The sequence below is a fragment of the Medicago truncatula genome, chromosome 1 (genome assembly GCF_003473485.1).
Source record: "Medicago truncatula cultivar Jemalong A17 chromosome 1, MtrunA17r5.0-ANR, whole genome shotgun sequence".
Lineage (NCBI taxonomy): Eukaryota > Viridiplantae > Streptophyta > Magnoliopsida > Fabales > Fabaceae > Medicago > Medicago truncatula.
In genome coordinates, this window is record NC_053042.1 from 33,232,784 (window position 1) to 33,469,927 (window position 237,144).

The 237,144-nt window shown below is 32.6% G+C and overlaps 20 protein-coding genes, 3 long non-coding RNA genes and 1 pseudogene across 32 annotated transcripts; 10 read left to right on the forward strand and 14 right to left on the reverse strand.

Annotated features, from left to right (window-relative positions):
• Positions 1-2,048: 2,048 nt before the first annotated feature.
• On the reverse strand, positions 2,049-3,237 carry LOC11421329 (WAT1-related protein At2g37460-like; annotated as a pseudogene).
• Positions 3,238-15,440: 12,203 nt separating this feature from the next.
• LOC112418612 (uncharacterized) lies at positions 15,441-17,696 on the forward strand. The gene is made up of 4 exons (XR_003008714.2): positions 15,441-15,862; positions 16,152-16,389; positions 16,479-16,631; positions 17,391-17,696. It is a non-coding gene; the product is annotated as an uncharacterized lncRNA (long non-coding RNA).
• A 2,875-nt stretch (positions 17,697-20,571) lies between these two features.
• On the reverse strand, positions 20,572-26,019 carry LOC11423119 (WAT1-related protein At2g37460). Of its 2 annotated transcripts, XM_003590465.4 has the most exons (7): positions 25,713-25,992; positions 24,982-25,044; positions 24,757-24,873; positions 23,524-23,758; positions 23,207-23,368; positions 21,093-21,244; positions 20,572-20,988 (listed from the first exon to the last, which is right to left on the reverse strand). In XM_003590465.4, the coding sequence occupies exons 1-7, from the start codon at positions 25,913-25,915 to the stop codon at positions 20,826-20,828; spliced, it is 1,095 nt and encodes a 364-aa protein (XP_003590513.1). In that variant the 5' UTR covers positions 25,916-25,992; the 3' UTR covers positions 20,572-20,825. The 2 variants fall into 2 exon arrangements, with proteins under 2 accessions (XP_003590513.1, XP_024639196.1); XM_024783428.2 differs by lacking the exons at positions 20,572-20,988; positions 21,093-21,244 and adding an exon at positions 21,302-22,435 and having other exon boundaries at positions 25,713-26,019.
• A 17,787-nt stretch (positions 26,020-43,806) lies between these two features.
• LOC11425056 (ras-related protein RABE1a) lies at positions 43,807-50,590 on the reverse strand. The gene is made up of 8 exons (XM_003590474.4): positions 50,257-50,590; positions 48,073-48,145; positions 47,863-47,963; positions 45,110-45,175; positions 44,780-44,877; positions 44,612-44,674; positions 44,437-44,529; positions 43,807-44,201 (listed from the first exon to the last, which is right to left on the reverse strand). Exons 1-8 carry the CDS (start codon positions 50,327-50,329, stop codon positions 44,118-44,120), a joined length of 651 nt encoding a protein of 216 aa, XP_003590522.1. The 5' UTR covers positions 50,330-50,590; the 3' UTR covers positions 43,807-44,117.
• Positions 50,591-51,632: 1,042 nt separating this feature from the next.
• LOC11420796 (ras-related protein RABE1a) lies at positions 51,633-58,324 on the reverse strand. Its single transcript, XM_013612864.3, has 8 exons — positions 57,987-58,324; positions 55,852-55,924; positions 55,636-55,736; positions 52,916-52,981; positions 52,589-52,686; positions 52,420-52,482; positions 52,239-52,331; positions 51,633-52,032 (listed from the first exon to the last, which is right to left on the reverse strand). The coding sequence occupies exons 1-8, from the start codon at positions 58,057-58,059 to the stop codon at positions 51,949-51,951; spliced, it is 651 nt and encodes a 216-aa protein (XP_013468318.1). The 5' UTR covers positions 58,060-58,324; the 3' UTR covers positions 51,633-51,948.
• Positions 58,325-74,978: 16,654 nt separating this feature from the next.
• Positions 74,979-78,766, forward strand: LOC11429557 (soluble inorganic pyrophosphatase 4). Of its 6 annotated transcripts, none has more exons than XM_024779015.2 (10): positions 74,979-75,166; positions 75,367-75,400; positions 75,494-75,550; positions 75,989-76,133; positions 76,268-76,296; positions 77,062-77,127; positions 77,212-77,319; positions 77,953-78,018; positions 78,103-78,305; positions 78,479-78,766. In XM_024779015.2, the coding sequence occupies exons 2-10, from the start codon at positions 75,371-75,373 to the stop codon at positions 78,519-78,521; spliced, it is 747 nt and encodes a 248-aa protein (XP_024634783.1). In that variant the 5' UTR covers positions 74,979-75,166; positions 75,367-75,370; the 3' UTR covers positions 78,522-78,766. The 6 variants fall into 6 exon arrangements, with proteins under 6 accessions (XP_024634783.1, XP_013468321.1, XP_024634794.1 ...); XM_013612867.3 differs by having other exon boundaries at positions 74,979-75,156; positions 78,479-78,752; XM_024779026.2 differs by lacking the exon at positions 75,367-75,400 and having other exon boundaries at positions 74,981-75,166; positions 78,479-78,752.
• Positions 78,767-83,593: 4,827 nt separating this feature from the next.
• Positions 83,594-87,345, forward strand: LOC112420270 (protein ALP1-like). Of its 2 annotated transcripts, XM_024779050.2 has the most exons (5): positions 83,594-83,720; positions 85,783-86,331; positions 86,415-86,487; positions 86,560-86,646; positions 86,725-87,345. In XM_024779050.2, the coding sequence occupies exons 2-5, from the start codon at positions 85,807-85,809 to the stop codon at positions 87,192-87,194; spliced, it is 1,155 nt and encodes a 384-aa protein (XP_024634818.1). In that variant the 5' UTR covers positions 83,594-83,720; positions 85,783-85,806; the 3' UTR covers positions 87,195-87,345. The 2 variants fall into 2 exon arrangements, with proteins under 2 accessions (XP_024634818.1, XP_024634813.1); XM_024779045.2 differs by having other exon boundaries at positions 86,415-86,646.
• Positions 87,346-89,770: 2,425 nt separating this feature from the next.
• On the reverse strand, positions 89,771-94,660 carry LOC11430517 (uncharacterized). The gene is made up of 3 exons (XM_039827786.1): positions 93,743-94,660; positions 91,474-91,570; positions 89,771-90,215 (listed from the first exon to the last, which is right to left on the reverse strand). Exons 1-3 carry the CDS (start codon positions 93,743-93,745, stop codon positions 90,091-90,093), a joined length of 225 nt encoding a protein of 74 aa, XP_039683720.1. The 5' UTR covers positions 93,746-94,660; the 3' UTR covers positions 89,771-90,090.
• A 5,628-nt stretch (positions 94,661-100,288) lies between these two features.
• Positions 100,289-100,951, forward strand: LOC11431194 (probable histone H2B.3). Its single transcript, XM_003590463.4, has one exon. It carries the CDS (start codon positions 100,390-100,392, stop codon positions 100,798-100,800), a length of 411 nt encoding a protein of 136 aa, XP_003590511.1. The 5' UTR covers positions 100,289-100,389; the 3' UTR covers positions 100,801-100,951.
• A 4,981-nt stretch (positions 100,952-105,932) lies between these two features.
• Positions 105,933-109,011, forward strand: LOC25484107 (uncharacterized). The gene is made up of 3 exons (XM_013612872.3): positions 105,933-106,570; positions 107,269-107,627; positions 108,349-109,011. Exons 2-3 carry the CDS (start codon positions 107,289-107,291, stop codon positions 108,781-108,783), a joined length of 774 nt encoding a protein of 257 aa, XP_013468326.1. The 5' UTR covers positions 105,933-106,570; positions 107,269-107,288; the 3' UTR covers positions 108,784-109,011.
• A 3,124-nt stretch (positions 109,012-112,135) lies between these two features.
• On the reverse strand, positions 112,136-125,564 carry LOC25484108 (E3 ubiquitin-protein ligase BRE1-like 2). Its single transcript, XM_013612873.3, has 20 exons — positions 125,458-125,564; positions 125,224-125,341; positions 124,170-124,331; positions 124,002-124,089; positions 123,659-123,889; positions 123,326-123,493; positions 120,931-121,124; positions 120,762-120,845; positions 120,533-120,652; positions 120,257-120,443; positions 120,013-120,173; positions 118,745-118,816; positions 118,327-118,403; positions 117,395-117,586; positions 115,531-115,603; positions 115,334-115,420; positions 114,455-114,592; positions 114,143-114,345; positions 113,319-113,481; positions 112,136-112,425 (listed from the first exon to the last, which is right to left on the reverse strand). Exons 2-20 carry the CDS (start codon positions 125,332-125,334, stop codon positions 112,294-112,296), a joined length of 2,643 nt encoding a protein of 880 aa, XP_013468327.1. The 5' UTR covers positions 125,335-125,341; positions 125,458-125,564; the 3' UTR covers positions 112,136-112,293.
• A 5,480-nt stretch (positions 125,565-131,044) lies between these two features.
• On the reverse strand, positions 131,045-133,294 carry LOC25484109 (F-box protein CPR1). Its single transcript, XM_013612874.3, has 2 exons — positions 132,114-133,294; positions 131,045-131,521 (listed from the first exon to the last, which is right to left on the reverse strand). Exons 1-2 carry the CDS (start codon positions 133,217-133,219, stop codon positions 131,482-131,484), a joined length of 1,146 nt encoding a protein of 381 aa, XP_013468328.1. The 5' UTR covers positions 133,220-133,294; the 3' UTR covers positions 131,045-131,481.
• A 3,171-nt stretch (positions 133,295-136,465) lies between these two features.
• LOC25484110 (arginine biosynthesis bifunctional protein ArgJ, chloroplastic) lies at positions 136,466-143,901 on the reverse strand. The gene is made up of 17 exons (XM_013612875.3): positions 143,593-143,901; positions 143,406-143,516; positions 141,853-141,976; positions 141,700-141,773; positions 141,549-141,593; positions 141,297-141,347; positions 141,132-141,200; positions 140,920-140,978; positions 140,594-140,663; positions 139,981-140,061; positions 139,818-139,904; positions 139,401-139,523; positions 138,893-138,955; positions 138,345-138,422; positions 138,123-138,268; positions 137,178-137,248; positions 136,466-137,039 (listed from the first exon to the last, which is right to left on the reverse strand). The coding sequence occupies exons 1-17, from the start codon at positions 143,668-143,670 to the stop codon at positions 136,957-136,959; spliced, it is 1,413 nt and encodes a 470-aa protein (XP_013468329.1). The 5' UTR covers positions 143,671-143,901; the 3' UTR covers positions 136,466-136,956.
• Positions 143,902-151,398: 7,497 nt separating this feature from the next.
• Positions 151,399-153,661, forward strand: LOC25484111 (F-box protein CPR1). The gene is made up of 2 exons (XM_013612876.3): positions 151,399-152,694; positions 153,281-153,661. Exons 1-2 carry the CDS (start codon positions 151,583-151,585, stop codon positions 153,318-153,320), a joined length of 1,152 nt encoding a protein of 383 aa, XP_013468330.2. The 5' UTR covers positions 151,399-151,582; the 3' UTR covers positions 153,321-153,661.
• A 7,777-nt stretch (positions 153,662-161,438) lies between these two features.
• LOC25484113 (F-box protein CPR1) lies at positions 161,439-163,784 on the forward strand. Its single transcript, XM_013612878.3, has 2 exons — positions 161,439-162,676; positions 163,287-163,784. Exons 1-2 carry the CDS (start codon positions 161,574-161,576, stop codon positions 163,324-163,326), a joined length of 1,143 nt encoding a protein of 380 aa, XP_013468332.1. The 5' UTR covers positions 161,439-161,573; the 3' UTR covers positions 163,327-163,784.
• A 10,190-nt stretch (positions 163,785-173,974) lies between these two features.
• LOC25484115 (heat shock cognate 70 kDa protein) lies at positions 173,975-174,555 on the reverse strand. Its single transcript, XM_024775023.1, has 2 exons — positions 174,412-174,555; positions 173,975-174,367 (listed from the first exon to the last, which is right to left on the reverse strand). Exons 1-2 carry the CDS (start codon positions 174,553-174,555, stop codon positions 173,975-173,977), a joined length of 537 nt encoding a protein of 178 aa, XP_024630791.1.
• Positions 174,556-186,864: 12,309 nt separating this feature from the next.
• On the reverse strand, positions 186,865-195,825 carry LOC25484120 (uncharacterized). 3 transcript variants are annotated; one of them, XM_013612886.3, is made up of 20 exons: positions 195,574-195,825; positions 194,285-195,145; positions 194,138-194,206; positions 193,855-194,053; positions 192,693-192,777; positions 191,807-191,917; positions 191,589-191,657; positions 191,371-191,452; positions 191,213-191,272; positions 191,068-191,120; positions 190,825-190,991; positions 190,349-190,505; positions 189,888-189,945; positions 189,748-189,804; positions 189,411-189,659; positions 188,649-188,710; positions 187,955-188,011; positions 187,778-187,871; positions 187,505-187,645; positions 186,865-187,359 (listed from the first exon to the last, which is right to left on the reverse strand). In XM_013612886.3, the coding sequence occupies exons 2-20, from the start codon at positions 195,122-195,124 to the stop codon at positions 187,276-187,278; spliced, it is 2,694 nt and encodes an 897-aa protein (XP_013468340.1). In that variant the 5' UTR covers positions 195,125-195,145; positions 195,574-195,825; the 3' UTR covers positions 186,865-187,275. The 3 variants fall into 3 exon arrangements, with proteins under 3 accessions (XP_013468340.1, XP_024634866.1, XP_024634871.1); XM_024779098.2 differs by having other exon boundaries at positions 194,285-195,273; positions 195,574-195,824; XM_024779103.2 differs by lacking the exon at positions 191,807-191,917 and having other exon boundaries at positions 194,285-195,273.
• Positions 195,826-204,884: 9,059 nt separating this feature from the next.
• Positions 204,885-205,679, forward strand: LOC120576782 (uncharacterized). Its single transcript, XR_005642855.1, has 2 exons — positions 204,885-205,078; positions 205,434-205,679. It is a non-coding gene; the product is annotated as an uncharacterized lncRNA (long non-coding RNA).
• A 1,915-nt stretch (positions 205,680-207,594) lies between these two features.
• Positions 207,595-209,876, reverse strand: LOC25484122 (uncharacterized). The gene is made up of 3 exons (XR_003010295.2): positions 209,509-209,876; positions 208,584-209,189; positions 207,595-208,151 (listed from the first exon to the last, which is right to left on the reverse strand). It is a non-coding gene; the product is annotated as an uncharacterized lncRNA (long non-coding RNA).
• Positions 209,877-210,035: 159 nt separating this feature from the next.
• On the forward strand, positions 210,036-211,938 carry LOC25484123 (actin-depolymerizing factor 4). Its single transcript, XM_013612889.3, has 3 exons — positions 210,036-210,287; positions 211,192-211,457; positions 211,579-211,938. The coding sequence occupies exons 1-3, from the start codon at positions 210,285-210,287 to the stop codon at positions 211,727-211,729; spliced, it is 420 nt and encodes a 139-aa protein (XP_013468343.1). The 5' UTR covers positions 210,036-210,284; the 3' UTR covers positions 211,730-211,938.
• Positions 211,939-213,353: 1,415 nt separating this feature from the next.
• On the reverse strand, positions 213,354-214,788 carry LOC25484124 (NADPH-dependent aldehyde reductase-like protein, chloroplastic). Its single transcript, XM_024779115.2, has one exon. The coding sequence runs from the start codon at positions 214,730-214,732 to the stop codon at positions 213,938-213,940; it is 795 nt and encodes a 264-aa protein (XP_024634883.1). The 5' UTR covers positions 214,733-214,788; the 3' UTR covers positions 213,354-213,937.
• A 1,684-nt stretch (positions 214,789-216,472) lies between these two features.
• On the reverse strand, positions 216,473-219,277 carry LOC25484125 (pentatricopeptide repeat-containing protein At3g53700, chloroplastic). The gene has a single exon (XM_013612891.3). It carries the CDS (start codon positions 219,142-219,144, stop codon positions 216,961-216,963), a length of 2,184 nt encoding a protein of 727 aa, XP_013468345.1. The 5' UTR covers positions 219,145-219,277; the 3' UTR covers positions 216,473-216,960.
• A 3,513-nt stretch (positions 219,278-222,790) lies between these two features.
• Positions 222,791-224,316, forward strand: LOC25484126 (40S ribosomal protein S9-2). The gene is made up of 3 exons (XM_013612892.3): positions 222,791-222,944; positions 223,034-223,415; positions 223,791-224,316. The coding sequence occupies exons 1-3, from the start codon at positions 222,836-222,838 to the stop codon at positions 223,972-223,974; spliced, it is 675 nt and encodes a 224-aa protein (XP_013468346.1). The 5' UTR covers positions 222,791-222,835; the 3' UTR covers positions 223,975-224,316.
• A 1,950-nt stretch (positions 224,317-226,266) lies between these two features.
• On the reverse strand, positions 226,267-229,704 carry LOC25484127 (short-chain dehydrogenase TIC 32 B, chloroplastic). The gene is made up of 9 exons (XM_024779975.2): positions 229,556-229,704; positions 229,045-229,172; positions 228,372-228,603; positions 228,141-228,220; positions 227,903-228,056; positions 227,732-227,810; positions 227,021-227,105; positions 226,836-226,882; positions 226,267-226,661 (listed from the first exon to the last, which is right to left on the reverse strand). Exons 2-9 carry the CDS (start codon positions 229,163-229,165, stop codon positions 226,488-226,490), a joined length of 972 nt encoding a protein of 323 aa, XP_024635743.1. The 5' UTR covers positions 229,166-229,172; positions 229,556-229,704; the 3' UTR covers positions 226,267-226,487.
• Positions 229,705-237,144: the final 7,440 nt, after the last annotated feature.

Genomic DNA, 237,144 nt, shown 5'->3' on the forward strand with positions numbered 1-237,144 from the left:
GACTCAAAACAAATATCTTCATAAAGACTGCGAATGTCATACGAGGTCTTTGTCCCTGTTAAAAAGATCGAAATTAAACCATGTATCATATAAATATATTATAATATTTGAAATTAAATCAGTGTCATTGAAATTGATGTGTCATGCAATAATTGAATTGATATTGTTATATTTCATAATTGATATGTTATAATATGTGTGATCGCACGAGATCCAGTATTTTAAGAAGGAGAAATGATATTTGTACAACTACTTTATGACAACTTTCTCTCTCATAGTCACATTATACTCTTATCCTCCCTCTTCCTTTCTCTCTCTCCATCGATTTTGACCAATGAAAAGAGAGAAAAGAAATTGTCACATAAGTTGTTCCACATAGTTGTTCAAATATCATTCCCCTTTCCGAAGTAACAAATTATTGAGATATTAAAACTTGTGTATGAGAGCACGCACATGCGTGCGTGCGTGTATGCATGCATGCATTTGTAACTTATAAAAATAGAGCATATCATATTTAGACTTAACACAATTTTGGCCCCACTAAATAATTATTTATGTCACGCTTCTTGGTGTTGGTACTAAGAAGCATACCTTAATTAACTAGATGAAGGTGAGTTCAATAGAGAGAACTCAAATAGTTATAAGATTAATATTTCAAACTAATAGTTTATGACAGGTAAGACTAAATACAAATAACAAGATGAATCGCTAACTTTTCCTCTTAAAAAACTAACTTGAAATTAAAAATTAAAATAAATAAACAAATTTTTTAGCTAAAACGACACTCATTTTAAAACGGGGGAGTATTAAATTTAAGAGGCTTTGTCATTCAAAATTAATTCATTGAAAATTAATTTTTGTCACCGTAAAATAAAACATAGTACAGTACACTTGACAGCCGAATTCATACTCTCAAACATAAACAAAAATTGGGTAGTTGTCGGCTTTTAATGCCTTGGAAGTAAGAACAATATAAATGTGCCTAACTTTCACATTAACCAGAATAAGAAAGATACTCCCTCCGTTTCATAATACTTGTCCATTTTAGAGAATAATTTTGTTTCACAATACTTGTCACTTTCAAGTTTCAATGCAACATTAATTATTGTCTTGTCAATAATACCCTTGCATATTTATTGTAGAGAGAGAAAAAAATAAAATGAAATAATAAATGATTAAGGGTATTATAGAAAACACACACATATTTTTATCAAAAATAACAAAATTTATTTGGTTTCTTGGTTAGTGCAATTTCTCCAAAATGGACATGTATTTTGAAACGGAGGAAGTATACGACAGCCGTAAAAGAATAGAATATAGACCATCCAATTTCAAATTTTTACCGAAACAAGTCTTGCACATTAACCTGTCAAAAAGAAAAAGACTTCCACAGTAAACATGTGCATTTACTCTAATTCATTACTACTACTACTACACTTTCTTGACTCATTATTGTTAACATATCAAAATTCAAATGCAATTCTCTCATAATGCCTTATGATAAAAATATTATTCTTATCAGGTTAATCAATTGCAAGTGCGATGTTATTCAATGCCTATAGATCTAAAATTGATTATACGAGGCTAGTAATCAAGCATTACATTATTAATTAAAAGTGTTGAGTTGAATTTTCTCAGAAGATTGAAAGCATTACATTTGGTTGGTCACATTAAATATCAGGGGCAGAGCACTTCAAAATTAGAGGGTAATAGATTCAATAGATTGTCATTACCTCTTAAGAATATTTGAATAAATGTCCTCAATCTTAGCCTGAGTAGAGTGGTCACAATATATTTGGGGACATTGCTAAATAGATTATGAATTGTAAATGTCCTCAATCTTAGCCTGAGCAGAACTTTTACAAACCAAAATCGTTTCACTCTATTAATGACGTCGCCAATTATAATTTATACAACACACTTGAAATAATACTGAATTGTTAATATTGTTAGAACAATTACTTTGTTCATGCACAACAAAAGTTATTATTAATACACTAATAAATATAACATGTTTATTTATAAACTCAAAGTTCTTGATGTATCTATCATGCTGCTTCAGGTAGGTCGTCCAACTCTCCTCCTCCTCCTTCGGTAGGCTTGTTCTTGTGCTCCTTTCCTTTACCCCATATGACAAGGTACAAGCCGGTGCAGATAACACATGCACCAACCAAGCTGCAATTAAATGAGTTGATTTTGGCCAATTAAAACATTATTTGGAAATTCACTTAGTAATTAATTATCTCGATATACATACATACCTTCCTAAAAACATGTTTGAATCAAGAAGAAAGTACTCTGATACAGCCACTATTACCATACAACATGGCATAAAAGATGTGACAAAAACCGCATCCCTCGTCTTCATCACAACGCCTTGCAAATAATAATAGCCTAATCCTGAGCAAAATATACCCTGCATCCAGGACACGGGACACACGTAAGTTCATTTCTCTTAAAAAAGTAATTTCACATTCCATTAAAAAAAATGAAGGAATAACAAATGCAACTTTATTTATACCCTTACCGTGTAAACAGCGGATAGCAACTTTGTATCCCACCTGAATATATTCCATATGTAGGGACCATCCCTTTCCATTACAATGGCTACTGCAGCACCATCGATCGTGCCGAATAGGCATATCAAGGATGTGAGTGACAGTGGCTTAGGGTATGCATCAATTGTAATAGCCTAGGAATTAATTAAAAATACAAACATGCATGTGTTATCCTTATTGATCATTTCATTGAAAATAATTTTTTATATTCTTAAAAATTTACCTGCAAGATTATAAAACAAAGCCCAACTTAAACATCAGACTGTTATAAATACCGCTCCGATCATCATGTGAACTAAACTAAGTTCTAAATTAATGAACTAAACTAATTAATAATAAATAATATATAATAAACTAAACTCACTCCAGCAAACTCAGCACCAGTATCTTCCAAAAGATGGATATTGTCATTTTTGGTGTCTGATTCCTGTTAAATGGAAACAAAACAAAATGCATTAAACTTCATTTTTTATTCACAAAGAGAGAGAGAGAGAGAGAGAGAGAGAGGAAAATACCATTCAAAATAAAGCGAAAAAGGTATTATTACTGTAAAGGCAGTCGCATGTCGATAGACAACGAACACGTAACTGCTTAGTCCGTTGTCCATTGCTGTTTTTGTTACAACGTTCATAATAGCAAATGTTATTTGCATGAACAACACAGCAAGGAAAGGCTTCATTTTTGTAAACAACGGTTGATCTTGTATGTTCGGCATTGCTACAAGCTGATTAATGAAACCAAACTATTTAGGTTGAAGAAGAGTATGAAACAAAATATTTGTCTTGTCTTGTGTATGGAAATTTTTAAGGAGAAGAGTATTTGAAACAAAAATTAATTTTCAATGAATTAATTTTGAATGACAAAGCCTCTTAAATTTAATACTCCCCCGTTTCAAAATGAGTGTCGTTTTAGCTAAAAAAAATTGTTTATTTATTTTAATTTTTAATTTCAAGTTAGTTTTTTAAGAGGAAAAGTTAGCGATTCATCTTATTATTTGTATTTAGTCTTACCTGTCATAAACTATTAGTTTGAAATATTAATCTTATAACTATTTGAGTTCTCTCTATTGAACTCACCTTCATCTAGTTAATTAAGGTATGCTTCTTAGTACCAACACCAAGAAGCGTGACATAAATAATTATTTAGTGGGGCTAAAATTGTGTTAAGTCTAAATATGATATGCTCTATTTTTATAAGTTACAAATGCATGCATGCATACACGCACGCACGCATGTGCGTTGTAACACTCCGTTTTCCCAACGTAAAAATTTCATTTAATTAATCAGAGTAATTCACATAAACGGAATGTCACACTTCTTTTCTTAAAATCATAAACGGAATAATTAACTAATTATCCTTCAAAATTCAATAACATAATATTTAATACTTCGCAGCGGAATTTATTCGAACATCTAAAAATAATTTTGGCACGAATGGCTCATCAAAGCATCTCATAAAAATCCAATTAACAACTTAATCATGTAAATTCATAAGCAATACGTAAGGAATAGAAAAGCATGCAACAAAGTTCCCATCCCGTTACGTATCAGAGCACCTAAAGACACACATGAGAGATAATTCACTCACGACAGCAATCTAACAGCAACTTAAACTCGATCACCTGCAAGTTACTCATACAAAGAGCAACATTTCCAAGCAGAATGAGTGAGATTTCACAAAACAATAATATTAAGCATATAATTCAACAATTATATTTAACAACCTAAAATCATCATAATATTCATCATAGATAATAATATATCATATATCACATCTTTAATAGTTCATATAAAGAATCACAGCTTCAAAAACTTGGCAACTTAAACATCTTTGACTCGACAAATGCGACTCCAACTTGACTATGTAACTTAAACCTCTTATATGCATGTGGTACCAATCCAGGGCATCAAGCCCCCAATGTATTTGAGCGTAAATAGGCTCACAGGGCATCAAGCCCTCAACTTATTTGAGCATAAAAAGGCTCCCAGGGCATCAAGCCCTCAACTTAATTGAACAAAGGCTCCAGGGCATCAAGCCCCCAACAATGAAATGTTAATGCATGGACTCGACCTCTTAACATCTTAAATCGACAACCTCTTATATAATCCAATAATTTGAAACTTCATCATCTTAATCAACTTAGACCGACTCATGCAGCTTAGTTAAATAACAACAGCAACACAACAGTATACAAAAACAGCATGAATAATAATATCAAATGCAAGTCAACAACGTCTCAATTATTCACATATAATTCAAGTAATGCATATACAATTATATCACAATATAATAACATCAAATAATAATCAACATCTTAAAACATCATATATACATATAACACTTCATCAATCATGGACAATATCGTATTCACAACATATACATATATATACTAATTCATCAATCATAAACAACATCATACTCATAAACATATACATTCATATACTAATTCATCAATCATAAACAACATCATACTCATAAACATATACATTCATATACTAATTCATCAATCATATTCAATTATTCACTGTGACTTATGTGCAGTAATTTGACTATAACTCAAGTTCTATAAATCCTTTTGAAGTCAAACCAATGGCATTAGAAAGCTAACATTCATACCTACAACTTTCGTGTTTACACCTAAGACCAATTATGTACCAATCAATACCAGTTTTCATTTCAAATTCGAACAAAGTTGTGCTGAAATTCATAAAAATTCACTGTGACCTACGTGCAGTAATTTGACCATAACTCAAGTTTTATAAATCGTTTTGACGTCAGAACAACGGCATTAGAAAGCTAACATCCATACCTACAACTTTCGTGTTTACACCTAAGACCAATTCTGGACCTATCAATACCAGATTTCATTTCAAATTCGGTGCAGAGATGAAAAGAAAAATCATAAAAAGCAACCCATATTATTCAACTTCACTTTCATTCAAAATCATCACAATCATCACTCTTAACCATAATTCTCAAATTCTCAAAAACTAAACCTACAACATATTAAATACAATTTTCAGAATCATAGATTCAAGATTATTGAATGTTAGTCCCACCCTTACCTTAGATTGATTGACAGCAAGGTTCTACAGACTTCTCATTCTCTGACTCTTCTCTTCTCTTTATTTTCTCCGAAATCCTTGTTTTCACGTAAAAATTATTCTAACATAATTTCTCCTCTTTTATATCACTAACCACTTCTCTTAATTCTACTTAAGCCCACTAAACTTCTTTAATTTCTAATTCAGCCCCCAAGTCTACTTATTCTATTATTTAATCATATTCTAATAAATAATAAAATAAAACCACTTAATAAAATATCAACATACCACATAATCAAATAAATCATATAATTCGACTCTATCTCATTAAAATAATTAAATAAACAAATATAGGCTACTAATATATTTATCAACACATAATAAAATATCACTTATCAAATAAGTTAATTAAATTCTAGAAGAACAGACTCTAAACTCAAATAAATAAATAAATAAAACAAATAATTCAAAGAGGGCGTTACATGCGTGCTCTCATACACAAGTTTTAATATCTCAATAATTTGTTACTTCTGAAAGGGGAATGAAATTTGAACAACTATGTGGAACAACTTATGTGACAATTTCTTTTCTCTCTCTTTTTATCATAAGGCATTATGAGAGAATTGCATTTGAATTTTGATATGTTAACAATAATGAGTCAAGAAAGTGTAGTAGTAGTAGTAATGAATTAGAGTAAATGCACATGCTTACTGTGGAAGTCTTTTTCTTTTTGACAGGTTAATGTGCAAGACTTGTTTCGGTAAAAATTTGAAATTGGATGGTCTGTATACTATTCTTTTACAGCTGTCGTATATCTTTCTTATTATGGTTAATGTGAAAGTTAGGCACATTTATATTGTTCTTACTTCCTAGACATTAAAAGCCGACAACTACCCAATTTTTGTTTATGTTTGAGAGTATGAATTCGGCTGTCAAGTGTACTGTACTATGTTTTATTTTACGGTGACAAAAATTAATTTTCAATGAATTATTAATTTTGAATGACAAAGCCTCTTAAATTTAACACTCCCCTGTTTTAAAATGAGTGTCGTTTTAGCTAAAAAAATTATTTATTTATTTTAATTTTTAATTTCAAGTTAGTTTTTTAAGAGGAAAAGTTAGCGATTCATCTTATTATTTGTATTTAGTCTTACCTGTCATAAACTATTAGTTTGAAATATTAATCTTATAACTATTTGAGTTCTCTCTATTGAACTCGCCTTCATCTAGTTAATTAAGGTATGCTTCTTAGTACCAACACCAAGAAGCGTGACATAAATAATTATTTAGTCGGGCCAAAATTGTGTTAAGTCTAAATATGATATGCTCTATTTTTATAAGTTACAAACGCATGCATGCATACACGCATGCACGCATGTGCGTGCTCTCATACACAAGTTTTAATATCTCAATAATTTGTTACTTCTGAAAGGGGAATGATATTTGAACAACTATGTGGAACAACTTATGTGACAATTTCTTTTCTCTCTCTTTTTATCATAAGGCATTATGAGAGAATTGCATTTGAATTTTGATATGTTAACAATAATGAATGATGGTAGATAAACAACCTTAGGTGGCAAACCCCCTTCTACACCCCTCCATGTGGCATTTTTAAATAATTTTATTAAGGGTAGTTTTATCCATTCTTGTTTTTTCCTTCACCCTCTTCAAACACGTTCTCTTTCTTTCTCCATCCACTTCCCTCTCTCTCCTCCCCCCTTCAACACCACCTACCTCCTCCTTTCACTCACCGACCTCCGTTAACACCACCGTCTGCCTAGTAGTAATTTTGACATAAAATAATTTAGAGATTATATTTTAAGGATTACATAGACTATTTTGTTCCTTACTAGTAGTGATGTCTATCACATTGAAAAATTTAAATTACAATACTATCTTGAACCTCAATTATAAGTAACAAAAAATGTCTATGTTTATTGGACTCAAATACAAGTAAATTAATGTCAACTAATATATGCACATGTCAAGATAGTGCATAATACACGCCACTACTATCTACAGAAAAAAATGAACATATTTGATATCATTATTTCAAAATTGTCATTAAATATCAAAATGGGTCGATATAGGGTAGGATTATTAATCCATTGTACGTACGTAATGTAATAATTCCATTGGAAAGTATATCAAAACGAGTGTAATAAAAGTAGGTTTCCATTTTTGAGGGAATAAAAGTAGGTTTCTAAGAAACAAAAAAATATAAAAGGTTGATGACTAATTTATTATAAGGGTGTTAGATATAGGCTATTGAATACTGTGTGTGACACTAATTAGTAATTATCAATGTAGAATTAAGCCATGGGTAAGTAGTATAATTTAAGAGGAGTTGCCAAGTCTGAAGGAATATATAGGCTGAACTTTTTTTATCAAGAGTTTGCTTCGTCTTTTAATTTTTTTGTTTTCCATAATCTGATTTGTTTTGTGTTTGTTCGTTCACTGAGATGTTAATTGAGATTAAATTGAGAAAAATTGTTTTTATTTTTTATAAAAAGTCTGACTCATTAATCTTTCTCTAAAAAGTTTTGTATTAAATATTTGAGATTGAGACCAAGTTCAATTTAAAAATGTGATCGTGATTAATTGACAAACGCACCGTTAATTAAATTAGTTAAATTCATCAATTATTATGAGCATAGGTGATCGGGTAGGGGATCCCTAAGGAAATTTTTAAGGAGAAGAAGATTTTAACCATATATATACTATTCACAATCTACGTAAGGATCAAAAGATGCAATAATACTAATGTCAATACAAATATTGTCAAATCGGTTGGTCTCCACACCTTGTATATGTATCCTCTGATAAATCTATTGTAGGTAATGTAATTCTTTAATTTGAAAAAGAAAAAAAAAAGAAAAAAATTAATCGATTGTAATTAGTGTTTCTTGATTTGATTTATATTTTCACCTACTTTTGTTCATTATTAGCTAGCATGTTTACCATGCACGAGGTATTTATAGATGGGGAGTAGTGATATACACCCTCCGGTCACTAATATAAGCAAAAATTTGATTTTTAGATTCATTCATTAAATGACGTATGTAGACTTTTATTATAGACTACATACGTCATTTAATGAATGAATCTAAAAATCAAATTTTTGCTTATATTAGTGACCGGAGGGTGTATATCATAAAGAACAAAACAATGCTTATATCAGTATCATTGATACAAATCATTCTTGCAAGTAGCAGGATGAAATTTAAACAAATAAGTATCGAAAATAGTATCGTCAAGAAAAAGTAAACGATCATATTAGGCTTTACTTCCTCCATCTCTATATCTAAACACCCATTTAATTTAATTTTTGTCCTTAAATATAAATCTCTTTTCAAATTACTAGATGCATTTATTATTTTTTTCCTAAACATACCCATATTTAATATTACTATCTTGTCAATATAAAAAGCCAATATTAACATACAAAACAAATACATTGATTACACTGACAACTTTTCTTAAGAAATGTGAAAAAGGGAATGGATGCCTACATTAAGCGTCGGAGGAAGTATTAATTGTCACATTTTGTTCTCCTTATAAAAAAAATCAATTTTCAATGCAAAGGGTATAACAAAGATTTAAATTTGCGTGCCAACCAACCACTGTCTTATAAGCAAAATTTAAACTTATTTCAAAATAAGTTACTTTAATATGGAATGTATTGTTCACGTGACCTTGATCTCGAATACAATGCTGACACGTAGGTAAAGTGTTGGGTAGCCCCATGCTTGATGAATTAAATTAAATTTCTATTGAGGTGAGGTGACCTCGAGTAAGTTGCTGAAAAGTAAGCAAACTTCCTTTTTTTTTTTTTTTTTTTTTTTTTTTTTTTTATAAACTAGGAGAGTGAAAACGATATCAAAAGACTTCATCGACATCCCAATTAGGTTGGCATCTCGAGAGGCCTCCATCCTATGCTGCTACACCCAAGAAAATTTTATTAAAAAAAAGGGAAAAATAATTACAAAAAGAGGGGGGACTAGGCCAATACCCTCAAAAAACATAAAACAAAACAAAAAAGAAAACAACACAGAACAACAGACTTCAATGAAAAACAAATCAGGGAAGCCTGTAATTAGGGAGACCACATCTATCACGAAAGAAATCTAGACTCAAATCAGTTGGGAGATTGTCCATCCAGACCTCCCCAACCCTGTAGTGCCCCAAAGAAGCCAATTTATCCGCACAACAGTTTCCTTAACGAAAAATGTGAGAAGAGATAACCTTAACACCCAACCGGCGAGCATTATGCCATCTGTTACGGAGCATAATAGGAACCAACATAGAATTTGCAAAAATCAGCAAAGCACTAGTGGAGTCGCTCTCTAACCAAATGTTTCTCCACTCTTTACGAGCAGCAAACTCAATAGCAATAATAAAACCAAGCACCTCCGCGTAAAAAACAGACTGAATACCAATATTACAACAAAACGCACCGCGGAAGATACCGAGATGATCACGGAACATCCCCCCACAAGCGGCATGTCCACCTAGCACCGAACCATACATATTCACTTTTAACCAATGAGAAGAAGGGGCCTTCCACAAGACCAAAATGATTTCCTTGATTTTACGGCAATGAAGGGATACCGCAAAAGAATCAAGAAAGGGGCAGTCTGAAGACAAGCACTTTCCATTAGAAGCATTTCCAGACATTGCAATAGAAGAATGAATATGGACCTTTGCTGAGTGCAATGAAGGTGTCACCAAAGAAAAACGAATGGAGTTACGAGCCCACCAAATAGTATTAATTGTATGCAAGACTGCTGCTAAATAGATGTCTGCCACTGGTGAAGAGCATCTTGCTGGCCGACAAGCCATGAGAGAGTCTACGGAAGATGTGTCCATAACACAATTAAGCTTATTCCCTATCCAATTCCAAAGGCGAAAAACAAAGGAGCAGCGACAAAAAGATGTTCAGAAGATTCATCTGTTGTCAAGCATAAACAGCAAACTGACACTACAATACAACCACGTCGTTTAAGGTTTTCATCTATGGGCATTTTACCGTGACGAATCCTCCAATAAATAAAAGAAACAGAAGGCGAAATGGCAGCATTCCAAATTGAATCCGCCCAAGGCAGCAAGGTTTCCCGCGGGCGCATAAAAGAAAGGGTGTCATCCGAGGTATGTATCCAGACCAACACATCTGGCAGCTGACTGTGAGGTAAAATAATACGATCAACTCGACTTTTAATGTCACCAATAGCAGCCATACTCGTAGGTAATAACAAGGCTCAGTTAACAATAGCTTCAGAAAGCCTTCCTTGAAGATGTTCGTGGAACTCGACCTCCAAACTCAACAAATCCACCAAAGGTTCACCTAACCAATTGTCAGTCCAAAAATTTATTCGATCTCCGGTGCCTACTATCCACAAAGAATTCAACACGACGGTGCCTATATGAGCTTTAATTCCCGACCAAACCGAGGATTTAAAACAGCGCTTGCTAGGCTGACCATGTGAGAAATAACGCATCTTAAATAAATTCGACCATTGAGTATCTTTTGCAATTAAATCCCAAGAAAATTTAAGAATCAAAGCCTCGTTAATCAAACGCGTAGGCTTGATATCAAACCCACCTTCAGCCCACGGTCGACACATCACTTTCCAAGCTACCGTGCAAACTTTCCTCGTAAGAACGTCGCCACTCCAAATGAAATTTTTAATCCATGAATCAAGAAGACGAAGCAGCCTTCTATGCCAACGATTAAACGTGGAAAGAGTACACAAGCATCCCATGGATTATTGATTTAACAAGCTGCACCCGTCCCATAATTGACAGAATTCTACCTTTCCAAGTGGCTATTTTTTTTTTAAATTTTATCTGCAATCATACGAAAGTGAATTACCTAGGGCTTTCCTTGAAAAATGGTACAACCAAGTGTTAGCCAATATTTGTGAAAAGGGTATCATTTAATACGGTCAAAGAGTTTGACCTAAGGAGATGGATTTGACTTTACGAAGTTCTATCGAAGATACGTTCGTAGCGAGAATCGAAGATGCTAGTTCCGGTTCGATGGGCGGAAAAGTTATCGAAGAGTAGTTATCTTTGTGGATAAGGTCAAAATATAGTAACGGCTATATTCGATATTCAAATCGAATGGCTATGGCTAGGTAGTTATTATCCTATTTGTATAAATAGTAGTTTTTCTTAGGAAAAACGGGTCACAATTCAATCATACTAAAAACTTACACTCAATACTGTCCGTATGGAAGCGACAAACGAGTCACAAGTTGCAAAGTATGAACATGTGCACCAATTTTCATTAAGTCTATGTAATTTCAATACATTTCTTTAAACATCTTTGCAATTTACTTAATCATTTTTAAGTATTTTCTTTACTGTCATTCGCACCAAACTTCGATTGGATTCAACTGGGTTGGATTCGATTATCCTTATTTTGTTCTTGTTTTTTTATCAAAGTTCTTTAAGAACAAGTATTACGTCTGAAAAAGATAATAAAAGCACAATATGCTCTTAAAATTTACTGGTTGATCTTGCAAGTGAACATTTTTGAAACCAGCGATTATTTACCAAATTTCAATATAAACAAATTGGTACTGAAAACCCCAGTATTTAGGTAGAATTCAGGTAATTCACAAGAAATTCAGGTAATTCACTTACAAATTGGGCTCCCCTTTATCGTCCAAAATCGCCTGTCTATTTTTGAGAGAAACCAGTTTTGCTGATAAGTTTTGAGTGTGAGATACACGCCACTCCTTAAGCGCACCTTTAATTAATTTAAACTTTTCCTTAAGAACAAAATCGGCCCAACCGTAGATTTGAAGCGATCTCCATTTATCACAAAACAAATTGATCATAACCAGGAATATCCTGCCAGCACTTCAACAATCGCAAAGGCCTCGGACCCCAATGAGCAAGTAATAACAATTTTTCTTAGCATGTTGCCTCGGACACCATTAGGCCACATCAGACACCACTCTTCTGAAAGTAGAAATCTGTCCAACCGACTCATGGATCTTCCATCACCCTTGTACCAGGTAAACTTACGCCCATTAAGAGGTAAATCAATCAACACATTATCGACTATAAATTCATTGAAACTGTCGAAATTATCTGACACATGATCTCCTCTAATTGATCGTCTTTCTTCCCTACACCGGATTGCATTAAAATCCCCACACAAACAAATCTTAACCCAATAATTGTAACCGCGATGATAAATTCCAAAGCACTTGTTTTGCTCTCGGATCACACGGGGCATACATATTGAACATATAAAACTCTTCATTAGATTTTATGAATTTACCATGAATCAACAAATAATGATCACCACTTGCCGAAAAACAAACTTCCACCTCCGAAGTATCCCAAATAGTAAGCAATCCCCCAGAGGCCCCGACTGACGGTCTGAAAAAGTAGGCATGTGGTTGAGAACCCCAAATCGACGAGCACATGAAATCATCACAAGATTGAAGTTTGGTTTCTTGAATACAGACAACACACGACACTTTTTCCCTTACTAAATCACGAACCTCCTTCCTCTTCTCCGAACCACCCAGCCTCCTCACATTCCACGACACAACCTTCATCTGACACACCCTCACCCCTCCCCCCTCCACACACACCGCCTACATCCCCCCTCCAACCGTACTCCCTTCCTTCCCATCACCCTTATTTTTTGACTCCCTCTTCCCTTTACCCAACCTAGACAACAGGCTAAACATATTATGAGTATCACCATCAAAATTAACTCCTATAGCTTTCCCAATCCCCCACACATCTTCCACCGCCACCTTTTCATTCCCGTGAAGGACAACCCAATGTTTCCAATCGTTATTAACTGAACCGGAGGATAAGTCGTTATTAACTGTATTATACTATTCATTTAACATCAACTTTTTATGGCTTAATTACACTTTTGATCCTCGTGTTTTGGCCTACTCACGAAACTGGTCATGTCCTTTTAAAACAGAACAAAACGGTCCTTCAATTATCATTTTTGTTGCATTTTTCGTCCTACCCCCCATTTTATTCTCCAAAAACGCAGAGAAATGACAGTTTTAGACCTACCCCTATGCTCAACCATGAAATAAACAAGGAATAAAGCATGTGGGTACAAAGAATCCATTTTATTCAACACACTAACCAAAAAACCCTAATTTCTAAGATATGTTTCAAATTAGGATTTTTTTGGTTAGTGTGTTGAATAGAATAGATTCCTTGTGCCCACATGTTTTATTCCTTGTTGATTTCATGGTTGAGCATAGGGGTAGGTCTAAAACTGTCATTTCTCTGCGTTTCTGGAGTTTGAAAATAGGAGGTAGGACGAAAAATGCAACAAAAATGATAATTGAAGGACCGTTTTGTTCTGTTTTAAAAGGGCAGGACCAGTTTCGTGAGTAGGTCAAAACACGAGGACCAAAAGTGCAATTAAGCCACTTTTTATATGATATATTTTAGTGTTAAATATGTTTTAAGTCCCTATAAAATTACAATTTTAAAAGTTTAGTCCCTACAAATTTTTTATTAACTCTTAGTCCCTATTTGCATTTTATAGGGACTATTTTGGAGGACTAAATATATCCATTTTTTTGTAGAAGTTTTCATTACAAACTACAGTATTTTGAAGGACTAAAATTACAATTAAAATCTTATAGGGACTAAACTTAAAAACTCATGATTTTGTAGGGACTAGAAACATATCTTTATATATAAAAGTTAACCCGTAAGCCAATTTTTAACCTAATTTTAACCTAGATTTTATGATGACTTTTACGTTATTATGTTCAATTAAACCTGTTTAATTAAGAGATAAACTTTAAAAATCGTTCCTCCTATTCCTATAACAATTTCCTCCTATTTTGTTTCCAACACAACAATAAACAGATAAACATAAAAAAAATAAAAATAAAAATCACTCTTATTAACAAATTCTTCCTATTATTTTCATTTAATCAAAATGTTATTTTCAAATGCTTTTGAAATCAAAAACAACAGCTCACTACTAAATCCAATCCAATCCTATTTTCGCTCCTAACAAATTCCCTTTTTCAAAAAAAAAAAAAAAAATCTAACAAATTCACAAATTCCTGTAAGTTTGTTGCAGCTTTTCCAATTCGTGTGCATTAATTAAGGGATGATTTAATCATAATTTGTTAGGCTTTTCATTATATCAGGCTTCCCATTTTTGCAAAATTCAAATTCCCTTCTAATATTAACCACGACCCATACTCCAACTCCCCACAAATTTAGCTGTTTCCAAAACACTTTCACGTATCAAATCTTCCAAAGCACTTTCACGTATCAATTCTCCTTCTCACTATAAATGTGTACCATACAGATAACAAATAAAAAATGATTTACATTTATTGGTTTTGACCGACTATTCTTTAAATTTTATTATAACCTTATATGGTCACCATATTAATTAATATTTTTGTTGTGTAAACAAAAAAGTGACCCCCGGCTCAGCTTTATAAATAACAAGAAACTTATTAAAAGGTTTCAATATAATTGTATCAATTAATCTATTCGGCAAGCAAAATGGTTACAATGCCTAAATTTGTGTTATTAGTTTCTATGTTACTAACAATTTTTCTTGCTTTCCAGTTCAAAGATGCTGAAAGCTCTTTCGTTAGCAAAATCATACTTATTTCTAATATGAATAACATTGTTAACAAATTGTGTCAACCTTAATCCTACTTATTTTGGCGCCAATGAATAATGGCCATTGATTTAGACACCAAATGCATCTCAACCATTGATTTCTAACCTATTTAACTATTCCCTCTAATTATGTACTACTTCTTTCAAGTGCACTGTTCCAATGAAAAAAGGCACCCCACCCCATACTTTTAGCATTTTCTCATGACATTTTTTTTATTGGCTTATGAAAAATTAATTTTCCTACAATTCCAAGATTGACATTGCACTTATCGATCCCCCTACCACTTTGACTACTCTTCTATCTTCTTTCATTTTTCTCTAAGTTTAAACAACTAGCTGAATTTTTGCACTTCAAGATGGACGTTGCATCAGTTTTAGGTGGTCTCTCTCAAATGGTTTACAAATCTCTATCACAACTTTGCCTTTACAAAAAAAAAAAAAATCTGCATATGTTTCTCTCAATTTCATCTTGAACTCCTCTTCAGTTATGTAATTAAATTTCATACAAAGTGGTTCTATCAAATTGAATTTAAACTAGAGTTTTCTTTGGGAAGAAATGAAGCTATTTGACAAAGACCAGAATAGAGCAATTGGGGTTTCCAGGTAGTGGAGTGTTTTAATTCAATTGTGTTCTTTTTAACCTAAAAATTTGCAAGAAATATGTATACATGACCTATGTTGTTCAATTCTACATGCTTTAAAGTAGAATGGCTTATAGAGTTATATTCGTATTTAACCCTGCATAGTCTATTTGTTGTAATGATTTCAAAGATATGTATTTATAAAAAATTGCATTGTCCATGTTTTAGCATTGTCTTTTTAAGTTATTGTGGACTGCTACAAATTGTATTCTGCACCCTGAAATATATGATAATGTCAATTATTATTGCAGCAATGGAAGATACAAGTGACTGAAAAAGCATCTGGTGCCAAAGATTAAGTTGTTATTAGTTCAAGAAGGTTCCAATTATGTTGTGGAAAATACACGCTTACTGGCCATAGATTTAAACTGACTTTGATTGATCGAACCATTTGGATCAAAGTTGAAGAAAGTCTGATACCTTCTAACCATTTTGATTTTGTGTCTTTCAAGGATGTCTTGGACTCGGACAGAGAGGATAAGTACTTAGGTAAGGTAGATTGGTTGAGTATTTTTGTTTTTTTTTAACTGTTGCATATTTCATAGAAAAGGTTATTGATTGTCAAATATACTTTTCAGATGTTATTGGACACGTTGTGGAAAGGGATGAAATACAAGACAAAGAAATCAATGGATCTAAGAGCAAGCTGCTTTACATTACATTGGAAAATTCTGAGTGAGTGCTTTTGGACCTAAGAGCAAGCTGCTTGACATTACATTGGAAGATTATGAGTGAGTGCTCTTTGAAATATACATTATTTGGTTCCTGCAGATTATTTTTTATGCTAATCTCGAACTATTTATGCTAATGTTGCTAGATCACAGAGAATTACCCAAAAAAAAAGAATCAGTAAGAGATTTACCAAAAAAAAAAAATCAGTATCATTTATAATTTATATATGTTGTGTCTATAGGGATCATGAAAAACTATGTAGGGCAAAGATATTGCAGGCTACCTCTTTTTTATATTAGATATTGGATTATTTTGGAGCTTTGTATACCAGACTTTTTTACAAGATCCTCTGGACTAAGTCTTCAACATTGTGTTTTCGAAGTATTGTTTGTTTTGGGTTTCGTTTTGTGTGAGGGGTTGTTATAAACTACCTTTAGTCTTGATTTTGAAACAATATAGAACTTTTTGGTGCATTGGAACAGTTATAGTTTCTTATAAAACATGGTTTTGTTTTTGTAGTTATTTAATTTGATTCATAGATAGTCACGGGTTAGGATTTATTTTTCAACTGCAAATCATTTCAAATTCTCAATTCCTTCAAATATTGTGTCAGGAGCTTGCAATATGTTTTCGATGCGTTTTAATCTCGATAATAAACTTATTTTTATAATATATTTTGTCCTTTTGAAAACAGTTTGTGTGTTTTCATCCAAAATTGTAATACTGATTACAATGGAGCAAGTAATTATACAGTTTGCTTACAGTTTGCACACTTTTTGGAGATGCAAATTTTATAGAAAATTATGTTTTTGTTTCAGGTAAAACTTATTTAAAAGACAATGGAATAGAAACCAAGAGCTTGCCAACAATAAAGGTAAATTAAGTATTGTGAAGAGTTTGTCAAGTCACCACAAGTTTGATAGATTTTAGAGATGGCCATCAACCCGTCTTATGTTTAACATTTGTCATTGTTAGCTTTTATTACCATCATATGTCTATAATATATCTGAAATGAAATGTATTTACTATTCAATTGGGTGAAAGGTTTATAAGCATATATTTATGTGTATTGAACCTTGGTTGTTTGCAGTTTATTAAACATTGAATATCGCATTGCAGTTATGGCATGCTTTTATAATTGAATATGTTTTATGTTTTCTTCTATGTAAATAGTGCGTGAAAGGACTTCTGCTTTGTTGCCATACGATTGCAGAAATATATAGCAGTTGAAATGCAGCTAGAATACAGGTTTGTGTCCGAGTATGTGGGTACGTTTAACATGAATTGGCAGCTTATTAATTAAGAACAATGTTGCCAGAATTCATGGTACTATGATTGTGATTCCTGCTCCCATATTTCATGCTTAATTTGCTGCTGTATATAATTTCTAATGAACATCAACATTTTGTATCCGATGTCATTGCGCTTATATTTCAATAGATATCCATTTCGGAAATATACAATTTTCTTTATGTTTCGAATTGCAATAAAACATACAGATTGAGATACGCTCATTTTGAGAAAACTCATGGACAGGGAAAATGTTATTTAATAAAACAGATTAATATAAAGACATATCTAAAGAGTTTTTTTACACAATCTTCATAATATATCACAACCACTAATTTCAATCTATTGCAAGTGATATTGTGAACTATATATGACCCGTGCGGTAGCACGGGTGGGGGATCTAGTAACCATTTATATTACCAACAACATAACCAATTATCAGGTCGGTGTTCATTGTAAAGATAAAAATCATGATATTGGACTTCAAAATATAAATGTAGGAGAAAGTTACATCTTCACTTTGGTTCCTACATTCTTGATACCAAGAACGTTATATTTTTGTAGTTTTTCATGGCCTAAAGGATTTCACTACTTTGACATTTATGTTCAATCTCGAGATCAAGAGGATTGTCGACCAGAAAAACAATGTCATTGGATAATAAAGGAATCAGGACCATGTAAGATTAAAAGCGGGTCTGTAGATTGCTTCAATTGGAACACTAATGTTGTTTTAGGAGGGAAGCAACTTGGTCATAATCTTAATATGTAATGTAACATAACATGATCAATATATTTCCATTTGGAATTTATATAGATCGAATAATCAATCAATATAATAATAAAATAAAGTGTTATAAGTTTCTCTATAGCTTGTTAATTTCATGAATTCTTCTATATCCATTGGTCATTCTCATCTCTCAATAACCCACCACATCCTGCCACTCTAGTTCCTTGCTTTGATGCTCCATCGGTGTTGAGGGCTATATCCATCTTCATAATTGGTTTAATTGGACCGATAAACTCTTAATTAATCCATTGCTAGTCTTCTACTAACTTAGACCTAACATTAATTGTTTGTCTTTTTTATTAATTGAATAAATAATTTGAATGAAAATTTGTACTTCCTCCGGTCCTATTTACAAGAGACAATTTACTTTTTAGATACATTAAATAATTTATGTATTTGATTTAGGTTCTTGACTAGATACGTACATTATTCAATGTATTTAAAAAGTCAACTTTCTGTTGTAAATAGGACCGGAGGAAGTATAATAAAAAAGTTGAATCTCTAACTTCATATAATCAATTTTTACGCAAAATCAATTGTATACCTCTAACCATCAAACAAGTTAAAATTGTAAACCCTAAACAATCTAACAGGTTAAAATCAATTTTATACCTCAAAAGTTTTTGACTTTTCCAACAATAAAATGAAACATACACTGCATTTTAATACACGACGGCTCATACTATCAATCTGTAACATATATCATTTGGAATTTATGTAGACCGAAGAATAAACATAATGAAATAATACTTTACAACTTTCTCTATATTTAATAATCATATATTAACTATTACGAATTTTGAGTTTTGATATTCTTTTAGTTTTCTATTTATTTCTCAGATGTATGTACCTTGTGTCCGACATAGACTTCTCATGTTACTCTTTTCATTATACCTTACATAAGTTATATTAAGATACTTCATTTTTACAACACCTTTTGTACTCTATTTTGACAAGTATATTCCTCTATTCATTTTCATGTGTATGTGACTATCTAACACTTATTGAGGCCTAAAGTAAATTTTAAAGAAAATCATTGACAAAAAAATTGAGGCCTTTTTAATGTTAAAGAATAATATTCTTACTATAATTTTATTTAAGCATGTGTTTGTTTCTACGGTAAGATATATGCATACATGCATTTTTTTTAGGGCAATGCTAACCAGTGTCCTGTGGGCATTGGATAAGGAACAATTAATTTATGGATTCCATTTATTTTACCACAATCAAAATATAAAATAAGTCAACTAATTAAGATTAATAAAAACTCTATTCAATACTCTCAATTCTCAAATTCATGGCTATTTCTACACACGCGCATCCTTTCCATCTCAAATGGTTATCTCAGTACCATATTTCAACAGCTTTTAATAATTTTAAAAAACACAGTAGATTTTTTCACCGGAAGAAAATAATTCATGGAAAAAAAACTGGTTTGGGCATAGGCTTTCCCGTGAATTCGTTTGAAATAAAAAAGTGATTAAAAAAATTTACGGAAAAAAAAACCGATTAGAGTAAAATTCATAGGAAGATTTTGTTTTTTTTTTGTTAAGATATGAAAGGAAATAAGTGGATTAAAAAAAAATGATTCAAAGAGTTCCAAAGAAAAACAAATGAAAGGAAACGTTTGTTGTGTGTAGAAGGATCACCATTGTAATTAACAGTACTAAATGCAGCGTTTCCATATTTTAATTAAGTTGACTATCTTTTCATTTTAATTGAAGTAAATTAAATGAGACTCATCAATTTTATTGTTCCTTAACCCGTGCTCCGGGAACACCGGTTAACAACACCCTTTTTTTTTTTGTGGTAGGAAGACCTATGCACGTGCACTTTTTCTAAACGAACGTGGAACCAAACACTTGATAAATTCTCCATTTATGGTGGAATAATGTAAGTGAGAGGAGAGAGAATTGAAAAAATAAATAAAAAGATGAGGATGAAGTATTTAGTCAACAAAAGCTTACATGTATTTTCAAAGGGGAAAAAAATCAGAAACAAACACAACTGCTTGGTTTTGCTCAAATATGGACATGTGGAAGGTGCACATTTGTTGGAATGTCCCATGATAGTTGAAATCAAAATTGACATTACAATGTTACTACGATAAAATTACAATAACTTGTAAGTCATCCTCGTACTTGTCAACCTATATCTTTTTATTCCAATTCTAAAATTACTGAACAGTGATGACTGCATGAGTACAATTTTCACCTACATTTTGCTTAGCCGGCAAAACATGCTCTTCACTAATTGCATTTGATGGATTGTTGTAATCTTTGCTTTTGCCCCACACAACAAGGTACAAACCCAAACAAATGATAAATGCACCTATCACCCTACAACATTATCATATTCGATCAGTTGTTTTTAATCAAGTAAAAAAAAACTTTAGGAATGTGATTAATTTCATAGTAAATACTTGATTTGATTTTATGATTACCTTCCAAGAAACATTTGCTCTGCAAGAAGGAAGTATCCCATGATAGCAACAATCACCATACAAAAAGGATTAAATGTTGTGACAAAAACTGGACCTCTTGTTTTCATCACTACTCCTTGTAAGTAATAACCTAACCCTGAGCAGAATATACCCTGTATGTAAATATTTTTAAATTAAATTAGTTTAAATATTAAATGAGATTATAGATTAGTTTGCATAGTACTCAAAGTTTAAATATGTTTTCGTCAAAAAAAAAAGTTTAGATGTTATTAAACTAGTTTAAATATTAAATGCTTTATTCTATTATTGGCTTACCGACTATAACCTCAATAATATAAGGAGCAATATCATATATCCATATCTATCATCAGATTAGTGCATAGGGATGGAAACAGATCATGCCAGACCAGTTGGGGTCGACATCCTAGTTTATTTAAAGCTTACCTCGACCCAGTTCGTTTAATAAAAATGTTAGGCTCAAGTTTTTTATAAAGCCTATTTAATTAAATAGTTAATTTAAAGCCTACCTCGACCCAGCTCGTTTGATATTGTTGAAATTTTTTTCATAAACTCAAGTCTTCATATGATTTGGTTATTTAGTAGTAGATATATTTGTGTGATTAGACTTTCGTAAGACTTCATTATTTAGTAGCAGACTTACTCGTGTGCTTTAGGTTTTCATAAGTTTTGGCCTATTTAGTAGTAAGCTTATAGGTGATGCTAGGCCTTAGTGTAAAATATGTTTTTAAATAGGCTTTCAGGCTTCACCTGACCTTTAATAAGGTCAGGTCAGGCCTTAAAAATGAGTCTATGACGGATAATAGGTCAGACTCATGCCTATAATTTTTTAAGTTGACCAGACTTATGCCTTACAAAGTCAGACCCGGCCTAGGCCATTTCCACCCCTGTTAGTGCATAATAATGAGATTGTAAAATAGCTTATACTATCATTTTAACTCTGGTATGTTTCATAAGAGAATACAAGTCAACAAAAATTAATGTATTTTAGTCATAAGATGGATCAAATACCTAAACTTTTGTTGACTCATATTTCTCCTATAAAAAGGATGGGAGGTAGCAAAAAAAAAAATCATTTTTTAACAGACAAAAATAAGACTTATATTAACAATGAAACGTCGCTTCTTCTGCACAAGATGTGCTAAATGAGAGCGACCATAATTACAACAAGAGTTCAATCACAAGTGAAAAAAGAAACAAAGAGGCAGCTAACCTATATCTAAACAAAGAATAGGACAAGCTAGCCAATTATGCACCCCTAACACAAACACTGAATTAGCTGCCTTTAACCACCAGTAGAAATGTATTTGAACATTTTTGAAACACTGCTGAATAGATATTTTTGTGTTATTGAACTGTCTATTATTTCGAAAATTTCATTTTTATTAATTCTTAAAATATCTCACAAAAATTTATATGATATGATGAATGTGATATTGTTTAATAAATTACATATCCATGATTTATAAAAACAAAAACTGAATATCCACAAATTTCAAGTAACATAATGTCTTGTACTTGCAATGAGTACAATATATAAAATTAGGGTTTAAAACTGTTTAGGTCATGCCTTAAGAGTGCTCTCAACTGGGTTATTTATAGTCTTTAGTGGGCTTGGTTTTATGTGCCTTAGGCCCAATAACATGGGTCCTAAGTCATGTTTGGAACATTCTAGTCGTTTCTAGAACATTTCGGAGGTGGAGCCTTTAGAAGGGCGCGTCTAAGGTCGTTTGGTCTTTTTGGAGGTTGTTGTGTCCTTAAATGCGTATTGATGGTCCATGTCTCTTAAATAAAAATTAGCTGAAGAAAGTCATAGAAAATTAGGAAACAAATAGGAAAGGTCGTTTATTGCCAATGGAGTATAGTAGCCATAGCATTCAAAACTAGTTCTATTTGCATATTTTTGTCACACCAAATGAGAAAAGACGATTTACCAATCAAACATTTCTCTTGTGACAATTCTCTCTATTTTAGTTAGTTTATACTTTTGACGTATCTATATTTTTAATTGGATGGAAAAGGTAGTGAACATGAAGATATTGGTTTGATTCCTTAATGTGATTTTATAATTTTAGTGGTATAGTTAAGAATCTTACCGTGTAAATTGCAGACAATAGTCTCATATCCCATTTTATGGACCAAACTGAAGGGTTGTTCCTTTCCATAACCAAAGCCAGTGCTGCACCTTCAATTGCGCCGAACAGACATATCCATGATGAAAGTGAGAGTGCTGCTGGGTAGGTTTCAAGGGTAATAGCCTAGGAAAAGATACAAAGTTGTATTAGTAGCAAATAAATAAATTAAAAAAAATATTTTACCAAGTTTATATTGTTAAAATCACTTTAATTTCTCCAAAAAAATGAATGTACCCATAAACTTTTATAGTATCAAATAATGGGAGAAAATAACTCACCTGGAGGATCACAAAACAAGCCCAACTAAAGCATCCTATAGTGATCAACACAGATCCAAGTATTGTATGATGAGCACTTGTGCCACTGCTATGATAGCTTTGGCTATGATCTCCAAATGTCTCAAAAAGTATTGGACCTTTCATCAGTGTCATCACCATTGCACCTGAAACAGTTGCTATAGTTCCCAACACCTTTGCTTGACTTCGCATACTTTTTATCTTTATCTTCTCAAGTCTGAGCACAAAGAAAGAATAACAAATTAAATTCTTCATTTCTTTTTGGTAGATAAAGTTTCTCATTGATTTTTACTGCCCCTATATTAACACGTGATAAAAATAATAACATATGTTATCATGTTTAATTAGAAATGTACTTGCTAGGATATCTATTTTTTACAAGTACAATTTTTTATTCAAAATATGTACGGCATCAATGTAGACACATTTTACATATCTTCTACTTACTAAGATAACGGATAATTTCCAATTTTATTAGACCACTTTGAGAGAATGTTTAACTAAGCTAATCATTTAGGAAAAAGTTTGATGGTACAACAACACTACGTACCGATGAAAAACAACGAACAGATAGGAACAATATGAAGTGCATTTTTAATTTTATTTTTGAAAAAATCATGTGCATTAGTTTGCAATTTATTTTGATTTTTATGTATTTAAAAAATATAATACCACTACCCTATTTTTAGGGTGCCAGTAGTGCCTATTTTTATGTATTTTAGGGTAAAATAATAGATTTTTATTGAATTTTAGTGATGGGTTTGCAATTTGGCGGTTACCACGAGTTCAAGAAGGATATCAAAAGTTTTGTCTTAAAGTGGTCTAGTTAGCTGATATATGATGTATTTGGAAGGAGCGTAATACTCGTATTTTCAACAACAAAGAATTATCGTTAGACTAGTTACTAGATCGTATTCAACATTATTCTTGGTGGTGGTTGGAGACGCACATTCCTAACTTTTTTACGACTTCAACTCATGGTGGTCTAATCATCTGGTTTGTATTGGTTATACTCCCTTATAAAATCTTGCTTTAGTTTTTGGTATTGTTTTTAGCTTTGCCTGTAATATGTACTTGCTCTGCTTCCTTTTAGGCACACCTTGAGCTTAAGGGGTTTTTTTAATCTATTTCGTTTTTTTTCCTCTTCAAAAAAAAAAGTCATTTACATAGATAGATGGTATAATTTTTAAATCGAAAAAAATAATACTTAGTTACCTAACAATGGAAGCCAATATAAAAGTAATAGCAGGAAGCATATTGCTCATGGCAGCTGCAAAGGTTGCCGTTGTGTACTTCATCCCCAAAAAATATAAATTCTGGTCAATTACCGGTCTGTCAATGACAAAAAATAAACATTAAAGTTATATGAAAATATGTTCCATTAATTAACCAATGAGACAATGCGTTTAATTAATTAGCAACATGTATTTAAATTATTACTCTAATAAACTGAGCAGCACTATCTTAATGAAGATCGAAATTGTCATTTTTGGCCTTATTTTCCTGTTACATAGAAATAAAATAAAATGCGTTAGACTTCAATTTTTTATTCACACAAAATAAAGATAGAAAAAAAAAATCTAACTCTCACTAAAAAAGAGACAAAAAATCTCCTAAGAATTCATAAAAAAAAAAAAAAAACATGGAAACACTCGTCTTACGAACAATCTTTATGAAATAAGTTATGCTCAATCCAAACATAATAAAATACGATTTGGGTTTGGATCATCAATGTCGGTTATGTGATATTGTGGATAGTGTTAAATTTAGAGGGGGGAGGGGAGAGAGGTTTCCTCTCCCTAAATCTAATGGTTCCTAAAGATGTTGCACCTACATGTCGTTGTTGTAGCGATTTGGATTCCCTGTTGTAAATGTGTGACGCAATTACAACCGTCAGCCGTCCGATCAAAATGAATGTCCGAGATTGTTTTATTGTGTGAACCTGAGTTTAAAATCTGAAATGTACGATCACAAATGAACGGCCATAATCTATTACAACGTGAAACTGCAGGAAAATAATACAGCTAGGGAAACCTGGTCCTTGTTGTAGGGGTCATTGTTGACAAATTTAGATTTTTCTCTCCCTAAATTTAAGACTTTGCAAAGAAGAACCAAGTAGTGAATTCCAAACCAAATAAAACACAAACATATAGATGGAGAGAGGATTATACCTATCAAAATAGAGTGCAAAAGGGGTTATAACAATGAATGCAACGGCATGGCGGTACACAACAAATACATAGTTGCTCATTCCTCTGTTCAATGCAGCCTTTGATAGAACATCCATAATTGCATATCCAAATTGCAAAAACAAAACTGCTATAAATGGCTTTGCTTTTTCTATCCAATTTTGTGTTTGAAGGTAGATCTCCATCTTCTTCTTGTATAGAGAGCTTCCAACCACCTTAATTAATGTGTCTGTTAGACACAAGAATGAAATAAAATAACGTAGGGGGTCATATTTATATTGGAGAGTGACGTGATCAAATTCTAGTATTTTGGTAGTGTGCTTTCAAAATTAATTAGTAGTAGTGGTTTCCATCAATAGAAAAATTGTAATTGAAGGCATCTTTGGTGCTTATGTAAATGTTTAACACTAATACATGTAATGCATTTAATTAATCTATTTATTTAAATGGTTATTGGTGTTACACTGTTATGAATTAGTTGTGTATCATTTACATATTAAAATTTTTTTTATTAAATAATTTAGTGGTTGAACTCACACACATTTAGTGAAGAATCTGGAGTTCAAACTTTAACTTCTACATATTAATTATTTTATTTCAGAAAAATGAATGAAGTTTATTTTAAAGGACAAAAGTAAATGGTATTTTTTTTTAAGGATAAAATAAGTAAAAGTAAATGGTATTAAAAAGTAAAATATTGAACAAAAATAAAATAAAATCGAACAAGTTGAGTAGTATTTAGCTAGTGTCTACTCTCAAGTATTGCTATTTTAGAATAATTAACTAGTGGCAAAATTACTCTATATATATATTTAGTATTTTATCTTAATTTTCAATTAATATAGTACCCCAAAAAAGTTCAATTGATGTTTTTTAATGAAATTTAGATGAGTTGTGTCTCAGGGACTCATCGTGGATATATAAGGATTATTGATTCTAACATGTCAAACATGTAGCTATTTTTTGTTTTAATATATTCTTACATGCATGTTCTAAAAATGTAGCAATGCGGGACGAGTAGAAATTAATGTTTTATAACATGTGAGAAAAAAAAAGAAGATGAATGACTAATTAAACATTTGGGAGAAATATTGTAATATCTAAGGTCGAATTGTAGAAATGTCCCTATAGTAGACGTATAGCATTATTTTGGCCTTTGGCTAGGCTTAATTGTCCCTTATACTATTTTCATAATATATGCATAATCTTTGGTGTTATGAAATATGTAAAGTAGCTTATTTTATCATATTGAGTTGGTATGTTTTGAAGACTTCAAATGATTTGTCCATTGTTTTTGCAATCTGCACGTAAAATATATGTTTACAATGATTGGTCATCTTTTGATCCTTCCCATAAGATGAGAAAATGCAATGATAAAAGTGATTTAGATGAAAGTGCAAGTTGATATTTTTGAAATTGAAAGATTGAAATGAAAAGAATGATTAAAAGGCAGTCTAATATTACCATAGTCGAAGGTGACATATGAAGGATGATTAGCAAAAAGTGTTGATCATATCTTGTCTTGCAAGACAATGGTTTTTCAAAGTATATCGTAAGCACTCAAGACCACTATATATGCAATTGGTTTCTAATTAAAGTATTCTTTTTCTGTGTATGCTTTTTGTTTATGCAGGCACTAGAATGACCAATTGCATTTGCATACTCAACCCTCCAGCATGGAACCCCATTCATTTCGTATTTAATTTTAGGACAAGTAACCAAGTGTGACCCCGTCTCCATGTCTAATAACAAATTGTTTAGCTGAAGCTTCAAATTTGCTGGTTATGGATTGAAGGCTAACTACCAATTTGGTTGAACAAAAGTTTGTTACATTTTCTCAAAATGCATTGGGATGCTAAATATGTAACCAAAAATTTGTTGTTTTTGCGTGGGTTGGTTGCAATCTAAACCAAGCGAGCGGCTTTTAGATTGTTTGGTATAGCATCAGCATTTGTATCAGTGTATGTTGTTTTTAGAGGTGGGCATGATTCGATTCAAGATGAAAACTGAACTGAACTGTTTGCTATAATAATTCAACTAAACTAAACTGTTTGCATTTCAAACTTGTACTAAACCGAACTGAATTGTTCCAAACTGAACCAAATTGTTATTACTGATACCATTGAAAAAAATATATATGTATATAAAAAATAAAAATAAACTATATCGAATTTTAGTTACCGAACCAAATTGTTTCGAACTGAACCGAACTGGTTCTAATCGAACCAAACTGTTTTGAACCGAACTGTTTCTGTTCAGTTTCAAAATTGTTAGTAACGGTTCAGTTTTGTTTGGTTTGGTTCAGTTCAATTCAACAGTTCAGTTCGATTTTTTTAATTTTTTTGTCCACCCGAGTTGTTTTTATCCATCTTCCATGGGAAAGTGATTTCATCTTGAGCTAAGCTCACATTTTCTTCTTTTTTGTTAAGTAGTGGCTAGAAATTCACTTTTTTAAATGAATAAGTGAAGTGATTGAAGTTCGAACTTCAACCTCTGCATTATTATGCAATGTCTCTACTAATTGAGTTAAACTCACGAGAACGATTTCAATTGATTTTATTGAAGCTAAAATATGACACTTATATATAATAATATTCATGTAGGTGTTGCTGACAAACAAAAATAAATAACTTCACACGTGTTAATAAATTGGGTTAAGTGTGTGTATTCTCAATTCTTTGTTTTACCTGTGCAATTTGATATCATATCTATAGAAAATTACAAATGAATGAAGACAAACCGATAATAAAGGAAAAAGATACACAAACCACTCTTTCTATACACCCCTTTCTACCACTGCTGATGTGGTATGGGCATTTAGTAATTTCACACATTTTATAATTTCATTCTTCCAGAACCTTGCTTTCTCTCTCTCTCTCGTCAAAACGTACTCTCTCCTCCTCTCTCATCGTTTATCCTTCTCCGGCAACCAACAACAATCTTCCCACAACCACCTATCTCTTTCATTTGCCCTCCTCTCTCTCTCTCTCTCTCTCTCTCTCTCTCTCTCTCTCTCTCTCTCTCTCTCTCTCTCTCTCTCTCTCTCTCTCTCTCTCTCTCTCTCTCTCTCTCTCTCTCTCATTCAACACAGAACTCAACACCGGTATCGTCGGATTTAAAAACCATCACGAGATTCGTTCTTTGGTAGATCCGGTGAGTAGTGATTTTGTTAGAACGATACATAGAATGTACATGATGGGCGGTATTATGCCTCTGCAAAATTTGCTAGTTTGAAAACGATGCTCAGTGAAATATTTTGATTGTTGGAGTCGATTACCTGTGTACAATTGTGAGTGGTGACTTGGCCATTTTATTCTTGGAGAAACAAATTGAAGTTATCTCAATGACATTCATGGTTGGTTTAGAGGTATGTCAAAATTAAATCAGGACTATACTCAAGTCCTAATTGATTGATTAATTTGTTTGTTTTAATTTAAAACCTGAATTGAATTGATTAATTTAAAACGATAATCTGAAATAGAAACGATAAATTCAATAATCTAAAACAAACCTGGTTGATTAATTTGTTTGCTTTAATTTAAAACCTGAATTAAATTGATTATCATTAGAATTCAGAGTGAGTAGAAAGAAGATGGCGGGGGTGAGGGAGCGGAGGGAGAGTTCAGAGTGACGATGGTGGTGACAAACGATGGTGATGGAGGGTGTTGGTGGGGGAGAGGAAGAAGAGAGAATGGGAGGAAGAGAAGGAGTGAGGGAGACTCTCTCTTTTTTGGATTATTTTGAACAGTTAATTTTGCCAAGTGTCAATTTTTTATGTGGAGGTCAAATGGTGTTTGCCACCTATGATGGTATGCCTATCACCACTCGATAATAAATTGTGCACTAATCTTTTTTTATGGCAAAATCAATTCTCAAAAATATCATTTATAGATAGGGTTTGTGAAAAATAAAAGAGTCTCTTTTTTTTTTAGGAAAAATAGTTATTTTTTTTGGTAGTGAAATAAATGAGTCATTGAAAAAACTATATTCAATTAAAGGGTATTTTATGTATATATAATTAAATAGGGTAAAAGTAGTTAAAAAAATTACCTATGTATCTAGTTTGGTTGTACGACAAAACCAATTAAATGCAAAACTACAACTTAGCCACTACGCTCCATGAAATATATGTGATGACTCCCACGTAACATATATAACAAATTTTGGGGGCAGCCATGACTCTTACCCTGTAACTAGTAATCTGTACGGGTATCCGTCGGTGTTGGTGATTTATTTTAGTTTCATATATTATATATATATATATATATATATATATATATATATATATATAAGTTGTAAAAAATAAATATATTTTTTTAAGACATAAAAGTTGAATATATTAACACCGACAGTTAGTCACTTCAGCACAAGATGTATCTGTAAAAAATAAATATTAATTTAATGAGTATTATCAATGACAACTTATCTTGTGCATAATAATTATTTTAAAATATGTATAGTGATAACTTTTTTCATGTATAATATTTTAATTAAAACCTTTGATCACTAACAACTTCTCTAGTGTATGACACTTATTTTAAAAGTTGTATATAATTATTATTTCATAATATGTATCAACGATAACTTGTCCCATGTAAGATAATTATTTTAAAATTTATATCAATACAAAATGACTCGTTTAATCAAGCCCAATACGTCTCATCTCGTGTATATTGTTATCAACTCATATAATTGAAGCAATGTTCTGTCAGTTTATATTTGAAGCAATGTGATAACCGAAGAGGGTTCAATATTATTGTACAATTGAAGCAATATGATAGTCTAAATAGTAGAAATATTGTTGAAGTGATATTGTTTTTTCATCGAAAACAATTTGTTGTGTGCATTTCAGTTATTTTTGAAGTTTTATGAATAACATCTTGTCTCAGGCACGATAGTTCTATTAAATCATTGTCAACTTCACCCATGCCTTTTAGTTATTGAACATTTGTGCCTAAACGTACACACATTTTGGTTTCCACATTATAAAAATTATATTTTGAATACATATCAACCTATTTTCCTTAAAAAAAAAAAATAGATCCATTTTTTAAGCTTAATCGTACGTATATATCAATGAAATTTCTTTGTTGAAGTAGTATAACTTAGTGATGCTTAGTTAACTATCCTTTTTTTTATGAAAAAAATTCATATTTTTTCATTCAAATTTTTAAGTTCTTATATAATGTTGAATAACAATGTAATAAATTCTTAAATTCAATTTTATACATGATTTTACGTGTATTAGTGACAATATTTTTCTAATTTTAATGTATTGGTGACAAATATGGTGGAAGAGAGTATTTTTTAGTGGTGACAAACTTTATACTTCCCTAAACAAATATTTTTCTAGTGGTAGAGAGTATTTTGTAGAGAGAGAGAGTATCTTATAGGATTATAAGATTTGAAATAAGTGAAAAGAGGGAAAAGAAAATTTGAATTTGAAGTGACAATGTAGATCTGATAATGTATCTTAGTGATGCTTAGTTAACTATCCTTTTTTTTTTTTATGAAAAAAATTCATATTTTTTCATTCAAATTTTTAAGTTCTTATATAACGTTGAATGACAATGTAATAAATTCTTAAATTCAATTTTATACATGATTTTACGTGTATTAGTGACAATATTTTTCTAATTTTAATGTATTGGTGACAAATATGGTGGAAGAGAGTATTTTTTTTAGTGGTGACAAACTTTATACTTCCCTAAACAAATATTTTTCTAGTGGAAGAGAGTATTTTGTAGAGAGAGAGTGTAACACCCCATTTTCCCAACATAAAAATTTCATTTAATAATCACAGTTATTCACGTAAACGGAATGCTACACTTCTTTTCATAAAATCATAAACTGAATAAATAACTATTTATCCTTTAATAACAAAATCTTTAATACTTCGCAGCGGAATTTATTCAATAACTAAAACCAGTCTTTGCCACTAAGGCCTCTTTACAATTATGTCATAAAAATCCATTCTAAAAACATAGTCATAATTCTTCAAAAACAATACGTAAGGAATAGAAAGCAATAACAAAGTTCCCATCCCGTTACGTATCAGAGCACCTAGAGACACTTGAGCCACCACTCCTACTAATCATTAATACCTGCAAATTACTCATACGAAGAGCAACATTTTCAAGCAGAAGGGGTGAGATTTCACAAAACAATAATATCAAGCATATAATTCAATAATTATATTTAACAACATAAATAACTTCATCTATTAGTAATAATAATTCTTCATGTAATAATTCTTAATAGTTCAACCAACTTCTAATTATCATTTAACACATATTAACCAAATCGTAACAAACATAGATCATCACATCATAGTCATAGTTCATATATAGCATGACAACATCTTAATCCTAATTCATATACAACATAACAACATCATTAATTCATAATAATAATTATTCATCAAACATCTCATTATCAATTCATTAATAAAAGACAACTTATCAATTTAACATAAACATCATCAAGTACACTTAACAACTCATAGATATCATCATCACTAATAACTTTAAAACAACATAATATAATCATCTTTTATTAATAGTAATAATTATCTACATCATAACATAAACATCTTCTTATAATAATATAACCACAACGTAACATGATATTCACTTAATAATAATAATAATTATATATACATCATCTCGTCATAATATAATAATATAACAACAACATAGCATGATATTCATTTAATAATAATAATAATTATATATACATCATCTCGTCATAATATAATAATATAACAACAACATAGCATGATATTCACTTAATAATAATAATAATTATATATACATCATCTCTTCATAATATAATAATATAACAACAACATATTCATCTTCTTGTATTAATATAACAACAACGTATTCATCATCTTATTAAAATATAATCAACACATACTAACACCATAATCAACATCATAAATCTTAAACATAATCATCTTAAACAATATCATCTTAAACATCATAACATCTTTGATAAACAATTACCAAGTAATCACAACATTCGATCATCATCAATAACATAACATAATATTCACTTAATAATATTAATCATATATAGAACAACATATTCATCACTTAATAGTAACAATTATACACAACATCATAACAACTTAACAATATCATAATCATTATCTTAAACAACATAGCAACGTAACAATATCATAATCAATATCTTAAACAACGTAGCAACATAACAGTATCATAATCAACATGTTAAACAACATAGCAACATAACAATATCATAATCAATATCTTAAACAACGTAGCAACATAACAATATCATAATCAACATGTTAAACAACATAGCAATATTTTAGTCAACATCATATAATTCACATCGTATAATCTTCATAGGTACTTCTTTAACAACACATGGGTAGAAGACAACTCGACAACTCATAGATGATAATTCATCAACAACGACCTTGACTCGACAAATGCGACAATGCAACTTAGACACTTATATGCATGTGGTATCAATCGTCATCATAAGTATTAATATACTTTAATCGTGCGGAGGACAAAGCTCCTAATCGTGGTGAGGACAAAGCTCAATGAATGCTAATGCATGGACTCTATCGACAAGACACCTTAATCAACTTATCACTTATACATCCAATAATTTGGAGTTCATCATCAACTTATTCATACTAATAATCGTGCGGAGGACAAAGCTCCTAATATAATTCAATAATATTTCGAGTAATGCATTTAATCATTAAATCACATTATAAACAACTTAGCAGTTCATAATAGCAACAGAAACAGCACAAACAATTCACAACATAACAATATTAATATAAAGTATCAACAACTTAAACATCATACATCTTCCACATAAGTCATATAAATATTTCACATAACCAACAACAGCAACATAGGCGACATGTAAACATCTCAAGATATAACAATATCAAATGATAATCAACAACAAATCATGCAACTTAGTTTAACAACAATTGCAGTATAATCAATTCATATCAAGCTTAATAACAATTCATTTCAACATCTTGATCATTCAATAATATTTCAAGTAATGCATTTAATTATTAATTCACAGTATATAATATTCTCTCATTAATCATATCATCAAAGTAAATCATATTCATCACAACAACAAAATAACATCAATCAATAATGATAATCATCATATATAACAATTACAAATGCACGTCATCAACATCTCAATCATTAAACATAATTCATGCAATATATATCTAATTATATAACATTATAAATATCATCAAATCATCTTAATCATTATCTAAGGTCTAAGGACAGTTTCTACATTTTTTTAACAAGTTTCCACCGTTTATTCATTAATTCTATAATTTTAACCTACTTTTCAATTCCTCAAAAACTCATCCTACATCATGTTAAACCTAACCATTGATTCACATACTTAATAGAATTGCAAAGTTAGTCTGACCCTTACCTTTGGATTGATCGACGAAGGACTCTACTGCTTTCTCTTATCTAAAAGGATATTAAACCGAAGAGAGATTATAGTCTTAAGAACACTTTTAATTCCGAAGGGACAGAAAGGAGTAGAAAAAGAAGAAAGACTCGTCAACACAAGTCAAAAGAGGGAGAAGAGAAGAAAAGCACAGGAAGTATCAACTGTGAATTTCGGTGTGTAGAATGCACTGTGTGAGTTCTCTATTTATAGAGATAATTTACAACTAATAAGTGAGAAACTTTGGAAACAAGTAATGCACCTATTAGATCTAGTAATTAAATATATCAATTGAGTACAAAAATATATTATATTAAGTACAAAAATATATTATTCAGTACAAAAATATATTAGATTGCCTACCAAAATCTCAATATTCTATTCTAATATATATATATATATATATATATATATATATATATATATATATATAATATTTATACAACAAATAACAATTATATCTCTATAACAAATATATTTCTATAACATATATATATTTCTACACCAAATAACATTTATTTCTACAACAAATCATGTGTATTTCTACAACAAATAACATTTATTTCTATAACAAATCACATTTATTTCTGCAACAAATCATATGTATTTCTATAACAAATAACATTTATATTTTTAAACCAAATAACATATATATATTTCTAAATCAAATAACATATATATTTCTAAATCAAATAACATATATATATTTCTAAATCAAATAACATTTATATTTCTAAACCAAATAACATATATATATTTCTAAATCAAATAACATATATATATATATATATATTTCTAAATCAAATAACATATATATTATACTAATAAATACTAACATATATCATAACAAAATATCACTCATCAAAATAAATCATATAAATCATACAAATCATATAAGTGTATTCTAAACTCATTAAAAATAATCAAATAATTAGAGAGGGTGTTACAGAGAGTATCTTATAGGATTATAAGATTTGAAATAAGTGAAAAGAGGGAAAATAAAAATTTGAATTTGAAGTGACAATGTAGATCTGACATTGGGAATTGTAATAAAATGTGATATAATGTTCAACTGCATTTGGTATTTAACCAATATGTATTAACTTGTAGTTGGTTATCAACTTATTTCAATCAACTAAATAGTTAGTGCAGTTAGATGACATCATTTAGTCATGAAAAGTAGTTTTTAGACACAAATTACCCTTGTTTTAGTGAGTTGTCAATTTTTTAGGAAAGGTTATTGAGTAAATAGTCAATTTCCCCCCTGAAATTGTAAGTTTCATCAATTACCCCTTTGAAATTAACAAAACTTCAATTATCCCCCTAAAATTTCACAACGTTAGTCAATTTATCCCCTCCGTCAAATTTTTCTGTTAGTGAACATGATGTTTTGCAAATACCCCCTGAAGTTTTGCACTTATATGCAAAATGCCCTCCAAACTTAAAAATTTATATTTTTTTTTCTTAAAAACAAACAATTAATAATTAAATATTAAAGCTAACTATTAATTTTGGAGTTTGGAAAAACTACATACATATATACATCAAAATAGGGAAAAATGTGTATTTTTAAAGTGACAATAATGGTTATTTCTAATAGACAAATTATTATTTTTAGAGGTTTATAAACAAATTAATAATCAGATTTAAATTTATATTTTCTCCTTCACCATCTTAGTCTTTTAACTCCTCCAACACTTTCAACAATTTGCTCAAACCATTTAAACTACACAACCCCCAATATTAATCCACAAATCATCTCATTATTGCCACTTTAAAAAATACATATTTTTCCCCATTTTGGAGCCTATTTTGATTTATATATGCATGTAGTTTTTCCAAATTTCAAAATTAATAGTTAGTTTTAATATTTAACTATTAATTGTTTGTTTTTAAGAAAAAAATAATATAAATTTTGAAGTTTGGGGGGCATTTTGCACATAAGTGCAAAACTTCAGGGGGGGTATTTGCAAAACGTCATGTTGACTAACAGAAAAATTTGACGGAGGGGGTAAATTGACTAACGTTGTGAAATTTCAGGGGGGTAATTGAAGTTTTGTTAATTTCAAGGGGGTAATTGATGAAACTTACAATTTCAGGGGGGAAATTGACTATTTACTCAAAGGTTATTTGTGTGTTTTCCACAACATGCTCTTTTCGTATACTCTGGGGATTCACCCACGGGAGTACAGGGACGGATCCACCGTAAAACACTGTCACTCCAGATTTTTTTTTTTTTTTTTTTTTCATATACTTGACTTATATATATATATATATATATATATATATATATATATATATAATTTACTGTAAATATTAAGGCATCCTATTAGTAAATCTATCTAAGCATATTCGTCTTATTTTAATACTATTGACTATCTTTATGAATTTGGAGAAGTCTTTCTCATTACTATAATGGACCTTAAAAATAAGAAGTTTGTATCCAATAAAATATATATTCCGATTTCTTTTATTCAATTTTTGGCTTATAAACAGAAATGTCTTGTAATCACCTTTTTTACAGATTTAGTTCAAAAGAATTATTGGAAGAATTCCTTAACGAGGAAAAAAAGGAATTTAAATTGCAATAGAAACAATATTTGAATGATTAACATCCATGATTCCATGAATTCAATCACTACATCCAAAATTTATCCTACACTACACGGCACATTCATTCCCAAGTGTGTCTGTAAATCCATGCATTTATCATGACAAACGTGAAAATTGGCTGGTATACACAAAAAAAAAAAGGACTGCCTCCTAAAACTTTCTTTTCTAAATGCTGTTAGGCTCAACAATAGAAAAACCATCGACCAGACACTATATTAATAAACAGGCTACAAGAAAACGTTAATATCAACATTTACGTGTACTAAAAAAATAAAGAAGAAAAAAATGAAAAAAATACTCTAGTTGCTTTCCCCCGTTAAACCACATACTTTTATGTCACACAAACATTATTCAAAAAAAAAAAAAAATGTCACACAAAACAAAAAATGAATGTCGGTTATCTTTCTAGCATAGTTGTATTTCTTTGTGGAAAACAAAATCAAATATGATACACTGACGACAACTTTTTTTTTTTTTTGTCAGATAGTTTAGTGGCTAGAATTCACCTTATAATGTAAATAAATAGGGTGTCCGAGGTTCGAATCCCGGACCCTGCATATAATAATGCATTGTCCTACCAACTAAGCTATGCTCACGGGACACTGACGACAAATTCTAATGTCATGTATTTGTAAAATATGTTTATTTTAACCATTTGGTTCAAGAATGACAAATAACGACAAGAATTTGTCACAAAACATTATCAATTTACATGCATATAAAATTTAACTAATCTCCCAAATAAACTGAACATTTGAGTAAAATTTAATTAAGGCTAAGAATTATCCAATGTGTTCTTCAATTGAAGCACACGCATAAAATTCCTGCTTTAACCCTTTTAAATTGCTTTAGAATGGTTTTACATGTTCCCCAGCAAAAGAAAGTTACCAAAAATAGAACTATGAAAACAAAACGCAACGATGAAAGAATCTTATTGGTTGGGTTGGCAAAAGCAACACGTTAATCATCAGCTTAGGAATTAATCATATTTATAGCTCATTTACCCTCTCCAAAAATATGCTTTGTGGGAGTTGTTTGTTGAAGATAAAACTCTTCAACAAGCAAAGTTAAATTTTGAAGTGTTTAATCTTCAAGTGGTTGTGACTTGTGATCAATGATATAAAGAGCATGATGATAAAAAGGTTCACCCCAACACATACTTTCTCCGTCTCTTTTTATAATAAAGTTTTCCACTCATAAAAAATGGGATTATAAAATAAAAGGGTTAGATATGTTTTTTTCTATAAATATTCTAACCTTTTGTTTTAGTCTCCAAATATTTTTTTTAGATTTTATTTACGAGTTTGAAGGGGAAGGGGGAAGGGGTTTGAAAAAAATGAAGGAGCAAGTGGAAGATATAAATTACATTGAGAGGGAAATGCACTGGGGGTTCATTTTTCTTCATGATACAAAACCCTCCTTATGTAGTTATAATATTCTTAAAAAAAAAAGTGTTAATTTATCATTCTTTACAAAGTTACTCTTTCAAAACTTACACTTCAACCCTCCAAAGTCTTCCCTTTCCCTCCTTATTTTATTTTTCATCTTTATTACGAAAAATCCACCATGTTTTATATTGCAAGTCAGTTTTCACTAAAATAAAATTAAAAGGACGGTCCCCATGAGCTTAACTCACTTGATAAGGGATAATGTATATAATGCATGGGCCGGGGTTTGAACCCCGGACACCCCACTTATTCACCTTTAAGGTGAATTTCTCTAGCCGCTAGGCTACTTGACCAATAAAAATAAAAAATTGAAAGGGCGTCATGTGATATTAGATCGATTGGTAGAGATATTGTTTTGATATATGTAGGGGTTGAGGTTCGAACTCCAACATATACTTTTTTTTTAAAAACCGTACTCCAACATATTCTTATTACTTATTCACTTTAAAAATAAAAACTATTAAAGGAACATATTTTAATCCCTATTTTCTTCTAGTAATTTCACCTTAGAAAAACTTCTCTTTTTTTTTTTTTTAGAAAAACTTCTCTCAGTACATGCAATAACAACAAAAATAGTTAATATTGTTTTAAGATACTAATTTTTCAAGATACTAATTTTTTTTGAAACGAACAAAAATAACTAATATTATTTTATAGGTCATACATGCATCAGAAAAATAATCAAATTTATTAAGTACTAAATATCAAAGAGCAAGATTCTGATTCAATAATTAAATTCCACAATAACTTTTAATTCTTTAAATAAAACTTCTCAAACAAGATAATAAGAATGACTAATATCCATACGAAAGTCGGCTGAAACACAAGATGAATTCTTAATAACCCAGTTTCTCAATCTACGGTCGACCATGAAAATAATGATTAAATACATTAATTTTTTAGGGGTTATATATTAATTTTTGTTGGCCAGACTTTTTTTATATTTAAAAAAGAATGGAGTTGTATGATACTGCATGAGATCCAAATATGCCATACACACCTTATTTCACTCTAAAACTTTATAATTGAAAGGAAAAATAGAGATGATTCATCGTCCCATAGAACGCTTCCCGACCATATCTTTATGCATGCTAAGGATTAGAATTTGATAGTAGTGGAGAGAAATGTAATAATTGAATCCTGGATCAGTTGCTTTATAAAAACTAATAATCATGTAAAAAAACAAGTGGAGAAAATGATATATGTGCTATGTAAACTATTTATTTAGGGGGAAAAAATATGTACAATATAGCTATATTAATTGAATCAGTCCGTTTTGATGGCTTATTTTAGAACTTATGCAAAGCAGCATATACAAATAAATAAGTATTAATGTATTATTTATAAGTTTGTTAAGATAGCTTATGAAAAAACAACTTATGAATATACAATTTTCGTTCGTACGATCATATGAATTAACATAAAGGCTTAATTATTTGCATAAGTTCAATCCAAACGTGCCCTAAATATTAAATACCTTTTTTCTTGTCAAACATCCATGCAACTACCAATAACATGTACTTATGGGACAATAAAAGATCAATTTTTTTGTTAGGGAGAACAAGCGATCAACGTTAATATTGTCAATAATTGTTAGCATTATAGTGCGAGCAAAAATCAAACCCTCTACTTCCTTATCACTTCCCTCTTTATATCACCTCACCCCAACCACCAAACCAACATTATATACAGGGCCGTCTCTTATGGGGTACAAACAGCTCTATCAAGCTGAGCCTCCCAGATTTTGAGGTCCAAAATATTTCTTTTACATGCAAAAGTCGAATACATATTAAAATCGTGCAAATATTTTTGGAAACTTGGAAGATGGTCGGGTGGTTTAGTTGTCTTGGATTCAACTCCTAGAAGTCTAAGCTTTATACTTTTTTTCTTTAATTAATTTTTTTCAGCATGATAGGGTCTCAATTTAAGTCTAATTTATAATGGATTTGAGGTCTATTCTCTCTTAAAATTTGTTTCCTCTTTTAAAAATGCTAATTGAGACTTATCTTTTCTAGGAGAGACGAGTCTCCAATTTTATAGAAACTGCCCCGATTGAGACTTATCTTTTTCTACTTTGATATATATATATATATATTTGTGCAGGTGGCATTTAGCATGGGAATGGATAGTTGTTTCCCACCATGGGAAAGTAAATTTTACCCATTAGATCAAATAAAGACCATACTTTTATCATATTCTCTCAGCACTATATTTTCCCCACTATCTTTCAACACCATTCTCTCTCTCCTCCATGCTCCAATCCACCACTAGCAATGTCCATGGTCTTTGAATATTTGTTTCCCTTTCTTGAATATTCCAACAAAAATTCCAGTTACAAATTTGTGTGTTTTTCGATTTTCCATCCAATTGAATTTCAAACCAACACCAAGAGTTTCTCCACCAAGTAGATTGTCTACAATGTTCATGGCTTCATGATCTCTCTCTCTTCTAGTTCATGACTTCATATTCTGTCCTCTTCTAGATTGTCTACAATTATTTTTTATCTCTAGTCTGGTTCATCACAAGAAAAACTATCATTAATTGATTTTCTAAACATATTTCCTTTTCATTTGTTTGATTTCGTAACTGGTTCTTATCCAATACGAAAAAAAATAGAACAAATAATAAGTGATTTTAGATACTAAAATGTTCAATTGGATTCTACCAAAAAAACCAGAATTCTACCAAAAAAATAATGTTAATTAAAAAGAAAAAAAATTCCAGATCTTAACAGAAATGTAAGATAGTAAGAGTGTAAAAGAGAAAGGAAAAAAATATAGTGTAGATAGTCCATGATAAAATTAATACTCCTCTTTAATTTAATGGCTGGTAAAGACTTTCCCATGGTGGGAAATAATTCCTCCTACCCACCCTAAATGACACCATTTGTGCAACTTAGCTTTAGTGTTTTGGTCTCATTGAAATACAATCTGCTTTCTGTATCTGCAGACTGACACAACCTAAGTAAAGTTCACGAGTTGTGACTTTCATTGCCATCCAATTCAATCAAATGCATAAAAAGAACATCAAGTTGAATGAAAATATATAATCCCATCACCATCTCATTGCTTATCCAACCAAGCTTTTTGAACGCTGAATTGGATCATATTCCTCGGATAATTTTCTTACGTGTGAGTCAATCCAAGGTCTTCATCTTGGTTTAAAAAGCATTTGTTTTAAAAGGCTCCATAATGCATCACCAATGAGCTTGTTTTTAGATTAATAATCAACCAAATATGGATTGACGTAATCATTTATTATGAAATAAAATATATTTTTTTAGAGGATGAAAAAATTATTATTAAATATAAATTATAATCAATTTATTATGAAGAGATGATTAATATGTGTGGGAGGTGGGACTTGTATTTTTGAATGAGTTTTGATGGGTTAAGTCATTATGTAAGGATCAACCGTATGCATTTCTCAGTTGTTTAGATATTTTATCTTATTAGATAGTTAACATATAGTTGAAAATAATCCAATTGCGTGGATCTGATGGTGTTGTCTTGGAATTTTAGAGTGTGTTGCTCTCAAAATCTCAAGTTCGACTATCTCTGATATCAATTTCGATGAACTAGTTTAGATTATTCAAAAGTTGAAATATAAACGGCAAAGAAATCGTAGCATACTCTCGTAGTTGTTCTCTTTCAAGAACCATCATCCCTAGGTTCTCCTTTATTCTGAAGGTGCACATATTCTTGATCTTTGTTTTATAAACAATATTTTGTGATTTTTATCTATGATTAACATAGTTATATGCATATTCTTCAATTGGTATTAGAGGCAGATATGCGTATTATACCTATTGTACAAAATCCTAATATATGACTTTTCTTTCAATACAAAGTTAAAATTGATATATGGATTTATTCCATGATGATCTCATGTGGATTATGATTGAATTTTCATGTATCTGATTTTTACGTGGTGCTGAACTGGAAAAGGTTAGTCAAGAAAGGAATGTTATCCCTCGGCTGTGGATTTATTAACTTCTTCAAAAAATGTTATAGGTATGGATGTTTTGTGTTAATGTGAACTAAGATAAGAAAAAACATAAGTAAATGAAAAGCAGAAAGACAAATGTAAAATGCGAGTGAAACTGATAATTTAATGAATTGAATGTCTCTGAAATAAAATCTAAATGTGTTACTTATAGACAATGGGACAGAGCACGTAATTCTATTGCCTATAAATGAGGCCTACAAAGATTGCCTCTCTGACTGTCGTTATTTGGCTAAACTCGCAGGTTATGTGTATGGTTTGTGACTGTTGTTATGTGTACATGGCACCCCCATATTTTGCCATGTTCCCCATGTTTCATGGCCTTTCTAGTACTTGTTGAACCCGAAAACTTGTCACCTTGAGTTCTTCGATTGAAGCCTCCCCTTCAAAGATTGAACAAATCCAACGCCTTGAAAGTTTCCCTTTTCTATAACCTAGAGAAGCCTCTTACAAGATAAATGAGATGCTCAAACATCTAGAGAATGAGATGAATGAGAATGTTAAGTGGAGAAAATAGATGCAAAAAGTGTGTGTAATACTGTGAATGAAAACCTAAAGCTTGGCTTCGATTCTCAAATATATAGTTTGGATGCCAGAGATGTTTTTGGTGATTCTGGAAAAAGTTTGGGTGCATGGTTTTAATGCCCAAACACCTTGGCTTCAAAGCCAACTTACGTTTTTTCAATATTCAATTGTTTCAAAACTAATTTTTGAGATACTGATTTAATAAACTTATTTCAAAGGTATAAGATAATTTTTGCATGACTAAAAGACTTGTTTACATATGCTTTCCAATTCAGGGCATAAGAATGAGAAAGGAAGATCAACGACCTAATAAAATTTCTTATAATCATCAAAACACCAAGGACTAAGCAATCACAAATTGATGGGACAGTTTTAGATTATAAAGAGTTGCACCATTTTAATGAGGGATTTGCACTGCTCAAAATTGATGGGGTATGAGGGATAAGTGTACTGCCTAAACAACACAATTTGAGTTCATCATTTGACGTCACTAGTTCAAAATCTCCTATGACACAAGATGATTTAAGTTAACACTTTGATTATTTTCTACACTTATTTTACAAAATAAAAAAAAATCATAAATGTAGATATAAACCTTTTGAGGGAAAATAAAAATCATTTCAACTTTCGTCATATAATACAGACAAAATACCTCATACGATATTTTATAACCGACAAAAAAGATAGTATTCATAAAAAATCTGTGTTTGGAGCCATTAACGAAAATAGTTTAACGACAAACTAGTATATCTTCATAAATTAACATTCACCTTCAATGACATGTTACTCTTTAGATGGCCGTTTAACGACAAACAAAACTCAAACAACTAATGAATAGCAAAGTTACCAAAGAATAAAGTTTAAAATAAGTTAATTAATTCAATTCATAATTGGCGTAGCCTATATTGAACAAAATTAAAAATAACTATAAGATATCAAAGTATTTGATCAATTATTCACCAAAAAAAAAAGAAAAAATTGATCAATTTGAGCCGAGAAACATCAAATGTATAAATTATTCTGATATACGAAGCTTAGCAATATATTGGAGCACCAAGTAGGCGAAGGATGTTGTTGGTTTTAGCAAACATTGTGCAAAGTCAGTCTCCTGAAAAAAGAAAGGGAAAATAAAACAGATACTGATACAGATGCAGCAATAAATAGATATCTGATTAATTTCCCAACATAGGAAGGATCTGGTCTACCATTAACACCCAATAAGTAGCAACTGTAAAATAGCAAAAGAACAATACAAGCATTGATCAAAGTCATTGACCAAATTAACTTCCTCGCTCAAATGTAGTTGCAAGAGCTTCTTCTAAGAACCACAGCAAGACGATGTTTGTGATGCTTGAGCAGAGCCAGCTCCCTGGTCTGGTTGGTTAATCTTGAGTGTCTGGGGCTGCAATGAACCAAATAAAAATTTAGCGCAAAGATGATGAGGTAATTAAATCTGGTATAGATTTTCTTATTCAACCAAAAATGCAACATAATAGTTGTCTAAAAAGGAAAACTAGCAATATCAAGGAAGAGTCGTGCATTAACTTCAAATAAATCAAAAAATGAAGCAATTATAAACTGTTGCAACTTCCAAGATAATGAATCCATCGTAACAAAAGAAAGGTCGAAATAAAAACCTCAGTCTTTGAGTCACTTTCTGCGAGTCTTTGTTTGATGTCCCGAGCTATTGAAAAGAAAACCTCATCTACATTCATATTAGTTTTTGCACTCTGCATAAACATAATCTCGGCATTAGAAACAGCACAGTGGTTTCGGAATGCTTTTCCAGCAAGAGCAATAAGTGCTGCTTACAGTTTCGAAAAATTTGATGCCGTATTCATCTGCCAGAGCTTGACCCTTTGAAGTTGGAACAGCCTAAGGAGAATAATTTCCAGTATCAAGTGTAGCATAGTAATCACAGGAGATACTTGTACATGGAAAATGAAAAGGATGGACAAAGAGTGAGTGTGTGAGGCAAACCCTTTTGCTTTCATCCATGTCGGCCTTGTTCCCTACTAATATTTTGTTGACATTGTCAGAAGCATGCTGCTCGATGTTGCGAATCCAGTTCTTGATGTCTGGATATGAGATGAAACAAATATAGAAGTCAGTTCCATCTTAATACAAATTTAGGCACTGGGATCTCCCCAAAGTACAAAGTTGAAAAGTAGAGTTTGCCGACATAAACACTTGTTCCAATGATGAGTGTGGATTTAAAGAAACAAGCATATTAAAAGATTAAGAATGTGGAGGAAAAAATAAAGGAGGAATGGCGCAAAACTAAAACCAGAAGGAGGAAGGAGAACTTACTGTTAAAAGATGACTCATCGGTGACATCATACACAAGCAAGATACCCATTGCTCCACGGTAATAAGCTGCCCAATAAAAAGATTGAACACATCATCAGAGTAGAAATAGTGTGCTTGAAATAGTGACGGTTGTCAATCGATATCAAATATGTACTGATATCGACAAACACAGCAACATCTTACAATACATAATCACATTAGTATATAGAGTAGAACCTATAAAGCTACGATACTCTAAAATTGCTAAAGTATAGGTGTCATAGCCTTATTCCCGTATGCATATAATACTCCTAGATCAGTATCCAAAAAGTACTCTCCACCTTTTTACAATTTTAAACGATAATATTTGACAGATAAATTAGGGATGCCTCTTCAACACTTTGGGATACAGCTCCAATAACTTGAGCCTTGTTCTCCCTCAAATTGTGAGCATAATTGGAGTACATACTTCTTTATTCATGTTTTGATGATATGGAAAGAGAGAGAGGGATACTTGTGGGATACTAGTAGTGATGTCCGTGATTCAATTGATGATGAAGGTTACCAACTTCTTCAATTGGCAAATTAAATTTAGAAGCTATGCTGTTTTGGATGATGATAATGGGAAGATGAAGATCCCTTGGACACATGTCAGACACCTTTTAATATTGTCCAATTAAATAAATAAAACTGGTTCAGACACCTATTAGACAAGCCTTGAACACGCGAGCAAAGACTGTGCCGACGCATGCTCTTGGCCAGACACTTGTCTCAGACAACTTCTAATTCTAGATTAGATCTTTTCCTTTTTATGAGAACTAAAACAATGATGTCTTATCATTTTTTGTGAGGATCATTATCATAGCATTAACTTGTTATAATAGTCATGATTTATATTCTTATATTATGTCATATAGATAAGGACTGCATTATAAATGATTCCTCTTAGTCTTATTTATTAGGAATATACTTTATGCTGTTATAATTGTATCAGAGGATCAGTACTCGGTATTTTATGTAGAACAGCATATTTCACCATGTTTGTTCCTCAACGAACGCCTTTAACTTGTTGCTTTCATTGAAGATAGTTTTTATCATCAAGTTTAACATAGATCTTTTGCTTGAATGTTGTTGGTGCTGCTGCCGCAGTAACTCGAACAGTGACATGAGAAGAGGTAGGAGGAGTGGCCAATAGCCATGGCTAAAGATTGAAAAGAAGCTCTAAGATACCGTGTTAGAAGTTGAGGATTCAGAGAAATGAGAGAAAGATAGGGAAAGTTCTAGATAGTTTTGAAATGAGATACGATCAAATATTTAGAGTAGCTAGATCCTAACTAACTCTAACACAAGTGTCAGTTATCCTAGGTTAGGACAGCTGTCCTAACAAAATTCTGGAGGAAGAGAAGAGGATTGATCCTCTGATGCAATTATAACAGCACAAGGTATATTCCTAATACAGTATTAGTATTCTTCATTGTGAGTCATATCATTAACATGAATTTATTTTTAGAAGGTTAATATATGACTCTAAATTCTTAATTTAGACTTTTGCTGAGTCAATTATATACACACGCATACACATAAATAAAAATATACACAAGTATGAGGTGTCCCGGTGTCCTATATTTTGGACACTACTCGTGTCTCAATGTGTGTGATGTCCGTATGTCAGAGTCTATGCTTCATAGGTCTAGACTTAGTTTGTATAGGAGCAGTGGTACTTTGTGACATTTTGACAGTGGTTAGGGAAAAAGAATACATTTATGACACATCACAAGGAAAATAATAAATATTTGATATGGGTAAGAGGAAAAATATGCCTCTATGTTTTTTTGTAATGATTAGAAGTGTTTTTTGTAAGGAGTAGAGTGATAAGGAGATGGAGAATTTGATCCCCACTCCCAACAAAAAACTACTAATACTAACATTGGTTGTTTCAAAAAAACAAGTATTTTTGAGAGTTGTGAACTTGTGATCATCATATGCAAATAAACATAGTTATATATTGATAAAAAATAAAATAATAAAACATCAATGTTTCTTTACAAATATTATTTTATTTCTGTAAAATAATAATAAAGTAAGTAAATTTTTCATAAATTTGTGTAAATGAATTTAGGCCATCTAATATCTTCAGTTTTCATGAATTTCCATATGTGTCATATTGTTGTGCTCATGTTGTATCAAGTATCCGAGCTTCATATAGTAGAATTAAACCTCAATCACGTGTAAGGTGATAATTAGTGGGTACAACACCGCATATCCAACCACTTCACAGGTCTGATAATATTCAGAATTTTTAGATAAAGTCTATACCAATCTAATGAAGAGATCCAGCCCATAGAATCTAGTAAAAAAAGCATATCGTCTCAAACAGTCAGCAATCTTAGAAGATCTATTAATAGGCCGACAATCATATCAGGTACCTTATACATTGATCTGGCAAATGGAAGTTTAAATCTTATTCAAAACAGGATGGTTTTCAATAAAAAAACGGTTTAGCAAGTTAGAAAAGAAAGGGAAATCTATTTGCCTCAATCAAAAAATAATATCAAAATATACTATTTAATAATTATAGTGGTTCCTATCCAATGTGCAAGAGTAGAAGGAGCAATAAATAAGTAGCAACTGATTAATATCATAACAAGCACATGTTGCACAAGAAGTGTACATAAGTTGAATATAAAGAACCAAAATTAAGCTCTCACTTATTATTCTAGTTATATTGGGAGGGAAAGAGAACAAAACAGATAAAGCCAATAACTGAAACTAACCAGTTGTAATGGTTCGAAAACGCTCTTGACCAGCCGTGTCCCATATTTGCAATTTGATTCGCTTACCATCAAGCTCTATGGTCCTTATTTTGAAATCAATGCTAAAGAAAAATAACACATTCTAGTAAGTACAGGACCATCTCCTCAAGAAAGACAAAAGAATAACAACGAAAAACAGAAAATAAGCAAGTTCACAAAAAGAGGACCTACCCGATGGTTGTGATAAAACTAGTTGTGAATGAACCATCTGAGAAACGCAATAGAAGGCAACTTTTACCCACACCTGCCAATGTGAAAAAAGAATGTAATGTAATACAAACAAAACCCAATAAGATAAGATACATTCCATACACTAATAATAATAAAGAGGAGAAAGAGAGGAGATAATAAGGCATGTTTGGATTGGCTTATTTGCTGACATACGCACTTATGATGATTTTTGTGAGAGCTTGTGGAAACAGCTTTTAGCATGCCCGTAATTTGTTTTCAACTTATTTCCATAAGCTCCTCAGGATAGCTATATGAAAACCTAGTACGGCTTAAATGAAAACCGTTTTTTTTAAGCAACAAATTTTATTACGCACACCGTACCATCACAAGCCATGACGGCCAGGCGAAAAGAGCAAATACAACTTAAACAAAGCCACAATCCAGTACCCTAAACCGATACTGGAACAACAAACAAAACAGAGAACCCGCAGGAGCACCTCCTGAACAACGCAACAAATGGGGACAACAAACACACCCCTAACCCCTACAAAAAAGAGGAAAACACATCAAAACAACTACCCAAGTATTCGGTTACGCCAAACACACACCAATCGACAGCCACGTGCACCGCCCAGTAACCCCAAAACAGTGCTGAAAAAGAACCCTGCACAGCAATCCCAACTTCCTACCTACCAAAGCAATCTCCCATACACCAATTCCATTCATAGAACATACATGGTGATGCTTTCAATCTACTCAAGCTCCGCTTCCATAAGAGCACTTTGATTTCCTCCACCATTGCATCAACCTCAAAATCTTGATTCTTGAAAATCTTCCTATTTTTCGCACTCCAAATCACCCAAACAGTAGTGTGCGTGCCAAATATGCCAAAACCCTTTTTTCCACTTTTTATATTGAACACATCCTATCAAACATTCAATTTCAACAAATGGTTTGGGGTGTAATAAATTCCACATCTATCTCAAAATCTTATCCCACACTTGAGCAACAACATAAAAATAAAGAAAAAGGTGGATAGAAGATTCCTCATCATTTCCACAAAAAGCACACTCTCTAGAGGCTTCTGGAGCGATAGCATGCCGTTTCCACAAATTATTCCGAGTTGGAATTCTATCTAGGAGCATTTTCCAAGAGAAGGCCACTACTTTTGAAGATGCCAGACTTTTCCAAAAACCCTTTTTTCCAATTCACCTAGATCATTTTCCAACACAAAAATCCCCTACAACAAGTCATAAGTTGATTTTACCAAGAACACACCTCCACCTTCCGGTCTCCAACCCCAACTATCTCTCTCGGTATTTAATACCAAAACATTCAATTCAACAGCACCAATAATTGCTCAAGTAAACTCTCCTCCCATATAAACAACCTCCTCCTCCACAACCACATCCAGTTCCACTCTTTCCCATTTCTAACACAAACCTCGCTCAATTTCACATCCTTTTTATCCGTAGTAGCAAACAGCCTCAGGAAAAGATCACAAAACCCCTATTACCCAACCACTTATCCCTCCGAAATAAGTCAACTCGCCGCTACCAACTTTCTTAAACACTTCCCTTTTGAACCAATCTCCTCCACCCAAATACTGAATCCTCCAAGAAAGTTAAATCTCTCCACCATATAGAAGCACTTCTCGGCCAAGTGCCAATCAACTTTCCTCTCAATATCCTACCCACACATTTTTGACAACAACTTCTTTCCACAAAGGACAATCATGTTGTAGTATATGCCAACGCCATTTTGCCAAAAGACTCAAGTTGACGGCTCTCACATCCCTCACCTTCAAACCACCTTATTTTATATGAAAGCCATTTAATTTTATTACATATTTTGTTATAGAAATAACTTATACAAACATAAGCAAGTGTAATTAAGTTGTTTTTCCAAACAGGTCAAAAAGTCTACATGACAATCACAGTTGATTAATAACTGATATTCTTTACACATGATCAGTTGAGTTAAGCCTTAATAATTAGTTCTAACCGTTTTACTTTATCATTGACAAAAATAAGTTACTACCTCCATTTGTTATGGTAAACTTGTATGATTACACTACTAATAATTGAATTACCGCTAAAAATAATAAAACCTAATGAGATATTAAGCAGAATTAAAATCTAAAATCTAAAGTGCGAAAAGAGAAAGAATAGAAAAAGTACGAACCGCTATCACCGATGAGGAGAAGCTTGATTAGGTAATCGTAATCGGATCGAGCTCTTGCAGGTGGAGCAGCCATCGTGATAATTCAAAAACCTAAAACCTGATATGATTGATCCACGATGGTTGCTGTAGTAGAAGGGGCTAAGAAAATTAAGTTAATTTGATTTTATTGGAAAGAAAAAGTGGAGAGTGAGGTGTGATAAGTTATAACGAAGTAAAGTGGGTGAAAATGAAAATGAAAATGGAAGAGAACAAAGTCGAGATCTGAAAAGGAAAAGGAAATGGAGATCGATTGGATGGAGAGTTTGTTGTTGGTCGAGCGTTGAAATCTGTTTTTTTTTTTTTTTTAATTAAAAAATGAAGATTATTTTTCAGTTTTTTATCAAAATATAATCTCAATTTTTTTTCTTTTCTTTAGATGAGGTGGAAATCCACTAAAATTAAATTAAGAGTAAATTACACTCTCCTCCCCTCTTATGTTAAAATATACACTTCCCCTTCTTATTCAAAACATATTAGAAAATATTTCACCCTCCTTCCTCGAGAGAAGCTTGAATTACATTCACCTCTCCTTTTAAGTTAAATTGTACGATGTAGTCCCTCAATTTTTTTTTCTTCTAATAATCTACCACACTTCAAAGAAAAATAGCATGCGGGTTCATTTTAATATAATCAAATTTTGAATACATATTTTTCTCTATTTTTATTCACAATTTCATTAACATATAGTTTTAAACTCTATTAAAAAATATGAAACAACCCAAAATAAAATTAAAATATGTGAAAAAGTACTAAAATCGATTAAGTATGATTATTTAAAAGTGAGTTTTATACTCTAAATTATAAAATTAATAACACAAAATTTAAATTTAATTGTCATTGACATTTAGATTATAAATAAACGAATTTATATTTTTTAAATGGTGATTCAAAATTAATATATATTATAAAAATATTTATTTATGTTAAAATAGATTAAAGTGTAGTCATATGTTAAACAAACAAAAAAATTGTATTCATAAAAAATCAGTTTGGCACGTTTAACGAAAATAGCTTAACGACAAACTAATACATCTAGTAAATGAACATTCATCTTCAATGATCTGTTACTCTTTAGATGGACCATTTAACGACAAACTAAACTCAAAACAGCTCATGAATAGCAAACTAAACTCAAACAGCTCGTGAATAGCAAACTAAATTAATAAAGTTTAAAATAATTTCATTAATTCAATTCATCATACAGATTTCGAGTGAATAACAGCGTTTTGAAAAGTATGAAGAAATGACGTATGGCATAATTAGCTTAGCCTATATTGAACAAAATTAAAAATAACTATAAGATGTCCAAGTATTTGATCAATTTAAGCCGAGAAACATCAAATGTATAAAGTATTCTGAAATACGAAGCTTAGCAATATATTGGAGCACCAAGTAGGCGAAGGATGTTGTTGGTTTTAGCAAACATTGTGCATAGTCAGTCTCCTGAAAAAAGAAAGGGAAAATAAAACAGATACTGATACAGATGCAGCAATAAATAGATATCTGATTAATTTCCATACATAGGAAGGATCTAGTCTACCATTAACATCCAATAAGTAGCAACTGTAAAATAGCAAAAGAACAATACAAGCACTGATCGAAGTCATTGACCAAATTAACTTCCTCCGTCAAATGTAGTTGCAAGAGCTTCTTCTAAGAACCACAGCAAGATGATGTTTGTGATGCTTGAGCAGAGCCAGCTCCCTGGTCAGGTTGGTTAATCTTGAGTGTCTGGGGCTGCAATGAACCAAATAAAAATTTAGCGCAAAGATGATGAGGCAACCAAACATGCAACATAATAGTAGTCTAAAAAAGAAAACCAGCAATATCAAGGAAGAGTCTAGCATTAACTTCAAATATATCAAAAAATGAAGCAATTATAAACTGTTGCAACTTGCAAGATAATGAATCCATCATAACAAAAGAAACGTTGAAATAAAAACCTCAGTCTTTGAGTCACTTTCTGCAAGTCTTTGTTTGATGTCCCGAGCTATTGAAAAGAAAACCTCCTCCACATTCATATTAGTTTTTGCACTCTGCATAAACATAATCTTGGCATTAAAAACAGCACAGCGATTTCAGATGCTTTTCCAACAAGAGTAACAACTAAAAAGTGCTGCTTACGGTTTCGAAAAACTTGATGCCGTATTCGTCTGCCAGAGCTTGACCCTTTGAAGTTGGAACAGCCTAAGGAGAATAAATTTCCAGCATCAAGTGTAGCATAGTAATCACAGGAGATACGTGTACATGGAAAACCAAAAGGTTGGAGAAAGAGTGAGTGTGTGGGGCAAACCCTTTTGCTTTCATCCATGTCAGCCTTGTTCCCCACTAATATTTTGTTGACATTGTCAGAAGCATGCTGCTCAATGTTGCGAATCCAATTCTTGATGTCTGGATATCAGATGAAACAAATATAGAAGTCAGTTCCATCTTAATACACATTTAAGCACTGGAATCTCCCCAAAATACAAAGTTGAAAAGTAGAGTTTGCAAACAAAAATACTTACTCCAATGATGCATGTGGATTTAAAGAAACACGCATTGTAGAAGATTAAGAATGTGGACAAAGTAATAAAGGAGGAATGGCGCAAAACTATAACCAGGAGGAGGAAGAACTTACTGTTAAAAGACGACTCATCGGTGACATCATACACAAGCAAAATACCCATTGCTCCACGGTAATAAGCTGCCCAACAAAAAGATTAAACACGTCAGTCAGAGTAGAATTAGAAATAGTGTGTTTGAAACAGTGATGGTTGTCAATCGATATCACCATATGTACTGATATTGACAAACAGAGCAACATCTTGCAATACATAATCACATTACTATATAGAGTAGAACCTAAAAAGCTATGATACTCTAAAATTGCTAAAGTGTCGATGTCATAGCCGTATTCCCGTATGCATATAACACTCCTAGATCAGTATCCAAAAAAAAAACCTCCTCCTTTTTAAAATTTTAAAAGATATTATTTGACAGATAAATTAAGGATGCCTATTAACACTTTGGGATACAGCTCCAGTAACTTGAGCCTTGTTCTCCCTCAAATTGTGAGCATAATTGGAGTCAAAATACTCTTTATTCATGTTTTGAGGATATGAAAAGAGGGAGAGGGATGCTTGTTGGATATTGGTAGTGATATCCAAGATTAATTTGATGGTGAAGGTGACCAACTTCTTGAATTGGCAAATTAAATTTAGAAGCTATGCTGTTTTGGATGATGATAATGGGAAGATGAAGATCCCTTGGACACATGTCAAACACCTTTTAACATTGTCCATTTAAATAAATAAAACTGGTTCGGACACCTATTAGACAAGTCTTGGACACGCGAGCAAAAACTGAGCCGACGCATGCTCTTGGCCAGACACTTGTCTGACACTTCTAATTCTAGATTAGATCTTTTCCTTTTTATGAGAATGAGAACTAAAACAATGACGTCTTATCATTTTTTTGTGAGGATCATTATCATAGGATTAACTAGTTGTTATAATAGACATGATTTATATTCTTATGTTATATGGATAAAGATTGCCATTATAAATGATTCCCCTTAGTCTTATTTATTAGGAATATACTTTATGCTGTTATAATTGTACCAGAGGATCAATACTGGGAATTTTTTGTAGAACAACATATTTCACCATGTTCGTTCCTCAACGAACACCTTTAACTTGTTGCTTTCATTGAAGGTAATTTTTATCGTCAAGTTTAACATAGATCTTTTGCTTGAATGTTGTTGGTGCTGCTGTGGCGGTAACTCGATCAGTGACATGAGAAGCAGGAGAAGTGGCTGATAGCCATGGCTAAGGATCGAAAAGAAGCTCTAAGATACCATGCTAGAAGTTGAGGATTCAGAGAAATGAGAGAAAGAGAGGGAAAGTTCTAGATAGTTTTGAAATGAGATACAATCAAGTATTTATAAAGTAGCTAGATTCTAACCAACTCTAACACAAGTGTCAGTTGTCCTATCTCCTATGTTAGGACAGTTGTCCTAACAGAATTCTGGAGGAAGAGAAAAGATTGATCCTCTGGTACAATTATAACAGCATAAGGTATATTGCTAATACAATATTAGTATTCTTCTTTGTGAGAGTCATATCATTAACATGAATTTGTTTTTAGAAGGTTAATATATGAATCTAAATTCTTAATTTAGAATTTTGCTGAGTCAATTATATATACACACATACGCATAAATAAAAATATACACAAGTATAAGGTGTTCCAGTGTCCTATATTTTGGACACTACTTGTGTCTCAATGTGTTTGCCGTGTCCGTATGTCAGAGTCTATACTTCATAGATCTAGATTAGTTTAAATAGGAGCAGTGGTACGTGGTGACATTTTGAAAATGATTAGGGAAATAGAATACATTTATGATATGTCACAAGGAAAATAAAAAATATCTGATATGGGAAGAGGAAAAATATGTCTCAATATTTTTTGTAATGATTAGAAGTATTTTTTGTAAGGAGTGGAGTGATAAGGAGATGGAGAATTTGGTCCCCACTCCCGACAAAAAACTAACAATACTAACATTTGTTGTTTCAAAAAAACAAGTATTTTTGTGGGTTGTGAACATGTGATCATAATATGCAAATAAACATACTTATATATTGATAAAAAAAATAAAAAACATCAATGTTTCTTTACAAATATTATTGCATTTCTGTAAAATAATAATAAAGTAAATTTTTCATAAATTTGTGTAAATGAATTTAGGCCATCTAATATCTTCAGTTTTCAAGAATTTCCACATCCATGTCATATTGTGCTAATGTTGTATCAAGCATCCGAGCTTCATATAGTAGAACTAAACCTCAATCACGTGTAAGGTGATAATCAGTGGGTCCGGCACTGGAGATCGAACTACTTCACAGGTCTGATAATATCCAGAATTTTTAGATAAAGTCTAAACCAATCTAATGAAGAGATTCAACCCATACAATCTAGTAAAATAGCATATCGTCTCAAACAGTCAGTAATCTTAAAAGATCTATTGATGGGCCGCTAATCTTAAAATCTTATTCAAAACAGGATGGTTTTCAATAACTAACGGTTCAGCAAGTTAGAGAAGAAAGGGAAATCTATTTGCCTTAATCAAAAAATAATATTGAAATATACTATATAATATTTATAGTGGTTCCTATCTAATGTGCAAGAACAGGAGGAGCAGTAAATAAGTAGGAATTGATTAATATCATGACAAACACACATTGCATAAGTGTACATATGTTGAATGTACAGAGCCACGATTGAGCTCTCACTAATTATTCTAGTTATATTGGAAGGGAAAGAGAACAAAACAAATAAATTTCAATAACTGAAACTAACCAGTTGTAATGGTTCGAAACCGCTCTTGACCAGCCGTGTCCCATATTTGCAATTTGATTCGCTTACCATCAAGCTCTATGGTCCTTATTTTGAAATCAATGCTAAAGAAAAATAACACATTTTAGTAAGTACAGGCCCATCCCCTAAAGAAAGAGACAAAAGAAGAACAGCGGAAACATAAAATAAGCAAGTTCACACAGAGATCGGAGAACCTACCCAATGGTTGTAATAAAACTGGTTGTGAATGAACCATCTGAGAAACGCAGTAAAAGGCAACTTTTACCCACACCTGCCAATGTGAAAAAAGAATGTAATGAAATACAAACGAGACCCAGTAAGATACATTCCATACATTAATAATACTGAATTGGAGAAAGAGTGGAGATATAAGGCATGTTTGGATTAGCTTATTTGCTGACATGCGCACTTACGATAATTTTTGTGAGAGCTTATGGAAACAGCTTGTAACATCCCATAATTTGTTTTCAACTTATTTCCCCAAGGTAGATATATGAAAACAGAGTATGGCTTAAATGAAAACCGTTTTTTTTTTAAGCAACAAATTTTATAACGCAGACGGTACCATCACAAGCCATGATGGCCGGGCGAAAAGAGCGAATACAACTTAAACAAACCACAATCCAGTACTCTAAACCGATGCTGGAACAACAGACAAAACAGAAAATCGCAGGAGCATCTCCTGAACAACGCAACAAACAGGGACAAAAAACACACCCCTGACCCCCTCCAAAAAAAGAGGAAAAACATCAAAACAACCACCCAGTATTTGGTTACCCCCAACACACGCCAATCAACAGCCACGTACACAGCCCAGCAACCCCAAAACAGCGCTGAAAAAGAACCATGCACAGCAATCCCAACTTCCCACCTAGCAAAGCAATCTCCCGTACACTATTTCCATTCGTAGAACATACATAGTGATGCTTTCAATCTACTCAAGCTCCGCTTCCATAAGAGCACTTTGATTTCCTCCACCATTGCATCAACCTCAAAATCTTGATTCTTGAAAATCTTCCTATTTCTCGTACTCCAGATCACCCAAATGATAGTGTGCCAAATAAGCCAAAACCCTTTTTTCCACTATTTATTTTGAGAACACCCTATCAAACATTCAAATTGAACAAATGGTTTGGGGGTGTAATAAATTCCCCACCCATCCATCTCAAAATCTTATCCCACACTTGAGCAACAACATAACAATGAAGAAAAAGGTGGATAGAAGATTCCTCATCATTCCCACAAAAAACACACTCTCTAGAGGCTTCGGAAACAATAGCATGCCTTTTCCACAAATTATTCTGGACTGGAATTCTATCTAGGAGCATTTTCCAAGAGCAAGCCACTATTTTGAAGGTGCCAGACTTTTCCAAAGGCCTCCAAAAACCCCTTTTTCCAGTTCACCTAGATCATTTTCCAACACAAAAATCCCCTCCAAAAAGTCATAAGTTGATTTTAGCGAGAACACACCTCCACCTTCCGGTCTCTACCCCCAACTATCTCTCTCGGTATTTGGTACCAAATCATTCAACAACATCAATAATTGCTCAAGTAAACTCTCCTCCCATACAAACAACCACCTTCTCCACAACCACATCCAATTCCACTCTTCCCCATTTCTAACACAAACCTCACTCAATTTCGCATCCTTTCTATCTATAATAGCAAACAACCGCGGGAAAAGATCACAAAAAACCCTATTACCCAACCACTTATCTCTCCAAAATAAATCAACTTCGCACTATCAACTTTCTTAAACACTTCCCTTTTGAACCAATCTCCTCCACCCGAATACCGAATCCTCCAAGGAAGTTAAATCTCTCCACCATATAGAAGCACTTCTCGGCAAGTGACTCCACTCCAATCAACTTTCCTCTCGATATCCTCCCCACACTTTTTTGACAACGACTTCTTTCCACAAAGGACATTCATGTTGTAGGATACGCCAAATCCATTTTGCCAAAAGACTCAAGTTGACCGCTCTCACATCCCTCACCCCCAAACCACCGTCTTTTATATGAAAACCGTTTCATTTTATTATATATTTTGTTATAGAAATAGCTTATACATACATAAGCAAGTTTAACTAAGTTGTTTATCCAAACAAGGCAAAAAGTCTACATAACAATCACATTTGATTAATAACTGATTTTCTTACACATGATAAGTTGAGTTAAGCCTTAATAATTAGTTCTAAGTTCTAACCCTCATGGACAAAAATAAGTTACTACCTCCATTTTTAATAATAAACTTGTATATGGTTACACAACTAATGAGAATTAGAAAAGTAAAATCTAAAGTGCGAAAAGAAAAAGAATTAGAAAAGTACGAACCGCTATCACCGATGAGGAGAAGCTTGATGAGATAATCGTAATCGGATCGAGCTCTTGCAGGTGGAGCAGCCATCGCGATTATTCAAAAAAAACTAACGATGGTTGCTGTAGTAGAAGGGGATAGGTAATTCGATTAAGACAGAACTTAAGGGGAAAATTAAGTTAATTTGATTTTATTGGAAAGAAAGAGTGGAGAGTGGGGTGTGATAAGTAGTTATAACGAAGTGAAGCGAGTGAAAATGAAAATGGTGGAAGAGAACAAAGTCGAGATCTGAAAAGGAAATGGAGATTGATTGGATGGAGAGTTTGTTGTTGGTCGAGCGTTGAAATCTGTTTTTTTTTAGATTAAAGAATTGAAGATATATTTTCAGTTTGTTCCCACGTTTTGTTTGGCAGAGAAACACACGTAAATTACCTAAATATCTTTCGGCAGTTAATTGTCGAGGAATTTGAAATCCGGCTCCAGTTAACTGCCGAGGAAAACTGATTATGCAGACAGTGGATTCTACATAATTCTAAACATTTCCAAACCATTTTTTCGGCCAATTTTTACTTGTAATTAAACCAGAGCATTTGCAAAGGCAAAATAATTCATACAAGATTGAAACTCGGACATAATCAAGATAAGTACAATATCTTTTACAATTGTTAATAATTAAATTAAACCGACATTTGGTTAAAATTAAACAAACGTTTGAAATTCATCAAAACATTACAAAGTGTCCATAATTATACAACTCATTACACATCATTAAATTAAATCCCTACTTACATTCAACGCAATTGCATATGGAACGAACATACATATATAATATATTATCCACCATATTCCGAAATATAAATCCGACGTCGACGTCGTCGCGAATAAGCAAAGGCATATAGCTTGCCGTTTTCCATGCGTATTCATCTCTATCTTTTCCTAGGTCAATGCATGGCATTTGACCAAACAAGTGACGTGTATATTGATTTTCACCAAGATGCTCAAAATAAGTGTTAAGTTGTGCCTTCAAATTGTCAAGAGAGTCCGTCGGCGTTATCATAACCTTAACCGTCTTTTTAAACGCGGAGTACCTAACACGCCCTTCAATTTGTGCAACCTCAGACATGTCTCACTTGAAAAAAAATTAACAAAAGAATCATATATTAGAACAAAATTAAATGGAATCTAATAACGGATAAATCAAATGCGTAAACATTAATAAGCTATAAATAAGTATTGCATTATTTTCACCACATAAAAGTCATATTATCATATATATATATATATATATATATATATATATATATATATATATATATATATATATATCAATATAAATTACATAATGTTAGTTATATATTGGCCACAAAAAATTGGCGTTACAATTTCGACCCCAAAAAATACGTCGGTGTAATTTCTACCAAAAAAAAAAAGAACTAACACCGACAAAAAAAATCACTCATTAAAGACCAAGTGATTGGAGAAGATCAAGTGACATAGAATCTTCCTCATCTTCCGCAATAACTTCAAATTGTTGCTTTGGTTTTTCGGGAATGTCCAACAAAATAGGCGCCGCTTTGTTTGACACCTTTTGTCGTTTGGACGGTTTCTTTCCACTTTCAATAGCCATGAGCTTTCGGAACAACTCATGTTGATCCAAATACTCATCTTCCCAAGTCACCGCATCTTCTTTCTTGTGATTGTGCCACTCCGTAGATGATGGAGGTAGTGGACAACCATTCTTCAAGGAAATAAGCACAAAATGATTTGGAATTGCCCCAAGGCACAAGATGGGAGTTTTTTGATTACCCGGCTGTGGTGGCCCTCTTGGTGGGAAAAACGATTCCGAGTTTCCAACTTCAAGATTTGTCAATGTAACAGCCTGATTTTTAGCTAGATTTATTTTAATTACTTTTAATTGTGTTTGTGTGTATTTAATTGTGCTTGTGTGTATTTAATTGTCGTCGAGTGCATTTACGTGGATTACCGTATTAGAAGGGTATTTTAGTCATTTGACGGGTAAGGGTAAAATGGTAATTTTGGTGAGAATCATTTTGATATTTAGTGAGAATCCTTATTTTACTAAGTTACTAGTGTAGTTATTAGTTTTTACCGTTAGTGACCGTTCGTTATATTTTACCGTTGTTAGTAATTACCGTTGAGTGTATAGAAACTTTTTGGAATTATGTTAGAATGAGTTAAGCCCATTAGAATTGAAATTGAGCCCATTAAGGGAGATAACATTAGGGTTGTCATAGGAAAATATCTTTCATTCACTTCACAAAACATTTTCCTAGAGAGAGAGGGAGGTAGAGAGAGAGAGAGGTGAAGAGAAGAACAAGAGTGTTGAAGGGAAAGCTTGGGGAATCAATTTGGGCGACCTAGGAGCTGAATTGAAGCAAGGGTTAGAGATAATCAACTTCAAAGGTAAGGGGGTTAGTTATTATCATAATCATGTACAATCTTTGCATTTTCTCATGTTGTATGAAAATGGGTTGGTGAACAATTGTTGTTAAATTCGTGCTCTTGCTGTGATGCTATTTTCTTGTGCTTGAATTGATGATTATGGTATGTTTATGGGTGAAATTACATGTTTCAAAGTATGTATAAATGTTAAGTTATGAAATTATGCTTAATTGATAAAATTTGATATGTTTTGATTGAAAAGAGATGTGATTCATATTCCATTAACGTGGTTATTGTTAACTGATGCTATTGTAAGTGAATTATGATTTGGGTATACTTAATTGTGGATTGATGATGAGAAATAAATTGTTGTTGGTGGTTTTGTGAAATTGGTGAAGTTGAGTTAAGTGTTCATGTGAAGGACCAAAATGAACTTTTTGATATATATATGGTTGTTGACTGAAATTTTGTTATTGTTGGATGAATTGAACCTATAAGAATTTCTGTTTTCATGTTGTGGTTATGTTAGTTGAGTCGTTTGGGAGAAAACGGGTTTTTCGTGTGAAATGTCGATGTTTAAACGTTTTCGCCAATAAGTGATTATGTGAGGTTTTGGAAAATGACTTTTGGGATGGTTGAAACATGAAATTTTTATAGATTATGTTAGAGTCAAGTGTCAGGATCGTGTAGGTGAAAACGGCATCAAAATCCGATTAACGGTTTGCATTTTACGCGCGAAATGGTGAAAAACGTACTTTTTGGAAAAGCTGTAAGCGAACAGGCCAGAAGCATACTTCAGAAGCACGCTTCAGAAGCACGCTTCAGAAGCATACTTCAGAAGCATGCCAGAAGCTTCTCAAGAAGCGAAATTGCCAGTTCCAGCATCCCCTGTTTCGCGTTCTTGCGTCTTTTTCACCTATTTCTGTTTCGAATTGGTCTTTGGTGTAAACATGAAAGTTTTAGATAATTATGTTAGCTTTCTAATGGCTTTGGTTTGACGTCCAAATGATTTTTAGAACTTGAGTTATGATCAAATTACTACACATGGGTCATGTGAATTTTTGTGAAAACTTATCATAACTTTTTCTTTGAGCCGTTGAACTTTTCCAAACTTGAATTTGGGTTTAATGAGGTACTTAGAGTGAATAATTGAGTATGCATGTATATGTTTGAGGTATGATGACTATCGTGAGAAACGTATGCTAATTGCTTGGAATATAAGAATTCTTGAATTGGTAAAATCAAACGTGATGAGTGATGTTTGTTGATTATTGAAAATCATGTAATTGATGTTGGATGACATTGTTGATTATTGGTAAATATGTTGATGTGTGATGATGAATACTATGATTTATTTGTGTGGGCATGTTTTCTTGATAATGCAATGTTGTGGAGATAATCAATATAATTGGGTGTTGTCCTATATATTAAGTTGAAATTGTGAATTGTTGTCGCATTATCGAGTCCTTATACATGTCCATGCATCATAGTCGTTGTTGCTGTAAAAGAGTTGAACTCTTTTACTTCGAGATTATTGTAAGGCAGGTGTGAGCCCTTACATTCGATGTGCAAGTGGCATCGAAAGGTGACGACCTTGTTGAGATTTGGTACCGCATGCATTTATGTGTCCATAAGTGCATATCATAGCATGAGTCCTATGTGAATTGTGTGATTGGTGATGATTTGAGATGAATGAATGTTGATAATGATTGTCTATGATTGATGTTGTGAATGAATATTTATGATTGGATAATTATTCATGTGATTGATATATGTGGATACGAACTATCAAGTTGTGGTATAAGTATTTATGCATGACTAATATTATTCAAGTACATGATATTATTTGATTTGATTATTATCTGGATTATGATAATGTAATGCTTACCCCTAGTGGTTTTAACCGCCTACTTGCCTGTATGGGTGGGTAGACGTTGTGCAGGAGTAGTCTCGGTGAGTCTTTGCGTGGGATATCGGGAGCTTCCTCCGATATCGGTGTTGTGTCGGCTCTGATCTAGGCTTGTCGTGTCGGTCTAGATTAGGTTGTTATATTTTTCCTTTGAATTATTATTTTGTTGATGACTACCCGTATGTTTGGGTTTTGAGATTTATCTTTGGGATATGATTTATTTGCTCATGGCATGTATATATTTGATCACTCTGATTTGTATTCCGCTGTAACTGTTGAAGTTTACATACATGTCTATCGTTTTTTTGAATTTTGAATAAGACGTAATCTCTATTTCTTGAATAAATGTATTATTCGCATGTTTAATTGCTTTAATAGAAATAGGAGCGTTACAGTCAACACCACCACACACATTTTGTAATAATTAGCAACAATGTGTCCCATGTCCGGAAAAGTCAACCACTTATCAACAAGATGTGCACAAGTTTTTGTATTTGCGGAAGGATGTAATCCGTTTAAAATGTAGTTATAACGATCCTCACCGGCAAATACTTCAACATAATCATCTCTATGATCTATCAACTCTTGAATAAGATGTGTACGGATCATGAGATGATTTTTTTCGGTCAAGCCCAAGAACTCGGCTATTGCCCGGAATCCGCAATGTCCATCGTCGATAACATCCACCACTTTTTCAATAAATGGAAGCATGAAGCGTGACATATAATCAATAGGACGCATAACCGGGATAGCCTTAGGCTTTGGATACCGAGTAGGTGGTGGAAGTGGGGAAAATGATGTTTTACCAAGACGAGCACCTTTTTTCCTTTTATACGATGATGTTGTTGGTGATGGTGACGGTTGGCTATCCAGATTTTGGGAATCAACAACCTCCCAAGAAGAAGGGATCCGACTAGTCGATGTAATTTTTCCTTTAGACCTCGCAATGTCGACTTTTTACTTTGCTCCATTGGTTGGTACTTTTCGTGGTGGTGGAGACATCAATGTGGTTTCAGGAAATGCCAACTGCCGCAAACCCTCTTTGACCTCAAGCTTCATTTGGAAAGGGAGTTTCTTTAGACGTTCTACAATATCTTCAACTCAACCTCGACACAAAAAGCAACTTCGTTACTTTCTTCGCCCATAGATAACCTAAGCCAATGGTGGTATATCTCATCCAATAAAATTGGCTTCTCTTGAAGGAGCTTAGTAGCAATTTCGCATGCACATGGTAGCCCGTAAGATGTCCTTTGAACACAACCACAAATGTCATTGTCCATGCACAATGTTTCCCTACAACGTGTCTCTTCCAAAGCAATGTTGTCCAAAGCATATCTAGACACATGACCACCTAACCCCGAGTACAAGGTGACATCTTTGAATCTATGTTCCAACACACAAACGCTTTGACCAAAGGATGTTTATATAGCAGTGAATTGAAGCAACAACATGTCATGTATTTTCTCCCTACAAGTACCCAAATCACCCACACTATTGTCCAAGTATTTCTTCAATAAAGCATGAGCCGATTCGACCCTGTTTGTGGTCCTGCAACCAAGATGCAACACATGGTCTGTTCATGCCCTCACAATTTTCTCCTTCACTTCATTCAAGGTGGTCATGGCATAATCTACAAAAATTGGGAAATCACTACATGAATCTTTGAACTCCACTAATGCATTTGCATATAACTGTTGAGTGGGCGATTCAACCATAGCTTTCCATGTCTTCATTATCTTCTTCACCACATCGCGATTGCTCACCTCTTTCCCATCATTTTTAAAACCCAAAGGATATTTACAATCTAAGACACACCTTTGTTTAACATTAGCTTGCACATGAAAGTAACAATTCATTGCATAACTTTCCGGAAAAACATGTGCAACCGCTTTCATCAAAGACATATTCATGTCGGTAACAATCACCTTAGGCATATTCATCTTTGACGAAAGAAGTTTACGCAACATTTTTAAAACCCAACACAAAGTTTTCCTCTTTCTCGTGTGTCATAAATCCAAACTCAACCGAATATGTCAAATCGGTTGAAGTGACCCCAACTACCTCAAACATTGGCATCCTATACATGTTGGTTTTGTAGGTGGAGTCCATAACCAAAACCGTTGGAAAATTGTTAAACAACTTAATGGATGTTGGATGAGCCCAAAAGATATCTTCAACTGTATTACTTTCAAGTTATGTTCTTGAGTAATAAGTATAGTTGTGCTCCTCCAACTTCGAGATTAGAAATTGCAACGGCTTCTTGTCACCCCTATTTGCCTTCCATATTTGTTGACGTTCATTGTACACTTGCTTCACATTTGTCATGCAATGTGGTCTTTGGTTCTTCAAATGTATCAAAATATTTCTTGGAAGCATCTTGCTCTTGGTCAAGTCACGTACAATCTTCTTGTCGTCCTCCTTTAATCTACCGGCAAGAATGTGTCCTTCTAAAGCCGGCTCCATGGGATGGTTGTGAACTCCATTAAGAATGTTCAATCCCCACACCTTTGTTTGCTTACTTTGATATCCACTAATAAGCAACCACATTTTCTTGAGCCCGTTCTCGCATGCTTTGGTTTTTTTTTTCGGAACTTTGTGAGTTCCACTCCTTTCACACACTAGCCGAAACATTGGATTGATCAAGCTTGATCTTTGTGTGACAATTGTAAATCCCGCCTTATTTGCTTGCCGACGCACTCACTCAAGCAATTCATCTCTATTTTTCAACTTAACGTCGTCTGAAAAAAAAACTTAGCTGTGTCGACCTCGTGGGGTTGAAGTGGGAGGACACTGGAGCCGCCAACATACTTTGAAGCTTTAACATGGACGGAAGCTCCATCAATGTTTGGTTTCGCTTCAACATTAGGCGGTTTGACATCTCCAGAATTTTCGACAAAATTTTGTTTTGTCTCTCCCGGAACATCTTTCGCATTCTCTACCATTACTATAATTAAACAACACATAAATATGAATTAACAACTAAGTAATGTATAATCATCAATGCCATAATGAATTAAAAAAAAAAAAAAAAAAAAAAATTTTTTTTTTGAAAATCTGGCAGTAGCTGCCATTTTTTCGTTGTGAAAATTTTCACCAAGAGTTCCTCGGCACCTAACTACCGAGGTTTTCCTCGGCACTAAACTACCGAAGTTTTCCTAACTGCCGAGGATTCCCATGACAGGGTTCTACGCAACTGACGTAGATACCCATAAAACACCCAAAAAATCAATCGAATAAAATGCACAATACCTGTTTTTTTTACGTCAATAGTGTGTTGATACCTCCTATGCTTGATGCTTGAATGATTTTGGATCAAAAATTGATTAAAAAAAATGGATTTTGGGATTGAATGGAGGTGGAAATGAAGGTGATGAAGAAAATAGTGTGTAGGGGGAGCAGGTGGCTGTTTCATCGGATGAAACATTTTCCTCGGCAGTTAACTGCAGCTGGATTTCAAATTCCTCGGCAGTTGGCAGTTAACTGCCGAGGGGTATTTGGATAATTTACTTGTGTTTCTCAGCCAAACAACATGTGGGAACAACAATTCTCTTCAGTTTTTTTATCAAAATATATATAATCTCAAATATCAAATATCCCCGGAGTAAAATGCTAGCTATTGTCCTCATGACACTTGTTAAGAAGTCTAAAAAGAAAGTTCAGTCTTGGAAATAATGCATTCAAGATATTGAAAGTTTAAAAAGTAACATTTTCTAAATATATTTATGAATTATTTTCATTTTTAAATCATTAATCATTGCTTTGAGGGCGCTGATTAGCAAAACCCTTACATCAATTATAGGATTAATAATAGGGGCGGTTCCGTTCATGATGATGGGGTAGCCCTTGCTACCCCCAAAAGAAAAAATATTCTTGAATTGGTTGGCATATATATATATATTTATATTTAGCTACCCCAAATAATAAATATTGAGCTACCCCAAATAAGTTTAGTTGCCGAAAATTAACATAAATAAGAAAGTGAAAAAGTACTACATCATTGATAGATTTATTTGTATTGGTTTGTTAGTTTTAGTCAGAGAAAATTTCAACAATAGTGAGAAACAAATGAAATAGATAATAAGTTCTTACAAATAACGAGTAAATAGGCAATTACCCCTAAAATTGTAAGTTTCGTCAATTATCTCCCTGAAATTAACAAAAATTCAATTATTCACCTGAAATTTCACAACGTTAATCAATTTACCCCCTCCGTCAAATTTTTCTGTTAGTGAACATGACGTTTTGCAAATACCTCCCCTGAAGTTTTGCACTTATGTGCAAAATGCCCCCCAAACTAAATTTATATTATTTTTTTCTTAAAGACAAACAATTAACAATTAAATATTAAAGTTAACTATTAATTTTGGAGTTTGGGAAAACTACATGCATATATACATCAAAATAGGGAAAAATGTGTATTTTTAAAGTGACAATAATGAGATGATTTGTGGATTAAATTCAAAGGTAAAGAAATATATGTCTAAGTGTTTGACATTTCTCAATAAGTATTCCTCTATACATACCGATCACATATTTCATTTGCTGGTGATTTGTGTCTTTTTTACATGAATATTACTTAATATGCTATATATGATATGTCGGTCTGATAGTATTGTGGTGTGAGCTAGATTGTATACGATGAATGATTGTCCCTGCCTGAAGCACAAACAAAAAGTTAGAATGAAGTTTTCTATAAAGTGTGTAAACAAGCACAAATCATATGAAAATATTGGGGGTTGTGTAGTTGAAAGGGTTTGAGCATATTGTTGAAGGAGTTGGAGGAGTTAAAAAACTAAGATGGTGAAGGAGAAAATATAATTTAAAACTGATTATTAATTTGTCTATAAACCCCTAAAAATAATAATTTGTCTATTAGAAATAACCATTATTGTCACTTTAAAAATACACATTTTTCCATATTTTGATGTATATATGCATGTAGTTTTCACAAACTCCAAAATTAATAGTTAGCTTTAATATTTAATCGTTAATTGTTTGTCTTTAAGAAAAAAATAATATAAATTTTTAAGTTTGGGGGGCATTTTGCACATAAGTGCAAAACTTCAGGGGGGGTATTTGCAAAACGTCATGTTCACTAACAGAAATTTGACGGAGGGGATAAATTGATTAACGTTGTGAAATTTCAGGGGGGTAATTGAAGTTTTGTTAATTTCAGGGGGGTAATTGATGAAACTTACAATTTCAGGGAGATAATTGCCTATTTACTCTACAAATAACCTATTGTTTACATTGAAAAGACATTAGTAATCTTTTATTAAAGAATCAATTATGGATAAAAGTGACTTCTTAACACATGTTTTGTCCATAATTATTGTGATTTTTTTTATGAATCAATTAAGTTTCAAATTAAATTTATTTTTAATATCTACAACTCTCGCAATTTTGAACTTAAGTTCCCAACATTTTGTTTAATTTTAGTCCTTAATTTATTGTTATAGAGATTAATGCAAGACTAAAAACACTTTTTTTTTTTGTAAAATTATAAAAAGATGAGATAAAAATTGAATAAAATTTTTGTAAGAACTAAACCTATAAAATTATAATTTATGGGACAAAAAATATATTTTATCCTTAAATTTTATATGCTAGTTTAAAATTTTTTTTTGTTTTGTTTATGGCCCCGCGTAGAATTTTCTCTAGCTTCGCCACTAATTAATAACCTAAATTAATTTATTATTTCAGCTAAAATATTTGACTAATTGATTATTATGTGTATATTTGGTATCACTTTATGTCGCCGTTATTCTAGTATAGGATTTATGATCTTACGAACATTATAGACTTGTACTCGTATTCAAATTTGTTGAGAGGTTCAAGTGTTTCTTGTCCTTCTACCTCTCTTGTTTCTCTTTCTTCATAGAGACAAATGACATCAAGATTTGTGATATGGGAGAGATTCACTAGACATTTTGCATTGAGAATGCAGAGGTTGTTCCCACAGTCATTAAATAATAATGGTAAGATCGTAAAAACTATTCGACTTTAATAATAATAATTGTCAACGTATCATAGTTAATGGTAAGATCATAATGTGGGTTTAGGGGTTAGAAGGTTAAATGAGTATAATATTTTGTTACAGATGAGGTGGGTTTGGAAGGTGTTGCGAGAGTGTTGGGCGCACGATCATGCACTTCTTTTTGCATTAGAAAACCTTCCTTTTCTTCTTAAAACAATTGAAAGTAAAAAAAAAAAAGGTTATGTAGCAATGCACTTGGGCGAGGGAAGTGTGTTTAGGTGTTTTAAAAGTGATTCTCTTAAAGTAATTGATGAGTCTAAGGCAAATGTTAGATAGAGGAGTATAAAGTTAATATTTGTGTAACGTGACAACTTTCTCTCTCATACTCGCATTATATTTTGAAAAATGATATTTGAACAATCATTTTTTATAACTTTTGTAACAACTTTCTCTCTCATACTCACATTATCTTTTTACTTTCTCTCTATTGCTTTGGTTTTTGTGCCATTACATCATTTTCTTTGTAAAATTTTGGTTGTCATATATATGAATGTTCAAATAACACAACTCTTATATTTTTACTTTTTCTCTCTATTGCTTTTGTTTTTGTGTCAACACATACTTTTCTTTATAAAAATATGGTTGTCAATGTGGTTGTCAATCAAATTGATGTTCAAATAACATTGCTCTATGATTAAATGACCTTGCAAAACAACCAAACGATTTTCCCTTTATTATTGCCAATAATATTATAATAATGATACTATTTACTGCGTTGATTGGTTGGGTGCAACGGAAAAGCAACCGATAAAAATAAGGCTTGCTTCAGCTTTGTTTGATACCCTTGCATCTTCGGCTATAAATATAGAAACACAAGAATCGTACAAAGGGGAAGAAGGAAAAAGTGTAGTTGGATATCGAGCACATTGCTATCTATTCCATTCTTAATATTCTCTGTAATCTAAGCATTGTTTATGAAGCTCCATCGTGTTTGGCCTCAAGTGCACGAATTCAGACACGCAGTTGTGTAAACCTTGAGGAGCAAAATCGGATATTGGGTTGCACCGGAGGTCCACCGAAAATTTGCTTTCAAGGCAGTGACTTTTGTCGGGCACAACAATTCTCTTATATCTTTTCCTAACTCTCTCAAATTCTAGTTCACTCTTAATAATTCCAACAATCTGAAAGCAAATTATTTATTCATTCAATTATATTTGGAAATATTAACTTTGTGATTTTTCTATGTATCGTGTTGGTTCGAATTGCATGGAAAGGATCACTCGATCAATACCTTCATCAAATGGATGGTAAAGAACGTTGCGGGTGTGAGTTCAAATGAATCATCATGTGATTTGTGGTAAAAAAGACGAGTTTCGAGTTCAAATAAGCCTTAAACTCAAATGTTTTTGGATATATATGTTGAATCTAAAGGTGTGATGTTTTTATGTCCATGACTAAAATAAATTATTTAAATATTTTTCTATCGGGGAAAAAGGAAAATATTTATATGAATAGTTTTACTGAGGAAGTATTGATTATAGCTTAAGAATATTATGTGAAATTTTACTGGGTAATGTAGTGGTTCATAAGAAATTTTTATGATAAACTATACATTGTTATGATTTTGGTTGAAAATCTCAAAATAAATTTTTGTGAGATCTTTACGAAAAATAGAGGCCGAAATTTAATTACCTACTTTTTAGGAAAACTCTCTTCCTAATTTTTGAATATTTTACTGGTCTTATCATGGCTAAATATGACAATAAATGTAAGTAGTTCCATCTCACAATTTTAAGAAAAATATATTATGTGGGAATGAGTATAGCTGTGACTGGGGTTATATTCTCTATAAACATTGTGATTTTTGGACAATGCTCTTAGCATGAACTAGTTTATGCATTTGATGAGAAAGTTATACATTTGATGTATTGTTGATGAATTTACTTATTCATAAAATTTATGTTGGGAAATGTTAACCAGTGACAATGGTTAAGGAGACAAATACTCCCTCCGTCCTAAATTGTATGACGTTTTGGGCATTTCACACATATTAAGAAATGTAATTAATACTGTGTGGGAAAGAGATATTATGAGTTGTTTTACAAAATTATCCTTAATAAATGATATGGGAAAGATAAATGAAAGAATTGAAAGAAGAAAGAGTAATAAATAATTAAGGATATAATAGGAAAAGTAACATTAATGTTTCATTGGTATTGTAAAATGACATACAATTTAGGACAAATATTTTTTCTAAAATGACATACAATTTGGGACGGAGGGAGTATAATATTATTTTGTATTGAAAGTTGTGCTGTTATTGCATTAAAAGCTTAAAAACTATCATTTTTGATTTAAAATTTCTACTTTTGACTCCTTTAATCAGTACCCGGGTACCGGTTAACACAACACATTTATGTTTAACCTTCTCATATATGTGTGTGTGGGATGGTTATATGTATAAGGTAGAAAAGTTATCCTTACCTAAGTTTCTTAAAATGTGGGGGTTATGATAATTTTCCTTAATTTGGTAAATGGTGTTAATTAGCTTTGCGTCTATTCTTGTTATTTTCAATTGGGTTCAAAGTTTTGAAATTATTAGACCAAAATGGAAGTAAAAGTATTAGAGAAAAATGACATAGAATGCATAATTTTCCTCTTTTAGTAGGAGTAGAAGATGTTGATAAATTATAAGTAAAAGGCTATACTTAAGATAATTTCACTATCCATGAGTATGTTTGGGTTAACCAAAAAAAAAAAAAATAGAATGAAAGGGGGTTAACCAATGCTATTTTATTAATATTTAAAATAAAGATAAGGTATTAGAAGTGAACTAAATTCCATGGCAAATATGGTTTAAAATCAGTGAATATGCCTTAAAGTAGCAATCTTATAGTTTCTCTTTTTAAACGGGTAAAGATTATAGCTTCTCTTTTTGGATGAACTCAACAATTATTTGGATGAACCCAACAATTATAGTTTCTCTTTTTAAACGGGTAAAGATTATAGCTTTTATATTTTTTATTGAGATGATATAAGAGTGAATTGAATTTATGTGAGGTGGACTGCCCATGAAGTAATTGGTATTTGTATTGTGAAACATTTTATTAATTTTATTCAACAAATTTTTATAGAGGCAATTGCCCCATTTAATCGCATGTGCATATGCCACTAATGCCATTTTTTTTTAGAGGATCCATTCAACTCTTTGAAACTTGCGAGTTAGGATTCTTCTCATTTCTTAATTGTTATTTGATGCAAAATAAGTTAAACTCCCACAAAAATAATCCATTAAGTTAATTTTTGACAAAGCTAAGAGTATAGTACATGTTAGTTGAAGAGATATTTCGATTGAGCAATCATATTTGTATATCCATTCCATGACAACTTTGTTTTTCTCTCTTCTTATTGGTCAAAAACAATGGAGAGAGAAAAAGGAAGAGAGAAGATAAGACCATTATATAAGTATGATAGATAAAGTTGTACAAAAGTTGTCATAAATTGATTGTACAAATATCATTTCTCATTTCGATTGGTATGTATAATCGTACCTCGTTTTAAATTTCTGTTAAAAAATGATTATCATGATAATACTCGCCAACTGAAAAAAGAAAATTAAGTATTCATGAATTTTGCATTTTACACGTCTTAAGTACCTTTCCATGATTTTAGGATGGCACCGAATAGCGATACGATACCCAATATGGTATGTGGGTAGGATCAACGACACAACCAACTTGCCTCCTTCATGACATTGCTAATTTTTTTCATGACATTGCTAATGTTATCCTTCTCATAAGTCATAACTAATTGGATATATAATAATAATTGATGATTAATGATTGCTCGTTCATAAGACACGTTCAATCTTTTTGTGTATAGTAGCAAAGTAAAATACTAGAAAAAAAATGACTACAGTGTATGACAAAAAGAAAGATCAATGACAAATGTGAGTAATGCAACTAATTATTATTATTATAAGAAAAACGACCTTGGAAAGTCTTGTAATCGACCTGGTTTGTTAATTATTTTTTTAATACAAGAACTTGTCATGGTCTAAACAATTGATCAGTGTATTCCAGGCTTCCAGACACGTTTTCCCTTTTTATTTTTATTTTAAGACTGACAAAGGAAAACTGATAACGTATGTTGATAAAAAATTCTAAATGTGATTTGCTGAATCAGAATTGAAACGGTGTTATCGGAATGCAACAAATGGAAATTAGTTAGGAATGAGGAACTAGTTGCAGGAGTGACAATGAAATGCCAGCATCTAAATATCATTTATGAAAATTGTTATTTTTTATTTAATAGAAAAATTAATACACGTTCACCAAAAAAAAATAATACACTTTTTTTTTCTCACCCTTATTCTGTTTTTTTATTGTTTGTGTTACACCCTTATACTGTTTGATTACTTACTTCGTGCCTATGAAAAAAGTTGATTCTTACTTCGTGTCTCAAAAAATAAAAGTTGATTACTTCTACGTCACTTAATCTGATTCATCCATAAGAGTGTAGTGTGGAGCTGACATAAAGTGCAGACAGCACCATGGTTATGTGTATTTGGTTCGGCAGTGATTAATTTTATTTTTTTTGACACAGCAGTGATTAAAATTGATTTCAGTAGAATTAAGTTTGATAAAATTAGTTGTGGTTAAATATGAGTTGAGTATAAAAAAGTTTGTATATATAAATACAAAAATGATTCTTATTAATTGATCATGTTTGGGTATTTGAAACGCTCAACCAAACAAATGTTATTTCTCGTCTCATGGTCCATACACAATGGTATATTTGATAAATTTATTACAAATAATTGACATTCTGATAGACATTTCGTGTCCATCTATCCGATCTTTCTATTGTTCCGATGCTTATAAATTGTGAACATTTGTTTTTATGCATTTTTAATTAAAATTATTTGATTTTGATTAAACTTATATTTATAGATATTTTGTAATTTCATAATATAAAATATAATATAGCAAATATGATATAAATTTTTATTTTTTTAAATTACACAAGCAATATAGCATTTTTACATACAATTTTTGTTTAAGATCAATAATATATTGAATGATGCATCGTACTACGTGAAATCAATGTTTCCTCCAATCGTGGGCGCCTTCACGCGCCCAATGTTCCACTCAATCAACGCAAGCTCTTGCGAGGGTAGAACGGGGTCTCAAAGTATGGTTTGTCGTCCTATGATACAATGACTAGTCCTTAAAGCTCTTGCGAGGGTAGGACGGGGTCTCAGAGTATGGTTTGTCGTCCTATGATACAATAACTAATCCTTAAAGTGTTAACCTTAAAGTATCGAACACAACCATAAGCGTTTATACGAAATGACAAATGTGCTCCGAAAAGTCATGAGTGCCAACCTCAAGGTACCAAACACAAATGATTACTTAAATCAAGATAAGTGGCACACATTAATAAACGAGAAAGATTAGTAGGATTTATTTTCTCACGAGATGTTGTGGCAGCAACAAGATTTTTATCCATTAAAATGAAAACTGAGAATGGTAGTAGCACAAGCATCAGATCCGCACCTCTGTCGGCGAATATCCGTTTGGTGATTTGGCACAAAAATTAACTGTAGCATCTGATGCAAACTTAACACACCGTTTGTTGAGGGGTTCAAATTGCACCGCACGACCCATTAGGAACGCCATCTCCGTCAACTCTCTGTGGGTCCACGTTACACCCAATCAGCTACAGCTCAGCTTCAACACACACTTTTATTCCATATTACCGGAATATGCGGATAATGCTGCTGATTCATGCTGAGTAAGAATAATTAAGGTAGTGATATTTCCTCTTTGCTCGTGTTAATTAATTACCTATATCCATTCTGGTACTACATTAATTTCTAGATTGAGAATCTACTCCAAACTAAGTTAGGCAATAAATTCCCTCAAAAGACTAGACACCAAAAAGTTTTGATCTCTATCGTCTCACATTGATAAAGATGCAAATTACATTTTCTATATATTACTTTTTTTTCTTTCTTAATATGTCAATGTCAATTTTTATTGTAAAATTTATCATGCTTAACATTAAGTATGTTTAAAAATACTTATTTGATGATTAAATTAAAAAAAAGTTAAATGATCAAATAATTATAATTTATTTCCCTAAAAAAAATTATAATTTATTAATAGCGCAGACATTATATATTTTCAATGTATATAAATTAAATTCAAAATGTCACCGATCCAATGCATTTTCTTATAATTTAATTAGAAACCCATATATGACCCAATTTTACTCCTTTATTCTAAAAAAAAACACAAATAGTGTAGAAATAATTTTTGAAATAAAAAATGATAATTAGTGTTAACTCTTTGTTTCTTATGCAAAATCATTCATGTAGTTGGAGTTAGACTGAATGTAAGTAAAATTTAACTATTTTTTTTTTGAAGAATAAGAATTATTTTATTCAATAAAAAAAAAGGCTCTACTGAATTGAATAATTAATCTCGATAAAACTCAAGTAATAATTAGTCAAGTTTTCTCAATTGTTTTACTTATTTTTTTTTAATAGTAAAAAAACATCCTTTTGAGAAATAAAAAATGTTAATAGCGTAGAATACTAGTCCATACATAGTATGTGAATGGAAGGTAAGAAAATTGGTTTGATTCCAATTGGATAGGATATATTCCAATTTAATAAAATAAATAAAAATTTCCTTAAACAAAAAAGTGGAAGCGGGAATAGAACGCGTCGCTTACACCTCACTCACAATTCCCCATTTCCACCTCTACTTAAGCATCCTCTTTCCTTTCCTTTGCATACTCAACAAGCAAAGCAACTTAGCAACCATTCCATTTCATTCCTTCCTTACTTCCGTATTCTCTCTCCCTCGAGATCTGTGCTTCCTTCCTCTTCGTAAGTGTCGGTGCGTTTTCGTTTTCTCTTTTACGCCACCGTTTTCACCAGGATTTTTCTTCTGTTTACCACACGCAACTTCATTTTTTTATTATTATTATTATTATTTTTTTCTAATACTTGATTGTTTCATTGTTTTGTTCAAGTGCTGTTATCATTTTTTGTTCAGATCTATGTTTTTCTTAATTGTATGTAACTGTTAATGTTCAGGCTAATGGCTTCTGAATCGGAAACTGTCACTGTGGTTGGTTTCACCTCATTTTTACAATTTCTTTATTCAACTTTTGTCATGTTTTCGTTTTGATTTTAAGAAACTTGTTTTCTTTGATTTTGAAAGGATGTTTCTGAGGTACCAACAATTGCAGTGTCTGAAATCGTGATGAATGTTAATTTTGTAAGTCGTTTTTTGCAATGTTGTTAATTCACATGCCGATCATTTTTTCTTGTTGAGATTAGGGGTAAAAAGCAGCATTAGTTTTTAATAAATGTTAGATTGTTTCAATTTTAATTAATTTAATGTTCAAAAATGGTTTGATTGATTTACTAGTAAGATATTTTTGGATCGCAGTATTTTTTTTCTTTCTTTCTATGTAGCATTGACATTTCTGATCGAAAGTATGTGCTGTAGTTATGTGTTATTTTCTCAAATTATTATTAGCGTTGACGTTCTAGTGTTCGTGTTTGTGTCCATGCATCATAACTTTTTTTTTTTTTTCTGGGGTCAAATTTCAGTATGTTTTTCGTTTTCCTAAATAGCTTTGAAATTATGTCCGAACATGATAATGATGGATCTGATTATAATTATTATGATTGTATTTTTTTTTTTTTTCAGGCTGAAGAAATGGCTCCACCAATTGAGACCCCAAACAAGATTCCCACCGCGAACTACACCTCACCTCCACCTCTGAATGAGAGGATCCTTTCATCATTGACTAGGAGGTCTGTTGCTGCACACCCATGGCATGATCTTGAGATAGGTAAGCAATGTTGTTGAAAAATGGTGATGTATCGATCATTAGAGCATAATGTGCTGCTGCTCTGTTTCTTTTCTTTAGTTATTTTGTAATGTTGTATTTTGTATTCTAATAATAGTGTTTTTCGAACAATGTAGGTCCTGAAGCTCCCAAGATCTTCAATTGTGTAAGCATGCTGGACACTAACTTACAATTAGTTGTATATGTTTCTTAGAATAATAGAATTACTTCCAAGACTATTTACTTTATAAAACAATGTTTTCAATTTTCATTTACAGTTTTTTACCTTGTATGCTGGAATTAAATTTCGTAATGGGTTTCCTTTTTTAATTGTGATAGAGAGAACATGGAAACTAACTAGAGAAAATGCATTGTTGAAAACAATGTTTTGACTCTTTACAGAGTTTTCAAAAATATTCAATCTATTTTTAAAATGTATCTTCAGTAACTTCCAAAATGTCTTTTATAATGATTATTTTTTCTGTGGAAATGAAAACAAGAAACACCAAAAGTAAACAGGCCATTAGTTGATGATTCACGTGGTTTTTAGCTACTGTCAAACATTGAACATATTGCATAGTTCTGATTCTGTTTTCATCCTTGCTTTACCTATCTAGTTAGGCAGTTTTATTATAAGAAATGGCTCCTGTTATATTGCTGACCTGTTGAATGGCTGTGTAGTATGCTTGTGCGCTATAGGGTTAAGTGTTAAGCATGTTGGGCACTGTGTTTGTCTTTATTATTTATTTGTTTTTCAAAAAAATTCTCAGTTTTTTCAAAATTTCAATGTGATTGTTTCCGATCACAACTTGGATGGTTCCTCTTTTGAACTTGAACATTCTTAAGGTGGTATGTTATGATGTTTATGTTGTGATCTTCATTGAGGGATCTGACTTGATTACTTCATTTTTGAAATATTGATGAATTTTAGGTGGTTGAAATTGGAAAAGGAAACAAGGTGAAATATGAACTTGACAAGAAAACTGGACTTATTAAGGTGATTATAGTTGCTTAGCTCTGTTTTTCCGTTGTTGTACTTGTTGCCATTTGCTGTTCCTAAGCATGCTTTTATCATGTGTAGGTTGACCGTGTCCTTTACTCATCAGTTGTGTATCCTCACAACTATGGGTTTATCCCCCGCACTATTTGTGAGGATGGTGACCCCATTGATGTCTTAGTTATTATGCAGGTATTTTTGTTTACATATTGTCCACTTCCCCTTGCAAATTAACTTGCTTTGTGTGATAATTCCATAAGAAGATCAAATGTGCACAACATATTTGTGCAATTCTGTTCTCAAATTAGGATTCTGTTATTAGTTGTTAAACAATTTGCCTTATTCATTGAATTCCAAAAGGAAACCTGCATGTGTTGAATTTTTCTGAACTTCATCGGCAATATTTTGTCCATGACGACCTCTTCTGCTTTTTTAAAAAAAAAATTGTATAATAATAGTCAACTTCTGGCCAGCTGTGATTTCAAATGCAAGAAGTTGGTGGTTCTTAATATTTTAACTAATATATTTTGATGATTCTAGTATCTTATAAAATAATTTTATTGAATTTAAAAATCCTTGACATATTAGACCTTATCTTTACTTCTGTGCTATGCTTTGACAATATAAATAAATAGCCGACTCAAGGTGTTCAAAATGTGCAAATGTGAGTAAATTTTAAAAATGGCTACTGTAATACAATTTCACAATAATACATGGTAACACTTCAAAAAGAGGATGAAGTAATTATCTGACTTCATCTCGTAATAGTCTATTAGATGCATCTTTACTACTTTGTGATGCTAATTCTTTTTTATGCTACAACAGGAGCCAGTTCTTCCAGGCTGCTTTCTTCGTGCCAAAGCTATTGGTCTCATGCCCATGATTGATCAGGTATCTGAAACATTCCCTTTCCCAGATGGCAATAACTTCTTTTTTTATCATTATCGATCAATCACTAATTCTTATGAAATTCAGGGTGAGAAAGATGACAAGATCATTGCTGTCTGTGCTGATGATCCTGAGTATAGGCATTACAATGATATCAAGGAGCTCCCTCCACATCGTTTAGCTGAAATCCGTCGTTTTTTTGAAGATTACAAGAAGAATGAGAACAAGGAAGTTGCAGTTAACGACTTTCTTCCTTCCTCATCTGCCTTTGAAGCTATCGAGCATTCCATGTAAGCAACAACAATTTGACTCATAAACTATTAATTTATCGTTTCTGATGGATAACCGGGACATTGATAGGTTATATTTCTTATTTCATATACTCTGTTAAAATATAATTTCCAGGATTTCAGTTTTCATACTCTCTTCAGTTTATAATCTTTTTTTTTTTATTGCTGTGAAGGACCTTGTATGCAGACTACGTTGTGGAGAGTTTGAGGCGGTAGTATTGATGCATATGGGATTTTGTTTGGTCTTGAAGATGTTTTGAAGACTGCAATTTTATAACTATGATTACGACGAAAAAAAATGATTTGTACCGTAATCCTATCCCTATATAGCTAGCATGTACATTTGTCTCCCATCTGACAACACATGCATATTCTCTACACATATTTGTGCTTAACTTTGTTAAATTTTGGATTGTTCAATGATATATTCGTTTATTAATATACAAATCTGTTTAATATCATTCTTGCTTCATTTATCCTGTAAGAGATGCCACTCGATTCTTTCCTCTCATCCAAATTTGATACTGATGAATTGTCAGAGCAATGATGTCATTAACTAGTGGGGTTCACATCTAAACCAATTTAAAATTGTCAAGTTTATTAGATGTTGTATTAGTGGTAGGTTGTGTACACGTTCATCTATCCCAACTTTAGAAATGAAATGGAAGGAATATGCTTTAAGTGTTGAGTTGGAGAAAGCACATAAATGTGAAACTCACATTCAACCACAAACTATTTATGTAATAACAGCAACAAAATAGAGTATGTGATGAGATGTTTACCTGAATTAGCTGAAGGACCACAAAGTGCTAGATATCCACTTAAAAAACAGAATTTAATAGATTTGTCATATTTGATATGGTACTGGTTAAATCTGAAGATTGTCTCTACTTTGAGGAAGTCTATACTTATACCGGTGAAAATGACTGTTCACAGGAAACGTTTTCTTGTCAAATTAACCATTTACAAATGGAGCAACTAGCTAACTTACATTAAATTACTAATACAGAGTGGGTAAAGTGAGTATACATTTCAATTAGGACCTGAGCCATCTTTGTCTTCGTATGCTTACTCATAAATCATTAGAGAGATGCTTTTATTTGCCCGCCTTTGCTTAAAAACCAATCTCATCTAGAGATGCTTTTAAGTATCAGAATTCACCCATCCGAAAATGGGGGAAAAATGTTCAAAATGGTATATCTAGATGTGATCGGTTTTAAAGAAAATGTGGAATGATAAAAGCAACTCAAATCATTATGATGTGTTGGTAAATAATAGTGTAAATAGTTTATGATTAGTAACTTATATTTTTGCAATGTGTGGTCCGTTAAGTAGGTTCATTACTCTTGATACAATATAAATGAATAATACAATTCAAATTATAAATGCATAATACAATTCTTTTTGTTTATGTTTTGAATGGACATAATTTCAAAAACTTAAAGCCATAAAGTATCATATTTAGAGGATACATATCTTGTCAATTCAACTAATTCACATCTTAAATTGAATCATATATATTTGCACTTAATGCTTTTAACACTATCTCATTTTTTTACCTTTTATCTTTTCTAGGATATATATAGGAAATATCTTTTAAGTATCATGGTATATTTGTAAAGTACCTATATCTAATCGATATATTTTTTTTAATTTTTTTAAAAAGATTGAATACTTTATGGATACATATCCGTAGAGTATCTGTGTCCGAATATCCAACACAAAATTGTGTCTATATTTGAAGCATCTGAACTTCATAGGCACGGATACACTCTAAACCGATATCTATAAAAAAAAAAATCCTCTAACACATCGAAAACCCATTAGAACCAATTTAATAAAATATCCTAGACTTTCCCTAACAAATCACTTTTTGCACCAAAAAGGGTATTGAGCAATGGTGACAACTGACATTAATGTTTTTGCCAAGTAGTGATGGTTGTGTTGGACGGTTTCTGATGGCGATATTTGTAAAGCGTGCCACTGCCAACGATGGTGAATAAAAGAAAGAGATTGAAGTGTCATACGACAAATATTTTTAATATTAAAGTTTAATGAGACTACATGACCCCTCGATTGATGGATAGCATTTGGGTGACATAGAGTTAGGTGACATTGGCCAATCACAATGTCACAATGTTTGTGTTTCTCTCTCTTTCACAAGCATTGTGACATTGTGATTGGTCAATATCACCAATGTCACCTAGCTCTATGTCACACAAGTGCTATCCCTCGATTGATAGAGTCTTAGTCATGTGAAAATGACTAAAATAATCATGATTTTTTGAAATGTAAAAAGAAACTTCTAGAAATACATTTTGTGCCAAACTTCATACATGATAACAAAAATAAAATATACTGTGGCTTAAAAAAAACATTTTTTCAATGTAAGCCACGAAAGGAAAAAGTTTTTCTCAAGTGGTAAAGTGTTGAAATCGATACATATTTCTAAAATATTTAGTTAAAAATATGACAATTTCTATTAGAGAATACTAAGTATAATAGCTTAATGTTGTTACATGTTTTTTAATTGTTCTATTAATGTCTAGATTAAGTTGCACCTTAAAAACATCTATACTCTAGTAATAATGTAATGTGGAAAAGGCAAACAAAAGTCTAGATTATTCAAGTATTATAAACATCTTCAAGCACTTATAAATAGATTTATATGGGTGCAAATTGTATGTAAGCCTTTAAGATACAATATCAAGAACATTTAGGGTTTCATCACACTTTATCTCTCCTCTTATGATGAGCTAATCACTAATCTCTCTTCCTACAATGTGCTAATATTAATGTGTTGTCTCTTTTTCCATATTACTAAACACTCCACTACTAGCTCACACATTATATTACTATATTTTCTAACAGTGGTGTTAGAACTGCATTCGATTATTCATTAAGCGTATCAAAATATTATCTCCTCGCCAACTATATATTTTTTAAACTATCTACTCTACAACATGAATTCTACTATCCTACCAAACTAAAAATCCAATCTATGACTAACACAAAAGGAGTAGATATAACCACTCGACCTGACTCTGTTTAAGTTCAAACCCAAACTAAGAAGCAAGAGAGGAGTTCATGTAGCCAAACAATCCGACCCTCTTAAAGTGTAAGTTCAACTAATATTGTAAATCTATGGCAAATAAAACTCAAGTAAATCTATGGCAAATAAGAGTCAAATTTAGATATAACACAAATCCAGACGATAATTAAAAATGGAGACTTGCGGCCTCTAATGCTCAACTTGAATACATAACTAGGAATAAAATTGCAACTACAGAAGAAAGAGTGAGTCCCTGTCAAAATTCTTCTACAAGAGTGACAAGGAGGCTCACAAGCAACTATGAAGCAAGAGTGGCCCTTGTCATAAATCTTCAACAAGATCCACAAGGAGATTCACATGAAGCTAATCAGCAACAGTGATCCTTGTTAAAAGTCTTTAACAAGACAAACAAGGTAGACCACAATTGCAATTAAGGATCGAGAATGGTTTTTCAGACATCTTCAACAAGGCCAACAAGGAGGCTAATAAAAAAAATATTGTGGCGAAAGGTATGACAAAAATAGTATCACGGTGGAGGTAATACATTTCAAAATCAAACATTATATCCTAAGGATGGAGAAGATATTTTCACTAATCCATATTGGAGGAATACAACTTAATTTGGAGTTTTCGACATATGCATTAAGGAGGAGAGTTGAATGATACATGTTTCTAGAATAATTTAGTTAAAAATATGACAATGTCTATTAGAGAATTATAGAATAGTTTAAAGTTGCTACATGTTTCTAGATTGTTCTACTAATATCTAGATTAAGTTGTAGCCTACTCGAAATATTTAGATTTAAATATGATAATCGCCCTTGTAATTTGAGTTAGTATTGATTTTCGTTCCTGTAAAAAAAAAACTTTGAAATACATCCCTGTAAAAAAAAATTTGTTTGAAAAAGGTCCCTGGCTCCATTTCATGTCTGAGTTGGCATCGCCACGTGGCAGTTGATGACTGTGTAACTTTTGCCACGTGGCTGTCCACATAATTAAAAAATAAAAATATAAAAATAATTTTTTTAAATTTAAAAAATCTGAAAATAAATTTAAAAATCATAAAATATTTCCGAAAAAAAAATCTGAAAAAAAATAAATTCGAAAACTTAATTTTTTTGACATAAAAACTGTTAAAATTATAAATTTTGAAAAAAATGTGAAAATTAAATTTTATATTAAATTTTTTTCGAAAATAATGACAATTATATTTTCAAAAGTTATAAATTATAATTTAAAAAAATATTCTAATTTCTTGTTCTTTTACGAAAATTTAAATTTTAAAAAAAATATTTTTTTTAGAAATTTCAGAATATATTTTATTAAAAAAATTTAATTTAATTTTGAAAATTATACAAAAAAATAAATCATCAAATTATTTTAAAATTTATTTTCTGATTTTTTAAAATTTATTTTCATATTTTTAAATTTTAAAAACAATTTTCAGAATTTTAATTTTTTTTTAAAAATTAATATTATGTGGCACGCCACGTGGCAAAAATTGCACAGTCAGCAACTGCCACGTAGCCAAAACCATGCCAAATCAGCTGAATAGTGGGGCCATGGACCTTTTTCAAACAAACAAAAAATTACAGGGATGTATTTCAAAGTTTTTTTTTTACAGTGACGAAAATCAAAACTGATCCAAATTACAAGGACGATTATCATATTTATCTATAATAATGTACATCCTCCGGTCACTATTATAAGCAAAAAATCATATTTTAGGTTCATTCATTAAATATTATATGTAACCTAAATATAAACCACATACAATATTTAATGAATGAACTTAAAAAATAGAGTTTTATTTATAATGTAGAAAAGGAAAACAAAAGCCTAAATCATTATAGCTCTAGCATCATCTTGGAGCATCTATCAATAGACTTTTATGGATGCAAATTGCACGTAATCCTTTAAGATGCTATATCAATAACTTCGAGGGCTTTACCACACTTACTAGTCTGTTTGGTAAGGTTCCTAAATGAGCTTATAGCTTATAGCTTTTAGCTTATAAGCTCGTTTGATAAAAAAAGCTCTGTTTGGTAATACTTTTTTACCATGAGCTTATAGCTTATTTCACGAGCTTATAAGCTATTTTTCAGAAGCTATTCCAAGTAGGGTTTGAGCTTATAGCTTATAGCTTATTGTTTTTTCTTCCACTTTTACCCTTACTATTTTTTCTAAAATCCTTTTTTACCCTTTATAATTTATTATAAAATTAAATAATGATGCATTTATATTGATTAAGTGCACTCGTACTCTTCCTTTCTCTTTGATTCCTGATTCCTGCTCGTACTCGTCCGCCGTTCCACTGATTCGTTTCCACACCCGCCGTTCCACTGATTCGTTTCCACACCCAGGTTTTCATTTCTCTTGAACTGTTACATTATTCTTTTTAATCATACTTCAATCGTTTGTTGGATTTTAGTAGTTTATGATTTTTGTTATGGAAATCGTTGTGAAAAAAAGGCTCTTTGAATCATAGAAAAACCCCAAGTATCTTTCTCATTTTTGATTTGATTGTGTTTCGATTTTATTGATGGATGTGGATTATTAGGTATTCAAATGTTCTTCATTAGATTTATTTGGAATTTAAAATCGTTGTGTGCCTTCAAATGATTGCAATTTGACACTTTTGATTAATGAAATTTTTTACATGGTAGATTTCATTTATAAGCTCTATAAACTATGTTAAATCCATCTCTGATATATTTTCACCATGTGTCCTTTTTTATTTCTATAATTCAAAAGTGATAATCCTCATTACTGTATATTGTCAAATTTATAAGATGGCCTCAAGTAAAGATAAAATGGAAGGACTCAGGTTTAAATGGTCAGATGATCCTGAGTATGAAAAGAAATTTTGTGAGCTTTGTATAAAGTTCATTAGAATAAATGGACATGGATCATCATTTAAATGGAAGGAGATTCACCAAGAGTTTGAAGAGGCCATCAACCGAAAAGTTCCCTCAAAAACTTTAAAGAATAAGTTTGATAAAATGAGGAAAGATTGGCGAATTTGGAAGTTTCTGAAGTATGGTGAAACTGGATTAGGATGGGATCCTGTTACAGGAAAGCTTAGTTGTTCAAATGAGTGGTGGGATAGAAAAATTAAGGTTAGTTTGATAAATAGTTTTAGTTAATTTACATTGAAAATAATTTATATAAGATCTGAAGATTAATAATCAACTTATCATTGTCTGTAGGAGAAACCTGAGGCTAAAATATATCGTAATAAGTCGGTAGATCCTTCGATTGAGGAATACTGGAGACAACTGTTTGATGACAATTATGCAACTGGGGAAGAGTTTGTTGCACCCTCTATGGATCCTGAATTGGTACAACCTGTGGAACATGTTAATGTTGAGGGGGAGGGTAAAGAAAGTGGTGGGGAAGACAATCATCATTATGAGATTGATGGAGAACATGTTTATGCAGAATACAGACGACATGCTTCTCAAGTGGAAAATCTATATCCCGAAGAAAATGATTTTTTGCCTGATTTTATGAATGAGGTGGGTGGTACCCATGTGCCTACCCAAGGTCTTGGAGTTACATAAATACCTGGTGAATATATTGAAGGTGCACAAGTGACTGGTCAAGTTGGAGGCACAATTAGAGATGCACACACCCAAAACATGACTAACCAACCTATTAAGGGGAATCGTAAAAGAAAGCGCTCAGGAGGGGCAGCAAAGCTAGGTGGTCAAATAGAAACTTTGATATCTCAATCGAATAAGGCATTGGAAATAATGCAATCTGGTGGTTTCATAAGTAAACAAGTTGATGGTAGTTCTACCATTGCTACAGCAATGACTGTTATAAATCGGATGGTTACCAAAGGTGTTTTGGAAAAGGGTGGTGAATTGTGGTGCTTTGCGACTTGTTTGATTGAGAATGAAACAAGGCGGGAGATTTTTCTAAACATGGGGGATGATGATGATTCTAGGAAATCTTGGATAACATATTTACATTCCAAAAAAATGAATGTTGACATTAGTTAGGAGTGCTTGAGCCATTGATTTTGATTTGTTATAACATTAGCTTGAATGACTTATGCCTCTGATTTTGATTTGTAATTAGTTCCAGCTTTGTCATAAGTCATAACATTAGCTTGAATGGCTTATGCCTCTGATTTTGATTTGTAATTAGTTCCAGCTTTGTCATAAGTCATAACATTAGCTTGAATGGCTTATGCCTCTGATTTTGATTAGTATGGCTTATGCCTCTGATTTTGATTTGTAATTAGTTTCTGATTTGTGAATGTTAACATTAGTTTGAATGGCTTATGCCTCTGATTTTGATTTGTATGGCTTATGCCTCTGATTTTGATTTATATGGCATAATTCCAATGATTGTTTTGATATGTGCTCAACATCACACTGAAGGTGAAGTTCATATTTGAAACTTCTCATTTTGCAGCTTAAAGTTGGTGTTAATGTTATTATGGATAATAAAAGAGAAAATAAGAGAAGAAAGTATGCATTTTATTGGAATATAAGATCAAGTGCAATAGGTGCAATTGCTACATATTACTATAAATATATCTATAAAGAACCATGTATGACTTCACTTCAAAGGGGGCAAGATTGGATGAATGAGATATTGAATGGCCACCCTGTTCGATGTATGAATGCCTTTAGAATGGACCCAACTTTATTTAAACAGTTGTGTGAAGATTTGCAATCAAAATATGGACTACAACCAAGTAAGAGAATGACAGTTGAAGAGAAGGTGGGCATATTTGTGTATACACTTGCTATGGGTGCTTCTAATAGGGATGTTAGAGAGCGCTTTCAACATTCTGGAGAGACTATTAGCAGAGCATTTCATGAAGTTTTAGAAGCAATTAGTGGTAGAAGTAGGGGCTACAGGGGTCTAGCACGTGATATCATAAGACCAAAGGATCCAACTTTTCAATTTATACCGCTGCATATTTCTAATGATGAGCGGTACATGCCTTATTTCAAGGTAAAATATATATAGATATGTAAATATAATCTTATACTTTATCATGATGGTCACGCCGTTGTCTAACTAACCTTTTTTAATAGGATTGTATTGGATGTATTGATGGTACTCATATAGCTGCATGTATTCCTGAGGCGGATCAAATGCGTTATAGAGGTAGAAAAGGAATCCCCACCTTCAATGTCATGGCATGTTGTGATTTTGATATGTGTTTCACATTTATATCAGTTGGATGGGAGGGATCAGCGCATGACACACGTGTTTTTCTTCATGCAATTAACACACCAGCGTTAAACTTTCCAAAGCCACCAGATGGTATTGTTATTTGTATATATTTCTACAAGTTTTTACTGAGAAAGTTTGTTTTATAATTTTGTTTTTTCTCTTAAACAGGTAGATATTATTTGGTTGATAAAGGATATCCTGATAAAGAAGGATATATGGTGCCTTATCCTAGGATAAGGTATCATCAGTCTCAGTTCGAACATGAACCCCCAACTAATGCTCAAGAAGCCTTTAACCGAGCACATTCATCTCTTAGAAGTTGCATAGAAAGATCATTTGGAGTGCTGAAGAAAAGATGGAAGATACTAAACAAAATGCCGCAATTTAGCGTTAAGACCCAAATTGATGTTATTATAGCTGCATTTGCGTTGCATAACTATATTCGCATCAACTCACAAGATGATGCAATGTTTACTATTCTTGAGCGACATCCAAATTACATACCTAATGATGAACTTCCGGATATTGTTGATGGTTATCAAGGTAGTGAAAGACAAGAGGGAAGATCAGGGAGATCAACCAAGACGAAGGAAATGCGTAACAATGTTGCTGCTTTATTATGGAATATTAGGCGATAGACTTATTTTGATTATTACTTTGTATTAACATAATTGTTGTTAAGCTTGTTAAAATAACATGATTGTTGTTAAGATTATCTTAATTTTGGATTAATATAATTGTTGTTAAGTTTGTGTTTGGGAATCGAGTGGAGCATATCAAGTTCTCACAGATTCTCAATTTTAATCTGCGTTTGGTATTTGCTTGTGAGTTTCTTCTTTAATTGAGTTTTAGGGTTCATTCTGTGATGAAGAAATTCATTGATTGGTGGATTGAATTTCTCATCTCAAGTATCAAAACCTCACTGATATCACTTTGGTTTTGATTTTGATTTTGAATTTGAGATGGAAAAATCCATTGATTGTTTGTTGGAACTCTGATGTGTTTCATGGTAGAGAGACATGGAGGATTAAGTCCCAAAATCAGTTCAAATTCTGTTCAAATTTTGCTGTTCAAATTCTGTTCAAATTTTGCTGATTGATGAGAAAGGTAGTTACTTTCATTTTGTTATTCATACTTTGTAGTGATTTTCCTCTTTGAATTATGTAATTGTGAATCGTACCCTCTTTTATTGTTATAGGGTGCCACAATTAGGAAACAATTGTTGTATGTATACTAATCTGAATCCAATATTGTATACTAATGGAGCTACTGTATTGCATGTAAGTTTCTTGCCATCAGAGAAGGTGGGTTTAGGAATTGGGTTTGTTCAAGTCATTATCATGATTAGTATTTGATTTTATGCTCATAACATGTTTGTCAGGATAAGAAACTGATGTTGAATCTGCACATAATTTTTTCAAATTTTTCATCTCTATATTATCATGTAAGTACCGATCTTCTTATAATGGACTGTCATTTGCATTGCGGAATTCTCTGTTTTTCTTTGGTTAGTATTTTCAAGCTTCTCAAACTTTGCATATGACAGGTGGAGCAGTTCCTAAAAGCATTCAAGTTGAATAATTTTTATTTTGGTGTTGTTTTGTCAACTTACGAATTTATAGGTACATATGAAAAATGGAGAAGAATTTATGCAATTTGAGAAGGCATGTTTGAGTTGTTGTTATGCCATAGAACCTCTTATTATTTGTATAAGTCATGGTTTTGAAAATAAAAAGTTGTCTCAATGTTTCATTGTTTATTTAAGTTAGTAGAACTTTGACTTTTTTACTTATACCAATTTTGTTTGACACAATCAAATAATGTAAATGACACAAGAAATAAGAAAGAAACAATTGTTGATCTTAATAGAGGAACAAGCGTAAGTTCACCTGTCTTCCTTTTTTCTTCTTCTTTTTAGTATAAGAAGCTTCTCAGCATTTTTTTTTAACAAAAATTTCAATGATATCGTAAACTTTTTAACAAAATTCTATGGCTTAATAGTAACATAAATTTAGTAGAGTAAAAAATAAAAAAAATTTGGCTTAATAGTAGCGTAAATTTTATGGCCTAAAAATGATAACTGTTCTTGTCTTCGTAGAAATTAGAATAATAAAAAAAAAGCCCTTTTTATTCTAAAAAAAAATGTCCTTTTATGTCATTTTACATTTATCAGCTAGTTGAACCGCTATTTTTACCAAACACTTCAGTTAGCTTATCAGCTAAAAGCTATCAGCTAGCTTATCAGCTAAAAGCTATCAGCTAGCTTATCAGCTATAAGCTATCAGCTAGCTTATCAGCTATCCGCTATTTTTACCAAACAGAGCCTACATCTCTCCTCCTGTAATGAGTTGATTACTAATGTGTTGCCTCTTTTTCCATATTATTAAACACTCCATCACCAGCTCCCACACTACTTTTTTCCAAACCATAAGAGCATCTAACATGAAGAACATTTTTCGATACTCAAATTGATCTCACATATACATATCGTTCATTTATAAAAAAAAATTAATAATGCTATTCAATAACCATTTTATCCCTCGAATCCATCACCTCAATTTTTTATACTAAATCTCACTGATAACTATAATCTATCTCTTGTAAAAATAAAATAAAAACTCTAATCTATCTATAACTCGATATAATTGAATTTTAATATTTTAATTTCAAAAGAAAATGTACGATCCAGATAGAGCTTAGTAAAGCTACTACTTCTCTAAAAGATATACTTTTGTTTTCTCGTAACCTAATAATAACTTGCGTTTGTTAAATTAAAAAACAAGTTACAAATGACAAAGTCAAACTAAAGTTTCTCCTTTCATAGTATTGCAGTACTAGTATATTATATCGCTCCCTTTGGCCTTGAAAATAGAAAGTTCACTTTCTCAATTTTCTTATTTTTTCTAAACCCTCAAATCTGGAGAGAAACATCCCTTTGATACCAGGTACTGGTGGAGTAATAAATGGTAAGGAATTGCCATCTTTTTTCTACTCTTTATCCAACCAGTTCGTATTGCCAAGTAATGTGATCCGTAAACCATGTTTCAGCTGGAATATACAAAAACGGCTATGGTCATGAAGGTTATAAAATATATGGTGAATGGTGAAGAAGATGACAACAATTGACTATGATTAAAAGCCAAATGAAATTATAGAAGAGTGGCTATGTTAGAATACTTGCACAGCAGAGATAAATGCCAGGCGGCAAAACAATTTTAGAATTGTTTTATTTATTGGGAATATTGCGACATTCACCTTGTATCATACTAACAAAATAATTAAATTTCCCTAAGATTCAAAGCCATAGAGTAGCAAAAATAAATAGAAGGTTGTGTGTGTGTGATACATGGTAGAGTTGCCCATGAATTGCAGGCTGGTTAACAAGATGCCGCAATGGAAGGGCTCCATTAATTCCATGACATGAATCATAAGTATAACAGAAAAGCAGTCCATATGCAATCGACTTCCAGCGTATTCTCGGTAAAATTCTTGACAAATCATTCATGGATTTTAATAAAATGGCTCATACTCACGTCAGGGCTTGTTTGTTTCTTTTGTATCAACATGTCTCCAAGGGTTGAGAGCTTCTCTAATTGCTTGAGCTTCTGGAGAATTCTCCAAGGCGCGCTTTTCTGACTCCAAAACAGTTACTTTATCATCTGCACAATGCAAAAAAGTGAAACAGATTCAAACTTTGTAAACCTAAATCCTTTGATGATGACAAAATTCAATAGAGGAAGCAAAATCCTCGAGAAAGCAATTATTGAAAATAAATATCCTCTACATATGCAAAATATCGACTTAATTGGGCAATTTGACCAAAATAAATTATGTAAAAGATACAGGGGACTTTGTTTAAATGGATGTAAATTCATTAAGAAATAACTTTTTCAAGAATATAATGAAAGGGATTCCTCAATATTTAAAAAAATAAATTATTTGGCTAAAAATTAGTGTGTGGAGTGTAGAGGCAGTTATAGAAATTATAAAAAGAAATTTTGCAAATAAAATTTATACCCACCTCGTGGGAATCTATTTTCCCAACCCTTCCCTTGGAAATAAAACCACCAGAATGTGAAAGTTATTTATTTTCTCATGGAAAATTATAACATCCAATAATAAACTTTTTACCAACACTCCCATTTCCTCATAAGAAAAAAAAAAAAAAAACACGGGAATACATGTCTGTTAGTCAAGATATTACTGCAACTACTGAAAGGGTCTCACGAGTTTATTACAAAAAGAAGTTTAGGAATAATAAATAGGCATCTGATTGTATAGTTTGAGAGGAGGTAGTTAGGGGTCAGTTAGCGTAGTTAGGTTGCTATCTCTTTTATTTCTATTAGTCTTTTCTGTTATGGTCAATCTAGAAATAAATTCCGCTGATTCTAGTTTACGCATATCGAATATTCATCGAGTTGTTGACTGGTTCATCAAGTGTGAGGGGAGAATAGCTCCATTGTGTAATCTTTTCAGTTTAAATTCAGGGACGAACAAATCCCTTTCTGCTTGTGGCTGTTGAAAGTAACCTAACATAGTCCCTACCTATATATCATGGAAGAGTGTTTAGATGACTAATAACTAACACACTATATGATGGGGCCCATGATATTTCCCAAAAGCCCCTTCCCATTGAAAGACATGTTGGGTGAAACTAAAAACTTCACTACATTAAAGAGTGGTGTATCTAGTTGTAATGGTAGTAATATATTTTACTTAAGATAGCATCTGGTAACCATAACCACTATCCTGCCAGTCTGCCACTGTACAACCCAGCATATCATATCATATCAAACAATAATTTGAAATCATAATAGATTTTTAAAGTCAGTATCAGTGAGAACATGAAATTGAAAATACAAGAAAATGCAAAGGTGGCAAGAGTGTTTAAAGAATGAGAAAGGAAGTTTCTCACACAGAACCCTGTTTTGACCATGAAAAATTCCATAGAAGCCCCAACCAAAGCTGACGCAACCCCAATCTTCAAGTACCAATCGAGAAACTTCGTTTTCAACTGGACAAAATTGCAAAAGTGATTATTGAATAAGATTTGAACAAAGTCAATAAAGCTCGATCTAGACAATTAAAACAAAATTTGAATACATAATTGTAAAATTCACAAGACTAATTGGATCAGAACGATAGACAACTTAAAATTATAATTGAGGATTGAACTTAAGACTGAAAACTACAATCACAACCTATCACTAATTTACTTTTAAATTTCAGCATTCACGAGCATGTGAAATAATTACTGCCAGCTCAGTAAGTACAATGAGTGAATCAAAGAATGCAAAAGCCACATTAACCTGACGGCTGACACCATCACATGGTAACATGATTTGGCCATTCTCAATTTAAGATTGACATGAACATATAGTTAAAGAAAAGGAAAAAAATCCCAGGAACAAGTTTTAGAACGCTTTCACATGGATGAGCAAGGGTGCAGTTCAGTTCAGAAAGAAAATTGAACACCAGTCTTTCAGTTTAGCAAAATCAAACGGAATCAGGTTTTTAGGTTTGGTGTTTCGTATTTTCAAGCCGAACAAGTTTCAACCAAACTGCTCCAATGTGAACCAAGCTAAATCCAACATTATGAACTGAACTTCCCTACCATATGAATCAAACTGTTTTTGGTGCTGAATTTGTTTTTGAACTATGAACACCGACACAGTGAAGATTGATATGTTTTTCTTTTACAAAGATATGAAATTTGTAGCCTAGTCGATCATAATTTACTATGTTCGCTAGTGAGTATAAGTATAACAATAACAACTTTCTATCATCAAACAACAAAGATGGACAATACATAGTTTCATTGCTAAAATCATGAAGTTGGCAACAACCAAAAGAGCTGGGATGGGACAGAACAGATGGTAAGATAAATTTGTGGACTAGTCGATCATAATTTACTATGTTCGCTAGTGAGTATAAGTATAACAATAACAACTTTATATCATCAAACAACAAAGATGGACAATGCATAGTTTCATTGCTAAAATCATGAAGTTGGCAACAACCAAAAGAGTTGGGATGGGACAGAACAGATGGTAAGATAAATTTAGATCTATTAATTAATGGTCACAACTATTCCTAAATTAAGAGCATAAACTGTCACGAAAATCGGGGCCTAACTCATCCTTACAAAACTGGCTTGTACGGTAAGGAGTGCCTCCGCTTTATAAACTCTTCTCAAGTATCTTATCTATCCGATGTGGGACTAAATCCACCCGAGTGTTGGCCGCTAACATAAGAACAAGATTAAAGATTGAAGGAAGAAAGGATTCAGGCATCATCACCATGAGTAAATATAAATAAATAAATAATCAAGAATTGCATGTCGAAAATCAAAATATAGGTTAATTAGTCAGGTATTCTGAAGAGGAGTAGAACAGACAATGCTACATATCTTTCACTAATCCCTACAGACTGAACTAAAAACTATACTCAAGGATCCAGTTTTGAAACCAGATGTCTAGTTGCATAGAAACTCTTTGATCTTATATATGCTTCAAAATGAAGCTAAAAACACCATATGGTCAATCAACTTGCACATAATATCATAGCTAAAATCACCTAGCAACTCCCATCGGTAATTGATTACCAGAAAGAATCTATATATGAATCATATCATATAGATATGACTGATTTCTACTTTGGCTTGTCCTAACCAGTGCCCCTGGGGCACTAGTTAAGTAAGCTAAAAATAGTAGATTTACATTGGAAAAAACAATTTTAAAATTTTTATGAAGATGAATTCACCATTTCTCAACACATTATTTCTATATTTGTTTCCTTAACCAATTCTTCAGGGGCACTCTTTAGCATTTTCCTTCTACTTTTCCTACTTTGAAATGGTTAGGTGCCGTTTTTTTTTTGTTGATGTATTCAATGAACAAGAGCAATAGTGCATCATTCATTCTTCTTAAATCCATAGAATGAAGACATTACATTGAAGTGAAAATGAATCGGAAGAAGCACACGAGTGTGAATTAAAGTAGAAAACCTTACATGACAATACATATAGTCAGAAACAGAAAAGAGATTAAGAACTAGAATTAAAAACTTTGCTTCTCATGACAATAGGGGAATCTAATTGCTTGATATTTTTGACTAAAGATAAAGCAATAACTCCAAAACAGAAGTGAAAATAGAAAATCAGGGCTAGAATTGTTTGCCAACATACCATCAATGAGAGTCTTTGAACCTGAAAGTGTTGCAGTAATTTCAAGAGCGTGTAGAGGAAGTTTCTGTAAACCAACACCGAGCTGATACTGTTCCAGGATGGTGCAGCAACAATGGAGGTAGAATAGAAACTAGTATTACTTGAAATTTACCTACATAATGAAGATACATTAGCAAGTACTGAAGGAAATAAATAAAAAATAATGTCAAATAGGTCAAAGTTGAGTTCTGTCCCGTTAGTAAATTAATCATTCGCTAAACTAACACCCGTGTTTGAATATCAACCGCAAGGTTCTGTTATTAACTCGTCATAGTAAATAAATGAACCAAATTTGCATATAAACTGAAATATAGAAGGTTGTAACAGGACGAAAACAACAACCCAGAAACTCAATACATTCCTTTCATCCAACAGCAGCAACCAAAACACATCCATACATAGAAATAGAATGCAACAAAAACCAAGCACGTTGGACATAATGTAATGTAACATCAAAATCTTTTACAAGATCAAAATCTTCTACAAGAGTATGTCAGAACCAATATGCTAATCAAAACAAAAAAAATAAAGATTGTTTCATAGAAAAATGTGTACAATATAACTATAATGCAAAGCTAAGTGGCCAGAGAGAAGCCCACAAATTTTCAAAAATTCATTTGTGGTGATACTAAATAAAATGTACTATTGCATAAACAAAGATTAAATTACAAGGACTATTGAAATAGGAGAAACCTTCAATAATTAGGACATAAATTAGAAGGGGGTAGAACAACAAATTCAAATCAAATGAATACAGGCCATAGTTATTAGTAGCAAGTGGGCAATCCCTATACATATCAATAATCAAAGACATATATGCTCTGTTTGGATAAAGGTTTAATTAAGGGCTTATTGCAAAACACTTATCATATAAGTGCTTATGGATAAGTTGTTTATGTAAGCTATTTTCATAAGTTGTCTTGAATAGCTTATGGAAATAGGCTGAAAATAGGTTATGGATGTGTGATAGACGGTTTTCATGAACTCACAAATATTTATGTGGGTATATAAGCTAAAATAAGTGAATTCAAACATGCTAGTAGTAACCACTCAAACTATGCATTTAACATGTAAGAAGAAATTACACAAAATTGGATGCAAAATGAACCAACACGCAGAGTAACGATCGAAGCAAAAAGACAAATTGAAAGAAGAAAATTGTAAGTAGAAACGAGAGAGAGAAAAGAGTTTGAGAATAATTATTATTAGCAAACAATGGCGACTCGCAGATCGGAATAATTGATAGGTTCTCGTCGAAGGTTCCTACTTGTTTGTTTAAAAAAAACCTGCTTCCTTTTCTCTTTTCAACAAATAATTATTATTTTTTTGAAAGTCTGAGAATTTATTTTATTTTTTTGGTCAAATAACTCCATGCGTCCTTTAAATTTCACGTTTGTTTCAAATTGGTCCTTTAAGTTTATAAAGTTTCAGATAAGTCCTTTTAAGTTTCGAGTTTGTTTCGGATAGGTCATTTAAGTTTCTAAGGTTTCAGATAGGTCCTTTAAGTTTCGAGTTTGTTTCAGATAAGCCCTTTCTATCAAATCAACTTTGGCTTCACGGAGGTTGATAGAAAAGATCTATCCGAAATAAACTCGAAACTTAAAGGACCTATCTGAAACCTTAGAAACTTAAAAGACCTATTCGAAACAAACTCCAAACTTAAAAGACCTATCTGAAACTTTAGAAACTTAAATGATCTATCTGAAACAAACATGAAACTTAAGATGATGCCTATCACTATAAGGCCTTAAAAGCTTATTCCCAACCCTAGCTGCAATAGACTAAAGATGATGTCTGACACATTATCAAAGTGATTCAGAGATGGAGAAATCAAATGTCAAACATTAGCTACTCTCCATACTTCAATGGTCGTCTTTCAATGAAAAAATATGTGGTAGCTATCCTCATGGGGTCTTTACATGTGACACACATCGATGGACAATTGACATCTATGCTTCTGAGCTTCACATGCGTAGGGAAATAGTCTCTATATATTCTCCACACCAAGTTTCTGACTTTTGGAGGTACTTTAATTAAAAATATTTCCTAAGACTAAACGAGTTTGCGACAATGATATTTAGTGTAAAAATCATAATAATCATTATAATTTCATGCTCCAATGTGTGCTTCTTGTGTTTTAGGTTTTAGGTCTTAGAAGTGCATATTTGTAGTTGTAAAAAAAAAATTGGGTAATTGTGCCGTTTTTTTTTTTTTTGAAACATGCCTAAAAATTTGGAAGAAAAAAAAATAAAGAATCAAGACTCCGCTGATAAAATTGTTTCATTTTTATTTTATTTTTAATATTCTCATAAAATCCAAAAAAAATTGCATTAGTTTTTATTGGTTTTTTAGAATTTTTTTAGTGGTATTTTTATATATATTTTATTTTATTTTATAGGTTTAATCATTTTTTACCTTGTTTTTTATTGTTCTTTTTTAAAGCGAAAGTCGCAGCAGTTGAAATGGGACGAGGTTATGATTGTTGCTTATATATATATATATATATATATATATATATATATATATATATATATAATAATCCAAACCTTGTTGTTTTTTTCTATTTGGATTATATAATTCAAAATTTCGGAGGGCGCTTGAGAAATGATTATAGTAACTTTCGATCAATTTTTTTTCCTTCATCGGATTGTAACGCCTAATCGACATATTTCAAGAATTGAGCAATCCAAGGGCGCATGTAGCAGTCTTCTTTTGGGTTGTTTTCTGAGCCATAAATCAGGATGTTGCTTAGTGTTTGTCCATTGGGCAATAATTTGTTCGAATTTGAATTGAGTGTAGTGTATGCAATCCCCGCATCTTGATTGTCAGATCAAAATCGAACCGTCCAAATTTTAAGTTTAAATTTTTTACTTGTAAAAAAAAAAGTTTATTTTATTTTTTTAAAATTTGAGCTTACAATATGGGTTGTTCCATCATGATCGGACAGTCCGAATGTCATTGACAGCAGTGCATCACACCCTCTCGGCTACATACAAACTCTGTAACATCCCAATATTTTATATATGTAATTTTAAATGACTTTCTCGACTTGTCACTTAGTTGGTCAACAATTTATTTTATGTGCGAGAAATTTTACAAAATCTTGGCATTCCTTACTTTTGGTTATTAATTAGGTTTTCTTTCATATAGTTTATTTTTAATAATCAACTAGATCGTCCACCCGTACTGCCGCACGGGTCATATACATTGTAAGTGTAGTAGACAAAAACAAAATTTTATAATACAATCCCAACTTATAATTTTAATGTCATAATTTTAAATACAACTATAGAAGGAAATTGTATAATTGATTCAAAATATTTTTAGTGACATTGAGCAGCAATCTATAATTTAATAACATAAGAGATTTTGCCAAAAGTACTACACACATCTCTTTTTCTCGTGAGTCAATTACATTGAAAATTCATATATTATAGATCACTAACAAAGATACAAAAATTATGTTGAAAGAAATTTGTATAATTGATTCAAAATATGTTTAGTTGCATTGAGCAGCAATCAATAATTTTAATAATAGAGAACAGTACAATGCTATTATACAGCTCAATTACAATAGGCCTACAGTTGGGAGCAACATCCACATTTATAAGGCACCTTTCACAAAATACAGCAAGTCCAAATGAATGTGGTGAGCAGAAAAATATCCTGAAATGGACGGTAAGCAAACCGCATCTTTGCTGATAGTGATAAAGCAGCTCCGCACTCAAGATATAGCTTCCAACATCCTAAAACAGAAGCACTAATTGCTCTATCCCCATTCAAAAGACTACAAAATATACAATATCCATTTAATTAGCTAATAGTTCAGCCACCAAAATATAGAATTATGTCAAGTGTTAGAGAGATTTAGTACATACCATACAAAAGCAAAACTAATCATACCAATGTCATTCATTCAGATAAAAATTAAAAGACAATAGCTTGAATACTATATGATTATCCAACAGTTCAGCCACCGATTCTCTTATTCAATCCTCAAATTACCTCAAAACATTTTTTGTATAAGTTGCAAATATATCAGCAGCCATGTGCCTTAAATGGCCACAATCGTGATGTAGTCTGTACACATTCCCATTACAAAACTAAATTTTCGTAAAAAAAATAACTTAGAACTCACATGTCACTAACTTTCGGCCATAATAGTATGCATAGTTATCGAGTGAAGGTTAATTTTTTTGTTAAAGGCAACATAATTTGGAAAATCATTTTATCTATTTAAACTAAAGATGCTAAGTATAGTGTTTTGCGGTGCGGTTTGGTTCGATTTTGAGCAAAAAAGTCATCCAAACCGTGAGATAAAAAAGCATGCGGTTTGATTTGGTTTGATTGATTTTTAAAAAGTCATCCAAACCAAACCAAATCAATGCGGTTTGGATTGGTTCGGTTTATGCAGTTTATCGCAAGATAAAAAAATATTACATTAGTTCTAATATTGCCAAATTGTTACAAAATAAACATAGGACATTTTATTTTGATGTTTATATGATAAAATATGAGGTAAAACTTATATCAAAATAGGTAAAATTAAGAAGAAATATAAGCATGAAACAAATTATTGGGAAGTAAAAGAAACAAGTTCATCCCTGGAAATGAGTTGAAAGAGATGGAGAGGAATTAGAATCGAACCTGATGGTGCAACAATGGAAAAATCGAATTAAAAGAGATTATTCTTGAGTTGTGTAATTCAGATAATACATATTGAGGAATGCTATTGACAAACACTCTGACATACTCCCTTAAACACACTCTTGTTTATTGGCCTACGTCATATGTCTTTTCTATTCCTTATCCACAACCTGGCTTTTATTTTCCACCGCCATGAGTGTAACATGATTGCAATATCCGATGAATTTTCAAATCTATGAAGATGAATAAAACCCCATCGTTTCAAATTCAAGCAATCTTCAGATCCTTCAATTCTTCATTCTTATCAGTGGTATTGTTGCCCAGATGTGAAAGGGTAAAATTGCTCATGGAAAAATTTCAAGAATGTATCCTGGAGAAAACAAAGCTCACTCCTTGGAAAGAAATATTATAATTCGTCTTTTAAATCAAATATAACAAACGATGCTAAAAGAGAAAGGACACTTTTGTTTTGTATCGTATTGTTACGGAATAAGGGGGAGGAAAAAAGTGAAAGAAGAACCCTTCACAACCTGGTGTTATTTTCTTGATAACGATGATGAATTAGTTTTTTTTCCTATAAATAAAGGATGCATTCTATTTTACTTCTATGAACCGGCATAGCAGGTTGCCAATTCCACTGTTTTAAAATGACGATGAGGTGGCCCAATTGGAGAGGGTGTGTTAAATGGAGTCTCTTAGAGAGTTTGTTATTAACATTTCTCATATATATTTAAGTAATATTTATTATTCGTGCGGTTTGATTTGATTGTTGAGATGCAAACCGCAAACCGAACCGAACCGCGCGGTTCAGTGCAAAAGTCATCCGAACCAAGCGCGGTTTTTTACAGTTTCGGTTTAGATTGGTTTGGTTTGCAGTTTTTCTATTGAATTAGTTCGGTTTTGAACACCCCTAACACTAAGTATGAAAATGGTCACCAAATTAAAAAGGAGCCATCACTATTGGATGCATGCGAAGTATCCAATCACCAACTAAATGAATAACACTTTTTGTTCCAGAAGTAAACCTCATTTCACAAATCACAACCCTTATTCAATTTTTTTGAATAGAAGGCTGTTCAAGGGTTTGAACCGACAGAATGAAGGTATGTGTCCGAATTAACACACAAGTTACTCATCCTTTCTTACTCGTTTACGAAAACACAATTTTTTTTTTTAACTTGCAACTCGTACCGGGTTACACATTTGACAATATTTATTGGATGCGGTTTGTTTTATTATACTCAAGTTTATTTCCCTTGTTATTGAAACAAGTAGCTTGTATTAAAAAAAAAACATTATAAGCACCTTATGATAATGTATGATTGAAGTAGTTACGACAAATAGATTTATAAAAATATTTCTATGCCGAAGTTATTTATTTTTTTTGAAGGCATGCCAAAGTTTTTTTTTTTTTTGAAGGAATGCCAAAGTTTTTTTTGGGGCTAAATCCGATATTTTGTTGTATGAATCTATTCTTATTAAATTTGTACATCATCACGTAAAGAATTTATTTTTATTTTTTTGGCTGCAGGTTAAGAATCTATTTGAGTCGGATAAGGGCACATAAACCCCTTTCAATAATATTCTCTCTGTTTTTATTTTATTTTTTATATCGATTAATTTATTTTCTTTCAATACTTGATAAAAAATGACAATGACAAACGTGCCCCAATTTGAGCACTACTAATTCCAATTCCAAACGGAACTCTCCCGATCGGTGCAGAAAACGATAACATTCAATCTCACCCCTTCATTGACCAAGCTCAATCAACGAACAAAAACCCCACCACGTCATCGATCCGCACCTCACCCAATCCACCAATCACAACCATTCCCTCACCCCTATATATTCTAACCCTCTTTTCTTCATCACTCATTCAATTTTCAATTCCATTCACAACCAACACACGCAATCACACACACTCAATCGTTTTCCACCAGAAATCTCTCAATTCAGATCCATGGCTCCCAAGGCAGAGAAGAAACCCGCTGAGAAGAAACCCGCGGAGAAATCACCAGCAGAGAAAAAGCCAAAAGCCGAGAAGAAGATCTCGAAAGAAGGAGGCGATAAGAAGAAGAAGCGCGTGAAGAAGAGCGTTGAAACCTATAAGATTTACATCTTCAAGGTTCTCAAACAGGTTCATCCTGATATAGGTATTTCTTCCAAAGCTATGGGGATTATGAACAGTTTCATCAATGATATCTTTGAGAAACTCGCTCAGGAAGCTTCTAGATTGGCTCGTTACAACAAGAAACCGACGATTACGTCGAGGGAGATTCAAACGGCTGTGCGTTTGGTTCTTCCCGGTGAATTGGCGAAACATGCTGTTTCCGAAGGAACCAAGGCTGTTACCAAATTTACGAGTTCTTGAATTAGTTTTTAGGTTTTTATGTTTTCAGATCTAGAATTATTCAGATGTAGATTTGATCCGGTGTTCTGAATAGCGGTTTCTATGAATAAACTATGACTTTTGGTTTAAATTTTTTGATTCTCGATCGATGGTAATCACCCTTTTATTTTTATTCTGTTGTGGTGGATTTGTCGAATGAATTTTGAATCTAATTGAATTTGTCTGAATTCGAATTCGATACTTTTCTGAATATTAGATTTAACGAACGATTTTTGTCTTTTCAATTACTTTCTTTAATTTCTGAATTACGGTTTACATTAAAGAACTATATTAAAATTAACCGCAAATGTTAGATGTATTTAGGCGTCAGAAAATCTGCTTTCGTTCACATATTAAAGTTCGAATGATTAAAAAACATACAATGCGAAATTAGGACCTTTGGATGAAGAAGCTCCATTTATATTGTTATGTCTTCAAAAGAAAAAAATGTTGGATATGCTGCTGTTTCTATTGATAAGTATTATGCACTACTAACTATGATGGAAAACATTGATTCTCGAAATATTTTCCTTGTCAATGAATATGATTATTTTTGCATTCTGTTGCTACTGAAAATGATTTACTGAAGACATAGGTTTACCATTTTGTCAAGGTTAATTGCATTTGCAATCTGCCTCAACGTTTTTTGATAACATTTGTAGAATGCCCAACTTCTAGATATGCTTGAGCTCTGTTACTCTGTTGTATTATTGCTACTAAGTTTACTTGGTATGGAATTGCTTCTGCATAAAATTCAATGTCTGTCGTAGCTTATATTTCTGCAGCTGCAGTTCTCTAGTGTACGATAAATAAATTTTGTAACCCTCAAGTATATATTGTAAGCATTAAATGAAATATACATTGCTTACAAGACAATGAATGAAATATGCATGTCCACAATGAAATTACAAGACAAAATGAAACTTAAACTCAACATACATTGCTGGAAAGCTTGTATTTATCTGGGACATTTGCTTCATGCGGCCTTGGTGAAAAATAGAAGCTTGTTAGTATTAGAAGCCACAAATGCTTCTTCTTGTTGCTGATTTTCTCTTTGCTACTTAACTGTATATCTGTAGTATTTTTTTCCCCCTGCTTAATGTTAATGCTATCTGAATTGCAACCACTGATGTTTTGAGCTTCAATGTTTTCTTGGTACAATTGTTTCATAGAGGCCGTTCATTAAAACTCTTGCTGCGTTACTTTGAGGATACACACATCTTTAGTATTGGAGATTCAAGACATAACAATTCTTTTCTTACTTTTAGAATTTGGAAATTTAGCTATCAAGTTGTGAGCTTTTGATTTGCATTTGTTTCAGTTTTGTTAGCACACGATTAAACCTACAATATGGATGTAATGAGTTTAACCTGTGGCAGACTTTTAGAACTTTTAGCAGAGGATGTTGATCATGTTCATGTGCCTTTTCTGATTGGCTCTGTTATATCACCTTTTTCAATGTTTTCTTCCCATTTGTAGAATGATCAGATAATACGAGACTACCTTCAGGTATAAAAAGTTTAGTTTAGAAACTGGATATTTTGAGGAAAAAACTTGCACAAAAAACCAAATAGAAAAGCTGATTTTGAAACCTTGTTTCAATTCTGATATGTTTCAAACAACACTTTAAAATTTGGTTTCTTAAAATCCTATTAAGAAATAGTTAGTTATAAAACTTGAACTAGATTCGCACTGGTTTGAAATTGATACACAAAATTATAAACCAATTTGGTTCATACACGTTGAATTAAAATGGTTTCTAACCACTCTATGCACACCCCTGCACAAATATATGACATGCCATGACCCAAAAAAACAGCCTAATTGTACTTGACCCAGCCACTTCATAGTAATTACATATTAACGAATCGAAATTGCAGACATATCATCTATGGCTTACAGATCCGAATGCCTAATTGCAAAATTCTTCATGTAATATGCTATTGCTAAACCAGTGAGCTATAAACAACATCAGGACCATATAAAACAACCAAACGCATACGCCTGCCTCATGATTACGGAAAGAAAACAAAAGAAAAAAGCTAGGCACAAAACAAAAAAGGTGCAGCCCCTAAAACACCTACATCACAACGGTTCCGAGTGACATAACCAAAAACACGCTACCTGAAATAGCAGCACCCTCACGCAGCCAACACAGAGGCACTACACATCCTGCTGTTCCTCGAGAGCACATCACAAAAAACATAAACCACCTCGACAAAGTCCACCAAAACTATCACTATTTTCTCAAAGGACAATCTTTATCAATTTATGTAAAGTTTATTTATTTATTTGCATTAAAAAGGACACCACTGAGCTATAAACAACATCAGGATCCTATAAAACACAAACCAAACACATACGTCTTCCCCTTGATTACGGAAAGAAAACAAAAGAAAAAGGCTAGGCACAAAACAAAAGAGGTGCAGCCCCTAAAACACCAACATCACAACGGTTCCTAGTGACAGAACCAAAAACCTGTTATCTAAAATAGCAGCAGCCTCACGCAGCTAACAAAGATGCACTACACAGTCTGCTGCCCCTCAAGAACACACCACGAAAAACAGAAACCACCTCGACAAAGTATACCAAAACTATCACTATTTTCTCAAAAGACAATCTTTATCAATTTATGTAAAGTTTATTTATTTGCACACTATTTTATCATAACATTGACAATACTTGTTGTGCAAATTTACATCTAATGGAACTATATTTCATATTAGTTATTCACACCCATTATCGTGATGATAGTGGCTCATGGCTCATGATGTCAAGATACTCATGGAGTAGGAATAATAGGATACAAATAAACATGAGTGGCAGTTTTTCAATGGAAAATTTCATAGCAAGAACAAACTTTGGATTACATTCTTTAAAGCTTATCACAACATGTATAGGTAGTTTAATACAAAAAGTCAATGAGAGAGGAGAAGAGCATCGAATGAGAGAGAAGATCGTTGATGAAAAGAAAAACCTTCCGCGACAGGGCCGATTCGCTGAGAACTCCACCTTCTTCAAGCTCCTTTCCTATCAAATCGGAAAAATCAATCAAAACAACACCGGTGATACCAAAACCCTAATCGCGAAATCAAAATCAATCAAAACGTAACGAAACTGAAAACGCATACCGAGGGATCGAAGGTCTTGAAAATTTTGTTGCATAGAAGCATTCTCTTTCAATAAAACTTGAAGATGCTTATTGCCTTGGTGAGGCTGACCGGCGATGAAGAGAACACCCAAACTAAGACATGAAGAGCTACGCGAGAAACAATGAGAGAGAGAGAGATGGAGAATTGAAGAAGAATGTCAGAAAATGAAGAAAAGAATAACGTGGGAGCAGAGAAGAGGTTTTTTTTTAGAGAGAAAACTGGAGTGAGAGAGAAGAGAAGAGGGACTGAAAATCGCTGACCTTTTCTGATTAGAGAAAAATGGGTGCGAGAGAAGAGTGAGAGAGAGGGAGAAAGAGCAAAATGCAAGGAAATAGGTTTGTTTGGTTCAGATGCCTTTACATTGAGAAGTGGGTAACTGCATGCCTTGGAAAGAAGCGAGCACAATTCCAAGTGGTGGGATATTTGAATTTCAAAATCTGCATTAATTAGGCACATATGCACACATTTCAAAAGGGTACATGATTTGAAATTCAAAAATGTCATTAAATGTGGTTAAATCACAATTTTCCCGCTCAAAGCCAATGATTAGGGTTTTGCAATTGTTGTGTGCATTGTAGTTTAGGATTAGATAATAAGGATTTAGACTAAGGATTTAAGGGGGTGTATTGGATTAGGATTTTAAAAGACTATTTTAATAAAAAAAGTCTTTAAGATTTTAAAAGACTGTGTGAGATTGTATTGATTCTGTGAGATTTTAAAAGACTTTTTATGCAAAAGACTTTATACACTCAAGATTTTAAAGGATTTATCACACAGACTTTTAAGGATTTCAAAGGATTTTATGTGATTTTAAAATTTCAAAAGATTCGATGAATTTTAGGGGAAAAAGAACAAACTTACAAGCGTAAATGATAAAAATAATGAACAAATAAATTCTAACGTTTGAATAAAGAAAAATAAAACCAATAAAAAATTCTTTTACTATTGATTTTCAAATTTTAAGAATTTTATGGATTTTATAAGATTTTAAGGGACTAAAAAACACTCTAACACATTATTCTCAATACACATTTTTTATTTGTTAAAAATGTTATTCCCACAAAATTCAATTGTACATATTTAAAATTATGTCAGCACTTACAAATCTTTCAAAAAAAAATATTGTGTCAGCCATTACAAATCGGTCGAGTTACACGAGTTTAATTACCGAGTGTTAACTCAGTCAAACTCGTTAAACCTTTCAATTTTACCAGAAACCGATTTTACCTCAGAGTTTACACGATTTTTGTACCTAAAAATGTAAACTCGATAATCTCGGAGATTTAACACTCGATTTGTGGAACATTGATTACGACATACTCTCTATCATAATATTCTCAATACAATTTTTTATTTTTTTTATTTTTTTTGAGATAGAGAGAGGGAGAGAGGGGGGATGAGAGAGAGAGAGAGAGAGAGAGAGAGAGAGGAGAAGAAAAAGATAGTAACTTTTAAAATAAAAACAATCTCAAGAAATCTCATCTTTTCATGAAAGACTTTTTCTTGTTAAAATTACACTACAAAATCCCACAAAATCCATCAAAATCCAATTTATTAAACAATCCTTCGAAATTTGAATGATTTTGAATACCACAAGACTTTTTTTAAATGATGAAAAGTCTTGATTGAATACCTCAAGACTTTTTTAAAATGACAAAGAGTCTTGATTGAATACCATAAGATTTTTTTTAAATTGCAAAAAGTCTTGATTGAATACCACAAGACTTTTTCATAATTAAAAAGTCTTTTAAAATTCCATAGAATCCTAATCCAATACATCCCCTTAGACTAAGTACGTTAATTTTTTGTTTTTTTAGAGGAAGGAGTATTTAGATTTCAAATCTACAATTAGACCTTATTATGACTATTATTAATTTTTGAAGTCAAACAAACAAAATACTGAAACGTGTACGTTCCAAATTCGTCCTTACCCACAGCGAAGTTTCCGATTCCCTCCATTCTCACTAAATAAACAAATTTTCCCCATTCCAACCTAATCTCTTTTTCAACGCCCTTTTCTCTTAATCCAATTTCGCTTTCTTATCATCAACATCATCATCATCGATTAACAAAGAAAACTCTCATATGGATTAATTAATCCTCAATTAACAGAAAATCACACACAAATCAAATCACCGATTCGATTCGAATTCTTCACTTTCCATAACCTAAGATCCATTTCGCATGTTCTTCGATCTTCGATCGGTTCCGATCGAACAAAGGCTTTCCCAATTTCGATCTGAAATCACTTTTGTAACAATTAGTGTTTCAACAATCACAGAATGATGTCTTCAATCTTCTTTCTACGCAATTTGATTCCGTTTCACGGTGGATCTTCTTTTCATCGTTTTAAACATCTTGAAAAAAGTGATAGGCGTGGTAATCTTAGTTAACCTTCCGCTTTTTTTAGTTTTGTTTCATTTTTGAAAGTTTTTTGATCTATTTTTCGGAGTATTTCTTCTGGTTTTGTGAATTTCTATTCACGGTTGAATTTGAGGCTTTTGGTATCGCGTTGACTTCAAAGATCGTGAAAGGTGGCTGTTGTTTTGTACCTGTTTTGAGATTTTTGATATTTGAATCTACAAACGTCGTCGTTTAAGGTACGATTGAATGTAGCTTATTGATTGATTAATTGTTTAATTAAGATTATGATTCTTGACCTAATTTCTAGGTTGAATATAGGACCATGAATTTTCAATTTTGTATTTGCATCATACACCTATTGTTCAGAACTACATTGCTTTTCTTTGCTCTAAAATAGTTATCTGTGACAAATTTTTATCAAGATTTATCAGCTATGAATGGATAATTAAAGTCGTGTGATTTTGACACAAATATTTGATGACAAATTATATGACTAGTTATTGAATATAACAAGTGTTGCAGCTCATTAACCAACAATTGAACACAATTAACCACCCTTTGAAACATCACTTACCACGATTTGCAAGTGTTCACAAATTAGCTGTAAAACTTTGTTATATTCATTAACCGCCAATTTAATTGTGTCAAACCGTTAACTATCTAATTTGTTGTCGAATTATCAAGCAAATATGAGTAGATGTCTAGTGTAATTTACAATATTAGTGTATAGCGGTATTAGTTATTGAACTCATGGTTTATAATTATACTTTGATCTTGTTTCCTTCTTCTAACTTGTGGTTTGCTTCCTAATCATAGAGCTCAACATACCTATGTGTGGACTGTTTTACTTGTTAATTCCTGTTATGAAATTTAGTTAATGTTTTTATTATTACTTCTAACATTTTGTTTTGTCGATTTGTTCTTTGGGTTGTAGTGTGTGATCTTATACGATTGATGGACATCCACTCTCCTGCAAATGTTGTGGAGTGTGATATCATAAGTAAACTTGAAATTACTTTTGGTGGGTCATTACATATACAAGATGATCAAAAGTTAGAACATGTATCTGATGATGATGAGGATGGTAGTAGTAACTGTAATATTGGGGAGGGACATATATGTTGTGTGTTTGAACAGGAAGAAACCACACTAAAAGTGAAGAGCTTGAAGGAGTGTTCAACCTTTCCTTATCCTGATATGGTGTTGCCTTCAAGCTCTTCTGATGATGAGGAGGCTGATGGAGCATTGACAGAGTCACTCTCTAAGCAACTTCCAGACTCAGTTTCTCAACCGGTAAGTTCTAATTTTGTTCACAAATAAATCTTAGCAAGTTTAAGTATCCAAGTTAAAGAATTTAGTTTATGTTTGGTATCACGGTGGGTTGCCGAAATCATTATGAGCAACCGTGCTTTTGCAAGAGCTATAGAGTTGCCAAAATTGCTGTGAACAACTGTTGTGGTGATGCAAATGCTACACTTTGTAGCTTTCACACAATCACGGTTGCTAACCATGATTCCGGCTAACCCACCATATGATACAAACATCATACACTTTATTTTGAAGTGGAAAGGACTTTTGACTCATTCACTAGATAGAAAGCTGGTCGCTCCAAGAGGGGTGGAGAGTAGTTGGTTTGTTACATTAGTATCTAATTAAACTAGCATTTAACTGTTGTGCTAGAAGCATTGTTTTTGTCGAGCATAATTGGTAGCTACACTATGCAGCTTTCACAAAATCACCGTTGCTTGACGTGATTTCAGCAAACCCTCCATATGATACAAAACATGCACTTTATTTTGAAGGGGAAAGGGTTTTTACTCATTCAACAAATAGAAAGCTGGTCACTCCAATGGGGGTGGAAAGTAGTTGGCTTGTTACATTAGTATTGAACTCAACATGCATTTAACTGTTGTGCTAGATGCTTAGTTTTGTCGTGTATAATTGGCAGCTAATCTTTTTTCGCATCTGCCATCCTTTGCTTATTGTTTTTTATTTTCTCTGTATTATACCACAGGCACCTGCAAAACTTGTATCTGCCATGAAGGGTAGCCGCAAGAAACACTTGGGATCGCAAATGAAATTGTCTGTTAAATGGGCCCCTGATGTGTATGATCCGGTACCAACATTGTCGTCACATACTGTGAGAACTAAGAAACAACATAAATCCCGGATCAAGAAGAGTGAAAAGAAAGGTGTAAAGAAAAGTCAGAAGGGCAGCTATTCTAAAGGGTGTAGCAGCAAAGATAAGAAGCAGTATCGTTATAGATGGCCAGAATCTTGTGGCAAAGGATTTGATGCTTCGATGGAATTAAATAATCTCGATGTTGCTGGCCATGATTCATACCATGCAACTAGCAACTCAAAAATACCAGCTACTGAAAGTCCTTGCCATGTCGGAGAAGCTATGAGTAACTTCCTTGATTTTGTCTCCTATATCAAGACTGCATAAATAATTAGTTTCCTGTTCGGTTGTGTGAAGAGTTTTTTTGTTTACGGTTAAAAACTATTCAGTGCTGGCCAATCAATGTATCTCTTGGAATTCAGAACATACATCGTACTATATGCACTATGTTCTTTTTGAGTTAAATAATGTGTGGCAACTTTTATATTTGGAATATCATTTCTGAGGTAAACGGTGCTGAAGAGCCTCTGATCTGTCATTTTCTCTTTTACCCTATTAAGATTGGAATGGGATCAATTGACACTAATTTGACACTGAATCTCCTCATTCCTTCATTTAATTTAATTCAAAGACCTTTAACAAATCACTTCAATGTTTCACTAAATTAAATATTGTGATTTGTCTCAATCGTTAATATTGTGATTCCACTGACTTTGCGTTGAAGATGGAACCATATGCCTTTCAATTTCATACATCAAAAACACTGAAGCCATTGATAGATTAAATCTCTGTTTCCTTTTCATCCGTTCATGAATTAATCTTGGAAAATCATGCAAGTGAGACAATGATGATTTTAACTCTAGACATAGAAACGTCTGGTTTATTGGATTAAAATCACTTCATACGCTCTTGATTGAATTCCTCGAAGTGAGTCACGTGCAGTTTTACAACATTGTTGCTTGAACCGTCTCTCCTAGCACATCCTCAATTCACATCGTCTTCCTCTCTCTCCAGTCTCCATTGTTGCTTTACAAGAATTAATTTGTACAACCAGTGAGGGATGCATTGTCTTGTCGGTCTCTATGCTTAATTCCTTTGTGCAAAAAGCTTTTGATCCACTTTCTACACGGGAAAAAAATATGATGTCGATGTTTCTTCTCCCCGATTTCGAATACACGTTTGATCATAGATAAATTAAATCTCATCAAAAATGGTACATCACCGAGAAGACACACTAAATGAAACTGAGGTAAAAAAGAACGCATAGAATCTTTTTAAGAAAAATTATGCGAGAAGGTTGTGTGATTCATGGGTTTTAAAATGTAGGGTTGTTTCGATACAATCCAAAAATGCAGATATGGGAGAAAGAAATTAAATTGTTTCTATTAATTTGAGGTTTAAACCAAGTCACGAGCTATCTTTAAAGACCGGTGCAACATGTTGGAAATATCTTTATATAAGGGTGAAGAGTCTAATAAGTCACAAATAATGTGACGTGAGTTAAAAGCCTTAAGACCACTAGTTGTGTTTTGTATTTAAACTAGTTGTGTTTTGTATTCATGCATATGATGTTTCTAATTTTTGTATTTAATGAAAAAATAAATTAGAATGAAAATTGAATTAGTATAAAATCGAATTTATTTTAAGTGTATAAATAATAAAAAAATTAGAATAAAGTGACCAAATAATTTAGAATAAAATAAAATAAAATAGAATTTATGTTTAGACTTTGCGCCATATTGACTAAATAAAATAATTTATTGAATCATATTGAATAAATAAAATATTTTAGACTTTGCACCATATTGAATAAAGTGAATAAAACAATTTATTGAATCGTATTGAATGAATAAAAAAAAAAGTAGGCACTTTGCGCCACTTAACATGTGCAATGCTATTTAATTTGCGCACAAGTTTACACTTGTGCTAGTTAACTAACGCAGAGGCATTTTAGATATGGCTGCAGGGTGCGAACGAAATGTACTGGATGAGAGCAGAATTCTTGTAAAAATGGTATACGATGAAAACCCATGATACGAGTACTAAGGTAAAAATATATTTATGTTATGTTAGACCATTGCACAAAGAATCAATCGGTTTCAAGCTGCAAGAGCAATGTCCGGCGAAGATTAATGGGATCCATTCTACACGGGTTTTGGTACGGGTGTGATTTTGTTATGAATAAAATGTGTTCAAAGTGATTTTGATTTTAGAGTATCTATGCTAGGGGTTATGGTGCTCTGAAATGTAAAGAGGAAAAAAGTGTGGAATGATAATGTAGTAAAATATTTACATAGAATTATATCCCAATAATAATCAACATATAAAAACAAGAAATAATTAAGTATCAAAGAGAATAAACAAGAAAGATATCAAGTAAATTTATCTGTGCTATATATTAGTCTATGACTTGGCCATACAGTTCCATCATTATCTTCCACTGACAATTCTATAAAACCTACACAATAGTAAACCGCAATATATCCTGAGGCGTGCTGATCGCACTGTCCTTAAGAATTTATCCGCCTCATAAGCGCAAATCTCCCAGGATTCAGCAGGCTCTTCTTGGATTGAAACCAAGGATTCAGAACTATCAAGAAGAAATTCTTTCAGGAGGATGTAACCCAGAATTATATGTCAGACTCATGAAAATCTATTCATGTATGTATAGTTTGAAGCATAAAATGTAAAGGAGGAATTTTTGTTTAGCCTGTGCATAAGTATTTATACAAAAAAAAAAAAAAAGTGTTCCTCCTCTTGATATTGATAGCACGTACAAGGAACAGAAAATTCTATTAAAATTGGTAGTTAGCTTGTGAGCATAAATAGGCACAATCTCCTCAAAAACAACAGCAGCTATAACGTGCCTTATCAATTCCATTTCGGTTACAACATAAGAAACATGTGCCTTAATTACTCTTTAAGATGAAAGTAAATATCCTTAGACTAAATCAATTTAAAGAAATGTGGCTAAACGAATTAGACTAAGTCAACAACTAGTATTAATTATAAATAAAATAATAATAATTTTCTTCTAACAATATAGTATAAAACTTTTGAAATATAATCAAAATTTACAACAGATCATTCGTAATGAAAGGGGAGTGGCCGTGTTTGGAGGAAATGCAGTGTGTAAAGTCTAATTCTTATGAAAGTGAAGATGAATAAATCATGGGTCCAGTGTCAAAATAATCATGGTAACAAAAATCTAAGTTAAACAAATATGTTATTTGAACAACAATTTAGGATAACAAAAATTCGCCAACTTTTAAAACAGTCAACGCAGTTCATACTTCATACATGCAGGTAATGAAGTGCCAGAATTGGTTAATAGATATATCAAGAGTCACAACTTATTAACCACAAATTTAAACGTGATTAGCCATGATTTCCAAGGGTTCACATCTGCATGTAGTTAGAACACCTGAAACCATGTCAATAATGTTCAAATCCGAGTTAATTAAAATTTAATTGATGCTTAATGAATCTTGATATACTCATTAACCACTGATTGAAAAGCGTTGCCAAATTTTCTTGTTCCAAATTATTTTCAAAAAACATTTATGTAAATTAAAATAACCTGCTGTAGGAGGAAAAACTATGCTGCATCACGATGTAGCAGCACTTACTGTGCTACCTGAAAGAAAACTGTTGTTACCAATATCTTACACAAAACAAGTGCAAGAAACCCCAATATCTCTATAATCCGAAAATTGATTGCTTATTGGATAAAAATGCTTGTCTAAAAGTACTATCAAGGACAAATAAACAACATTGAAAAAGGATCCAAAACATTAAACAGCGCAAGGTTATCATTACATGAGTGATGACTCAGTTTCATATTTTAACAAAACGAACATCGCTCTGTCCAAATGCTGTTCCACAGGCAGGACATTTGCGGTGACGGAGTTCAAGATTTCTTTGTATACATGGATTGCAGAACAGATGATAGCACTTCACAATCACAACCTGTCAAATACAGATCAAACTCTTAGATAATGCTGTTGGCAGTTGCAATAAATTTTATTTAGCCTTCTTCAACGTTCAAAGAGATTGATCAGTCTACATAAATGTTAGTCCCAGAAAATATGCCAAATAAGTTTTGTAATTTATCCATTTCAAAACAATCTGATAGAACCCCAAAATTCAAGATAAAGAAGTTGTATTATTGAATGTAAATGGGTGAGCTTAAGAGCTCTACAATGGGGATAAAACTGAAATGGAAATGATAAACCAGGGTTCAGAGAACTTCTACCCGAGCCAAGCTCCAAGACCAGAGAGAACTTCTCTCCTAAACAACTCTTAATAAACTTTCTGAATGAATCACCCTCTAGACTTCCCTATCTTTTATAACTGAAACTCTCTTCTTGATGACTAACCCTCTAGACTTCCCTCTTTTTTATAATAACTGAAACTCTCTTCTTAATGACTAACCCTCAAGGCTTCCCTCTCTTTAATAACTGAAACTCTTCCTAGATTCCAATAAATATTGCAACTACTGCCTTCCCACAGCTTCTACAAGCTTCTAGAATGTGCCTTACCTTAGTGTTATATTCTATCACAATCATAATACCAAAGACAACATGTGTGTATTTGAGAAAATAGCTAAATTAAACGCTTATTCAATAAACTATACTAGGAGGCTAAATTTAACTCTAGTTCGTAAGCTACAATGACGAGTTCGTTTAAATAAGCTCAAAACAACTTTTGAATAGGCCATAAGTCATTTTTATGAATGGATCCAAATAAAAATGTAGATGCTTACAATATGAAATAAGTTAAAATAAGCTCTTTCAAACCCTCCCAAGTTAATTTAACCATAAAAGCAAGAACTGTAGTTGGAAAAGTTGGCCTGTTTTTACCTCCTTTGGACGGTCAGAACAGACAGTACACTTGATCATGTTCTTACAAACTCTTATTTCTTCTTCAAGTTGTTGTACTGCAGTTTTTCTGCCTTCAGAATTCAGCTCAGCAATTTGGTTGTTCACTTGCATTAGTTCTTCCTCAAGCTTCTTCCGTGAACTCCTGCATGACATAATTGGATGAGCATGTGTTGAGCCAACTTAGAGGGCATTTCATTCGAGATAATCATTTTCCAAAGTCAACCATCAATGCATAACATTAACACATATCTCATGTATTGTAAAGCTTGCACCAAACTTTCTAGAATCTAGACACAGCACAAGACATAGCGTACTCGCACTATAGCACTTGCATTTCACCTAGACGAGTAAAGAGACATCTCTCAAAAGATGGATCAGTTTTGTTAAATGTTTTGTTTAGGACTGCTGCAATTTTTATTGGGTGTTAGTTATTTTTATTTTAGTAACTGTTGTTCAGTTTTTAATTAATTCTGGCAGTTATTGGAAGTTTTAGTACTATGAAACTATGTAAAATATGTTATGTCAGTTCAGTTTTTGTATCAGACCGGTTACATGAATCAAAGCAGTTATTTCTCCTCTGTCGTGTTCATTTCCAGCAACTATTTTCTTGTTCAGTTAACACCACTAATATTTCATGGATTACACAACCTTGGGAAGGTTCTAGGATCATCATTAGAATTAAAACTGTATAAACACACTAAACCTCACTTAGTGGAGTGTAGCTTAAACCCTGATGTGAATACTTCTATTTAAAAATATGTTCCCGATCATAACTTGATTGAATGACTAAGAGAGAAAAATACCTTTCACTGTCCAATTCCTTTTCACAAGCTTCCACATCTTTCTGAATTTGGTCGTACTCTTTCTCTGAAGCTGAAGCAACAGACTTGAGCAACTTCAACTCCTTCTCAGCATCAGCCAATTCCCACCTGGCAAACTCTAAGGCGGCTGCAAGGTGTTTTTCTTCTTGAGTACATTTAGCGGCTTCTGATAGAATGAATTTGATCTGCTCAGTTCAAATAATTGTTTAAAACAGTGAGCAGCAGCACAGTTGTTTAGCGAAATATCAAAATAAAACATATAAGTAGGGGGCTAAGTAGCAGAAGAAATAGGACCTGTTCTTCACTATTTGCAATCTTCATCTTTGAATTTTCTATCAAAGAATTAATCTGTTGAAGTTGATCAGCTAAGGCTTGCTTTTCAGACAGTAAAGTGCTATGTAATTGTTTTGCCTTCACGCTTTCTGATACAAGCTGCATAAAGTTTGCAATATGATAAAAACAAGGTCTCACAACACCAAATGAAATTATTTATCTAAAGAAAAGTATATTTTTTCAAGAAATTAGCATGATTTTCTATGCATATTAAGTTTTAGAATATTGATTTGTAAGGGTCAAGGTACCTTGCCAAAATAAATTATCAGCTACGCTGGTCAAAAGTTGATTCTAGCAGATATGGCCCGTCAGTTGTTTAAAAAAAATTCTAATATCGTAGCATTAATTCTATCATGTGTCATTTGTTAATAGTTTATTTATTATATAAATCTTCTTTAGTGGCACTTGTATTCGGTTTTCAAAGTTTAGCATTGGAAACCTTGAAGCTAACTTTTAATTGTTTTCATATTTTCCGATAAAAACCTTTGAAAAAAAAAATGAAGAAATGGAGTAAAATCATGATAGTGTTTTTGTAATTAAAATGAAAAAAAAAAAAAAAAAAAAAGAATTTGCAAAGGAAATAGTCCCGAATATTTTCAAAATCAATTTATACAAAACCAGTTCTTCAACATATCAACAAATATTTTAAAACTATTTTCATGTTAAGAAAGCAATGCCAAAATTAATATATTAGTGACAAAGATGAAGCATTAATTTTTCATCAACTGGATTAGCAAAAGCCTAAACACTAACCAAGACATCTGCAGGAGTTGGGCATGGAAAAATGGTGAAGAACACAGCAAAGTAGCATTTACAACTACTGGTGAGAAGAAGACATACCTTGATATTATAGTCATCCCTCTCAGCCACTTGCTGCAACAGATGTTGGTGCTGTGTCTGCATATCTTCATATGCTTGACCAATAGTCTACAGGAACATTGAATTGTATAACAAGAAAAGACAGTTAGATCAAACCCGTCAACTAACAACTGTTTATATAGTTTGAGTATAAAGAAAAGTGAAGTCATGAAGGAAACCTCGATTTCAGATATATAGGTTTTTGCCTCAGCCTCTTTAACTTTAATAGCCTCAGTCATCTCCAGATTTTTTCTAAATAGTAGGGCATATAAAACATGGTCAAAGAATGCATCAACAGATTGATAAGCGGAGGCAGTTTTTACAATCGTTTACTCCATTCATATGAAGACAATCAATATGAAAAGAAAAAAAAAAAAAATAATGCTAAAAAACGAAAAACATGGCTTCTATAAGACAAAGCAATATTAGCATGTGCAATGAGAACACTAATCAGACAACTGTTACAAAACAATATATATATATATATATATATATAGGACATATCATATGAGAATGACATTCTTATATGAGAATGATGAGAATGAATTACAGCCATCAGATTAAAATAAAGGGATGAGATTAAAACATCACTTAAATGAGTCATGTGCTATTGTCATGTGTCATTCTCATTTCCCATTCAACTTTCTCTCTCCCCCCACAATCAGTTCTCTCATGCCGTCATCTCTCTTTCCGGCGACCACCTTAATCTCTGGCGGCCATCTCTCTCAATCTCCGGCGGTTTTCTTTTCTTATTTGATATTCTTAATCTTGAATTGACATCTGATGATAAAAAAATCTAATTGTAAAAGAAAATAAGAAAATTGTCCGCAAAACAATTGCATTCACCTGGACTTGTTATTAACAGTTTCATAGACCCTTTCTATACTGCTTAAACATTAGCTTTACACATCTATTTTCCATGATTCCATAAAAAATAAAAAATAAATCATACTAAGGAGTCAGGGATGACTTTGTTATGCAAAAAGAATAGATTTTGATTTTCAATAATTAAAACCCTGTTTATATCATTAATCATAACAAATTAAAATAAGAGATCTGGTCATAAACATTATTGGTGTTGGTAGTTGAAATTATCTGATCATAAACATTTCGATTCTCCCCTTCTTGTTTTCTTTGGATGAAGAAAGCTGTTGAAAAATGGAATTGGATATAGATGCTTGTTGAATTTCACTGTGAATTCCAAAACATAAACTGAATGAGGTTTGACAAAGGGGGTATATTGGATATATGCTGGAATGTTTGCCCCAAGTTGAAGATGAACAGTCAACAACAAGATTCACATAAAATAGGTATCGAATGTAAAAAAATTATTTATAATTCAAATGAAATTCATAGATTCTAGAGACAAGTAAGTTGCAGGAAATGAGTGAGCTAATGAAGACGAAAGGGTGAGGAAGAACCGAAATGTAACTAGGTTTAAAAGAAATGATAGAGTGGAGAGAGGAATATGTGCTATTAAATGAGGGTTTTTAATCTCATTCAGTTAATTTTAATCTAAGGGTTCATAATCATTCTCATCATTCTCACATAAAAAAGGCATTCTCATTAGATACATCCTCTATATATATATATATATATATTGAGACGTTGTCATTCAAATTATGTAGATGTCTCAAAATCAATATTATGATTTTTATCAATCCTGTATATATTAAAGATATAAATCATAAAACCATTCAATTATTCTTATCTAATAACTTAGGATTTGGGAATAATTTGACCCAGATTAACTAGTGACCGTCCATCATTCTGTGATAAAAACTCAAATGCAGCTCTTGCAAACATCCCAAGGCATACACTATCTAAAGGAGCACAATATACCGGCCGAAGGACAAAGTCCTTGAACTCTACATAATCTTTTAACTCATCTACCTTTCACTCTTCATTACCAGAAAATTCACTCCCAAATAAAAAACCACAAATATGGAACTAAAAGGGAAGGGGGAAAAAAATAGATTTTCTCTACCAGTTTTTCAATGTAGCAAATCCATAATCAATGTAGTAGTATGCACAAACACAAACCTTTCATTTTCATCAAACTGGGCCCTTAACTCCTCTAGTTCAGCTTCTGCAGCAGCAAGCCTTTGTTCACAAGCAGCTTCAGCTTCATTAGCAGCTCTTACTCTCAACTCTAGACCATGTTCATCTAAAGCATTTTTCAGAATTTCAGCTTGAGAGCGAGCTTTCCTTTCAGATTCTCTAACTTCTGGCAAGCTGGAATCAAGTTTTTAGCATGTTCAGAATGAATCATCCAAGTAGACAGAAAAGAACAACATTTTGTTTTGAATGTGAAACAAAACCTCAAGTCAATTAACCAAATGCAATAAAACATTTACCATAAGGCTTAACTATTTAAGAAGTTGGGCACCATCAATGAAAATATGTAGAGAAATAGATTAGAATATGAAAATAGGATTTGCAAAAGAAAGTGCTGGAACCATTGGTGGACATAATTTGAGGCTTTCTATAATTAAGTTCTTGAAAAGGTAAATGAATTTTAAAGGAATAGTGGAACCAATCCATGCACATCATGAAAATCAGGCAAAGCAATGAAGATAGACCATAAACAAAGCAAGTTCCTTCATCCAGAATCCACCAAAACTTGAATACAGGAGGTCAGGGACAATCAGCGGATTTTAAACATGGGCAAGGGGAAAAAATGAGGGAAATAACTAGCATTCTAGAGACTGGAACTAGTATGACATTATCTGCATTCTGTTAAAAAGCAAAAACTTGAATCTCTTGTAACAAAGAGAAAGAGGTTTTTAGTTAACATCTAACATAAAATTTGGTAAGCACAACAGCCACAGGCGGGTGCTTCTTTTCAATACTTACTAGTTACTACAACAAATTAATTCGGTTTAGCACCCAAACACAACATAGAATAACAAGTCAAAAAATTACATTAACTAGACTAAGCTCTGCCACTACTGAACAACCCCAGATCAGCATACCTTTTCTGATAATCTTCTAGGCCATACATATCCAAAACAAATTCTAACTCCCGATTCTCCTCCTGTAACTTTTCAATCTGTAACAAAACATCTTAATGAGTTGGTTGAAAATTAGTTATAGACAATCTTGAAGGCCACTAAAATCATAATGCATATAATGTTTGAGAATCATGGAAAATATAGGTGCAGATACACAAGCAAAACACAAAACAAAGGAAAAGAAAAACATTGCAATCAATTCAAATCTGATTTAGTCACAGACATGCTCTAAGATTTAGAAGGTACTAAAATACAAGTGACACTCAATTAAATTTAATCTCAAATGAGGAAAATGGAAGTTATTATTATTTGTTTATACAACAGAGGCATCAATACAGTTAAAGAAAACACACAAACGTAAAAGCCAAAGTAGACTCACCAATGCTTTTGAAGACTTCATTTCCAAAACCTGTTCAGCACATTTGTTTGCAAAGCTCTTGAGTTCGCTTGTCTGCTTCAAAACAAAGGACATAACGAACCTTAATGCTTAAAAAGTATGTATGGTACTAGTTCAAGGACAAGAACCCGCCTATAAACTCTTGCAGTATATTCCAACCAACACGATTTGTGAAGTCATTAAATTCAAAGAGGTGTATGTCAATAAAAGATATTCCAGTTTAGCAATTAACTCTTAGAATTTAGGGTGGGCCTAACTCAACCCTTACAAAACCGGCTTGTGAAGTCCTGAGTGATGACTGCCCACCGATTATAAATATGTTTTCAGGCCAAACCCCGTCCAATGTGAGACTCTCAACACACCTATGACCAGTCATCTTGAATTCTTGAGTGTGACCAGAGAGGCCCGATAGAGGGGGCCCCAACAGATCTTAGACTCTAATACCACCATCTTAGAATTTGGGTTCAGCCTAACTCAACCATTGCCCGGTTAGCGTCCCACAATACACCTCACATACATTGCATGAGACCTTACAAGATGGCAAAACGAGGCCTGGCAAAAAGATAGTAAGAGTTGGGGGCTGTTTTGTTACGGGATTTCAAAGCGAGCAAGCCAATCATGGTGCACATGGCGAAGATCAAACAGGACAATATAAACAACCTGAGAGTCCATGTGAGGTGGTACTATCGACCTGTAGGAGCTATTGGGGACGCAAGCTGGTTTGTAAGGCTCGAGTTACACCGAATCCATATTCTAAAATTACTACATTTTCTCATTTACGAACCACATTGTTTTATATATACAGACCACGTCAGGCATGTTTATTACAACAAAATTGAAAACGTTCTTTTGATGACTTGCACCAAATTGGAATTTTCGCATTCACTTCCTATAAATTAACATGCACACAGAACTATGTCAGTTTCATTAAACAAAGAAATTGACCTTTGCAGTTCCAATGCCTTATTGAAACAGCTTAGAACTATGCAGCATATATTTATTGGACTCAACTAAGTCAAAACAATTTTCCTGCCTTTTTTCCAAACCGCTAACATTTGAGTGAATCATTTCTTAAAAATTAACAACAAAAATTAAGACAGTTGATAAGAATTGCGCTTCCAACTTCTATACTAAGTAAAAGTAACTAAACAAAGATCATCACAAACTCAAATTATCAAGATGAATTTCTGTAAAAGACTTATCACAAAGTAGGCGAGAAAGAAAATGAAAGGGTACTTTATGCGAATAACCTTTCCACTCAATTTTTCTCTTAGTGAATGCGCTTTCTCACGTAATGATACAGCTTCAAGAGCTGCATCTTTCCATCGCTTCACCTGCGCGTCCATCATCCCCATTTCTTTAGATAAAGCTGAAGCCATCACACGAAACTCGGCTTTGATGTCTTTTCTCCCTGAAAAATTTAACAGTGTAAGAAACGAGGGGATCCAAACATACACAGTGCAAATATAAATAGAGAAAATGTGCTACGCAGACCAGTATCCTGTTTGGCCTCTTCCATCGTAATTTCAAGATCATTCTTTTCAATAATACACTTCTGCAATTGAAGCTTGAGCTCATCAATCCTAGAGTCAGAATTGTCATGGATATGCCTTGCATTAACAGCAGACTCCAATTTCAACTTCAACTCCTTCTCCCGTTTTGAGACGTTAACCCTGCCAGCCTAAAATTGCATTTGAAAAGAATATGTAAAATGTGAAGCAGCCAAAAAAAAATTAATTATCAAAGAAGAAAGAAGAAATCACTGTTAACCTGCAGAGACTCTGCCAATGATTTATATCTGTCCAATTCAGCAATCCAGTGTTGAAGTTGATCATTTGCCAAAGAGTATACTCGGGAATTGCGTACATACTTATCATCATTTAGTTCATTCTGGAAATAAACACGAAAAGATACTTTTACATGGAACCCTATAATGAATGTGTTTCAATTACTCAAGAAATAATGATAACACCATTGCAGATAGCTCAAATTGACAAACCTGAAGTTCTTGAAATTTCTTTGTCAATATTTGATTTTCTTCCCGTGCATCTTGAAGCTCAGAAAGACGATCAGCATTCACGATCTATGACATCAGCCAAACATACATCTTAGACAAAGAATCGACAAAAATGAATGGTGGAAGGAAAGAAAATCACAAAAAGTTAAACCTTGGCTTCCTCAATTGAGTGCTTCAACTCGGACAAACCCATGGCCCTATCTGCAGGCTTCTCAGGAGACAAGTTTCCATTCAATGAGTCAGCATTAGAGGAATTCATTCCCATAGCTGCATCCTTTTGCATTTTCAGACTGACTATTTTTCTTCTACTCTCTTCGAGTTCAGCCACGATCTCGTCAAGCTCTCCTTTAATTATTAAAAAAATAAACTCTCAAGAGACAATTATTTTAAAGCCATCAACCAAATTTATATGAGCCAATAAGATCTTCAGAATCGTAGAAAAAAATCTCTGCATAAATATCAGGGTGTTACCGGAGTGGATATTGAACCGGCGTGGCGAGACCTCTAGGACATTGGTTCGCTTGGTTCAATTAGTTTAACCACGGGTTAATAGAATGCCAGATAAATAAATAAAAATTATTGAAAAAGTAAATGAAGTGCAAAAAAAAATGCTGAAAAAAAATTGGTTGAACCAACACCAGACTGCAATGTAACCGAGATCAAACTAACAGGCAAATTGTTAGGTTCTCAGTTCAACCGATTGAACCGGCCAGTTTGGACTAATTTTTAAAAGATTGCTTTCCTAATTAACCATAACTCCTCTTGATAATTTACTTAATTACTGAAAATTTCAGTAGCATCATTACAATTTTCTCCCTACTCGGCATACTACTGAAAAACTGCATCCTCCACTAAGGCTAGTGTTACTTTTGCATTATTTTAAATTTCACAATAGCTCACTATGATTCCATTCATCGAAAAGCAGATAAAAAACATAAAACAATTTAATTGTGCAATAGCCTATTTGCCTAAATATTCAGATTACTGCAAGGTTTTGGTTGGAATAATTTAAATTAATTTGATTTTATCATAAATTAATTACCATGTTAGGAATTCATCATAAAAAATTAAGAATTGAAAAAAGAAAATCTAATTTTATGTTTAGAGGAATACGTTGAATTGATTTTAAATTTGTAGTCAGTAAGTTACGAGCAGAGAATGGAATTGAAAAATAGGATGAAAGATAGAAATGAACAAGAATGACATGATTATTAATAGAAATCTAAACATAAATGAGATAATCCTCCTCAAAGGGTTTCCCCTTTTACACAAACATCAAATTCCTTGAATGAACTTTTCAATCTTTATTTCCCCTATTTATCCAACTGACATGCCCTCCAATTAACCAACTTCTCTAACTGTTCATATTCTTCCTCATTGAAATTTGAATATATCCTAACTCTTGGGAAAGACCCAAGTCCCACTTCGGGTAGATAAGACTCTTGATAAGAGTTTATAAAGAGGAAACACTCTTCATCTTATGAGCTGGTTTTGTAAGGATGGGTTACGCCCCAATTTCAACATGGTATCAGAGCTTGTCGAATTCAAGGGCCACCTACCTATCCACGCACCAAGCCCAAAAAGAGTGCTGGACGTGAGGGGGGTGTATTGGGAAAAACCCAAGTCCTACTTCGGGTAGATAAGACTCTTGATAAGAGTTTATAAAGAGGAGGCACTCCTCACCTTATGAGCCAGTTTTGTAAGGATGAGTTAGGCCCCGATTTCAACACTAACTAACTAGCTTCTCTAATTGTCCCTTTTCTTTTCATCCAAACATGGAGAGAGAAAAGAGATAATGAATGCCCCAAAATTCATATTTACTTGATATGAGATTTGCAAGAGACAAACTACCAATCCCTATTTATACTTCAACTGGACTCTTAAGTCCTGATTAAATGAGGAAAAAGATCATGAAATATAAGGAATTATGGAAATCAATCCTCAGAGATCACCTTGTTTCAAGATACGAAAATATTAATTTCATGAGATATTTCCATATTATTGTAACATTAACCAATCATCGAAATAACAAGAAATGAACAACGTGCCAAAGATGTTCTCTGTACAATTATAGCAGCAGAGATGCCCTACTATAACTTTATGGTAAACCCCATTTAGATACTCGAAAGATTTTCAAAACATTCAATTTGTCCCTCAAAAGATTATTAAATAGAGTTGGTCCAATGATATTTTAACAAAAATTACTGCATACAGGGGACAAATTGATGTCATGTAGTGACAAAAACCATTCCTTTTAATATTTTCATGGTCAAATTCATGTTCGAAAAAATCTTTGAAGGATCAAATTGGAGATTTACACATACACCATATATAATACTACCGCTTATAATTATAACTAAGAAATATAATTAAACAAAAGGAAACCTTCCTTTTAATAAAAAATGCTGCTTACCATTCAAAACCCAAATTTTATGATAATCAAGATCTTTTAAATTCCTACTGAGTTATTATAAACTTAATAATAATTGAAGTGGTTAAAACAATAAAGATAAAATAAAATTAAAAAAAAAAAAAAATTCAAATACCTGTAAGGCGTTTAATGTCAGATTGATCTTGCGAGCACTCGGTTATATAATTCTGAATACCAACAGTATACTCCTTGTGTTTTGCATGGAGAGTATCAATCACTTCACGAAAATTGTCGGCCTCCTTTTTCGTCATATCATCAATCTTAGAAATTTGGATGATAACATCTGCAAACCCAAGTATAAGTAAAGCAAAAGTTTGCTAAAAAAAATAAAAGTAAAGCAAAAGATCATGTATACGTATGATATATGGTAGAAAACTGTCAATTCAATCCTTAGTAAAAAACAATATAGTACAATATATCATTGCATAGTATCTCATATGCATTATACCTTCTGTGGATAAATCTCCCTGTAAAACCTGACCTATATCCTCTATTCTTTCCATCTGATCATCAACGGTATCTTGAATGAGTTTCAACAACTCCCTAGTAGATAACCGACGCAAAGCAAGGGCTTCCTCAACATAATTAGTAATCTCGTCATTACTGCTTCCCTCAATAGAATCTTTCTGGATTAATCTACATAGAAGTAGATCATCCGGATGACACGAAGGAAGGGAGCCTGGAAAGAAAGTAAAGTCAGTCTGTCGTTTTTTTCTTAATACTACATAAAAGAACTTGATGTGCATGTAAGAACTTGATGTGTGTGTGTGTGCGCGTGCTTGTTAAAGTACCTTGTAGATTATCGAGGTAATCCAAAGTTTCCAAAGAATCTTTGCCTCTCCCAGCTTGTATCCCGAGAAAAGCCATATCATCAACCAACTAGAAACGGAAATAAGTTAAACCAACGTGCACATCATTCAAGAATATGACAAAACTGGAGCATGATAATAAAGAATAACCTGATCCCAGCGTTGGTTAATTGCAATTAATATGTCATCGTATGAATTTTGTCTTTCTTTTAATTCTCTAGTCTTTTCTTCAAGATCCTGTAAAGCATGTTTCTGCGTTTCTGTCTGCTGAACAAGCTGCTGATTCTGGAGCTGTAAGAGACCTGCATCAGCCTGGACGGAGCATTTCCAGTTATTACGCAATTAAAACATATAAACAAATCATCATTAGGATTTTCAATGAAATGAAAAAACATCCCCTCTCAAAAATATTAAGCACAAAACAAGTAGCTCTAACCCCGAAAACTTTACCACACAAATCAAACATACATAATAGCATAATGTATAGAATCAGATGACACTAAATGCATCCTTTTTCTACTCTTCGCAGCCCTAGAGTCTGTTTAGATCGACTTATTTGAACTTATCTATTAGCACAAACTCTTGCAAAAACCATTTGAGATACCTTACGAAAACAGCTTACGATATGTTCAAAAGATGTTTTCACCTTACTTTCATAAGCTGGATATCTTATGAAAACAGCTTATAGTTTACATAAAAACGGTTTGACTTAAATGAATAAGAACTTAATGAAGCAGACACTTACATCGTACATGCTACGTACAATAACATGTTGAAACTGATAATAATTTAAGAAAATGACATAATTCAGCATAATCACATGTGTTGTGTCAGACACTGACACGTTGTACACCAGCTTCTATCAGAAGTGTCACTGCTATAGAGCTTATGCTATAAGCGCTTAATTATGTTGTTTATCCAAACAAAGCCATAGTTTCATAGTTAGTGAGCACTAAACAAAATCAAATATCCACCCCACCTTACCCCTTCTTTCAAAAATCAAATTTTTAATCAAAATTCAACTCACTATGAACTAAAAACCCAATTTAGTAGATACCCACAAAACCACCCAGCTCTAAAAATCCAATTACACAATAATTTATCATGATCAACATAACTAATCAATAACAAAACAAAACCAAGGTATATAAACATGATCAAAGAACAATTTATCACAAAAATAAATAAACAAAAAAAAGTTTACATTTTTGCCGTTAGGAGAATGGTTGGTTGAATTTGGTGAAACGCGGGAAGAAACAGGAGTGAGAAGATGAGGCTTCTTGTTGTTGGGTTCGTCGTGGTCTGAATTTTCCATTTGGGTTCTGCGAATTGGAAGAAAAGGGAACCAAACGAAGCATTAGGAAGAAGATGAAAAATAGTGAAACTGTGTTGAGTTTGAAAATGAAGGAGAAAACACAGTGAAAAAGAAAGCACTTACTTTGAAAACTCTTTCTAGTTCAACTATTTTACTAGAGAATTTAGCTTGTGGTAAACACTTGTCTAAATTTTTGGTTTTCATTCAACATTTGTAACCATTATATATAGATATAAGGATATCATTTATATTTCACAATGTTGAATGAGTTTATTTAATATACATCGTCGGTCTAAAATTGTGTTTACAAATAATATGATGTGTTGTCGCGTCAATTACATAATTGACAATATGCATGTTTTTAAAAATATTATATGTTGCAACTCGCAACAATGTATTATTTTATGTCATGTGGAAAAATACTTTACACTAACAATTCATACTAATTAAATTCCTAACATCTTAAGGGTCTTTGTTTTTTTATTATTATTTTGAATTGGTTTGTGGTCTTTGATTTGATCGGTTTTGAATGTGCATACTCTACTTATTGTGTATAAATTAAATTATCTCAAAAAAATAAATTATGAACTATAATAGGATAATTAGTTTGTTTTGTGAGATTACCTGTCTTTAGTAAATACCCAATAATGTTTGGATGACATCACACAAATCTCTTTTGATTTATCCAATGTTTTGATTTAAAAGTCAAGCTTAAACATGCCCTATCATTGAAATTCTCGTAGAGAATTTACCATTCATTTGAGTCTCACATGATTCGAGGGGTTAGTTTTCAAAGTTACGCATAAATAATATAATCAATTTATTAAAAATACGTGCTTAGTAGCAACCATAAGATTGAAAATAAATAAATAACAACTTTTTCTTTTAAGAAATAAGGGAAAAATAGAAAAGTAAATATCCTTTAGTAAAAAAAAAAAAAAATTACAAATTCCCTTTTAAATTTTTTGTCAAAAAAAAAAAACTTCCCTTTTAAATCTTGTTAAAGACAAAAACCTTTTAACTTTTTGATTTCAAATATAATTATAATTATACCTTTTATAGTATTTTTTGCTAATTAATGAAAAATATGTATATAATAAAATTTAAATTAAATCAGATATTGTGATCTTAACAATTAAATCAGATATCTCTTTTAAAAAAAACAAAATCCGATATCATTTTTTTTTTTTTGAAGAAAAATCCGATATCATTTGTAGTCTTAGAAATTAATTGTGATTATTTTTATATATTACTTTTTATATAACTTTAATTGTAATTCTTTTGATATAATTTTTTTTTTTGGAAACAGAGAAAGTTTTGATATAAAAAATAATTGTGATTTATTTTTTTAGCTTTTTGAATAAATAAATCTTATATTAAAAATTGTTCAATGGACCAAATTTATATGCTTAACTGGTCATTAAAAAAAGTCATGAGACCTATTCTATCGACAAAACTAGAATAACAAGAAATTATGAAAAAACACTAAGGTACATAACAACTTTCCTTTGGTCGCCTCTAAAAAAAAGCTCTTTTAGTATAAATAAAATAAATAACAACTACCTTTTAAGTCTTGTTACATCCTTCAAAAATAAAAAGTCTTGTCACATAAAACCTTTTTAAGTTATTTTAAAAAAAAAAGTTATTTCCAAATAACACTTATGTCCTTTTTAATTTTAAATATGATTATAATTATACCATGTTTTATAGTATTTTTCAATAATTAATGCCATATATAAATATATTTAGTAAAATAAAATTAAAGTCAAATATCATTTATAATCTTAACAATTAATTTTGATTTTTTTCTATAGAATTTTAATTGTAATTTTTGAAATATAAATCATCAATTTTGATTTATTTTTTAAGCTATCAGAATAAATAAATTATATAATAAAATATGAGACATATCCTATAAAAACAAAACAAGAAAAAAAATAATGAGGGATAAGGGAAGAATTATAAAAGGAAAAAATCTTATAATAACTTTTAATATTTCATTAAAATTATATCAGTTCTTTATACTAATTTTTCTTAATGAAATCAATTTAGTAAACTTGTCGTAAGAAAATCAATTTACGGGGTGTATTAGATTAGGATTTTAAAATAAATCTGAAATAAACTAGGTATGATATGAATAAATATATCTTATAAAAAAAATTAATAAAAAAATCTCGTCACTGCTTAGTATTAATTATGAGTTTAATTATGACTTTAGCACTCTTTCTAGCGATCACTCTTTTATTGGATAAAATTAATGTATATCTCACCACTTTATGTGAGTTCTATTTCCAAAGTGTAGATCCTACATTGATTTCACCCAATAAAAAAAGTGAGTGATATAGAGAGTGATCAAAAGAGACTGTTGCTAGCATTCCTCTTAAAAAAATAAGATGTGTTATTTGAACAATAATTTCCACAATAACTTTTGGAACAAGCATAGATTTACAAATAAAAGCAGACAACGATACGAAAACCAAAATAATAGAGAGATAAAGTAAAACAACAACAAATGTATCATTTATAGTGCTAGAAAGACAATTATTTACAACAGCAAATGCATTTCTATCACTATTAAACGACATTTATAGTGTTATAATGATTATTTGTGATGATTAAACGTAACGTGTTGACACCCTGGAGTTTTTAAAAGACAGTATTTTGATCCAAGTCAACAACTTAACGGCTACATCAGCATTAGTTATACAGAGACTGATACCAGGGATAACGGTGAAGTAATTTATCAACTAAAATGACTTATTTATTTGAAACTTTTGAAACTTAAAAGACTAATTTTGGAATTCTGTCAAACTAAAAGGACCTAATTGAAACTTTCGAAACTTGAAAGACTAACTTGGAAATTATGTCAAACTAAAAGGACCAAAAGTGATATTTGACCTATTTTTTAATGTGGAACTTCAATATAATAATAAAATTAGAGAGTTTCTATATATTTGTCTCATAGTAAAAATCTTCAGACTTTGCAAAAAAATCTTCAAACTTTGTGTGCTTCTATAAAATAAAGGTGAAAAAGAATTTAATAATGTTAAACCATATAAAAAAGTAGAATCAATCCCCAAATCTACTAACAAATATATAACTTGATATTACTCAAGCCATCAATGTACAAGCAACAACTTAGCCTTATTACGAGGATGCAACAACTTGAAAAAGAAAATATATGAAAATTGAAAATTTGTCTTTTAACTATTTTGTCCAAAAAAAAATTATAATACTAAAGTATCCCTTATATCACTAATTAGTAATTATTGTTGTAAAAAAGAAAAGTTGGGGCTTTAGTCCAAATAAAAAAATCCGCACTGCTAATTTACACTTTCGTGACTTTAAATGAGTATAAAAATTAACAACTTCAAATATATACATAGAGCTAGTTTATGAATCAAATGTGTTGAATTATGCTTAATTCAAATTCATCTATTGTATTTAATGAACTTAATTTTCAACTAATTTGATTTATAAACCAAGATCAACAAATTAACCACTGAATTAAATCTTTAATTATTTTTATTATTAACTAATATAAGATAGCTAACTGAAAAAAGATATTTTACCCGTGATTTAAAAATTATAAGATACTTTTACATATTTATTCCATCATATTTCATTGCTCAGATGTTTATGTAAAAATTTAAGAAGTTATTCATAAACATATCTAAATAATGAGATTTAGTTCCTTAAAAAAAAAATGAGATTTAGTATAATGTTTGTGTTAAAAAGTACATTATCGATGCTAAGAGTGTTCACCTCTTTTTTTCTCAATAAGGTTGACACCGAAATCATTTTCAATCATTCGCAACATGTTAAACTTCATTAAAAAAAACAAGAAGGGAAAATGAACAAATAAAAATGAGGTATAACCAAACCCTTAAAACAAAAAGCATTATTTGATTTTATAGTAAGAATTATATATATAATCTTTAATTTTATAGTAAGAATTATATATATAATCGATTCCGTATGAATTCCTTGTTAATAAAAATTGGTGGTAAATCCTACTACTTTTTTTGGTGATAAATCCTACTACTTAAAATCTTTTTTTGGTGATAAATCCTACTACTTAAAATTTATAGTAGTACTAAAATTGGCCAATTTATAAGCACATCCATTCTCTTCATGATAAATACGGGATATAAATATATATTTTATTAGTGAGAATGAGACAATATTTCCACTTATTTTTGAACTTCCAAGGGATCAAATCATTGACTGATCAAAAGCATAGACCTCTATAAGTTAATCATTATCAAGCCAAAGTTGAACAACCAAGACACCATGAAAATCAGCATGCATGTATAATGAATAGGAGTAATTATTACAAGGAAGGAAGCAAAACAACTCGTAAAAGTGGTAAAACTACCTCGAAAAATACCACTAAGTTGTCTGCTTTAGAACGAGGATGAGTAGGTAGGAGATAAGGGATAATTTGATGCACACTTGCTGGAAGAAAATGGACTATGGGTTGAACTTTCTTGTTCTCGTGAAAATTAAATCAGGCTAAGTTTGGATTGATAAAATAGAATGGAGTTGAATGAAATCGAGTTGTACTAAGCAAGATTATATTGGTTGGATTTAAAAATTAATTAATCAATTAATAGAATTATATGAAAGATGTTGAAATCCATTCCATCTTCTTCCCTTAATTTCCATTCCTTCTAATTTAGGAGATATGCAATAGAATGAGATATCTTAATTAAATAATAACTAGTCTTTTGACCAGAAATTAAAGTTCAGTAAAAAAAAAAATAGTAATAAAAGCTCATCCCGATTCTATTTATAATTCTGTTAAAATAGTAATAAAAAGCTCATCCCGATTCTATTTATAATTCTGTTAGAAAGTTGAAGAATAAAACATTTGCTGCAGTATAACACTTGAACAAAGCATTTCATTCCCAAGTTTCCTGCAATTCAAAAATTTGCTAGCTTTCCTTTGTAAACAAAATAAATAAATTTGTTTGTCTCTTACATTTTCTTCCACTCAAGTGATTTTCCTTCCTAACTACAGTCAATTGTGGAATATGTGCTTTAGAACTACCTCTTGAGGACACCAACACTGCATTAGACTTCTTTCTTTGGTTTTTAGTTTTCTGCTGCGTTGTTCAGCATGAATGAGCCATCAACTAATTTGGGAATAGTTAGTCATCCACATAAACTTTTCTTGCTATTTCCTAGTTTCATGCCAATTCAAAATGATGATGTCTCATACAATGACTATGCTATACACGAATTCACATAAAGAACCAAATTGATTCCTGATTAAGACACTCCGCATTTTCTTTCCACAAATTAAACTTTCATAAACAAATGGACATTTTCCATATCTCTAGAAAGTAGAAACACGTCATAATTTTCCCATCCTATTGCCTCAATGGTCGTTTTCAAAATTCTATCTAACTTAACATCCTATTACAAACAACTTCATAATCAGTTGCATTGTCCATGAAATGCAAGTGAATCTCTGTCACATATCACATGATGGTTGCTTCCAATACCACAATTTGATGACAAAGTTAAGTTATCCATGACAGTGACAGAGTCAACGATGAAACAAAAGCAAATAGATTTTCATGGTTGAAGAGATTGAAGATGGGCCACGCAATTAGCATTCAAGTAGGTTACTTGCCAATAGTTTTCTCACAAGCAAACAAAACCATATTAACATGCATGCATATATACAAAATCACAAAGATAATAAAAAGTTTCAACACTTTTGATCACCGTAACAACATATAAGCCATTTTCAACACTTTCTTACACCTAAACAGACATATATGCCATTTTTCTTTGCATTACTTATATAGCATGATCCTAGTATTTACAGACCAAGTGATACTTCAAAAGAAAGAAGTTATGTACATTATGTATCTAATCTTCAATATTATATTTTGGCTGAGATCTTTGTTTCACTTCTGCAGGCCTTTCTTTCACTGTAGGCAAACGGTTCTACTGAGAATGAATCCCCTCGTGAGATTTTACATGAGAGGGAAAAGTGTGATCTTACACCAATGAAGAAGAGAGTTAAAAACTAGGCGATGCTCCATTTCGGATCAATTTAACGCTTCCCGCAAATCAACATGACTAAATCCATCACTACAAACAACTTTTCAGCTACAAATCAAAGGTTCTTCATTACAATTTCAATTTAAATCCTCGGGACAAGAAGTCATCCCTGTAAGAAAAATACACGCATCTCATAGAAGTAAGCTCAGCAACATCACAAAAGAATAGTGATAAAAAAATAAATATTTTGAAAGGACTTGTACATAGATTTTGAGTAATTTCATTGCAGGCAAATTTCTACCCAACAATGTTCTTATCCACATAGATACCACGACAGGGTTGAATAGTCTCAACATTCCGAAATAAGTTTGACAAAATAATTATTTCATAGCAAGGATTTCACAACTAATGAAGGAAAAAAAGACCAACTCATACCAATATTATTTAATTAACATACTTCTAAAGCAAAGGAATCCTGCAAATCCTTTGGTTTAACTTGATATTTTTTACTCGAGAGGAGGGTGGAGTTTAGCTAGTCACTGGGTCAACTCATAAACCTACACATAGCATATGTTGTAGTTGTCTTTTGAAATCCAGCACACACACACAATGTCAAATACATATACATAAACAAAGGTAGAGACTTCAAAATAATTAGAGAATCATTGTCATATAATAAGAATTCAATTTGACCTTTTAACAGAGTTTAACTAGATATATCATATGATCGGTCCATTGAATTGATAATCAATAAGAAGTACCTTCTCTTGCTTGTGCGATTCTCCTTCCTAGGGAAGGAAGGTGATACAAGACTTCCAACACAAATCATGGCTTGATCGAAATTAGGAATTCCTTGAACACAACTAACTTGTTCACTCTTGAGATCATACCAAAACAGCTTCTCAGGATCTACTTGCAACAGAACCATACCTCCATCGCTCGAATAAGCTAAAAGCCTCAAAGCTTTCAAAGGTAAGGTGAAACACGATTCTGCCAAAGTAAAAAGTTTACACCAGCTATCTCTACATCCATATTCTTTCATCAGCCAAACATCAATTTTAACAGTTTGATAATTCACAGTCATACAAAGGCACCCTTCCAGAACCGCAACACCAATTTCAAAACTCTCACTATTCACTTCTTCACCAATTTCAGGAAAAGGAACCTCATTGAAAATCTCATGTGTTAGGTTAAACGCAACAATTACACGAGGTTTCAACGGATCAAGTTTCTCCGTCATTATCCAGTGAAGAGAATTCTCAACAAAAACCCCCATTGTTTGAGCATAGTAAAGAGTGTAAGGCATGGTAGGAAGTTCTTTCCACGAGTTTGTTTTCGAGCTGAAGAGTCTCGCATGTGATTCAGAAGTAGATTGTTGTATCTCGACGAAACAGAAGATTGTGAGGAGTTTGTAATCATCAGTTAATGGATCAAAACCGAAGCCGTAAACGCAAAAGTCGGCGTAGATGTTGTTAGGTTCAGAATGTTGAGGGGTAGGAATAGGGAGGGAAGGGATAATGCGATGTTTACAGATGGTAGGGTTCCAGAAAGCGATTTCACCATCGGAGAAGAGGCAGAGAAGGCCGTTACATGATCCGACCAGAGAGATGAAGTTGTTGGAGCCTTTGAAAGGAGGATTGAGTTTAACGGCGGTAGTTAGGTTAGAGAAATCGTTGATTTGGTAGAAATCAGAGTTGTGTCGAAGGATTAAGGAACGATTGAAGGAATTATGGAGGTGAAGCTTGATGAAGCTGTGGGAATCGATTAGAGATTGAAGTGATTTTGAGGTTGAACGGAATCGGAGGAGGGATTGTACCGGTAACAGAGAGAGGATTCCGGTGAGTATCTCCGGCGGAAGATCCGTCATTGGAGCTTGGAAGTTAGGTTCTAGCTAGGGTTTAGAGTTTTTCATTTCTTCCTTTCTTTGTACTGCCACCCAATTGCATCCCATCTGTCATTCTTTTCCCGCCCTTTTTATTTTTTACTTTTTTTTTTGTCAAACTTTTTTGAGAATTGCTTAATACACATTCAATAAGGCTGAGAAACACTAGTACTTTACGAAAATGCCCTTCGGCAGTTAATTGCCGAAGTTTAAAAAAACCGGCTGCAGTTAACTACCGAGGAAAACTTCGGTAGTTAACTGCCGAGGAAACACTTCAAACCTTAATTTTTATTTTTATTTTTTACAAAAAACTTATATTGTCATTATTAATATTTATTGATTCTAATATTATTTAATTCATTGTGATTTTATGAGGAAACATAATCAACACTCTTTTAATATTTTGGATTGCATTAAAGAATTAACCAAGAAAGTTATGATTTTCTTTTTCTCTTTTAAAAAATAATACTCGATTTTATCAATCAACGCTGTATATCTTTTCTGATTTAAATCATTAATTAAAAAATAATTAAATCACGTACAAATAAAAACATGAACCATAGTAATAAATTTTTACTTGGTAAAGAGCATTTTCCTAGTAAATAATATTAAAATAAATTTTTATTGGTACGTGATTTAATTGTTTACTAGGAACAGTGCTACAACGAATAATAATAATAATTATTATTATTATTTCTTAATTGTTTTTATTTAACCACGAACAGTGATTTAAATATGGTTCATGTTTACTAGGAACAGTGCTACAACCAATAATAATAATAATAATAATTGTTTCTTAATTAGGAACAGTGATTTGTGCGTGATTTAATTGTTTTTTAATTAATTATTTAAATCAGCAAAGATATACAGCTTTGATTGATAAAATCGAGTATTATTTTTTTGAGTGAAATTTTGATTTCATTACACAATTAAAGTGCTTTTATTGTTGCTTCTTTTTAAAAAAGAAAAAGAAAATCATAACTTTCTTGTTTAATTCTTTAATATAATCCAAAACATTAAAAGAGTGTTGATTATGTTTCCTCATAAAATCACAATGAATTAAATAGTATTAGAATCAAATAAATATTAATAATGACAATATAATTTTTTTGTGAAAAATAAAATAAAATTAAGGTTTGAAGTTTCCTCGGCAGTTAACTACCGAAGTTTTCCTCGGTAGTTAACTGCAACCGATTTTTTCAAACTTCGACAGTTAACTGCCGAAGGGCATTTTCGTAAAGTACTAGTGTTTCTCAGCCTTATTAATTGTGTATTCAGCAATTCTCAACTTTTTTTATAAAACACTACTACAACTTATTTTATATATTATTTCTTTTCTCTTTCTTTTTTTTATTACATTTTATTCACTTTTATTGCTAATTAAAATAAATTTATCTAACAAAAAAATTATCAAAAAGAAAATTCTTTCTTTTGTTTTTAGGATAAAAATTAGAAGTGCAAATTATTTATTTTTAGGAGTAGTTTCGGTAGATACTTTTAACTGTTGTGAAATATATACATTTTGAAATTGTTCTTATTGGTGGTGGTGTATTTAATCAGGAAAAACGTTGACGATGATAAGTGAAATTGTTCTTGTGGGGAGGGATGGCAATTAGACCAAGGCCCGATGGACACCCGCAAAAAATACCCGCAATGGATAGGGTAAAACCCCGCTTTCATAGATATGGGCATGGCTCCGGGTAATTACCTGCAAACTTAAAAGGGTACGGGCACGGGTATGGGCACTATACTACCCAGCTCCGCAACCCACATATATGTTTTTATATAATATAATAAATAATTTATATATTAATTAATTAATTAATTTACCTAACTATTTAAGCTTAAACTTAAACCTAAAAATTGCTTATTACAGTAACCTAAACCTAGCCTCTTGTTGCGTTGAATCTCTGCCGTCTGCCTGCCCTTCGTTGCTTTTTGTTATCCATCTCTTATGCTTACAGGTAACCATTTCTTGAATCTCATATTTCTAAAGGGATGTCAATTGGACCCAGGCCTGATGGGTACCCGCAAAATACTACGATTCATATTTTTTTTTATTTGGTTAAGTACTACCATTCATATTATTTTATGAGTTGATTTGAAATTTTCTGGATCATAGTTGTATTTCAACTGTGGTGCTTTTTTTATTATCTTTTCAGAGTTAAACTGTGGGTAATGGGTGCGGGTATGGGCACTTAGGTGCCCATATGGTATGGGGAAGGGCACTAAAGTTGTTGCCCACGAGGGTACGGGTATTTTTTACAAACGCGGATATGGGATGGGTACTATAGTACCCTGCCCATTGGGTACCCATTGTCATCCCTACTTGTGGGCATGATGTGTTTGATTGATTAAATTGTTCTTGAGAAAAAATAAAACTAAAAATACTTATCGCAATATCTTTAGCAAACAAAATCATCGAAAGAGACGTGAGTAAACTGTCAGGGATATGGTCGAGTAAGTGTGTGTTTGGGAAGGCTTTTGGAAGCTAAAAACCACTTTCCAATGCACTATTCACACTTCCCAATGCATAAAAAACGTGAAAAAGTAGAAGCTCCAATTTGGAGCTTTAGCCAAAACGTGGTTTAAGCTCCCCCCACCACTATACCAAACAGGCACTAAATCATCGAAATATCTTTAGCAAACAAAATCAATTTGTTTAAAAATGAAAAGTTCTTGTGTAACATTAATAGTGGCAGGCAGATAGAGTCATATCCTTAATTTGAGAGCTTCAAGAGTCATTAATATATTGAAGAACACGGAGAAAGCTTGAATGATCAAAAGTAGTAGTGATCCTCTCCATTTCTTAAAAGAAACTGCAATGTCTATTACTATAGTTATAGTTTTAGTGTAAGTTAGCAACCATGCCATGCAAAAACACGTGAGTCACTTATCATGCATTTTAATGTAACCATTTATATTTATCCAATGGTTGAAAATCATTCCTCCTACACTCACATAAAATCTTATCCTCAATTGATACAGCTTATATACGTTTTTCCAACTTTTTCATTCTAAAAAAAGTTTACTATGAAAACCGATGATACAAGTACTAAGGTAATAAATATATTTTCGTTATGTTAGACCATTGCACCAAGAATTAATCAATTCCTGGCTGCAAGAGCAATGTCTGGCCAAGATTAGTGGGGTTCATTCATTATACATGGGTATGATTTTGTTATGATTAAAAAAAAATCACTTTTGCAAAAAAAGGAAAGAGAGCAGTAGTTTTCAAGTAAAAAACACCAACACAAAATAATTTCTACCCTTTAGATTGAATTACATAGATGAATAGGATTTGGCGTCCAAGTTTAATTTGACACCAAGGTGCCATTTGATCCTATCTCCTTTAGATAACAAGGCTGATATTTAGATCTGTTATCTTATTTGCTGCGCCTCTTCATCTGACAACATTCCTTGGTGCAGTGAGCACAAATACAAATGATGTCCAAGGTAAAAGTTGTTTGCTACACAGAAATTTCAATGTGTACCAACCTGATTTTCAGTAGCTACTAACAATGCCATATTGGCACGTGTACGATATCCAACCGTGTGCTTAATAACTGCTTATGTGCATACAAGACATGAAAAGGGTTGGTGATTAACACGGGATACAAAATGGTACAACAGAAACGTCCCTAGTGAAGGTTTTCTAGATGAGTGGTAACTAAATGAATGCACAATCGTACATTATGTCAGTATGTGTCATCTTCATTTGGTTATGATGTGTACTCCGCATTTATTTTGACATAATCATAGCTTAAATCACAGCCCCATGCTTGTCCATGGCCTGGTCCATTGCCTGTTAGTAGGAAAACGGATATATCAATAATAAACATGACCATATTAGGAGGACAAAAAAGACATTCACAGCCCATGCTTATAAATTCAAGACAGTTCAAAAGAGGGAAAACCAGTGAACTGTGGGTTACAGACTAACCAATAGATATCTGAATTCTAACTGTGCCGTGAGTCTCCCCAGCCTTTCTCAGATAACTACTAGCCTCACCCCTGCAACAGTTCGCAAACTTTATAATATAGATAGACGGACAATAGCATAAGGTATAAACGGAAAAGCATGTCAAAAGCTTCTTTAGTTTAATTCTCTAGCTTTCCCTAGTTAATATGGCGATGTGTAGTAAAACCAGCCACCAATTCATTAGACAATAAACAGTACATATAAATAGCTGCAAGTAATGGTAGAACCTAAGCTGTATGGATAGAGGACACTTGCATAAATTTTTTCATAAGAATGTACCATACTACCGGATAGTTAGATGGATCAACATATTGTATGATCAGGCGACTGTTAGGCAGAAGAGTCAACATAGCATAGCAATTACAATACAATTTTAAGCAAGATTTTTTATTTTGACAGGTAGAAAAATGACATAGACTATGCTCTTTGGGGAAAATGAAAATAAGTAGCTGAAATAATTGAATAGTGCTAAAAATTAACATGATAATGTATGTTTTCAATCTTGAGCTTTTAATTTTATGGACCTACATAATTTGACTAAACAATTTATGTTTAATTAAACAATTTCCTTTATACAATTTATATTGTCCCCGGATTTTTTATTATACACCTTATTGTATTGATTCTTTAATCTCTAATGAATGCTATCAGGTCAAAAAAGTTAACAGTTTCCTTTATGCGCAATAGTAATGGTAAAGTGATACCGTTCCCCAGCATCAATAACTGTACATTTACTGACTGGTATTTAAGATAAGTATTTTGTTAGTGTCAGACTTGTTAAAGATTTGCTTAGAACAATTAACAGTAGGCAAACGCATCAGAGAAATTTGCTAGTTTAACAGATGCATGCAATATCTTATTAAAAAAAAACATATGCAAGTAAAATAACAAAAACATTACTCTTACCGGTCAAACGATTGTGGTTCCCCACCATCCATTAGTAACGTATCCCCCAGTTCCACCCTAAGTAAATTTTGGTTAAAAGAAACCCCCGAGTAACCAGCTGCAGCAGCAATGCGTCCCCAATTGGGGTCTCTACCATATACAGCAGCCTGATGATCATTGTGTTAGAAGATAGGACTTGGCCAGATTCAAACAACATAAAATTATTCAGTTTAACTATCTTACCTTTACAAGTGAAGATGATGCAACTGAACGAGCAACCTTTGCAGCTTCAGCCTCACTATTTGCACCAGTCACACTGACCTACAAAGTGAAGACGGAGTTTGGTTAAAAAATACAATATAAAGCAGAATTGAGCCCACGCTTTCACTAATCAATTCATCATTAATAAAACGTCAAAATCCATATAAACACAATATAACTGTCACTAGGATTCGTTTACAATGATTTTTCTACCACATAGAGAGAGAGAGAGAGAGAGAGAGAGAGAGAGAGAGCGAAAACAGCTAAAATGAAAATGCAGTGAAGATAATGATGGAGAAAAAAATAAAAAGTAGAGAAAGATGAGTAATTAATTATTTAAATTAATTTGATTGAATATATGCAGTTAAACCTTGTATTTATATTTGGTTAATTAACAAAAATCTGAATAGATGAGGAACATTTGAAAGAAGTGTGAGATGAAAGCAATATCAGGTTCACTTTTAGATATTTTCAGTCATGATTCATGCCCAAGGAGCGTGGAGGATTACTATTGCAGGTATAAAACAAACCTCAATGAGGCACGTCGCTCCTTCTCCATCCCAAGCTATAGATTTGGCAAGACCTTGCATTACCTGGAAAGGACAAGTAAATAAAAAATTCACATTTATTGAATGAAGAGCACTTCTTAATGATAAATTTCATGTCTCAACGAAATCACAAGACAAGATCTAAGGAAAAAGAGGATGACAAAAAGGAAATCTCAAGCATCTTTTATTTTTATTTTTTGCAAGAAAAGGAGGAGTTAAGCATGAAAATTTATCATCATGTCCACTATTTTAACATTCAAAAAGCTCACAACTGCATGCTGGCCCCAAAACCACACCTTAATAACATGCCAAAATGTACTATAACAATAGCTCCAGCATAGGTTATAGAACTTTATTAACTTTCTAGTTTTGCAAGAGCTACTAAGCCTCCACAAGAATTGAAGTACATCAGTATATTATTCTGTTCAACAGGAAAGAATGAATATGATATGACAAAATAATTATGGAAATTGTAAAGGGTTGACATTACCGCATCTAGGCATGCCTGAAGTTGAATTGCCTCATCACTGTCTAGAGAAGAAATGCAGCTTAGCCCAGACAGCCCACTGGCCAAAGCAATAACAGTATCATTGGTACTAGTATCTCCATCTACCTGGAGCAAGATGATGCAAAATCAATGTCAGAATCAATTATAATCCAAAATATAAATATTTTTGATGAAAAGATCGTGGCATCACATTGCACAAGCGAATGGAAGTAAAGTATCCAAATACACTTTTGACAAACAATGCTATAATTTCATTTGTGAAACTATGACAACATGTTTTTGCATTATAGTTCAAAGAGAAAAAGAATAAATTGTGTAAATTACTGTATAGACTATAGAGCACCACCACTATGCCATTAACTGAATTTGCAGTCTACAAAAAAGAATGAAATAACATACAGTTATCTGGTTGAAGCTTCGATTAACAGCAACCTGAACCATCTTTCTCCAAACGTCACTGGTTACCCCGGCATCAGTTGTTATTACCTAGCGTGGATTTAGTTAGAAAAATGGACTCGAAAATCCATATATACAAAACATGAAAGCATCAAGTAAGACATACCCCGAGCATGGTAGCCATATTTGGGTGGATCATTCCAGAACCTTTTGCCATTCCCCCAATTCTGACCTTAGTTCTTCCAACCTAACCAATACCCAAGAATAACAAGAGTTAGACAATCTCTCTTTTTTCTCACCTCTTAATAGAAATATACAATGTGAGGATGAACAAGACATAAAAGGCTTATTTAACTACCAAAACTATGGGAACTATCATAAACATCAAGGTTATTTTCCAATTGATTCAACTATCCGCCCTTGCCTTTTTTTTTGTAAACATCAACGACCTATGCAGGTCGTCTTGAATTGAAGCATTCAATTACAACTTGAAGTGAAGTGTACCGTAACCATTGCATAAAATGATAAAATTTTCTAAGACAGTCAAGTTGTTGATTAATATTTACATACATTACACAACCACTGGGTTGTTTTGTCTTTTCATATCAACAACTTGTACAAGTGAGCGGAAACCATTGCATTTTATTATTTATCCACAGGACTACACCTACCTATCCATACAAAGTGTGTTTACATATGCACACTTCTTCAGAAGACATATAAATATACATTAGTTGAATGAATATGAAACCAGCAAGCAAAGTAGGAAGAAGCAATACCAAAGACTCAATTGCCACACTCTTGCTAACAAGATCTGTTGTGGTGATTGCCACTGCTGCAGAATCTGCCCTGTATGCAGACAAATAAGCTTTAAAGAAGAAATGAATGAACCGAAGATTGAAAAGTAGAAAAAAGTTTTGGTGGGAGCTTAACATTTTTCAATAAATAAGAAACTAAACTGGTGAAAGTAAGGCTCAGAAAAAGCTATAAACTTTGTGAACACAATGTTCATATAATAATAACACACAAAAAAAAACTTCATATGATTGCATCTCATTTCACTTATAAAAAATGAAAGCAAAATATTCATAAATGCAGGAATTACCCCTCATCTGAAGAAGTTAGTGAATTCACTAGTAAGGGAAGTGAGTTTAAAAGTGCCCCCTGCAAACAAAATGACAAATATAAAACTTACGGAAAAAAAAAACAGTAATTAAACAACTAAGCTTGTTTGAATATTTCTCAAGTGGCTTGTCAATGGAATCAGAGGATACAAGCACATATATACAACTCAGTGAGCAGAATCTTTGCATATACCTTCTTTATTCTTTGACCAATTACACCAGTGGATTCAATTAATACTTCTTCGGGTTTCACTCCCAGTAGCTGAAATTATGAACATTTCTAGTAAGGATTGCACAAACCCTTTCAACATGGAGCACTATAAGGAAGATCAGTTAAACCCAATAAAATAGTACATACCTTTGCGAGGCTTTCCACACATTCTATCATATCGCGGTAACCTGCTTCACCCTGGAGATAAGAAAGGACCCAATCAAAAAATATTTACTTAATTTCAGCTAAGAAAAATTAAACATGTTAAATGATCTAAGTTATTACAAGACATTCGTCAAACTAAAGAAACTACAGTAAATCTACACTCCAGTAGACTGTATGCTGATTATTACTCAAAGCCCACATGCACATGAAATAGGAAGAGATTCAGTTGCCTACCGTAGCTGCATTTGCTTGACCTGCATTAGTTAACACAGCACGTGCCTGACAAATTGCAAAAATTGATTTATCAGCAGTTAAATCATGCAATGCATTCAGTACAAGCTCGGTTCTATCTTGATGAAAAGGCAAGGAACACAAGTTCTCTTACAGTGTTTGAAATGTCTAGCGTGCTTTTGCAGTATAACACAGGAGCAGCAGCAACCACATTAGTCGTGAATGACCCTGAAAGAAATCTGGTCACATAAAGTGCTTGCCAGACCCAAAATTTAAAATTGTGATGTACAGGAAGGTGAAAGCTAACCTGCGGATATGGCATCAACATCACATGTGACAAGTGCAAGATCAGGCTTTTCTCCTACAGCGCGCAACCCTCCATATATTCCCGCAGCTTTGAAACCCTCTGCAGCAGTAACTCCACCTGGAATCTGAGAAGTTCAAAATCAAACATTCAGACACTAAAAAACAGAGCTGAACATTCTGGACTTCCATTTAACATATTCAAATAAGATGTCATATCAGTAAAGAAGTAATGTTGATATGAAATGTTAGAGGTGTTCTGTCTAGTCAATAGCAGCCACTATAGTGGCGTTGCACAGCATAGCAGCCCATAGGCTCCCATGCAAAACCTCATTGTGCTGCACTTTTTAGTGGCAGTAGCTACAGTGAAGAAACTGTAAAGGCCCCGATATGCACGTATCTAATTTCCTGTTTTTTTTTTTCCTTTCACTATTTGGTCATTTCACACCTAAAACTTATTTGCTTTTTGCATTGGGTTTGAATATCAGTAACAATGAACTTTGATTATTGGCTATGAATACGTCTTTAATTTTGTGTATTCTTCTATTTTTAAGCTTTTATATGTATATGGTACTATAGAATCTTTTTTCTTGCATTGTATCCCTAAACTTTGAAATAGCGGATCTACCACTACTGTTGTTTTCTAATGGTTGGCCACTATCCACCATAGACTACACTGGTTGTGTTACACTTGTGCAAAATACATTGAACTTCAAATAAGCATTACATTCACACAGCAGTCTAGTAGTTTTATATTTATTTTCACTCACAGTGTCCTACAAAAAATAGGCCCATAGATTAACCTATGTTTGGCCAGGAGGTACATAAAATTAGGGCACAATCTTCTCTATCATCTGGGGTCAAACTCGCGTAGCGGCCAAACTTGTCTCTTTAGATGAACCACATTAACCACTTGTGTCCAAAATTGTGGTTGAAGTCTAGCATCTTTTGGTCTGGCTATCAAAGTCTATAGTATTCTATTATAATTATCAAGAGTCAGATTATTGACCTATGAAGCACAAACATCCGACACGACACAAACATGTTGACATTGATGCATATATTATTTATAAAATATCTAAATTGAGAATTAAAATATATAAGTACATTACAATTGAGCAATTTGTTTCATTACCAAAAAATTCTAAAACAAGATACAAATACAATAGTCTTTAATCTTCAGTCATTGATCATTATTATAACACATTTTTAACAAGATACAAGTACAAGTGCCGGACATTGTCGTGACACGCCTAATCCAAAAGGAGTATGTGCAGTCCTAAAGAGCTATTGAAAGTTATGTCTTTTAGCTGACTTAGCTTTAGATTGAGGTTTCTCTATAAATACAACTACTGTAATCTATAAGTACATTCTGACACCATGATCAGAAGAATAACATACAAAAAGTATCTCTAAAATGTTGTTCCATTTTCTAACTAGCTTGATTTGAATTGAAAATCACAGTAATGTAAATACTAAGTTTAAACATAAAAGACGTGAAAGAAACTGAGCAAAGTAACGAAAGAAGAGGAAGGAGCAATCGAATTAGAAAATGACCTGCTTCCAAGGACCTTGGGGAAGGAAAATGGGAGCAGCAGGAATGTAAGTAGAAGCTTGATTCTCCGTAGTGGATACAGCGCGAATCTTCAAATTGCGTGAAGCAAACATCTGCAGAGAAAGAAGATAAAGTGAAGATTGTGACGAAAAAAACGAAGTAATGAGAAGATTAAGAGTTGAAAAGTACCGTTGACTTTGAATTTGGGGAAGTTGTTGTTGAGAAGTGAAAATGGAGAGAAACGTTGTGAGGAATACAAGAATACATTTCTCAGACTGTGTTCTAGGGTTGGAATTTGAAATGAAATATGCTGCGATCAACACAGTGAGAGTGTCGTGATTGATGACAAGTTGATACGGATACTGTAGCAGCTCCGCACTAAATTGCCCAAAATTCCATTTCCTAGCTTACAGCTTGTTAAAATTAGCTTATAAGCTGCCTGTGAGCTTAGTGCTTGTTAAAATTTGATGGCCGCTGTTTGTTGTTTCTTTTGTTGCAGAAATGTCTATTTGTTTAATCCTCCCTCCGGTTCTTATTATAAAAAAAGTTGAGAATCGTTGTTCCCACATTTAATAAGACTGAGACACACGAATAAAATACGTTTTTACCCTCTTGGCAGTTAACTTTCGAAGAATTCAATAACCGACTGCAGTTAACTTCCGATGACAACCTCGGTAGTTAACTGCAGAGGATTTTTGCTACAAATTTGGCAGAAGTTCTCTCATCCATTATTCATCTCATCTCATCTTCCAAAATTTCAAATCTCTCTAAAAAACACAACCAAATTTATTCAACAAAATCACAAGTAAGTAATTATAATGTTATTAACTAACATTTTAGTTATTATAAATGTTTTTATTTGTTAGTTTTTGAGTAGATTTATAATTTTTTAGTTTTTGAGTAGATTTACATTTTATAATTAATTTTTAGAGTAGATGTTAGTTGATTGATGTTGTTAAAATATTTGCATGATGTTTATGTTATAATTTAGAATTTAAGGGTTATTTATTATTTTGGTGTTTTATATTTATTTTTTTATTTTAGTTTTTAATTAGATTTACATGTTATAAATCATTTTTAGATTAGATGTTAGTTGATTTAGTTAAAATGTTTGCATGATGATTATGTTATAGTTTAAAATTTTAGGGTTATATTTTAATTTGGTGTTTTATATTTATTTTTTTATTTTAGTAAGAGTATATGACTTATTTTAAGAGTAAATATAAGTTGAATAATTTTGTTATATTTTACGTTATAACAAAAAAGTTTATGTTAAACATAAGTTGAATGATTTATGTTATAGTATATGATTATTTTTTATTTTATTTTAGTAAGAGTATATGATTTATAATTTCAGAGTTATTTTTATGATTTTTAGAGTCTATGTATAATTTGCACATCAAGTCTTTGATGAAATGTTTGAATGAGTTTTTCATCGATTTTTTTTAATTTCTTATTGTGTAGATTTGAAACAATGGCCGGGTGGATCGACGTTCATGCACAATTCAACGGCGGAGAACCTCAGAGGTTGAATGTTCGGTGTCTTGGTGTAACATTAAGAGGTCTCAAGGATGAACTGACTGAATTCAACCAAGGAGTCAACCCCAGAGACACAAGGAGGGTGGAACACGTTCGGTATAAACGTCCAACGCTCGACGATGGGAGAGTATCATTCACTTGGGTGGAATTAACGAACGACGAAAACGTGACGAGCATGTTTTGGGAGTACAGCATGTTCCAGTGGATCGATACGCGGGTGACGTTGCTGAGATCAACTGAAGATATCATCAACAACTTGATTTTGCCAGAAGATCGTCATTAGTTAGGGTAAGGTGCATTCCAACTGCAACAATTTTCTTACCTTTGAATGAAATAAATTCAAACCTGCCAAACAACATGACTCAAGCATTTCGCTCGGCATTCATGTTTTTCCATTGAAAAGATTAAATTCTTGTCAGGCTGGTTTAGATGAAGGTATTAAGTGTCTAGGAATGAACCTCATTTCGTTGGCAATTGAATACCATCATCTAAAGCAAGCCTAACAAAAATTTATTCTTTTCAAAGGAAAACATGAATGTCGAGCGAAATGCTTGAGTCCTGTTATTTGGCAGGTTTGAATTTATCTCATTCAAAGGTAAAACAATTGTTGTAGTTGGAATGCACATTCCAACTGCAACAATTGTCTTACTCTGGATGGGGCAATTCAAACTTGTTAATCGGCAGGACTCCAACATTCGATAAGCGTCTTGAACGCTGGTATTCAAGTGTCAAGGAATGCACCTCATTCTTTTGACACTTGAATACCAGCGTTCAAGATGTTGATCGAATACTGGAGTCCTGCTAGTTAGCAAGTTTGAATTTGCCCCATTCAGTGATAAGATAACTGTTGTAGTTGGAAGGTACATTCTGGAATGTGATGTAATGCAATGTAATGTGATAACATATATTTTGTTTTGAATGGAACAATAATTATCTTATTTATTCACTTTTCGAATTTATTTATTCATTACGCAATTTTAATTAGTTAAATTCACGTTAGATTTAATTAGTTTTTATTCGAATACGCAATTATTCAAAACGCGACTCCAAATGCGATTTTATTCTAAGTACCATAATGTCAAACAAAATGTGCGCGACATGAAAATAAAAAATAAAAAAATTCAAAACAATTAGGCATTAAAAGCCATTACATTCATTCTTCTTCGTCACACAAGTCAATCGGGTTGCCCGCTACAGTCCCTGGGCACCTTGTTTTGGTTGAGGACCAAAATAACATGTCCTCCCGCTCCTCCTCAACTTCGAGTGATTGTACACCAGCACCTTCGAACCCTTTTTTTTTCCGAACCATCACAAACAATTTCGTGCCATGTCATAGACGATTTTTCTTTGTTCTTCTCATCACCCTGAATGTTACCCTGATTCTGATTCTGAGATATATCTACAATAAAAAAAAATGGCGATCAAAACCTAACTAAACAACAATGCCATAAAATCGTAAAATCAAAAACTAAACCTAAACCTAAACTATCATCAAAACCTACACCTAAACCTAAACAATTCTAACAATTCTACAACGATTCATCAAAACCTAAACCTAACAATTCTAACCATTCTAACCTAAACTATCCTAATATATCATTAAATCATAAAATCAATAAAACCTATATAATTGAAATTTAACAAAAAAAAAAAACAATTTGACCACAAAACAACAATGCAATAGGATTCAAAAAACTTACTACCTCCGTCCCTAAATATAGGAGCCTTTTGCTAAAATTACGGAGATTAAGAAAATTTGTTGTAGTATTAAATTTTTATAAAATTACTATTGTTTTTACAATTTTATCCTTAATAGAGAGAGTTGATTTATGTTTTAAATATAATATTTATTGTTGAATGAAGAAAAAAATGCAAAATAAATAAGGGTATGTTGGTAAAGAAATAATTGATGTACTTGAAAATATCAAAGGGGTCTTATAAAAAGGGACAAATTATTTTTTCAAAAGAGTCTTATAATTAGGGACGGAGGTAGTACTTGTTTTTGTGATTGAAATTGGTTTGGAATGACTTCAAATTGCTCAAAATCGCACCAAGGAGAATAAAAAACGCAACAATGGAGTTTTGGAAACTCCTATGTCCGCTGTGTTCTTATAACATATTTTTCGGCAGTTAATTACCGAGGTTTTCCTCGGTAGTTAACTGCAGCCGGTTTTTTAATATTTCTGCAGTTAACTGCCGAGGGGGCAAAAACGTAAATTATTCGTGTGCCACAACCTTATCAAATGTGGGAACAACAATTCTCAAAAAAGTTTGACTTTTTAGGTTCATAGAATAATTAATGTATCTTATTGAAAATATAGACTAGATACATCACTTACACAATGAACTAAAAAAGTCAATTGTTTCTTATAACAATGAGCGGAGGTAGTAATTAATAAAAAAAACTAACAAAGCGGAAGACGGACTATTTATTTTTTAACGTGCTTTATTTTTATTTTTCCAGAGGTTTAACATGTTTTTTTATACTGTGGACAGAAAATAATGTGTGTTTTTCTGGCACTATTTGGGTTAAACTCATGCCCACGTTTTTACGTTTTAGTATAAATTTATTTGGTACAAAGTAATATTTGAGTTATTTAAAAAATAATACTGCTTGAATAAAAAATTGATCCCCAAATATATACATATACATGTTAAAACCTATTTTGGTCATTTGCATACTTAAAAGCAAGTTTGACACACAATATCCAAACAATATTTTACATACAAATCATTTTTGCAAAGGTATATAAACATAAACCACTTTATATTGAACTCACTTTTCATCAAAATCAATTCTGCAAAATCAATTTTATCAGAATCAATTCTCTCCACCGCAAATTCAAACACACACGTTAAGTGCTTTGGTAAACATTGAATATCATATATCTGGGTTGAGTTCAAACTCGACGCTTCGTTTCTCCACGTTTAAAATGTACGAGTTTCGGTCACTAACCTACTTGACAAAAAAAAATTAGCTTATAAGCTTTGTAAAAAAACAAAATAGCTTATAAACTTCTATAATAAAACAAAGGCTTAATTACACTTTTGGTCCTTGCATTTTGACCAACTCACGAAATTGGTCCTACCTCTTTTAAATCGAACAAAATCGTCCCTAAACTAAATGTTTTTTTGCAGTTTTAGTCCTATCTCTCTATTTTCAATTCAAAAAACACACAAAAATAACAGTTTTAGTCCAACCACCTATGCTCAACCATGAAATAAACAAGGAATAAATCATATGGGTACAAAGAATCTACTTTGTTCATCACACAAACCAAGAAATACCATAATTTCTAAGACATGTTTCAGGTATGTAACATGTCTCGGAAATTAGGTTAGTGTGCTGAATAAAGTAGTTTCTTTATACCCACATGCTTTATTATTTATTTATTTCATGGTTGAACATAGGTGGTTGGACTAAAACTGTCATTTCTGGAGTTTGAAATAGGAGATAGGACTAAATCTGCAAAAAAAACATATAGTTTAAGGACGATTTTGTTCGATTTAAAAAAGATAGGATCATTTTCGTGAGTTGATCAAAATGGTGGGACCAAAAGTGCAATTAAACATAAAATAAAACAAGAGTCTATTTTTTTTTTTTAAAGAAAAACAAGAGTCCATTGTTATGTTTAAAAGAGAAAAAGTGCGTTGAAGATGGTGTTTTTTAAATTTTTAAACAAATGATTATCTCGGTTTCATGACATTATAGTTGTTATTTTTTTTTTAAAGGATTATTATTTTCATTTTTTTAAGAAAGGGATTATTATTGTTATATTTGTTAATGTAACATGTGTGTTGTAACAAGTTTGTTTTTTAAACATTGGTAAAAAAATCTCACCAATTTATATTTTTTAGATGTTATTTTAGGTAGTATTTGAGCGTATAATTTTTAATAAAATAAAGAGTGCTATTAACCGGGTGCTCCAGAACACTGGTTAAGAAACAATAAATAACGTGTCCTACTTATTTTACCTCAATTAGATTAAGAAATAAATCAATTAATTAAAATAATAAAATGTTTTATTTAATGCTCCGTCAAATTTTCTTTCCTTTACACATCATTTCCTTTCTTTTTCCTGTGATTTCAATTTAGGAAATTGTCCCATTACATCCCTCTATCCTTCATTTCTTAACAAAAAAAATTCTTTCTGTGAATTTTCCTCTAGCCAATTTTTTTTCCGTGAATTTTTTCTATCACATTTTTCTTTCAAACCAATTCATGGAAGTTAAATATCCAATTAAAATAGTCCAAAATAAATAAAAGAAAGAGCGTGCAAAAATAAAATAAGAGCAGTACCTATAGAAAAGTGTCAAAAACTTAAGCCATGCAGAAAAAGTGTAAAAGAGGAACTTGCAGAAAAATGGTGGCAGAGATATCAATTTAAGTCTATGTTTGGTTTGACGTTTGAAATCATCAAGAGTCCCGCCTTCGATGCTTAACTTAATAAGTACCGAATCCAAGTATAATCCTAAAAAAATTCTATACATCATAAAGATGAAAAAGACCCTTTGCCACTTCCTTTTTTCGTAGCTTAAAAGGCGTCCCTTTCTATTATTTTGATATGCCCTTCCTTATTTATGTCGCCTGAATGCTAGACTCTACCAAGTAAAGCAACTCCAACTGGCTCGCAAACTATTCCTGCTTAGGGATACAACCTATGGCAAACGTGAGTTTAAGGGGCTAGACTCAATTTTACAACCAAACCTACATGTCTGGCTACCTATTTTTTGATGTGATTTTTTACTCCAAACTTGCGTTTCATTGAAGCAGGTAATAGTAGCTTTTGCAAATCGATTATGTGATGTGGTAATGTGGCTAGTAAAGAGTATTAATAACTACAATTACAATTTTGTACCCTTTAGTTTACAGAAATTTTTTTTTTTCTACATTTATTCATGTACGCTCTAAAATAATGCACTTTTTTTTATAGATCTATAATAATACGGCAACATAATTTTTTTAGTTGACATTACGTTTTATTTTTTGCTTTACATGTTTGAATATACTTTAATTTTTTTTTTTGCTCAACACCTTTCATTTTTTTTGCTATGTTGCTTTCTGAGGATAAATTAAAAAGAAAATTATATTTTAAAAAAATCAATATGAATCAAATTCAATACAATTATATTGTAATTTATTAATTTAATAAGAATTTAAATACTATACAGTTATATTAATTTATCAATTTAATAAAATTTAAATACTCATCCTAAATGAAAAAGAGATTTAGTTTAACACACATTTACTAAAAACCCATTTTGGTAATTATATGTCAAAAGACAATTTTGATTCAAACAACACATTCGCTATAAATCACGTTTACTAAGAAGGTATCCAAACATAAACCACTTTAGTCATAACTCACTTCTAACCAAAATCAATTCACTCAAACTCAATTCTATCAAAATCAATTCTACTCACCGCAGAATCAAACACACACTAAGAAATTGAGAAGCTAGAAAGAAAGGAAGACCTTGAGTTAGTAGGGACATTGAATAATTTATGTAGGGGAGTGGTTCGAACACCGGATATCCCGTTTCTCCACATTTAATTGTGTGAGCTCTAGCCACCAGGCTACTAGACCAAAAAAAAAAAAAAGACTAAAGGGTAGAGTTAACAACGCGCGTGAATCATATGCGAGACTTTTATGGATGTAAAGAGCTTTGAATATACATTTTCTTATTTTAATTAGTTGACTTATTTATCATTTTAATTAAGGTAAAACAAGTGGGACTCCAAAAACAAAATAAGTTGTAGTGATAAATATATTTTAATTCCCCTATAAAATTATAATTAGACTACAAAAATAAAATAAGGAAAGAGGCTGTAAATTCTAACTCAACCGATAAAAATGTTAAAATTGATATGTAAACATTGTGGTTGGTTTGAATCTCCGCTATTTCATTTCCATGATGATCATAATATTTCGTGAGTAAGGATCCTCTTTTTTTTTTTTTTGTGGTGGTCGGAGTTTGAATCTCGGATCTTGCATATATCATGTATTGTTCCTACTAACTGAGCTAAACTCACGTGGACATATCCTCTTTTTCTTTTTGGTCAGGTAGCCAAATTGTTAGAATTCACCTTATAAGGTGAATAAGTTGTCCTACATATAATAATGCATTGTCCTACCAACTGAGCTATGCTCACGGGGACAGATCCTCTTTATTTGACAAAATAAATGATATATATAAAATAGAGAGAGACACACATAAAATTGATTTTTTGTTTTTTGACAAAAGAGACACACATAAAATTGATTGTCGAGCATATTATTAAATAGGTTCCACCATTTTTTCTTTAGGGAAATTGAGGGAAGGTTCCCCCATTATTAGTTACTCTTTTATTTTATTTTTTTGATCTTTATCTTTCAAATTAAATAAAACAGAGAGAATCATAATAAAACAGAGAGAATCATAAATGAAGGATATTAACTCAGAGTAATTCATAATTCGTGCGTCCAAGATCATGTAATCAAGAAAAAAAAGGTGGCAAAACCATAAAGAGGTAGGAAAATTTTCAAAAAAAGAAAAAGGGTGAAAAAATGAAAACTGTGTTGCATTTGGGTCGTACAAGGAGAGGAAGAAAGGAAAAACCCTAAGGCCTAAACCCTAACTAGAACCTTCCTTCCTTCCAATGGTGGATCTTCCGCCGGAGATACTTACCGGAATCCTCTCTCTGTTACCGGCACAATCCCTCCTCCGATTCCGTTCAACGTCGAAATCACTTCAATCCCTAATCGATTCCCATAACTTCATCAAACTTCACCTCCAAAATTTCCTCAATCGTTCCTTAATCCTTCGACACAACTTTGATTTCTACCAAATCGAAGATTTCTCTAACCTAACCACCGGCGTTAAACTCAACATTCCTTTCACAGGTCCCATCAACCGCATGTCTCTTCTAGGTTCATGTAACGGCCTTCTCTGCATTTCCTCCAATGCTGGAATCGCTTTCTGGAACCCTAACATCCGTAAACACCGGATTATCCCCTTTCCTCCTATTCCTACTCCTCAACACCATGAATCTAACAACAACATTTACGTCGGCTTTTGCATTCACGGCTTCGGTTTTGATCCATTGACCAACGATTACAAACTCATCAGAATCTCTTGCTTCGTTGGGGTACAACACTCTACTTTTGAATCACATGTTAGACTCTTCAGCTTCAAAACAAACTCGTGGAAAGAACTTCCTACTATGCCTTACACTCTTTCCTATGCTCGAAGAACAATGGGGGATTTTGTTGAGAATTCCCTTCACTGGGTAATGACTCGGAAACTTGATCTGTTGCAACCTCGTGCAATTGTCGCGTTTAACCTAACACTCGAGATTTTCAATGAGGTTCCTTTTCCTGAAATAGGTGAAGATGTTAATAGTGAGAGTTTTCAAATTGGTATTTCGGTTCTGGAAGGGTGTCTTTGTATGATTGTGAATTATCAAACTGCTAAAATTGATGTTTGGGTGATGAAAGAATATGGATGTAGAGATAGCTGGTGTAAACTTTTTACTTTGGCTGAATCGTGTTTCAGTTTACCTTTGAGAGCTTTGAGGATTTTAGGTTATTCGAGCGATAGAAGTATGGTTCTGTTGCAAGTAGATCGTGAGAAGCTGTTTTGGTATGATCTCAAGAGTGAATGTGTTAGTTATGTTGAAGGAATTCCTAGGGTGGATCATGCCATCATTTGTGTTGGAAGTCTTGTACAACCTTCTTTCCCCAGGAAGGAGAATCAAACAAGCAAGAGAAGGTACTTCTTATTGATTACCTGAGTTTTTTCTTTGTATAAGTTAATATCAATTCAATGGACCCATCATATGATATATCTAGTTAAACTCCATGTTAAAAGGTCAAATTGAATTCTGAATTCTTATCATAGGACAAGGATTCTCTAATTATTTTGAAGTCTCTACCTTTGTTTATGTATGTGTATTTGACATGCTATGTGTTGGTTTATGAGTTGACCTTGTGAATAGCTAAACTCAACCCTCCTCTCTTGAGGAAAAAATATTAAGTTAGACAAAAGGAATTTGCAGGATTCCTTTACTTTAAAAGTAGGCTAAATAAATAATATTTGTATGAGTTGGTATTTTTTTCCGTCATTAGTTGAGAATCCTCACTATGATGTCAAACTTATTTCGAAATGTTGAGACTGTTCAACCTTGTCGTTGTATCTATGTATTTAAGGATAAAAACATTGTTGTGTAGAAATTTGCCTGCAATGAATTTACTCAAAATCTATGTATAAGTCCTTTCAAAATATTTATTTTTTGATCACTATTCTTTTGTGATATTGTTGAGCTTACTTCTATGAGATGCATGTATTTTTCTTATAGGGATAACTTCTTGTCCCAAGGATTTAAACTGAAATTGTAAGGGAGTGAAGGAAGAACCTTTGATGCGTAGCTGAAGCAAGTTGTTTCTAATGATGGATTTAGTCATGTTGATTCGCGGGAAGCGTTGAATTGATCAGGAATGGAGCATCACCTGGTTTTATATCTCTTCTTGAATGGTGTGAGATCATTTGGTCAGATACCAAATCTACATGACTTCTTTCTTTTCCTTTTCTTTCCATTTGGTGTATCACTTGGTCTGTAATTGCTAGGATCCTGCTATAAGTAATTCAAAGAAAAATTGCATATATGTCTGTTTAGGTGTAAAAGTATTGAAAATGGTTTATATGTTATGGTGATCAAAACTGTTGAAACTTTTTATTATCTTTGTGATTTTGTATATATGCTTGCATGTTAATGTGGTTTTGTTTGCTTGTGAAAAAACTATTGGCAAGTAATCTACTTGAATGCTAATTGTGTGACCCATGAAAATCTATTTGCTTTTGCTTCATCACTGACTTTGTAACTGCCATGGATAACTTAACTTTGTCATCAAATTGTGGTATTGGATTTGTCGTGGTTTCAATCATGCTTTTGATAATTTGGTACATAATACATTACAACCTAATATATCATCCCCTCATCAGCTATTCTAATTGTCCATAAAATGTAAAGGAAGCAACCATCATGTGACATGTGACAGAGATTCACTTACATTTAATGGACAGTGCAACCGATTTCATTGAGGCAATAGGATGGGAAAATTATGTTGTGTTTCTACTTTATTTATTTTCTTATCAAAGTGTTTATACTTTCTAGAGATATGGAAAATGTTCATTTGTTTATGAAAATTTAATTTGTGTAAAGAAGATGCTGAGTGTCTTAATCAGGAATCAATTCGGTTCTTTATGTGAATTTATGTAGCATAGTCATTGTGGATGACTGACTATTCCCAAATTAGTTGATGGCTGATTCATGCTGAATAACGCAGCAGAAAGCCAGAAACCAAAGTAAGAAGTCTAATGCAGTGTTGGTGTCCTCAAGAGGTGGTTCTGAAGCACCCAGCAGTGTTGATATTCCACAATTGACTGTAGTTAGGAAGGAAAATCAATTGAGTGGAAGAAAATGTAAGATGCTAACAAATTTATTTATTTATTTACAAAGGAAAGCAGCAAATTTTTTAATCCTTTACTTTCTGATAGAATTAATTATAAATAGAATCGGGTTGAGCATTTATTTTCAGATTTTTTACTGAACTTTTATTTCCGGTCAAAAGGTTCAGACCTCTCAATGTTTTTAAGTTTTAACCCGACATCTTGTTTATTTGGTAGATAAATCAAACATAAGCCATGCACAAAGCAGAAATAGGAAACACGCATGCGCACAAAGAATAATTAGCCAAAGAAACCCACATGAATTATCTATCAATACAATCATATATACGCACGAAGAAAAGGCAGTAAAATAAATCCAAAAGAATACGCATGCATGCTAGGAGAAACGGGAGAAGAGAAGAGAAGGAGAAGAAACAATTCAAAGTGATGAAATTAAGAAAAGAAAAAGAAAAGGTAAAAGACTAACTATTATTTAATTAAGATGTCTCATTCCATTGCATATCTCCTATCCTAAATTAGAAGGAATGGAAACTAATAGAAGAGGATGGAATGAAATGGATTCCATCATCTTTTTCATACGACTCTTTTAAATCCAAACAATATTATCTTGTTTAATACCACTTGATTTCATTTCACTCCATTCTAATCCATCAATCCAAACATAGATCTTAGTGGTTTAATTTTCATGAGAACAAGAAAGTTCAATCCATAGCCTGTTTTCTTCAAGCAAATGTGCATCAAATTATCCCTTATCTCCTACCTACTCATCCTCGTTTTGAATCTGACAACATCTGCTTTGCCTTGTGGGTTCTGGTGGTATTTTTGTAGGTATTTTTGCTATTTTATGAGTTGTTTTGCTTTCTTCCTTGTAATAATTGTTCTTTATCATGCTGATTTTCATTCAACTTTGGCTTGAGAATGATTGACTTATAGAGGTTTAGGCTTTTGAGTCAATGATTTGATCCCTTGGAAGTTCAAAAATAGGTGGAAATATTGTCTCATTCTCACTTATCAAATAAATACTTCTATCACATGTTTTTCATGAAGAGAATGCCTGTGCTTATAAGTTGGCCGATTTTAGTACTAATATAGAATTTAAGTATATGAAAATATATCAGTATAGTCCATATCATTTTAATGGTAGAATAAAGTTGACAAGTTTTATAATTGTAAAAAAAAAAGTTGACAAGTTTTATATACACTAAAGACTTTTTAGAATATTTAGAGTTTTAGTAACTAAAGTGAAGAAGAAACAATAATTTATTTAAGAATATATTCAAAGTGATGGTGTGGTCCCAATACCAAAATTGTTGGTTTTTTGTTCTTCTTTTAAAATTTAATTACTTGAACCACCGCACTTTGTCTTTAAAATTTAATCACTTCAATCCCTAAGAGTGTGTTTGAACGGGGGAATGTTTTGAAGGAATGTAATGTTTTGAGGGAATTCAACTATTTAAGGTGAATTCTATTTGACGATGGTGTGGACAAAATCAGAAACATACCTGTGATGTCCAAAATATTTAACGATGGTGATATATAGGTTTGGTACCGCATGCATATGGAGTCGAGTTAGGGGCATTGCATTCATTGTCTAGCATATTTGAAGATGTAGTATATTTAAAGATATAATATATTGACGATGTAGTATCTATATTTATATATATATAATTTTATAGTTGAAGATGAGTTTATTTAAAGATGGTGATATGTTTGTGTCTATTAAATGATGAAAGATGATTATTAAATGATGTGAATAATTTATATATGAATATATGATTGTTGATGCTCACATGTTATTATAAGATGTTGATTGATGCCTATTTGATTTTTATTAAATGAAATTTTATATTTAAATGTGAATATTATCTGACTGTGATGCATACATGTCTAAATGTAATTGAAGTGTTCTTTTATCTGGATCTATACATGTGTTTATGCATCTCTTATGTTGAGTACATTTTCACCCTCTAGTGGCGGGTTGGGCGCCTGCACCCTTGTGGTGTAGATTTGCAGGAAGAAGAAGTTTAGTAGTAGTGAGTCTTGGAGGATGGCTTTGGAGCCTACTCGTTTACTTATCGCTTTTGGGAGTCGTTATCGAGTCGATGCTCTGATCTGTGACACTAGGGATTGGGGATTTATTTTATTTAGACTGTGTTTTTGAATTCTATTCTATTCAATTTTGGTTGAAACTATGATGAGATGTATACTTTAAAGTTTTTAAAAACTATTCCGCTGCGACGTTTTTTTTTTTTAATCTAAATAAAGTATTTTTGATTTGATGAAAATGTGTGACACCCTTACGTGTTTAATTAATTATTGTATTTTTATTTAAAAATAATATATGGAGATTAGGGTGTTACAAAGTGAAATTTTGATGGTTGGCTCCCTAGGCACGATAGGTTGGTATTTTTCGAGATAGCCATGCTACTTTTACAGGTTGTTTTGCTTCCTTCCTTTGAATAATTAATCTCTACATGCTTATTTTCATGGTGTCATGGCAGCAATAGATATTGTCTTCTCTAAAGGCTAGTTCAAATTTTGACTCGAAAGTGATTCACTTATAGAGCTTTAGGTTTTTGATTCAAGGGTCTTTATCCCTTGGAAGCTCAGAAATAGGTCTTAAACCCAGATTTGTTGTCTCTCGCTGAACCGATCACTCTCCCTTCGAAGCCTGACTTGCATGTTGAAACTCTCCTGCTAAAATGTGAAACCCTTCTCTCCCTGCAAAAACCCTCACGCAAAACCCAACTCATGTAGAAACTCTCACGTGAGAATCACTCTGTCACTGAAAATTGAATCCCTATGTGTTGGTAATTGTTAAAACATTGTTCCGGTGTATTGAATTCCTCTGAGGCAGATTGAGAAGTACTTCTACTGTTGAACTGTTCCGCAGCTGAAAATGTTGTGTCGTCTACTTTGATTAATGTAAATGTTGTTGGTTTGTTTGTATATTCAACATGGAAAGATAATCTCATTATTCAAACCATACATTACAGAAAAATTAAAAGGCATAATTTTGATTTGTTCATACATTTTGCAAAGGCAACTATAGCTCTGATTGGTTTGCAAATTTCAACTTATCCTTGTCCTCCTTTGGTTTTGAGAAGATGCTAACCTGGGATGTTTGCTCTTTACTGATTTTCTTTTATACCTGTGTGCTATCATGGATTTTGAGAATGTGCACGGAAAATTCTTAGCTTCAAAGTTACAGCTATAGCAAGTTATCCAGTTACCTCAATTTCAGCTATCCTTAAAATTCTTACCATTTCTAATAGTGGCTAACATCTGCCACATCAAATATAAGTTAAATTGTTATGAACAAATGATGCAGTGAAAGTTTGTGTCCCACGTAAATCATGAATAATACCCAAACCAAATATAAGTGATCTGAACATGGTTTTTTAACTTTTTTTTTGTAAGTGGTTTTTTAACCAAATTAATAGGATTAATATGGTCATTTGTATTTATGATTTGAAACATAATTCTAGTTACTTATAATTTGGCTAAACATTTAACAGGTATTTCCATAGGTTATTACAAACCCGTCATATATTTCTCATTTCAGAACAATTTTCGCAAGGTGAGGTGTCAGAGGTGCTTTCAAGAAGCAAATGTAAGACCTTTTTAAAAGAATTAATCTCAACTTCCATTTTAAAGAAGCAAAGGTACTACACAAAATCTAATACAAGAAACTACACTTCACAAATATGTACTTGCAAAAGAAACCTACAAGGCATTTTCACACAAAAACGCCCTTTTTTTAATCATGTCTTGAATATTTTTTCTACAAATTAAGTTTTATGTTGTAATATCATAAGGTGGACTCTTAATCCTTTTATGCTGTAGACTTTGAATGCCATCCCTTTGTGCCCAACAGAAATAGGTACATGACGTGGCAGGTTATTATTGATAAGAGCAATGATACATGGACATTCGGCCCATGTGACTAGCTAATTTGTTGAGTTTACTTATATGATATTCATGTGTTTTTTTTACAAGGATGACTTCTTGTACCAAGGATTTAAATCGACATTGTAAGGGAGTGAAAGAAGAACCACTGATGTGAAGCTGAAAACGAATGCTCAAATTGTTTCTAGTGGTTTGTGGGAAGGATTGAATTGATAAGGAATGTAGCTCCACCCATTTGTATCTCACTTCTGGAATGGTGTGACATCACACTTCTCTCTTGTGTAAAAATCTCACACGAGGGGATCCATTCCCCGTGGAATTGTGAATGGGGATGACCTTTGGTGAAAGAAAAGGCCAATAGAAGTGTGACAAAGATCTCATCTGTGTTGTTGCATGCTTTCATTGGATCTGTGATAAATATCTCATCTGTGACAAGATCTACATTAGGTAAACCCATAAACGATTGATGGATTGAGAATAGTTTAAGACTTTTTATGACATTTGTACATGAGACTAAATGAAAGAAAAAGTGATAATTTTCAAACTAAAATTAAGGTTTACACTTAACAATAATAGGATGCATGTCAATGTACTATTATAAATATAGTCAAAAAGTAACGGAGTGAAGGTAGCTCCGTAGCCGTTCCACCTTATTTTAATTTTCTACCTAAAGGAATATGGGAGGTGAAATTGTATAAAATAAGTTCCTCAATTCTCTCATAGCTATGCTATCGTAGATTTATCTTTTAAGCTAAAACATTACAAGAAAAGTTGGGCATTGTGTATGTAAATAAAAGTCTGATCTGCCATTTTAATAGTCCATCAGTCTGGCTTATTTAAATTCATATCTGCGAATATATTTGACTCTTTAACATTTTTTAATATATCAATAAAAAAAAATAATTAGTGGCTTCAACCTAACTTTAACTGAGTAATTCTTAACGTAGATGACAATGTGTTCCTGAAATCTAATTTTGGTGGTTTTGGAGATCTTATATGTGAACATACATAAATTTTATGCATGGGTTCTTCGACAACATTAACACTTAATAGCCGTAACATTATGCATGCTAAAATCTTGGTTTTGTATTATGGTTTGACATGTTGGGATTCTAGGTATAAACATGTATTGTATCTCTCATACTCAGGTAATGTGGTTGATCAACATTTAGAAAGGTTTGAACGTGTTTTACGTTATGGAAATTTGATAAGGGCTATCAAGCAAATTGTGCTTAGAGATTGGATGGTGAATTTACAATAGAGCTTGCGTCAGGGTAACACTTGCAACTGCCTTTTGGAGTAAGAAGAGTGATATGACAATGACTTTATTGTCTTTCATGAAGCCCCCGACATGACATATATTCTCTTAGCAAGTGTCATTGATGTTGAGTTTATTTGACCCTAATAAAAGTCTCTTCTTCATTTTGTTTCTATTTTCCTTTCCCCCCTTTTGTTACAAGGAAAAATATTTACACTTATAATTTTTACCTAAATAACAAAAGAAAGAATTTATTTTTTGATAAATTTATTTTGATTAACAATATAAATGAATAAATTTATTTTTGATTAACAATATAAATGAATAAAGTAGAAAAAGAAAAAAAATATAAGAAAGAATGCATGTAAAATGTAAGCTTCTACGATACACTCACAGATTAAGGTGTAGTCTTGCAATTGTTTTTTTTTTTTTTTTTTTGTGATGGCCGGTGGTCGGGGGTTGAATCCCGAACCTTGCATATTATTATGCATTGTCCATACCAACTGAGTTAAGCTCACGAGAACATTCTTACACTTGTTTGATAAATCAATAAATTAACAATTATTTTTATAAAATAAAGAACTATTTGTCGATTTTTATCTTTTAGAAAATATAATTTCATGAGAAAAGATATCAATTTTTTTAAGAAAAATATATCATTTTAGTGATAAGAATTATACTAAATTCTTACATTTTATCGTAAAATTAGTGGTTACTTGCTTGCGTCATTGTTATATAATGAAAATAACTTGCTGCACTTTTTTTTTTTGTCAAAAGCTTGCCACATGTTTTTTTTTAAATAGTCTAGTGAGAATTCAACTTTTGTAAGGTGAATAAGTGGGGTGTCCGAGGTTTACAAACTCTGACCCCAGCATATAATAATGCATGTTCCTGCTAACTGAGCTATGATTTTTAATACATGTTATTAATAACTAATTGTCATTGATCATTAGTTTTGTTCCATTTCATCCTATTATATTCGAATATAGCTTTAGAAAATGTAACTTCAACCACTTGTTATTATAATTATATGTTTTTCTTACAATAATTATATGTTTTCTAATCATTTAAAAAAATATAAATGCTTTGATTTTATATAATAGTATTTTAAATTAAAGAAAGGTAAAATTGGAATAAAAAATTTATGACTCAGTTCATCAACAATCCAAATAATGGAATGATAAATTTGTTCCGCTGAATCATAAAATATCCAAACAATGGAATGAGCTATTTATTGTATTCCATTTCTGCTCTATTTAATTATTATTTTTTTCTATCCCGCTCGGTTAAGTTCCATGAATCCATGTTTCAACCTCGGATTCTTCAATGAATTACTTATAAACATCGTATAAAGAAGAGTTAAATATGTTTTTGGTCCCTATAAATATATCAAATTTTCGTTTTAGTCCCTCTAAAATTTTCCTTCAGCTTTTAGTTTCTATTAAAATTTCAATCACTACTTTTAGTCCATATTTTTAAGTAAAATTTTGCATAAATGTATAGAATATTATAAAAATCACTACAAAAAAAAATTGGAGCTTTTTAAGAAAACATAAATTAAATATGAATTTTTTACCGCCAAAAATATAAAAATTTATATTTAATTCATGTTTTGGTTAAAAATTATATTTTTTTAAGAGAGATCGTTATAATATTATATATTTTTTTGCAAAATTTTATTCAAAAATATGAATTCTACATATGAATTTACTTTAAAAGATGGATGAAAAATAAAGATTAATAATTTTTGGAGGGTTAAAAATTGAAGAAATTTTTTAAAAAGACTAAAACAAAAAGTTGACAAAATTATAAATATTAAAAACATATTTAATCCTACAAAGAACACGGAAGTGGGAAATGAAAGAAAGGCGGGAAAAGAATGAAAGATGGGTTGCATTTTGGGTGGTAGTACAGTACAAAGAAAGGACGAAATGAAAACACCCTAAACCCTAGCTACAACCTTCCTTCCTTCCTTCCTTTTCCTAAAAAAACCCTTCCTTCCTTCCAAGCTCCAATGGCGGATCTTCCGCCGGAGATACTTACCGGTATCCTCTCTCTGTTACCGGTACAATCCCTCCTCCGATTCCGTTCAACCTCAAAATCACTTCAATCCCTAATCGATTCTCACAACTTCATCAAACTTCACCTCCAAAATTCCCTCAATCGTTCCTTAATCCTTCGACACAACTCTGTTTTCTACCAAATCAACGATTTCTCTAACCTAACCACCCGCATTAAACTCAATCTTCCTTTCAAACTCCCCAACAACAACATCTCTCTGTTCAGTTCATGTAACGGCCTTCTCTTCATTACCACCAATGTCGGAATCGCTTTCTGGAACCCTAACATCCGTAAACATCAGAATATTCCTAATCTCCCTATTTCTATTCCTCCTCCTCGTTCTGGCAACGTCCACTTTCTCTCATGTGTTCACGGCTTTGGTTTTGATCCGTTAAACGTCGATTACAAACTCCTCAGAATCTCTTGTATCGTTGATCCACAATACTCTACTTCTGATTCACATGTGAGACTCTTCAGCTCGAAAATGAACTCGTGGAAAGACCTTCCTAGTATGCCGTACGCTCTTTCCTATCCTCGAACAGAGGGGGTTTTTGTTGAGAATTCTCTTCACTGGATAATGACTCGGAAACTTGGTCAGTTGCAATCTCGTGTAATTGTTGCGTTTAACCTAACACACGAGATTTTCAATGAGGTTCCTTTTCCTGAAATAGGTGAAGAAGTGAATAGTGAGAGTTTTGAAATTGGTGTTGCGGTTTTGGAAGGGTGTCTTTGTATGATTGTGAATTATCAAACTGTTAAAATTGATGTTTGGGTGATGAAAGAATATGGATGTAGAGATAGCTGGTGTGAACTTTTTACTTTGGCGGAATCATGTTTCATTTTACCTTTGAAAACTTTGTGGCCTTTAGCTTATTCGAGCGATGGAAGTATGGTTCTGTTGGAAGTAGATTGTGAGAAGCTGTTTTGGTATGATCTCAAGAGTGAACAAGTTAGTTGTGTTGAAGGAATTCCTAATTTCGATCAAGCTATGATTTGTGTTGGAAGTCTTGTGCCACCTTCCTTCCCCAGGAAAGAGAATTATACAAGCAAGAGAAGGTACTCCTTATTTATTATCTGAGTTTTTGCTCTGTATAAGTTAATTTCAGTTCAATAGATCCATCATATGATATATGCAGTTAAACTTTATGTTAAAAGTAAATTGAATTCTTATTATAGAACAAGGATTCTCTAATTACTTTGAAGTCTCTACCTAAGTTTATGTATATCTATCCGACAATGTGTGTATGCTGGATTTCATAAGACAACGACAATGAATGTTATGTGTCGGTTTCTGCTTGTGACTAGCGAAACTCCACCCTCCTCTCGAGGAAAAAAGACAAAAGGATTTGCAGGATTCTTTAATTTAAAAGTAGGTTAAATAAATAATATTGGTATGAGTTGGTCTTTTTTCCTTCCTTCATTAGTTGTGAGATCCTCGCTATGAAATAATTATTTTGTCAAACTTATTTCGGAATGTTGAGTCTATTCCACCCTGTTGTGGTATCTATGTATTTAAGGATAAGAACATTGTTGTGTAGAAATTTGCCTGCAATGAAATTACTCAAAATCTATGTACAAGTCCTTTCAAAATATTTATTTTTTTATCACTATTCTTTTGTGATGTTGCTGAGCTTACTTCTATGAGATGCATGTATTTTTCTTACAGGGATGACTTCTTGTCCCGAGGATTTAAATTGAAATTGTAATGGAGTGAAGGAAGAATCTTTGATGTGTAGCTGAAGCAAGTTGTTTCTAGTGATGGATTTAGTCATGTTGGTGTCCGGGAAGAGTTAAATTGATCAGGAATGGAGTTTAGCTAGTCAGATACCTAGTTTTATGTCTCTTATTGAATTGGTCAGATACCTAATCTACATGACTTCTTTCTTTTCCTTTTATTTTCATTTGGTGTATCACTTGGTCTGTAATTGCTAGGATCCTGCGGCACCTGCTATAAGCAATGCAAAGAAAAATGTCCTAATGTCTGTTTAGGTGTGTAAGAAAGTGTTGAAAACTTTTATTATCCATGTGAATTTGTGCATGCATGTTAATATGGTTTTACCATCAACTATTAAACTGTAATGCAACTTTTACATTCCGCAACATTACAAGAACTGTATTTTTGCTTTGTTTGCTTGTGAAAAAACTATTGGCGGGTAACCTACTTGACTATTTGTGTGACCCATCTTCATTCTCTTCAACCCTGAAAATCTATTTGCTTTTGTTTCATCATTGACTTTGTAACTGTCATCAAATTGTGGTATTGGATTTGCCGTGGTTTCAATCATGCTTTTGATAATTTGAGCTTTCTCCATGCCCATCAACCTATTAATGACTGTTGGAGCTCACAAATTAAGGATGTGGCTCTGACTTTTATTATTGAGTTATCTACATCACTTGGACGTGCAATAAATCTTTCAGTTTTCAGAACAAATTTATTTTGTTTTTCAAAAGCTATTTCAATTATTCACTCGACCATCTCCTTGATTGGGGTTTATTCCAAAGGTTTAGGTTTAATGTCTCCTATCAAAAAATTATCTGTTCTCAATCATTTCAGGGTGGCAGGTCACCCTTGCTCTTGTCCTTGTATCAAGCAAGTCAACTAGTATTCGCCCTTCAAAAAAAAAAGTCAACTAGTATCCTCCCTTTTACCTTTGGGGTGAAGTGTTAGTGTAATTTTGATTGTTGGCTCCCTAGGCACAGTAGGTTGTGGCTGTCTTTTGCTGAACCGACTACTCTCACTTTGAAGCCCGACTCACATGCAGAAACTCTCTTGCTAAAATGTGAAACCCTTCACTCCCTGCAAAAACCTTCACACAAAACCCAACTCACGAGAAACTCTCACGTGAGAATCTCTGTTACTGCAAATTGAATCCCTATGTGTTTGTAATTGTTAAAACATTAATCCGGTGTATTGAATTCCTTTGAGGCAGATTGTGAAGTCCTTCTACTGTTGAACTGTTACACAGCTGAACTTTCCTTTTCTCAATATTGCAAGTCTCTAAAATCCTTCTTGTTTATACCTTTTCTCATAAAAAATGTGTTGTCCTCTACTTTGATTAATTTAAAGGTTGTTGGTTTGTTTATTGACCGTATATATGTTTAATTGATGTATACCATTTGCTAGTTTATAGCTTTTGAAGGTTGAATGGGAAAGGAAGATACTTGTGATACTTGCTTACTAAAGATCAAAGTTTCACCACCCAAAAAAAATATTATCAAAGTTTAAACTGCGTTAGTAGGTTATTACAATACCTTTATTTCACATTTTTTTTTAAGCTATTTGTATTTGTATCTAAAACTAACAGCGACAAAATGATTTTGAGAAATGTATTGAGATATATTAGAATTTTGAATAAGTGCAAGAAGTTCACACAGATTTTGTTATTAGCCTGATTTGAAAATAATTAATACAAAAGAAGGACCTGTTACTTGTTCAAAGTCTTTATGATAATTCAATATTTAAGCTTTCTAACGTAGTGGTTTTTCTAATGAAATTTTTTGACGAGAGCTTTCTAAAGAAAACTCTTTAGCTCTTTTAGCCAAACTTTCAAATAGTTATTTTATGATTTTAGCTTCCTAATACACTTGGTGATCTTGGAATAGATTTATGAAGCTTCCTTTCTAACTCTGATTCTCCATTCAGACCAATTGATCATATTTGGTTTTCTAACGTTATCTAATGAGGCATGTTACCCATTTTATATTTTGGATGGTATTTTTCCAACGGGTTCTATCCATTTTAATTTTCATATGGTATAAATTTGATTTGTTCATACATTTTGTGAAGGCAACTATTGTTAGATTGGTTTGCAAACTTCAACTTATCCTTGCCCTTCTTTGCGTTTGAGAAGATGCTCCCTCAGCTGTTTGCTCTTTACTGATTTTCTTTTATACCTGTGTGTGCTATCATGAATATTGAGAATGTGTACGGATAGCTTCAAAGTTACAGCTATCCTTAAAATTCTTACCATTTCTAATAGTGGCTGACATCTGCCACATCAAATATAAGTTAAATTGTTATGAACAAATGATGCAGTGAAAGGGTTAGACCTCTGAAGTTTGTGTCCCACATAAATCATGAATAATACCCAAACCAAACATAAGTGATCTGAACATGGTTTTTTAACTTCTTTTTTTGTAAGGGGTTTTTAAACAAATTAATAGGCTTACTATGGCACTTTGTATTTATGATTTGAAAACATAATGCTAGTTATTTATAATTTGGTTAAACATTTAAAAGGATTTCCATAGGTTATTACGAACCCATCATATATTTCTCATTTGAAAAAAAAAATTGGCAAGGTGAGGTGTCAGAGGTGCTTTCAAGAAGCACAGGTAAGACCATTTTTAAAGAATTAATCTCAACTTCCATTTTAAAGAAGCAAAGGTACTGCATAAATTTGTACTCGCAAAAGAAACCTACAAAGTATTTTCACACAAAAACACCCTTTTTTTATCATGTCTTGAATACGTGCTCAGACTAAAAATTATGATATTTTTTCTACAAGGTATGTTTTATGTTGTAATATCATAATGTGGACTATTATTCCTTTTCTGCTGTAAGAAAGAATGTTTTGGGAATGATAAAATGTTATTCATTCATTGTATTGAGTATATATACATAAATGTACTCTTTACATTATGCCTAGATATAACTGTGTAACAGTATAAAAGGAAATAGAATAAAAGGCTATTGACTAGGTACAATAATATATAATAATGTACATCAATTCTCATTGATATGTGCTTGATCATTAGAATCAAAGTCAAACATTCTCTAATTCTCCCCCTCAAACTGATGGTGATGGAGTCACTCCAAGTTTGTCCCTTAGGAAGTTGAATCTTGAGTGAGTGAGTGATTTAGTTAGGCAGTCTGCAATCTGGTCTGCAGTTGGTACATAGGCCACTGTGATTTGACCTTTCAGTACTTGATCTCTTATGAAGTGAACATCTATTTCAATGTGTTTGGACCTAGCATGCATAATAGGATTTGATGCAAGTGCCTTAGCACTCAAGTTATCACACCACAGTATTGGCTTCCTCGACATTGGCAGTTTTAGTTCATTAAGGAGGGATCTAATCCAAGTTATTTCAGCTGCCAAATCAGCTAGAGCTCTGTATTCGGATTCAGTGCTCGATCTTGACACAACTTTCTGTTTCCTTGAGGACCAAGAGATTAATGTTTCACCAAGAAAAACACAATGTCCTCCCATGGATTTTCTGTCATCTATACTTGTAGCCCAATCAGCATCTGAAAATCCATTTATGTCTAAGTCGGTGGAAGGCTTGATATGCAGACAATAGTTTGTTGTGCCTTGTAGATATCTCATAATTCTCTTTATTCCTTGCCAATGTTCAGTAGTGGGCGAGCTCATATATTGACTTAGTTTGTTCACAGAGAATGCAATATCTGGTCGTGTGTTGGTGAGATATTGCAAGGCACCTATGGCTTGTCTATACATAGTTGGTTCTGCCATTGGTTCTCCTTCAATAGTGAATTGTCTCCCGGTAACCATAGGTGTTGAACAAGGTGATGACTTCTCCATGTTAAATTTCTTGAGCAAATCACTTATATATCTTGATTGTTTCAAATACAACCCTCCTGCATCTCTTTGCACCTCGATGCCTAAGAAATAATGCAATTGTCCAAGATCTTTAAGGGAGAATACTACATTGAGTTTCTTAAAGAAAGCCTCTAGAAATTTGGTGTTGCTACCTGTTACAATTATGTCATCGACATAAATGAGTAGAAAAGTGGTATGGTCAGTACCTTTGAGAATGAAGAGTGACGAATCACTTTTAGTATTCTGAAAACCCCAGTTTAGGAGAGCATCTTTCAAGCTATCAAACCAAGCCCTTGGGGCCTGTTTCAGACCATAAATTGCTTTAGACAACTTGCAAATGTGATTTGGTTTTGCAGGATCTACATACCCTTCTGGTTGAAACATAAATACAGTCTCCTTTAGGTGTCCATTTAGGAAAGCATTATTTATGTCCAATTGTCTAATGTCCCAATTAAGATGAACTGCAATTGACAATATGATTTTCACCGTGCTTGCCTTAATGACTGGACTGAATGTTTCTTCAAAATCTAAGCCAGCTGTTTGTTGAAAACCTCTTGCCACTAACCTTGCTTTTCTTCTTTCGATTGACCCATCTGCCTTGTACTTAGTTTTGAACACCCATTTCGAATCAATTATGTTTTCTTGACCTTGATTCGGCACTAGAATCCATGTTTGATTTGACATCAGTGCCCTAAATTCTGAGTCCATAGCTTTCTTCCACTCAGATTTAGCAAGAGCTTCTCTCACATGCAGCGGTTCCTTTTTATGGGTGTCTCCTTGTATCAGCCCAATATATGGTTGCTTTGGCTTGTAAATCCCATTTCTGCTTCTGGTACATACCCGTGTGCTATTCCCTTGGTCTACATCTCTGATTTCAGGATCTGTTTGTATTTCTGTTTCTGCTGAAACTTCCTCATGATCATTTGTGTTTGATTCCTCAATTGAGTCCTCTATTTCTCTTGTAGAGTCTTCATTTGCATCAATGGATCTTTCACTTGTTGCTGTCTGATCAGTGTTGGAGTTTTCTTGTGAATCTAAGTTCTCTTCATCTGAACTTGGTTCTTCTACATCATTTGTATTGTTATACGTGTTTCCTGCAGGACAAAGAGGTAAAGATGCAACAACATTTTCAGTTAGAGGCATTGTTTTCAAAGGATTTCTTGTGTCAAGGAATCCATCATGAAAAGGATAATGGTTCTCATTGAAGACTACGTGTCTTGAGATGAAAATTCTGCCATGTGAGTTGACACATTTGTACCCTTTATGTGCATTGCTGTATCCCAGAAAAACACATCTAGTTGTGTGAAATTGGAGCTTGTGTTTGTTGTAAGGTTTGAGACAAGGGTAACAGGCACATCCAAATGGTTTAAGGACATTGTAGTCTGGTTCTTTCTTGTGAACCAAGAAGTAGGGACTCTCATTGTTAATGACTGGTGATGGTATCCTATTTATCAAGTATACTGCGGTGGAGAATGCCTCCCACCAATAGGACAATGACATTTTTGCTTGAGCTAACAGAGTTAGACCAAGTTCAGCAATATGCCTATGCTTTCTTTCTGCTCTACCATTCTGTTGAGAAGTGTAAGGACATGACATCCTAAATTGAATTCCTGTATCTAATGCAACCTTTTGGACAGGTTTGAATTCACCTCCACCATCACACTGTATAATTTTTATTCTTTTGTTAAATTGATTCTCAACTAGATTTTTGAATTGCATAAATGCTTGAATGGTTTCAGATTTTTGTTTGAGAGGATAAATCCAAGTGAACCTACTAAAATCATCAACAAAGTGCACATAATACTTAAAAGCAGAAATTGAATTAATTGGTGCAGGGCCCCATACATCAGTGTGAACTAGTTCTAGAAATTCCTGAGCATGAGAGGAAGATGGTTTAAAAGGCAACAAATGAGACTTTCCTAACTGACAGGCTTCACAAAACTCAAGTTGATCACTTGGTGAAGTCTTTATATTACAAATTTTTAACACTCTATCTAGAGCTTTATTGTTAGGATGACCAAGCTTCCTGTGCCAATTTTCTTTCACTGACAAGTATGCACATGCGTCTTTATTGGTTTGAGTAGCATCATAAAGTTGATATAATCCATCTTTAAGTATCCCTTTTAGAAGAACCTTCCCTGTCACTTTGTCCTTCACAGAGCAACAATCATGATCAAATTCAACAATAGCATTATTATCAGAGATTAGCTTTGACACACTTAACAAGTTTTTGGTGATTTGTGGTACATATAAAACATTATGCAGATTGACAGTGTTAATTTTGGAGGAACCTGAGGCAACTACTTTGAGTTTTTCCCCATTTCCAACCATCAATGAATTCTTACCAGTGTGTTCAACAAGATCTTGAAATCTATCAGTCTGGTGTGTAACATGATTGCTGGCTCCACTGTCAAAATACCACTCATAATCTTGGCTATTGTAGGGTGATGCTACAAATGCATTGTGTGTTCCTTGCTTCTCATTTTCAGAGTTTGAATAATTTGTGCCTGAGTAGGACTTGTCAAAGCGATAAAAGCAACTTATGGCTGTGTGACCAGTTCTGGTGCATACCTGACAAACTGGTTTTGAATTATTGACTCTACCTTTGCCTCTGCCACCTCTCATACCTTTGAAGTTTGATCCTCTCCAATTGCCCCGAGAGTTGAACCTGTTTCCTCTAAATTCAGTCTTGTTAGCAACATTAGCAGTGGCATTCAGGTTGAGATTGTTGAGATTGTTGAGTTGATCCAGTCTACTTTCAAAAGCCAATAATTGAGCTTGCAATTCGATCCAGCTTATATCAATTTGATCTGATAGCTTGACCACAATGGGATTGTAATCCATGTCTAATCCATTTAGAGTTTGGATTACAAGATCAAAATTTGAAATTGCAGATCCTGCTAGCTTGAGCTTATCTGCAAGCCCTTTCATTTTAATCAAATATTCCTCCATTTTCATCTCTCCTTTTTTAGAACTGTGAAATTCCGACTTAAGATAGATAATTCGAGATCTTGTATGAGCACCGGCAAGACCTTGAGCCTCATCCCAAAGTTCCTTGGATGTCTCACAGTGCAGGAGTTGTGTTGCAATTCCTGCTGTCATCGAGTTTCGTAACCAACCTAGGACTTGTTGGTCATGAGCAAGCCAATCCTCAAATTCTGGATTGATCTTCTTGTTATTTGGGTCAGTTGATGTGATATATTGTTCAGGACGTTGTTTTGTCCCTAACAAATACCCATCAAGCTTGCTTCCTTTTATCAAAGGTAAGACCAGCGATTTCCATAAGGGAAAATTTTCTCTGTCCAGCTTAACAGAGATGGTTGAGGGCAGATCATTCTTTTGGGTTGTTTGTGCAGCGGATGACATGACTAAGAGGATCGAGAGCTTTCAAGCTTAAAGCTCTGATGCCAAGAAAGAATGTTTTGGGAATGATAAAATGTTATTCATTCATTGTATTGAGTATATATACACAAATGTACTCTTTACATTATGCCTAGACATAACTGTGTAACAGTATAAAAGGAAATAGAATAAAAGGCTATTGACTAGGTACAATAATATATAATAATGTACATCAATTCTCATTGATATGTGCTTGATCATTAGAATCAAAGTCAAACATTCTCTAATTGACTTTGACTGCCATTCCTTGTGCCTAAGGTTGTTTTATAGATCCAATAGAAGAAATAGATACGATGTGTGTGTTGTTATAAGAAGTGGCAGATTATTATTGATAAATGTGTGCTGTGTGTCAGTTTAAGAGTTGACCTGTGACTAGCTAAAGAAAGAATCTTGGTATGAATTGTTTTGTTTCCATTCATTGTTTGAGATCCTCACTCCGAAATCTTTACTTTGACAAGCTTATTTTCTGAATTTTCGAGATTATTCCGCCCTGCCGTGGTACCTGTCCATGTAAGGAGCAGAAAATTGTTTTGTAGAAATTTACTCACCATGAAATTACTTCAAATTTAAGCATAATTACTTTCAAAAAGTTGGTTTTTTATCACTATTCTTTTATGATATTGTTGAACTTACTTACATGAGATTCATGCGTTTTTTTTTTACATTGTAAGGGAATGAAAGAAGAACCAATGATGTGTAGCAGAAACCAAATGCTCAAGTTGTTTCTAGTAATGGAATTAGTCACCTTGTTTTGTGGGAAGGATTGAATTGATAAGGAATGTAGCTCCACACATTTGTATCTCTCTTCTGAAATGGTATGACATCAACTTCTCTCTCGTGTAAAAATCTCACATGAGGGGATCCGTTTCCGGTGGAATTATGAATGGGGATGACCTATGGTGAAAGAAAGGCCTACAAAAGTGTGACAAAGATCTCAGAGCCAGAATAGAATATTGAAGATGAAGAAAAAAGAAATTGAAGATCGGATACCAGACGTGTCTTCTTTTCTTTCCTTTTATTTGGTGTATCACTTGCTCTATAATTGCGAGGATCCTGCAACACTTGTTATACGCAATAAAAAAAAAGGCATGTTTGTCGTTTTGAGGTAACAAAGTGTTGAAAATGGCCTATATGTTGTTAAGGTGTAAAAAATGTTGAAAAAATTTATAATTAATGTGTGATTTTGTATGTACGCATTTTTTTTTTTTTATGAAAATAAATTTAACACTCATTTCATTAATCAATGAAGAGTTAATACAAAGAGGAACATAATCATGAACATGGTGGCTAGCATAAGAATTGGCCTCCCTAGCGAAGCTATGAGCAACCATATGCTCTTGTCTGCAAATAAACTTTACTTCAAAGTTACATTGCAAATTTAAAATGCATCTATAATATTAAATTTGGATTGGCCTTCATTTTTGCCATTGATTGCAGCAACAAGGACTTGGGAGTCACTAAGAAAAGTCATGCTTGAAATACCCATTTGTTGCACCCACTTCATAGGTTTTAACATAGCCAAATCTTCACCTTCATGGATTTGTAACTCAGGGCTTAACCAACCTGTCACTGCCTTCACAAAAGCTCCTCCCTCGCCGCGGATACACGCACCATAACCAGTTCGATTGTAACTTGTGAAAAAACTAGCATCAACATTACAAATCATCCTGTGCACCGCTGTACCATAATCCCTATCGTTTCTGCTCACCGTTGCACGGTTGTTCTGCTGCACATTCTGAGCTGATATCCATTCCCCAAGCATCATTTGAGCCGAAACAACAATCTGATGCGCTGTTGACGTCTTCTGATTCCACACATTTTCGTTTTGCTATGCCAAATACTCCATATTAACGACATGACCTTACTGACCATCTAGTTTTATAGTCATCTGTAATACTTTTTACATTTGGCTACCTTGCATGAATTGCATTTTTGCTTTGTTTGCTTGTGACCCTGCTAACATCCGTAAACATTGGATTATCCCTTATCCCCCTATTCCTACTCCTCAACGCCCTGAATCTAACAACATCCACTTCGGCTTTTTCATTCATGGCTTCCATTTTGATTCATTAACCGATGATTACAATTAATGGATTTCGCTACTTTGACATTTATATTCAAAAGTTAGATCAGGACCATGCAAGATTAAATGATGAACATTTCAATTCATATGTATATATTACCTTGAAGATTTATTAATCATCTTCCACTCATTGCATCAAGCTAATGGATAAATTTGCTATTCCCTATTACAATGCTTAAACTTCTTTGAAAAATGTTTTAAAAGGTGAAGAGCAGAGTGTGGAAGGATGCATATTGAGACATTATAATGCAGACCAGAATTCCAACAGCAACTGGAACCAAAATGCCTGCGATGAAAAAACTAGACTTCCAATTACATTTAAAGCTAGAGGGACAACCAAAAAAATTCTGCTAGGTTTTCTAAATTTGCACTTGGTCCAAATCAATGAAATAAACTCCATATAAACTTTATGTAATCTAGCAAATAGGTGCTATTGATCAATGACATAAACTCTCGTCTGTCCAAGTAGTCAACTTGTGCACATCTATCAAACTAGATTAAGTCAAAGATAAATCAAACTAGATAAAATAAACTCTCACATTTTGGCCATAATCTTTATAAATACACTTGCAAGCACTTTTAGACGATCTTTTAGAAGATAGATTAGATCATTGGAATAACTTCAAGCAACAAGTATAAGTCATCTCAAAGTACCCATTATATCTGTACATTTTGCGACACAAGATTCAAAGAAAAACTCAAATAAACCAAAATACAAATCAGTATTTACAAAAACTCACTATGACTCTAGATGGACAGTTTGAACAGCTAAAAAATAAGAATATTCTCACACTTTAACAGCCCTGCTCCTCAAGATCAATTTTTTATAGTTGATGTTCACTTTTTATATAACTAAGAAAATAAATTAATGTTATTTTCCCTTTAATTAAGCATATAAACATGATGTGGCAAGTCAATTCTTGAAAATGTCTAGGCCTAGAAAGGTTTCAAGTTTCAAAACACATATCAATTTAAATCATCAAAAAGATTAACTAGAACATGTTTATAAAAATGATCTGGATCTGAAAGCAAGCTTTCAAGGGTGGTGCTAAAGCTAGAACAAAGTTATTCTAAGCTTTCATCGGTTATGGTGGTTTGCAATACATAAAGCAGAAAAATTTGAATAACATGTTCAACACATACATTGCCATAAACTTCAATGCTATTAGATAATGACAACAAAATATAAGGTGTTTCGACATGCTCTCCAGCTCCTCCAGATGACCCTCAAGAACATCTGTTTCTTTCTTTTTGTTATTCTTATCAAGCAAATTCACAGAGACAGTAATTGCATTGTTGATCTTCTCACTTTCTTGATGGGAAGAGCATCAAATTAACAACCTTCTTCTTTAATGTATTCTTCATATTGTAAACACAAGAATCTAATGCACTCATTACATTGGCCTTCCTTACGAATTGCATATCTTCCACATGGTATTTCTCAGCTTCTTTAATCATTTTTTCAATTTCTAACGTTGATAACCTTTCTTTGCCATTAGTAATGGTGATCACATTCATATTGTCAGTAGATATTTCCTTAGCAGTAACAGTTAGGATGCCATTTTCATCAATGGAAAAGCATACCTCCAAGGGCTGGCCACGGGGACATGGAAGACAAGGAGTCCCAAATGAACCAAGCAGATAATTGTCACTAGCTCTTGCTCTCTCACCCTCATATACCCTAATCAAGACGCTGCACTGGTTATCCCATAGTACTTTAGTGGATAAAACTTTACTGGTACCTTAAGGCTCTGTTTGGATTGATGGAACATAATGGAGCGGAGTGAAATGGAACGGAATGGAATGGAGCGGAATGGAATGGGATGGAGCAGAGAGTCCATTCCACTGTTTGGGTATTTTATGATGGAGCGGAATGCATTTTCCATTCCATTGTTTGGAAAGTTGACGAAATGGAATAAATTATAACTTTTTATTCCATTTTTACCCTTGCTTAAAATATAATCTTCTATTAAATTTTGTTGTTTCTAATATGTTGAATATTTAAAATGTATATCAAATATTACTGCAATATTTTATCATCTAAATTGTACTTTATAAAACATTTTTTTCATCTAAATTGTTTTACTGTACTATATATTAAAATGGATTTCATAATATGATCACATATTTTTAAAAAATAAACGTTTTTATTTATTTTTTGAATAAAAGAACGAAAATTAATTCTGATATAAATTTTATACCTTTTCAATAAGTAGAACTAAAAAAAAAGATTTCTCTAAATCGAAAGGTTTATTTTAGTTTGATAATGGAAGCCATATAAAAATAATTTAATATATTCTAATCAACGTTAGTGTTTGATTGTTTTTTTTTTTTTGAATTGTACGTGTTCCTAGTGAAAGCAAATTAAAAGATAGCCACGCATAAGGTACGTTGAAGAACCGAAGATGAACAAAGTTGTAAAGCTGAAGAAGAAGAAATTTAATGAAGAGGTTGTATTTGTAATTTAATCATTCAATAAATAAAGTTATTAGTGGTTCCATTCCATTCGACCCAAATTGGAGGGTAGCCAAAATGTAAGTAAGTAATGGAATATGATGGAATGAATGCCATTGGGTTCCATTCCATTCCATTCTTTTAATGACAATCCAAACAATGGAACAATAATTTATTCCATTCCATCCCATTCCATCTCAAACCACCAATCCAAACATAGCCTAATGGTACACGTGGTAATCTTGTGTATATGTGGCAAAAATGAGGTGACATGTGAAGTAGTCTAATTCAATGTTTATACAGTCTTCTAATCTTTATCCAAAAAATAAAAGAAAGAGTTTATTTTTTGATAATCTTATTTCGACTAATAATAAAAGTGAATAAAAGTAATAAAAAATTGACAAGAAAAAAAATATCTTTTTTAGAGATTAAAATAAGTTGTATAGTTACAAAATATTTTTATAACAAAAATAAAAGATGTTTAATAGCACTTAAATTGTTGTTGGATCCGCACGAACTTGTATTTTTTATTTAAGAATTTTGAACTTATTTTAATTAAAATTTAATTTAGAAAAAGGAATTGAGTATGCATAATGTGTCATGTGGTTTAAGGGTTCTTGATTGTCGTGCATTATAATAACACTTATTTTATAAACAGGTTTAAAGAAAGAAAGGAAGAAAGAATTCATATCTCTCAAAATAAAAATATCATAATTGTTAATTGAATTTAAATCTCAATTTTTCATTTATGTATGTGAGTTTTCAATGGCTATTATTATTTCCTCCTAAAACACAAGGTGGAAGTGGATTGCATTTGATTTGTAGAAAGAAAGAAAGGCGGGAAAAATTGAGAGGTTGGTTGCATTTGTGACATACAAAGAGAGGAAGAAACGAAAAACCCTAGACCGAACCTTGCTTCCAACAATGGCTGATCTTCCTCCGGAAATAATCACCGGAATCATCTCTCTGTTACCGGTACAATCCCTCCTCCGATTCCGTTCAACCTCAAAATCACTTCAATCCCTAATCGATTCCCACAACTTCATCAAACTTCACCTCCGAAATTCCCTCAATCGTTTCTTAATCCTTCGACACAACTCCGATTTCTACCAAATCAACGATTTCTCTAACCTAACCACCCGCATTAAACTCAATCTTCCTTTCAAAATCCCCAACAACTTCATCTCTCTGTTCGGTTCATGTAACGGCCTTCTCTGCATTTCCATCAATGTCGGAATCGCTTTCTGGAATCCTAACATCCGTAAACATCGGATTATTCCTAATCTCCCTATTCAAACTCCTGCTCTTTCTAAACCTAACACCATCCACGTCGGCTTTTGCGTTCACGGCTTCGGTTTTGATCCATTAACCGATGATTACAAACTCTCAGAATCTCTTGTTTCGTCAAACTACACCACCACACTCATGATTCACATGTTACACTCTTCAGCTCGAAAACGAACTCCTGGAAAGTACTTTCTAGTATGCCGTACTCTCTTTACTATCCTCAAACCATGGTGGTTTTTGTTGAGAATTCTCTTCATTGGATAATGAAGAAGAAACTTGATGGGTTACAATCTTGTTTAATTATCGCGTTTAACCTAAAGCTTGAGATTTTCAATGAGGTTCCTCTTCCTGAAATAGGTTATGAAGTTAATGTTGAGAGTTTTAAAATTGATGTTGCGGTTTTGGGAGGGTGTCTTTAGTTGATTGTGAATTATCAAACTAGTAAAATTGATGTTTGGTTGATGAAAGAATATGGATGTAGAGATAGTTGGCGTAAACTTTTTACTTTGGTTAGATCGTGTTTCACTTTACAGTTGGAATCTTTGAGGCCTTTAGGTTATTCGAGCGATGGAAGTATGGTTCTGTTTGAAGTAGACCATGAGAAGTTGTTTTGGTATGATCTCAAGAGTGAACATGTTAATTATGTTGAAGGAATTCCTAATTTGAATGAAGCTATGATTTGTGTTGGAAGTCTTGTACCACCTTCCTTCCCTAGGAACGAGAATCGCACAAGCAAGAGAAGGTACTTCTTATTGATTGTCTGAGTTTTTTGAGTTTTTGTTATGTATAAGTTAATATCACAGTTAATGGACCTATCATATGATATGATATATGCAGTTAAACTCTGTTAAAAGGTCAAATTGAATTCTTATTATAGGACAATGATTCTCTAATTATTTACTTTGTTTATGTATATGTATTTGACAATGTGTGTATGCTGGATTTCAAAAGACAACGACAACATATGCTATGTGTAGGTTTATGAGTTGACCTTGTGACTGGCTAAACTCAACCCTAGGAAAAAATATTAAGTTAGACAAAAGGATTTGCAGGATTCCTTTACTTTAAATGTAGGTTGAGTATATAATATTGGTATGAGTTGGTCTTTTTTTCCTTCATTGGTTGAGATCCTCACTACGATGTCAAACTTATTTTGAAATGTTCGACCCTGTCATGGCATCTATGTGGATAAGAACATTGTTGTGTAGAAATTTGCATGCAATGAGATTATTCCAAATCTATGTATAATTCATTTCAAAAAAAAATCTTTTTTTTATCTCCATTCATTTGTGATATTAATGAGCTTGCTTACCTCTTGCGATTATAGAAAAATTCAGATGCATGGTACACATCGGTACTCCAATGTATTTCCTCTTCTGAATCGAAATAAATATGTTTTTGAACCCTTTCTTTCAAATTAAAAAGTCTATGTTCCTGTGCGGATCTCAGCAATTACTTGTTCTGATTTTACATATTTATCATCTTGAACTGATAGAAAACATTTTGGTGGAATAATCACGTGACACATGTATTTCTTTTTTGCAGGGATGGCTTCTTTTCTCAAGGATTTAAATTGAAATTATAAGTAAGTGAAGGAAGAACCTTTGTGTTACAGCTGAAGCAGGTTGTTTCTAGTGGTGGAATCAGTCATTTTGGTTTGCGGGAAACCTTAAATATATCACAGTTGGAGCATCATCTAGTTTTATGTCTCTTTTTGAATGGTGCGAGATCTTACTTCTCCCTCTCGTATAAAATCTCACTTGAGGGGATTTATTCTCAGTAGAACCATGAAAGGATAGCCTACGGCGAAAGAAAGGCTGTTGAACGTGTGTATCAGCAGTTGTGACTGCCAGCTGCACTGATTGACCAAGTCTTTAGGAGAATTTGTTTTAATATTTCAGTTTTTAAATTAGCTAATAAAGTAGTGGCTAAAGATTAGGAGTTAGTTACTCAGTATTTGTTTTTATTTAAGTCACAGCTTTGTATTTTGATAGCAGTTTTTTATTCAATAAAGCTTCAGTTTTTCCTTTCCTATTTTATGAGTTACGTATAAACACCAACAGATTGGTATCTAGAGCTTTCTTCTTAGAGGGACTTGTGAGTGAAGTGAGTGAAACCCACCATAAAAGCTTAAACACTACCTTTCATTTCATCAATCAGATGGATTCTGAAACATCCTACAAAGCCCTACCATTACCTGTGTTTGATGGTGAAAACTATCATATATGGGCAGCAAGAATAGAGGCATACTTAGAGGCAAATGACCTCTGGGAAGCTGTTGAGGAGGACTACGAAGTTCTTCCTTTGTCAGACAATCCAACAATGGCTCAGATAAAAAATCACAAGGAAAGGAAAACAAGAAAGTCAAAAGCAAGAGCTACTTTGTTTGCTGTTGTCTCAGAAGAAATCTTCACCAGAATTATGACCATCAAATCAGCATTTGAAATATGGAATTTCCTCAAAACTGAATATGAAGGAGATGAAAGAATTAGGGGAATGCAAGCGCTTAATTTGATTCGAGAATTTGAGATGCAAAAGATGAAGGAGTCTGAAACAATTAAAGAGTATGCAAATAAACTTATTAACATTGCTAACAAAGTAAGATTGCTTGGTTCTGAATTGTCTGATTCAAGAATAGTTCAGAAAATACTCGTGACTGTCCCTGAAAGATTTGAAGCAACCATCACTTCCTTGGAAAATACCAAGGACATGTCAAAGCTTACCGTGGCGGAGCTTGTAAATGCTATGCAGGCCCAAGAACAAAGAAGAACGATAAGGTCTGAAGGTTCAGTGGAAGGAGCATTGCAAGCTAAATTAAAAATCAACAAAGGAGAAAAGAGCATGGGAAATAAGTATAAGAAGAGTTTCAACAAACAAGAAGCAGTTGGAAGCACTAGCTACAAAAATGAAGAAAAAAATAGAGAATTTCCTCCTTGCAAGCATTGTGGAAAATTCGGCCATCCTCCTTTCAAATGTTGGAGAAGACCTGATGTGAAGTGTGACAAGTACAACAAACTTGGGTATCACGAGAGAATTTGCAGAAGCAATTTTCAACAAAGTAATGAGGCTCAAGCTGAAGATCAACAAGAAGAAGAAGAAGAGGAAGAGCAGTTGTTTGTAGCAACATGTTTTACAAGTAGTAGCTCAAGTGAATGTTGGCTAGTGGATAGTGGTTGTACCCATCACATGACCCATGATAAAGAAATATTCAGAGAGCTGGACATATCACAAATATCAAAAGTCAGAATCGGTAATGGTAAACTGATTGCTGTTGAAGGAAAAGGAACCGTGGCCATTGAAAGTTGCACAGGTACAAAGCTAATTTCTGATGTTTTATATGTACCTGAGATTGATCAAAACTTGTTGAGTGTGGGTCAATTACTTGATAAAGGATTTAAAGTCATCTTTGAAAATAAGCAATGTTTGATCAAAGATGCCAATGATAAGGTAATTTTCAGCATTAAAATGAGAAGCAAAAGTTTTTCATTTGATCCAATGAAGGAGGAGCAAATAGCTTATCCAGCTATTGTTAATAGTACAGAGATATGGCACAAAAGATTAGGCCATTTTCATCATGCAGCAGTATTGAATTTGCAAAGAAAGAATTTGGCTCAAGGTTTGCCTCACTTAGATGCTGAATTACCAAGCTGCAAGGCATGTCAGTATGGTAAGCAAGTAAGATTACCGTTCACGCAAGCAACCTGGAGAGCAACAGAGAAGCTGCAACTGATTCACACAGATCTGGCTGGACCGCAAAGAACAACTTCACTTAATGAGAGCAAATACTACATTGTCTTTATAGATGATTACACCAGAATGTGTTGGATTTATTTTCTCAAGTCCAAGTCAGAGGTTGCTGGGGTATTTTGGAGATTTAAGAATTGGATTGAAAAACAAAGTGGCTGTGTGATTCAAGTTTTGAGGTCTGACAATGGCACTGAGTACACATCAACACAATTTACTATGTTCTGTGAGGAGGCAGGCATTGAGCATCAACTTACAGCTCCTTACACCCCTCAACAAAATGGAGTGAGTGAAAGGAAGAACAGGACAATAATGGAAATGGTCAGATGCATGCTTCATGAGAAAGGGTTGCCTAAGGAATATTGGGCAGAGGCTGCAAGCACAGCTGTATTTTTACTTAACAGACTTCCCACCAAAGCAGTAGACGGAAAGACTCCTTTTGAAGCTTAGGATGTGCAGTTCATGGAGAATGAGCAGTGGAACTGGAATGATACAGAAAATAACCCAATAGTTGATCCTTTGCAAAATCCAGATGAGTTAGTTGATGATCCTCCTGTAAGAGGTACCATATTGCTTTCTGATGTTTATGAAAGATGCAATGTTGCAGTCCTTGAACCTGTAGGATATTGGGATGCAAAAGAAGATCCCAAATGGAGGGCTGCAATGCAGGAGGAGCTTACCATGATTGATAAAAACCAGACTTGGAAACTTGTTAAAAGGCCTGAGCACAAAAGAGTCATAGGGGTGAAGTGGGTGTTTAGAACAAAGCTAAACGCAGATGGATCAATCAACAAGCATAAAGCCAGATTAGTGGTTAAAGGGTATGCTCAAATTTTTGGAGTAGATTTCTTTGATACATTTGCTCCAGTTGCAAGGCAAGATACTATTAGAATGTTGTTAGCTATTGCAGCACAAAAGGGATGGAAAATATGTCATCTTGATGTCAAGTCAGCATTTTTAAATGGATTTCTAGAGGAAGAAATATATGTTGAGCAACCTGAAGGTTTTGTTGTGAAAGGGCATGAAGATAAGGTCTATCTATTGAAGAAGGCCTTGTATGGTTTGAAACAAGCTCCAAGAGCTTGGTACAGCAGGATTGATGAGTACTTAGTACAGTTAGGCTTTGTTAAAAGTCTAAGTGAATCCACTTTATATATCAAAGGTGATGAAGCTAATTTTTTGGTGATCTCTTTATATGTTGATGATCTCCTAGTTACTGGCAGCAGTGCTGAACTAATTCAACAGTTCAAGGATGATATGATGCAAGTGTTTGAGATGTCAGACTTGGGAGAAATGTCTTATTTTCTTGGCATGGAAGTTAAGCAGAAAAATGGTGATATATTCATCTGTCAAAGGAAGTATGCAAAAGAGATGTTAAAGAAATTCAATATGGATTACTGTAAAAGCATGAGCACTCCTATGTGTCCAAAGGAGAAGCTATGCAAGGATGTTGAAGAAGAACAAGTGGATGAAACACTCTACCGAAGTTTAATTGGCTGCTTAATGTATCTTACAACTACAAGACCAGATATTTTGTATGCTGTAAATGTTCTTTCAAGATTCATGAATTGTGCTAAAGAATCTCATTTCAAAGGAGCAAAAAGAGTGTTGAGGTATGTCAAGGGAACCTTAAATTATGGCATTAAGTTCTGTCGATCGGAAAAATTCAAGTTGCAAGGTTACTCTGATAGTGATTGGGCAGGATCTTTAGATGACATGAAAAGCACTTCAGGCTACTGTTTTAGTTCTGGGACAGGGATATTCTCTTGGAGTTCAAAAAAACAAGAAATTGTTGCACAATCAACAGCTGAAGCAGAGTTTATTGCAGCCACAGCAGCTGTTAATCAGGCCTTGTGGCTAAGAAAAGTTCTAACTGATTTACATTTAGAGCAAAAGGAAACTACTGAGGTAATGGTGGACAACCAGGCAGCCATTGCCATCTCCAAAAATCCTGTCTTTCATGGTAAAACAAAGCATTTTAGTATTAAATTATTTTTCCTCAGAGATGTCCAAAAGGATGGTGATGTGTGTTTGAAGTACTGCAAGACTGAAGACCAACTGTCAGATATCTTTACAAAAGCTCTTCCAAAAGGCAGGTTTGAGTTACTAAGGGAGAAACTTGGAATATCCAACTACTGATACAAGGAGAAGTGTTGAACGTGTGTATCAGCAGTTGTGACTGCCAGCTGCACTGATTGACCAAGTCTTTAGGAGAATTTGTTTTAATATTTCAGTTTTTAAATTAGCTAATAAAGTAGTGGCTAAAGATTAGGAGTTAGTTACTCAGTATTTGTTTTTATTTAAGTCACAGCTTTGTATTTTGATAGCAGTTTTTTATTCAATAAAGCTTCAGTTTTCCTTTCCTATTTTATGAGTTACGTATAAACACCAACAAAGGCACACCAAAGTGAAACAAAGATCTCCAAGCCAAAATATAATATTGAAGATCAGATACATAATGTACAAAACTTCTTTCTTTTCCTTTTACTTTGGTGTATGTCTTGGTTTGTAATTGCTAGTATCTTGCTATAAGTAATGCAAGATATGGCATCTATGTGGATAAGAACATTGTTGTGTAGAAATTTGCATGCAATGAGATTATTCCAAATCTATGTATAATTCATTTCAAAAAAAATCTTTTTTTTATCTCCATTCATTTGTGATATTAATGAGCTTGCTTACCTCTTGCGATTATAGAAAAATTCAGATGCATGGTACACATCGGTACTCCAATGTATTTCCTCTTCTGAATCGAAATAAATATGTTTTCGAACCCTTTCTTTCAAATTAAAAAGTCTATGTTCCTGTGCGGATCTCAGCAATTACTTGTTCTGATTTTACATATTGATCATCTTGAACTGATAGAAAACTTTTTGGTGGAATAATCACGTGACACATGTATTTGTTTTTTGCAGGGATGGCTTCTTTTCTCAAGGATTTAAATTGAAATTATAAGTAAGTGAAGGAAGAACCTTTGTGTTACAGCTGAAGCAGGTTGTTTCTAGTGGTGGAATCAGTCATTTTGGTTTGCGGGAAACGTTAAATATATCACAGTTGGAGCATCATCTAGTTTTATGTCTCTTTTTGAATGGTGCGAGATCTTACTTCTCCCTCTCGTATAAAATCTCACTTGAGGGGATTTATTCTCAGTAGAACCATGAAAAGATAGCCTACGGCGAAAGAAAGGCACACGAAAGTGAAACAAAGATCTCCAAGCCAAAATATAATATTGAAGATCAGATACATAATGTACAAAACTTCTTTCTTTTCCTTTTACTTTGGTGTATGTCTTGGTTTGTAATTGCTAGTATCTTGCTATAAGTAATGCAAACAAAAACGGCCTATATGTTTGTTTAGGTGTAAGAAAGTGTTGAAACTTTTAGTATCTTTGTAATTTTGTACATATGCATGCATGTTAGTATGCTTTTTTTTTTTGAAAGAACATGTTAATATGCTTTTATCATCAACTGTAATGCAACTTTTACATTTGGCAGCCTTATAATTGTATTTTTGCTTTGTTTTCTTGTGAAAAAACTATTGGCAAGTAACCTACTTGACTACTAATTGTGTGACCTGTCTTCAATCTCTTCTACCCTGAAATGCTTCATCCTTGACTTTGTAACTGCAATGGATAACTTAACTTTGCCATTAAATTGTGGTATTGGATTTGTTGTGGCTTCAATCATGCTTTCGATAATTTGAGCTTTCTCCATGCCCTTCAATCCATTAATGACTGCTGGAGCTCACACATTTAGGATGTGGCTCTGACTGCCATTATTGAGTTATCTAGATCACTTCGACGTGTAAGAAATCTTTCAGTCTATAGCTTTTGGAGGTTGAATGGGAAAGGAAGATACTTGTGATATTTGCTTACTAAAGATCAAAGTTTAAACTACATCTGTAGGTTATCACAAAACCTTTATTTCACAATATTTTCAAGCTATTTGTGTCAAAAACTAACAATGACTGAATGATTTTGATTTTCAAGCTATCTGTGTCAAAAACTAACAGTGACTAAATGATTTTGAGAAATGTATTGAGATATATTAGTATTTAGAATAAGTGCAAGAACAAGTTCACTCAAATATTCTATGTTATTAGACATGATTTGAAAATAATTAATACAAAAGAATGATTAGTTACTTGTTCAAAGCCTTTCTGAAGAATTGAATATTTAAGCTTTCTAACGTAGTGGTTTTTCTAATGAAAATATTTGATGAGAGCTTTCTTAAGAAAACTTTGTAACTCTGACAGCCAAACTTTCATTAGTTATTTTATTAATTTAGTTTCCTAATACAGTTAGTGGTCTTGGAATAGATTTCTAAAGCTTCCTTCTAACTCTGATTCCTCGTTCAGATCAACTGATCATATTTGGTTTCGAAATCGCTCTTTAAGCTTCTAGTATATACTCACAATCACCACAACGGCAATTCACTACTGTTCGCTTCTGGAAGGGGGTTAATTGTTGTTTGCTCACGAACAGTTATTACCATTCAATGACCCAAAAGTGGAACGAAAGCTCAACACTCCAGAAAACCAACATAATCTGTAACTGATATTATCCAAGCATCTGGTCACACATTAAAAAAAATTATAATTTGTAATTGATACTCATGCAAATTTTATTATAGACAAGCTTTGTTCCAAATAGTAATTTTGTTAACTCTTCAATTTAAAGGTGATATTATTTTTGGTATGACATCAAAGGTAAATGACATATTGATATTCTTAATACATTTGCTCTATGTCAAGTGTTTAATGAGTTTAATGCAAGGAAATTGGAGAAAAAGAATGTTTTTGAAGGGATATGTAAAAGCAAGTTGTTTTAGGGAAATATTGGTTCTATGATACACATTCTTTAATATTTGAATGTATTTGAGTACTTCCTTTTCAAAATATTATACAATTATTCTATGCAACACTTTTTTTTTTGTTACAGAAATAGTTGCCTTTTTCGAGATGAGCCTGAACTCACGCTTGTCACTTGTGATGTTGATGCCAAACCCAACATTACATGTGATAAGTGCAAGATCAGGTTTTTCTCCTACAACATGGAATCCCACAGCTTAGAAGCTTGATTTATGTTCAAGGATGGTGAAAGAATGAGCGATACATTATTTAAAAATAACTTGATTTAAAATATGCAATTAAAACCCGTATTTATATTGGTAAATAACAAAAATCTGAATAGATGACAAACATTTAAAACAAGCGCTAGATGGAAGAAAAGAAGAAAAAAAACTAGTTCTCTCTTTACATATTTTTAACCATGATTCCTGCGCAAGGAACATGAGATGTCAAAACTCAAAACCCAGCTATCCTCGATGTGAAAAACAGTCCTCAATGAGGAATGTTGCTCCCTCTCCATGCCAAGCTATAGATTTGGCAAGACCTTGCATTACCTGCAAAGAGGAGTACTTTCAACCATAAATACCATGTCTCAAGGAAATCACCGGACTAGATAGAGAGGATGGTAAACAGGAAATCTCAAGTATCTTTTACAACATTCAAAATGCTACCAATTCTGTATACAAACTGCTGATTGTTGTTAATATATCTTTTGTATTTATAATTTGATTTATTTGATAGGATCCTAATTTGATAAGTATAAAGAACGACAAAATTTCAATTTTGGTGCTAAAAAATATAAACAAATTAACCACTTTTTTTCATAATGATTTTGTTATTGTAATACCTTCAAACCAGGTTAGAATTTAAAAGAATTCATAATTTCGATAATCTTTTATTCTTATATGAAATGAAATAAATTTCAATATAAAAAACCAGGTTGATTTTTGTGATTGGCTTTTGATATATAGATAAACAGAAACAATATAAAAAATGATGAGGTAATAAGGGTAAGGTGATGAAGGAAGATCATTCGAGTGGAAGAAAATATAAAGGATGACTTCTAGAGTAAGGGTTCAACTAAGTTCCTCACCGGTGAAGCAAACAAACAATAATGCATTGTTGGATTTGTATAATGGTTCATACTTGATATAAAAGAAATGAGAGCATCTATAAGTTTTCACACATCTTTTCCATTTGTGTTCCGGTGTTTTCTCCGATGGTGTTTTTAATGGTGAAATCTAACAAGAACTCTTCCAAAATTGAAAAATGGAGTAAACCAGAACAAATAACATCATCATCTCAAAAATGATGCTTTGATAGAGAAACATCTAGTAGACAGATATGCACTTTTAAAAATAAAAAAAAAATAATATTTCTGTGAAGAAACCAAATAAACAAACCGTAAAGAAAACAAAGTTACAAACTACTTTTCTCCCTCATCGTTGTCATGAAACTCTTATTGTAACTGCTTGCTTTGCAACAAAGACATTTCTCTCGTTTCCAATCATAGAATTAAAAAAACTTAATTATATGCTAAAAGAGGCATAAAACTTAGGTACCAAATTCTCAACGAGCAAAGCAATAATCTTAGTATGTATATATGCTTGTGTAAGCACGTCTGCATGTGTAGATGTTTTTGGTTTTATATCTAATAAATCTAGACCATTGAACTACTCTAAAGTAGTATTTTTCTAGTATGCTGATGAAGTACTTAATTTAATCATCACCTTAGAATCCACCAAATATATTTTTTCTAGGTCAGCATATAAATGATCATGTATTTCCAAAATGTATTACGGTGCTATAATCCGTGCTTTTATCGTAAATATGTACAGCAATATTTTTGCTATAATTCATCATTGTTTGAAGTGCCGTAAAATGTACAACAATATTTTACTATAATTCATCATTGTTTGAAGTTCCAAAAAGAGCCAAGAATCATGGAAGTCAAATCAACATGATGCATACAATCTTTAAAAAAAAAATACAGTAAAATTCTATAGCGGACATGCATGCTAATAAAAAAAATTGGCGAGCATGCTCTCTCAAATCCTCTACTTCTAGCATTTTAGGCCACGTTCCCCATTTTCAAAACTTACTCTTTTGTCCTACATTATACAAGGCTGCCACAATCACCCAAACTCCAAAAAAATATAGGAAAAGGAAAAATAATAGAGCCAAGAGCAAGAACATAGAAGTAATGTTACAGTGAGGGAAATGCTAAAAAATGATTAGATAACCAAAATTTAAATACAACACCAAATAAAACATCATTCTGTCGCCTGCACCATCTTTTCCAGCACTGATGTTTTGTTGAAGAGGGTGAGCTGCACCTCTTTAAGATGTTTGGTTAACTGGCCAAAACATAAACAAAAAAAATTGTAGTTGTTAACACTTGTTAATTGTTAATGTTCGCAACAGTTTCTTCCAAGTCTGAACCCAGGTCAATATATAAAGGTCGTGTTAAGTTAACCAGTAAATGTAGAAGATGAACTTTACCTGATCTTCACTCATCTTGTGAAAGCCTAATTTCTTAGTCCAAATGGACTCTGCATCCCCTGCAGCAGGGAGCACCAGCTTTTCTACATTTAGAGAAGACAACAACCTCTCTATGCAAGAGAACAGCGCTTGAAAATAACCCTGAAAGGGAAAATCGCATGTTAATAGAGCTTATCGTTGGTAAAATATATCATCTTTGGAAGATGTAAAAAAGAAAGTTATTAGTCCACTTCTTCAATATGAGTAATTCGTAAATCACAATAAATTGCTTACTTTTCCTTGATGCTCTCTACTTGTAGCTACCAGGGGAAGCTCAGCAATATTGCGGCCAAAAATCCTAAGAAGCCCGGCAGATACTACAATAGAACTGCAAAGTATGATACATACGAAATCAGTTTGACCAAAATTAAGAACTATCAGGAAAACAAGAAAGCAGAGAAAGCCACATACTTCACAATTAAAACGATGCAATACATTCCCCCGAATTCTTGGCCAGAAATATTTCGCCTGCACAAAATTCAAAATACACTATATTATCAGAAAACATGGAATAAAGAGACCACAAATACATTTAATTGAGCTTTAAAATTCCTTAATCATTTAATCTTGTGATTTTCAATAAAGTTTCCCGTGCATTGATTCCTTAACTAGTGTCCTTATGGGCTATGGAACTAGTTAGCAACATTCTTGAAAAAAATCATTTAAAACCCATTGTTGACAAATGCATCATCAAGTGACTCGTCTACCAAAAAGACTCTGCCAAGACTCGTAATAAAAAATAAATAAACTAATGCTAAATGAAAGAATTCCTGTGAACGATAGATAGATGTGGAAATTAAATCACCCTAAAACACTCTCTTACACAATGTCAGACAGCCTATCAACTAGGTTTTCCATCGACCATTGATTATGTAGAGGAGAGGGGGTGAGAGAGTAAAAGAGGAAATATGCATATTTATCACAATTCAGGTTTAGCTTCAACATATGGCATTGGTAGTCTATAATCTACAGTTAGTAATTTAAGACTGTTAACAATTCATGAGTACAATAACTAACCACTGGGAAACTGAAAGCACGAGAAAAGAAGGTTGTATAGAGAGGATACCACTATCAACCAACATTAAAATAAATTGTAGTTGCTTACCCATATACCATAACAGGAATCAGGTCACGGCCAGATATTGCAACGATGGGATCAAAGCACTCCTGTCGAAACATTACCAGAGCATGAACAAAATGCAGTTAAAAAATAAAGATAGAATACTAGAGGCATTTCCAAAATGTAAACATTTCACAACAGTTAACAGTTTCTACCAAAAACTAGTCTACAACCTAAATGAGCAAGAGAATCCCCTATCCCAGTAAACCCAATTAAAGGAATAGTCAATAGTTGCTTTGGCAAAGCCGCGTTAACTGTTGAGTCTTTGGGCTGCCTTGATTGGGTGTAAGGGGGAGTGTTCAATTCTAAATCGCCTAGAAATATAGCTTAAGTAGTGTTTATTAAGTTTGAACACTCCTCATTTTGCAAAATGATCTTGTCATAATGAGTTAGATCCCAAGTTCAATTATAAGATGGTAACAGATTCTCTGCTAAATCCATTGTTGGGCCACCAACATTGTGCATGCTCCAGGCCTATAACCCTAGGTGTGAAAGGGTATGTAGAAAAGTCACTTTATATAAAATAGGGGTATTTTTGTAAAGAAAATATTAATGAATGTTAAATTTTGTAAATAATCTTATATCAAGGGAAAAAGAAATCTCAAAAGTGGGTTTTATAATAAGGGACAGAGTATCGTGTAAAGAAAAACCATGAAAACCAGATTTTTTGACACAGATATTAAAAATACCAACCATATACAGCAAAAATTCAAGGTCACAAGTAACACAGAAGCCATAAACACTCACTCGAAAAATTGCAGCAGCTCGTGAAAGTAACGGTAAATGCTCTGCATAACGACTTTTCCCACTTAAAATTCTCCATTGGATATCATTCATGTCTCCATACGTACATAATCCCCTGTCCTCATGCTTCCTGATTATTAGTTCCGACAAGGAAGATGGTATGGTATCTGCTCCAGCAGAAACTGAGTTCTGCAAAGCCACATATATTCGATTGCAGTCGTCGCAACAAAACCACTTATCCTTGGGAAGCTCCTGTAGTAAAAATAACATGTGATGAGAAAAAAAATGAAAAGAAAACACAAGTATCACACGGATATTTTCTACAAGGCTTGGTGCTTACTTCCAACTCACATAGCCCAATGTCCCGCAAGCAACCAACATGATACTCCTTCTCACACTGGACAATAACACAAATACACTTAACAGTTTGACAACAGAAAGAGATAGTTGAATACAATTTTCAGCAGGTAATTACCATACCTGATCACAAATTATTACTGTTCGGTCATCAAATTTATCAACACTGAAATCATTTGCCCTGTCGATCAATCAAAAAAATTCACACTTCAATATGTATAAAAATAAAGCTTAATGCTGACTGGAAACAGTTACAGTTATAACAGATTAAAGTTCCCTCACAGTTCCCAAAATAATATATTGGTGGAAGAATATGACAAATAATTAATATGCAAGTATCCAAACTGAACTATCTTTAGCAGAAAAAATAAATAAAATAAATGCAAATATCATTTTGAAATTCAATGGCACACATTGCATTGAACTCTTAGCATTATATGTTACTGAACCTTTGATCTCATGACACATAATAATCCATTACCATAATCTTAAATGAAAGTAAAATTGCACATCCTTTCCATAAAGTTGCCAGAATGTGATTGCTTTGATATATCTTAAGATAAACAAACAATCATATCACCTACCTGCAAACAACGCATCCACCCACTTCATATTCTGGTTCTTTATCAACCCGTGTCAACCGTATCATGATTGGCCTCGCACCTCTTTCATCACCGGTATTATCTTCACAATTTAAACAATGCCAACCACTCTCTGGTACACTGTGTAAACCCAAGCAGGCTGCAATTGAAATAGAAAATATCATAATATTATATCTTGTTGCCAGTATTAACAAAATAAGGTAGTAAGAAACCAGGTATGCAACAAACTTCATCTGTCATTGTCTAATACTGCACTGGATAACAGAGGACTTTTAAGCAGCATAAAGAAAACTTGAGAAACTGATATTGTTGGAATATAAGAAAATATTTAATAATAACTTGATATTATGATATCTTTTTTTAATAAATAGTAAGATTAATGGATAACAAAAAATTAATATAAAAACAATATTAGCAAATAAACCATTTTTAAAAAACATAGAAGGTCATTTGTTCACCTGCATGAAAAGCCCTAGGACATCCATTGCAAAGAATCAAATCTCCTCCATCTCCACATACTGCACACATATCGTCACTATCTCCCGTAGTAAGGTTTTGACCATTTGCTAAAGAGAGAGCTATATCATGAAGTGTCAATCCATTGGAAGCATATATGTGGCGGTAACTGCAAAAAGGATTAAAATTATTGTGAGATGAAGAAAAGTAGAAAAGTCAATTTAGTTATTTAACAAACTACTCACGGTTGACGTCTAGCCGCCATTCCAGCATGGGCTTCAAACTGCGAAGGGCTTATCTGTTTACCCATGAACAAAAGGTTAGAAAGCTTATCTTAGCACTTTCACATGTATAATAATGTAGTCGGTGCCAATAGGTATATGACCGTACCTCTATATCACAACAACCACAGACTATACCATTTCCTTGTTTGTAACCTCCAAGTAATTTCTGAAAAGCACATCAATCAAGTCAAATATTTGAAAAAATTACAGTAAAATGTGCAAATCAATCCAAAAACACAATATTAAGAGAAAATGTGAAGACACCTGTCCTTTTACATAGTAAGCCAACTCGGCACCATCTGGTAGGCCATTAGGCATAAAAAGTAACCTGTGCAAATCGTTGTCCCTGAAAAAGCAAAATGCAATTCAAATTTTAAGCTGCATTGGATAAGAAAACTCTATTCACATGGAGATGCTAGAGAGACATAGAAAAGCAACACAAGAATCTTCAACTAGAAAAAACACAACAAAACAAAAAGTACCTTTTCTTAGTGCAACCATCAGCACTTCTCTTCTGCGGTATACCTGAGTAGTAAGTGTAGGTGCTTGGTCTGCAGAAAAAAGTATATTGTGAATATACAAGAAGGAAAGGTCTACAATTTAATTGAACAGATAACCTTCTACATATGCAGACTGCTCAAGAACATGCTCAAAAATCAAGTATCAAGTACTAGTAAATAAACCAAGAGGGAGAACACACTTCTTTACGACACGTTTCCACTCATCAGCTGTCTGGTTCACATACATTTGCTGCTCAAAATGATTTCGCACACGCAAAGATGAGAAGGAGCTCGCACTTTCTATAGATTGACTGGAACATCAAAATAAAATAGGTAAGAGGTCTTGTCATCTCTTTTTTATTTTAGTCAGCTGTTAACATAAGAGAATAGTTTTGAAAATATAAAATTTGACAGAATAAGACTGAATCTAAGTTTTCAGAAATGCTGTGGTGAGATAATTAGTCTTATCCACAAGCCGGTTTTGTAAGGGTTGAACTAGGCCAAGCCTTAAACCACACAAAAATTTAGGAGACCTAAATAAATTTCTAAAAAATGAAAACAAAATCGAAATTTAGGTTGGTGTGCACTGTGCACCATAGCCAGGGAAATTTTATTGCAGCATGACTTGGCTCATCGGCAAGATAGATGAAATCATCATTGATATGATTTATAACGGGCGGTTGGTATGAGTTACAACTAATTCATAGATAGTCTATACTTCTTCTGTCTCATAATAAGTTTTGCATTTAGAATATGTGTCTTATTTGTCGCTTTAAAATATCAATGAAACATTAATTACCTTTTTTCAGTGATACTTTATTTATCGTGTATCTCAATCCACCTAATGATGCCACTAACTACTTTATCAATAAGGGCTGAATGTCATTTTATCAAATAATTTTCTTAAGAAGTGTGCATAACCTTAAACAACAATTAATAAGAGACGGAGAGGGTAATAACTGAGGCCAAACTGAACATGCGATAATTGGGTCCAAACTGAATTTGGGTAGTACATCAAACATCATTCACTTTAAGGTACAGCATAACCATTAAAAGATAGTATTTTTAGGTTTATTTCTGGTTTACCTGTTGTATGTATGAGGAATGCCAGTAGACTTTGTGCTGTATTTTTTTTGAGTTGGAACCTTCTTGTTGCTTTGTAGGAGACTTTCTGCAGAATCCATGGAAAAAATATAAACATATATAAGACAAATCCAGGTCCAAAAGCAAAGCAAAAGAAACACCTCTTACTATTTGATATGTAGTCTGCATCCATATGACTAATATGTATACCAATGCAAGTTGCGGCAAACAACATGCAAAAGTTACTCTATGTTTTATATTTCTATTCCTTCCCATTCGTGGATACTGTGCAATGATAATTGTTAGATATAAAATCATTCATAAGCTTTCACCTAGCAACTTAAGCTTTTGGAACATTTGGTGATTGGCAATAATACTCTCCTAGATGAAAGACCAAACGACTATCATGATTGGGAGTGTGTTTATTTAAGCTTTTTTTAAAATAAAAATCACTTATATTTTGACAAAGCTCAACCACTTTTAAGTGCTTTTAGAATGCTTGTTTAAACTTTCGAAAAAAAGAAGAAAAAAAAAACTAAACATATAATTACTGTGACAAACTACTCATAAATATTGAAGTAGAGGCTAACTGATACATCTCTACCATCAAATAAAGTGATGTTAGAAACTCAAGTCAAAAAGCAAGTGTAGATTATACAGAAGATGGAATCTGTGGACATCAACAAGATAAAGATGACTTGGGTAGAGAAATATATGGCAGTATGTTGAAGAAAAGCACAACCCTAGATAAGAGAGGAGGAGAACAATCTGGTACTCTAAAACCCCCACTATAACAAGGTCCAAGGAAGGATCAGACCCACTATGGATTTTATTATTATTATTGCAGGTAGTTTTTTTACCTTACATTTACGAGAGGTTTATTCCATAAAAGTGTACTAGGAAGAACACACTTAGATATTATGTTACATAATACAATAACTGGTTCTGATTTAGTATTAGATAGTTGAACATCAGTTTCAAATCAAGACTACTGTAAAATGTTATATAGCTTTTCAAGACTACCAATAACTTGCCAGCAAAGAATCTAAACACAAAAATTAGCACATTTTCCCAGCACACATGTCATATTATTTGATTTGACCAACATGAACCTAAAACATATAGGCTCCACAATGCAATTATAAACCAGAGAAATAATTGTCACCTTTCCAAACCTGGAAGGATCCCTCATTGATAGATGAACCAGCCACATTCTTTATAACCTCGTCTGGCGTGCTGTTTGTGGCAGTTTTTATTTCATGTATAATGCTATAAATTGGTTTTCCATTTTCTAGGAATATGTGATTATTTGGATGTCTGGTCTTAGCACCAGCATGCTGCTCAAACTCATAGGCACTGAGCACCTGAGAAAACATTGAAATTAGCTGATAATGGCGATAAATAAATCAAATTTCCGATAATAGCCACAAATAAATCAAATGGCTTACTCTAGAGTAACTGCACATTGAACAGCCACACAGATATCCACCATCACCAATAATCCCATCAAGCTCGACCTAACAACAATTTAAAAATATAAGAAGAAACGCAGCAGAAGTGTATAAAAAAACAGACTATGATAATCCGCTCTTTACCTTTCCAGGGTTGTAAATATATTTCACTGCAGCTCCATCAAGGATACCGGTTGATAATAGTTTTTTCACATTATTGGGGAAGGCGTTGGGAACTACTTTCTTTGACATTTTCAATTCCATATTGCCAGAATACAACTCCGAATCTTCATAAGGAACATATCCCCTGCCATACGAGCTCTCTACCAATCCATTATTATTATAATCATCATTTGCCAAATATTCATCATCCCCATGATAACCGTATCCGTAGCCATATCCACTGCCATTCCCATAGCCAAATCCATAGTCACTGCCACTGCCATCGGTATAGCCAGTAGGTGTTTGGTAATCATCATAATCCTCCTTCCTTTTACTGAACTTAAAAGTAATCTTTCGAATACCGGTTGAACTAGCATGCTTCGGGATTTCCATCACAACACGGGACACTGCATCGTTACTACTCGTACCTTTATCATTCTGACACAGATTATTAATATTATCACTATCATTATTCCGAACACCAGCTTCATCACTCACGGTATCATGAGAACTAGAATTCTCCAAACCAGTAGACGTCAGTTCCCCACACTCTGCATGGCTAACATTCTCAGATTCCGTCGGTTGGCTACTGATATCATGAAAGGTTTGTGCATGTTCTGTTGCAGAAACATTTGGATTTGTAACTTCCGATCGCAGTTCATCGTTTGAAACTTCTTTAGCTTGTTTTTTATTGGGTGGAACATTTGCTTCAGTATCAGCAACACATTGGTTATAATCACGTTTCAATTCCAACCTTGATTCATCCGTATTTTCCGTCTTTCCATCTACCAATTCTTGCACACAAACCGCTTCTTCGCCCATCAAAACCAAATAACAGAGCCTCTGAGAATTCAAATTCAAATCACCTATTAACTAACAGAAAATCAAAACTACCGCACAGCATGCACGAATAAATCAATGCCAAACACGAATTCACTGAAATTCACTCCAGATTCGTATTCAATCAACGCCTGAAGATAAAATCCATAATTAGAAACGGTTTTTAATCATTTATCAACAACAAACACGACAAAAAAAAAAATCACAAAAAAAAAAAGAAATTCAATCAAACAAAACAGACAGTAATTCAATCCGATATAAACTTTTGAATCGAACATAACCGAATAACCGTTTAATTCAATCATTTTCAAGAATATCAAAAAATAACCAGGATTAATTCAAATTCAAATCAAAAAATCAAAAAAAAAAATAGAAAAACTCAAATCCAAACACGTTGAATCGGTAAGAATGAAAGAAAATTGAAAGACGACCTTAAAGAGACATGAATCGAGTAATTAAGAATAGATCTGAGATTGATGAAGAACAGTGAGAAGTGTAGTGAAGGAAATTGGAGAGAGAAGAGTGTTAGGGTTTGGTTTAGGAACGAAAGGTAAAGAGAGAAAAGTGAGAGTGCGGGAATGAAGTGTTCGTGGTTGAGATTTGGAGTTTATATATGGGAAAAGAATGAAGAGAGCGAAGAGGCGATGAGTTTAGTTTAGTAAAGGAAAAAAAGAAAAAGAAAGTGTTTAAAAAAATGTAAATAAATTAAAAATGAAGTGTGATAATAAAAAGGAAAATTGGCGTCATGAATCAGGAGCTTTTGGAAGGGACGAGAAATGAGTTGGATAAATGGGTGGGACCTACAGAAAGTTGGGCCTATTATGTTTGGCGACGTGGAATGGCTTGTGGGATCTAACGGCCGCCTTCGTCAGCCGTTTTTGGTGTAATGAAGTGTCGTCCAAGTTAACACGTGTAACCAAGGGAGATTTTGTTAGTTTGACTCGGGTTACCATAACATGAATCGGATGAAAATTGTTTTTTCCACCTCAAAATTTGTTAAAAAATACCTAGAAATTACACATATAACCCCGATGATAGTTAATTATCATTCGACATTTTCAACGGTAGTTAACTGCGTTATACTGAAAACTTCCAAAAACCAGCTCTTATCTCATTGTTCATCCATCACCTTCTTTGCCTCTTCCCTCAAAACTCCTAAAGTGCAAAAAAAAAAAAAAAAAAAAAAATAGACAATTACCCTCCTGAAATTGTAAGTTTCGTCAATTACCTCCTAAATTTAACAAAACTTCAATTACCCCTGAAATTGCACAACGTTGATCAATTTACCCCTTCCGTCAAATTCTTTTGTTAGCTAACATGACGTTTTGCAAATACCCCCTAAGTTTTGCACTTATGTGCAAAATGTCCCCTGAACTTGAAAAATTATAAAAAAAAATTCTTATCCTTAAAAGTGACTGCATTATCACTTAATTGTGGAGCATGTTAGCTAAGTTTTGACGGTATACAACCATATATGTTCCCTCAAACGATCAAACATTAATCATGTATTAGAGTCTAATGATATGAAAGTCAGCATAGCAAAGTACAGCCACACCTGTCAGATGGAAAACTAATGCATGACATACATAATGAAGCACATAAATGATATATGATTCGCATAACCAAGAATTACCAAGATGTCAAAGCATATTCTCCCCCCAGATGTTGAAGAGATCATTTCGTTAAAGGTTTTAATTTGTCATTCAGAGAGGACTTTCCAGTGGCAATACAAAGGTGACAAAGCCAACACATAAAAAAATATAAATTTTTAAGTTCACAGGGAATTTTGCGCATAAGTGCAAAACTTCAGGGGGGGTATTTGCAAAACGTCTTGTTGACTAACAGAATAATTTGATGGAGGGGATAAATTGACGAAACTTGCAATTTCAGGAGAGTAATTGCCTATTTACTCAAAAATAAATACAATATTTATCACAAATCATCTATGAAGCTCGGATACTCAAAAAGGGAGACGTACGTGTATCGGATATGTATCTAATACCGATACTTTGTGGATATCACGAATACGTACCCACCGAGTATTGGAATTAATTATTTTAATTTAAAATACATATTTTATCATATACTCAACAAATACACACAAATACTTATAAGATACTTCACTGATACGTATCCTGGAAAAAATGAAGGGGGAAAAAGTGAGACTTTGTTGTGAAAATTTAGTGGAGATGTATATGATTAAGTTTAAGATATGTATCATTGTAATTGTATTTTGATTAACCAATTAAAAATTATGTTTTTAGAGGATGAAAGTAACGAGTGAGTGGAGATTCAATCAATCAACATTAAACAAACTTTGTTTTGAGTTCTTTTTAATTGATGCATTTGTTGATATCTTAACATATGAATGAAAATAAAATATGATTTATACGAAAACTTTATATTTTTTATTTTGATCACATGCATTATTTTTTCTAAATCGTGACTTTTATCATTTTATAGTTAAGAGTAATCGATGTTTATTTTTGTTTCTAGTATTTTACATGCATATAAATTTTAGTACTCCCTCCGTCCTAAAATATAAGCAAAAAAATCTCATTTTCTTTGTCTCAAAATATAAGCAAAAAAGACCAACTTTTATGCTATTATTATGTTTTTTCAAACAAATAATATTTTCCAATGTAAAATTAAATGCAAGTTGCATTCAATTTGTTCTCCTTTTTATTTTCTCCATAATTTTTAACCAATGAGAATTTTTTTTATATCTTTTCATGAAACTTATTCCAAGGAGAACACAACAAATTATACCTCAAATCACTAAGTGTTCGTTTTCTTAATAAGTGTGAATTAGTGTTTTTGACTTATAAATTAGGACGGAGGGAGTATAAATATTTTGTTAACGTGTTCTAGCCGTATCATATCATGAATTTTAAAAATTTAGTGTATATGCGTACTTGTATTGTATCGTACCCGCACTCGTACTGCGTATTCAGGCTTCATAGCAAATCATTGAAGAAGGATTGATAAAATGTTTCTACGCGTATGATCGTGACATATTTTGGTGCAAAGGACAGGAAAGTTGAGGATGGTCAAGGTTGAAAATACGCAATATGAGATGAGAAGAGTTGTAGCATGGATATTGAAAGAACAATTTAATAATTGGATATGTTATTAAAAAAAGAGCAGTGATATTTGTACATATATTTCATGACAACTTTAGTGACAACCTTGTTTTTCTTTCTTCTTATTGGTCAAAAACAATGGAGAGAGAAAAAAGAAGAGAGAGGATAAGACCATCATGTGAGTATGAGAGAGAAAGTTGTACCAAAGTTATCACAAAATGGTTGTACAAATATCATTTCTCTTAAAAAAAATGAATGAAGAGTGTATAGGAAAGGGTGTCTAAAAAAAGATGTACATGTCTTCCTTTGAATTATTATTATGAGATTTAATGTCTGTGTGGGGAGAAGTAACAAATTTACGGTGGTAAAGAATATATTTGAAACAAGAGGATAAGGACAAAATTGTAATTTTGTGACAATAAATAATGGATAAAATAGTCATTTTAGACAATTAGGGTTGGAAATACGCAATATGTGATGATGCTTGTGTAAAACATCTTTTAATTGATTTTTTATAAAAATTATGTAACAAATATTTAAACAAGATAAACATATATATTGTTTAATATTAATTCAAATTTTGTGCACATGTTCACTCCCGTGTTTCTTTTAATTGGTTTATCACTCTCGTATAAATTTTTAGTATTTTTTATGTTTAAAAAGTTTAACCTTTTTTATATCCAATATAATATCTCAACGAACTACATCAAATCACAGTCACCTACGTATTTCAAAATAATTATTTTGGATCCAAATTTTTAAACATGGTTTAATTAATTATCGCTTTTTTATCGTTTGGAGATCGGGTTCACTTCGTGTTTGGGGAATGAGTTCGCATGTGAGCCAATTTATAAAATGTTTAAAAAGAAATTAAAAAATTGGTAATTACACACCTTCAATTGCTCGCAAACACACCTCAAATTTCTAAAAAAAGTACCTCAATTGAGGGTTATGTTTTGTTCATTTGCACACATACTTGAAACATAAACCATCATTTGCTTTCAAACATACACGGTCTCTTCGTACTCCAACATATCAAACTCAAAGAACATATAAGTGAGAAAAATATCTTAAATTTGCATATATGAATCGTTCATTTACCTTTTATATGTTACAGTATTTTAAAGTGGTTAATATGATTGTGAATTAAAAATATCCTTGGTTATTTAGACAATCGTTGATCGATTAGAATGTAGTTTTTATTGTTGATCAAATGCTCATCGAACAATCGGCAGATAAATCATCCACATATTAACCAACAACAAATACGAAAAAAATAATTGAAATTAGTCCAAAATTCTCATTCTCATTTAGCAAAACTTAAACATCATAATTCTTATTTCATATAATTTTCTACTAATTCTTATGTCAACAAAAAACAATGTGATTCATATTAACCTATAAATCAGCTTATTCTCATTTTCATTTCAGATTAACCAACAAAACTTAAACAATTGAGTTCTTATTCTCATTTCATATTATTTTCTATTAATTCACATGCCAACAAAATATAAAGTGATTATCATTTCAGATAACTCATTCAGATTAACCTACAAACTAGTTTATTCTCATTTTTATTTTAGATTAACAAACCAAACTTAAAACATCATAATTCTTATTCTCATTTATGATTCAGTATCGAATCAACTGAACTTAAACATCACATTACCTTATAAAATCAGCAACTGTGATGAAGAGCAATTATGATGAAGATGAAGAGTGATTGCGATGAAGCATATCTGATGAGCGGTGAAATCAGAAGTGCGTGAGATTCCGTGAGCACAGATAAACCAATAAAACAAACAAAAACAACATCAAATCAGTGCATAATTATCATAACTCTCATTCGATTGCATATCATTTTCTACTAATCAACAAAAAACAATTAGAATCAACTTAAAATCAAATCAGAATCAACTTAACCTAAAAAACTTCAATTGCATCAAATCAAAATCAACTCATCCTCAACTTAACCTAGAAATATCAAATTAGAGCAAAATAGATACGCAAAGGAACTACATACCGCAAATTTGTGAAGACAAGTGAGAAGTGATTATGAGATTGTGAGAAGTGAGGAATCGATTATGAGAAGTGACTATGAGAGAGAAGCGATTATGAGATGAAGTGTATCAAAGCAGATCTGATGAGAAGTGATTATGAGAGAGAGTTGATTATGAGATTAAGTGATTATGGAATGAAGTGAATTGGTGTGAGTGAAAATGATTTTGTAAGAGAGGAGGTAGCGTAAAATGAAAAGTTAAATTATATTGATCTGTCCCCGTGAGCATAGCTCAGTTGGCAGGGACAATGCATTATTATATGCAGGGGTCGGGGTTCGAACCCCGGACACCCCACTTATTCACTTTAAAGTGAATTTCTAGCCACTAGGCTATTTGACCAAAAAAATATATATATATATATTGATCTGAAAACTCAACATATAACAATTAAAATTAAAAATAAAAATGATTAAATAGTAATAATTTTTTACTATTATAATCCTCTTATGTGTATATCATTTTTTACTTTTGAAAATCAACATACAACGTCTTTATGTTATAAGGATATCCTATCTTTTTCAGTTTTAAGTTTACGATGCCAGTATGTTGAAATGTTATATCTTTGTTGTTTGAGTTTTAGGGTTGTGAGAAAACAATGAGGTAGTAGATGTCAAGAGCAAATAATTAACTAGTTTTAGTGCATAATACACTCTAACAAGGGTGCTATTATCTTGCTTCTAAATTAAATTGTTTGACAAAGTTCATGGCTTTTGACCGATGGATCGTTTTTGGACACTCATCTTTATTATGTTTCATTAAAAAAATGATGCTTGTAACATGTCATAAACTTGACATCTTTGAGGTCTTAAATTTAACTGAGTAATGTCTCACGTTTCTTGTCTATTCGAGTGTTATTTTTTATTTATTTTGCTATATTGGATATTTGACTCTTTTACTTATTTTTTGTATAATTTATTTGGTGTACAAAATAAATATATAACTTTCATTTTGTTATTTCAAGTCTTAAACTACCATATTATGTTTAATTTAAACTACTATTCTTACACTACCACATTTCATCAAACACATATAACCAAAAATAAAGATACAACTTGCATTGTGATATTTCAATTTTTATGCTAATACATTGCAATAATGTTTAACTTAAACTACATTCACGGTAAAAACTACATTCTAATTGATCAACAATTGTCCAAATAACCAAAGATATTTCCAATTCACAATCATATTAACCAATTTCAAAAACTCTAACATATAAAAGGAAAATGAACGATTCAAAACTGCAAATTTAAGATGACTTATACACTTATTTGTTCTTTGAGTTTGATATGTTGATTGAGTGCTAAATTTTTTGGTGGGATTTGATATATTGGAGTAGGGAGAGAAAATGTATGTTTGAAAGCAAACGATGATGCATGTTTCAAGTATGTATGCACAATGAACAAAGTGTAACTCCCAATTGAGGTATTTTTTTTAGAAGTTTAGGGTGTTTGCGAGCAATTGAAAGTGCATAATAAATAATTTTCAATTTGGACCGGGAAAACCCGGATAAATGACACAATGCCCTTCTTAAAGGCTCAGATAAAACATAAGCGCCCTTCTAAAGGGCCGAAATAGGCTAAGGTGACGCCTTTATAGTCACCGCCAATGAGCACATTCTAGAAGCAAGTAGAACCCCTGATAGTTATCCTTATCCAAGTAACTAAACACCTAGAATAGATGGTTTATCCAACCCACTTATGGCTATAAATACAAACCTTGAGAGCCTTCTCAAGGCATGACCTAATACGTTTGACGCCCATCGTGGGGCCTCGGTAAAACTAATCTAGGTCGCACTCAAACCCTAAACGTTCAGTCGTCTCACATAACGATGGTTGACGATAACCAAGCAACTCATGAAGCTGTGGCGGCGTTGAAAATCCAAATCAAACAGCTACAACGACAAAACGAGGCTCTCCACGCCTCCATGGAAAGTATCCAACAACAACAACACGACAAAGACGAGGGGCACCAGGACGAAATTGGCGATCTCGATCCCCAACCTCTTTCTGCCGAAATCTGGAACGCCCCCGTACCAGAAAATTTTAATTCGCCCCCGTTATCGTCCTTCGATGGCAAAAGCGATCCAGCTCAACACATCACCGCCTTCAACACCCAGATGACGATCGTAGGCACTCCCGAATCCTTGAAGTGCAATCTACTGTCTGAAACCCTAATGAAGGCCGCCCTACGATGGTACACGAACCTTCCCCGTTTTTCGATCGTCAGTTACCAAAGTTACTCATCCACGTTAGCCTTCACTATTGTTGTGGTTCAGTTCAATTTAATTTATGCCTATGAAGTGGCATTATTATCTTTGTTTTTTTAGAGCCTCGTCCATTCTTTTGTTAATTCAAATTTTCTTTTTTGCGCTTTATTACATAATTAATATCATAATTTTCCATATATAAATGTCCCGCGTGAATTGTCAACCACCAAGAGTATATGAAAATATTCATGGTAGTCTAAGTCTTGACTATCTCCCAATCTGTACATTTATTCGAGCCACGCATGTTTCATGAATCATGATGCCAACATTCATTTATTCAATCTGTACATTTAGCTATTTTCACTATGAATGAACTATAACAATTCAAGCAACATCTTTGATGAAATAGAGAGTCATTCAAGTCACGTCCAAATATAAGTTGTCATTACACTTATTTATTTATTTTTTACAATTAATGCACTCATTTTTCAATTGCTGCTTAGGGTATTTTTGGTAGTTTGGGATGTCTATGAGAAATGTATCAGTACCCAAAGAACAATTGTATAAGTTAGTACTATTTGTTCTTGACTACTTCAAGGCCTAATCTTTTGGCATCAATACGCCCACTCCACCAAGGCCGAATCCAAAAAACCATTCTCGACGTCGAATCCTTGCTGACACAACGACCATGAGATCTATATATTGATGGTGTCATTCGTAACAATCTCTCTATCACTTCTCAACGGCTCCTCACTGATGCCTATAAAAATCATCGTTTACAACAATGCAAGATACCATTCATTATTCTTCACAAAACAAGCTTTCACTTTTGCTCTCACAAAACAATTTTATCATCTTTTTTTTTTATAAAAATAAAACACCAAGTTACCGACATCAATTTAGAGACCTAAATAACAAAAAAAAAATAATTGATGAGCAAAACATAAATAAAAGAACACTTTATTGTAAAAGTATCATTACACTAAATCAATTATTTTTTGAAAAAATGTTAACTAGTGTCATGGGACATTAGTTATAGCAATATTACAATTAAAATTGTGCAATCAATTCATCAAAAGCAGACAAGTGTCATGTTTAACTTACAATAAAGTGTTATTTTATTTATGTTTTGCTCATCAATTATTATTTTATTTTTTTGTCAAAAAAAAAACTTTTTTTTTCTTTCATTTTCTTAACATAACCCTTATTTTTTTTTATTGAAAAAAGAAAGATATTATGGTTCTAGACTTCTAGGTCATTGGAATCTGAGAAAGAAAAAGAGCACTGATACCCATACCACCATAGGTGGCATACCACTCATACACCCTCTTGTGTGGCACATTTAATTAATAATTTTTTTTTTGCCAAATCCATGTCACACAAAAATGAGTAATGATAAAAATAAAATAAAATAACTGTAGCAGAGGATTCGTCCCATCTCCCTCTCCCATGCCATTTCCCTTTTCTCCCAACTCTAGCACCTCGCGAGATTTCACCGTCGCCGCCGTCGATCTTCGACTCTCCCCTTTCACCCGTCGCTGATTGAAATCCATTGTGTCTCCATTATTATCTATTTGTGCTCTCTCTCGTCGCCGGTTTTCTTTCAACCGTAGCACGCTCGCCGACACTCTCTGTGCTCTCTCTCGTCGACGTTGCTCAACTCAGGTATATTCATTCATCTCCCTTTTGTTTGATTTGGTTGTTCAATCTGGTAATTTATATCTGTGTATATTCACTATTCTTGCGGCATCTGGTAATTTATCTCGTCGACGTTCCTCATTTTTGCGGTGATTCACTATTCTTGTTATTCATACCAGTTTAATTAGAATGAGACTCAAACATTTATGGGTATATTGAAAATCTAGTTTTTTTATTTTTAATTTATATCTAAGATTTTGGCAGTACTGAAGTTAAGAATGGGTTGAATTTGATGTTATGTGTGTTTATTGATGGATAAAGTTTGTTTAATAGAGGTTATGGACATTCATTGTGTTAGTCTGTAACCAGTTTTGTGGGTTACAGAACAAAATAGGAATGCATTAGCAAAAAAATTTAAGGTTCAATGGCTTATTATTATACAGGAGGTTTCATGACAAAACATCATTGACATGTTTGATCCATCTAATTAATCTCACCTAGTGGGAAACAGCTTTGATGGTTATTGTTGTATGCTGGGTTTTTTACTCTATGCTCTTATCTTGAGATCCTTTTGTTATACACTTTTTATGCTAATATATTATATTAATTAGTATCATTCTTTGTAGAGGTGGAAATCGTAATTTATTATGTATGTTTTCAGGTGGCACCTGGTCTTGGCTTGAAAACTCCTTTGGCAGCATCAACATCACAGTCAACATCATCACAAATATCTTTATGTATTTCTTGTTTTTATGATCTGAAGATATTTCTTAAAATTCTGTTATGGAAGATTGAAGCACCGGTGTAGTTTGATTTGTGTTGCAGAATTTGTTATTTTGTGGACCATAAATTCTAGGCAGAATGTTATGGTGATAAAATTTGCTCATTTATTATGGTGTGCCTAAACATAGATATGAGTCCTTACTTTGATCAAGTTGTTGCGATGGTAAGTTTAAAGTAATGTTACTGATTATACATAGATATGAGTCCTTAATTTTCTCACTATGATGTTGGGTCTGATTTTGTATTAATAAAATTTCCATGTTTCGGAATAAAAAAACAATTGTTTGGCTATAGATTATCAGCAAACACAAGAACTACTGATTTGTTTTAGAACCAGTTGAATCCTTAAGTAAATATTGAACCAGTTGATTTCCCATGGTAATTCTAGCATTGTCTAGCCGACAAAATGGTATGTGTATGCGATGAATGTCAATTAGTTTGTTTGATTTCATTAGTGTTTTGTGTTTTTGTTAATGTCTTTCCTTATATGTCGCCTTTGGAATTCTTGTTTATTACAGTTACGTCTCAGGCATGAATGTAAGTCAAAGTATATTACTAAAGTCACTGAGAAGCTTACTGAACTTCAAAGGTCTCAAATTCAGAAAACACCATTTAAATGAAGGTGTCGCGAGGAGGACGTCTCCATGGATGAGATTGAAAGGGTTATTGAAAGGGAGGTGGCAAATGTATCAGATGATGAAGCACATCATGCATCAAATTTGTTGACTAGAATTAAGGACAAGCCAAGAAATCGTGTAAAAAGTGGGGTTCTGCTTTCATCGTCGGTGAAGGATGGACGCATAAAGAAGAAGATTTAAATTAGTGTAGTGTTTTGATATGATTGTAATGTAGAATTTTTATGATGCTACTTTTTATTTAGTAGGACCATGTTGCACCTATAATATTATTGGAAACACCATATGTTGTTAGTTACTAACATTGTTGAACTATCCTACAGTTTAATGAGTCACTCTGCATGTTATGTAATATATTTTTTTGGGAGGTTTTTTGTTATGTTTTGTTCTTTGATATAAAAAATGTTTGTGTCTTTATTGACAGGTGAAATCTTAGCATGTATATCTTTAGCATGAATCAAAGGGAAACTAATATCCATCTTTGACCGGATTTGGTGAAATGTTACCAAACCTGAGTTTGAAAAGGCTTTTAGTACAATGATCAAATGAAATTTTGTGTTCGATTCGCCTAAAATGAGATTATTTATACCTGGGAAAGTTAAACTAGCCAGATATATAGTATGTGTAAGCACATTTTTTAAGATGCGTGACCACTATTTTTCCAGAAATTAGAACTTGTCCGTCTTTAGGCGTGATAAACTCGCAGATTGTAATAGAAGTTATTTATAGTTGGAAAGACTTTTAGTGCAGTGATCAAATGAGATTGTGTCCGATTTGTCTAAAATGGGATTATTTATACCTGAGAAAGTTAAACTAGCCAGATATATAGTCTGTGTAACCACATTTTTTAAGATGCGTGACCACTATTTTTCCAGAAATTAGAACTTGTCCGTCTTTAGTTGTGATAAATTCGCAGATTGTAATAGAAGTTATTTATAGTTGGAAAGGCTTTTAGTGCAGTGATCAAATGAGATTGTGTCCAATTTGTCTAAAATGGGATTATTTATACCTGAGAAAGTTAAACTAGCCAGATATATAGTCTGTGTAACCACATTTTTTAAGATGCGTGACCACTATTTTTCCAGAAATTAGAACTTGTCCGTCTTTAGGCGTGATAAACTCGCATATTGTAATAGAAGTTATTTATAGTTGGAAAGGCTTTTAGTGCAGTGATCAAATGAGATTGTGTCCGATTTGTCTAAAATGGGATTATTTATACCTGAGAAAGTTAAACTAGCCAGATATATAGTCTGTGTAAGCACATTTTTTAAGATGCGTGACCACTATTTTTTCAGAAATTAGAACTTGTCCGTCTTTAGGCGTGATAAACTTGTAGATTGTAAAAGAAGTTTTTTATTGTTGGATAGGCTTTTAGTGCAGTGATCAAATTAGATTAGGTATGTTGGATCGTTAACATAAGTGATTAACGACTGCTAACCATGACTTATGTGAATTAATTTATATCCATGACAGTCTTTAGGAAAACTAACCATATTTCTGATCTAGTTAACCACTAAATATCAAAGGCGTAACCATAATTTCTTTCCCTAACCAATTTGTCTTTCTCATTATTCCTCCACGTGATATGAGGGAAGACAATATATTTGGACACACTTGTGAGCAGACTGATGTTAATAAAGTGGAAGGTGAAGTATCTTGTAAGTCTGACAGACTTTACAAATACTAACCAAATCGAGAAAAACTTAGTTTTTTGTCATACAAACATAGAATAACAAAACTTATGGGCCCTCCAAGTTTCTTGGAGTATAAAATCCTTCTTTGATCTCATACGAGGTTTGTGCATAAAGAAGAACACTTTGAAAACCTAGATAAAATAATGGTGACGCCTCTTAATAATTGTGGTCACATTGTTTATTGTTTTGGTTATCTAAAATTTTAAGATGGAAAAACTTAGTTTTGTGTCATATAAACAGAGAATCACAGAAGTGGTCACTACTAATATCTAAAATTATTGATTGTGATTATTTATCCACCTCATAACATTTAAATAAACCTAAAAAGCACAAGAAAGATAATAGGACTATTTACGGATTGAGACTGTTTACTAAGTATGTCATTAAACAAGCTCTTAATTTGAGCTAATAATACATGGTTACAAGTATGCTAATACACCATATAGAAGTAACCTCTAGCACACATGTAATGCTAAAATACCACAAGACAAATACTTAAACTAACACCATTGTTTGCAAAGCTACTTCAACCTCTACCTTGCATAAACCAATTCTATAGAAACACCTAACAACATTTCAAATTAACTGTAGCAATGCATATTATCTACAAGAAATTAAATCCTCATGCTCAGAAAAAACATAGGTGTTATTCCATTTGTGATCCATGCTTTGCAAATTTATTTGGCCTTGTAGACAGCTAGATCATCATTAATCACCGAGAAACTCCATCAATCCAGCATAGATAACTAGTTACTAAGTATCTCTGCAATGCATATGATCCATGCTTCCCATGTAGTCTCTCTTGTGAGGTTTCTCCTTAATTCATGACTCAATTTCTCCCCATGAATGGCTAATTGGAAAGCTGGATAGTAATACACTTGACCAGCAGTGTACTTTGCCAGAGTTCCTACACAAACAGGAAAAAAAAAAAATTTACTTCAAGTATAAGATCATCAACACGCAAGACTATATACTTAGAAGACCGCAAATGCTGACAGAATTACATCAGGACACATGGATACATCGATTGTTTACAAATATAACTACTACAATCAACACATAGCTTGTGAATTCTTTTTAAGCATCTATAGACCAGTTCATAGTCAAATAGATCCATGAGTTAGAGTATCAGTTTATTATTAAATCATAGTTGAAGCCCATAAACTCATGTCATCAAGTAATCATAAAACACTGCCATAACTGAAGAATCATCAATATATCAATCAGAAATCTTCCAGATTCTAATCAAGAGTAACAGTTTAAAAATAGAATGGCATAACGAAATACATAGAAATTGAAGGAAAATAAAATACATAGAAATTGAAGAAAAATAAAATACCTAAGGAGGCTATGTCAGTGTCCTTATCACTGAATGCATACATATTTACTTAGATTTGGTACTTGGAAAACTCAACAACCATCTGCTCATAAAATGGATCTTCGAGCAGTCTCAGTCCATGTTATTTATCTGTCCCAAATCAATACACTAATACACTATAATTCAAACACACAGAAAGATGGACTAGCCATTTCACTCTTCCAACCAATTCCACCACTCAAGGCCTCTATCCATTACATAAATATCAGAACATCAAGCAAGATGAGTTTCAATTGTTGTGTAATAAAATTGATATGCAATGGCAAGGCTTGTGCTCTGTCTTGGGTTTCTTCCACGCTAATACAACAAAATATCCAATAAACAAATGGCCAGTTTTTATCAAACATACAAGTATTTCAATAAGCAATTTTTAAAGTCAAACATCTATGCAACAAGCTAAAGCATCTTATTAAAGCCAAGCAGATGATAAATTCTAGATTACTAACATCACACATTTCAATTGCTAGTGGAAATTTCCATAGAAACTCAAAGCATGTACTTTCGGTAGAGACTTGCATGATAGTCATTGATTTCAATATAAAGTTGGATGGATGGATTTTAGTTATCCTGTAGTAAACAACAAGCACAGACTACATATGAGAAGGGTTAAAAAACATAGATAATACACTTATATGAGTCATTTTTATGATTCATTTTTTCACCGTCGATTTTTAATTAATTTAAACAATTATTTTGAAAAGCAATTTCAAAATGGGTAAACTAATTTCAAAGCAAATGTCAGTTTTTACCAGATTTGGATACATGATTTTACAACTAATTTCAAAACAAATTTAAATTTTGGAAACAAAAATTCAAAAGAGAACCCTAAACCATAAATACAAAGCATCATCACAAAATGTAATGAAAAATTTGATATAAACATCACCTTCAACAGAGAGATTCAATTTTCGACTGGATTGTGACAGAGATTTCCAACGATTTGAGCGAGGGAGCAAGGTCGCGATTGAGACTCTGACGCGACGGTGACTGTGTGCCGACGGTTACTGTGACTTGACGGTGGCTGAAAGGGGACGGAGCAGTGGGAGGAGACTAGGGAAGGAGACATGGGGTGAGTTGAGAACATGTGTTGGTTGAGGGAGAAAGAGAGAGGTCCGGTTGTGTGAGAGAGATGGAAGAGTGGGATTGAGATGGAGACAGAACGGATCTGCGAACAGAGAAGAGGAAGAGATTGTGAAAACTACCAAACTATCCCTAACACGTGAAATTACCAAACTACCCCTGCCACATCAGTGGTACAAAGAGATGTATGGAAAAGAGTGGTCTATGTATCTTTTTCCAAGAAAAAAGTGATGCCGTTTTTGTGACGCTTAGAAACGAAGCCGATAGATAAAGCACAAGCAAAGTCAAAAATTCAAAAAGCAATGCTGTGACTATTTTCACACGCATTGTACGACAGGTGGCACTGTTTATTCTCCCAATTCACAATTTTACCTTCCATAATCCATTTTTTCTTCTATAAAAAATTCAATTTCTCTCACCCAATCAAAACCATATATTATTATCAACATTTTATTTTTCATTCTTCCTTTCTTGCACGACCATCTGAGTATAGAACGATCCCTACATCTCCTCCTCCACCATCGCTTGACAGTTATTTTCCATATTTGTCCTTTCAAGCTTCAAGCCGTAGAACAAAAAACAATGGTTAGTTTTTTTTCATCACTACTCTTCGCGCTCTTTTTCTCTTCGTTTTTCAGTTTTTTTTTTCTTTTATTTTTCGTAACTGTGAATCCTTCACCAAACAGAAAATAATCAACTGAATTGAAGTTCCCAATGAATGATTCGCAAGTGGAATTTGATTTGGATTTTTAGAATAGAAGGGTTATTCGCGAGTTTTATGGTTTGTTAACTGATGAATTGCTTGTTAGTTTTGCTGATAGATCCGATTTTGGAATCTATTTTAGTGTTTAATTTAGGGTTGCATGATTGTTTAGAGATTTGTTTCATTGGATTGTTTGGTTGATTAGAAGTGCTATTGAATTTGATTCACCACTTTGTTTGAACCTCTCGATTGTGTTGTTTCTGTAGTGATAATTGTGATAGACTTATAGTGAATGGAAACTGGAAAGTTTGATTTTTGAAAGAAATGGATTCTCTGCAGTTAGGTGTCACTGCAGTTACTAAGATGAAAATTAGATGTTTAAGATTGATTTTTCAAACTTACAATGTGAGTCGTCCGATGCTTGGATTTGACTGTTGTGATTTCTGATCGGAAGTAATCCGGGGTTGATTGCAAAATGGTTTATGTGGTCAGATAGTGAGTACAAGAACATCTCAACCATCCGATTTTTATCAGCAATTTATAAAATGACTGCATGACTGTAGGATTTTTCGATGTTTAGGGAATCCAGGTCCGTTGATAAGTGTAGTTGGTTCCATATATTTAAGACTTAAGTTTTTGTTGTTGATCGTTAAAAGCTACACTAATCTAATGGTAATGGGGTTGTTGATATGCTTGTTTGTGGCGTTGCAAGTGTGTATGGAGAAATTTCCTTTTGTTAATTACCAAATATTTGTTGATGTATCTGATGTTTGTGAAATTTTACAGGCGAATGCAGCATCAGGTATGGCTGTGAATGATGAATGCAAGTTAAAGTTTTTGGAGCTCAAGGCGAAGAGGACCTATCGGTATATCATTTACAAAATTGAGGAGAAGCAGAAGCAAGTTGTTGTGGACAAGGTTGGTGATCCTGCAAATGGTTATGATGATTTCACTGCTAATCTTCCTGCTGATGAGTGTCGATATGCTGTTTATGATTTTGATTTTGTCACCGAGGAGAATTGCCAGAAAAGCAGAATTTTCTTCATAGCTTGGTAATGTCAACTTTTTGGATCTTAAAGCAACGGTTTAACTTATAGATTTGGATATTCCATTTTTTAATTTTTTATGATTGATTTTAACCCAAGTATATCATTTTGTTGTTTCTGATTGAAGGTGCCCTGATATTTCAAGGGTAAGGAGCAAGATGATTTATGCTAGCTCCAAAGATAGGTTCAAAAGGGAGCTTGATGGGATACAAGTTGAGTTGCAAGCTACTGATCCTACTGAGATGGATCTTGATGTGTTCAAAAGCCGTGTCAATTAATCTTTTGTGATTGAATAAAATTTCTTATGTGGAATTTGTCTATAGTTTGTCTGATGGTCAGCTTGGTTAATTACATACATATTTGATTTGCCAAGTTTTGACATGAAGTCTAATGCACCTGAAACTTCTCTTGTTTCCATATTATGGTTTGTGACATACTGGGTTTGTGTTCGTTTTAATTTTTAGTCCCGTGCTTACTAATCGATTAATTTTCTAAAAATTTCTGTGTGATTGGACAAATATTTCGGCCAAGCTATTGACCGAAATATTTTCTTGAAGAATGATCTGTTTTTTATTTATGACAATTAAAAATAATATGTTGACAAATATGAGGATAAATACATATGGATGCTCAAAAAATAGGGTCTCTAGGCTCTAATACATTGCAAACCTTATACAAGGAGAGAGCTAAACAACTAGGATAGCAAGACACATAATTGGTCGTTCAAATTTTGTGTATGCTTTTTACAATAGTGGTTGATTCATAACTTGATAACAGTACATTTGATCAATGATCTAGAGTTGGATTTTTACGTGGATTATCAACATTTAGGGCCCAAAGGACTCTAGTATGAATCATGTGTTGGAAATATAATATAAAATCAGTTATGTATCTTCACTTAAAAAACACAACACTTTTGGAATAGTTAGTTCACAAAAGAGTCAAGTCATTTATATACAATAGAGTCAAACTTTTAATATGCGCATAGATTGGAATCACTGGTACATGTATCAGTGTTTAGTACTCTGCATAAATGTTGAAGACATAACTGCAGATACTGCATAGTAGTAATGGTGATGACAATAGTATATTATTCAACATTCAATCCATAGAATTGTTAAACCTTCTTACAAGCTATCTCTGAAACAAACGTGTGGATCCATTAAGGACTATGACCCCATTAAACGTAAACTTCAGAATTTCAGTAAGATTGTTTCTTAACCGTTATTGATGTAAATTGAAATTTTCTTCGACAACTACTTTTTTTAAAAGTTAAGCGAAATAGATTCTCTGAGTTCTCAAGCTTCAAAAGAACTCATTTATAAGTCATAAACCTATCTTAGCACAGAAACTATCACAACCTGAAATTGGTGCATCCAAAATGAAACTTGAACAATGTTAACAGGACATCCTTTTAAAGATACTCCTTAACACAGCTTTCTTCATTTTTTCAGAAGGAAAAAAAAAAACAGCTCTTATAGTTCCATGATCATTTCAAAATGAGCATGCTGTAATGTGAGATATTTCGATCCTCAGTTAGTATTGCTAAACAACCCAGACTTTCTGAAGTTCCCATTCACAGACCATGGATTAAATTTTAACAAAACTATGATATCTCCGTAGAATTCAAAGAATTCAGAATACACATCTTGGTATAGCACAAGTTGCAAGAATCATATTTATTCACCAAATATGCAGTTTATATCACAAAAACGAGATCATTGATGTTTCAACGGATCAACTCGACTATACATGCTTCCAGCAGGGCCAAACATACACCAAAATCCTTCTATTACCAAGCTCTTAAATCAAACAATGAAAGTGGATACTTTTTTTTCTTTCTATAATTCAATATCACATATTCACATTCTTAATAATGGCTATCTGTTGTAAAACAAAACGGTCCCAAAATATCAATAATTTGATTTGAGAATTTGGTTACAAGAATATAAACAACTTCGATATAAGTTTGATCACTCGTGGTAACCTAAACAATACAAGATTTTCAATATAGGTCCAAGGATAACTACTAATTTAATATAACATTTTGCCAATCCAAACAAAAGAAAATCGCCATCATAGGGGCAATGCGAAGGTTTTCGAGAGATCTACAACTGCAAATGTGGCCCCATCAGCCATATCATCTGCAAATTTTCACACATCAATGATTGTGATTAAATTGCAACATCAATCACACAATGAAACCTTACTGAACATTAGCACCATTAAGACGATATACGTAACATTGATCATTATTCATCTAAACAATAAGATAGACAAAAGTTTGTGGGATCACTGACTACATTGCAGGCTTGTAGCCTACGAAATATTGATGCAGACACAACTATGGCATGTAGACATCATAACAATAACAATTTGAGAACAAATGAGAAAGTAACCAAGTGTATGGTGTTAAACTATGACACATGTTTGCTAAACATTGAATATCACGTTGAAACTGCAATCAACCGTAATTTAAAACCTTACTAAACATAACCACCATTAATTCGAATAATCTGACCATTAACCCATTCACCAGCATCAGAAGCCAAAAACCCAACCAAAGGAGCAACATCTTTAGTCTCACCAAGCCTCCCTAACGGCGACTCATCAATAATCTTCTGCACCTGCTCCTCCGTTCTCCCTCCAAAAAACATCTCCGTCGCAATCGGTCCCGGTGCAACACAATTCGCCGTAATCCCAGTTCCCTTCAACTCCTTTGCTAAAATCTTCGTCATAGTCTCAACTGCCGCCTTCGCCGCCGTATACGCTGCAAATCCCGGCCTCAACGCCGCAACCTGCGACGACGAAAATAGTATTATCCTCCCACCACCGCCGCGTTTGAGTCTATTAGCTGCCTCACGCGCGCATAAAAACGCACCGCGTGCGTTCACTCCAAAAACGCGGTCGAAGCTTTCTATTGAAGTGTTGGCGATGGATGGATAGGTGTCATCAATGACTCCGGCGCAGTTGATGAGGATGTGGATAGGTGAGTTGAAGAAGCGTTCGGCGGAGTCGAAGAGGGATTGGACTTGAGATTGATCAGAGATGTCGGCGCCGATGACGGTAGCTCGAGGGAGGGGAGAGGTGGCGTTGATGTCGGCGGCCAGCGAATCGGCGGAGAGTGAGTTGGACGAGGAGTGGTTGATGACGATTCGAGCGCCGAGTGAACTCAGGTGAATAGCGATTTCGCGACCGATTCCGCGGGATGAACCGGTGATGATTGCGACTCGGTTTTGAAGAGGAAGTGGCTCAATAACTTGTTGTGGTGTTGTAGCCATTCAGTTAACGGTTACTGGATGAAGTGAAGAGTGAAGACACTGGTTTTATTTTAGGCACTGAAGTTTTTTTTTTTTTGAAGGAAAAAAAAAAAACTTAATATAATAAGCAAAGTGCATGTTACACGAGATAAACTTTTTGGAATAATTAAAAAGCTCAATTATCTTTTTTATTTTATAATTTATGCATATATCACGTTTTGTTTTAAATTTTCATCAAGAAATTTGTTTTTCTTTTTTTGATAAAGGAAAAATTTGTTTTTTTAAAACAACAAAGATCTATTCTTGTTGATATAGATTCAATTCAAATTTCAGAGACTTGCGTTTGAGTGTTACTACCTATGTGCGAAATAAACTTTATAGATGTTATAGATGAAAAATATCGAAGCATCTTTCAAAGGTTCTTTGAGTCTTCTTAATTATGGTGAGTAGCTAAGTTTTCATATCTGCAAGATTCATTTTCAAAATTAGAAATGTAGTTTGGACCAGATATATTGTTCTTCAAATATTTCAATCTTAAAATTACCAGAAAATGAATACCGTGTCATTAACAAGAAAAACAGTTTATCTTACCATCTCAATGCATGTTTGCCTTTGCATCACAACACAAGCACACGAAATTTGCCGCATAAAAATATAAAGAAAAGAACATCGTTTATGAGATAAACATCACAAAGCATGAATTATTCTACATTATGGTTCATGACTGGATCAATGATCATAAGGAAATGCTACCAACTCTTCAAATATGAGTATCTTACTATACATGTGAATCATATCTTTCTTTCTTGATTGATACAAAAGTGAATTCAATCAACACGAATCTCTAAGGTGTACCTATTGTGAAAGCACCTAAAGGGCTTGAAAAGAGAACATTTTTGTATACAATACACCAATAACAAATAGGAGGAGAGAAAGCTCAACAAACAACGTCTCTAATACATATCAAAACTTATCCAAGGATAGAGCTAAAAAGCTAGGATAGCAAGACATAAAATTAGTTTTTCGAACTCTGATAAAACCACGGCTCTAATTAGTGACCCCAATTTGGCAGCCTATTCCACCAGACTACCAAAACATATCATAAATTAAGTTAGCCATTACAAGACTAAAGCGTTAGTTTTGTAAATACATCCATAATTGTATCAGCACGTATGTATTAAAAAAAGCATTAAAAAAGGTACTTTATTGGCTAATGCAGTTATGTATGCATTTACAAAACTAGAGGGTTATCCTTGCTATTATGGCTAACTTAATTTAGGTGAAGAAGTATTGTTCTTCACTAAAAAGATCCAAATATACTCAAGTAGTAGTTTATTTTATGTAATCCTCTAGCATTAGTTGAAAGCAGTTGATGACAGTATTGATATATTTTACCTGAGAAATAGGACATACAAAAGATAAGTGCTTCGTGATTGTGACCTTCATTGCATACCTGCACACCCTCACCAGTTTAATTACAACTGCAACCGAGTATGCGGAAGGAAAAACTAAAACAATGTACACAACATAAATATCATGCTTCTTGGTAAGTAGCAGTGATGCAGTCCTCGTGAGCTTAACTTAGTTGGTATAGACAATACATAATATATGCAAGGTCCAGGGTTCGAACCCCGACCATGACCAAAAAAAAGGTAGTAGTGATGCAATATGCTAGTCACAAGATAGAGACCAAGTTTTTATAAAAAATAAATAAATAATACAAACCAGTCCGACTCAAGCATCATTATAAGAGTCCTGGTATCTGGCAGTTGGGACGTAAGACTATATAAAGAATGTTCATCAAGTACATCAAAGAGGTAGACACTATTTTGAGAACAGTTTAAGCAATATAATAGCTGATGGAGATTTTAAGTAGAAAACGAAGGTTTTCTAAACCATAACTCATTGGCATATTCAAAAGTTAAAATTAGCAATTGAATGAACTTTTTTTTATATATTTTAAACCATCTATAATAAAGAAAAACATTCATACAAATGCCACCTACAACTACAAGTTACATGTTCACATTTTCCCTGAAACAGGAAACATCGAGGCTGAACAATGACAGCCAGAAGGTCGCTAGTGCTGAAATGTATTGACCCCAATTCTGCAATTTAGCCTTGAGTCCAGATTTTGAACTCCACCATATTCTTCAGCATCTTTACCAGAATGAGGTGATTTCCAATTACACCCTTTTAGGCATGATAGTGCAGTTACAACTTACAAGTCACAATAAAATTCTCACGAGTCAATTATATCTTTTGGGGTTTTGCCTATCCAAGATACCACCGAGATTGGCCAAGGCATCATTAAATTTACGGATCTTGAGGAAACCTCTGATCATAGATGTTTCCCTTTCCGACATTTGCGCTTTCTCCATCACCATATTGATGAGTTCAATGAGAGTGTCCTCCATTGATAATGAACAAAGCCCTTCCGCCAAAAAACCAAATGATGGAAACTCTGGCAATATTCCTTTCTCCAACATCTCAACTGTAAAATCAATAGCCTCTTGTATTGGTCCTCCACCATTACACAGGCCACGGAAAACGATTTTGTGTGTTAAAGCATCTGGTGGATCACTTTTTTCCATCATTTCTCTGAAAAGTCTCATTCCTTCTTTAGTTCTCTTCCTCATGAATAATGCTTGAATCACAGGGTTATAAGCATGAGGAGTCAAGACTATACCTTTCATCTGGACCGATCGAAGAAGCTTACTTGCAACATCTACTCTACCAGCTCTACATAGTCCACCGATAAGAGTGCCATAGGTAAAGATATCCGGTTCACACCCATTTGAAGCCATAGTTTGCACAATATCACCTGCTTTCTCTATATCTCCAACTCTGCAGAAGTAAGTAAGCAATGAGTTATACGTGAATTTGTCAGGCTTTAATCCTTCCATTATCATCTGATCCATAAGTTGAGAAGCTTCTTCGACTCTCTTGTTTTTACAAAGACCGTCGATAAGTGTGTTATACGTTACAGAACTTCTCGACACCCCGAGAAGTTCCATCTGATCAAATATCTCCTCCGCATCTTCAATCCTTCTGCTTTTACACAAACCATCTATCAAAGTGTTGTACACCACCGCATTCCTAGCACAGCCACTCGACTCCATTTCTTTCAACAGCATCAATGCTTCTTTAAGCCTCCTTTCATAACATAAACTGTCAATCAATATACTGTATGTGAACTCGTCAGGTTTACACCCTTTGTTCTTCATCTCCTCGAACATCTCCATCGCAATATCTTGGTTCTTACTCAAGCATAGACCCTGTATCAAAGTATTAAACGTACAAACATCCGGCAACAACCCTTTGCTAACAAGAATTCGAGCAAGATCAGTGGCAGCTTCAATTTCATTCTCCTTACACAAAGCGCTAATAAGTGTATTATAAGTTACAGTATTTGGAGAACATTCTCTCAAAATCATTTGTTGCAAAATCTCTATCGCCTTTTCAAATTCACCTAACTTACACATTCCAGATATCAACGAATTATAAGTATACACATCAGGATCAAAACCTTTTTCAATCATAAAATCCACAATATCCAAAGCATCATTAACATTTCCAATTCTACAAAACCCATTCACCAAAGAATTAAAAGTAACCTGATCAGGAGAAAACCCTTCCTCAGAAACCTCCAGCACAAACCTAAGGGCTTCCTCAACACGACCTTCTTTGCAAAAACCATTCACCAAAACTTTCACAGAAACATTTGTAAGCAAACAACCATACCCCAACATTTGTTTCTTCATCTTCAAAGCACCATTCAAATCACCTTCTTCAATAAAACCCTGCATCAACGTGGTGAAAGTTATCTCATCAGGCTTCAACCCGTGATTTGCCATTTCCTCAAGCATCAAAATTGCAGGCCTTAATTGATGTGCTTTACACAAAGCCTTAATCAAAACATTAAAAGTTGAAACATCAAGAACAATACCCTCATTAACCATCTTGGAATGAAGCATTTCAACTAGCTTAAGCTTATTGTCCTCAACTAGAGCATTGAGGGCAATATTGTAAAAATTGGTATCTGGTTTAAACCCTAATTCATTTTCCAATATCTTAAGCAAGTTTTCAATTTCATGGAAATTGGTAAAACTTTGGATAAGGGTAGCGAAAGTGGTGGCGTTTGGGATGGAACCGGAGGATTTGAGTTGTTTGAGAAGAGTTGTGATGGAATCAAAGGAAGAGGATTGGGTGAGTTGAAGAAGAAGGGTTTCATTGGGAGGGAGGGGGTGGTGTGTTGTGGAAGAAGGGGTGGTGCAAAGAGTAGGGAATTTGAAGGTTGAATTGGAAGAGAAAGATAAGGGAGGTGTTGGTGTTGAATGGGGGTGTGGGTTTAAGGTGCGAGGGAAAGGGTGAGGGAGAGAGTGAAGTGGAGAGAGTAGTGTCATTGAGACAATATTACAAACATCAAACATGCGTGAGGAGAAGGGTGGATAGTGAAGTGGAAGGCAATGGTAGTTTGCTGGTGAAGTTGGAACAGTAGTAGTGGTGCGGCTTGAGGATGAGGATTAAACAAAAGTTGAAAATCTTTTCCTACTGCGCTCGAATTACACTCTCCTCCCGTTAAAATATACACTTTTCTTTTCTCTCATTTTAAAATATACACCCCTTTCCTTAAAAAATAAAATTTATACTCCCCTTACATATAAAATGTTTGAATTACAATTCTCACCCTTAATAATTAAATATACACTAAGCTTTAATCTATTTTAAGATAAATAAATATTTTTATAATATATACCAATTTTGAACCATCATTTAAGTAAAATTAATTAATTAATTTATAATTTAAGTGTCAATGATAATTAAATTTAAATATTTTACTATTAATTTTATAATTTAGAGTATGAAATTAACTTTTAAGCAACCATACTTTATTGTTTTTAGTAATTTTTTACATAGTTTAATTTTATTTTTGGTTGTTTCATATTTTATAATAGGGTTTAAAACTATATGTTAATAAAATTGTGAATAAAAAATAGCGAAACATATGTATTCAAATTTTGATAATAATAAAATAGATCCGCAGTACTATTTTTCTCGAAGTGCGTTCGTTATTTTTTTTTTGCTAGATTATTAAAAATAAAAAAATTATTGTGGGAGTAAAGTGTATATTTTGACTTAAGAGAGGAGGGGAATGTAATTCAAGCTTCTATTATGGGAGGAGAGTGAAATATTTTCTAATATGTTTTGAATAAGAGGGGAGGGGAGTGTATATTTTAACATAAGAGGGAAGGGGAGTGTAATTCAAACATCTTTAAAGGGAGATGGGTGTAATTTAATCTTTATTTATTCTTTTATATATTCAACAACTCATCTTATTTTTTTATTTATTTTTTTATCTAAAAAAAACTCATCTTATTTTTTTTTCTTCTGGTAGATAGACAAAATGGTAAAGTCATTATAAACTCACACACACAAGTGGAAGTACCAAGGTTCGAACCCCGGTCATGACATCCGATCTAACAATTTTGGCATTTTGACAGTTGAGTTAGGACTTCTGGATAAAAACTCATCTTATTTAACAAATGTTCAGGTCATTCTGCAAGAATTTTAAATCAAAACATTAGTTTTTAAAAACGTAAATGTTTCAATTTGCAATACACTAAATACATGATTTAAAGTTATGCTTACGACATTCGCTAAATTTCTTTTGAAAAAAACAACTGATTTTCTATTCATCTCTCTTCATACCAAATTAATAGTTTGATATTTGAGAGCGTGTTTCTCCTCAACGTTTCAGGTTCGATTCTCCTTGACGTCAATTTGACTTTGTATGGACTATATGAAGGGAGAGGAATAATATGAAGTTCTTTGGACAAATAACTTCGTAGCCAGAAGTCCTAGCTCAATTGGTAAAATGACGAAATTGTTAGGCCGAATGTCATGACCGGGGTTCGAACCCCGATACCTCCATTTATGTGTATGAGTTTATAATAATTTTGCTATTTTGTCTATCTACCAAAAAAAATTCTAATTCTAGACCAAATAAACTCAAGTCAACATTACAATCAATTGGAAACTTCAACCATTCATAACAACATTATGGAGTGACCAACTTATTACACCAAAACCATTCCCATACTTATTAATTGAATCTTCCACCTCTTCCGTTTTGAAAACTTTGAATGATGATGTTACATTTTTTTTACAACAAGGTATTTCTCTTAAGAAATTTAAATACAGAATTTTATATAACAAAAATAATTTGTTAATGCTTATCCATCTCGAATGATCATTAGTGTATAGATTCTTTTTGGCATTGAGAAATTAGATACCATCACTTATCGAAGATGGTAATAATGCTTTCAGAAGCTTGCCACCTGTCAATATGGAGACAAGAAAAAAACTACTAGCCAAATTAGTTGAAATTGTTCAATCGAGTATAACACAGTGATAACCACTCAACCTAATCATTCTTCATCGCCCAGAAATAGTGAAACAAAATATTAGAGGCGCAAAAGAAATTGGCAAGTACTTTATGATCAGATGAGCTTAAGCAATTTAATCATAAATGAATAATAATTCAGTATTAAAATGGTTCGTTTACATTTAGGGATGTCAATTAGATCCAGGTTCGATAGAGACCCGCAAAAAATACCCACAATGGTTAGGGTAAAATCCTACTTTTATGGATTCGGGCACGGATCCAGGTAATACCCACAAATTTGAACGGATGAGGGTACTACCCTGCCTAGGCCCGCAACCCCGCATATGCATATTAATATAATATCATAAATAATTTATTTATTTTTGGTGTATAATTAATTAATTTATTTAGTTATTTAAGTCTAAACCTAAACCTAAATAAAAAAAAACTACTTAATACAATAACGGCTCTATCCTACCGGTGTACAATTTTATAGATGTTTTTTATTTGATTAAATACTACAATTCATACTATTTTATGAGTTAATTTTAAAAAAATTGGACCATAGTTTTATTTCAATTGTGATGTTTTTATTGTCTTTTCATAGTTAAAGTGCGGGTAATGGATGCAGATATGTGCACTTAGGTACCCATATGATACGGGGAAGGACCCTATTTACACTCATCATTTTTACCATATTTGTTCAATTTCACAATTAGAATAACATATTTCAAGAGCATTTGCATATTAATGATGTAATATATTGTAGTTTCCCACATGTTCACTTTACCTGATATAATCCAATTCACTATATTGCTAGTCAAATCTCTTCAGCTAAACTCAACTTTTGTTGATAATAACAATATAATATGATTGATATACTCATACATAATAAAAATAAATGATAGTATAATTCAATCCACTAGGTAAAAATTAAAAAAATGCATGTTCTCATACACAAACAAACATATTACAGCACATACTTTCACGCTAGGTTTATTAAACAAGAAATCATTTTAAACCAAGTTTTTCAGCTAAAAAAATAGCCTTACGTATATGCTTTTTACTTAACAAGTAACGTAATCGAAAAATTGCATGGTGTTCTATGGTTGGGGAGATTAAAAATATTTTCATTGTCCTTAAAAAAAAATCATTGATTTACTTAGCTTTAAGAGAACAGAAGATAAGCAACAACATTGACGACAGATAATAAAATAATACACCTACATCTACATGAATGTACCCAAGGTATCAAAATGTTTTTCACAATTGGAATCTTTGATATTGAACCATTGCAGTGGGTTGCAGTCAAAATACGACTACATTGAGAAAAATATTGTTCCTACTTTTTTCTATGTTTTTCTTTACATGAGAATATCTATTACGTTCATCGGACGTTGAAATCAAATTCAGCTATACAATGGTACACAAATATCATAAAACTATTGTGATTTTGATAGTTAAGTTGATACATGGGATGACTGCAGTCAAAAAAAGTTGCGTAAATGAGGATCTAGAAAGGACAATTTGAGCTCATATTTTGAAGAAGAACTTTTTATAATGTTCTAAATATTATTAAAAAAAAAAAATTGAAAAATAAATGTTTACTTAAATAAAATTAGAATGAATTTTAGAGTTTTAATTAGGGGTTTGTTTTGATACACACAACCAACTTCTAAAATAGATGGTGTGAATAGTAGAAAGTTTGAAGAAAAGCCCAAAACAAGAAAAGCCCAATGGGGGTTTATAATAGAAAACCGGTGGTGAAACGATTAGCATCACCTTCTTCGAAAATCTACCTGTGTTCCGGCGGCGTGATGGTTAAAGTTGCTTTCTACAGGAACTGTGAGTATCTATCTTCCATTCCAGTATTACATGAAAAATTGTTGAATTTATGGTTGATTTTGTTTGAATTGAACATACACAACACACAGATGGGAAAACATTCAAGAAGCCGCGTCGTCCATACGAGAAGGAGCGATTGGATGCTGAGTTGAAACTGGTCGGAGAGTACGGTCTTAGGTGCAAGAGGGAGCTTTGGAGGGTTCAGTACGCTTTGAGCCGTATCCGTAACAATGCAAGGAATCTGTTGACCTTGGATGAGAAGAATCCTCGTCGTATCTTTGAGGGTGAAGCGCTGTTGAGAAGGATGTTTAAGCATGGTCTTCTTGATGAAACTCAGAACAAACTCGATTATGTCTTGGCTCTCACTGTTGAGAATTTTCTTGAACGCCGTCTTCAGACACTTGCATTCAAATCTGGTATGGCCAAGTCCATTCATCATGCTAGGGTTCTTATCAGGCAGAGACACATCAGGTATGTATATTGCTTTCATCCTGACATTGGTGTTAATCTGATTTTTAATGGTAGAGATCCTCTCCATTGTTCAAGTAATGGAGGGCTCCTGTACTATGGTTTTGTCTGTTTAATTAAAATACTCAAGTCAAATGTCACAGATTTTGGAAATGTGTAATTTTATATCATTTTTACACCTAAAACTATAATTGTTAGTTAGTGTGAATCAAATGTAGAGAATATCTATTTTTTTGTTACTCTGAGTGGATCCTCGTTTATATTTTTCACTTTTTGTATGCCTATTGGTCCCCTAATTTTTAATTTTTTTTATTTATTTATCTAGTCATAATGAAATATGTTTGGGAATGGATGATAATGTCATTTTTGGTTTCACAGGGTTGGGAGGCAGGTTGTGAACATCCCATCATTCATGGTGAGGGTTGATTCACAGAAGCACATTGACTTTTCACTCACAAGTCCTTTTGGTGGTGGTCTTCCCGGTCGCGTGAAGCGAAAGAACCTTAAGGCTGCAGCCAAGAAGGCTTCTGGTGGTGATGGTGATGAGGAGGATGAAGATTAAATTTAAATTATGATTTTCTTTTGCTTAGATCCTTGCTCTAGCCTCTTGATATCTGTCCTAGACTTTAGATTTTCTATCATGCATATGACTTTTACCATTTTCCTATCCTTGTTTATTGTGCGAGTAAATCTTTGCTCGAGAGATGTTCTTTTTGAGCTTTTCTTTTCCAAGTATAGAGTTTTGCTCCAATACATTTGATGATCTTTATGATAATTGAACCTTTTACTTAATGGAGTTTGTATGAGTATATTATTTAGCAGTTTGATTTTGCATATTTTGATGGGGTGTGCCTGTGTATCGAACCAACCAAAACTTCAATTCAACTATGCTTCATATGGTGTAGCCTCTGCCTTTTGAGAACTTGTAATTCTGAAACTTGTATTGAAGACCTTTTTATTGTTCATACAAGTTAGTTGAATGATATAGTTTGTGATTTGTACACCACTTGACATTTTAAACACAAATGAAGCAATTAGTCATAGCAACACCTTGTTGAATTGACTTCACTTTTCAAGATTGCAACATTTCAATTGAGGTTAATTTTGAATTACTTGTTGCTGTATTCTTTTCATCCTCCTGATAAAAACAACTGTTTGTGTGTTGTTATTTGCACTCTTTTTTTTATTCTATTTTCCTGGGACTGTTGGTAGAATATTCAAATGCAGCTCAAGATTTGCCTCCTTAATTAGAATAAATTGTAGTTCAAAAAAATCTATGGTATATGTTAATTTTCTGTCTAGTAGTTGCAACGTGGAAAATCACACTTTTTAAATCCACCGTTTTTTTACCAAGAAAATGTATTAGCCCTCTTTATTCATAGTTTCACGCATAGTTTGAGTAAGCTGATTATGCTACTCACCCTGTTCATCAAATTGATGAGTAAGCACTTGAAATTGTTGCGATTTTATGTGCAACTACTACTGGCTTTAAATCTTGGTTTGCTTCTAGAGTTTCCATTTTCCACATGCTATCTATTATACACTCATTTAGATCAATGTTGTAAAAAATATAGAATAGAGTTTGTAAATACTTATTTTGTTAACGTGAAATCCACTTGTAGATTTGTATGAATTTACCTTCTTTTTTTTTTTTTTTTCAAACAACTTAATGATCAGATTTACACACTTTAAGTGTGGAGATATGGGGAAAGATGAAAGATACAAAAAAGATGACTTATGCTTAAATTAAGGACGTCTTTTTACGTTATTTGTTTTCATTTTTTGTGGGGAAACCGAGGTTCCCAACCTTTCTAAATAATGTCATTGGTAGCTACTAATGAGATACACTTGCGGGAGTAATTTACCTCATCTGAGTTTATCGAGTTCACTACAAGTTTTGTGTAAGTTTATTCAAGTTTAGCTGAGTAAAATCAATTTCATTTTTATTTTTAATATATTTGAATTTACAAGAATTTACAAGCGAATCAACTTGAAATTGATACCAAAATTCATGATGAGTTATTTCACAATTTTAACAAAGGCTTATGCCATTAGAATATATGATACATTACATACAATAAAACAAAGGATTATGCTATCCATACCCCTTTCTCCAAAATACAACAGAGGATTTGTACATGCATATTCTACACATTTGTCTCACAACTGACAACATATGCATATTCTACACATATTGGTGTTTTTCAAATGATATATTCATTTATTAATATTACAAATCTATTTAATATCATTCTTGCCTAATTTATCTTGTAACATTCCACTTGATTCTTTCTTCTCCCGCCCAAACTTGATATTTGATGAATTATCAGAACAACAATATGTCATTAATTAGCAAGGTTCACATTTTATTCAAAAAAAATTAATTAGCAAGGTTCACATCTAAAGTCTAAATCAATTTAAAATTTTGAAATTTACTTATTTTATAATTAATATAAGATGTTGTATTAGTGGTAGGTGGTGTAACACCTTCACCTATCCCAACTTTAGATATAAAATGGAAGGAAAGTGCTTAATTTGTATTGAGTTGGAAAATGCACATAAATATGAAATTCACGTTAAAAAATGGATTAAAAGAATATATGATACATTAAGTACAATAATACAAACTCTTATGTCATCCATACCCCTCTCTCCAAATTACAACAAAAGATGAATGCACTATACAAATCAACTCCTAATAACACAATTAAAATTATCCTATTTAAATAACTTGTGACAACCTTGTGTGAAATCATCCACTTTTCCATTTAAATAACTCTCATAAAATATTTAACAAATTAAAGCTTAAGGAGAGTTGAGTTATTCATGTTGTTTGAACTAAAGGTCGAACAAGTTTAAGAAATTAAAGGATCCGGTTCAAACAATAGAGAAGGAGAAACATAATTAAAGTTTGAGCTATCACCAACACTTAATTAATACCGTTAACCTTGAAAGATAATATTCAATAAAGTACACACAAAAGAAGAAGGCTTCTATTTTAGGGGCACATAATACAAGTCATATATATAACTACTAATAATTGATTTGACGAGAGTGATGGATGAGCAAGACAAATCAAGACTTTGAAATTGAATTGATCAACTTGTTGCTAAAATCCCAAAGTTTTCTTCCTAATAGTCCATTTGACGCAAAAGCACTTGGTTGAAACTCATTACAATCCAAAAAGTACTTCCCAGTTACTCCTTTCAAGCTTGGATGAAGAGCAACATAGCATGTTGTTGCAGCTCCCTGCAATTTTCAAATTAACAAAAATTAAAACAACAAATATTGTTAAGTAACTTGATTAGAATCAAGATTTTAAATAACATAAGCGTCGTGGTAACATCTGCAAAAACTTTCATTGTGTGCATTTATTTATTTAAAATAAAACATTGTAGAATAAGGAGGAATTAAAATAAATACCTGTGGGACATTCTTCCATATGTAAAATGTGAACATCTTCAAGAAGTCTGTTTGAAATTGCATTATTGTGTTAGACTCAGACATATAATAATAATAATAAATAAGGAAAATAATATCTAACTGTATTTCTTTGTTTGAACTGTTGTTAATAATTTGTACGGTTTTGAGAATAATTGACGACATACTCATAAGTAAAGAAGAGTGTCTCATAAGAGGAGTCATTATTACTCCTGGGTGTACTGAGTTGGCTGTGATATTGACACCTTCTTCCTGTCAAAAAATCAAACGTTGTTATTTAATGCACAAATTTGGTTACCTCCAAAAAAGTTTCTTATGAACAAATAAAGAAGTTCATTGAACTATATTGTCAAAAAAAAAAAAACAGAACGTAAGAAAAAGCATACGTGTGTAGTGTGGTAGTTGAAATTGAATGAATTCCTTTTAAATACGTGCCCATGGCCCCAAAACATAATACTAGTAGGCATAACAACTAATTATGATTATTACTAATATCTCTCACCAACATTTATTTATTACAATAGTTTACATTGATATAATTTGTATGCACCAAAGTATTTTTTTTTTTTAACAGTGTCAATCAATTGTAAGTGTTTAATAAATTGTTAGATATATTTGACATTCATCGTATCCAACTTACAAATGAAAATTTATGATCATTTTCAAATTATTCTCAATTTACATTATGATTATTTTATGTTTTTGAGTACTAAGAACACATATATTCTCTAACACAATGTTTTTATATGTTCTCTTTTGGTGGTTAAAATTTTAGAAACGAGTATTATAAATTCTTGTGTATGCCATATAAATATATAATGAGACCTATATGTAGTATTTTGATAGTATTATTATTTGTGTCACATGAAAAAGATTACCTTCAAGCGACGAGAAAGCTCATTTGCGTGTAGTATGTTAGCTAACTTGGACTGTCCATAAGCCTTCTTGTCAGAGTAACTGAAAAATTTATGGAAATATTGGGAAATTTTTTTATTGTAAAAGGTAGTAGTCATTGGAATTAAAGTGTAACAATTAATTAACATGCATACCCAATTTGATCATTGATATTATCCAATCGAATGCCTTCTTCATAAGTGTAGGTATGAGCAATTGATGAAAGATTTATGATTCTGCCCTCAATTCCAGTGGCTTTTGCGGTTTGTTTCATTTTCTCAAGTAGAAGGTTTGTCAAAAGGAAATGACCTGAAAAAATTACACAAAATTTGTGTCACAAATGGCAACCAAATAAATTATGATATTATGGATCGTTTTTGAAACACTCCATACCAAGATGATTTGTTGCAAACTGCATCTCAATTCCATCTTGTGTCAGTTGGAAGGGGCAGAACATAACTCCAGCATTGTTTCTGAAAATCAAAAGCCAATTATGTCGCTATTTGGAATACACTAGCGTATCAACTCCGTGGTAAGAATTTGACACAGTTTTAATAATCACCTTTAGTATTAGTTAATTGATAAAACACTGTTAAAATGAAAAGAAGAGGATGATCAACATACATTAAGATGTTGAGAGGAAGATCGAGAGCGAGGAAGTTTTCAACAAACGATCTAACAGACTTCACTGAACAAAGGTCGAGCTTCATTATGTCAACTCGAGCAGACTCGTTGTCTTGTAGTATAATTTGTTTAGCTTCCTTTGCAGACTCCATGTTTCTTGCGGCGATGATGACATGCACCTTTCGGAGAGCCAAGACTCGTGCTGTCTCCAAGCCTATACCACTTGCTCCTCCTGCATTTAATTTGTTTAGTATTGTAGAATGAATTTAGATGATAAAACTAATCATGGCGTGTATACAAACACCACTAATTAAAACATGATTTGTTTAATCCTCAATATTCAAACACATTGAACTCGACTATTCTAAGTCGAGTTTGCGATACATGTAGGGAGATTCATGCTTATTTGATTAATGGATCGGATCCCTCATAAATTTTTGACAGAATATATAGTTAGATGGTTGACAGAATATATATGGACAAATGACAAAGTCAAATATTCAGAATCACAAAAACAGAAACCGACAAAACAAACAAAAGAGGAAAAAGAAGGACAAGAAGTCACAAACATAAACATAAACATAAACGTATTAAAACTCATATATTCTAGGTGTCAGAAATGAAATATATCACATCATTTTCATGTTCAAACAAGGTGAATTAAAAAAAAAACCTGTGATAATTGCAGTGAGGTTGCTTGCATCAATTCCTTGAGTAACTTGTTCAGCTGTTGTAGAGGATCCAAATCCACTTGGTCCAGCCATGCCCGTAACCAACGAGAAAATACCCACCATTTTGATTCTGAAGAGAATAATCAAATAAATCTCTCTTGATTGAAAGCTCTAAGCTATTATTATTTTTTCCTTGATGTGTATATATATATATATATATATACAAATGAAGATAACGTGTGGGATGAATAAAATATGATTGAGATAAGAAGAAAGAAGAATTAATGAGGAAGGTATAGTATGAGGCTAGGAAGGAAATTAGGATTAGTTTGGGAAGAGGGAAGAAAAGCATGAATGAATAGTTTGGGAAATAGCAGGTACTCCATCACCTTTATATTTGGGACATAACATAAGATTGGGTGTATTAAATTCTCACCGGTGAAATGTTGTTTAATAACCTCAACGACCAATCTACTTACTACTAAACTAAACTAAACTAGTAGTACCACGAACCTTGTTGTTTGTTGCAAGTAGAGAGATCAATGGAATGGGATGGACACCACGTGAATCAACTTAATATTTTACGTTTCTCAATGAACCTGTGATGTGACAATCGCAGTTTTAGCACCTCACTGTGTCTTTACAGTAGTTTATATAAATACTTCATCGCTCATTAATTGTAAAATTGCTGTATCTTAATAGTAGTTTATATAAATACTCCATAACAAAGTTTTTTCTAGATTACACGGTATTTACCTCTATTGATATCAACCAATCAAAAGGTAACTTTTAATACCTTTAATTTTTATTTAATTATAGACATGATTACATTAGAGCTCATTTATCTTATTTATTTGTAACACTTTGGTGCTTTATCTTTATTTTTTTTCGTTTAGACTTTTTATCTCTTATAAAAGCACATATACATTCTTTTTCTCATATTTTTTTTAAAAAAATACATAATTTTATTTTTTAAAATATATTTTTATTAAAAATGAAAAAAATCCAGAAATATGATGAAGATGTTCATCATCTTCATCATCTTCATTGAATCAAAAAAATTCTACACAAATATCATGAATTAATGTTATATTCACTTCAAATCTTTTAAACACAAAAATCAAAACCTTGTAGAGATAGAGATTTAGTTTCATCGCAAAAAAAAAAAAGATTGTCACACCGTATATTATTATTATTTTCTAACTCAATATTCAAACCCGACATAAAAATAACCCGGCATAAAAAAAATAAAAAAAATTGAGGTGAATATAACATTAATTCACGATATTTGAAGATATATTTTATTATAATTTTTTATTTATTTAAAGATGATGAACATCTTCATCATATTTCTGGATTTTTTTTTTCATTTTTAATAAAAGAATGAGAAAAAAGATGTATATGTGCTTCTAAGAGAGATAAATGACCTAAACGGGAAAAAATAAAGATAAAAGACCAAAATGTTACAAATAAATAAGATAAATGGCCCATAATATAATCTTGCCTTAATTATATTTAGGTGTTTAATCTTAATGAATTTACACTACATGACTGGCTTAGAACAATTAAAATTTCATATCAAATTTCTTTCATCTGAATGTCCTTAAATTTATTAGTTATATTCATAAAATTTCTTCTTCCCATTCTGATTGTTCAATTTTGTCGTTTTCAACTGCCGCATTTTTTAATTTTCGTGAGAATCGTCGTTGTTCGTTTGATTCCAAATATCATGAGAATTGTCATTATTTCTAGTACCACGTCAGGTATGGTGAATTGTTTTTTCTTTTTGATTTGATTTTTCTTGGTTGTGAGGTAGTTAATTGTAACAATTGAGTAAGTCATCTGTTGTATATTGAGGGCTGCTAGCAGGTGTTGCCGCTGTGATGTTATGGGAGTCTGCTAGCATTTTTTTGGTTGCTGCTGAAATGGTTATGTGATGAGGCTTTTGTTCTTTTGTTTGAACTTAAAGGCTTTGGCTGATAGTGAGGCAGGTTATGCGTGTTATCATATTTTATTAGGTTGGCTGCTTAAATAAAAAAATAAGTCATGATACCTAACGCAGTTCTAGAAGAATGAAAAAAGAAACAAGAATTAATCAATATGAAAGAATAAAGAAGAAGAAAATCGAATGAAGGAGATGTTTTTGTTCTCACGTTCGGGGTTCTGGAATGGAAGAAATTTTATGAATGTAAGTGATGAATTTAAGGACATCCAGATGAAAGAAATTTGATGTAAAATTTTATTTGTTATAAGTCTTGTGGTGTAAATTAATTAAGATTGAACACCTTAATATAAAAAAAAATCATTTGTTGTTTCAAAAAAAAATTAAATAAAAATTAAAAGTATTAAAAGTTACCTTATGATTAAGATTAACTCTCCTTCAAAAACAAAAGATTAAGATTAACTCTTTTTATTTTTAGAAAAAATCTACTCATTTATTTGACATTTAATGTTACTTATGTATATTACATTTTGATTGGTTGATATCATGACAGGGTAATTACCCTCTAAACAAGAGAGGGTAACCTAGACCTCACCCCATAACAAATGTTAACTTGTGCCTCAATTTAAATTATGTCAATTTATTTTTTAGAGATTGAAAAATTAATATTTTGTAATAAATATTTACCATTTAGCCTGTACCCTAAAGACGCAAGTTGGTATGACTCATTACTCATACTTCATCGGTCATTAATTGTAAAATCTTATTAATTTTTTTCTTAGATATAAAAGCTCATTGAGACGTCTATGTGTACCTTTTTATCGTGTTTATGCATATTAATTAAGACCAACAATTTTTATGAAAATTTGATTTTGATTATAATTATTTATGGGTATAGAGTTTTTGTATTTTTATGTTGTGACAAATTATACCTTTTTTTTTTAATGGAATAACAAACTATATTTATCTTCTTTTCTTTAAAAAAAAAAAATTAAACTTATTTTTTTTCAATAACATTAACAATATAACAAATATAATATAACAACATCAACAAAATTACATTCTTAAAAGTAAATTTATTTAATACTCCCTATGAGTAGGGTTGGGAATAGGCCACGCCGGCCTACAGGGCCCTACGGCCTGGCCTGTTTATAGATAGGCCTAGGTTTAGGCTTTTTAGAAAGCCTATTTAGTTAAATAGGCAAAGTTTAGGCTTCAAAAAAAGACCGTTAAGCCTAATAGGCCGGCCTATTAATACTTATTTATTAAAAAATATTTTTTTATATTAAAATAATTGCATATATTAAAAATATAAACATCTTTTTCTCTATCTATTAGTCCCTTAATAGACTTTGTTGTTATAGACTTTTATGTAGGCTTTAATCTAGTTGAAATTTACTTGGTAGTGAAATAAGCTTTTAAGTAGGCTTTAAGACATGTTTAACCTATTTAGTAGGCCAAATGAACTATTTGATGGCCTTAATGTGAAGTAGGCCTGTAAGTAGGCTTTCAGGCCAGTCCAGACTTTTAAATAGGCCAGACCAGGCCTAGAAAAACGGCCTATGATAGGCCATAGGCCAAGCTCAGGCTTGTGATTTTATTTCGTAGGCCAGGCTCAGACCTATCAAAGCCTGGCCTGGCCTATTCTCATCCCTACCTATGAGTGTTCTTTTAGCCAATTGCACACATATTAAGGAATGAAATAATGTTGTCCAAAGATATGATACTTTTACTAAAATAGTCTCGCTAGTTATTGGTGCATTTGTCATCATTATAAATTAAAGCACAAAATGATACTTTAGAAGTTGTGTGGATAATAATAATTAAGGGTACTATTGAAAAAAAGTAATTAATAGTACATTGAAAAGTGAGAATGACATTCATTTTGAAACAAATTATTTTTACTGAAGCGACAATCATTTTGAAACGGAGGAAGTATATTCAAAAGTAAAAAATTCATTCCAAAATCATGTATCTCATTTATACTTTTAGGGTAATGTTAAGGAGTGACTCCGGGGTACTCTTTAAGCACACAGAGTGGTAAGATTGTATGAAAGTTTGTGTATTTATTGCATTGGAAATTGAAGTTTTTACCTTTTTTAAAAAATTATTTCTTTATTAGGAATGCTTAGACCAAGTGCAATAGTTAAAAATTTTCAACACCCTTCAACACCCACTTTTTCAATTCCCAACACTCCACATCATTTTCTCTCTCTTAATTCAACATCCATTCAATTTTTACATCTCCAATGATTTTTTCATTCAACACCCTACCCCACAACCTTTTATTTCTTATTCTTATTTAATTTTATAATTACCTAAAATTATCGATTATAATTAAATTAAAATAATACAATTAACTATTTATTTTTTAGTTTTTTTTTTTGAAAAACAAAATTTTGTAAAATAATTTATTTTTATTTTCTTAACTTAAAATGTGACACACAAATAACTTAAAATGCAAGACAACAAACTAAACACGCGACACACAAATAACTTAAAATGCAAAATCAAAATTAGGCATGTTTTGAGGATGTTGATTGAGAAATTGATTTGGATTTTGAAGATGTTGGTTGGGAAATTGATTTGGGTGTTGATAATTGTTGGGATTTTGGTAGCTAAATGGGTAATCAGAAGAATTTTGGGTGTTGAATTGATTATTATTGGGATACATTTCACTAAACAAAGATTAAAACTTCAAAAGAAATGCTAATAATAAGATTAAGAGAGTGAAAAATTTGTTATTTTTTTCTTCTGTGTCCAAATCAAATGATCCAAGTCTCTATTTGTAGAGAAAAAAAATCACGAATTTTGGTAAAAATAAAATAAAATTATTTGCAATGAAATAATTGAGTCCAAATTATTAAGAAGATAAAAATCCAACCAGCCAATCGTGAAGCACCACGTGTCACAGCTTTATCCAAACAACCTTCTCTCTCCGCGCCCACCTGCAACAGACGCGCCCTGTCGGCGCGTGCATCATACGCGCTCAGCGTGGCCAACCGGATCGCGACGCGTGGCCTCCCGGATCAGATTTTCAACATGTTGAATATGTTCATCATCTCTTTCATCCACATCATCTTCAATAAGCCTTCTCCAATGGTTCAATAGGTTGAAAATGACTTTCAATAACCCCATTGGAGGTGGTCTTAAAGAGTATTCCAGAACACTCGTTAGCAAGACATATACTTTTACAAAAATATCAATTCTTTCCTTTATGATCGATGATCATTGACCGGGGTAAAATGTCTTTCCTAGGTTCCCTAGCTAGGACCAAAAATAATTATAGGAGTACTTCATGTTCATGAGCCATGCGCCCATGCTTAGTAATAATGATAGACCAAAAAGTAAAAGGAAGAACCAGATCAATAAAAAACAACAATCAGTTGGCGCATACTCGTAATTTAGAAGATATTATCAAAACAACTTATAATTTTTTTTATAAATAACGTAGGATATCTTAATAAACTGTTTTTAACTTATGGAAAATGTTAAGGAATGTTTCCGGAGTATTTTTTAAGACCTTTAAATTATAATTTTTTTTAAAAAATATATGTAATTGTATCGAAAATTAAAATATTTAACTTTTTAAAGAATAATTTCGTCTTTTGAAATCCTTAAAGAGTGTTTGGGGACACTCGTTAACAAGAAAAAAAAAAATGTTGATTATATCTCTTCTAAAAAATCAACCAACATATCCATTAATTAAAAACATGTACTCGTAAAATGTTTATTTTCAAATCAAGCCTATTAATGACCTCAAAAAAAACAAGCAATTAATCTCAAATGAATACTAAACTTCAATTATTTATCAAAAAAAAAACTTCAATTAAAAATTATTCTTGTGGAAGAAGTCAAGTTTAAATCATGGCTGAAATAAATTTTATTCACTCTTTGATCGAGTTTAGGACCTCCTTGACCTTGAACCACGGTAGAACTTCATGAACTACATTTTTCTTTTCATAAAAAAATGTTGTTTGTTACGTATAGAATGATCTCTAAATACAGCTAAAGTATAGTTTGAACCATCAAATACATTGCTCCAATTTACACTACCTCAATATAAATCATTGATATATGATAAATTTATTTGGGTTAATATTGTTTTTCACCCCTGTAATATATGTCATTTCTGGTTTACATCCTATAAAATTTTCGGTTTGATTTGCACCCTCATAAAATTTTTATTTTCCGGAAAACACCTCTAATAGGCCATTTTCAGAATTTTTTTTCAAGGAATTTTGGTTTTTGAATGGCCTATTAAGGATGTTTTCCGGAAAATAAAATTTTTACGAGGGTGCAAATCATACCGAAAATTTTACAGGGGCGAAAACCGAAAATGATATATATTACAGGGGTGAAAAACACTATTAACCCAATTTATTTTAACGGATCAGATCTTATGATGAAAAAGTGTTACAAGGTGTTATTTTAGTGGTGTAAGTTGGAGAATTCTGTAAACTAAATGGCACCCTAAATACATAGTTTGTTGTTACTCGTTAGTCTTTTCGTCACATGATAGTGAGATAATAAAACAAATAAAAAATGTTTTAAAACTGATTAAGTTAAATTTCAATCTCATATTCTCAAATCAGATCTCGAAACAGTCAAGTTAGGAAATGAAACTAACTTATTTCAATTGAGTAACGTTTTAGATCAACTTAACTTTTAAAATGTAAGAGAAAAACTTAAATCCGAAAATAAACACAAAGAATCAAACATGCAATGAAGTCTAAAAATAATGCCGGAAAGATAAAAGGTATGATAAGTGGTAACCCTACAAACTACAAAGACCTCCTCAAGATGAGCTTTTGGGGTACACATACACCACAAAAGGTACCAACCAGGCAAGCAACTTTCAACTCCATCCTCTTGGAGTGAGACATTACAAAGTACAATTCAACTAATGATAAAGACTTATAACAGCAAAACCACAACTAAGCAGATATAAAAGACTACAATGAACCAAAATCAACAAGACCCACTCTGCTAAATCCTGCAAATATAGGACCCGACACACCACTAAGCACCTAAACAACACAAAGACACCAACTCAATTTAACTCAATTTAGGTTCCTTATCCTTAAAGCCACCAAATGATACTGGAGAAAAAAAAAGTAAAGACAAACCACCTCTAAGCAATTGATACAATCCCAACCGCAACCGAGATGGTTCGTTTTTTCCTTAAATGGATTAGTTGTACTATCATAATTTTTTAATTAAATAATTTTAATTAATACGCATAAATAATTCTTTTTTTAGACACTTAAATAATTCTTTAAGATCTTTAAAAAAAGGTACATATAATGCTTTATGGATTACTTTTTTTTAATAATAAATAAAGATGACATGACAAATCGCAAGAAAATAAGAGAAAATTACACCAACACTTTTAGGCATGTAAGTCTCATATATCATCAAAGATGAGATTTTGTAGCTTCCTACAAGGAGCCTCCATAATTGGTACATCTTACTAGCTTTGAATAAGACCAAAATTAACTAAAGTAATTAATTTGCACATTTGTTTCACGCATGTCAGGTGTGTGCTTGATACGCGAACTAAGGTATGAATGTTTTTGTTAATCCTTGTGAGTCGCTCAGTTGGTATGGATATTGTATATTATATGCAGGAGTTGGAGTTCGAACCCAAACATTCCACTCCTCCACATTTAAAATGTGTGAGCTCTAGCCACTAGGCTATTCGACAAAAAAAAAAAATTAGAGTCGCTTTCCATCATAATATGAGCAGTAAATTTATTAAGGGTTGAATATGTCTTTCGATTAAATTGGTTTGTGAATAAGGGATGTATAAAAATTAAAAAGTTTTTGTTTTGATGAGCGTTGAGATTGAAAAATTACAATGAGTACAAAGTGCGACTTTTGTCAAAGTCACGGTGGCTCATTCTGATTTTGTCAATCTCGTCCCTTATCTAAACATGCACCGAAAATAGTACATGAGAAAATAGATTAGATTAGATTGGATCGGGTTCCTTTCTTGTTTGTTTGAATCAAACATGAGGTGTCTATTTTTTTTTTCATTTTTACCAAAGTTTATTTACCTCTCAAATGGATGACTTTAATAATCGAGTGTGAATTATTTTTTTAGGAGAGAGTTACGTTGTCAACTCTCCCAACACCATGTCGGTACCTTTTCAATATT

Excerpts from the sequence above, each read along its gene's own strand:
- LOC11425056 (XM_003590474.4), bottom strand. The coding sequence starts at position 50,329 with ATGGCTGCTCCACCTGCAAGAGCTCGATCCGATTACGATTACCTAATC. Across the intron at positions 47,964-48,072 it reads AGTTTTATCACAACCATCGG|CATTGATTTCAAAATAAGGA; the intron begins GTAGGTCCTCTT and ends ATTTTTCTTTAG. Across the intron at positions 44,675-44,779 it reads ACATGGATGAAAGCAAAAGG|GCTGTTCCAACTTCAAAGGG; the intron begins GTTTGCCTCACA and ends TATTCTCCTTAG.
- LOC25484111 (XM_013612876.3), top strand. The coding sequence starts at position 151,583 with ATGGTGGATCTTCCGCCGGAGATACTTACCGGAATCCTCTCTCTGTTA. Across the intron at positions 152,695-153,280 it reads AATCAAACAAGCAAGAGAAG|GGATAACTTCTTGTCCCAAG; the intron begins GTACTTCTTATT and ends TTTTTCTTATAG.
- LOC25484120 (XM_013612886.3), bottom strand. The coding sequence starts at position 195,124 with ATGGGCGAAGAAGCGGTTTGTGTGCAAGAATTGGTAGATGGAAAGACG. Across the intron at positions 191,918-192,692 it reads ATTCCTCATACATACAACAG|TCAATCTATAGAAAGTGCGA; the intron begins GTAAACCAGAAA and ends TTGATGTTCCAG. Across the intron at positions 191,453-191,588 it reads GATGGTTGCACTAAGAAAAG|GGACAACGATTTGCACAGGT; the intron begins GTACTTTTTGTT and ends TTGCTTTTTCAG.
- LOC11430517 (XM_039827786.1), bottom strand. Across the intron at positions 90,216-91,473 it reads CATGGTCAAAACAGGGTTCT|ATGATAAAGTAACTGTTTTG; the intron begins GTGTGAGAAACT and ends TGCATTGTGCAG.
- LOC25484115 (XM_024775023.1), bottom strand. The coding sequence starts at position 174,555 with ATGGAAAATGCATTCCGCTCCATCATAAAATACCCAAACAGTGGAATG. Across the intron at positions 174,368-174,411 it reads AATCCAAACAGAGCCTTAAG|TGCAGCGTCTTGATTAGGGT; the intron begins GTACCAGTAAAG and ends TGGGATAACCAG.
- LOC25484110 (XM_013612875.3), bottom strand. The coding sequence starts at position 143,670 with ATGTATTCTTGTATTCCTCACAACGTTTCTCTCCATTTTCACTTCTCA. Across the intron at positions 138,956-139,400 it reads TTCAGGCATGCCTAGATGCG|GTAATGCAAGGTCTTGCCAA; the intron begins GTAATGTCAACC and ends TGTCCTTTCCAG. Across the intron at positions 137,249-138,122 it reads GAACCACAATCGTTTGACCG|GGGTGAGGCTAGTAGTTATC; the intron begins GTAAGAGTAATG and ends GAACTGTTGCAG.
- LOC11431194 (XM_003590463.4), top strand. The coding sequence starts at position 100,390 with ATGGCTCCCAAGGCAGAGAAGAAACCCGCTGAGAAGAAACCCGCGGAG.
- LOC11423119 (XM_003590465.4), bottom strand. The coding sequence starts at position 25,915 with ATGGAGATCTACCTTCAAACACAAAATTGGATAGAAAAAGCAAAGCCA. Across the intron at positions 25,045-25,712 it reads TTTGCACTCTATTTTGATAG|GAAAATAAGGCCAAAAATGA; the intron begins GTATAATCCTCT and ends TCTATGTAACAG. Across the intron at positions 23,759-24,756 it reads ATATTGGCTTCCATTGTTAG|ACTTGAGAAGATAAAGATAA; the intron begins GTAACTAAGTAT and ends CTTTGTGCTCAG.
- LOC112420270 (XM_024779045.2), top strand. The coding sequence starts at position 85,807 with ATGGATAATAAAAGAGAAAATAAGAGAAGAAAGTATGCATTTTATTGG. Across the intron at positions 86,332-86,414 it reads GGTACATGCCTTATTTCAAG|GATTGTATTGGATGTATTGA; the intron begins GTAAAATATATA and ends CTTTTTTAATAG. Across the intron at positions 86,647-86,724 it reads CTTTCCAAAGCCACCAGATG|GTAGATATTATTTGGTTGAT; the intron begins GTATTGTTATTT and ends TCTCTTAAACAG.
- LOC25484126 (XM_013612892.3), top strand. The coding sequence starts at position 222,836 with ATGGGGGTTTATAATAGAAAACCGGTGGTGAAACGATTAGCATCACCT. Across the intron at positions 222,945-223,033 it reads AGTTGCTTTCTACAGGAACT|ATGGGAAAACATTCAAGAAG; the intron begins GTGAGTATCTAT and ends CACAACACACAG. Across the intron at positions 223,416-223,790 it reads ATCAGGCAGAGACACATCAG|GGTTGGGAGGCAGGTTGTGA; the intron begins GTATGTATATTG and ends TTGGTTTCACAG.
- LOC11429557 (XM_024779015.2), top strand. The coding sequence starts at position 75,371 with ATGGCTTCTGAATCGGAAACTGTCACTGTG. Across the intron at positions 77,128-77,211 it reads AGAAAACTGGACTTATTAAG|GTTGACCGTGTCCTTTACTC; the intron begins GTGATTATAGTT and ends TATCATGTGTAG. Across the intron at positions 77,320-77,952 it reads ATGTCTTAGTTATTATGCAG|GAGCCAGTTCTTCCAGGCTG; the intron begins GTATTTTTGTTT and ends ATGCTACAACAG.
- LOC25484125 (XM_013612891.3), bottom strand. The coding sequence starts at position 219,144 with ATGTTTGATGTTTGTAATATTGTCTCAATGACACTACTCTCTCCACTT.
- LOC25484109 (XM_013612874.3), bottom strand. The coding sequence starts at position 133,219 with ATGACGGATCTTCCGCCGGAGATACTCACCGGAATCCTCTCTCTGTTA. Across the intron at positions 131,522-132,113 it reads AATCGCACAAGCAAGAGAAG|GGATGACTTCTTGTCCCGAG; the intron begins GTACTTCTTATT and ends TTTTTCTTACAG.
- LOC25484113 (XM_013612878.3), top strand. The coding sequence starts at position 161,574 with ATGGCGGATCTTCCGCCGGAGATACTTACCGGTATCCTCTCTCTGTTA. Across the intron at positions 162,677-163,286 it reads AATTATACAAGCAAGAGAAG|GGATGACTTCTTGTCCCGAG; the intron begins GTACTCCTTATT and ends TTTTTCTTACAG.
- LOC11420796 (XM_013612864.3), bottom strand. The coding sequence starts at position 58,059 with ATGGCTGCTCCACCTGCAAGAGCTCGATCCGATTACGATTATCTCATC. Across the intron at positions 55,737-55,851 it reads AGTTTTATTACAACCATTGG|CATTGATTTCAAAATAAGGA; the intron begins GTAGGTTCTCCG and ends ATTTTTCTTTAG. Across the intron at positions 52,982-55,635 it reads GTTTCGAACCATTACAACTG|CTTATTACCGTGGAGCAATG; the intron begins GTTAGTTTCAGT and ends TTTGTTGGGCAG.
- LOC25484107 (XM_013612872.3), top strand. The coding sequence starts at position 107,289 with ATGGACATCCACTCTCCTGCAAATGTTGTGGAGTGTGATATCATAAGT. Across the intron at positions 107,628-108,348 it reads CAGACTCAGTTTCTCAACCG|GCACCTGCAAAACTTGTATC; the intron begins GTAAGTTCTAAT and ends ATTATACCACAG.
- LOC25484127 (XM_024779975.2), bottom strand. The coding sequence starts at position 229,165 with ATGGTGGGTATTTTCTCGTTGGTTACGGGCATGGCTGGACCAAGTGGA. Across the intron at positions 228,604-229,044 it reads CCTCACTGCAATTATCACAG|GAGGAGCAAGTGGTATAGGC; the intron begins GTTTTTTTTTTA and ends AATTAAATGCAG. Across the intron at positions 227,811-227,902 it reads AATATCAATGATCAAATTGG|TTACTCTGACAAGAAGGCTT; the intron begins GTATGCATGTTA and ends TAAATTTTTCAG.
- LOC25484124 (XM_024779115.2), bottom strand. The coding sequence starts at position 214,732 with ATGGCTACAACACCACAACAAGTTATTGAGCCACTTCCTCTTCAAAAC.
- LOC25484108 (XM_013612873.3), bottom strand. The coding sequence starts at position 125,334 with ATGGAAAATTCAGACCACGACGAACCCAACAACAAGAAGCCTCATCTT. Across the intron at positions 123,494-123,658 it reads GGGAGATTTATCCACAGAAG|ATGTTATCATCCAAATTTCT; the intron begins GTATAATGCATA and ends TTGGGTTTGCAG. Across the intron at positions 118,404-118,744 it reads TGAAGTCTTCAAAAGCATTG|ATTGAAAAGTTACAGGAGGA; the intron begins GTGAGTCTACTT and ends GTTTTGTTACAG.
- LOC25484123 (XM_013612889.3), top strand. Across the intron at positions 211,458-211,578 it reads AGAATTTTCTTCATAGCTTG|GTGCCCTGATATTTCAAGGG; the intron begins GTAATGTCAACT and ends TTCTGATTGAAG.